This window comes from Panthera onca, chromosome B1 (assembly GCF_046562875.1).
Source record: "Panthera onca isolate mPanOnc1 chromosome B1, mPanOnc1 haplotype 2, whole genome shotgun sequence".
Classification (NCBI taxonomy): domain Eukaryota; kingdom Metazoa; phylum Chordata; class Mammalia; order Carnivora; family Felidae; genus Panthera; species Panthera onca.
Window position 1 is genome coordinate 185,875,658 of NC_138342.1, and position 288,358 is coordinate 186,164,015.

At 36.9% G+C, this 288,358-nt stretch overlaps 2 long non-coding RNA genes and 1 other non-coding gene across 4 annotated transcripts; 1 reads left to right on the forward strand and 2 right to left on the reverse strand.

The window, feature by feature from the left end:
• Positions 1–8,392: 8,392 nt before the first annotated feature.
• On the reverse strand, positions 8,393–148,632 carry LOC132691573 (uncharacterized). Of its 2 annotated transcripts, none has more exons than XR_009615867.2 (4): positions 148,585–148,632; positions 53,339–53,496; positions 11,668–11,750; positions 8,393–8,647 (listed from the first exon to the last, which is right to left on the reverse strand). It is a non-coding gene; the product is annotated as an uncharacterized LOC132691573 (long non-coding RNA). The 2 variants fall into 2 exon arrangements; XR_009615868.2 differs by lacking the exon at positions 148,585–148,632 and adding an exon at positions 57,892–57,994.
• A 110-nt stretch (positions 148,633–148,742) lies between these two features.
• LOC132693178 (uncharacterized) lies at positions 148,743–220,419 on the forward strand. The gene is made up of 3 exons (XR_009616633.3): positions 148,743–148,853; positions 149,705–150,126; positions 220,325–220,419. It is a non-coding gene; the product is annotated as an uncharacterized LOC132693178 (long non-coding RNA).
• On the reverse strand, positions 214,350–214,453 carry LOC144616223 (U6 spliceosomal RNA). Its single transcript, XR_013555371.1, has one exon. It is a non-coding gene; the product is annotated as a U6 spliceosomal RNA (small nuclear RNA).
• Positions 220,420–288,358: the final 67,939 nt, after the last annotated feature.

The following is a 288,358-nucleotide window of genomic DNA, read 5'->3' on the forward strand; positions in this document are numbered from 1 at the left end:
AATGGTTTACTTTTGCTTTTGTTTCCCTCACCTCAGGAGACTATCTAGAAAAATGTTGCTATGGCCAATGTCAGAAAAATTAGTGTCCGTGCTGTCTTCTGAACTTTTATGGTTTCAGGTCTTACATGTAGGTCCTTAATCTATTTTGAGTTTATTTTTGTGTATGGTATAATAAAATGGTCCAGTTTTATTCTGTGCATTTAGATGTCCAGTTTTACCAACACCATTAATTCAAGAGACTTTTTCCCATTTCCTAACCTTGCCTCCTTTGTCACAAATTAATCATATAATCATGGGTTTATATATGGGCTCTTTATCCTGTTCTATTGATCTATGTGTCTATTTTTGTTTCAATACCATACTGTTTTGATTACTACAACTTTGCAGTATATATCTTTAAATCACATTTTGCTATCTGTTGGCTTTGTTCTTCTTTTCCAAGATTACATTGGATATTCTAAGTCTTTTGTGGTTACATACAAATTTTAGGATCCTGTGTTTTAGTTCTATGAAAAATGTTATTGGTATTTTGACAGGGATTTCACTAAATCTGTACATTGCTTTGGGTAGTATGGACATTTTAACTATATTTATTCCTCCAATCAATGAGTATGGAATATCTTTCCATTTGTTCCTTCATCTGTAACTTTTTTCGTCAGAATTTTGTAGCTTTCAGAGTGTAGGTATTTAATTTCTTTGGTTACATTTATTCCTAGGTATTTTGGTATTTTTGGGTGTAATTTTAAATGGAATTTATTTTCTTAATTTGTCTTTATATATCTTCATTATTAGTATATAGAAATGTCACAGATTTCTGTACATTGATTTTTTTATCCTGCAACCTTAATGAGTTTATTTATCAGTTCTAGCAGTTTTTTGCTGGAGTCTTCTGGGTTTTCTATATATAGTATCATGTCACCTGTAAAGAGTGAAAGTTTTACATCTTCCTTACTAATTTGGATTTTCTTTTGTTTCTTTTTCTTGTCTGATTGCTGTGACTAGGACTTCCAGTACTTTGTTGAGTACAAGTGGTAAGAGTGGACATCTTTGTCTTGTTCCTGATCTTTGGGGAAAAACTGTTTTTCACCATTGAGTCTGATGTTAGTTGTAGTTTCTTCATACATGACCTTTAATACTTTGAGATGTGTCCCACTAAACTTACTTTGTTGAATGTTTATGTCATGAATGGATATTGTACTTTATCAAATGCTTTTTTTCTGTGTCTGTGAAATGGTCATGTGGTTTTTATCCTTTCTATTGTTAATGTGATGTATAACACTAATTGATTAGCAAATATGGAACCAGCCTTTCATCTCAGGAATAAATCCCACTTGATTTTGGTGAATGATTTTTTAAATGTATAGTTGGATTTGGTTTGCTAATATTTTGTTGAGGATTTTTGCATTTGTGTTCGTCAAAGATATTCACCTGGTATTCTTTTTTTGTAGTGTCTTTATCTGGGTTTGGATTCAGGGTAATGCTGGCCTCATAGAATGAGTTGGAAAGCTTTCCTTCCTCTTCTATTTTATGGAATGGTTTGAGAACAGGTATTAAGTCTTTTTGAAATGTTGCGTAGAATTCACATGTGAAGCTGTCTGGGCTGAATTTTTCTTTGTGGGGGAGTTTTTCAATTACTGATTTACTGTATCATTCAGAGCCACTGCTTCCTTGTTGATTTTCTGTTTGGGTGATCTATCCATCGATGAAAATGGGGTGTTAAAAGCCCCTACTAATAATGTATTGCATCAAGTACTTCCTTTATGTTTGTTAGTAGCTGCTTTATGAATTTGGGTGGGTGCTTCTGTGTTTGGCGTATAAATATTTATAATTATTATATCTTCTTGTTGGATTGGTCCCATTATTACCATATGGTGTTCTTCTTTGATGTTAAAGTCTTTCTTGTTGTTTTAAATTCTACATTTTCTGACACAAGTATTCATATGCTGGCTTTATTTTCACTTCAATTTGCATGATAAAAGCTTTTCTCTTGCTTTACTGTCAATCTGCCTTTGTCTTTAGGTCTGAAATGAGTTCCTTATAGGCAGGATAAACATGGATCTTGCTCTTGCTCTTTTTGTGCATTCAGTCTCCCTATGTCTTTAATTCTTTAATTTCTTGAAATTTATTTATTTTGAGAGAGAGCACAAGTCAAGTGGGGAAGGGGCAGAGAGGGATAGGGAGAGTATTCCAAGCAGGCTCCATACTGTCAACATGGAGCCCAAAACAGGGTTTGAACCCATGAAACATGACATCATGACCTGAGCTGAAATCAAGAGTCAGACACTCAAGAAACTGAGCCACCCAGGCACACCAGTCATCCTATGTCTTTTGTTTGGAGCACTTAGTGTATTTATTTTCAAATTATTTACAGATACACAATTATTGCCATTTTGTTACTTGTTTTTGTAGTTCTTCTCTGTTTCTTCTCTTTCTCTTCTCATGGCTTTTGGCTTTCTTTAGTGATATATTTGGATTCCTTTCTATTTTTTGTATATCTATTACTGTTCTTTGATTTGTGGTTACCATTTGGTATGTAAATTACATCTTCTGCTTATAGCAGTCTACCTTATGTTGATGGTCGCTTAATTCTGAACCCATTCTTTACTCTTCTCCCCTCCATGTTTTAGGCATATGGTGTCATACTATATGTCTTTTTATTTTGTAAATCCCTCGACTAATTTTTATAGATATACTTATTTTTACTGCTTTTGTGCTTCCTAATTTTTTTACTCCTGCTTATTGTCTTTGCTTTCCACTCAAAGAATCCCCTTAACATTTCTTGTAGGGCTGGCCTAGTGGTCACAAATTCCTTTAACTTTTGTTTATCTATGAAACTCTTTCTCTCTATTCTGAATGATTTTCTTCTTGGATAGAGTATTCTTGGCTGCAGGTTTTTTTCTTTCAGCATTTTGAATATATCATGCCACTGCTTTCTGGCTGGCAAAGTTTCTGCTAAAAATCAGCCTATAGCCTTATCGAGTTTCCCTGGTATGTAGCTATTTTCTTTTCACTTGCTGCTTTTAAAGTTCTCTCTTTATCACTACTTTTTTCCATTTTAGTTACTATGTGTCTCGGGATGGACCTCCTTGGGTTGATTTTTTTGGGAGGCATTCTGTGCCTTCTGCATCTGTTTGTTTCTTTCCTTCCCCAGATTCAGGAAGTCTTCAGCTATAATTTCTTCAAATAAACTTTCTGCTCCCTTTCCTCTCTTCTTCTAGTATCGCTCTAATATGAATGTTAACTATGCTTGATGGTGTCCCTGAGTTCCCTAAGTCTTTTCATTTTTAATTACTTTTTTCTCTCTCCTGTTCAGCTTGTTTCCATTACTCTGTCCTCTAAGTCACTGATCTGTTCTTCTTCCATCTAGTGTATTTTTATTTCAGTGTGGGTTTTTTGTTTTTTTGTTTTGTTTGTTTTGGTTTTTTTTGAGAGTGCATGTGTATGCACATGTGAGCAGAGGAGGGGAAAAAGAAGAGGGAGAAAGATAATGTTAAGCAGCCTCCACATCCAGCATGGAGCCCCATTGCTGGGCTCAAATCTCAAAACTGTGAGATCATGACCTGACCTGAAATTAGGAGTCAGATGCTTAACGGACTGAGCCACCCAGGCATAAAAATACATCTAGTGTATTTTTAATTTCAGTTACTGAGTTATTCATTTATGATTGGTTCTTTTTATGTTTTCTATATTTTTGGTAAACCTCTCACTGAGGTCTTCAGCTCTTTTCTCAAGTTCAGTGAATATTTTTATGAGCATTACTTTTTCTATCAGAGTATACTTATCTCTGTTTAGGTCTCTTGCTGTGATTTTGTGCTGTTCTCTCATTTGGGATGTATTCCTCTGTCTCCTCATTATTTTCTAATTCTCTGTGTCTGTTTGTATGTATAAGGAAAGTCAGCTACATCTCCTGCCTTTAAAAGTAGTGGAGGCGCCTGGGTGGCTCAGTCAGTTAAGCATCCGACTTTGGCTCAGGTTATGATCTCACACTTCGTGGTTGGAGCCCCGCATCTGCCTTTGTGCTGACAGCTTAGAGCCTGGAGCCTGCTTTGGAGTCTGTGTCTCTCTCTTTCTCTCTGCCCCCTCCCCCACTCATGCTCTGCCTGTCTCTCAAGAATGAATAAATGTTAAAAAAAAATTTTTTTTAAAGTAGTGGCCTTTCGGGGCACTGGGTGGCTCAGTCAGTTAAGTGTCTGACTTTGGCTTAGGTCATGATCTTACAGTTTGTGGGCTTGGGTCCCGCATCGGGCTCTGTGCTGACAGCTCAGAGCATGGAGCCTACTTTGGATTCCGTGTGTGTGTGTGTCTCTTGAAAATAAATAAACATTAAAAGTTACAAAAAAAAAAGTAAAGAAAAGGTCCTGTAGTACCCTGCAATGCAATGTCTCCTGTTCACCAGAACCTTGCATATCAGATGTGTTGGCTGTTGTCATAGGGTTTGGTCCTTGTGTTTTCAGTGGACCAGTCTGGGGCCACCTTGTGCTTACACTGAGTCAGAGCAGACATTTGCCAGAGATTCAGTAGTTCCAAACTGCAGGAGAGCACAGGGTCAGTCAGTGTCAGGAAGGTCCACATCAGCAGGGGGAGACCTGAAGCCACAGGGGATCAAGGCAGGCTGGATTGTAGAAGGAAGATCCACAAAAGCAGGTGGGCTGGGACACATGGTATTAGAAGGTTTGTGCAGGTCAGCTGTGATTAGGGACCTGGATCTGAGGCCTGGCTGGAAGGGGGGCAGCTGCAAGAAAACATGGCAGTGGGGTACACTGTCAGCAAGCCAGGTGGCAAGTGCTGGCACCATGGTGGTTCCTCTAAGTGTCTATGCATGTAGGCTGCGCGGCACGGGAGGGAAATGGTGCCTACCAGTTCCTTTGTTCCTGGAGAAGTCTCCCAGTGATTCCTGCCCCTCCAGTACATGCTCTGAGATTAGTGAACATATCTCCTTCCCATATACCCCGGGTGATTTTCAAACTGGTGCTTCTATGCTGCATCTCCACAGGCTGTTTGTTGTGCTATCTTTTTAAAGGCTGGGACTCAGTTTCCTCTTGCCTACCAGCTGTCCTGTGAGACCAGTGATTTTTAAAGTTCCGGGTTTTGAGCCTCGATGACTGTAAGAACTCATGAAACTCCCCCCTCTGGTTTTCAGGTCCAAATGTTATCGGGATTTGTCTTTCCCACGTGGGCTCCCAGTGCGTGAGGTGAGGGTCTGTTACTTCCTCGTTTCTAAACCTGTGGTGTCCCTCCCTCCTGTGGACCATCTGGTGGATCCCTTTAGAGCCTATGTCTCTGCCTTTCCTATCCTCTCTGATGTGGCCTCTTCTCTACATGTAGCTGTGGAGAGTCTGTTCTGCCAGTCTTTGGGGCATTTTCTGGGTTATTTACCCCGATATGGCTGTTATTTAGTTGTATCTATGGACAAGATGAGCTTAGGGTCCTCCTACTATTAGGTCATCTTCCCCAGAAGTCCCTAAAATCTTTTGACTTCAGTTATTTGAGTCTCCTCTCCCTCTCTCTCTTTTCATCACTGTAGCTAAAGGTTTGTCAATTTTGTGATATGTTTGAGGAACCAACTCTTAGTTTTGAGGGTTCATTAGTATTTATATTAACTTTACTATTTTATACTTCTGTTCATATCTATTAGTTGGAAAATATAATGCAATAATAAAATAAAGAGATGGGTTGATGGAATAGATTTAATTACACCTCTAGGAAGTAGCACACCCAGGAACCAATACAAGTTTTCTTGACTAAATCCCCACTGTGCCACCCAAAATGTAGCATATACTTTTTTCTAAACCTGTTTTTAGAATCATTAATATAATATTGAATATAACTGCTGACATGGTGAGAAAAGAGGCTATTTATTTTTGAGAGAGCACACCTGCATGAGTGGGGCAGGGGGAGACAGAGGGGAAGAGAGAGAATCTTAAGCAGGCTCAACACGGGGCTCAATCTCATGACTGTGAAATCATGACCTGAGCCGAAATCAGGAGTCAGAAGCTTAATGGACTGAGCCACCCAGGCACCCCGGTAGGAGGCTATTTAAAAAGTAAAATCAAGGGATACCTGGGTGGCTCAGTCTGTTGAGCGGCTGACTTTAGCTCAAGTCATGATCTCACGACTCGTGAGTTTGAGCCCTGCATCAGGGTCACTGCTATCAGCACAGAGCCTGCTTCAGATCTTCTGATCCCCTTTTTCTCTACTCCTTTCCTGCTTGCAGTCTCTCTCTCTCAAAAATGAAATAAATCTTAAAAAAAAATAAGTAAATTCAAGAATTGGCATATATGATCGTGTTTAAGAGTTAGCTGGAGCAAAAGGCAATTATGAAACTGCCCTGATATGTAGGTCCCTGTAAGAGGAGGGATGCACAAGTTGGGATGGAGTTCATTGAAAAGCCACTGCTAAAAAACGACTGAAGTGTATAGGGGCACATGCATGGGAGGATGGGAGGAAGAGTTGATGGAACTCAGGTTGCTTCTGTAATGTCTGGGCTTCATCCTCAATAGCACTTTTTCTCAGGAACAATTGGCTTATTCCATATAAAGCCAGCCTGTATTCCAGGGTGATTTCTCTCCAGGATTTTATAGACAGCATTTTCCAAGATAAAATGAGCAGTTATAGATTAAGTATTATATGGCCAAATCTGTGAAATACCTTTTAAAAATCAGGCAAGCCTCCATCTATTTGTGCATGAGCCAGGTCTGTCATTTACATTGCTATTTGTCAGAGGATCTGCAGACTGTTGGCATAGTTGGCATTAGTTTAATTAACACTGAAGCTTATAAATCAAAGTAAAGACTTCATATATCCTTTGAGACTTATGTTACTAACTGCTAAGAATAATTCTACTTTCTGGAGAGAAGTGAAAATTGGAAACCAAGAGTATAAATTTGGCTAATTTGACAATAGTTGTTACATCTATTAATTATCTTCTTTTAAATACATACATAAAATATTTTATTATCTATAATCAGTTGGCACAGATTTTGTGGAGTTGGGAATACAGACGCTTTTTTATTTCAAATTCTCCGTATTTGGTTCATACTCCTATTACCCAGCAATTATATTTAAAGCAAAAGTTAACCTGCTCTCATAAAATTATATAATCATGTAATCAGAAGGGAGATTAGTGGTTCTCTTGTTCTGCTTTGGAGAGATCTACTCAATATGGTCTCATTTAAAATTTTTAGTAACAAAATTTTCAGCATGCTGGTTTTAACCAGTTTTAAATCACTCAAGTTCATTTTTATAACTTTCCTACCTATAACTTTGCTATTCCTTTTAAAAATTTCCTATCAGTCTTCCTTCCTTCTCTTTAATAACAGTTCTCTCTAGTTCTCTGAGATTTACGTAATACACTGGAGTATACAGACTCCATGCCGCTGTGCCCCTTCACTCTGAGGGAGGGCTCCAGCAACGGTGATCCTGTAGCATGAAGTTAAACGCTGTAAGGGGAATGGGCCTGTTCAAAGATCACCTTCCTCTTTGATCCTGCTCTTTCACGGGGTTTGGTTTTGCAACTGATGGTACTGCCATTTTGTCCTTCCCCAAACTCAAGTTCAGCGTCACCCTTTCTCTCTTGAGTTCATATCTCAGTGGCTCTGCTTTACCTAATATTGACTTTCTCTGTGGTCGTCACATTACCATTGTCCTCACTAATCCCTACTTAGCCTATCACAGTAACAACACGCCTGGTTGCTTAGGCTCAAATCCTCGTGTTCCTTAGTGTGGTCTCCATCTGGCCCTCACTACCTCTCTGTCTACCTGGTGACTCTGAGAGCTGCTATTTAGGTCATGTGCTTGAGGGGCTAGTATCAGGTTAAGGTCACCGCAGCCTGCTTGGCCAAATAAAGTGAATGCGGAGGCAGCAATACCATCAGGTAGCTAAGCTAAACTTCCAGCACACACATGCATACAAAACCATATTAGCTTTGTCTTGCTTGTGGTATAATGTTGAAAGTCCTAGCCTTATTTTCCAGATCTTGTGGTCTTGTATAATTTGCCCTAACTCTACCTTTCTAAGTTTCTTTCCAGATCCTTCTGTCTCTCTTCTGTGTTCTAGCACAAAAGAGGACTGAACTTTTCCTTAAAATGTTAAGAAAACTCCTAACTCATCCTTTGCTCATGCTCTCCCTTATTCTATCTTTACCTCTTTTCTTCCATATCACCTTGCAAGATCTCTCTCAGACGGCAGGTTCTCACTGAAGTTTCCACCATTACCCTTATTCGAAATTAACCTCCCTTCTTTGATCTTCCACTGCTTGTTGTTTTGCCTGTATCAGAGCATAACTTTTATCTTTCTTTCTTACACTTACTGCCTTACATTGCTCTCTCCTCTACCTAATTGGAAAAGAAAGAAACTCACTGCAGACAGAGATTTTCATATCGATCTTCCTCTTTATTTGTCTGAATGTCTATTATAGTGGCTTCCATGTGGTGGGAGCAAGATGAACAGTGGCTGCTTCAAGGATTCACCATCTCTCACCAGATGCCCTATTCAACATGCCTTACTGAGGTAGCCAGGGCGTCCTGAATATGCTAAGACTGTAATTCTTCCTCATCAAGACTCATTCTGTTTTTCAAGTATTCAAGATAAGCAGAGTCTTTTGGAGATAACGCCATGTGACTTCTCTTCTTTTGTATCTGCTTTTGCCTTGATGGGGGTGGAAGAAAGGGGCACAGGCAGTTCAAATCCCTATATCACAGTTTGCTTTTCCACAGCACCTTTCATAGATCATAGGTCTCAGTGCCCAGATGGTTTTCTTCTATTACCCACTAATTATTAATGAGGATGCACAGCAAAGCCTCCACAGAGTAGCATCTGGAAAGCTATAATTTTCTGGAGCTCCATTTCAATAACCTGCTTCTGTCTGAGTGTTTAGATTCTCCTCCCAAAGAGGAGAGTCTCCTCCCTCCACAGGAATAAAGCCATCTTCCTTGTGGCTCAGTGGCTCCTGATCTTTTGGCACAAGGGAGGGAAGCAGGGCACGCCTGAGTGTGCCGATTCACAATCCCCAGGTGCTGCAGTGTTGTGGAGAGTGAGGTCAGAGTGGGGATGTGGGGTCAGAGTTATTGTTTTATTTATTTATTTGTTTGACAGAGTGGGAGAGAGAGAGGGACAAAGCTCTCTTGGGGGAGGGGCAGAGAGAGAGGGAGACACACAATCTGAAGCAGGCTCCAGGCTACGAGCTGTCAGCACAGAGCCCGATGTGGGGCTCGAACTCATGAACCATGAGATCATGACCTGAGCCGAAGTCAGATGCTTAACCGACTGAGCCACCCTGGTGCCCCAATAGCTATCTACTTTCTATGGCCAAAGTCAATTTTGTCCAAATTTTGAAATTTGGCAGAACAGACTCTAAGCCCAAAATAATTTGGTAAAACATTCACTAATTCTCCCTTTAATGATAGGGAATATTGAACCAATTTATAGGAAGGAACATTATAAATGTTATGTGGCAAGTACCAGGGATTAGGATATGTGATTTTTTTAAAAAATCACTCATGCCTGATTTTTCCTTATAAACTGAAATTCAAACTCATGTCAAAATTTTTAATAGAATGTTAAAGATAAGTTTTGAAGTAAACAGTAATTTCAGAATAGGATACAGAAGCTTGAAGTTAGAAATAAGTACAAAATAACCCAATACCATCTGATATTTGAATCTTCTTGAAAGTATTTCCATGAATTGATAGTTTATCTTTGTAACAGATTTGAGGTGTCAGGGGTCCCAGTAATTTCTCCCAGAGACGACTACTGTCTCCTGAGTTCCCCTTGGGGTCAACCTGAATGAGTCCATTTCCTCTCTACTGAACAGTCTCCTAGCCAATGTCCCGTGTTTCCCACCTGGCCCACATTTGACATGGTTCCTGTCATTTGTTTCATCCTTTGAATGAAAACTTTCAGCTTTCTTGGTTTTGCCAGGCTTGACTTTTAATGCCTACTGTACAAGCAATTAACAGGATTTGAAAGGTCAATGGGAAACAGATTAAAGAACATTTTCTGAATGCCAGCACCCCGTGAAGCCAGGTCTGGAATGTGCAGGGTCATCCCGGTAGACATTCTGACTCCCCCTCCCCCTTTGTCAATTATTAGGTGGTTTATGAGAATCCAAACAGCATTAATCAAAGTGACAGGGGGAAAATCCTGTATTTGTATATGCCATTTAGGAAAAGTTATTTTAGTGTAAGAAATCTTGCTTTTGGAAATTTGCAAGCATGCACGCACAGGGGCATTTGTCTGCTTAGTCAGGAAAGGTAGTGATTACTGAGGGGACACTTCTCAGAGGGTTCCTGCGGTCCTACATCCTCATGCTCCTCTTTGGCACCCTCACTCCTAAACCAATTAGAAAAGTAGGTTAACAGCTCTGGGCAAATGGTCTGTCAGATGAAGACAAAGGTTTCAAGGAGGCAGGGAAATGGTTGGATAACACTGCTACATGAAGACAGAATATATAGTAGGTGTTTTCTCATACTCTGACTCTCAAAGGACATTTGATGGGTCCCTTGGGGCTTAAAAATACTAGTATCTATCAAAATCATGCTTCCTGTACCATAGTACCTTTGCCTTGGGTTCTTTCAAATTGTACCAAATGTTTTCCAAAATTGAAAAGCGGGATGCATTATAGATACTTCTTTCTCATTTTAGCATCATATAATGATTTAATGAGCCTCACTGGGTTACAAATGGGATAGAACCATGTTCCCTTGTGTTCCTTTTTTTCTTTCTAATAAAATGATCTCATAAGGTTGAAATCACTTTATTTCCTTTGGGAAAAATACAAGGCCTTTCCATTGATAAGAATAGTTAATTTCAACTTTAATTCTTTTTACTACATTTCAACTTTACTTTTTAAAAATACTTTTTGGTGGGGGGCATCTTCCTAATATCCCTTTAAAATAGTCTAATCCAGTATGAATCTGGTACCCTCAGTTCACTTATTAACTGGGATAAGTGCCTAACCTCAAAAATTGCTTAGCATTTTACTGTTCAATATATTCTACTACTCATGAGGGTACCAAGAAATAAGATTTAAAAAATCATTATCAGATGAAAGATACTCATCAAATAAATGATCGTTCTTAAGGAGAAATAGGGGATTGATTTTTTTTTCTCATTTGAAAGCATTGACTTCAGGCTCATTTGTAATAAAATGATTTATTTATCATTGCCGAGCAGGGGAAATTGCTTTTCTAAAATAATAACACTCCTTTATTTTCTAAAAAAAACTAGATAATTATAGCAGCACATAAGACACTAAGAATTTCCTCTACCACCCTAAGTCTCCCTCCCCATTCTCCAAATCTGCTACTTCCCTGAAAGTTTTCAAATCAGCAAGCTTGAAATGAGTTTCCTGAGAGTTCTTTTTCTCTCTTTTCCAAAATTTCCTAAGGTTACTCTATATATACCTAAACGCCAATAATTGTCTTGAATAGACTGAAGTAAAATAAATGAGATGGCTAAAATTCATTTTTATCTCATAAATGTTACACCTTGTCAATTAAAACAAATACTCCTTTTCTGTGCCAAGAAAACATTTTCTGTTACATTCACAATCTGTTTCAACTGCCATTGGGTACAAGGAAAACCTCTAACAGATGGGAATCAGTAAATAGCAATTGCAAGAAGAACTGACTATCTGAATAACAAATGGAAGACATATTCTGTATTACCTTGGCAGGCAGACGTGGTTCTGAGGGCTTTTTGAGGCACTGTACTATTGATTCGGAGGACAAGATTGGGGTCGAGATACCCCCTGAAAAAGAAAATATATGTATGCTTTACACAGACCATCACCCCTTATCTCATATCACACAGAGTCAAGGTTGTAAAGACCTTTCTATTCTTAGAATATTTGGGAATAGTGAGACATAGGAAGTAAGGGATGCAGCCTAGGAGGTGTGGAGGTGTTCATCCACAGACAAGGGGATAACATAGTCACCCTGGAGTTAAAGATCACAATGTCCTTCATTAACCTCTAACCCCACTTTCAACAAGAAAGAGACAGAGATAGTATTCAAGTGGGTAAACATGGTGACGGTAACGACTCTCTTTCTAAGAGCACAATGCTCAGAGCCATTGTGCTCTGCACAAAGGCTGCAGAAAATGCTACCTAGAGAAAGCCTTACATCAGGGCCAGTAGAGGAAGTTGCCGTCAGCACCACGTGGGCCAGATGCCTGAAAACACTGAACAAGTGAAGAAGTCTTGGACTTCTTCCAAGGCAAAAATAGTAAAAAGCCCGTGTCTGCTTTCTACCACCCAAGCGGGAACTGCTTCATGAGTCGCTCCTTTGAAATTTCCTTTCCAAGTCTACTCAGCGTGTGCAAGAGGAGTGCACCAAGAAATGTCTTAGGTGTGTGCGGAGATGGTAAGTAAGAAAGACACAGGTGGATTATCCTCTGTGGCCTTTGCTTACCATTCACCTATGCTTACGGATTAAGGCCCGAAACTTTGAGGAACAAAGCAAGCTAGTTATCCCTGGATAGACTACTAATGTGAAAATGTATAAGGAAACCTAACTTCAACTTGGAAGCAGGGACCCGTGAAGGGAGGGCTCTCACGCAGGTATCACTCATCGCAGCTTGCACAGTTCAGCAGGAAGAAGGAAGACTTCCTATCCACTTGGCAGCAGCAAGCTGCACTCCCCGGCGGCCAATGAAAAACCGTCACCACTTCAAACTCCTATTTTCCTCCAGTGAACTTTTGTTCAAACAACTGCCCCCCTCCCCCAACTTCCTCCTTTCCTCTATAAAAGGACAAGCTCCTCCTCTGTTCTCTGGACTTGCCAATGGTTCGCCATAGTCTGCTTGTCTTGAATTGCAATTCCTCTGCTATTTCTGAATAAACTCCATTTTGCTGTCTGAATTGCTTACCTTTTCTTTTAAAAGGTTGACGGTAACAACCTAAATTCTTTCCTATCCTTCCATTAGAGAGATACAGACCTGAGAGAAGGACTCGACATGAGAAAGGAGGCTTGGAAGAAGGGAACATGCAGGAGCAGTTAAGAGAAGGTTCTCTGAACTTCTCAAATGTACCTGTTTCCCATACCACAGGATCTCTTTCCACCATCCCTTCACCTTGCCTTCTGCAGGGTCCTGGAACAGTGGAGTAGCTCAAAATGTGCTATCAACCACAGTTGTCTCCTAGGACCTTTTGTTTGTTTTCAGAAATAAGACTTCCAAGAGATGATAATATGAAACATGTATATTCAAGTTAAATACGCTTCATTATTTTCATTAATCTTTGCAATGCTTTTAATACATTCCTATGAAGCAACAGAATACAGTTTGGGATGAAAATTTATCCAAGTGAGATTTAAAATATCATTATGGCTATGAAGGATTTAGATACTAGGTTTTATACTCATTGCTCTTCAATTGTTCAATCAACCAAAAGGTAAATGGGGGAATATCCTGAGTTTTCTTAACCTCCCATTGAGAGAGAACATGAAAATTGGTGTTTTTTTCTCACAGCATAATCTTTGAACAGATCGTCATAATCATAGTATGTCTGTATTCAAAATCATCATCAATGCCAAAAAATAACTCTTATCATGCCTTTACATACCTACTTGTCTATGCTGAGTCACACAGATAAACTGAACAGGGCCCCTGGCTTTCCTTCACCTCGCTTGTTTGTTGTTTTTTGGGGTTTTTTTGGTTGGTTGGTTTGTGTGTCCTTTCACAAGTCTCCCTTGATCCTTTCCAGGGAACCACTCTGCTCAATGCTGGTTCTTGCTCACCACCCCCCAGCCAAATGACAGTTGTATACCTCTTACCATCTCTCTGTGTCCCTCACTGGGCCCTCCTCTAGTACTCAGCAAATAAAGATAAACCCCTCTGTGCTCCATATATCTTAGCAAATGTCCAACCTTGTTCAATTGCAGCGTACGTTTGGCTCAAGTAAACATATTTAGGGAAGTCCTTATGTTCATGTGGTATATTGCTGTCAACCTATCTGGAGCTGATCTGCTATACTGCACAGTATATACATATATACATAAGTTCTTTACAGAAATAACTTGCACTAAGAAAGTAACACAATGAGCTCTAATATGAAAATGCATAGTTACTTAATCATAAGAGTAATATTTGCATTCACTGTTTACATAGTCTACAGAAATCAGCATATTAAAAAAAATAAGCTGGCGGATTCCAGGGCTTGGCATAAACTAGTCTTTGTATATTGTCATTGTCCCAGAAACAGCACAACACTTGGTGAATAATTTAAAACTTTCCTGTATTATTTTTGAGCAGGATGTAGGAGTAGTATACATTGCTTGTGACTACCCATGTCCAGTTAGGAAAAGAAAACCAACTCCACGTATTTCAAACCGATTCGATTAGAAAACTGGTTATAAAAGTAACCAAAAAAATGTATCAACAAAAAGAAGAAAGAAAGAATGGATGAAATTCCCCTAGACAGTGGTAACTGCATAATTTACTGCTATTAGTAACTGCAGGATGCCATTACTACTCCCGGGGCTAAGGACACAAAAGGGAGATGGTGTGACCCCATGTCCTCATGGCTGTGCTGCTGTGGATGCTGGAGTTCCTCCAGAGCCACTGCTGATGGACCCAGGAGCCCACACTCCTTGTGACACTGCAGGAGTCAGAGCCCAGGAGCACTGGGCTAACAAAGCTGCTGGAGCCTCCAGTGCTGCTAATGCAGGAACCCAGGCTGGCACTCATCACTTGCCAAGTGCATTGCCACGTGCTGGCTGAAAATAAGGGTCTGCCCTTCTTCCCACCTCTCAATCTATTGCCAGTGTCTCCCGTTATCAGCAACTTACTAGAAATATGCCCTAGGGGAGTCTGGAAAAGGGAGTGTGTAGATATTCTGCCCCTGTGATACAGAAAACAGCATAAAAAGGGAGTACTGGAGCAAAACGCCAGACCAGTAACCATCCCAGTGTTTTGCATAGAACATTCTATGTGTAGACAGCTCTATAGGAAGCCTGGTTGGCATTTATCTCTTTCCCAAATAGCCCTACTCATATCACCTGCTAGAGGCTTTCCTGATTTTTGTGGTCATTACTTCTCTCTCTCTCTCTCCCCCTTTCCCTCTGACACTCTATCCAGATAGAATACTCTATCCCTAAATTCTCACATGCCACCTGTATTTCCACCCGTGTTCGCCAACTGTGTCAACTCTCTAAGGCAGCTGGAGGACTCATTGGCTTCTTGTCTTATTTTTCCTTACTCCATTATTTAAAGTAGTGCGTGGATCCCCTTTGAAACTAGGTTTTTTTGTTTGCTTGTTTGGTAGTTTTACTTTAACTGGTTGGTTTCATCAAAGAACAAAAAATTACCTTCTATTATGAACTCAATGTTTGTATCCCCCCAAAATTCCTATGCTGAAATCTTAATCCCCAGTATGATGGTATTCAGATGTGGGCCTTTGGCAAATGATTAGGTCATGAGAGTAGAGCCTTCTTGAACAGGATTTATTAAACGGAGCCCCAGAACTCCCTCCTCTTCCATGATGTGAAGACACAGCGAGATAGTGATGCATGAACCAGGAAGTGGATTCTCACCAGACACCAAATATACTAGCCCCTTGATCTCTAGTTTTCTAGCCTCCAGAACCATGAGAAGCAAACTGCTGTTGTTCATAAGCCACCCAGGCCATGGTGTTCTGTTACAGCAGCCCGAAACAAGACAACTTATGGCAGTAAGAAAACAAATTGGAGATCAGATGGGTTCCTGTCCTGTATTCACTAATATTGACATTACAAATTTGGGGAAATCTCTTCACTTCTTTGAGTATAAGTTTTTTCCAAAGGTTGGATGTGGTATCTAAATTCCTGTCCTACTCAATTATATGAGGTTTTAGAAAAGTCATTTGTGTTTAAAATAACTCACGTCTCAATTCTGAAACACTTTCATGGGCATAACCTTTAAAAAGGAAGGTAGAATCCCATACCAGGAAGGAAAACATATATCTATTATAAAATCAAATACACCACAGAATCCAGAAAATAGTTCAAAATGCCTTTTCCTGAATTTCCTTAAGTTATCTATTCTGTAGCAGGTCTAGTGGATTGGCTCCTGCCTTCTTTCTCCCACAATTCACACTTCCTCCCTCATTCTCTCTGCCTCTTGGCTGTCACCATGGAGTTGCACTTTTTTCTCTTTTCCTCCATCTCAGAAGGCCCATTCAGTTTCATGTGGGTCATCCCTTATTAAACCTAGTAGAAATGGCTTCCAACCTCATGTCACAAGACTATGACAGCCATCTGCTCTTTCTGTCAAAACTTACAGGGACACATCTACCAGGCACAGAAACTTCCTCTTGCTGATTTTGACCAAAAATGATAACACAAACTTTCAGGACAATATTATCTCTCTAAGCTCTTTCCTCATCTTTTCAATCACCTTGTTTATTACCCTAGATATCTATGGCTGAAGAGGTAAAAGTACAGGTGACATTATAAGAGATGCAGGATGAGAAGATTCTGGTCTACCTTGCTACAGAACGTGCATAGAGTTAACCATCTCATAAATTGTGAATAACAATAGAGTTTTAAAATTAAGGCTATAGCACAAGGAAATATGGGAAAACCAGATTAGTTTACTTAACTTCTTGGCCTATGGCCATGCATTTCTGAACACATGGTTTATTGAACTCTTTCTTCTCTTGATAACAGTGAATGCTTCAATAAAATATATAACCAGGAGAGTTGCAGAAAGAAAACAGTTACAAATAATATTTACTGGTAATGCTCATATCAGAAATGTATATTAAAATGAAGCTTTAAAACTAATTTTTATACTTGATTTGAACAAAAGCAGCTTATTTGCAAGGTGGTCCAGTACATTGCCACATCTTGTCCAGAGTTCGTAACATCTGCTTTTATTGTTTAGAATTATTATTTTGGTCACTGCATAAATCAATGCTTTAAAATTTTTTTATATTAAGAAACATAACAAAACAAATCCCACTTTTTTTTTAAGTTTTCATAGGACTTGGCACTTGAGTTTTTTGGAAAAAAACAGAAAAAAGGGAAACGAGAGTAAACAACAGCAATATGCTCATTTCATAGATTTTGAGGTCCACCTGTTTAAATGTTTTCAAAACCATTAAATGCATCTGTTACTTTTTTTTCTGTGATAAAACAAATTATATGAAAAAATAAGTATGCATAAGTATCTAAAGTCAATTTAGGTAGGTTTTCAGATAGAAAATTAGGTAAGTTCAAAAAATACCTCAGATTCATTAGCCAGTCCCCATTTTGAAGTTAAGAGGAAGAGGGCTTACCTGTGTAACCTTGGGTACTATGTAACCTTAGGTACTATGTAATCTTGGATGATTCATTTTTATAGAATATTATTTACCTCTTGTGAGTTGTTCGAGGAATTCCTGAGTCCTTGTATAGTAAGGGCAAGGCATATAGTTATCCTTTGATCAATAATGTATATTATTATTTAAATGGGAAATATATGTGAATGTAATTCTTTATTCCTGATCCAGTCGTATTTGTTTGTGTATTTGATCTTGTGGAATCTCAATGGGCAACAGTTTCTCTCTCTAGTGTGTTCCAAAGAGCACTAGACCCTAGTTATCTGTCAGATACAGGAGGAGAAATGGCTTCTGTTTCTGGCTCAGTGACTGCAGCCTGCAACACCTGGAGCAAGGCATCTACCCTTTGTTCATTTCTTATATATATAATTAGGAGATGATAGTAAGTGGTCACAAAAGTGCCCTGTGGTTCTAGTATGTAATATCTTTGAGCCTGAATCCTATATGGTATTATTTTGTTCTATTACTATATTATTATATGCCTTCTACTTTTTAGGATATTTCACAATCAGGAACACATCATTTCTTTTGAGATATAAAATAAGATTCCTGGATGACATAATTGCATCTTCAGCTTAAGAAGCATCACTTTGATACTCCTAGTTTTACTTATATGGAGGACTTCATATCACTGCATAATCTACATGTGACTCTGTGCTGTGAGCAGCTTCTATCCTTAACCTATGGCATTCCTGAACAGTTGTCATCATTTCACTTTATCACTCCCTGACAAAGAAGAACCTGTTTCAATGAGCTTTAGTGATAAACTGACATTATATTAAATATCTTTTGAAGAAACATGAATGGGAAAGGCAGTGTCACAGACTATTCACCGGTTAGTCTGAGTCCTCTGGAAAGCAACTATTAATGCAGGATTAAGTATGCAAGGATTTTATTACAGTAAAATTGAGGGAAAATGGTAAAGGTAAGGTAAAATTGAGGGAAAATGATAAAGTGCTCAGGGAAGGCTGTGGAAAGCATCTTAGACTGTTGTCCAGCCTCAGCAAGTTGCATCAAAACCACTGGGGAGACCCTGAGCCACAGTCGGCCATGAGGAGCTCACGTCTCCCAGGAACAGGCTGGTTAGTGTCCCTGCTGCTGCCCTCGAGCAGTGGCTGAGAGCAATCCACGGCATGTGCATCCACAGCACAAACACAAGATGGATTTCAAAGCTCATGAGCCAGGCTCTAGGTCAGTAACTCTGTCTCTAGTTAGAAACCTGTGAGGTGTAATTTCACAGCCACCCTGGATAGGTATCTCTTCTCAATCTCTCTGTTTCAGGATCCATTGCAAAGTGCCACCCATCACCCAGTGAACCTTCCTTTGATCTAGTCTTTCAAACTACTCTTACTTGGGAACTCTCCCCCTCTGGAGTCTTTCCACATTTCTTCCTTTCTCTGGTCTCTTCTGCAAGCTCATCCAAATTTGCAACATCCATCATTATTGTCCTGAATGTTCAAAAGTCATGACCTAGCCACTCAGGGAATTAAACATCAATTAGTTCCCAGAATTCACCATCCACAGAAGGCAATGAGTAGGATAACGAAGAACACAAAAAGTTTCCTTCCATGTTACAGCAAAGCTGTGCTGTCACCCAACTCCTCTGTCCCATTTACTACTCCATGGTCTGTCTTCTGGATCCATGCACATACTGAAACTCCTCTCATAAAATCATTAATATCTGTTTAACTGTCAAATCTATTGGACATTTTAAAGTCATTATTCTTGACTTTTATATCCATTTAACATTACTGATCATCCATTTCTCAAAATTCTATTTTTCCTGGACCACTGCAATTCAGTACACTGCACATTCTCCTTACATCTTTATTCCTTTTGTATTTTTCCTCATGTTTTTTGTTCCTCCCCATTCCTTAAATAGTGGTGCTCCCCAAACTTTGTGCTCTTTTTATTCTACATAGTTTTTGTAGGAACTTTATTCTCTGCTGTGTAACAATTTTCATTTACTCATGTAATGTTCTATAATTTATCAAGCTCCTAGTATGAACCATGTACTATACTATGTCCTGATGATAAAATTATAGGGAAAAAAGTCTCTGGCTTTAGGGTACATATTGTCCAATGGAGGAAATATAAAAGTCAATAGGCAATTATAGGACAATGAGATACTTCTACAATAGGTGAGTGCACATGGTTTGGGTCATCATAGGAGGGCATCTAACTTAGACTTGGAAAATTAGAGAAGCTTCTCATAAGAATATAATCAACAGTGTGTAATAACAATAAGAGGGGAAGTAGGGCACTCTGAACTAAGAAAGCACCACATTTGAAGGTATAATTAGTTTGGTGTATCTGCAATACTGAATTAAAGGAAAAGGGAGAGGTTGGGTCAGGAAATTGTAAAGTAAAGTTAATGAAAGGAACAACCTTATGTGCTGTGCTGAGGTCTTTGGGTCTTAAGATGACAGCAGTGAAGATCGCTGATGGGTTTGAAATGAGCGCATGACTTAATTTCTTTATAAGTTTTGGAAGCTTACTCTATAGGAAGGATGGCTTAGAAATGCCTGGCTTCCTTGCTGACCTCATCTCCCTCTTCCCATGTTCTCCCTCAGCATTAGCCATGCTGGCCTCTCCTCCCTCATCCTCAGACACACCATCTTGCCTGACAAGCTGCTGCTCCTCCCCCGGACCCTCTCTCTTCAGGAGTGTGCAGGCTCTCTCCCCCACGTCTAGTTGTCTACTCAAATAGCACCTCCTTAGACAGGTCTTCCCTGGCCATGCCCATGTCTCTCTACTTGCCTCTACCTGTTCCTATCCCTAAAGTCTGTTTGTTGTTCTTTTCAAAGTTATCACTACCTGACATTACTATATGTCTGTACATTGCCTATATCCTTCCTTACAATATAGCTTCTCTGAGGGTATGAATTTGAATTTTTTATTGTTCCCTTAATATTCAGAAAAGGGCTTGACAGACAATAGTCATTTAATATACGATTGTTGAATGAAATTACTGAATCAGAGCCTGGGGAGCCCTACCAATAAACACATTTAGAATACAGGCCTTTATTAATTAGAATAAATTAACTACTGAGAATTTTCTCACCCGATATCTTAATAATACATCTAAGCTATGCTCAGATGAGAGGAATCCAATGCAATAATTAATTTCTGGGAACAATATTAATAGATATAGTTTCTAACTAATAAGACATTTGAAATGTTTTAAATACTATTCCTATATTCTCTTTTTTTTTAACCTTATATATTAGCTTTTAGTACTATTCCTATATTCTCTTCTTTTTTTTAACCTTATAGATTAGCTTCATAAACACAACCAGCTGAATGTAACTCAATAAAGATGGGGCTACCAACATTTAAATGTTGACAGGAAGGAAAAATGACTTTTCCTGAGTTATTTTCATAAAAGAAGATGACTCTCTGCAGAGTTAGTCTCATAAAAGAAAAAATATTGGGTAGATAAAATATTTCCAAGCTGTATTAAAATAGGCTTTTTTGATAACTTAAGAGACTACATTTTAGGTCCATGGATTTCAACAGACTTTTTTTCTTTAGAGAATGAAAACATCAAATGTCTCTGACTTCATCTAGTTTTAATAAAATATTTTATTTCATGGAGTTACATTTGATAAGCTCATTCGCACTACATTAGTTGACGATTTGCTCCAACCACAAACTCTAGCCAAACTAATACAGGTTTCAAATAAATCAGAAGCAAAAGCCTCAATCCTACATTAATTGCATTATAGTTCAAAGTTTCATTTTGTGAAAACAAAGGTGTTGTTCCTCCTAAAATTAAAAAAAAAAGTAGTGACAATTATTTCAAGTTGTCAACTGAATCTGCAGATCAGATTCTGTTAAAATGTCAAAGTGTTCCTGTATGCCAAATTTACCCAACAGGTTCAAAATATGCTTTAAACAACAAATCAGTGAAAATGCCTAAAGTTTATTCAGTTTATTCAAAACTATTTCCTGAGGCCCTTCTCCTCATAAAGGACTGTGCCAGTGTAAGAATCCACAAATGAACAAACATGTTCTGAGAGCACTCAAGGTGCTCTTGAAAGGCAGCTCGTCACAGCTGTGTAAGCAGTGAGGTTGATCACAGAACGAGAGATGCCCATGTCTGAAAGGGACCCTTCAACCAACCATTTGAGGTCAGCATGCTTCCTGTGATACTCCCATCAAGTGTCTAGTCAGCAAATGCCAGTAAAAGGAGAAACATTTTCCTCCAAAGGGCAAGTTAGATCTCTGTAAAGTGTATATGGTTAATTTTCTTTTTTTGTATAGCAGCTAACATATAGCTCTTAATAATCAAATCTATTTTTCTTCCTTGGGGTCAATAGTAAAGATCTAGGAAAACATGAACTCTCCCAGGGATGGACCAGTCCTTAGATGTGAAAGACAGAATGGAATCTATAGTGACTCTTAAACTTATGGCTTATATTCGTAATTACAAAATAAAGCAGGCTACATAAAAAAAGAAAAAAAGAAAATTTTCAATTCACATAAACATGCAGACTGATGCATTATAATCCCTCTGTTAACAAAGCACTTAAAACCACATTTAAATTATGAGTGTTGGTGTTAACCTTTCTCTTGATGGTAATAAAATAAAAACCATATCAAATCTAATTCTAAAAACCAAATATGGTAATAATTAAGCTTCTCAGAAGCCAATTTTTCTTCATTCTCAAGCATCATGCACCACTAGTGATTTTTTTTCTGTTAAGTTATCCAACATTAGAGAAGCATCCACATGTCACTCTGCGGTTAAGTATGCAATGAAAATACAAACACCTTACAAAATGCAATGTATTTTCTTGACTGAGACAAAAATACACATGAGTTAATTAATTAGCTGTGTATATAATTATGTTATTATATTAACAGAAAACCAAGGGACTGTGAGAAGCATCACATACACAGAAAGAGAAAGAAGTGGGGAAAAGAGAAAAAAAAGTAATACAGGAAAATGCTGAGGGTGACATACAGTAAAGAGGATTAATGTAAAATGATACAAACTAATAGCAAGTCTCAGTAACAATGCTGAGAATCAAAGGCACGAAAAGCAGAGAAAGAGCCTATTCTAAACAACCACAAATTGAGAGCTCTGAGATTGCACGTATCTCTGCATGTGCATGTGAGTAGGTGTGTTGTTTATACCATGGTGACGGTAAAAGATTCACCACACGTGTTGAAACGACTTGTCGCTGAGAGTATAGTTTTCTATTGCTGCCATAATAAATTACCACGAATTTAAGAGCATAACACAATGCCCATTTCTTATAGTTTCTATGGATCACAAGTTGGGGCATAGTGTGCGTTAACTAGGTTTTCCGCTTATGGTCTCACAAGGCGGCCCACTCATCTGCACTCTTGTCTGGAGGTTCTGGGGGAAAAATCTGCTTCCAGGCTCATTGAGATTGTTAGCAGATTTCATTTCCACATTGTAGGAAGGAGGTCTCTGCTCCTGTGCTGACTAGTGGATGCGGATTATTCTCAGCTTCTGGAGGCCTCTCACAATGGTCAGCTTGTGGCTTCCTTCATATTCAAGGCCAATAATGGCATGTTCAATCTTTCTTGTACTTATAATCTTACATTCTCTTCTGCTTCATCTTTTAAAGGCTCATGTGATTAGCTCGAGGTCACCTAGAATATCTAGAATAATCTTACTATCTAAAGGTCAACTGATTAATAACATTAATTACATCTGCAAAGCCTCTCTGCCATGCAACTTACCATAGTTATTGATGAAATACTAGGAGATGAAGATCTAAACCTAAGAAAATTTGAAAACTAGCTTTCAAACAAGCTGATCTACATGTAATTTAAATAGTTGCTAAAATAATGTCAATACTTTAAAGACAACAAAACTCATACACTAAGTAGTATAACATTAATAAATCAGAGCATTCAATCAAAATTGCTAGGCAGGTAAAAAAATATGACTTATAATTAGGATAAAATCAGTCAATAGAAACAGATACAGAAAAAACAGAGATGATGGATAAGAGCCTTAAGATAGGTATTTTTTTAATGTTTATTTATTTTTGAGAGAGAGAGGGAGACAGAGTATGAGCAGGGGAGGGGCAGAGAGAGAGGGAGACCCAGAATCCAAAGCAGGCTCCAGGCTACAAGCTGTCAGCACAGAGCCCGATGTGGGGCTTGAACTCACAAGCTGTGTGAGATCATTACCTGAGCCGAAGTCGGACGCTTAAACGACTGAGCCACCCAGGCGCCCCAAGATAGATATTTCAAATGCGCTCTAAGAATTAAAAAAAAAAACATGGTAAGTGAAAAAGAAAAATGGAAACTATTGAAAAACAAAACAAAACAAATGGAACCTCTAGAGCTAAAGAATATAATATCTAATTGGAAAAATTCACTAACTAGGTTTAAGAGAACATTAAAAACTATGGAAAAAACAATAAATGTGAAGATATCACAACAGAGACTATTAAAAACGAAATCATGTGATGCGAGGAGACTTAAAATAGCCACTCAGAGAATAGTGAGAAAACAGAAATCATATAACATACATGTCATTGGGATCCCAGAGGGAAAAAAAAATTGGGAAGGAAGAAAAATATTTACCAAATGATGACTGAATATTTCATTGGTTTAATGAAAATCATAAACTCCCTAATCCAACAAACTCAGCAGACTAAAATCAGGACAAACCAACAGAAAAATACCATAATTCTCCACATAGTGAAATTTTTGTAAATCAGTAATAGAAAAACTTTAAAGCTCCTGGAGAAAAAGAAAAGAAAAAAAGACAAAATACACACGGAGGAACAAAGACTGAGATTTCTCAACAGAAGTAAAGCCAGACAAAAGATAATGAAACAACATTAAAAAAAAAAAAAAAAAAAAAGGTCAACCTGGAACTACGGAAGCAGCAAACAGAAAAACCATGCTTCAAAAACGATGGTGAAGTAAAGACCTTTTTCAAGAACAAAAGCTGAAATAATTTGTGACTAGCAGACCTGCACTAAAAGAACAATACAAGAGCTCTTTGGGATCAAGAAAAATTATACCAAACAAAAACCTGTATTTATGTACAGGAAAAAAAGTACCAGGATGTTACTAGGGAGGTAAATGTAAAATACCTTCCTCATTTAAAAAATTAGTATTTTTTTAACTTTTGAGAGACAACATGCAGAGGAAAGACAGAAAGAGAGAGAGAAAATCTTAACCAGGCTCCATACTCAGCATGGAGCCAGATGAGGGGCTCATTGCAGGACCTGGGATTATGACCTGGGCTGAAATCAAGAGTCGGTCACAACCAAATGAGCCAGCCAGACGTACCTAAAATTCATTGTTAAAGACAAGAATAAACTACTGCAAAATATATAACATACGCAGAGGTAAAATGTATGGCAATACTAAAACCCAGAGGGGGAATGGAAGCCTGCTGTTCCAGGGTTCTTAAGTTACTATGGGTTGTCAGTGAAACTATTTTGAAGGTACTCTGTGGTAAGTTAAAGTTGGGAAGGAGAGAGTTAAACATACTGTTGTAAGAGTCTTATATGGGAGGTGGTAAGGTATTATTTAAAGGTAGACTGTATTAAAGATGTATATTGTAAACCCAGAGGCAAAACCTATTAAAAAACAACAACAACAACAACACAAAAGCCAAAGAGGTATAGCTAATAAAGCAGTAAGTGTAGATAAAGTCAAACACTGAACAACATTCCGAGAAATAAGGAAAAGATGATATTTAAATAATTTTGCATTGTTTTGCCTCATACAGGGGATGAATATGGGGATTTTGGTTTTTTAAGAACACTTTTAAGACAAAGAAATTATGATGTGCTATGTTTTATGCTACGTAATGGATACACTAACTCCCAAGATAGACATGGTTTCTAAGACCAACCCCATATGCGTATTTGTTAATATTTTTCCTTTAAACCTAATAAACTGAAATGAAATGGATGAAATGAGGAATTGGGTGACTAGAATCATGCTACACAACAAATAAAACTGCTCGACTGGGACACAGAAATAAACACATAAATTCTAAAGCAATAGATGAACATCAAGAAAGACTATCAGCAGGAGCTAAGCAGGAAGAAAAGGAGAAAAGTGACCAGGGAACCAGTATGTCTTCTCGGACCATAAGATATCCCGAAAGAGATCCCTGTAATCCCCAGTTTCCTATCTGAGACCACCTACATAAATCCAGAACACTGGGAAATGGAAAATCAATCCACTTCACTGCTGTCTCAACTTGAATGACAGTGGAGGAAAAATAGATTTCCCCTGTTAATCTGACATCCACTGCCCTGTCATTGGTTTGGAGCCTGAATCTTTATTGTTTATGTAGCTTCAATATACAAGCTGGAAATTGTAATATTAAGTGGAGTTGGGACTGTCATGCTCACATGTACCTGAAAGAAGGAAGTACAAATACTGAGGTACAATTTAGACTGGCAGCTTGCTTCTCAACAGATTACAGTGAAAAGTCCTTAATGTTTTCAGAGAAAATAACAGTCAATCTAGACTGTCTACACAGCTAAAGTATTTTTCAAAAATGAAAACAAAATAGACATGAAGAAAACTGAGTAAGCTGGCTTCTAAAAAACTCCCAACAGGACTTTAAGAGACAAAACAGATGAACGCAAGGGAAGAGAAACAAAAACAATATAAAAACAGGGAGGCGGACAAAACATAAGAGACTCATAAATATGGAGAACAAACAGAGGGTTAATGGAGGGGGTGTTAGGAGGGGGGATGGCTAAATGGGTAAGGGGCACTAAGGAATCTACTCCTGAAATCATTGTTACACTACACGCTAATTTGGATGTAAATTTAAAAAAATTAAAAATTAAAAAAAAGAAAAAAGGATGAACACAATAATGTTTAAAACTGAAAAAAAAAAACCCTCAACAAAATAAATTCTGTCAAAAAGGAAGGAAAATGGTCCCATAAAGAAGGTCTAAAATCCATCAAAGAAGGGAGAATAAGAAATATAAGGATAAATCTATATGGTTTTTTTATTTCATAAAATCTTAAATAATGTTTATTTGTAGGTTCTAACACAAGCTAGAAATTTAAAAAATCTGACAATTGTAAATGTGCTCTGAGAAGGGTGATGGGAAATAAATTATTTTAGGTCTTTGAATTAAAAGAGAGGTAAAAATATTTATTAACTTTAGAATTTATATATATATATATATATATATATATATATATATATATATAAGCTCAAATTGTAAATCTAACTATTAAAATATTATAATGTAAGACATAGCTTCCTAACAGTTAAGGAGATGAAAATTAAAAACTTTAATCACTAATAAGGATCCAGAGAAGGAATATATGAAACATGAAACAAGAAACATGAAAACTGGGACACAGGGAAAGTTCAGTAATATTTAAAACCTAACCTTAAATAGTGCTTTGATTTGCCAATGCTTGAAACATGCTTTACCATACCAATTCATTTAATACAATAATCTTTTGAGGCACCTATTATTATTATATCATTTTACAGGTACAAACCTTAGGCAATGAGAGAGAAAATGATTATCTATAAGAGAAGGCAAGATTCAAACCTAAGCAGTCTGCCTCAAGAGTCTGTTTTTTGGGGGCACCTGGGTGGCTCAGTTGGTTAAGCGTCTGACTTCAGCTCAGGTCATGATCTCATGGTTCGTGAGTTCAAGCCCCGCGTTGGGCTCTGTGCTGATAGCTCAGAGCCTGGAGCTGCTTCAGATTCTCTGTCCCCCCTCTCTCTGCCCCTCCCCAGCTGGCACTCTGTCTCTCTCTCAAAAATAAATAAACGTTACACACACACAAAAAGTTAAAGAGTCAACGTTTTTAAATACTACCAAAACATAGAATTTAAAATGACTGTTATTACACCAAACATTGAAATAAACATACTGAATGAAATGTCCATTTTTCTAGCAAAGATTGTTTTACTGAATTAGGAAAAATCCATCTACTTAGAAAAGACATCTGAAACAACCTAAGATCCATGTCATCGCAACTATCAATACTTTGTTCCTTTACATTGACTATTTCGTTGCGTGCATATATCATGATTTGTTTTTTCGTGCCCATGACTTGAGGGACATTGTGGGGCTACTATGAACAAAGCTGGTGTGAACATTTCTATAGAAGTATTTTAGTGGGCGTGCATTTCCATTTCCTTTGGTTTAAAAGTATGAAGTTGTTGGGGCGCCTGGGTGGCTCAGTCGGTCAAAGCGTCCAACTTCGGCTCAGGTCACGATCTCACGGTCCATGAGTTCAAGCCCCGCGTCAGGCTCTGTGCTGAAAGCTCAGAACCTGGAGCCTGTTTCAGATTCTGTGTCTCCCTCTCTCTGACCCTCCCCCATTCATGTTCGGTCTCTCTCTGTCTCAAAAATAAATAAATGTTAACATAAATAAATAAATAAATAAATAAATAAATAAATGAATGAATGAATGAATGAATAAATAAAAGTATGAAGTTGTTGAAGTGCTCCCCAAAGTGTTTGTACAATTTACAAATTCATCAGCAACGTTTAGGAGTTCTGACAACTCTACAACCTTGCAAAATCTTGTGATTTTAGGATTTTTAATTTCAGTCAATGTGTGTGTACTGCTATCTCTGAGATTTTAATTTGCATTTCTCTGATAACTAATAATGTTGAACAGCTTTTCATCTGCTTGTGGTTCATATATCTTACATCATTATGCATCTGTTTAAAACATTAGCCTATTTGCAAGTGTTCTTTTTATTACTATAATCATGGTGGTGGTGGTTGTTAAGTAGTTGTAAAAATGCATTATACCTTTTGGATATAAGTCCTGTGTCAGATACATGTTACAAACATTGTCTCTCAGTAGGTGGTTTGATTTTTCATTTTCTTAACTGATTTTCTGAAGAATATATACCTTAAATTTTTTCATGCACATAAAAAGTTCTAAGAAATCTAGAAAAAGTCTATTAAAACTAGTGAGTGAATGTAGCAAGACTGCAGGACACATTCCCAATGTACAAAAATCAATTGCATTTATATATACGAGCAACAAATAATTACAAAATAAAAATTTTAAACATACCCTGTATAAAAGCATCAAAAAATTATAATATTTATAGATAAATTCAACAAAATATGCGGAAAAATTTTCATAGTGGAAACTACAAACATGACAGAGAACAGAAAGTGGTAAATATTGATGAGGTATGTCCTTGTTCACTGATTTTGAAAATTCAGTATTTTTATATTATTTTTACTCAAATTCATCTATAGATTCAATGAAATGCCAATTAAAATGGGATTTTTGCGGAAATTGGCAAGGTGATTCTAATATTTAAATAAAATGAAAATAACCACAGAATAACTAAAACCATATTTTCTAAAAAAAATATAAAAAGTAATTAAGCTATCCATATTGATTTTTTAGGGGACTTCCATTCATTATATCTACTGTATCACACTATCCTTATGTTAATATTAATTTAAATTTTTTAATTCAAGTGTAATTAACATACAGTGCTAGGAGTCTCTGATGTATAATATAGTGATGCAACAATTCTATACATGACTCAGTGCTCACCAGAGCAAGTGTAATCATCATCTGTCACCAAAGTATTTTTATAATCTTACTGACTATATTCCCTGTGCTATTCTTTTTATCTCCCTGACTTATTTTGTAACGGGAAGTTTGTACCTCTTAATTCCCTTTATCTCACCCACTCCAGTTCACCTACTCTCTGGTAACCACCAAATTTCCTCACTATATTTAAGAGATAATTTTTTTCTTTGTCTCTAATTTCTTGTTCATTTGTTTCTTAACTCACCCATATCAATGAAATCATATGGTATTTGTCTTTCTCTGACTGACTTATTTCACTTAGCATTATACTTTCTGTATCCAGCCGTGTTGTTGCAAATGACAAGATTTCACTGTTTCCATTTTATATACAACCACTTCTTTATCCATTCATCTACCAAAGGACATTTGGATTGTTTGCATATTTGTCTACTGTAAATAATGCTACAATAAAAATAGGGGTGATATTTTTTGAATTAATGTTTTTATTTTCTTTGGGTAAATAGTGGAATTACTGTATGATGTGTAATTCTATTTTTAATTTTTTGAGAAGTCTTCTTACTGTTTCCTACAGTAGTTACTTCAGTTTACATTTCCACCATCAGTGCATAAGAGTTACATTTTCTCCATGTCCTCACCAATAATGCTTATATACCTTGTGTTTTTTATTTTAGCCATTCTGACAGGTGTGAGGTGACAGTAACTCATTGTTTTGATTTTCACTTTCCCTTAGAATTGGGTTGAGCATCTTTTCATCTGTCTGTTGGAGATCTATATGTTTCTTTAGAAAAATGTCTATTCAGGTCCTCTGCCCATTGGATTATTTTGTGTGTATATGTGTTGACTTATAAAAGTTGTTTATTTTGTATAACAACCCTTTCTAGGATATATCATTTGTAAATTTCTTCTCCTATTCAGTAGGTTACTTTGTCATTTTGTTGATGATTTCCTTCCTTGTTTAAAACCGTTTTATTTTGGTGTTGTCCATAATATAATTTTGCTTTCTTAGAGATGTCTTTTAAAAATGTTTCTATTGCTGATATCAAAGAAATGATTGCTTATGTTTTTTGTTCCCCCTAGGAGTTTTATGGTTTCAGGTCTCACATTTAGGTCCAATTTCATTCTTTTACATGTAGCTATCCAGTTTTCCCATCACCATTTGTTTAACAGCTCTCTTTCTCCCATTGTATATTCTCACATCCTTTGTCACAGATTAATAACCATGTAAGTGTAGGTTTATTTATGGGCTCTCTAGAAATGTGTCTGTCTCTTTTCTGCTAATGCTATATTGTTTTGATTACTACAGTTTTGTAGTATATCTTGAAACATGGGGTTGTGATAGTGCCAGTTATAGTCTTCTTTCTCAAGATTGCTTTGGCTATTCATCTTTTATGGTTCTGTATAAATTTTAGGATATTTATTCTACTTCTGTTAAAAATATTTTTGGTACTTTGATAAGGATGGCATTAAATCCTAGTATGGACATTTTACAGTATTCTTCCAATTTATGAGCATGAAATATCTTTCCATTTCTTTGTGTCATCTATAATTTCTTTCATCAGTGTTTCATAGTTTTCAGAGTACAGGTCTTTCACCTCCTTGGTGACCTTTATACTTAACTTGGTTAAGTTTATATTTTTTCTTTTTGTTGTGACTGAAAATGGGATTGTTTTCTCAATTCCTCTTTCTGCTACTTTGTTATCAGTGTATAGAAATACAACAGATTTATGTACATTAGCTTTTTAGCCTTTGACTTTACTGAATTTATCAGTTCTGGTAGCTTTTTGGTGGCATCTTTAGGGTTTTATACATAAAGCACCATGTCATCTGCAAATAGTGAAAGTTTTATATTTTCCCTGTGAATTTGGATTTTTTAAATTTCTTTTTCTTGTCTGACTGCTGTGGCTAGGACTTCCAGTATTATGTTGAATAAAACTGCTGAGAGTGGACCTCGTTGTCTTTCAATTCTTTTTTACCAAAAAGCCTAATGTTAGCTGTGGGTTTTTCATACATGGTCTTTATTATTTTGAGGTATATTCTCTTTAAACATACTTTGTTGAGAGTTCTTCCATGTATAGATGTTGTACTTTGTCAAATGTTTACTCTATCTATTGGGATGATCACGTGGTTTTTATCTTTCCTCTTTATTTTTTATTTTTTTATTTTTGAGAGACAGACCGTGTGCAAGCAGAGGAGAGGCAGAGAGAGAGGGAGATACAGAATCTGAAACAGGCTCCAGGTCCAAGCTGTCCACCTAGAGCCTGATGCAGGGCTAGAATCCAAGAACTGTGAGATCATGACCTGAGCAGAAGTCAGACACTTAACTGAGCCACCCAGGTGCCCCTATCCTTCCTCTTCTGAATGTGATGTATGACATTGATTTATCTGCAATATTGAACCACCCTTGAATCTCTGAAATAAATGCCACTTAATCATGGTAAATTATTTTAATACTTTTGATTGGGATTTCCTAATATTTTGTTAAAGATTTTTGCATCTACATTCATTAGAGATAATGGTCTGTAGTTTTTTTGTTTTGTTTTGTTTTTGTAGTGTCTTTATCTGGTTTTGGCACTGGGATAAAACTGACCTCAAAGAATGGATTAGGAAGCTGTCTTCTTTTTTTGGGGGGTGGAATAGATTGAGATGAATAGATATTAACTCTTCTTCAAATATTTGGGGGAATTAACCTGTGAAGCCATCTCGTCTTGGACTATTGTTTGTAGGGAGTTTTTCATTGCTGGTAATTGGTTTGTTCAAATTTTTTATTTCTTCCAGATTCAGTTTTGGAAGATTATGTGTGTCCAGAAATTTATCCATGTTTTAGATGGTCCAATTTATACTTTTTTCCTAGTATTCTCTTATAATCTTTGGATTTCCATGGTGTCAGTTTATTTCTTCTCCTTTATTTCTGATTTTTTTGAGTCCTCTCTCTTCTTCTTTTGTTGAGTCTGACCAGAGTTTTCTCAATATTGTTGATCTTTTTAAAGAAACAGCTCCTGGTTTCATTGATCTATTTTATTGTTTTTTATTTCCATTTCATCTCTCTCTCCTCTAATTATTATCACTCCCTTCTTTCTACTGGCTTTGGGTTATGTTTTTTTCTTCTTTGTATAGGACTTTTAGGTTTAAGGTTAGATTGTTTAGATTTTTTTCACTTCTTGAGGTAGGCCCATATTGCTAAAATTTTAGAAGAGCTTTTCCTGCATCTCAAAGATTTTGGAGTTTTGTGTTTTCTTTTTTAAGTTATTTAGCCTCCATGTATTTATATTCTTTGGGAGTTATTTCTCGTGATTGATTTCTTTGTGGGTTGATTTTTTTTTAATATTTATTCATTCTTGAGAGACAGAGCATGAGTGGAGGAGGGGCAGAGAGAGAGAGAGAGGGAGACAGAAAATCCAAAGCAGGCTCCAGGCTCTAAGCTGTCAGCACAGAGCCATACACAGGGCTCGAACTCATGAAATGTGAGATCATGACCTGAGCTGACGCTAGACACTTAACCACCTGAGCCACCCAGGTGCCCCTGTTGTGATTGATTTCTAATTTGTCTTCTAGTCTGAAAATATGCATGGTATAATTTCAGCCTTTTTGAATATGTTGAGACTTGTTTTGTGGCCTAATGTGGTCTATTCTGGAGAATGTTCCATGCACACTTGAAAAATATGTGTATTCCACTATTTTTGAACTGTCCTGAATATATTTGTTAGGTCAGTATAGTCCAATGTATCATTAAAAGCCATTGCTGCTTTATCTATTTTCTGTCTGGATGATCTATCCATTGATAGTGGGTATTACAGTACACTACTATTATGGTATTACTGCCAGTTTCTTCCTTTATGTCTGTTAATAGTTGTTTTATGTATTTAGGCACTCCCATGCAGGGTCCATAAATATCTACAATTGTTAGATCCTCTTGTTAGATTGTTCCCTTTAGCATTATGCAGTGTCCTTCTTTCTCTATTGTTACAGTCTTCGTTTTAAAGTCTATTTTGTTTGATAGAAGTATTTCTACCCTAGTTTTCTTTTTGCTTCCATGTTAAATGTATTCTGCCCTTCACTTCTAATCTGCATGTGTCTTTAGGTCTGGAGTGAATTTCTTGTAGACAGCATATAGATAAGTCTTGCTCCCCCCCGCCCCCATTCAGGCACCCTATGTTTTTCCACGGAGCATTTAATCCACTTACATTCAAATTAATTATTGATAGTATATGCTCATTATCATTTTGTTACTTGTTTAATGGTTGTTTTTCTATTCCCTCTTAGTTCCTTTCTTACTCTATTCCTTTAGGGTTTGATTGCTTTCCTTACTGACATATTTTTTTCTCTTTATTTTTTGTGTATCTATTATAGCTTTTTGATTTGTGGTTGCCATCAGGCTCATATACAACATCTTAGGCATATAGCAGTCTATATCAAGCTGATAGTGGCTTAGTCTGAATCCATTCTAAAAGCACTAAATTTTTTACTCCCCTATCCCCATGTGTTATGTATATGATGTTATATTTTACATCATTTTATTCTGTGAATCCTCTGATTTTTATCATTGATTTTACTTCTCTATGCTTTAATTTCTGTACTGGTTTTATAAGTGATTAATCTACCTCTTTTATTGTGTTTGTAATTACCTGTGAATTTTTTCCTTTCTTAATTTTCTTATTCCTGATTAGGGCCATCATTTTTACTGAAAGAATTTACTTAACATTTCTTGTAAGGCTGGTTTAATGGTGATGAACTCTTTTAATTTTTTGGAAACTCTGTCTCTCCTTCTATTCAGAGTGATAATCTAAATGGGTGAGTGTACTTGTTTACATTATTTTTTTCCTTTTTGCACTTTGAATATATCATGCCATTCCCTTCTGGCCTGCAGAGTTTCTGCTGAAAAATCAAGTGACAGACTCATGGAATTTCCCTTGTATGTAACTATTTTCTTTTCTTTTAAAATTCCCTATCACTACATTTTACCATTTTAATTATATATTGGTGTGGACCTCCCTGGGTTGATATTGCTGGGAGTTCTCTGTGCCTCCTAGATTTGGGTGTATGTCTTACTCAGAGTAGAGGAGTTTTCAGCTATTATTTCTTCAAATAGTTTTTCTGTCCCCTATTCTCACTATTCTGGGATCCCTACTATGCAAATTTTACTATGCTTGCTGATATCGTTGAGTTCCCTTAAGCTCTTGTCATTTTTTTAAATTCTTTTTTTCTCCTTTTTTCCGTTCAGCTTGGTTGCTTTCCATCACTCTGTCTTCCAGCTTGCTGACCCATTCTTCTATGTGCTCTGATCTGCTATTGATTGCTTCTAGTATATTTTTAATTTCAGTTTTTGAGTTCTTCAATGTGGGTAGGATCTTGTTCACATTTTCCATCTCTTTGTTGAAGGTCTCACTGAGATTCTCCACTGTTTTCTCAAGTTCAGTGAATATTTTTATGACTGTTATTTTGAATTATCAGGCACATTGCTTATTTCTGTTTCATTTAGCTCTTTTGCTTGATTTTGTCCTGTTCTTTAATTTGGGGAATATTCCTATCTCCTCATTTTGAAAAACTTTCAGTGTTTCTATGTGTTAGGAAATCAGCTATGTCTCCTGATCTTGAAAGTAGCAGCCTTCTGAAGAAGTGTTCATGTGGTGCCTTGTAGTGCAATGTCCTCTGTTCATTTGAACCAGGCATTGTATGGATGTGTCATATGCAGGTTGCATGTGCCCTGCTTTTCTGGTTGGGTCTTGTTTGCCTTAAGCCCATTCAGCTACAATGGCCTACTTTGCCTGTTATGGGCCAGGTTTTTGGTCCCAGGGCTTTTAAGGAGCCAGTCTACAGCCCCATGGACTTATAGTTGAGCAGTATCAGCATTTAGACAGGGTGTCTGCCCTCAGTACATTTCCTGAGGCTGTGATCACACCAAACCACAGGACTCTCTCCCTATGTTGTGCCCTGAGGGGTTTTCATCAGTGGGATGGTCCTACAGACAAACCATATCCTGCGTCCAATTTACGGGAGATGCAGTGACTCCAAACTGCAGAGCTATTCTCCCTATCTATTCCCTGAGAGGTTTTTGTTGGTGGGTGGTGCAGGAAGTCAGATTACGTACCTGTCCCCGGCCAATCTGTTTGGGCTGCAGATGCACTGATTGACGGGGCACTCTGCACTGTTGGTGCTGCTGTTGCACTTCTGTGTGTCATTATCTTTCCCTGTGCCCAAAGCAGGAATCACTTTGGCGTGGTGGCAGTCCTGGCTAAGGCTGCTTGTAGGATGAGATGGTATAGAAGCTGCTTTGGAGGGACTCCTGCCTAGGAGTGGTGGGGAGATTGGATGGGGCAAATCTGCAGGAGAATGTGGGGTCAGAGTTTGTGGTGTTAGCAAGTCAGGTGGAAGATGCTTGTGCAAGTTCCTGCAGGTGTCTAGCTGCCATGGGGGTTTAGAGGGAAGAAATGACACCTGCCAGATCTTTTGTTCTTGGAAAACTCTCTCCTAAAGATCCCTGCCCATCCAATGCACATTCTGAGGTTAGTAAATAAGTCTTCATGTATCTTAAATTTGTAATATTTGTTATGCCTCTTTTCATGTGATCTAACCAGGCGATTCTTCTGTGTATACATGAAAAAAAATGTGCATTATATTTGTTTTAGATGGAATGCCATATACACACACACACACACACACACACACACACACACACACACATATATATATATATATATATATATATATATCTTTTAGAACCCTGTATTCTGAAGTATGTTTCAAGTGAAAAAAATGTTCTTGTTGAAAAAAAAATAATGACTTTAACTGGGTGTACTTACTTAAAGCATATCGGGCAGGATGGGTGAAATAGGTGAAGCAGAATAAGAGTATACTTATCATAATGAGCACTGAATAATGACAGAATTGAATTACTATATTGTATACCCTAAACTAATAACTAATATAACACTGCTTACTAGAATTAAAATTTAAAACCTATTATATATGTACATATATATATGTACACACATATAAATACATATAAACACACATAAATAAGGAGAAATCCTACCATTTGTGACAACATGGTTGGATTTTGAAGACATTTTTCTAAATCAGAGAAAGACAAATACTGTATTATCTCACATGTGGAATCTAATAAAAAACTAAAAGAAAACAAATTTATAGAAAAAGAGATCAGATTTGTGGCTGCCGGAGGTGGGGAGAGGGGTAATCGAAGGACGGTGGTCAAAATGTACAAACTTCCCATTATAAGATAAATACATGCTAGGAATATAATGTACAACATGATGACTATAGTTAATATTGCTGTATGATACAGAGGAAAGTTTTTTTTTTTTTTTGTGTGTGTAGTTAACATAGCTTTATTTTTTTTTTCCTTATTAAAGATTTTATTTTCTTTTTTTTTTTTTTTATTTTTTAATATATGAAATTTACTGTCAAATTGGTTTCCATACAACACCCAGTGCTCATCCCAAAAGGTGCCCTCCTCAATACCCATCACCCACCCTGCCCTCCCTCCCACCCCCCATCAACCCTCAGTTTGTTCTCAGTTTTTAACAGTCTCTAATGCTTTGGCTCTCTCCCACTCTAACCTCTTTTTTTTTTTTTTTTTTCCTTCCCCTCCCCCATGGGTTTCTGTTATGTTTCTCAGGATCCACATAAGAGTGAAACCATATGGTATCTGTCTTTCTCTGTATGGCTTATTTCACTTAGCATCACACTCTCCAGTTCCATCCATGTTGCTACAAAAGGCCATATTTCATTTTTTCTCATTGCCACGTAGTATTCCATTGTGTATATAAACCACAATTTCTTTATCCATTCATCAGTTGATGGACATTTAGGCTCTTTCCATAATTTGGCTATTGTTGAGAGTGCCGCTATAAACATTGGGGTACAGGTGCCCCTATGCATCAGTACTCCTGTATCCCTTGGATAAATTCCTAGCAGTGCTATTGCTGGGTCATAGGGTAGGTCTATTTTTAATTTTCTGAGGAACCTCCACACTGCTTTCCAGAGCGGCTGCACCAATTTGCATTCCCACCAACAGTGCAAGAGGGTTCCCGTTTCTCCACATCCTCTCCAGCATCTATAGTCTCCTGATTTCTTCATTTTGGCCACTCTGACTGGCGTGAGGTGGTATCTGAGTGTGGTTTTGATTTGTATTTCCCTGATAAGGAGCGACGTTGAACATCTTTTCATGTGCCTGTTGGCCATCCGGATGTCTTCTTTAGAGAAGTGTCTATTCATGTTTTCTGCCCATTTCTTCACTGGGTTATTTGTTTTTCGGGTGTGGAGTTTGATGAGCTCTTTATAGATTTTGGATACTAGCCCTTTGTCCGATGTGTCATTTGCAAATATCTTTTCCCATTCCGTTGGTTGCCTTTTAGTTTTGTTGGTTGTTTCCTTTGCTGTGCAGAAGCTTTTTATCTTCATAAGGTCCCAGTAATTCACTTTTGCTTTTAATTCCCTTGCCTTTGGGGATGTGCCGAGTAAGAGATTGCTACGGCTGAGGTCAGAGAGGTCTTTTCCTGCTTTCTCCTCTAAGGTTTTGATGGTTTCCTGTCTCACATTCAGGTCCTTTATCCATTTTGAGTTTATTTTTGTGAATGGTGTGAGAAAGTGGTCTAGTTTCAACCTTCTGCATGTTGCTGTCCAGTTCTCCCAGCACCATTTGTTAAAGAGACTGTCTTTTTTCCATTGGATGTTCTTTCCTGCTTTGTCAAAGATGAGTTGGCCATACGTTTGTGGGTCTAGTTCTGGGGTTTCTATTCTATTCCATTGGTCTATGTGTCTGTTTTTATGCCAATACCATGCTGACTTGATGATGACAGCTTTGTAGTAGAGGCTAAAGTCTGGGATTGTGATGCCTCCTGCTTTGGTCTTCTTCTTCAAAATTACTTTGGCTATTCGGGGCCTTTTGTGGTTCCATATGAATTTTAGGATTGCTTGTTGCAGTTTCGAGAAGAATGCTGGTGCAATTTTGATTGGGATTGCATTGAATGTGTAGATAGCTTTGGGTAGTATTGACATTTTGACAATATTTATTCTTCCAATCCATGAGCAGGGAATGTCTTTCCATTTCTTTATATCTTCTTCAATTACCTGCATAAGCTTTCTATAGTTTTCAGCATACAGATCTTTTACATCTTTGGTTAGATTTATTCCTAGGTATTTTATGCTTCTTGGTGCAATTGTGAATGGGATCAGTTTCTTCATTTGTCTTTCTGTTGCTTCATTGTTAGTGTATAAGAATGCAACTGATTTCTGCACATTGATTTTGTATCCTGCAACTTTGCTGAATTCATGTATCAGTTCTAGCAGACTTTTGGTGGAGTCTATCGGATTTTCCATGTATAATATCATGTCATCTGCAAAAAGCGAAAGCTTGACTTCATCTTTGCCAATTTTGATGCCTTTGATTTCCTTTTGTTGTCTGATTGCTGATGCTAGAACTTCCAGCACTATATTAAACAGCAGCGGTGACAGTGGGCATCCCTGTCGTGTTCCTGATCTCAGGGAAAAAGCTCTCAGTTTTTCCCCGTTGAGGATGATGTTAGCTGTGGGCTTTTCATAAATGGCCTTTATGATCTTTAAGTATGTTCCTTCTATCCCGACTTTCTCAAGGGTTTTTATTAAGAAAGGGTGCTGGATTTTGTCAAAGGCCTTTTCTGCATCGATTGACAGGATCATATGGTTCTTCTCTTTTTTTTTGTTAATGTGATGTATCACGTTGATCGATTTGCGAATGTTGAACCAGCCCTGCATCCCAGGAATGAATCCCACTTGATCATGGTGAATAATTCTTTTTCTATGCTGTTGAATTCGATTTGCTAGTATCTTATTAAGAATTTTTGCATCCATATTCATCAGGGATATTGGCCTGTAGTTCTCTTTTTTTCCTGGGTCTCTGTCTGGTTTAGGAATCAAAGTAATACTGGCTTCATAGAATGAGTCTGGAAGTTTTCCTTCCCTTTCTATTTCTTGGAATAGCTTGAGAAGGATAGGTATTATCTCTGCTTTAAATGTCTGGTAGAACTCCCCTGGGAAGCCATCTGGTCCTGGACTCTTATTTGTTGGGAGATTTTTGATAACCGATTCAATTTCTTCGCTGGTTATGGGTCTGTTCAAGCTTTCTATTTCCTCCTGATTGAGTTTTGGAAGAGTGTGGGTGTTTAGGAACTTGTCCATTTCTTCCAGGTTGTCCAATTTGCTGGCATATAATTTTTCATAGTATTCCCTGATAATTGTTTGTATCTCTGAGGGATTGGTTGTAATCATTCCATTTTCATTCATGATTTTATCTATTTGGGTCATCTCCCTTTTCTTTTTGAGAAGCCTGGCTAGAGGTTTGTCAATTTTGTTTATTTTTTCAAAAAACCAACTCTTGGTTTCGTTGATCTGCTCTACAGTTTTTTTAGATTCTATATTGTTTATTTCTGCTCTGATCTTTATTATTTCTCTTCTTCTGCTGGGTTTAGGCTGCCTTTGCTGTTCTGCCTCTATTTCCTTTAGGTGTGCTGTTAGATTTTGTATTTGGGATTTTTCTTGTTTCTTGAGATAGGCCTGGATTGCAATGTATTTTCCTCTCAGGACTGCCTTCGCTGCATCCCAAAGCGTTTGGATTGTTGTATTTTCATTTTCGTTTGTTTCCATATATGTTTTAATTTCTTCTCTAATTGCCTGGTTGACCCACTCATTCGTTAGTAGGGTGTTCTTTAACCTCCATGCTTTTGGAGGTTTTCCAGACTTTTTCCTGTGGTTGATTTCAAGCTTCATAGCATTGTGGTCTGAAAGTATGCATGGTATAATTTCAATTCTTGTAAACTTATGAAGGGCTGTTTTGTGACCCAGTATATGATCTATCTTGGAGAATGTTCCATGTGCACTCGAGAAGAAAGTATATTCTGTTGCTTTGGGATGCAGAGTTCTAAATATATCTGTCAAGTCCATCTGATCCAATGTATCATTCAGGGCCCTTGTTTCTTTATTGACCGTGTGTCTAGATGATCTATCCATTTCTGTAAGTGGGGTGTTAAAGTCCCCTGCAATGACCACATTCTTATCAATAAGGTTGCTTATGTTTATGAGTAATTGTTTTATATATCTGGGGGCTCGGGTATTTGGCGCATAGACATTTATAATAGTTAGCTCTTCCTGGTGGATAGACCCTGTGATTATTATATAATGCCCTTCTTCATCTCTTGTTACAGCCTTTAATTTAAAGTCTAGTTTGTCTGATATAAGTATGGCTACTCCAGCTTTCTTTTGGCTTCCAGGAGCATGATAAATAGTTCTCCATCCCCTCACTCTCAATCTAAAGGTGTCCTCAGATCTAAAATGAGTCTCTTGTAGACAGCAAATAGATGGGTCTTGTTTTTTTATCCATTCTGATACCCTATGTCTTTTAGTTGGCGCATTTAATCCATTTACATTCAGTGTTATTATAGAAAGATATGGGTTTAGAGTCATTGTGATGTCTGTATGTTTTATGCTTGTAGTGATGTCTCTGGTACTTTGTCTCACAGGATCCCCCTTAGGATCTCTTGTAGGACTGGTTTCGTGGTGACAAATTCCTTCAGTTTTTGTTTGTTTGGGAAGACCTTTATCTCTCCTTCTATTCTAAATGACAGACTTGCTGGATAAAGGATTCTCGGCTGCATATTTTTTCTGTTTAGCACACTGTAGATATCGTGCCAAGCCTTTCTGGCCTGCCAAGTTTCAAAGGAGAGATCAGTCACGAGTCTTATAGGTCTCCCTTTATATGTGAGGGCACGTTTATCCCTTGCTGCTTTCAGAATTTTCTCTTTATCCTTGTATTTTGCCAGTTTCACTATGATATGTCGTGCAGAAGATCGATTCAAGTTACGTCTGAAGGGAGTTCTCTGTGCCTCTTGGATTTCAATGCCTTTTTCCTTCCCCAGTTCAGGGAAGTTCTCAGCTATAATTTGTTCAAGTACCCCTTCAGCACCCTTCCCTCTCTCTTCCTCCTCTGGGATACCAATTATGCCTATATTATTTTTTTTTAGTGTATCACTTAGTTCTCTAATTTTCCCCTCATACTCCTGGATTTTTTTATCCCTCTTTCTTTCAGCTTCCTCTTTCTCCATAACTTTATCTTCTAGTTCACCTATTCTCTCCTCTGCCTCTTCAAGCCGAGCCATCGTGGATTCCATTTTGTTTTGCAATTCGTTTAAAGCGTTTTTCAACTCCTCGTGACTGTTCCTTAGTCCCTCGATCTTTGTGGCAAGAGATTCTCTGCTGTCCTGTATACTGTTTTCAAGCCCAGCGATTAATTTTATGACTATTATTCTAAATTCACTTTCTGTTATATTATTTAAATCCTTTTTGATCAGTTCATTAGCTGTTGTTATTTCCTGGAGATTCTTCTGAGGGGAATTCTTCCGTTTGGTCATTTTGGAGAGTCCCTGGCGTGGTGAGGACCTGCAGTGCACTTCCCCTGTGCTGTGGTGTATAACTGGAGTTAGTGGGCGGGGCCGCAGTCCGACCCGATGTCTGCCCCCAGCCCACCGCTGGGGCCACAGTCAGACTGGTGTGTGCCTTCTCTTCCCCTCTCCTCGGGGCGGGATTCACTGTGGGGTGGCGTGTCCCGTCTGGGCTACTTGCACACTGCCAGGCTTGTGTTGCTGGGGATCTGGCGTATTAGCTGGGGTGGGTAGGCAAGGTGCACGGGGGCGGGAGGGGCAGGCTTAGCTCGCTTCTCCTTAGGTGATCCACTTCAGGAGGAGCCCTGTGGCAGCGGGAGGGAGTCAGATCCGCTGCCGGAGGTTTGGCTCCGCAGAAGCACAGAGTTGGGTGTTTGCGCGGAGCGAGCAAGTTCCCTGGCAGGAACTGGTTCCCTTTGGGATTTTGGCTGGGGGATGGGCGGGGGAGATGGCGCTGGGGAGCGCCTTTGTTTCCCGCCAAGCTGAGCTCTGCCGTCCGGGGGCTCAGCAGCTCTCCCTGTCTTTGTCCTCCAGCCTTCCCGCTTTCCGAGCAGAGCTGTTCACTTATGACCTCCCAGACGCTAAGTCGCGCTTGCTGTCGGAACACACTCCGTCCGGCCCCTCCGCTTTTGCCAGCCAGACTCGGGGGCTCTGCTTGGCCGGCGAGCCGCCCCTCCGCCCCGGCTCCCTCCCGCCAGTCCGTGGAGCGCGCACCGCCTCGCCGCCCTTCCTACCCTCTTCCGTGGGCCTCTAGTCTGAGCTTGACTCCGGAGACTCCCTTCTGCTAATCCTCTGGCGGTTTTCTGGGTTCTTTAGGCAGGTGTAGGTGGAATCTAAGTGATCGGCAGGACGCGCTGTGAGCCCCGCGTCCTCCTACGCCGCCATCTTCCGGAACCCCCCCAGAGGAAAGTTTTTAAGAGACTAGATCCTAAGTGTTCTCATCAGAAGGAGAAAAAAATTTTTTTAGTTCTATCTAGAAAAGATGATGGATGAAACTGAACCTATTAAGGTACTAATTTCACAGTATAGGTAAAGCCATCATGCTGTACACTTTAAATTTATATAGTAATGTATATGAATGACTTCTCAATAAAATGGGAAAAAATAATTCCCTCCCCAACCCCCTCCTCCAAGAAAAAAGAATATAGCATGCTAAGTTGATGTCCAGAGGCTGACAAAGTTAGCTGCCTGAATTGTAATTCTATTCTGATGTTTTGCTAAAAGGGAAGAAATATGATGTGATGGCTTGAAGGAAGAATATAGTGGAGTGCAAGTTAAGGGTTTTGGAAATGTATTATTTGCTTGTTGTTGTTGTTTTTCCTTAAGATGATCAAGGTTTGAAGACCCTTATAGGCTGAGGAGAAAATCCAATAGAATTAAATAATTTGGGGAATGGAAAAAAAATCTTCATGTACACCCCAGGTGCTTTTGAAACTGCTGCTTCTATGCTGTTTCTCCAAGGGGTTGTTTGTTATACTGGCTCTTTAAGGGCAATTTCAATTTCTTACTGCTTTCAGTGCTCCCAGAGCTAAGCCCACTGAATTTTCAAGTACTGGAATTAAGCCTTGCTAGTTTTGAAAGCCAAATATTGTAGGGACTTGTCTTCCCAGTGCAGGTCCCCCATGCCTAGGATACCTGGTTGGGTTCTGCTCTTCTACCCTCTGCTTGCTTATGGTGCCCCTTCTGTTTGTGGTTAGTCTCACTAGGAGTTTGGTTCCCTGCCCCATCTCCCCCCTCCTACTGTTCTTGATGTGGCTATACTCTAGGTCCGTCCGTGGGATAAGGTGAACCTAGGATCCTCCTACCTCACCATTTTCCTAGGAGTTCTAGCATTCATAGAAGTTCCTAGTATTCTTTAACTGATGAAACAGTAACTTTTCAGGGGCACCTTCGTAGCTCAGTTGGTTGAGTGTCTCTTGATTTCGGTTCAGGTCATGATCCCAGGGTCATGGGATCAAGCCCCATGTCAGGCTCTGTGCAATGTGGAGCCTGCTTAAGGTTCTGTCTCTCTCTTTATCCCTCTGCCCCTCTCCCTCTAAAATAAAAAAATATAGGAAAATAGAAAAAAAGGAAGTATTTTTCCACTGACATTCAAGCAGCTGATAAATGCAAGTGCATAACTTATATATGATTTTGCTAAAACCAAATCATAACAAAATTATTCTTTTGTATAAATGTACAATTTTTACTAATATAATTTCATATTATTTTATTGTCCTTTTTAACTTTAGGTTTTTATTATATTTTAATCAAAACACTCCAGTTTTACTATCAAAAATCATATATAGCTGTGTGAGGCCAAATAAGAACCTTCTGTTGTACACAGAGTGGTACATTCTGGGCTCACATAGGGTCCATGTTTACTCATCAAGCTGCCGTTGAGACCAATGTATAATTTAGAAGGGAGGGAAAAGAGATTAGAGGCAATGAGTACTTTGCCTTTGCTCAATATCATTGATCAAATAATCTGTCGGTGCCTATATAACATGCCTGAGAAAATAGTGTAGTTTTATTAGTGGTAACTTTCCAGAATCAATAACTTTTCTAATGAATATAAAAGCCTGGGTGCCTTAGAGTCCAAATTCATGCAACTGGATTGCTTGTTGTAATCAAGCAGTGGCATTAACGTTCTGATGTGATAAAATAAGTGTTTAGTAATTTAGTCCTCAACTGCTTCTGGCATTTCAACTCTTTGTTGGCATATAAAGCAGAAATTTCTCCTGTAGTAAAAAGTAATTTATTGACTTTTTTTTTATCACCTGTGATGAATAGGTTATTGGACTTGCAAGCATTTCTATTCAGACATTGCAGGACAGGAGTTGGCTGGCACCAACCTTAGCAAATTGAAATTCAATCCAGATCAATAAGGCGTTTTATTTAATTTGGTCCTGGAATAGAAATAATCATCACATTTTCTAATAAGCATGTCTAATTTCAATTTTCACACTATGTATTTATTCTGTATAATCAAGCATAACTGCTGGCCTTGTTCTTCTGAGTTGACAAATGCATTGCATAGATGTGCACTTAGCAGGTAACTACTATATAGGATGTGGTGGGCAAAGAATGTGCCTAGACATAATAATGAAAATTTGATAAATGTCTACCTATAACTTGTAAATATTCCTAAGACTTTGATTGTATTTACTGGTTGTCTACCTAGGTAACAACAACCAAAAAATGTATGCATAAGGATATGTAATTTTCTTTACATAGCAACCAGCTTGTTTTTATGAAATATTTCCAAACTGAGGAAATTCTAAAAGCTTACTGAGGTTAAGTAATTCCTGGCTAAAATATGCTAAAGGGTATCAGCATTGAAGTGGTTAAATAAGTGTCAGTTGGCTTGTGCTTTGTAACACTGTCTCAAACTGGTTTAATACAACCATTTATTTAGCTCATTATTCTATGGGTAGGAAACATGAGCTAGACTCTGCTGGAAGGTACTGGTCTCAGGTACAGTCATCTGAGCATCTGTGATAACTGTGGTCAGCTTGAGGGTCAGCGGAGACAGCCTGGCCTCTCAGATATTTGAGTTGGTCGATGACTGTAAGTTGGGTGTCTATCATACTCCAGAGGCCTAGTCTGGACTTATTTGCTTGGTGGTCTCAGGGGTCTAAGAGCACTAATAAAGTAGCATTAATGCACAAGCACTTCTACAGTTTCTGCATTCATCTTATTTGCTCATATCATATTTATTAAAGTAATCAGTTACCAACCACAGACTCTGTAGGAGAAGGCACTACCAACACATATGGATACAGGGAGGTGTGAACATACTGGAGCCTTGCCGAAGCACTGGCTCAGGTTCTGGTTTCTTTAGCACTCTTTATCAATATCTGTATGCATCACTTTCTCATTTCTACTGAGCTAAGATGTATTTTTGAAGACTTAAACATCCTTTTGCCTAAGATTTATTAATCTCAGAACATGAACTGATGTTTAGAAGACTTCTCCAAGATCAAAAGAGATGGCAGGTGTCATTTCTCTCCCCATACGCTAGTCTAGATAGCTAGACACTTGCAGAAACCTATGTGAACATTCTCCACCTATCTTGCTGCAACCACATAGCCTGCTATGGCATGCTCCTGTGTACTTGCCTCATCCAACCTACCCTGCTTGGCAGGCATTCCTCCAAAGCAGCTCCTGCCCCAATACACCCTGCAAGCAGCCCCAGCTTTCACCACTCCAAAATAACTCCTGCCCTGGTAAGAGGAGAAGGTGACCACACACTAATGCACCTGCAGTTCCAGCAGCCAAACCTTACAGCTGGCAGTGCAGAGAAAGTACCCTGCCGATCAGTTCAACTGTAGCCTCAGCAAATGGAATGGCAAAAGGCATCTCGTCTGACTGCCAGCCCCACTCACCAAGGAAGTCTCTCCAGAAACAAGGCATGGGAGAACACCCTGCATATTGGTCCTACTGCAGATAAAATAGGGGAAGGGGCAGGTATCTGGTCTGATTGCTGATATTACCAAACTACTAGCCCATGACAGCCCCAGGCAGATCCCATTTCAGCACAGAGACAAAACCCTCCTGGTGCACCAACAACAGGCAAAGTGGGCCAATGGGAGCCAACTGGACTGAAGGCAAATGAGGCTCAGCCACAACTCGGACACAGACAACCAACATAGGACGTATGCTTGAAGTGTCTGATTCTGGTGAAGAGGAGATACTGTGTTATTAAGGAACCACAGGAACACTTCATGAAACCATACTTTCAAAATCAGGAGATTTAACTGATTTTCCTACCACACAGAAGCACATACCGAGAGTTAATACAAAATGGGGAGACAGAGGAATATCCCAAAATGAAACAGGGCAAAATAAAGCAAAAGAGCTCTAAAACAGAGATAAGCAATATGCCTGATAAAGATACTCACCAGACTTGAGAAAACAGTGGAGGATTTCAGTGAGATCTTCAACAAAGAGATGAGAAATATAAAAAACAACCTACTCAGATTGAAGAACTCCATAACTGAAATTAAAAATATAATAAAGGGAATCAACAGCAGATTAGAGGGCACAGAAGAATGGGTCAGCAAGCTGGTAGAGTATGGAAAGCAATCAAGCTGAACAAAAAGAAAAAAATAAAATTAAAAATGACAATAGATTAAGGGAACTCAATTACATCATCATGCATAGTAACATTCACATCATAAGGAGTCCCAAAAGGAGAAAAGAATAGGAGGCAAAAAGTTATTTGAAGGAAAAACAGTTGAAAACTTCCCTAAAGAAAGAAATAGATGTCTATCCAGGAGGTACAAAGATCCCCCAACAAAATTAATTAAAGCAGGTCCACATCAAGACTTATAATAATTAACATGGCAAAACATAGTGATGAAAAGAGAATCTTAAAAGCTATAAAAGAGAACAATTATGTACATGGGAAACCGTATGAGTCAATCACTTGATTTTTCAGCAGAAACTTCGCAGGCCAGAAGAGAGTTGCATGATATTTTCAAAGTTCTGAAAGGAAAAAAAGAAACTTGCAACAAAGAATGCTCTACCCAGCAAGGCTACCATTAGAATAGAAAGAGATAAAAAAGAATTTCCCTGACAAACAGAAGTTAAAGGAGTTCATCATCACTACACCAGCCTTACAAGAAATGTTAAGGAAATTTCTTCAGTGCAAATAAAGGTCATAATCAAGCAGAAAGTTAGGAAAAGGAAAAATTAGGAATGGAAAAAAATTTACAGGTGAATATAAACATAATGAAAGAAGTAGATTAATCACTTATAAAACCAGTATGAATATTAACACACAAAAGCAGTAAAATCAATTATATCTAAAAAAAAAAAAAAAAGTCAAGGGATTCACAAAATAAAAAGACATCAGACATGACATCATATACATAAAATGTGGGGTGGAAAGAGTAAACATTCAGTGCTTTTAGAATGGATTAAAACTTAAGCCACTCTCAACCTAATATAGATTGCTATATGCCTAAGATGTTATATATGAGCCTAATGGTAACCACAAATCAAAAAGCTATTAATAGATACACAAAAAATAAAGAGAATAATATCCAATCATTATCACTAAAGAAAGTCAAACCACAAGGGAAGAGAGCCAAGAGAAGAAAGGAACGAACAGGAAACAGAAAAACAACCATAAAACAAATTCCTATCAATAATTACTTTGAATGTAAATGGATTAAATGCTCCATGAGAAAATATAAGGTGACTAAATAGAAAAAAAAAAAAATACAAGACCTATCTATATGCTGGCTACAAGAGACTCACTTCAGACCTAAAGACATATGCAGATTAAAAGTGAAGGGGGCAAAAACATTTACCATATAAATGAAGGCAAAAAGTAAGCTGGGGTAGCAATACTTGCATTGAACGAAACAGACTGCAAAACAAACACTACAAGAGCAATGAAGGACACCACATAATGATAAAAGGAACATTCAACAAGACAATGGAATACATACTTTTCAAGTGCACATGAAACATTCTCTAGAATCGACCACATGTTAGGTCACAAAACAGTCTCAATATACTCAAAAACACTGAAATAATATCATGCATATTTTCAGACCACAACAGTATGAAACTAGAAATTAATCACAGGAAAAAATTTGTAAAGAACACAAATATGTGGAGACTAAGTAACATGTTACTAACCAATGAATGGGCCAGCCAAGAAATCAAAGAGGAAATCTAAAAACACACTGAGCCAAATCAAAGTGAAAACAATGGCCCAAAACCTTTGAGATGCAGCAAAAGCTTTTTCTAAGATGCAAGAAAAATCTCAGATAACCTAAATTTAAACCTGAAGGGTCTAGAAAAAAATAAAAAAGAAACAAACCCTGAAGCCAGAAGAAGGAAAAAAATTATAATAAAGACCAGAGAAGAAATAAAGAGACGGAGAATAAAAAAGAAAGAAAAAGAAAAGAGTAGAATCGATCAACGAAACCAGGAGTTAGTTCTTTGAAAAGATCAACAAAACTGAGAAGACTTTAGCCACACTCAACAAAAAAAATAAGAAAGAATACCCAAATAAATAAAATCAGAAATGAAGAGAAGAAATTACATCACAGAAATAAAATATACCACAGGATTATAAAAGAATATCATGAAAAATTATAAGCCAAGAAATTGGACAACTTAGAAGAAATAATTCCTAGAAATATCTCCCAAAACTGAATCAGAAAAAAATATATGAACAGACCAATTACTAGCAATAAAATTGAATCAGTAATGTAAAAACTCCCAACACACAAAAGATCAGGACCAGATGGCTTCACAGGTGATTTCTTCCAAACATTTCAAGAAGAGTTAATACCTATTCTCAAACCATCCTCAAAATTAGAAGAGGATGGAAAATTTCAAGCTCATTCTATGAGACTAGCATTACTCTCATGCCAAAACAAGATAAAGACATTACAAAAAAAGAAAACTATAGAAAAATATCTCTAGTGAACACAGATGCAAAAATCCTCAACAAAATATTAGTGAAACAAATCCAGCAATACATTTAAAAAATCATTCATCACAATCAAGTAGGATTTATTCCAGAGATGCAAGGATGGTTTGATATTTGCAAATCAATCAGTGTATATATCACATTAATAAGAGAAGGGATAAAAACTAGATGATCATATCACTAGGCAGAGAGAAATCATTTGCCAAAATATGACATCCATTCATGATAAAAACTCTCAACAAAGTAGTTTTAAAGGAAACATACCTCAACATAATGAAGACTATATATGAAGAACTCAAGGCTAACATTGTACTCAATGGTGACAAACTTTTTGAGAACTTTTCCCCTAAGATCAGGAAGGACAAGATGTCCACTGTCTCCACTCTTATTCAACAGAGTACTGAAAGTCTTAGTCACAGCAATCGGACAAGAAAGAGAAATAAAAGGCAACCAAATTACTTTTTCACTGTTTGCAGATGACATGACACTGTGTGTAGAAAACCCTACATACTCTGTCAAAAAGCTATCAAAGAGCTGATAAATGAATTAAGTTAGGTCACAGGTTACAAAATAAATACACAGAAATCAGTTGTATTTCTACACACTAATGAAAAAGTTCTGGAAAGAGAAATTTAAAAATTCCACTTATAATTGCACCAAAAAGAAAAAAAGAACTAGGAATAAACTTAGGCAAGGAGGTGAAAGACCAGTATGCTAAAATCTATAAAACACTGGTGAAAGAAACTGAAGATGCAATCAAGTGGAAAGATATCCCATGCTCATGGACTGGAAGAACCAATATTATTTAAACGTCCATACTACCAAAAGCAATTCACAGATTTAGTGCCATCCTTATCAAAGTACCAAAAACATCTTTCACAAAACTAGAATAATCCTACAACTTGTAAGTAACCACAAAAGCCCCAAAGAGCCAAAGAAATCTTGAGAAAGAACAAAGCTGGAGGTATCACAATCCCAGATTGCAAGATCAATTACAAAACTATAGTAATCAAAACAATATGGTCCTCGCACAAAAACAGACACACTGATCAAAGGGTTAGACATCTCAGAAATAAACCCAAATTATACAGTCAATTGATGTAAGACAAAGGAGGTAAAAATATACAATAGGAAAAATACAGGCTCTTCAACAAATGATGCTGGGAAAACTGGAAAGCACCTGTAAAACAATCAAATAGGATCACTCTCTTATACCATACACTAAAATAAACTCAGCACAGATTAAAGATCTAAGTATGAGACTTAAAACCATTAAATTCCTGGAAAAAACATAGGCAGTGATTTACTTGACACAAGCCATACAAGTATTTTTCTAGATATGTCTCTTCAGGCAAGGGAGACAAAAGCAAAATTAAACTAGTGGGACTACACTGAAATAAAAAGCTTAGGCAAGCAGAGGAAGCCATCAACAAAAAAGTCAACCTACTGAATGGGAGAAGATATTTGCAAATTGTGTATCTGATAAGGGGCTATTTTTCAAAATATATAAAGAACTCCTACAATTCAACACCAAAAATATAATCTAAATAAAAATTCAGAGGACCTGAGTGACATTTTACAAAGACGTACAGATGGCCAAGAGAAACATGAAAAGATGCTGTCATTCATCATCATGGAAATTAAAACAACAACGAGATATCACCTCATATATCTCAGAATGGCTAAAATAAAAACACAGGATATAACAAGTGTTGATGAGGATGTGGAGAAAAACAAACCCTTGTGCACTGTCAGTGGGAATGCAAATTGGTGCAGCCTCTGTAGAAAACAGTTTGAAGGTCCCTCAGAATTAAAAATAGAATTACTATATGATCCAGTAATTCCACTACTGAGTATCTGCCTCTAAAAACAAGAATAGTAATCCAAAAAGATATATGCACCCCAATGTTTAATGCAGCATTATTTACAACAGCCAATATGGAAGCAACCCAAGTGTCCACCATACATGGATAAAGAAGCTGTGGTATAAACATATATAAAATGCAATCTTAATCACACACGAAAAAGAATGAGATCTTGTTATTTGCAACAACATAGAAGGATTTATAGGGTATAATGCTAAGTGAAATAAGTTAGAGAAACACAAATACTATATGATTTCATTCATATGTGGAATTTAGGAAATAAAGCAAATGGACAAATAAAAAGCAAACAAAAAAACAGACTCTTAAATACAGAGGACAAACTAGTGGCTGACAGAGGATAGGCAGGTAGGGGGATGGTTAAAATAGATAAAGGGGATTAAGAGTATACTTATTGTGATGAGCACCGAGTAATGTATAGAATTGTAGAATTATAATTATTATACACTTGAAACTAATATAATACTGTATGTTCAAGTGATCATGGACTCTGTGGAGACCCAAGGTTGTTATGGTCCTCAAATATCCATGGTGGTCCCATTATCCTTATGTTAAGATATATAATGCATAAGTGAATGTAAGAAAGGAACTCTCCTTCATATATGTATTCCTTAAGTCTACTGGCCCTGATTAAAGAGTGAGAGCCCTTGAAGTGATGCAGCCTTGATAAAAGGTTATTCATTGTCATGTGAGGACTGGAATGTTTATCAGCTTCTTTCTCTGCCTCAAAGAAAATGGCTAAGTTAGCATGTAATATATTAAATTACACAACTACTAATGGAAATAAAATATATACAATGAGGCAAAAAATATAATACTGCATGTTAACTATATTTCAATTTAAAATAATCCTCTTGCCCAATCCTTCATGAAAATAAGATATTTTAGTGACTTTGCTATAACTTAAAAGTTAGAAAATATTCCCCATACATTTTGGATTTTACAGCTATCTATTTTAATTCCAGATATATGTTACTGTCCCAGATTATCTAATTTGCAATACTCTAAAATATTATTTTAAATGAGCACTCTATTTGAAATTGAAATCCCAAATGTGTAATTCCTATCCTCCTTACCTTTTACTATATTCTTCCAATCACACTCATACCCTCTAAAATTCTCTATAATTTATATTGTGTTTATTGTGTGTTTTCCTTACATTGCAATGTATGTTGATTATATATCCCAAAGTCTGAAATGTGCCTTCCCATGAAGGATGCTTAATAAATATTTAGGGGATGAATTGCATCACTGAACTCTTCCAGGACACCATTACACAAGGCAGGTAGACTCAATACTTATTCTGAGGTTTAATTTGTATTGAATAGAGTCGTGCTTGGTGACTCAGGAGCCCATGCTAACAGCTGCTCAAGAAATAGAAAAATAGATAATTCTAAGAGTTCTAGGGAAAAAGAAGTTGAAGGCATATGTGAATGTGTGTGTATGAATATATATGTGTATATGTGTGTGTGTATGTATATACACCTGTGTATATGTGAAGGAAACATGTTTATACAGGAATTTCATTTTTCTATTATTGTTTTATAATTCATTTTACACTCCCAATAAGGTCCTATTCATGAGGGAGCACTAAAAAAACTAAATGTCTAAATTGGTTGAAACTGAGATTAGATCTAATAATTTCGACAGTCCTTGTGTTTTATTTATTAAATTCCATGAGTGAAATCATATGGTATTTTGTCTTTCTCTAACTCATCTTTCTTAGCATTATACTCCCTAGATTCATCTATTTTGTTGCAAATGGCAAGAATTTATTTTTTTGTGGCTGAATAATATTCCACTGTAACTGTGTGTATGTGTGTGTGCATGCGTGTGTGTATCCACATCTTCTTTATCCATTCATATATTGATGGGCACTTGGGCTGCTTGCATAATTTGGCTCTTGTAAATAATGCTGAAATAAACAGGGGTGCATATATCCTTTCAAACCAAACAAAAGACTCTGAACTATAGAGAACAAATGGATGGTTACCAGAGGGGAGATAGGTGAAATAGGTAAAGGTGATTAAGGGTACACTCATCATGATGAGCAGTGAGGAATACACAGAATTGTTGCATCAGTATATTGTATACTGGAATAAAAATAAAAATAAATAGAAAAAGAGTCTCTTTGTTAACATTCTGGGGTGACAACTTAGTTTCCATTCATGCAGCACAGTGATTAAATGTACAAATTCTAGCTCCAAATGGCATAGGTTGTAATTCCTGTTTCTCCTCTTAGTGGTGTGACCTAAGGCAAGTTTCCTCTTTATAAAAAATGTCTTCCTGGGGCACCTGGGTGGCTCAGTCTGTTGAGCATCCGACTTCAGCTCAGGTCATGATCTCCAATTTGTAGGTTCAAGCCCCGCGTCAGACTCTGTGCTGACAGCTGGGAGCCTAGAGCCTCCTTCTGATTCTGTATCTCCCTCTCTCTCTGCCCCTCCCCCTCTTACACTCGGTCTCTTTCTCAAAAACAAACAAAAACATTAAAAAAATGTGTTCCCCAAGTTCATAATTTTTTTTGAAGATTAAATGGATACTTCCACATAAATCATTTAAACCAGTTTCTACACATATCCATGATGTAGGCTTCAAAGGTAATGTAGGCATTCCCTGTAGGGTCAACAGATCCTCTTTTTAACTATGTGGCCCATCTCACATGATGCTGAAACCCTAAAGAGCAAATCCTCAAAAGTCTTAAACCTACTGATGCTCCTCTGCCCTTTGCATTCCCTCAGCTTACCCGACCCTCCTCTTGCTCACCTTTACGTGGGCTGGAGTCTCAGGAAGAGACATGGAGACACCTCCTTGCCTGACGTCTTTCCTCCTTCCATCTCATTTCCTGTTTCTCTTCTCTTCTCCATCCTCCAAGATTAGAAAGGAGTTTGCTTTTCCCCACTCTTCTTGATCATACATTCCTTCTATGTAAAGACAACAAACCTAAGACTTGACCCTCAGAGTGGAAAATGCTTTTCTATACTGAGAAATAACTCTATTATCTCCATGACTGCAATCATTCAGAATTACACTTAGCCAAAGGAGAACTAAAGAAGTGTAGAAAATTCCTTCCCAGAGTCCAGCTTGTAAGTCTCATTTTGCTCCAAAATCTTATTTTGCATGTGAGATGTTAAATTATATCTAACTTTTTAATTTGGCATGCCTTCTGTAATAAATCATGATCTCTCTTGAGTCTGACTGATCCCTTGGGGCAATTGGGAAGGAAGTAATATACTTGAGAAGGAAAAGAAAAACTGATATTTTTCAAATGATACCACATTTTTCACACTTATTACTTTAATTGTACATAGGCTCTTTTGTTTATATTATGCTTTTTAAAAACCAAAACAACTGTTTCAAAGAATTAAAAACTTTAGACAGGAAAGTTAACATTATAATAAAAGTTTATGCTGTATTTGTAGGCAGTTAATAGCCTTATTAAAACCTTGTTCTAGATTATTGAATTATTAGTAGGCTAATACTAGATAATGACTGTAAACCCCTTAACGTGAGGACTGGTACTTGATAAGAATGCAATAAGTCATCATGGTTTTTGTTATACCATTTCTAGTTGCAATAAATTCTTGGCACCTTTCCTCCTTATCTGCGACAACAGGATAATAAATGATTATTTGCACAACTTGGATGGGGATGAAATTATATGAAGGGCTAATTAAGCATTCGTTTCATTCTTTTATTTTACTTGAAGTTTCATTCATTGTGGACATTCAATGTCCTTTCTCATCTTTTAGACAAGGTTTCTCTTGGTTCACTTGGTTGTTACTGAAATGTTTATTGTGTTTACTGTAGTAAAACTATTTTTACACTGTTTTCACTGTCTCTTTTATAATTACCAAATTATTAAATGCTTTCATCCTCTTTACATAATTTTTATGTTATGCCAAACTACTTACATGTGATAAACTGAACTGGTGCCAGTCAAATCACTACTTGTCTGTAAAGTCATCTTCTATATGGCCTAGATTTAATAAGTATTTTAAGCCACCAATACAACCTTTAGTTGACTATATTCTATTCAGTAAACAACAAAATAGAAGTTGTCCTTCATTTCTAAGACCTGGACACTTCCATTCTCTGAGGCCAGTTTCTTGATGTCATCAGATCACCTATTCTAATATAACTTTCCTTAGGACTTGCTTAGACTCTTTGATTCTGATTTTTGCATTGACTCACCTATACTCAATATTTATTTTTCAAAAATTATACCATCTGTCAAGCCCTGTGCTGAGCACAAGATTAGAACAGTGAACAAAATAAACATAAAACCTTCCCTTAGAGCTTAGACTTTTTGAGAACCTGGACAGTTACAGGCAATGCTATACATGTTATGACAATAAAGTACAAACTGCTATTGGATACTATGGGCACACACATGTAAGGGTTTCTTAGCTTAAACTTAAGGATAAGGAAACTTCCTGAGCATATCACCCATAATGAAGATCCAAAGATGAATAGAAATGGCCCAAGTGAAGCACTGACTATGAGTAGAAGGGAAGAATTTTCTAGACAGAAGTCCTTGATATAGGAGATAACATGAAGTAATCAGGGTGACTAGAACCTATGTGTATATGTGTATGAGTTTGAAACTAGAATAAGGGTAGACAGGAAGCTTGAAGATGTCAAGGGTAATAAGTCTATAGAAACAATACATAATATATAGAATTTTATGAATTTTGACCTATTTTTTAGAATCAGCTACTTTAAAAATACCTAATTTGGAAAGAAGAGTTCAGCATATTTACATATTTATATATGTATATGTATATGTGTCTGTATACACACATGTATACTCAGTTTCTTTAGTTATACTGGCTGGTTTGGGAAGGGTATAAATTTTCAAAGGAAAAGAAATTAAGACAAATCACACACACACACACAAACCTTTGAGTCCTGAAGATGCTATAAAACATGACCCTACTTTTCCCCTCAAGAAGACTGTTTGCCCATAGAGACTAGTCCCCCATGAATGAGCATGGGGAGTCATGTCTATGGGACACTGCCACTGCTCCCTGCTATTCTCTGACCCAGCTCTTTCCCACCGCCTCCATCTTCCCCTTAATTGTTTCTACTCCTCTGCTTACCATGAAAGGACATACTTCCTAGTAATATAATAGAAATCCCAGTTAAATTTGGTAAATATGAGATCAGAGGGGTCCTCTAATCATCAGTTGAGTCCAGAGAAAGAGCAGCCCGTCTGATACCCCAGAAATTACAAAGTAAGATGTCCGTATTCTGTGTTAAAGCTCTCTCACCCAAAGTTCATGGGGATCTGTATGTGGTGGCCTAAGGCTTCTAGAGGACTGGCTAAATAGCCAAATACTTCTGTTTACCAACAAGGGACGAAGAAACAGCTGAAGGAGCTATACAGGCAGAGAAGAGAGGGTTCAGTGGTAGTCAGGGAATCCAAATGAGAAGATGCATAGCTCTGCAGACAACAATGTGCAGGGATGATCATGACAAAGGACAAGAGGTTCCTTCACATCATAGACTTGACATAGAGAATGCTTCCAAGAATCTAGGTTTCACCCTGGAGAAAGAGGGTACCCAAAGTGTCAGAGAAAACTCTTAATGAATGAATGTGTCTGCTACCTAATGAAATGAGATTCTCAAAATAAAAATTACATACAGCTATAGAAGAAATAGACACTTTTTCACCCATAAGATTTGTCTTGGGAATTATGCATGCTATACCACGAAGCTTTGGCTGGCCCCTTCACTCTTTCTAACAAAGACCCCTTCCTATTGAAGGAAAAAAGGAAGAAAGACTATAGAAGAGATGCATAAACATTCTCCTGCCACATGAAGACAATTTTGATGAATGAGAGTGACTATTTTTTGTGACAATTATTGTATATGTTTCTGAATAAAAAAGCATATCTTGACTACCCTGACGTTAGAAAAAATATATATATCACATGCCCCCACACATATTTTCTTAACTCACACAAGGACAGAATACAAATGCCCATGAATAAACTTACTGTTTTACTAATGACTTTTAAAAAAAGTCTTGAGAAAAATTAAGACCCTCCATTTTATTTTAATTTCTGCTAATTATTTGGATTTCACCATTGGATCTAGTTTCTATATTAAACTTGAAGCCAAAAAGTCATCCTTAGTTCTACTGACAGCTTTTTCTGGAGTTTCATTATTGTTTTGAAGAATATTTTTTACATATGTTATCAGAATCTGAGTGAAAGTATTGATGTATTGTTATGAAATATTCAAACTAAATATACATTATTTAAACTATTTGAATTAAATGTTTGCAAAAGAATGTTTAAATGATATTTGCTTTAATAAAGACTGATTTTAACAAAAACATATGTTAGAAGTTGAAAGACCATTCTAGTCTTTTCTTAAAGACAATTAAATTGAATATCACATTTTTTTGAAAGAAAACATTGGCAAAATTGAATTAACTGTGAAAATGGCAAGCCTCCTGAAATTAATATTATGGAGACTCACAAAGTAAGAAACAAGAAAATGCACAATGGTTATTATACATGTACAAATTATGATACAGAATTGTGTTCAGTTTCCTAATTCAAATTATGTTCAATTTCCTGTTCCTTATTTGTTTCCACTTCTGGATAGAAACAATGGAGTACATCACAAGTATAAGCTAAATTTGTTTTGCCAGTGATGCTTGGCAAACAATTGCCTTAGTGATCATTGTGGCTGATCAATTTAATTAGATGTCAGAATCAATGCACCATAGGTGAATGAGGTGAATTGCAACCATGCAAATCTGACTGTTTTGTTGTTTTTTTTTTTTATCTAAGGCAAAGATACACTGAACTTGGGTTTCATTGTTTTAGCTTTCCATGATTTAAGAAGACCATCAGAGGATATGTCTCTATTTAAAATATACAGTTCTGCAGTGCCTACAGATTGTAAATGACATCTGAAGCTTTTAAAGATTTAGCTCTGAATTATCAGGTGTATAATCCAAGCCCATGTGGAACTTTCCCTTATAGAACCCCTCAGAGCTAAGTGAAGGGGTTGTATCCCTATAAGGGATACAAGGGGGTTCTATAATATGTGAGTGATATTTGCCAGCATGATTAAGCTGGGATCGTACAGAGAAGTTAGAGCCTGGAAATATAATGGATGGACTCCAGCCACAACCTATCTAATATAAGCACACAGTTCCAGATAGCACCAGGGTCAGTAAGTCAAACTGATTAATGGGCGTCAGCAGCTCAGAAGCAGAGGCAGCCCAAAGACAATAAATCTTACACTATAGCCAAGATCTAGGCAGCAGTTTTGAAGAAGACAGGGAGGCAAATACGTACCACAATGACCACAACTGTGAAAAATATAACAATCTGGACTTGTCTGGACAGACAAGTTGGACAAGTCTGTGTATTCTAGGGACAAGTATACGAAATATCGAAGACCCCTAAAAGAAATTAGGAAAACATTTAATGAGAACACAGCAAGTGTTCAACTTGGCAAAGACAGTTTAGGTTCTTAAGTAAATGTATTTTCCCTTTTAAATATATTTTTTTTATTTTTTTATTTTTTAACGTTTATTTATTTTTGAGACAGAGAGAGACAGAGCATGAATGGGGGAGGGGCAGAGAGAGAGGGAGACACAGAATTGGAAGCAGGCTCCAGGCTCTGAGCCGTCAGCCCAGAGCCCGACACGGGGCTCGAACTCACGGACTGCGAGATCATGACCTGAGCTAAAGTTGGACGCTTAACCGACTGAGCCACCCAGGCGCCCCAAATATGTATTTTATAAAAACACAGATGTACCACAGACAAATATAAGGATGTGACCAAAAATAGTATTGGTTAATCTAATTCCAGAGCACAGACTTTTCTCTGAGAAACTAAAAACAAAACAAAACAAAACAAAACAAAAAATTCCACACACAACTTTTTTTGAAAAGGTATTATTATTTTAAAATACCAAATACAGATTATATCCTGAAGGGAAATGAGCTATTCCTCTTTCAATCTTGAGGGAGAAAAAAATTTTCAGAAATGAGAGTCTTTTTTGAAAAATGACATACCTAATGTTCAATTATACAACACACATACACATCAGCTAATTGCTTTTATTTCTATCTTTCATTCTCCAAATACTATGATCATCATGATGATCCATTTGGGAAAAGATCATCTTCACTTTTATTACATTCTGAACAGGGATTTGCAGATTTCACTTGATGTCCTAGATACCGAAATCAGAAGATGTAACCTTTTAGTGAAATATGATCTGGCTGATAAGCCAGAACCCAATATTCAGCGCTAAACTGAAAAACTTCAAGACTGTATATAAGGACTTCTGGGAAGATGGCGGAGTAGGATGAGCCTAAGCTCACCTCATCTCACAAACACCTGGAGAACACTACCTCAGTGAAACTAACCCAGAAGATGATCTGAAGACCGGCAGAACAGACTTCCCACAGTTAATCACAGACAGGAGACCACAGAGAAAATAGTAGGAGGGGCAGAGACAGTCAGGAACCAAACTCCCAGTGAGACCTCAAATGGGAGGGGCACCACAAGCATGGAAAGGGAAAGGAGCAGAGCCCACACCAGGCATCCCCGGCACAGAGAACCTGCTCTGGGAAGATGAGTCCCCAGAGTATTTAGTTTGAAAATCATCAGGGCTTCACTTTATGAGTTTTGACAATTAGTGGGGCTTAACCCCAGATACTTTAAAAATCAGTGGGCTTAGCCTGGAAGAGTCAGAGGGCAATAAGAAACTGAGTTCACACTGTTAAAGACATCATGACAACCAAACCCCTGGAAGATACAGCATCGAAGCAGCAGTTTGAGAAAAGCACTTGGGGTATACGTGAAGGAGGCTTATTTACTAATCTCAGAACACATGGTGGGATTACAGATGTTGAGAAAACCTGTCTAAGAACAAAAGAGCAGGCAGGCACCTCTCCCCCACCCCCTATCCCAGACAGCTGGACACCTGCAGGAACGGCGCAAACACCCTCCACCTAACTTGCTGACACTGTGCACACCACCCCTGCATTCTCCTTCAGATCTACTCCATCCAACCTAGTCCACTTGGCAGAAGTCACTCCAAAGTGGCTTAGGCCCATCTCCCCCTGCAAGCAGCCCAGCAGGGACTGCCATCACTCTAGTGACAACTGCCCTGGAGAGAGGGAAAGATAACAACATATACCAGTGCAACTGAAGCCCCAACAGGTAGAGTGGGGGTAGGCATTTGGTCTGACTGCTGGTCCCACCCACTCTTAGGGGAAAGCACGGAAAGAGAGCCCTGAAGGGTGGGGTGACTGAAGCTCTAGCAGAAAAAAAAGGGTGCAAGGTCTGGTCTGACTGCTGGCTCCGCCTACCAATAAAAACCTCTCAGGAGACAAGGCTGGGAGAGCACCAATAGCTTGGTATGACTGCAGCTTGGGCAGACTGGCCTGGGGCTGGCATCTGCTGTGACCGCTAACACTACCTACTGTCATACTGCAGCAGCCCCAGACTGGCCCCTTAACAGCACAGGGACCAAACCCTGCTCGGTGCACCAGCAACAAAGTGGGCCATTCCAGGCTACAGGACAAAACACAATTGTGGCTCATCAACAACAATGGGGTGCACACAACACACATAGCAGACATAGCTGAAGGGTGTGGTTCTGGTGAACAGGGGACATTATGCAATAGAGCATCACAGGACTTCTTCATAAACCAATACTTTGAAGATCAGGAGATGTAGGTGACTTTGCTAATACATAAACACAGACTCAGACAAAAAGAGGAGATAGAGGAAAATGTCCCCAGTAAAAGAAAAGGATAAAAGCACAGCACAACTGCTAAATGAAACAGAAAAAAAAACAACAAAAAAAAAACAATATGGCTGGTAAAGAATTCAAAGTAATGGTCATAAAGAGACTCACTGGACTTGATAAAAGAGTTGAGGATCTCAGTGAGATCTTCAGCAAAGAGATGCAAATGCAGAAAAAATCAGAGATGAATACCTCAATAACGGAACTGTATAAAAAAAAGATACTAGAGGGAATAAATAGCAAATTATAGGAGGCAGAAGAACATATCAGTGAGCTGGAAGACAGAATAACGGAAAATAAGCAGGCTGAATAGCAAAAAGAAAAAAGAATAATAAAAAGTGAGAATAGGTTAAAGGGAAGTCAGCAACATCATCGCACATAATAATGTTTGCATTATTTGGATTCCAGAAGGAGAAGACAGTGAGAAGAGGGCGTAAAATTTGTTTGAAGAAATAATCACTGAAAACTTCTAATCTGGGCAATGATACAGACATCCAGATCCAGAAAGCAAAGGGAATCCCCAACAAAATCAGCCCAAGGATTTTCACAGCAAAATACAGAATAATTATGTAATATTATTTTAATTAAAATGACAAAATGTAATGATAGAGAATTTTATTTTATTTTTTTAATTTTTTTTTTAACATTTATTTATTTTTGAGACAGGGAGAGACAGCATGAATGGGGGAGGGTCAGAGAGAGAGGGAGACACAGAATCTGAAACAGGCTCCAGGCGCTGAGCTGTCAGCACAGAGCCTGACGCGGGGCTCGAACTCACGGACCGGGAGATCATGACCTAAGCCGAAGTCGGATGCTTAACCGACTGAGCCACTCAGGCGCCCCTGTGATAGAGAATTTTAAAAGCAAAAGAAAATAAAACAGTTTCACAGCCCCATAATGCTATGAGTTGATTTCACAGAAGACACTCTGTAGGAAGGCAGTGGCATAATATATTCATAGTACTAGAAGTCAAAAACAAAACCAAAAATACTGCAACCAAGAATATTCTACCCACCAAGGCTGTCATTCAGAGTATAGGAAGAAATAAAGAATTCACCAAACAAAAGTTGAAGAAGCAGTTTGTCACCATTAAACCAGCCTTACAAGAAATCATTAAAGGGAATTCTTTCAGTGGAAAGATAAAACCATAATTAAGAGTAAGAAAATTATGAAAAGGAAACATTTGAAAGATAAATTCACACATAATAAACAGGTATATTATTTATACACCTAGTATATAGTATAAAGGCTAAAGCACAAAAGGAGTAAAATCAATTACATCCATAAAAATCAGTTAAGGAATTTATAAAAATAAAAAGATACAAAGATGACAAATACATAAAAGTCATGGGAGAGTAAAAATTTAGGGTTTTCATAATGGGTTCAAATTTAAGGGACTATTCACTTAATATAGACTGCCATATGCATAACACATTATATATGAACCTACCAGTAACCACAAATAAAAAACCTGTAATAGATACACAAAAAATGAAGAGAAAAAATCCTGGCATATCACTAAAAAAAAAAGCCATCCACAAGGGAAGAGAGCAAGAGAAGAAAGGAACAATAGGAACTACAAAAACAACCATATAACATAAATAACAAAAAAGCAACAAGCCCATACCTATCGATCATTACTTTGAATGTAAATGGAGTAAATGCTCCAGTCAAAAGACATAGGGTGGCTGATTGGATAAAAAAGCAAGACTGATCTATATGATGACTCGAAGTCTCAAATCAGACCTAAAGACACATGCAGACTGAAAATGAAGGGGTGGAAAAACATTTACCATGCAAATGAAAGTAAAAAGAAAGCTAGAGTAGCAATACTTATGTCAGACAAAATAGAATTTTAAACAGACATTGTAACAAGAAACAAAGAAAGATACCATGTAATGATAAAGGGAATAATCCAACAAGAGGATATAACAATTATAAATATTTACACAACCTGTATGGGAATGCCTAAATACATAGAGCAACTATTAACAGATATAAAGGTAGAAAATCACAGTAATACAGTGATAGCAGACTATAATACCACATTTACATCAATACATCCATGATGCATCTATCATCCAGACAGAAAATCAACAAGGAAGCTTGTTTGAATGACATATTGAACTTGATGGACCTAACAAATATATTCAGAACATTCTATCCAAAAACAGCAGAGTACACATTCTTTTCAAGTGCACACGGAACATTCTCCAGAATAGATCACATGTTAGGCCACAAAATAAGTCTAAGTTTAAAAAGACTGAAATCATATCATGCATCTTTTTAAACCACAACAGTTTGAAACTAGGAATAAATTACAAGAAAAATCTGGAAACAACACAAGTATGGGAAGGCTAAATAACATACTACTAAACAATAAATGGGTTGGGTAAGAAATCAACAAGGAAATCACAAAACAAATGAAAATAAAAACACTGGTCCAAAATCTTTGGGATGCAGCAAAATCTGTTCTAAGAAGGATGATTATAGCAATACAGGACTACCTCAGGAAGCAAGCAAAATCTCAAATAAATAACGTAACCAAACACCTAAAAGGGCTATAAAAAGAAAAAAAAAAAAAAAACATAGCTCAGAGGTAGTAGAAGAAATGACATAATAAAGATTAGGGCAAAAATAAATAAAATGGAGGAAAAAAAAAAGCCCAGAATAGAACAGATCAATGAAACAAGGAGCTAGTTCTTGAAAAGATCAACAAAAATGAGAAGTCTTTATCCAGACTAAACAAAAAAGGAGAGAGGACTCAAATAAAATCAGAAATGAAGCAGAAGAAATAACACTGAACACGACAGAAATACAAAGGATTTTAAGGGAATATTATGAAATATTACATGCCAACAAATTGGACAACCTAGAAAAAATAGATAAATTCCTTGAAACATGCAAACTTCCAAAACTGAATCAGGAAGAAACAGAAAATCTGAACAGACCAATTAATGGCAGAGCTTCACAGGTGAATTCTACCAAACATTTAAAGAACAGGTAATACCCAATCTTTTCAAACCATTCCAAAAAATACAAAAGGTAAGAAAGATTTCAAATTCCTTCTACAAGGAATCTACCTTGATCCTAAAACCAGATAAAAATATACAAAAGAAAAAATTACAGGCCATTATCTCTGATAAACAAAGATGCAAAATTCTTCAACAAAATATTAGCAAACTGAATCCAACAATATATTTCAAAAAATTATTCCCACATCAAGTGGGACTCATTCCAGGGATGCAAGGATGGTTCAATATTCACAAATCAATCAGCTTGATACATCACATTAACAAAAGAAGAGATGAAAACCCTATGATCAGTAGATGCAGAGAAAGCATTTGACAAAGTAGGCCATCCATTTATGATAAAAACTATCAACAAAGTAGGTTCAGAGGGAGTATACCTCAATATGACAAATACCATGTATGAAAAACCCACAGCTAACATTGTACTCAATGGTAAAAACACTGAGAACTTTTCTTCTAAGATCAGGAACAATACAAAGATGTCCACTCTCACCAGTTTTATTCAGCAGAGTACTAGAAGTCCTAGCTGAAGCGATAAGAAAAATAAAATGAAATAAAAGGCATCCAAATTGCTAAGGAAGAAGTAAAACTTTCACTATTTGCAGATGACATGATACTCTATACAGTAAACCCCGAAGAATCCACCAAAAAGCTACTGAACTTGATAAATGAATTCAGTAAAGTCACAGGATACAAAATGAATATATAGAAATCTGTTGTATTTCTACACATAATAACAAATTAGCACAAAGAGAAATTAAGAAAATAATCTTATTTACAACTGCACCCAAAATAAAATAATTGGGATAAACTTAAACAAGGATGTGAAAGACCTGTACTCTGAAAACTATGAAACACTGATGAAGGAAATGGAAGATGATACTAACAAATGGAAAGATATTCCATGCTAACGGATTGAAAGAACAAGTATTTGTAAAATGTCCACACTGTCCAAGGCAGTCTACAGATCGTGTGCTTTACTCACTGAAATACCAACAATATTTTTCACAGAACTAGAACAAATAATTCTAAAATTTGTATGAAATCATAAAATACCAGTCAAAGGAACCTTGAAAAAGAAGAACAAAGCTAGAGGTATCACAATACCATATTTAAAGATAAATTACTAAAATTTTGTGGTTTAAACAGTATGGTACTGGCACAAAAACAGACACATTAATCAATGGAAGAGAATAGGGAGCTCCAAAATAACCCACACTTATATGGTCAATTAATTAATAACAAAGGAGACAAACTGTATAATGGAGAAAAAAGGCATTCTCTTCAACAAATGGTGCTGGGAAAAGTGAACTACCAAAACAAGAAATGAAATTGGAGCAATTTCTTACATCATACACAAAAATAAACTCAATACAGATTAAAGACCTAAAAGCGAGACGTGAAACCATAAAACTCCTAGAAGAAAACACAGGCAGTTATTTCTTTGATGTGAACCATACTAACATTTTCCTAGGTATATCTCCTCAGATAAGGAAAACAAATGCAAAATTAAACTATTAGGACTAAACCAAAATAAAAAGTTTATGTACAGCAAGGGAAACCATCAACTACATAACAAAGTAACCTACTGAATGGGAGAAGACATTTGCAAATTATATATCCAATAATAAGAGTTTAATATCCAAAATATGTAAAGAAATTATACAACTCAATACCAAAAAAACCCCACAAATAATAGATTAAAAAATGGGCAGAGGACCTGAAAAAAACATTTCCCCAAAGAAGACCACAGATGGCCAACAGACACATTAATAAATGCTCAACATCACTAATCATCAGGGAAATGCAAATCAAAACAACGAGATAGCCCCTCACTGTCAGAGTGGCTAAAAAAAAAAGATAAGAAATAACAAGTGTGGGTGACAATGTGGAGAAAAGGGAACCCTGGTGCACTGTCAGTGGGAACGCAGATTGGTGCAGCCACTGTGGGAAGCAGTATGGAGGTTCCTGAAAAAATTAAAATTACCACATGTTCCAGTAATTCCACTAATGAATATTTAATCAAAGAAAACAAAAACACTAATCCAAAAAGATATATGAACTTGTATGTATTTGCAGGATTATTTATACCAGCCAAGATGTGGAAGTAACCCAAGTGTCCCCTCATAGATATATGAGGATATATGGGAGAAAAAGATAAAGGAGATCAAGAGTATACTTACCTAGATGAGCACAGGAGATGTATAGAATTGTTGAATCATTATATTGTAGACCAGCAATTAACACTGTATGTTAACTATACTTCAATTAAAAAAAAAAAAAGATTTTATATGATGATTGATGTCTGGGAACATAGGAAAACAGGAAGCCCTGATTTCTGCCTAATCCCTAGCCCCCCTCCTAGCCTTAGACATACTGATCTATCACGTGGTTATTGGAGCTGTAGATGAGGGAAGATTTGTGGGCTCTTCCCTCAGGGAGAGTAAACTGGAAAAATAAATAAGCTAATTCTTTTTAAAAATATAAGCTGCTTCTTCTTTATTAAGAGCCATAACAGCTGAAAAGTATCTAAGCACGGTTCGGGCAGTCCTGAAATCTTTTTTCAGCATCCTAGGGAAGTGTTATCAGACTAAATATAGGAAAGCAGTACTGAATTATAGAGGATATAATCCCAGAATATCCTAGAAAACTTCAGTATGTACACAGATGATAAAATGGCCACTATTTATGAAGTGCTTCTTATCATATCAGGGACTTTAAGTACATAGCCTCATTTAATCCTTTCAACAACGCTTGGAGATAGGATCCATGTTGTACAGATAAATAAGTAAAGACAGTTTCTTACTTTATCACAGCTGGTGAGAGATGGGGCCCATTTTAATCCCACAACAATCTGATTTCAAAAAATACACTCTTTCCACAACAGATCATCTCCCTAAGGAGTCCTCTAGGCTGTTTATGGTGGGGGAAATACACTCTAATTAGAAGCAATATTTCCAGCTAAATGGTCCTAAAGCACCCAGAACTAATATTTTAAAATCAAACTAGAGAAAAATTATTTCTGTGCTTTAAGACCTACCATTCTCTTTCACCTTTAAAATAATTAAGAGACATGGGCAATCAAAGAAGAGAAAACCACTCTTTTGCTTTTTAAGTTTTTAAACAATTTTTTAATGTTTATTTATTTTTGAGAGAGAGAGAGAGAGAGAGAGAGTGAGGGAGGGGCAGAGAGAGAGAGAGTGAGGGAGGGGCAGAGAGAGAGAGAGAGAGAAAGGCAGAGAGAGAGAGAGACAGAGAGAGAGAATCTGAACCAAGCTCTGAGCTATCAGCACAGAGCCCGATGCGGGCTCAAACCCACAGACCACGAGATCATGACCTGAGCTGAAGTCAGATGCTTAACCAACTGAGCCACCCAGGTGACCCAAGAAAACTATTCTTGCTAGCCTCACTGCACTTCAGATCAAGAGCTGCAGGCAGTGTTCTGATATGGCAGAGGCAGGTGTCATCAGACACAGAAAGATTCCAAAATGCCTTCCAGGATGGACTGCTTACTACAAAAAGCAGATTGAAGGTATGCTTTGAGCAAGGAGTTGGTTTTGTGACCAAAACAATTTACACTGGAATTACCCAAGCCAGACAAAATGAGCGGGCAAGGGGAAGCATGATGTGAGGTTAATAACCTTAACTTGGGATGGCCCTGAAAAGAGAAGTTGAACAGACAGAATGAAGATGACAGTGGGGAGGATAGTACTGGAGGCGAACACCTGAGGAAATGGTGGTTTTAGAGTTGGACTTCATTAATTGAAAACAATAAAATGAGGCAGTGTAACAAATGCTTTGGGAGGAAAGGACAGACTAGTAATCGGTAAATCCCAAAATCTTAATAAACTGAGTTTATTAGATTAAGAAAAAAGTGTATAAAAGTAACTGAACTCTACAAGTTTGTCATTTTTTTGTTGAAGGTATCTATTCTACAATATATCATCTGCAAAATATCATATCTACCAGTGGAAATATATTCTCTATTGATTCATTTAAAAGAGCATCGTTATATCTTCCAAACATAGTTTAATGTTAAAGTTTGGTTTGACTACTAAAATAATAGGTCAATATTACTACTCTGGAACTGGAAAAATTTTAATATTCCATCTTAGTGCATACACACACATACACAAGTTATAAATAATAAAAGTATTAAAGAGCCTCTAGAAAAAGGATGGAAGAAAAAGGGAAAATCTTACATGAAATTTTCTTTGAACTATCCCTGCTCAGATTCTGGTTAAATATCGTAGTTTGAGTACATATGTTATCTGCTCTCCCTCAAGAAAATCAACTAAAAGGAGAGCAAGGAAATTAAATATGTATAAACCCACAAGCACAAAAAAGAATGGAGAAGTGGTAATAGGAGATAAGAAGGTGAATATTTTTTATGAATTTAACGGACGGGTGGTAATTGATTTAGTAAAATAAAGAAAACTGAAATTTAAGTTTCAGAAGAGAAGAAGTATGAGTCACCCAAAGAATCTTAGAAAATGTTGTAACTTGGAGTCACCTGGTAGGTCAGAAGACGTGAAGCTAAAAATTGGGGATTGGTTGAAAGTCTAGATGCAAAGAAGTCATATACTCAGGTCTCCAGGCAAGAGCACTAGGTTTCCATTTCTGGAAAATTTTAACAGAAGAGGCCTCATCAGAACACCAGGTGTCATGGTGGACTGGGTGAAATATGAGGCTAAAATTAGGAAATTAAGTGAGAATATACATTTTACATAATGGAAGTAAGCACCTTCCTGCTCTGTCCCTAGAAGGCTTCAGTAAGACATAACCCCTAAGGGGGAGGTTCTACTCTGGACACTGGAGTTCAATGATGCCCAACAAGAAAAAGATCATTTTACTAAGGATCCACTTGCGCACAAGCCCACTCACATACTGAACTTCCAAACATTTTCTAGTGCATAATGCTTATTTATGAATGGAAAGCTAAGGATCAGTTGACATGTGAGACAAATGTGTAATAGAAAAGGAACAAAATCAAATAGATGAAAGGAACCCAGCAGAAAAAGAGATACTGCAGAAACAAAAATTTGTTTTTTTTATTATAAACTGTTTCTAAGATCCTTAAAGATACAAGACAAACCCACAACAAGAAAAGATATGAAGGAGAGAAAATCATTAAGTAATGCACATAGGCACTAAAATTAGAAACAAAATTGAGAAATGATTACACTAAGGGCAGAAAAGTAGTTGCCCAAAATGGATGGAACTAGAGTGTATTATGCTAAGTGAAATAAGTCAGTCAGAGAAAGACATTTCACTCACGTGGAATCTAAGAAACTTAACAGATGATCATAGGGAAAGGGAGGGAAACATAAGATAAAAACAGAGAGGGAGACAAACCCTAAGAGACTCAAATACAGAGAACAAACTGAGGGTTACTGGGGGGATGGTAGGTGGTGGCATGGGCTGAACGGGTGATGGACATTAACGAGGGCACTTGTTGGGATGAGCACTGGGTGTTATATGTGATGAATCACTGGGTTCTACTCCTAAAGCCAAGACTACACTGTATGTTAACTAATTGGAGAATATAAATAAAATAAAATTAAATTAAAATAAAATAAAATAAATAATAAAATGGATGGAAGACATGAATCAAGATTTAAACACATACACAAAATTAAATAAAATAGTTCAAATTTGGACTTGTCAACTTTAGCTATATTTATACTTGGTAGGTGATTAAAAATGCAGAGGTGAGCAAGTGTGACAGACACTGACTTGGGAAGCAGGATGAGTGCAGCACCATGAGTCAGGGGATTGGAAGTCTTTGCATCTGTAAGGCCTTGGTGAGTACCTAACCCCCTCTGGCTCTTTGCTTCCTCATCTGGAACACAAGAGGACTGGCTTACCTGACTGTTGCAGTGCCTTTCAAATGTAAGAATCTTTCATGTATACACTAGAATCCACTAGGAAGTGGACTAGGATAAGTGAACTAGGCTAGGTCATTTGCAAGTGAGGAGATCCCAGTGTACACAACCTAATGTAAATTTCCAAAACCAATGAAACTTACCTTTGCAAAACCATTGCTGAATTCAAAACCAACAGGCCTTACTTTACTAACCAATGTAGGAGCACTTGGGTGACTCAGTTAAGTGTGCGACCTCAGCTCACGCCATGAGGTTCATGGGTTCAAGCCCCGTGTTGGGCTCTGTGCTGACAGCTCTGAGCCTGGAGTCTACTTCAGATTCTGTCTCCCTCTCTCTCTGCCCCTCCCCCACTCACACTGTTTCTCTCTCTCAAAAATAAATATTTAAAAAAAATAAAAAAAACTCCAATGTAAAGATTTTAACTTTATTCTTTTTTTTTTTTAAAGCTTTGCTTGTTTTTATTTCCACAAGAAGGAACACGACAGCCAGATTATTTCCAATGATCTGGCTTCTGTTTATGGTTCTTTACAAAAATAAGATTTTTTAAAAAGATAAAACAGATATTTCAAAGAAAACAAAAAGGTAATTTATTTTCCCTTCTTGTAGAAAATTGTCAAATGTCATTAGGAGAAATCAATTACTTCATACAACAAACACTCTGAACAAGTACTGTTAAAATTCAAAGGACAAAAGTGATACATAAATGTGAAAATACGGCCTCTTTTTTGAGATAAAACAATTAGAACTGCAAAAAAAGAAAAAAAGGAAAGAAAAGTAGTTGCCTAGTGAGTGTAAGGGGTGTTCTGATGGGGAGGAAAACATTGGGGTCTGTGTAAGTGTGTCAGTGCTTCATTTCTTCACTTGTGTGCTTACTGCTGTCGGCTTTACTACTACCTGTGAAACTGTACACTTAAATTTTGTGTACCTTTCTCTATGTGTATCATATGTCATACACGCATACATGGGCACACAACGAAAAGGAACAAAAAGAGCAATCAGAATGAGATGTGCTCCTAGAAAATACAATTCTGACAACATCCCCAGATACCTTAAAAAAAAAAAAAAAAAAAAAGAATTGGAAGCAGTTGAGAAACCTCTCACAAAGTAGGGAGAAAAAAAGACAAGGGGTATATATGTAATTTGAAGACAAGATATAGATAACATTTCCCCCAAAACAACCCACAGAATTAAAAACAGAGGAAAAGTCCATTTCAATCAAAAACAACAGTGTGGTGAAAAACCAAAACATAAAATAGAACTAGGGCGGTAAGTGCAGTGCACATTGGCCAGGGCTGCTTGTGGGCGGAAGCAGAGAGCCAAAGTCCGGGGCCGGCAAAGAATAGCTTTCCCATGTGTCCATCCTAAAGGCAAAATGTGAATTCCTTGCTTTAAACAGTGGAATGGCAAGCATGGTCCAGCGACCGATATTTGCTGGTCCTGGGTGAAATTCCAGAAGCAGAGATAGGGTTAAACATGCAATCACATCTACATATATAAATTTAGAGGAAGGGGACGATCCCTGAGGGAGGAGGAGGACCAAGCAACCCGCCTTGTGACCAAACACACAGCCAGGCTTCGGAGCTGCAGGACAGGCACAGCTGCCTCACGTCAGACACGACTCTGCGGCTCTTCCACATCCTCATCATGCCTCCAACCAACCTGGAACTTACACAGTATTATATGTCAAGTATACCCCAATAAAAAATAAGCAGAAGATTAAAAATAATAAAACTAAAACTAAAATAAATCATGGCTTTAACCTCCCTGTAAAATATCTTCTTCCACCTACGATGAAGAGCTGATCCAGGAAAAATGAAACATATTCCAAAATGAGTAACCAGAACTAATTATAAAGGATTTATTTTTAAAAGTGTGTAACAGATGTGTTAGGTAGAAGCTAGACGTGAGCAGCGGAAGGAACACAGAGTCCCGAGTCCCTGAAAGGGAATGAAGGAGATGGGAGCTGGAGGCAAGGACGGTGATAAGTAAGCTACACATTATAAGCCTGGAGGCACAACATCCTGACCTTGTAGCTTCCAAGACCTTGGGGCTGACACACCAAAATCCACAGGTGCAGAACACGTGCTCTCCTCTTCCACCCCTGCCCCAGGGAAACCCTTAGACTCATTTATAATGCATTTGCATTGCAGGAGCAGCCATTCCAGACCAGACGGAAAAAGGCTGTCATGAAGGGTCTGGTATAAACCTGGTAGGATCACAAACTCCCCCTCCCAACCTGCGGGAGGCATCTCCCAAATGACTGCAAAAGCCCTGTTTGTATGTTGGAGTTCCTCCCAGCCCAGAGAGACCAAATAATATTCAATCCCAAAACAACTTAGGGCCTACTGTTCCACCTCTGGAAACTGCCAGGCTCTCCTGGCAAGCTTTGTGCTTGCTACTTTTCTGCTGGCTGCCTTTACTCGGAGCACACATCCCCATGTAAATCTCCAAGGCGATCCAAAGGATGAGGTCTCCATTCACACAATGCAGATTCTCACCCATAACAGATGGAGAACAGAAGCAAAATACAACAGGTAAAGAAAGTTCACCAGGAAAAAATATATATATGATCACTGAAATGTAGCTGAAACTTGTAACCAAATATTTTGCCATTGGTTAACAACAGTAATAAAAAATACCACCGAAAGAATCAGTCATCTCATGGAGCCAAAACAGGCAAAAGGATGGAATATGTAAGCTCACTGAAAAGTCGGTAAGAAAGTAGATGATGAGGGGCACCTAGGTGGCTCAGTCAGTGAGGTGTCAGACTCCTGATTTCGGCTCAGGTCATGATTTCACATTTTGTGAAATCAAGCCCCATGTCAGGCTCTGTCTGGATAGTGCAAAGCCTGTTTGGGATTCTCTCTGTCTCCCTCTCTCTCTGCTCCTCCCTCGCTTACTTTCTCTCTCAAAATAAATAAGTAAACTTAAAAAAAAAAAAAAAGAAAGAAAACAGAGGATGAAATCTGAAGGAGTTAACTCAGGAGAAAAGTGGAAGAAAAACTAAAACATCTCACAAATGATGGCAATATTGGAAGTAGCTTAAGGGAAAATAGACATTGCAGACAATATAGTAAGGGGCATGAAAACAGAACTAAGGGAAGTAAAAATAAAAAATACAAAATAAATAAAAAGATTAGAGAGAAAATAAGTGGGAATTAGGAGAAAAAGGGATTCAGCCTAAACCTCATCTTAAAGAAATCAGGGAACAAACGCATGTTTAAGGATACAGTAAATGAAGATGGCCTTGGAATACAAGATCTGCATAAAATAGTAAAAGTGAACACCATGTCCCAAGTAAACTGGGAATGATCCACACCAAGACATATCCTAGTAAAATTGGTAAACCTTTAAGTTAAGAAAAGAATCCCCTGGGTAGCTAGGCAAGAAAATAGTGTTTCATTGTGTGGCGGGAAGAGGGTAGGGTGAGAATCAAGTGGTCTTCAGCATCTCCATAGCAGTCATAAAATGTCACTTCTGGGAACAGTCTCCGGGTATGTCTTGTCGCATTACTGTTTCTTTGGTGTGGTGATTTTGAGGTGTCCTTCCACTCTTGAGTCTCGGCTGAGCCACGTGACTTGCTTTGACCAATAGGATGTTAGTAAATGTGACACAAGCAGAGTCTAGAATGCTTGCTTGTTCAGTGAACCAGTCCTCTTTCCTTGCAATTAGGACTCTGAGCTACCAAGTGAGTGAGGTCTCTTCTGCCTTCTCGGTGATGAGACTCACGGCCCTGTCATCATCATGCCTGAGCCCAGAGGAAGCTGACCACCAGGCCCGTGGGTAGGCCATCCGGAACTAGCCAGTGTTCCACCAAAGAGCCAGCTGATCACAGACCCATGAGCCAGTGTGGTTAGAATTAGACAACCCAGCCCAGACCACTGGAACTATTCAGCAGACCCCTGAGTAAATGTATGGTTTTTGTTTCAAGCTACTAAGTTTTGGGATCAATTCTTAAACAGCAAGAAAACTACCAGGCACACTTGGAAATTACATATTTAAAATAAATGTGCAATGTCTTACTCATCTTCCATGTTCCTTTGTCCCAGAAACAAGGGAGCTATTAACTGGCAGCAGCTTGTGCTTTTGTGTCTATAACAGTTTAAAAGACTGATGAAGGGGCACCTGGGTGGCTCAGTCAGTTAAGCGGCTGACTGTTGTTTTCAGGTCATGATCTCATGCTTTGTGGGTCTAAGCCCCGTGTCGGGATCTGTGCTGAGAGTGTAGGGCTTGCTTGAGATTCTCTCTCTCCCATTCTCTCTATCCCTCCCCTGCTCGCATGCTTTCTCTATTTCAAAAATAAATAAATAAATAAATAAATAAATAAATAAACAAACAAACAAACAAACAAACAAACAAACTTTTAAAAATTTAAAAGACTGATGGGAAATTAAGGTAGTGGCTTCCCAGTATCGAAATGCCCCCAAGAACCTTCACTTTTGTTTGTGCCCACCACACATGGCCGATATGGAGGCGATGGCAAAAAGCAATGCTGTGTTTGCCAATGAGATAGTTTCTGTGCCAGCTGGGTCCCCTGTCCTGTATCCTTCTATAAAGCTAGGTGAATGCAGTATCAGATTAAAACCTATTTGTGTCTGGTGAGCCTGACTGCCATCTTGAATCTGTCTTCACAGAAGTGGGAGGTGGGGCAGCATTCAACACCAGTAGAAGTGAGACCCACAAAACTCTTATATGAGAAAGTGCAATGGAGGAATAGTTTTTTACTAAGCCATAGTTTTATTTAAGTATAAAGGCAACAATGATTTTGAATGCTTAAACATAACATTGTTTCCATGGGAACTGCTTAAAACATCTACTACAGGACAAACATCAGTGAACCACATGTTGACATGACATGTGAATTTGCAGCCAAGGGCCTGGCAATGAGCACTGGATCTCTCTGACTGGGGGAGAAGTTGAATGTGGGAAATGTGACAGGAGAAGCATAGAAGCACTACAAATGATATCAATATAGCTGTGATATTACTAATAAGAAAGGTGTGTGATTTGACTGGGGCCACTTATTCTCTTATTTTTAATAACTGTAGAAGAGCAGAGAAGTAACAAAATGAGAGAAAAAAATAAGTGTGCGATTCACAATGAAAGTATACCAGTTATTCTAGAGATTAAATAACACAGCATCAGGATCCTTAACACAAAATATATGTAGTATACAAGACACAAAAGCATGCTACCAGGAGAAATTAAATCACTTGTATCAGACTGACTGCCAAAGAAAGCAAAAAATAGGCTATGAAAACCTAAATAAGATAATTAGTTCTCTTAATTGACAGATACCAAACTTGGCATCTTAAAAATACAGAATACTGCATCTCCATTAAAAAGAGAGAGAAGGGGACCATATTTCAGACCACAAGAACTATAATGACTTCAAAAGAATAAAAAACAAAAAACAAACAAAAATATAAACAATATTCTCTAAATAAAATGCACTGAGGTTAAAAAAAAAAAACCTCCAATAACGCAAATATCTTTTTTGAAAAGCTTTCTTATATCAATAAAGTCAAAAAGTATACAGTTACAGAATATCTTTAAAAGAACTATAATATAAACAACTGTATAAAATATCTGTAAGATATTTGCAAACCTACATTCAACAAATGTCTTAGCTTTAATCAGACTATCATAAATAAGAAAAAAATGTTTGAAATATCAAACCATAGAAGAAACTAAGGAAAAAAAGAAGAAAAATTAAAGAACTTAATGACTAAAGCAAAATAATAGCATTAATTTAAAAAAATTCAAAGATTGCTTCTTTGGAAGGAAACTTCATGAAATAAGTAAGCCTTCTCACTACCTTATTTGCAAAGTCTAACCTAGAGGAAATAGGTAAGTGTTTAAAGGAAGAAATAAGTGAGAGATAATCTCAGATGGAGAAATGTGCAATAGATCCCCTAGCTTCTGAACCTCATCCAAGGAGCCAAGAGAAGCTTTGCACAATCTTTAACAGGACACTGCTCCCGAGTGCGGGAGAGGTCATGTCTGCTTGGACTACATAGTCTGGAGGAATCTGTGGATCCAAGGTCACATGCAAACAACCTTATCTCACGTCACCAAAGGCCCAGACACTTAAACCTCAGATACAGAAATCAGAACCTATGAGTAATGCAGTCACAAGCCAAAGAAGCCAAGAAACACCGGGAGCGAGCAGACACTGGAAGAGGCAAGAGAGGATTATGTGCTGGAAGGAGGACAGCTCTTCCCACACCTTGATGCACAACTGTGAGAGAGCAAATTCTGTTGCTTTGAGCCACCCAGTTTGTGGTAACATGCTACAGCAGCCCTAGAGAATGAGTAGGCTTCCACTTCCTTTCATTTCTAGTTCTGCCCGACCAAAGCACTCCTGACATTTCGTGCTGAAGGACTCTGTGGTGGGGGCGTCCTGTGTCCTGGAGCTGTGTCGCAGGGCCCCTGGCCTCCGCCCACTAGATGCTGAGGACACTCTCTTCCCAAGCTGTGACAGTGAAAATGTATCCAGACATAGCTAAACTGCCCTGTTTGAGAATCACTGTGCTACGCTAGTGGGAAGTAAATTTTTAGGGTAATGGACCAATTACAGAAAAACCTCAAATGTTTAGGGACTGAATTTTTAATTAAAGAAATGAAGAGTACTTTATTAATCCCTGTTTTAAAGATAAGCAATATTACAAATATATGTTCTTAAAGCTTAGGAGCTAGGGATGCTAAATTATTAATGAGCTCAATAATATCAATGAGAAAATTAGCTAGAATTAGCTAGAAAATCAACCAGTCATTTGGGCATATTTGAAAAGCAGCAACATACAAATCGCTTTCCTTTATTCCTTTATCCATTTAACAAATATTTCCTCAGTCACAAAAATGCCAGGACAGTGTCCTACACATATGACAAACAGACAAGATCCTTGCCCTCCAGAAGCTGACATAATTAATACCTTTTTTCCCCCCAAATCAACTGCAGGCTGCACTGTGCCCAGGCAACCCTGGAACCTTAACTGTTTGAGACATTAGAGTTGCAGGATTTTTCTGGAGGAGGCAGCCTCAGGCCATTTGTATTGTACCAGACCTTGAACTTCAAAGACAGATCCCCAGAGAAGGCAATTTTAACTCTTTGCTCCCTGACTCCACCTACAACTTACTAGTGTGTACAGAGTTGACTGTGTTCTCTTGACTCCTGGGGACTCCTACTCCTTGTGGTCATTTTAGGAGAAAACTTCAAACCTTCCCTTGGGCAGAGATTGCACAGCTAATCAAACCTCTCTTAATGGTTGTTGAAACCATTAAGCAATAAACTGTATGTTTATTGATGAAATTTTTACCTATGCTTTCACTCAAATGAACCTTTTAAGGTAGAATCTAAACAAGAAGGAATGCAGTGCTTGCCTGAAACTGGACTCCACCATCAACAATCTGAGCAGTTGAATCAGCCTGTAATCAGCAAATGATTATTTCATTTGTTTCCTGCACTTGCTGTGGGGAAGCCTAAATATTCTATCAACTATGGCATGACCACACTGATACTTTCCTTATTTTATAAAGGAATTAAGTTTTTAAATAAATTAGGGAATATAAATAATAATCTGATTATTTACATCTATCTGCGGATTCGGATCAGAAGACCTCTAGATACTAGAGTACTTTAAGTCTCAATTTCTTAGCCAATTTCTTAGTCTCTCACTGTATTTTTTAACTTTTAAGATGTTACTGGTAAATTCTAACTACTGGCCTGGCACCAAAATTTTTTAACTTACATATTTTTGACCCAGGAAAACGACCCAGGATCGTTTTCTGATATGGAACACAGAAATAGTGTATGCCCATTTTCTACTTGTTGTTATAAAGATCTATAAAGGGCTGGCAATAGATTAAAACTATTTTCAGGATATTATGGAGAAAATACAAGATAAATTTCAGATGTCATTGCTCTTACTGTGTAGGTGCATCAAATTGGCCGTCAACTCTCAAGGTCTGTAAATGATAAGCGACTCCTGTTCTAAATGGAGATTTACCCTCATAGTCATACTGTATCCCATTCTTGGCTTATAGTTCTCTGTTAAATGCCAGTCTTTTTCTGTTGAGGCGAAGGGTGTGATTAAAGAGCTCTTGTGACCATATTAGAAACCAGCCCTGACCACTGCTGCTGCAGCACACTGAAGTATTTTATAAATAATTTATGAGCCTCCGAGGTCTGGCTTTGGGAGATACTCACCTTCTCTCCATCTGTGCACCACACCTCATTCATCAAAATTGAGACCAGCACATGCATTTCTCCTTCAAGATGGGTAGAGCGATATACACGATAAATAAATAAGTCTACCAGTATAACTCTGCTGCTGCCCAAAGACCACTTGCAGTAATTCTGGGAGCAATCTATTTTGACCATGAACCTTGACCAACTATATCACAGGAAAGAAAGGGTGAAATTCCTTTTTATAAATGACAAATACCACTATGAAAAAGGAACACTGAAGATGTTGGCAAAACTGCCTAAGAAGTTTAATTATGACAATGTAGCCCCAATGGCTGCTTTAAAAACTGTAACTTTTTAGAATGTTCCCTGTGACTTAATGTTGCATGAGACTTGCCAGTGGAATTTCTCCCATTACAGATTGTCTCAAAGGAAAATACTGTTGCGCATACACTGAATTTACTTTCTAAATTATGCAGAATTTAAAAAAATTTTATCGCCAAATATATTGAGCAGAACCAGTACTTTTAACAGACTATACATTCCAAACTGAAATTGCTCATTTATGCCTTATTCACAAATATTCCAAATTTTTCATTTTATCATAGTGCTATTGATATAAAAGTTTGTGATAACATAGTTAACTCTTGTCTACAATTTGAAGTGGACTCTTAAATTATGTACTCCTTACATTTTATTAGATCTTCTTAGTCTTTAGGGTCACAAGTAATACCTTTGAACTTAATTTCATTAGTGGTTTCAGCCCAAGGACACTGTAATATTTATTAGAGATTTAAAAATTAATTTTCTCTTAAAGAATTATTTGAAAATAAAGGTCATTTGATAAAATATAAGTGACTATATATGTAATTATACATCAAAATGTATAAATCCCTCACCTAATAATGCTCTATTTTTACAAAAACATAGTTAATAAGAGATTTCCACAAGTACATTGAAAAATGTGAGGCAGTTATTATCTTCGCCAAAGAAGGATTAACTTTCTTAATTGCAAGGAAATCAGAGTTGTGTCTATTTATGTATTTGCTTATAATGTGTGCAGACTTTTTTGAGTAACAATTTCAGGATAGGTATAAATGAGTAAGATACAGTTCAATTCATATCGTGAGGATGTTCACAATTTTTAAAGATATATGTTATAAGTTATGAGATAATAACACAATGAAATAAAAGCATAAGTAAAATTCTAGCGCCCAGTAGGGAGTGACTGATTTAGAATGAATTTTGGGAAGTCTTTATAAAAGGGATATCATTGGGGTGCCTGGATGGCTCAGTCAGTTAAGCCTCTGACCAGCTCATGTCATGATTTCATGGTTCGTGAGTTCGAGCCCTGCGTCAGGCTCTGTGCTGACATCTCAGAGCCTGGAGTCTGCTTTGGATTCCATGTCTCCCTTTCTCTCTGCCCATGCCCGAATAATACTCTGTTTCTCTTTCTTTTCAAATAAATAAACATTATAAAAGGGATATTATTTAAGGTAGGTCTTGACAAATGGGTCAGATTTCATCAAGAACCTGGAGACAGTTGAAGGAATAGCATGGAGATTAAAAATAAATTGTGTTTTAGTACAAACACAGGATTCGAATTAATACATGTTGAAATGATATATCCACTAAGGGTTAACATCCAAAATTCTACAACTCAACACCAAAAATAACAAATAATCCAATTTAAAAAAGACCAGAGGACCTGAATAGACATTTCTTCAAAGGAGACATACAGACACATAAACAGGCCAAAAGACACATGAAAAGATGCTCAATGTCACCAATTATCAAGAAAATGCAAATAAAAATCACAATGAGATATCACATTACACCTGTCAGGATGGCTAAAATCAAAAGGACAAAAAATAACAAGTGTTAGTGAGGATGTGGAAAAAAAGGAACCTTGATACACTGTTGATGGGAATGTAAACTGGTGCAGCCATTGTGGAAAACGGTATGGAGGTTCCTCAAAAAAATAAAAATAGAAATACCATATGACCCAATAATTGTACTACTAGGTATTTACCCAAAGAAAATGAAGACACTAATTCAAAACTATATATGCAACCCTTTGCTTATTGTAGTATTTACAAAAGCAAGGATATGGAACCCAACTAAGTGTCCATTAATAATGAATAGTAAGGAAGCCGTGATCTGTGTACACACACACACACACACACACACACACAGGAATATTATGCAGCCATGAGAAAGGATGAGATCATATCATTTTCAACAACAAGGATGGAGCTGGAAGGTATTATGCTAAGTGAAGTAAGTTAGATTAAGAAAGACAAATGCCATATGATTTCGTTTATATGTAGACTCTAAAGAACAAAACAAAACAAATGAACAAACAAAAAGCAGAATTAGACCTATAAATACAGAGAACAAACTGATGCTTGCCAGAGGGGAGGTAGCTGGGGGGGGGGGGGTAGGAAAAATGACTAAAGGGGAGTAGGAGATATAGGATTCCAGTTATGGAATAAATCAGTCATGGGAATAAAAGGTACAACACGGGACGAGAGGGAATAATACATGCTATAAAATTTCTACATTAACTACCATAAATAAATGATAGGAGGACTCAGCTAAATTTTGAAAGAAAAGGTGGTACAAATATTAAATTATCTCAACAATATCCTTTAGTTGTTTTTCCTTTGTTTATTCTTTATAGATTTAGCATGTTTCTCTCCAAATCCTTTTGCTCTTACCAGCGCACACCTCTCTGATGTGCAAATGCCAGCACGTGCGTTTTTTGCATGAAAGCTTTCTATGACTCTGAAGCCATCTTGGCCAGCTTCACTCTAGATATAAAATACTGAAGAATGAACACTCATGGGTACTAACTCAAGCAACGGCTGTAGCAACTGGGCCATAAAAGTCACAATTTTCTTGACCTCTGGTTAGTATTACTCAGGTGCATATTTTCCCTTGCTCCTGAAGTTCCACAGAAAGACTAAACTCCAGTTGTCCATACTGGTTACTTGCTTCAAAATGAAGGCTTTTTAGCTTTTATTTACTTCCCTGTCTAAACTCTTTCTCTTGGAATCACCTGCAAAATAAACCACTTGCACCTGAATTGCTGTTTTGGTCTGGGTCCCAAATTAATATGTATGTTGGGATAAAAGTATATCAAATAAAGTAAAATATACAAGAAAGAAATAAACTTTATGTAAAGTAAGCCACTCTTGAAGAGTAACAGAGCCTGCTCTGACTAAAAACTAATATATTAGGGGGGGAAAAGGCATCTATGAAATTAGAATAAAAGACAATATTATAAATAATAAAGAAGATACTTGGAAAAGAGATTCTTGTACTTCAGGAGAAAGACAGTGTATTTACCAAGGAACACAAGTTGAACCAAAATAAGGGGACCTCAAAAAAAAAAAAGACTTGTATAGGATGTTTAGCAGGAAAGCAATGAATTTTGGAAGATTATGGGTGCAGAAAACGGAAAGCAAATGAATCTATACAAAGATGCATTCAATTTCTTATCACCCAAATCTGCTTTATCCATGACATTCTCTGTCTCATAAAACACTGCCACTATTCTCCTAGTCACAGAAACAAAACTCGCACACATTTAATTCTGTGCCTTTACCCTCCCCTCTCAGAGCCACTCCCTAGTCCCATTCAATGGGCAGGTCTTGCTGATTCTACCTCCCAAATATTTCTCAAATCTCCTCCTTTTTATCCTCATAACTGCTGTCAGAGACAGAATCTCACCTTATCTTGTTTGGTCCAATGCAGCACATTGACTGTCCGTCTCCATTCATGAGTCCTATTTACCACAACTTCTAGTCTCCACACTCTGGACAGAATGAGTGTCAGAAAAGGCAAATCTGATCACCCCTCTCCCCCTTTGGAATCTGTCAACAATCTACATGTCCTCAAGGGGAGTGAAGAAGATAATCAATTGGGATGTAGAAGAAAATATTAGAGACCTCACATATTTTTATTTTATCCTATAAAATGAATTACTAAGATCTAATGCACAGAGACAACAAAATATGTATGAAATTTATAAATACAAGCATATAGCTATATTAGAGGTGACTGTTCAAAAAGTTTTACTAAAATAGATGTGTGATCTAAAATGTCTGGAGGTAAGCATCCGGCAATTGATTTCTTTACCATGGCCCATTAAGCAAGCATCAGCTTCAGTTTCCTACTACCCAATGAGCTTCACAACCTAATAACACAGGTAAGTTCCTTCACTATGTATTTTTCTATTTTGTCTTTCCCTATATTTCCTTAATTTGCTTTATATCAAAAACAGTCTTTTCACCGTGTATCTTCATACATCAAACTCAATCTCCTTCAAAACTGACCAGCTGCAGTCTGATTCTTTTTTTTAATTTTTTTTCCTTTCTTTCCTTCTCTTTTCTCTTTTTCTTTCAACCTTCTTTTTTTCCTTTGGAATCGGGCTCATAGTCTGGTTTTGACTTTTAGCCAATTCTTATTATATATATATTTTCTTCTTTCTTTATCTGTTTTGTTTGTCTGTTTAACCACGCATTTTACTCTTTTTTCATGTGTTCTATATCTACTTCTTTCTCTCTCTCTCTCCTAAACATAGTTTCTTTGATTCTCTGCTAGGTCTTTTTTGTCCCCCCTTTCATTTTTCTCTTTGTATACGATCCGGTCCCCCACCATTTCCTTTTTTCCAAGGTTACTTCAATGAACAAATAAAAGTACTTGGTGGGAAGCCTACACAATCCACCATTGAGTAACAATGAGTTCTGTAGAAGACTGACCAGTGAGACAGAGTGGCCAAATACACAACAATGGAGTGCACACAACACACTCCAAAAACACTTCCTGAAGTGCCAGGCCCTGGACAGTGTACGACTCCTTTTTAATACAGTATTACTTGCAGGTGCAGGACACATAACAAGCTATTAAAACACATAAAAGACAGAAACCTAGCCAAACAGAAGAATTATCCTCAAAAGAATTCAGGAAGAAATGACAGCCAGAGAATTGCTCAAAACAGATATAAGTAATATGTCGGAACAAGAATTTAGAATAACAGTCTAGACTGTTAGATGACTTGAAGACTAATAGCTGGGCTTGACAAAAAGCATAGATGACAGCAGAGAATCTATTGCTGTAAAGATCAAAGACCTAATAATAGTCACAATGAATTATGAAATGTGATAAATTAGATGCAAAATAAACTAGATACAGTGACAGCAAGGATGGAAGAAGCCCTGGAGAGAATAGGTGAAATAGAAGATAAAATTATGGAAAATGATGAAGCTGAAAAGGGGTACAAGTAAATTACTAGACTACGAGGCGAGAATTAGAGACCTAAGTAATTCAATTAAATGAAATAATATTCATAACATAGGAGTTCCAAAAGAAAAAAAGAAGAAGAGACAGAAAGGGGCAGAAGGTTTATGTGAACAAATTATAGCTGAGAACTTTCCTAATCTGGGGAAGGAAACAGGCATCCAAGTCCACGAAGCACAGAGAACTCCCTTCAAAATCAACAAAAACAGGTCAACACAGCGACATATCACAGTGAAACTGGCAAATTACAAAGATAAAGAGAGAATTCTGAAAGCATCTAGGGACAAAGGGGCTTTAATCCACAAGGATAGACACAGAAGGGTAGCAGACCTGTCCACTAAAACTTGGCAGGCCAGAAGGGAGTGGCAGGAAATATTCAATGTGCTGAATAAGAATAATAGGCAACCAAGAATCCCTTATCAAGAAAGGTTGTCATTCAGAATGGAAGGAGAGATAAAGGCTTTCTTTCCCAAACAAAAACTAAAGGAGTTCATGACCACTAAACCAGCCCTGCAGGAGATCCTAAGGGGGACTCTGTGAGTGGAAAGCAGCAAAGACTAGAAAGGACCAGAGACATCAACACAGGCCAAAATCTACATATGACACAATGAAACTAAATCTGTATCTTTCAATCAATAACTCTGAGTGTAAATGGACCAAATGCCCCAATCAAAATACATAAAGTATCAGAATGGAAAGAAAAAAAAAAAAAAACAAACCAAGATCAACCTATGCTGCCTACAAGAGACTCATTTTAGACATGAGGACACTTGCAGATTGAAAGTGAGGGGATAAGGAACTATCTATCATGATAAGGATGTCAAAAGAAAGCTGGAGTAGCCGTACTCCTATCTGACAAACTAGATTTTAAAACACAGACTGTAACAAGAAATGAAGGTGGGCATTATATCATAATTAAGGGGTGTATCTATCAAGAAGAGAGCTAACAATTGTAAATATTTATGCCCCCCCAACATGAAAGAACCAAAATATATAAATCAATTAATCACAAACATAAATAAATGTATAGATAACATTACCATGGTTATAGGAGATTTTAATACTCCATTTACAACAATGGACAGACAATCTGGGCAGAAAATCAATTAGGAAGCAATGGCTCTGAATGATACACTGGATTAGATGGACTTAACAGATATATTCAGAACTCTTTATCCAAAAGCAGCAGGATACACATTCTTCTCGAGTGCACATAGAACCTTCTCCAAAACAGATCACATCCTGGGTCACAAAACAGCCCTCAACAAATATAAAAGGATTGAGATCACACCATACATATTTTCAGACCACAACGTTATGAAACTTGAAATCAACTAGAAGAAAAATTTGGAAAGCCCCCAAATACATGGAGGTGAAAGAACATCCTACTAAAGAATGAATGGGTCAACCAGGAAATTAAATAAGAAATTAAAAAAACATATGAAGCAAATGAAAATGAAAACACGATAGCCCAAACCCTTTAGGATGCAGCAAAGGCGGTCCTAAGAGGAAAATACATGGCAATTCAGGCCTATCTCAAGAAGCAAGAAAGGTCCCAAATGCACAACCTAACCTCAAACCTAAAGGAACTAAAGAGGCAGCAGCAAAGCCCAAAAACAGTAGAAGAAGAGAAATAATAAAGATTAAAGCAGAAATAAACAATATAGAATTAAAAAAAAACACAGTAGAACAGATCAAGGATTCTAAGAGCTGATTTTCTGAAAGAATAAACAAAACTGATAAACTGCTAGCCAGACTTCTCAAAAAGAAAAAAAGAGAACCCAAATAGATAAAATCATGAATAAAAGAGGAGCGATCACAACCAACACCACAGAAATACAATTATTGGAGAATACTATGAAAAATTATATGCCAACAAACAGGACAATTTGGAAGAAATGGAAAAATTCCTAGACTCTCACACACTACCAAAACTCAAACAGGAAGAAATAGAAAATTTTAACTGACGCATAACTAGTGAATCCATTGAATCAGTTATCAAAAGTCTTCCAACAGTAAGAGTTCTGGGCCAGATGGCTTCCCAAGGGAATGCTACCAGAAATTTAAAGCAGTTAATACCTATTCTTTTCAAGCTGTTCCAAAAAATAGAAAAAGAAGGAAAGCTTCCAGCCTCATTCTATGAAGTCTGCATTACTGACATTGATTCTGAAACCAGAAAATGACCCCACTGAAAAGGAGTATTACACTACACTATTTCTGATGAACATGGATGCAAAAATTTCCAACAAGATACTAGCAAATCAAATTCTAACAGTATATTAAAAGAATTGTTCACCATGATCAAGTGGGATTCATTCCTGGGCTGTAGGGCTGATTCAATATTTGCAAATCAATCAACGTGATACATCACATTAATAGAAGAAAGGAGAAGAACCATATGATCCTGTCAATGGATGCAGAAAAAAGCATTTAACAAAATATAACATCCTTTCTTAATAAAAACCCTCAAGAAAGTCAGGATAGAAGAAACATTCCTTAACATCCTAAAAGCCATATATGAAAGGCCAACAGCTAATATCATCCTCAGTGGAAAAACTGAGAGCTTTTCCCATGAGATCAAAAACACAACAGGGATGTCCACTCTAACCACTGCTGTTTAACATAATGTTTGAAGTCCTAGTCTCAGCAGTCAGACACAAAATGAAATAAAAAGCATCCAAATTGGCAAGGAAGAAGTCAAATTTTCAGTCTTCACAGATGACATGATACTCTACATGGAAAACCCGAAAGACTCCACCAAAAAACTGCTAGAGCTGATATATGAATTCAACAAAGTCACAAGATATAAAATAAATGCACAGAAATCAGTTGCATTTCTATACACCAATAATGAAGTAACAGAAAGACATATCAAGCAATTAATGTCATTTACAATTGTACCAAGGACCATAAAATACCTAGGAATAAACCTAACCAAAGAGGTAAAATATCTGCCCCAAAACAGCAGAAGATAGTAAATAATAAACATTAGAGCAGAAATCAATGCTACTGAAATCAAAAAAAAAAAAAAAGTAGAACAGCTCAATGAAACCAGAAGCTAGTTCTTCGAAAAAATGAACAAAATTGATAAACCACTAGCCAGTTTGATCAAAAAGAAAAAGCAAAGGACCCAAATAAATAAGATCAAGAATGAAAGAGGACAGATCACAACAAACACAACATAAATAAAAACAATACTAAGAGAATATTATGAGCAATTATATGCCAATAAAATGGGCAATCTGGAAGAAATGGACAAATTCCTAGAAACATATACACTACCAAAACTGAAACAGGAAGACATAGAAAATTTGAACAGACCCATAACCAGTAAAGAAATCAAGTTAGTAATCAAAAATCTGCCAAAAAACAAGAGTCCAGGGCCAGATGGCTTTCCAGGGGAATTCTACCAAACATTTAAGGAAGAGTTAACATCTATTCTCTTGCAGCTGTTCCAAAAAATAGAAATGGAAGGAAAACTCTTTCTATGAAGCCAGGATTACCTTGATTCCAAAACCAGACAAAGACCCCAGTAAACAGGAGAACTACAGACAAATTTCTCTGATGAACATGGATGTAAAAATCCTCAACAAGATATTAGCCAACCAGATCCAGCAATACATTAAAAAAGTTATTCACCACAACCAAGTGGGATTTATACCTGGGATACAGGGCTGGTTAAATACCCACAAAACAATCAGTATGATTCATCACATCAATAAAAGGACAAGAACCATATGATCCTCTCAACAAATGCAGAGAAAGCATTTGACAAAATACAGCATCCTTTCTTGATAAAAACCCTCAAGAAAGTAGGGATAGAAGGAGCATACCTCGAGATCATAACCAGCCATATATGAAAGACCCAACGCTAATATCATCCTCAATGGGGAAAAACTGAGAGCTATCCCCCTAAGGTCAGGAACAAGACAGGGATGTCTACTCTGGCCATGATTATTCAACATGGTATTGGAAGTCTTAGCCTCAGCAGACAACACAAAGAAATAAAAGGCATCCAAATCTGCCAGGAGGAAGTCAAACTCACTCTTTGCAGATGACATGATACTCTATATGGAAAACCCAAAAGATTTCACCAAAAAACTGCTAGAACTGATTCATGAATTCAGTGAAGTTGCAGGGTATAAAATCAACGCACAGAAATCGGTTGCATTCCTATACGCCAACAATGAAGCAACAGGAAGAGAAATCAAGGAATCAATCTCATTTACAACTGCACCAAAAACCATGAGACACTGAGGAATAAATCTAACCAAAGAAGTGAAAAATCTATACACCAAAAAGTATAAAAAGCTTAAGAAAGAAATCGAAGAAGACACCAAAAAATGGAAAAATATTCCATGCTCCTGGATAGGAAGAAAAAATACTGTTAAAATGTTGATACTACCCAAAGCAATCTACATATTCAATGCAATACCAATCAAAATACACCAGCATTCTTCACAGAGCTAGAACAAACAATCCTAAAATTTGTATGGAACCAGAAAAGACCCTGAATAGCCAAAGCAATCTTGAAAAAGAAAACAAAAGCAGGAGGCATCACAACCCCAGACTTCAAGATGTATTACAGAGCTATAATCATCAAGACACTATGGTACTGGCACAAGAACAGATACTCAGATCAATGGAACAGAATAGAGAACCCAGAAATGGACCCACAAACCTATGGCCAACTAATCTTTCACAAAGCAGTTAAGAATATTCAGTGGAATAAAGACAGTCTCTTGAGCAAGTGGTGCTGGGAAAACTGGACAGCGACATGCAGGAAAATGAACCTGGACCACTTTCTTACACCATACACAAAAATAAACTCAAAAGGGATGAAAGACCTGAACGTAAGACAGGAAGCTATCAAAATCCTCGAGGAGAAAGCAGGCAAAAACCTCTTTGATCTTGGCCGTAGAAGCTTCTTACTCAACACGTCCCCAGAGGCAAGGGAAACAAAAGCAAAAATGAACTATTGGGACCTCCTCAAAATAAAAAGCTTCTGCACAGCGAAGGAAACAATCAGCAAAACTAAAAGGCAACTGACAGAATGGGAGAAGATATTTGCAAACAACATATCAGATAAAGGGTTATATCCAAAATCTATAAAGAACTTATCAAACTCAACATCCAAAACAAATAACCCAGTGAATAAATGGGCAAAAGACATGAATAGACACTTCTCCAAAGAAGACATCCAAATGGCCAACTGACACATGCAAAGATGCTCAACATCACTCATCATCAGGGAAATATAAATCAAAACCACAATGAGATACCACCTCACACCTGTGATAATGGCTAACATTAACAACTCAGGCAACAACAGATGTTGGCGAGGATGTGGAGAAAGAGGATATCTTTTGCACTGCTGGTGGTAATGCAAACTGGTGCGGCCACTCTGGAAAACATATGGAGGTTCCTCAAAATATTAAAAATGGAACTACCCTACCACCCAGGAATTGCCCTACTAGGCATTTATCCAAGTGAAACAGCTATGCTGTTTTGAAGGGACACATGCACCCCCATGTTTATAGTAGCACTATCAACAATAGCCAAAGTATGAAAAGAGCCCAAATATCCATTGACAGATAAATGGATAAAGAAGATGTGGTATATATATCTACAATGGAGTATTACTCGGGAATCAAAAAGAATGATATTTTGCCATATGCAACCACGTGGATGGAACTAGAGGGTATTATGCTAAGCGAAATTAGTCAGTTGGAGAAAGACAAATATCATGTGACTTCACTCATATGAGGACTTTAAGACACAGAACATATGAACACAAGGGAAGGGAAGCAAAAATAATATAAAAACAGGGAGGGGGACAAAACAGAAGAGACTCATAAATATGGAGAACAAACAGAGGGTTACTGGAGGGGTTGTAGGAGGGGGGATGGTCTAAATGGGTAAGGGGCAATAAGGAATCTAGCCCTGAAATCATTGTTGCACTATATGCTAACTTGGATGTAAATTTAAAAAGTTTAAAAAAAATGTAAAAAAAAAAAAGATGTAAAATATCTACACACTGAAAACTATAGAAAGCTTATGAAAGAAATTGAAGAAGATACAAAAAAATGGAAAAACATGACATGCTCATGTATTGGAAGAACAAATACCATTAAAATATCAATACTGCCCAAAAGCAATCTACACATTCAATGTAATCCCAATAAAAATAGCATCAGCATTCTTCACAGAGCTAGAAGAATTCCAAAATTTGCATGGAACCACAAATGACCCTGAATAGTGAAAGTAATGTTGAAAAAGAAAACTAAAGCTGGAGGCATCACAATCCCAGACTTGAGCCTGTATTACAAAGCTGTAATGATATTGTCACAAAAACAGACACATAGATAAATGGAATACAATAGGGAACCCAGAAATGGACCCACAAATATACAACCAACTAATCTTTAACAAAGCAGGAAAGAACATCCAATGGAGTAAAGACAGTCTTTTCAGCAAATGGTGCCGCAAGAACTGAACAGCAACAGGCAGAAGAATGAACCCAGACCACTTTCTTACAACATACACAAAATAAACTCAAAATGGGTGAAAGACCTAAATGTAAAATAGGAAACCATCAAAATCCTACAGGAGAAAACAGGCAGAAACCTCTTTGACCTCGGCTGCAGCAACTTCTTACGTGACATGTCTCTGAAGGCAAGGGAAATAAAAGCAAAAATGAACTACTGGGACCTCATCAAGCTAAAAAGCTTCTGCACAGCAAAGTAAACAATCAACAAAACTAAAAGGCAACTGATGGAATATGAGAAAATATTTGCAAATTACATATCAGATAAAGGGAAGTATCAAAAATCTATAAAGAAGTTACCAAACTCAACACCCAAAATACATAATCCAGTGACACAATGGGCAGAAGACATGAATAGACACTTTTCCAAAAAAACATGTCCAGATGGCAAACAGATACATGAAAAGATGCTCAACATCACTCATCATCAGGGAAATATGAGTCAAAACCACAATGAGATACCACCTCACACCAGTCAGATGGCTAAAATAAACAACTCGGGAAACAACAGATGTTAGCAAGGATATGGCGAAAGGGGAACCATCTTGCATTGTTCGCGAACTGGTGCGGCCACTCTGGAAAACAGTGTGGAGGTTCCTCAAAAATTAAAAATAGAACTACCCTACAACCCAGCAATAGCACTACTAGGAACTTATCCAAAGGATACAGGAGTGCTGATTGAAAGGAGCACATGCACACTAATGTTTACAGTAGCATTATCAATAGCCAAATTATGGAAGGAGCCCGAATGTCCATCAACTAATGAATAGGTAAAGAAGATGTATATATACATCGATGAAATGTATATATACACGATGTATATATACACAATGAAATACCACTTGGCAATGAAAAGGAACGAACTCGCCATTTGCAACAATGTGGATGGAAGTAGAGGGTATTATGCTAAGTGAAATAACTCAGTCAGAGAAAGACAGATATCATATTATTACACTCATATGTGGAATATGAGAAACTTAACAGATGACCATAGGTGAAGGGAAGGAAAAACAAGATACAAAGAGGAAGGCAAACTATAAGAGACTCTTGAATACAGAGAACTGAGGGTTGATGGAGGAGAGGATTTGGGAAAAATGGGTGATGGGCATTGAGGAGGGCACTTGTTGGGATGAGCACTAGGTGTGATGAATCATGGGTATCTACTCCTGAAGCCAAGACTACACTGTATGTTAGCTAACTTGACAATAAAAACAAACAAAAAAACCTGACCATCTTCTTCTGACTCTCCTGATTCTCCTGAACCCTTAAGAGAGGCTGAGATTAAGTGCATCTCTTTGCTCAAAGAGCACCTTTTGAATATTACTGTCATGACATATATTCAACACTATGAAAAATACTGTTTATGGTCATGTATGTGTCTTTGTGCCTGTCTCTTTTACTCACTGGAAGCATTTTGAGATCAATAATCACATTTTTAATTTATCTTTGCATTTTAAGACCTAGAAGAGTGTCTATCAGAAGACAGGAATCCAGTGAATGTGAAACTATCATATACTACAGGAGGAGTAGTTAGGAGTCTATTATGAAAGCCCAGATGTGAAATATAAAGAAACAAAAATTTACATACCTTGATTTTCAGTTTTGTATAAACAGGTGAGAGGCAGTGCCATCTGTAAAACATATAAGGTTCTACTCTATTTGCCATATAACAAACTACATTATTACTGTTTGATGGATTCTGGCAGAAAACATAAGACTCCTGGGTCTATAAAATACAGAATTGAAGGGGTATAGGCACCCCAATGTTTATAGCAGCATTATCAACAATAGTCAAACTATGGAAAGAGCCCAAATGTCCATTGACTGATGAGTGGATAAAGAAGATGTGGTGTATATATATATACAACAGAATATTACTTGTGATCAAAAAGAATGAAATCTTGCCATTTGCAAGGACATGGATGGAACTAGACTGTATTATGCTAAGTGAAATAAGTCAGTCAGAGAAAGACAAATACCGTATTATTTCACTCAGATGTGGAACAGAACAGAAAGAGAACAGATGAACATATGGGAAGGAGCACAGAAAGAGGAGAGAGGGAAACAAACCATAAGACCTTAAAGGACTTTCTAATTCAGCATGCAGCATAAAGTTCAGGTTCACACCAATGGGAGTAATGTGGAGTGGACCATGGGGACATTGCACATGCAGTGGATTTCCTTCATAGCTGAAGAACACCATGCTTAGGAAACCCCAATATCTATAATAGACTGCAAGCAAATGTGCTCAAAATATTTCCTGAAAAGAGACATTTTCTTAATTTCTTTGACAGCAAGCAAACTTGCCCTCTAACCCAGAGAGAGATATTGTATCTAAGTTCAAAGGCTGTTGACTATACAAATATCCTTGAAAAGACAGTCTAGAACAAAAGTTGCCAGAGCCTCTGCTCATTTGACTTATGAAACTGTGAAAGATTCAGTAGAATCATCCCCCCAGATACAAGTAATTAAAATTACCTAAAATATGTGCACAGGTCCTGGGTCAGTTGATTTGGTCATGCCAATGAAACTCCACTTAAGATAAGTGTTCTCGTTCTTTAGTTTTAACCAAAATTTCAATAGCACTCATTTACTGAGTTTTAAAATGTTCCACTCTACAATGCAAATTAATTTGAAATTTTAAATATGAATTAACTTTATATTTAGAAAATAATTATCAGGTTTTCTTCTACCTCCAGCCCAAGTTACTTAATATGCATAATATATGTGTATGTATTTTCACCCTTGAGAGTAGAAATCTTTGAATCTCCCATCATACCCAAACAAGAAGCTTTTATTTTCCTCTTTATTTTTTGTTTGTATATTTAATTTTAAACCATAAAACCAAATTATTTATTCACAATTATATACAGATATACAGAATTATAGAATACAGATATCAGAATTATCCTGTTACTGAGAATTATGATTCTTCCATTTTAGTGTGTATAAGAAATCCCTGAAATAATTGACAAAATGTAGATTTCCAAACTTCCAAAGATTCAGGTTTTATTAATCTTAGGCAAGATCTATACTTGTAACATGATACCCATATGATTTTGAATTGGCATTATGCTTTTAAGATTATAAGCGTGCTTGTTACAAATTTTTTAAAAAATAATAATAATTTGCTATGTTTTAGGTAAAATAATTCTAAGATATTTTAAAGACTTGAAAAAAATTTTTTTAATGTTTATTTATTTTTGAGAGAGAGAGACAAAGCACAAGTAGGGGAAGGGCATAGAAAGACTGAAACACAAAATCTGAAGCAGACCCCAGGCTCTGAGCTGTCAGCAAAGAGCCCAACGTGGGGCTCGAACCCATGAGCCACGAGATCATGACCTGAGCTCATGTTGGACCCTCAACCAAATGAGCCACCCAGGCACCCCAAGACTCCTTTTTTAATAGAAACACAAGTGCTAACACAGATACTAGAAGTCTTGGAAGAAAGGATGAAATCAAAGTCACGTACAATACTGTTGATTCAAATATTCAGGAAGAAAGGCCCAGAAGGCAACTGGAAGTACTAGACTAGGTCACAGGATTGAGGTCCTGCTGACCACTATGATTCAGGAATCATGCATGGATGTCACGCGTGTAGCTGTAGTCATAGGTAAATGAAGAAAGGCAGACAGACCCTTAATGCACCATAAAAAAAGCAACAAGTTTAGGACAGGAAGCCTATGATAGAGAAAGGGGAGTAACAAGAGAAGCAAGGGAAACACAGGACAGTGTGGTATTACAGAAGCTAAAAGAGCAGCTGCAATGAAGAATGGATGACAGGGGCACCTGGGTAGCTTGACTGAGCATCCAACTCTGATTTTGGCTCAGATCACAATCTCATGGTTCAGTTTGTGGAGCCTGCTTGGGACTCTCTCTTTCTCTCTCTCTGCCTTTCCCCCATTGCACTCACTCATGTGTGCCTTTTTCTCAAAAAAAAAAAAAAAAAAAAAAGAACATTTAAAAAAAAGAATGGATGATAATAACAATAAATGAATGAATGAATGAATGAATAAAATAAAATTGAATTAAAAGGAAAGGAAAGGAAAGGAAAGGAAAAGGAAAGGAAAGAGAAAATGTCCCTTATATACTGGTATCTATTCCAAGAGTATGCTCTTTATACTTACAAAATTAGCATTCCCATTTTACAGTTGAAGAAACAGAAGCAGGAAGAAAGAGTAAATAAATTGCCCAAGTAAACCTAGATTATATGTGTTGGAGCCAGGATTGCAGTTCAGGCTCCAGAGGCCACGTTCTAAACCAGCAATCTAGGCTGAGGATAGAACACATGCCACTGGTTTCAGAAGAGCAGGTCTGTGCAAGCCAGACCACACACGGCTCCTCTGGCACTAGCTGGGGAGCAGTGGAGGCAGCACTGACTGCTTTCTCTAGAAGTGTGTGGTGAGATGGAAAAAAAAAAAGATGCCTGGAACAACTTTAGGATCTGAAGTCCTGAACATGCTTAATGACAAAGACAGGCGCCAGCTGAGGGGGAAAAATCTGAGGTGTGAAAGAGGAAAGAGATAATTAATTACATAAAGTTGCTAAGGTGGTTGAAGGGGAGAGATTGGAAGTCACTGATGGAAGAATTGCTTTTGAAATGTACTATCAGCATCTCATACTCTAAAGTAGGTAAAAAGAGTAAATGGATGTTTGCAGTATGTAAACATTTTAAAGTGGAAAGAAAAGAAACTTAATGAATTGATAGAAGTTAGCTTTTTACTGGCTTCAGTAACTTTAAAGTAACAACTACCCTTCTGGATGTACTGGATGAGTGAGTGGGTGGGTGGGTGGATAGATGGACATACAAACATAGATACAGAGAGAAATAGATACATGGCAAACAACCAAGGCATAAACTACAGTAAGAATCAAGAAAATTCAAATTACTATGGAAGGACTTTAATTTTAGGAAATCATATGACAATTACACAGTTATTAAGACAAGTTAAAAAGCTTCATTCTGCCTATTCAAACCTCAAAGTTATAGTCTCTAACACATTGTTAAGAAGTAATTTTCAATTAAGTTGAGTTGCTTTCTAGGTTAAAAGGCACCCAATAACTAATAACAATATAGCATCCATTCCGTTTGGTATAATTCTTTCTTTTTTCTACCACATAATTTAGTGCTCTAAAAATGTACATCCATCTTAGGTAACGGAATCTTATACCAAACTTCCACTGGTACAATTTAGCCATGTAACTTTCCCCTTAAAATATCCAGTTGAACCAAGTGACATTCTCTTTACTTTTTATGAACATATTTCCCGTTCAAGCTACCTTTCCTTTATTCTATAAAAGCACTATTTTAAAGCACTTTGAAATATACCAAATAAAAGCTTCATGTAAATCCAAAGTACAGTAAAAAAAAATTTCCTGTCCTGTGTACTTGTCTGTGTACTCTTTTTCAGTGTGCGTATCATTCACCACCATCACGAGGCTTATGCTTTCTTTCTCTTTCTAGAAAGCTATTATTTTCTACTTGGTTCACTCTGTACTATAAATGTTCAAATAATAAAAGTGGTGCTATGAAAAGTGTTTCCCTACTAAAAACAAAGACATTGAAAATAAAATTCCCTTTGCATTCTTGGTTCACCCTTTTGTGTGAATGATGGTTACAGAAGTACTGGGAAAAAGTCCATGCTCAGTGCCACAATGCAATGCAAATGATTCCCTTTAAGAAAGACAGACAGACTTACTGTGTAATTTTCTTTGTTTTGATGGTCATTGGCGCCATTAAATTGATAGTTAGACCCAAAAGACCACTGTTGTTTGAAAATAGAATAGCCAAAATCCTTGTACATAACCAGTGGTCAAAGAACTTTAGAAGACCAAGCAAAACAAAACATTTTATAGTGGGAAATGGCCATTTGTAGTAACTTGATAACACAATAATAAAAGGTATTTGTAAGGATTGTCCACAAAGGATTACATTGCATAAACCATTACCTTTTTCAGATGTATGCACCTGGATCAATCCTGTTTGCTGTTGAAAGAAGCGAGTGCAGCATCACTGACCCCATCCATGACTATCAACCTGGAATCTGTAGTTCCAGAGAAACACTGCCCCAGAACCACCCCATGCATTCGCAATGCCAGACATACAAAGAAATTAAGATTTAAGACTTGGCACTAGGGCTCAGACAACTCCAAGGTGTCACAAATAGAAAACCCAGAGCAGGGCAAAATGAAAAGGGAAAGCCAATAATGCAAACCAAGACAATCCAGAATCATAGTGAACTTACAGAGAGCAGAGTGGGACTAGAAAGGAAACCTGAGACCTTAAAGGATTCTCTGAGCCTATGAGCAGGTGCTGGAGTAGATTCCTCCCTGGTAACTCCTAAAAGCAGGCGTCTGCCCACCAGGCTAAGGCACTCACCTAAGACAGCTGCATACAGACAAGAATATCAGAATCTTTCATGTCAAACAATAAAATCCAACGCTCTATGCAAGTCTCTCTGACTTCAGTCTTTCTTATTTCATCAGATTTAGGGGATTCAGGTAGTGACATCCGGAAATGCAGGGAAGAAGAACAAGACAGATTGCATTGCACTGACAATGCAACCCTCCATTATGATGAAAAAATAAGTACTGTTTTTTCCCTGAATGCTTAGGGAAGGATATATAAAAGATATAAGATGATGTGTTTGTTCACTACCTTGTTTGTTTTTTTAGCATTCACTGAACAAGAATTCAAGATGGGCCATCTTACAAAGCATAGAAGTGGTTAAGAAGATTGGATAAGGACAATTGAGCCCTCATTCCCTGAAAAGTATGTTTCTGAAAAGAAAAGAAGTAGAGTGGAACACCTTGGAAATGAGTCATTTGGCAAATGGGTGCCAGTGGGAGGAAATGTGAAGAGACAGGGGCTGTATTTTGTGGTAATTAATCTCTAGAGTATAAAAGGAGAATGTGCAAGAAACATCTTTTTAAGTTTTTACATTATCATTATGATTAATCATCTCTCTTTCTCTCCTCCTTACCTTCCAGGTAGGAAACTAGATCCTGTATGTTACTACATACCTTTCTGTGTGTGTGTGCATGTGGGATGTGGGTAAATGTATGTGTATTGTGTCTTTTAGTAAATGTCTCTGACTTTCTAAATAAGTTTTTCTTTCTATGCTACACTTGGGGGATTTTTTTTTTTGGTAGGGCATATCTATTAAATATTCAGAGTGTCTGGGAGCCAGACACTTTGAGTATACTCTGCTCAAAATAGATGAACTACCTTTGTTGTTATGGCCAAATTTGTCTCACTCATGTTCTGGATCCTATTCTCTTCATTTATTCAAGAATTTAGCTCATGCAGTCCTTCCCTTTCTGTGCTGGAGCACACATTTTACTCTGTTAGATCATTCCTATAAGTATCTACACATGCTATAATATCACCCATCCTAAACCTCTCCCTTGACAAAACAATCACAACTTCCCATTTCCTGTTCCCTGTTATAGCAGATTTCCTCAAAATGTTTCCATTCTCACTGTCTCCATTTCCTTCTCATTCTCTCTCATATTCCTGCCAGTAAGGCTCCCGTCCTGCATTCCACTGAAGCCACTTTGACACTGTTACCACTGACCTCCACACTGCTAAATCCAATGATTCATTTGAGGTCATCACCCTTTTAACCTCTCATCAGTACTTGAAACGACAGACCATTCCCTCTGTCTTAAAGTACTTTACTTGATAACCCTACATAGATATTTCTCTAATCTGTCCCCTTCTTTTCTCTATGTGGCTTCATCTCTGACTCAGACCCTCACTTTTCATATATGCCACTTATTACTCTCATCTAGCTATTTCTACTGTCTGGCTAGATCCTTTTTCTTATTCCAATTTCTAGATGTTGTAAAGAACCCAGGGTTCATGGATGACCATTTTCTCTTCTCCAACTGTACTAACCATCTAGATGACTGTTAAATACCCGCAGCTCAGTATTTGCCCAGTGAAATGTATCTGACTGCCTTTTATAACATATCCACTTACATGCTGAATGATCATCTCAGATTTAACATGTCCAAAACAGTTCGCTTTCCCCACACCCCTGGTCCTTCCCTGACTTTGGAACCCATTTATTTCAAATATCTTCCACTTTAGGAAGTGTCATAACAATTCATCCAGGATCTCAAGCCAAAAATTTCTCATACCTCACATCCTATCTTTTAGTAAATAATGTTATTTCTTTTCTCAAAATATATTGGAACTCCAACCAAATTTCACCATCTCCACCACCACCTCCTACTCCAAAGCACCCACACTGTGGTGGCCACAGAGGTGTCCTGATTGGACACCCTTCAAGGAGCATCACGATTGACAGCCTCCAGCTGCCACATTTTTCTGTCTGCAAAGCCATGCCTCCTCAGGCTCTTCTAGCGATTGCTTCAGTAGCAGGGGAGGGGGGACTAGCACAGGGTCATCCCTGCCTGACACAGATTTGTTTACAGGACAACTTCTAGTAAGGACTCCCACTGGTCTGACCAACACCTTCTCAGAGCCATGCTGTGATCTGATCACCCCTCTCCTTTCAGGTCCATGGTTGTTAGCAACCGCTGTCTGAAGGCTCTGCTTGCCTCCTTCTGCTTCCTGTCCCTATATCCTTCCCAGTGATCTAGATGTATCTTGTAACACCCAATCCTGTTTGGCAGTTGCTTCTCAGAAGACCTAAACCAACACAAATATGTTTCATGGGTCCCTGAGCCTAATATTTCTCTTTCCTTCCCTCGATCCCCATTAGCAGCACGAGGGGCATATTCAAGCCTAATACACACTATGTCACTCCTTTGCTTAAAGCTCTCCTGTGGCCTCTCACTGCTCTTGGTGACTCCAAAACTTTAAAAATGCGGCCTCTGGCTCCCCCTCCAAATTTCTCCTTTGCTCCTCTGCCCTTACTATGTTGTTCTGTGTGTTACTTGAATTCACCTAGGGCAGACCCAGTTCAGAGTCTTTTCATACCTTTTTTTCATGCCAAGGTCAACAGTGTTCTCTCACATATCCATATGGATAGCCCTTCACTCCATTTGAGTTCCTGTTTCCTTGTCATCCCATCAGGAACACCTTCCCTGACCCCAACTCTATCTGAAGCAAGAAGTACATCCACAAATATCACTTCAAATGTAATTTAAATGTATTTAAAGATCCAAATATATAAGCAGTTTTTCAAAGAATCTTTGAATAAACCCCAGATAAATGTCAGATAAAGATGCAAAATAAAATTATAGGTCTTATGATAGCACAATAATATCAGATATAAAAACTCTGGAAAATATTTTCTTCTGAGAATGAAGTTACACTTCCCTTTTCTTCAATCATGAGAGGTTGAGTATTATTTCCACTAACCTATCTATCAGTTATTTGTAAAATAAAATAAATGCATTGTGCAAATGGATGTAAATGAACTGTGACAATTGGTGTTTGTTTTATATTCTGAGTACATTTGCCGTAGTTTGCATTTTAATAGCCTTGCCTGGTAGCTCTTTGAGAATGTTGTTAGAGACCAATAATTCTTAGAAGAGTGCCTATTATGAAAATAGAAATTTGATAAAGTGCTTATTATTTTGGTAGCTAAGCTATAAGGACTCATGTCTAAAGGTGATTCAAGACTATTTCTTAAAGGTGGTCAAAATGTGGTTCTGATGACTTCTGTTGTCATCTAATATTAATTATTTGGAGTTTAAAAATCGTATTATGTAAGTATTTTATTGACACATGTTATTAAGAGTCAAATTTCAATAAGCGGGTTATCAAGAAAATATCCTAAGGCACTGAATTGTCCTAGGGATGAATCGTTTTATAATCTAATATGTACACAGTAAATTCAGACATGTGGAAAACACACTCAAATATCAAAAAGGAGAAAGATATGTTAGAGCTTTATATGAATAAGACTTCAAGTGACGATTTAACTTAGTCCCTTTTTTGTTTTTGGGCAGATGTGGATTTTGAGCTACTCTTTTTCTCTATGAAACAGACTGTTTTTCAAAAGTAATATAATATTTAAAATAAAGAAAGTTTAGAGATAACCTGACCAAATGACCTCATTTTAAAATGAGTAAAGAGGAGCTCCCGGGTGGCTCAGTCGGTTAAGCATCTGACTTCTGCTCAGGTCATGATCTCATTGATTCGTGGGTTCAAGCCCCACATTGGGCTCTGTGCTGTCAGCTCAGAGCCTGGATCCTGCCTGGGATTCTGTATCTCCCTCTCTCTCTCCCCGTCCCCCACTCATGCTCTGTTTCTCTCTGTCTCAGAAATAAATAAACAGTAAAATATTTTTTAATGTGTAAATAAAAGCAGAGAGAAATAGGTGATTTTTCCTCAACCTATAAAGCTAACTGAAGCGAATCAAACAGCACTATTTAGAGGCTGAATTCCAGTGAAGTAACTCCAAGCTAATGTTGTTTTCAGTAAGCAACTTATTTTTGTTCCATAATAGTTTCATGAAAGAATGATTCATTCATTTTTTTTCCCTCCAAATTTGTATAGGACAAGTATCATACAAGATAAGGTGTATGCCTCAAACCCTTGGGGTTTAAGTAAAAAGATAAGATACAGGGGCACGTGCTGGCCCAGTCAGTTGAGCCTCTGACTTTGGTTCAGGTCATGATCTCTCAGTTCAGGGGTTCGAGCCCTACATCAGGCTCTGTGCTGACAGCTCAGACCTGGAGCCTGCTTCAGAGTCTGTGTCTCCCTCAATCTGCCTCTTCCCTGCTCACGTCCTTTCTCTGTCTCTCAAAAAAATGAATAAACGTTAAAAAAATTTTTAAAAGATACATTTACTGAGACAAGAAAGTAATGGCATGTGATTATGTTCAAAAATTATAACATGTAGGTACATGACTACCACTTATAATCACAGGATACTTGAGATAGAGAGAAAATGAGTACATATAATATCAATAGTCATGAGGATAACCATGCAAAGACAAAGAAAAAATATTTTATTTTTGTAAAACAACAACAGATATCCTAGTATAAAAGTCAGAACTTTTTCTACTTAACATGCACAGTCTCTATTAGGGTGCCACAGTATTATTACTACCACAATTACATAAAGCAAGAAAAGTATATTCTTTTCATATCTTGCTATCTTTCTATTTTTTCACACTCCATTTCAGTTTGAAGACACTTAAAGTTATGAGGGGAAAGACAAAGAGAGGTCTATTTTTACCACCAGGTTGTTGAGACCTCTTTCAAATATACCACCATGTGATTTGGTGACACCTTCCAAAAATGGAGAGAATGACTGAAAAAGTTTACGGAAGAGGATTAATGCTTTCTTTTAGACATCACATGATTTCATTAGGCTTTGTATAACTGTTTTAATGTTCCTTTTGATGACAATTAACTTTATTTCTTTAATGGGATAAAATAAGTATGGCCAAAAGAGAAGAGAACATAGTACTTTTACTTGGAATTGAGAAAGTAATAATTGAAGAAGTTTCTGTCCATTGTATTTCTTTGTTGTTGCTTCTATTGCTTTGTTGATAATGATGGTGGTGATGATATATTAAATATATATAAAAGAACAGTCTACATGTAAGATATAAACAACAAATCTGGAGGCATGACACTTTCAGATTTCAAGCTGAATTATAAAGTTCTAGCAATCAAAAGAATATGGTACAGACATAAAAACAGACTCATAGACCAGTGGAATACTATGGAAGAGCCAGAAATAAGTTTATGCATATGCATTAAGTTCAATTAATCTCCAACAAAGATACCAAACATACATAATGGGAAAAGGAGAGTCTCCTCAGTAAATGGTGTTGAGAAAACTGCATTTCCACATGTAAAAAGAAAATTGAAACTTTACCTTACACCAAACACAAATATCAAGTTAAAATGGATTGCAAACTTAAGGAAAAACCTGAAACTGAGAAAGTCTTAGAAGAAAACATAGGGGGAAAGCTTCTATACATTGTTCTTGGCAATGACGTTTTGGAAATGGCACAAAAATCACAGGCCACGGAAGCAAAAATCAACAAGTAGAACTATATGAAACTAAAAAGCTTCCTCACAGCAAAGGAAAGAATAAACAAAATGAAAAGGCATCCTATAGAATGAGAGAAAATATCTGCAAACCATCTATCTGATGAGGAGTTAACATCCAAAATATATAAGGAAGTCATACAACTCAACAGAAAAAAAACACACACCCACCAATAACCCAGTTAAAAAATGGAAAACAGATATGAAAAGTTGCTCAATATCACCAATCATAAGGGAAATACAAAACCACAGTGAGGTAACAGAATGACTATTATCAAAAAGATATGAATTAAGTGTTGGTGAAAATGTGGAAAAATGGTAACTTATGTACACTATTGGTGGGACTGTAAATTGGCGTAGCTGCTATGGAAAACAGTATGGAGGTGCCTCAAAAAAATAAAACTAGGAGTGGATCTAGCAATTCTACTTCTGGATGCATATATCCAAAGGAAATGACATCAGTATCTCAAAGAGATATCTAACTTCCTATGTTCAGTGCAGCATTATTCACAATAGCCAAGATATGGAAACAATCTAAATGTCCATGAATGAATTAATGGATAAAGAAGCTGTTATCTTTATATATAATGGATAAACAACTTTTACACTTATATATATTATACTACATATAATTGTATATAATTGTAATACATATATAAATGTTATACATATATATGTATATAAATACATGTGTGTGTACATACAAGCAGTTGACCCTTGAACAAGATGGGTTTGAACTGGGTATGTCCCTTATATGCAGATTTTTTTTTTGATATATACAATATAGCACTGTAAATGTATTTTCTCTTCCTTATGATTTTCTTAGTATTTTCTTTTCTCTAATTTATTTAATCATAAGAATACAGTATATAACACATTTACAAAATATGTGTTAATAGACTGTTTATGTTATTGGTAAGGCTTCCAGTCAACAGTATGCTTTAGTGGTTAAATTTTGTTTTTAATTTTTTTTAATGTTTTATTTATTTTTAACAGAGAGATAGAGCATGAGCAGGGGAGGGGCAGAGAAAGAGGGAGACACAGAATCCGAAGCAGGCTCCAGGCTCTGAGCTGTCAGCACAGAGCCCGACGCGGGGCTCAAACTCATAGACCGCGAGATCATGACCTGAGCCTAAGTCAGACGTTCAACTGACTGAGCCACCCAGGCACCCCTAGTGGTTAAATTTTTGAGAAGTCAAAAGTTATATGTGAAATTTTAACTGCACAAAGGCCAGTGCCCCTAACTCCCGTGTTGTTCAAAGTCAACTGTATATACATATATGTGTGTATTGGAATGTGCGTGTGGGAATGGGTATGTGGGAATATTATTCAGCCTAAAGAAAGAAATCCTGGCATTTGCAACAATATGCATGAACCTGGAAGACATCATGCTAAATTAAATAACCCAGACACAGAAAGACAAGTATTGCATGATATACTAACATATGGAATCTAAAAAAGTCAAACTTAGAAAAACAAGAGTAGAATGGTGTTTGCACCTTGGGGGTTGGGGAAATACGGAAAGGTTGGCCTAAGGGTATAAACTTTTTATAAAATGAGTAAGTTCTTAGAGATCTAATGTACAGGTGGTGAGTTTAGTTAATAATAATGTGCTATAAACTTGATCTTAAGTGTTCTCATCACACACACACACGTAACTATGTGAGATGATGGCTTTGTTAATAATCTTGATTATGGTAATTATTACATAAGGTATACTTATATCAAAACACTGCAGTATATACCTTAAATATATACATTATTTTCATTTGTCATCATACGTCAATAAAGCTGGAAAAAAATCATTAAGGGGAAAAAACTTAAAAGTGTCAAGAGCCTTAAATATTTTATCCTGATGTTTTTAAAAGTTAAAATATACCAACTACATATGATGATCATAAACTCATTTGTATTAAATAATGTGACTTCAAAATATATAAATTTATACATGCTATAAATAGTCATAATAAGAAAATGAAAAAATCATGAGCAAAGTCAAAGATTCTCTTAGAAATTAACAGACGGAGTAGAAAAAATGAGACAGTAAAGGAAGTGAATGACACCATTGTAACAGGATGTTTCAATGGGACACTTTCTGTCTCATTTTTCCACTGAAGCCCCAGGACAACAGCAGCATATCATTCCCTACAACCCAAAGTAAGGTGCTATATTGCCCATAGAGGGCTTGAAGACTTTGTTGGCAACCTGTTTTACAGACTTATCTCAAATTTGAAGATACATAAAAGAGGAGAGGAATATGAGTTGGAAATTAGAGTATTTCTTTGGAAAAGCTGTCAGGATTGCTTTCTTCTCATTCTTGGTTTAATAAAAGGGTTTCAATAAGACCTGATGGAGAGTAGATGATATGTGGCCCCTAGAGCTAATATCACACTGGCAAGTGGTGCCATATACTTAAAGAACAGTTGGCAAGCAGGAGACTAACTACAGTGGCCTCTGGAAGGGAAACAAGGGGAAACCATACTCTTCCTGGGTACAGTTAAAGTCTATCCCCCCAGTGCCTAAACGTCGAACCTGCATAGACACACTAGTTTGTACAGTTAAAAGAAATTCTGCCCAAAAGAGATTCTGCACAAGTGAGACCTTCTCAGCAGAATGAAGCTGGAGATGAATCTTCTGCTGCAGAAGCTGCAGTACAGCCATAAGCAGGCAGCAGAACAAGGTATTAGTAGGAGGAGCTGAGTTCAGAGATCCCAGCAGGGAAATATGCATGAAACCCTTGAAAATGACCACAGGAGAGAGCTTTAAACCTGTGCAACAGCCAGAATAAACTTGCACCTGGTCACACAAATGCCAAGCAGTAAGACGTTCTCTGCTTTTCATCTCTTTCTCCTCCCAATTCCTTCCAACTCTGATTCATCAGCAAGTTAAGAGGGTGAAAGGGCTCACTGGGACAGTTAAGGAAAAAATATGCCCTTCTCAACCTGCCATGGGCTTCAGGCCTGAAGTAGAACAGGTTGGTAGAGACTAGAAGCTTTCATTTGGGAAAAATCTGCAGCACTGATGTTTACACTGGGCTAGATCCCACAGTGACCAAAATGAGAATTTCTATCTCAAGGTAACCAGGAAATTTTGAGGGGGATCTATGAATAATTGGAAAAGTCAGCTAAATGAAAATCCAAAGTACAGAAGAAAAATGGCTGATTGAAGAGATTTAAAGAAATAATGGAGTGGACAGAAAGTAAGTTTGCTTTCCGGCTTCACCCTAAAGTCCTGTTTATTCAGTACAATGATCACACAATTACACATTGTATTGTAGGTGTGTGTGCACATGCCCATGTGCATGCACACTTACATGTAAATGTTCTGTGTGAAAATAATTGGTCCTTTTCTTTTCTGGGACAGTGCTATAGATAGATAGATAGATGTTATAGATAGATAGATAGATAGATAGATAGATAGACAGATATATATGGATTTAAGTACACATATACTTAAATCACATAGTTCCCCTGCCAAAACCATAAAAGGGAAAGAAAAGCAAAGAACTCTACTTGGGAATTCTCAAACATTCTTTTGAAAAAGCCTCACTCTGGAAAATGTTTGTAACCAATGGTCGTGCTGGTTCTAAATGTGAAATCCATCTTTATATCCACTGACAGATTCAGGCCAAATTTCATGAGGGGTTGAAGTTCACAAAGCATGAGCACTAAGACTTAGGCTCCTGAGAGTCTAAGTTACTGGACAAATGTCAAGGGCAGGAGGTAGAGGAAGAGCAGCGGGACTTACTAGTCAGAGAAGTATGACCCCCACGGGAAAAGGTAGGTGGCATTTGTGACAGAACTGAAAACCAGAGGTTGAACTGTGTTTTCTTTCCCCCCCCCCCCACCTTAATTTTTATTTATTTTGGGGAGAGAGTGAAAGACAGAATGTGAGAAGGAGGGGCAGAGAGAGACAGAGACACAGAATCTGAAGCAGGTTCCAGGTTCTGAGCTGTCAGCACAGAGCCCAATGCAGGGCTCAAACTCACAAACCACGAGATCATGGCCTGAGCCGAAATCAGACACATAACTGACTGAGACACACAGACACTCTTGAACTGGGTTTTCAAAATGAGAGGGAATGGCTAGGTTTAAGTTTTAGCCCTTTTGATTTCACTAAAGCTGCAGAGATCACTGATGGTCTAAGAGTCAAGAGCTTGTCCTGTGAAGGAATGCCTAGTGGGACAGAAGACATGCCCTGGTTAGTGGAGAATTTCTGTGAGTGCTAATCTGTAAATATATTTGCATAGCCTGTATTTTTCTTTTCTCATTTGTATTGCACTTTCCCTTTAATCAAATATGTTCTACGAGAACTGCTGATCTGCTTCTTCGTGAAAAATGAAAGCTGTTTTATAATCAGCCACATTTCATATTCTAATTTATCCCAGAACCCATAGATTATAGATATGGATACTTTGTCATCTGATCGTAGGTTTTCAGTTATGTTCACAGAGATGCTGTGATAAACAGAGTATCATCAACAGACACAGAAATTAAAAAAATTTAATGATTCAGATTTTCTTTAGACTGGATGAGTATCTCTAACTATACCGAAGTACAAATACTCTTGAATCTATTCCTCAAATTTAACACTATAATTTTATAATTTTAACTAAAACATATATGAAACATTTACAATTTAGATTAAAAAACACAAAAACAAAGAAATAGATGATAGATTATACAAAAGCAAGAAACCCTCAATTAAGCTTTCATTACAAGTGCTATTTGTGAGGGAGGCTATGTACACGTGGGGAGAGGTGTTTATGGGAATCCCATGGGGAGAGGTGTTTATGGGAATCCCATGTACTTTCTACTTAATTTTTGTTGTTTCCCTAAAACCACTCTAAAACATAACATCTGCTAAAGGCACATAAAAAAACGTGACTGACATTTAAAATCAAACCTCACATCAGATACTTAATCATATTTTCTAATTGTTGGATGACCATTATTGTTCACCAATGACGTGGGGAAAGAAGCACTAGTATGTATATTTAAACGCTGCTCTCAGATTAATAGGTAACGTTATGTTACGTGTTTTGATTAAAAAAAAAGATGCATTGAGTGAGCAGACATATATAAAGTTTAGAAGAAATGTTGAAAGATATAATTTCCTTCTACATGCTAATGCCTCCTTAATAAATAACATGAGCTAAAATTTATAGAATACTTACTGTGAAATTAGAACTATTATTTTACTACAAAGGAAGTTAAGGTGTAGATAAAGGCCAGACAAGTAGGGAATCTTGAGGACTGCATTCAAATCCACTGTCTTCAGAGCATGAATACTTAAGCACTATGGATATGCTGATGGACAGCATATGCTTGACAGGATATGTCCTTGACAGACAGCCCATGTTGAAAAAGGAATCCATGGCCAATTTTAAATTATTATAATTGGCCATTATAATCAATTCATCTTATTAACTTTTGTTAACAAGAAAACACTATTGGAATACTTCACTCCAGTGAATTCTCTATAATATTTTAAAAAGAATATTTACAGACAGAAGTTTCTAACAGCAATACCCAATAGCTTCTTTTATTTGTTTTTGTTTTAAGTCACTTTGGACAGCAGATGAAGCATGACTTCTCTCCTCCTTACCTACTTATACATACACTTCATCAGAAGGAGGTGGTCTATGTCCATCAAGAAACGGCTATTAAAATTCCCTGAACTGTAAATTCAGCACCACTGAGTTCAATCATTGAAAAGAAGTTCATTTTTACTTCAGAGCATATACAACCTTGAGCTAAGGAAACCTGGGCTCTGCAAATCAGGATTCTTCTGAAACTACTTCTTCAGCAAATTGGTAACTATGTGGTAATATGAGAGAAAATAAAGAAAAAGTATACTTGTAATGCTGAAACTATATAAAAAAGGATGAGTGGTTAAGATAGGGTTGCAACATAAGCTGTGTCTGCATATATTCCATCAGGTGGACATTAGAATCTATTACACAGAGAATTCAAGCTAAAATACTACTTTCCTTTCAGTTATATGGATATTTCAAACAATATACTTTTTTGGCTTAAACTTTTTGGCAGTTGCTAATCTTCACCTTTTTACACTTCTTTTGCAGTCTTCTATTTGAAGAAGTGTGAGGGGAAAATTTTAAACTCATAGAAAAATATGAAGATATGGAATATCCACTTATACTAGAGTGTGTCTGCTGTTGTCTCCAGTTTAGCAGCATTTCTACACTTAACCTGACAATACAAGTTCTGTTGCAGTAAACTTAGTAGTAGCAGGTTCCATATGAGGGTTGGAAAATTGTGAAAGGCACATATGGCTGAAGAAAGTAGCCTCCAGATTTAGAAAGACTATTCAAAGCTTCAACAGTGCTTATTTAGAGTTCAGGTAATCTCTAGATATTCCCTAACCAGAAGGCAGACCGAGTGAAAATGTGGAGTACAACGAAAATATATTAAGTATATACAAAATTGAGAATAAAGAGAGAGCTTTCGTCAGAATGACCAGAATGCTTTACAAGTAAGAGGGCCCATTATCTGTTTTATATCAGATCAACAAAATGTGGATTAATGAGAACGGAAGTATCTCAGAGGTGGAGGAATGAGCAAGGCGATATGTGTTGTAGAGCAGTGACCAGGTCTGTTTTATTCACATTGTGTTAGGACACTCAAAATGAAACCTGCTCTACAGGAAGCTTTCACTACACACTTGCAATGAATGAACACTAAATACTATTCAAATTAGTTGCACTATAGGAGGAAATGGTAGGTGACAAGGCTAGGAACATCATCTGGAAGCAGAATATTAAGGACTTCAGTATCAGGTTAAGGACTGTGACCTTTATTCAATAGGCAACAGAGCACTGTTCAAAGTTTCTGAGAATAGAAATGATATAAATGGAACTATGCTTTAAAAAATTATCCAGTTACCTTATATAAAATCAAGTATAGGAGACAGAAAAAAGTAAGAGTCAACAGAAGAATCCAAGCAAAATGAAATGAGTATTCAAACCAAGACAAATATGGTATCCAAGGAGAGGAAAAAAGATGCAAGAGATCTGACAGAGGTTGTAAACAATAGTGATTCAATATGAGAATAAGGGAAAGGAGACTGATAAATGTTAGAGTTAAAGCTACTATATACATTAAGACATTACACAGGAGGATGAAAAGATTTGATTATGTGCATTTGCTTTGCTCTGAGGCAACCTACTGGGGATATAACAATAATAATAGTGTTAATAGTGATGATGATGATGATGATAGTAAGAGCCAAAACTTTACAGTACTTAACATGTGCCAAGCCATGTACTAAATGCCTTCTTACAGTAACTCAGAACATGTGACTGAATGCAGTGGGGTATGAATTTGGGTGCCATCAACACAGGAGAGATAGCTGAGGCCACAAGATGGATATGAGAGAATCTTTTTTTTCCCCTGCATAGGAAATGTCAACCATATTCACAAAGGACTAAGAATTAAAGCAAACTCAAATGTCTAATCACCTGAAAAAACCTGCTATTATGATTTATGGGAAAGCAAATTTTTAAGTAAGATTTGAAGGAGAGAAGGAGGTTATTTGTTCAGTGTTGGGATGTCAGTGATAGAATGTCAGAGCGTGGAAGGAAAATTCTATTGTCAGCAGAATTTCTGGGCCTGGACCATGGTTTAGAGATTAAGACTGGAACTATGACTTCTGAAATGTAAACCAGAAGGTGATACACATTTTTGGAACTGATTTCTAATTTTCCCAGGTATTCCTCTTTTCTTCCCAACTGGATTATAATCTCCATAAAGACACAGAAAGTATTTCTTGAGTATCAGCAACAACTCCTCACACAGTGCTAGACGTTCAGTTATGCTAATACATGCTTTCACAACACGTGTTTTAAGAACCAACCTAGATGATTTTTTTTTTTTTTTACCAATTAAAGCAAACACAGTGATTCATAGATGTCCTAACAAGTTGTCAATTTCAAAATAAAAAGCACTGGATTTAAATCACTGACAATCTTGATAAGTCTATTCAATTAGAAAATAATTTATACCTGATTCTCCAAACAAGGCCCTGTGGTGCTTTGATTCACAAACTGGATGCTGAGGGGACCATGTGCTATGTTTTGTTCAAAGAGCCAAAGTCTACAAAGGGCTATTTTTAAGCAACGAAATTATTTCTTATACTAATATATTAAGCATATTCATATGCATAATAACTATGATTTCCAGTTGCAAAGAGAATGTTAGTAACCGCATTCCACTAGTGTGTTTGAATGCAATAGTTCTAACATGATATACTATTTATCTATTGTTTGTTGTTTTTAATCTCAAAAATATAAATTGCTAATTTGAAAAATACATCATGAAAATATGGAAAGGCTTTTTTGTTTGTTTGTTTGTTGTTAGAGAGAAGGAGAGAGAATCTCAAGCAGGCTCTACAGTTAGCACAGAGCCCAACAGGGTTCAAGCCCACAATCCTGGGATCATGACCTGAGCTCAAATCAAGAGTCAGTCACTCAATCAACTGAGACACCCAGGTGCCTCTGTAAGAGTGAAAGACAGTGCATGAGATGAAAAACAAGAGGCAGGGCAAACACACATAAGAGAGTTTCAGGAATAGCTAGAAAGATTAAGAGGTCTTTGATAATTATATATGAATGAGCATATGACTGAACATAGTAGGTTCCACGATAAAAAGGAACAAAAAAAGAAACAAAAAGCCAAGATTATCTGTACTCTATTTTAACAAGTGCAGTGACTCACCAGTTTCCATTCTACTCACTGGCTCAAGTCCATTCAATATGAGGCCAAGTGTTTCTAAACCATTTCCCCCCTTCTCTTTGGCTATCTTTAAAGAGCTCAAGAAGAAGTTCAGAGATAAAGTTGAATGTGAATCACACTCATTGATAAATAATTAAGAGGCTTTGGTTGAAAAATATCGCTCAAGCATGGATTTAATTAGTCAATTAGATTAATTAGAGGTATTTCACCAAAGGCTGGTCAGTTCTCTACTGGAAATACCATTTAGCCACCAGAACAAAATGTTCTGATTTTTATTAACACAGATACTTACTGGTGTATAAAAATAGTTTAAATCATAATACACCAGTTATTTACATAGCCTTTGTCAAAATAAGAGAGTTCACCTTAGGTGCGCTTAGTCTTTTAAGACCCAGAACAGATCCTGGGATATATCCATCCATGTATATATTCACTCATGTGATCCTAAATGTTCTCACTACACCCACACCCACACAGGTAACTGTATAAGGTTATGAAAGTGTTAACTAACCTTATTGTGGTAATCATTTCTCAACAAATACGTATACCAAATCATCATGTTTTATACTGGTAAACTTTTAAATAATGTTTCAATTACATCTCAATAAACCTGGGGAAAAATACACATGGATTTTAAAAAAACTGATGTATTGAACAAATGCCAAGTGAAATAAATTCTCCTGAATTTATTTGTATCCATTTCAAAAAATTATTTATCTTTATTTTCAGTGTTTAAAATACATCTACATATGCCCCATGTAACCTTGTGAAAAAGAGGAATAGCAGCATCTGCAGAGTAGCTGGGGAGCTGAGACAAGGAAGTAGAAGGCAGGAACCTGGGAATAAAATAAGGCATTCTAAAATTAGCTAAGCAAAAAAAAAACAAAAAACAAAAACAAAAACAAGAACAAAAAACTGAAGATTGACCAATCAGCCAACAAAGAAATATTTCCTTATCTTCTGCTGTGTTGCAGAAACTATGAACATAATTGGAAACCAATACTTGATTAAATACCATAAAGTATCTTGGGACAGAATGGTAAGTCAGCAGATGTCACAGTGCAGTAGTACAGGTCCAAAGACAGTGCCAAGGGAGTGACTGACTGGCTAGGGAATAATAAAGACAGGCTTCACAACAGAGGAAATTAGGTTGAGTCTTAAATGAGGAATAGAAATCGCCAGAGGAAGAAGGGAAAAGCCTAGATGGAAAGGGATCACCTGTGAAAATATCCTAGCCTTTGGGAACAGCATATTCTGAGTCACTGGTGAATAAGATAAGTATTATGGAGATGAGGCCAGAGGACCAAATAGGCAATGGATAATTATAAACAATGTTTAATATAATATGTAATGTAGATTTCACTGAGTAGATGATGGGAAGCAATCAGATTTTAAGCAAGAAATTAAGATTTGCTTTCTGCCTTAGGAAAATAACTGGGAAGCAAAGTGGAAGAAAATTGGAACGGAGGAGAGTAGGGGCAGGGAGTAATTTCTCATAAGAGGCCTGACTACATTTGATAAGTATCCACAGAGCAAGGTAGTGACAATGAAAGAGCATAGTGGCTTTATTCAGAGGCAGGTCTGAGACAGAATAGACTGATATTGTGCAACTGGATGGATGTGAAATTGAAGGAGAAGAAATAGAACAGAAGGGAATGGAATGAGATGGAATAGAATAGAATGTTGGGAAAGTGGTAATGCAATCAACTAGTATCACTAAAACAAGAAGAGAAATACATATAAGTAACAATAAAAGTGTATCTGTTTTAGCCGTATTAAGATGCTATCCAGCAGATACATTAATAGTTACAGAGAAATATAGAAGTGAGTCTCAAAGAAACAATTAACAATAGAGATGAATTTCAAAATATTCAGTGAAGAAATAATAATGTCATTGATGTGGATGAGAATATTCCAGAAAGTATGAAGAGAAGACCTGGAGGGAATATTAATGAACTTCAACATTCAGGGGGTGAAGGGCTTATAAGAGCCAAATGTCCTATAGTTTAACACAAAGTAAACTGAACAATAGTGATAATTAACACCTAGAATACATAAAGCAACCCACTATCACACATGTTGGTATTAATAGAGAGATTGAGACTTTATTCAAAATAATGGTATTTTATTTAGCCAGTTGACCCAGGAATAACTGATTCATCTCTCTTCATAAGGTCCACAAAATATTGCCTTTATGTACAATTGGAAAGTGCTTAATGAACCAAGGAACACGGGTTATTATTAGTTGGGCTTGGATAGGCAGCCTCCATTGCAGAGAACTTCAATAAGCTGGGATGGTCACAGTCCTTTACCCTAAACTCCTTAGGCCTAAATTATTTTTTAACTAAAAGAGAGCATTCCAAATATGCGCAGGCTACACAAAGAAGTCTGATTTTCTAACTAAAAGGAGGACATATGAGCCCCTTAGAGCAAAAACCAGCCTGAGGCTTAGCAAGCCCAAAAGCCCTATACTCTCTGCTGCCACACTGGGGAAAAAAACCCAAAAAACAAAACAAAACAAAAAAAAAAATGACTGGACTTTAGGCACTGCATTGCAGAGATGGGAAGAAGTCATATCCATCTAGAGACATTTTAGCACAGTGTTCCTCACTAGCAAAGGTGATCCAGTCTGTGTACTCAAATCTGATAATGCTAATAAGTGCTTCTCTTCTCTGGGGGTGAAGCAAAGGAGAGACGGAAGTCTTGCCTACCCTACAGTCATATATACATATACATATACATTATACATAACTCAGTGCATTCTCATTATACCCTTTTATGATGTGCATCATTATCTTTATCTTGGACATAGAAAAGTAAATTTCTAACACACTAAATATCACTCCAGATTTTTAAGTTAACAAAGCTACAACTCAGATCTGGTTTTGACTCCACGTGCAGCCTGTCCTCTAGAATAAGACCCTACGCTGTATGGAAATTATTGACTATATCAAAAATGCATTAATATTTTAGGCTGCTTGGGTCCTGCTTCAGTGTGGCAGTTGATTTCCATGTATCCTCTAAAAATATGCTTTCTAAAAGTTAACTTGGTACCTGAACATTGCTATGACTAGGGAAAGTGACCCTGTATTTCTGGCATGTAATTTATAGTACTGGCTTAAAAAATAATTTCAGGGGCACCTGGGTGGCTCAGTCGGTTAAGCGGCCGACTTCGGCTCAGGTCACGATCTCGCACTCTGTGAGTTCGAGCCCCGCGTCAGGCTCTGTGCTGACAGCTCAGAGCCTGGAGCCTGTTTCAGATTCTGTGTCTCCCTCTCTCTCTGACCCTCCCCCGTTCATGCTCTGTCTCTCCCTGTCTCAAAAATAAATAAACGTTAAAAAAAATTTAAAAAAAAAAAAAAAAAAAATAATTTCATACCTTTCAACTTGACATGTATTTTGCAACTGAAATGGAATCTAGCTGTGCAATAGGATAAAACCTCGAATAATTTTAGAAATTTTGTTTAAACAGTTTGTAACAAATTGTGCCTGCAAATTACCTGTATTTAAGGTCCACTCATGTAAAGATGCCTACTATATGAATTTAAATACAAAATGAGGATGATTAACAAGCTACTTAGGAGTTTGGAGTGACCATTTGAGGCTCTTCTGTCAGAAGCCATGAAATTAAAGCTACTCTATAATTCTGGGCTTCACGGGCTCATCACATTTTAGAATTTGGGTCTTTTTGCTTTTCTCAAGGGTGATTGCCCAAGTATTTCAAGGTTATCATTTCCATTATACAGGAAGAATTTTCTTTTCCTGTACTCTGATTGAATGTGAAATTCCTGCCCTTTTGCATGTGCCTCCATTATAACTGGAAGCTTATTTGGGAGCATCATCTGAATGAGCTTTAGCCCATGCAGACAGTCCATGAGTTACAGGAATGAGACTCAGCTTTCACTGTTCAGAGCTTTTGAAGCCATAAACTGATACTCTGTGCAATTGGTTTCAAATACGTGATTGACTGCTTTTTTATCCTGGTTCTATAAGACACAAGTCCCTACAAAAATGTGTTTAATAATGTCATATTTATAAAATAGCCAAAACCAATATAATTTGGAGATTTTAAAGTCCTTATATTTAGACCAAGAAAAATATTTATTTTAAGTGTCTCACTCCTCCAAGTGAGATGATTAGAATACCAGATCAACTCATTGGCTAGGAAAACAAACCAACAAACAAACCATTGTTCCCTCTTGATAAAGTGTTGACAACATCATTTTCAAGTTATTCAAAGTCTTTGAAATACCTATTTTATTTTACTTTTCCAATCACCCATCATTTAAAAATTGGTAAGTGAAGTGAATCGGTATTTTGTATTTGGTTTTACCCTGTATTCAAGCATTTGTTGGAGAAATAGGTATGGATCTAGTCAGCTTTATTTAATACCTGGATGTTAACTGGAGGAAAAGGATATTAAATGGGTTTTTAGAAAGAGGAAAAGTTTTGGAAAAGCTGCTAACAGATTTTTCATACACAGTTTTGAGCCCTGAGTTTTATTTAAATAAAAATTTATTATGCTATTATGTTTGTTTTAATCAAAGTGTTGGACAGACTTTCTTGAAAGATAATTTCTTGTAACTTCTGTTCAGAAAATGGCCAAACTGTGAGGATCTATCATTCTTTATTGAATTAATTCAGGTGTTGAAAAGCAGTAGCATTATTATTCTATACTCAGCTACAGCCATGAAGTCAGTCTCAATTGATACAGTCCTTGGCATCCATGATAATAGCAGAAGACTAGATAGAAAATCTAAGGTAATGTACTTGAAATAAGAGAGACCTGTGTTCAAATTCCAGCTCTCTGTTTGATCTTGTGAAATTAGTAAAATAGTTGTCAGCCGCAGGAATAAGCAGTTCATATAGCTTCCAGACATGATCTTTGGTTTGTTTGTTTTATAACCCTCTCATCTTTTTCATTTTGTAGGTGCCAATATTAAGATGCAGTAGAGGGGCGCCTGGGTGGCGCAGTCGGTTAAGCGTCCGACTTCAGCCAGGTCACGATCTCGCGGTCCATGAGTTCGAGCCCCGCGTCGGGCTCTGGGCTGATGGCTCGGAGCCTGGAGCCTGTTTCCGATTCTGTGTCTCCCTCTCTCTCTGCCCCTCCCCCGTTCATGCTCTGTCTCTCTCTGTCCCAAAAATAAATAAAAAAACGTTGGAAAAAAAAAAAAAATTTAAAAAAAAAATTAAAAAAAAAAAAAAAAAAAAGATGCAGCAGAAATTTAACTCAACCTCATTAGAGTCACTTGCTATTCAACTGTTGCCTTGTAAATGTGAGACATGGGAGAGGACTACTAATCTGTGAGAGCTTAAATATAGCAGAAAACCAATTAGGAGTGTTGGCCAAGTACTGCCTAATGATACTGATTCAGACAGAAAAGGAGGAAAGGATGCCTCGAACAAGTAAGAACAGAAGTTACAGTATGGGAAATAAAAGGGGCAAGATTTTATAAATTACATTTGAATTCTTACTTTGTGGCTTTGGCTGCACCTGGGAAAAGGAAAAATGGTGTTGGTGGGGGATGAAAAAATACCTTTTTAAAAATAAAATTGAGTCCCTGGTAGTATTCTCCCTCCCTCCCCCCTCTCTCTCCCTCTCTCTCTCTCTCTCACACACACACATACATACACACACACACACACACACACACACACACACACCCCAGTACAAATACATATTCCAGAGGCTAAAGACTTTGGTAAAATAGTAATAGACTAAAACCCATATTCTTAAAACCTATAGAAACCTTTTTATTTTATTTTTTTTTTTACATATATTTATTTTTGAGACAGAGAGGGACAGAGCATGAACGGGGAAGGGTCAGAGAGAGAGGGAGACACAGGATCTGAAACAGGCTCCAGGCTCTGAGCTGTCAGCACAGAGCCCGATGCGGGGCTCGAACTCACGGACCGTGAGATCATGACCCGAGCTGAAGTCGGTCGCCCAACCGACTGAGCCACCCAGGCGCCCCTGGAAACCTTTTTAAAGGAACAGAAACTGGGAACTAAACTCCCACCTGTAATGAAACAGAAAGGGCTCAAATCCCAAACTGCAAACTATGAATAATATTTATCAATTATAGTGAATTTGGTCAAAAGAGAAACTAGAAAGCTGATATAGCAATGAATTGCTTATATATACCATATTAATTTTTCTATGGCACAAATAATTAACTCAGAAAACTATGAGATGAAAAAGAAGAAAAAAGATATTTACCAGCTTTGAAACTGTTTACCAGAGTCAATTAATCTGCAGTAAACACAGCACCACCACATCTCACAGGTGTGCGCACACACACACACACACACACACACACAACGGTCACTGTGAACTTAGCTTACTTCTTGCCTGAAAAAGCATGAACACAGAAAGCTGAGAGAAGACATGTCATTAGAAAGTTGAGGAGAAATTTTCTGAGACAACATATTCAATGTGAAAGTGCCAACTTTTAGGCCACTGCCTCCAATTCCAGCATAAATTATAGGCCTTGATTATACCACCATTCCAAAAGAACAATATAGAGAAATTACACAACTTGGAATTAACTTATATATTTTATACACACACACACACACACACACACATATACACACATACATACATATACACACACATATACATATACACACATATATATATTTCAGTATTAAAAATCAGAAGTACAAGAGATATTGCATTTCCTTGTTTTCTTTAAATTAATTTGATCTGGCTTCAATCTGCATACTGTGAAGTTAATGGGAAAATCTGGCTCTTTCTTGGGGCTCCTTGATCAGACCAATGTTCTGAGTGTGAGGGAGGCCACTGTCATCCTCAGGCTTCAATTCACACTGATGAAAACTGACACGGTAGGACACCTGAGTGGCTCAGTTGGTCAGGCATCTAACTTCAGCTAAGGTCATGATCTCACAGTTCGTGAGTTCAAGCCCCACATCAGGCTCTGTGCTGACAGCTCAGAGCGTGGAGCCTGCTTCAGATTCTGTGTCTCCTTCTCTCTGTCCCTTCCCCACTCATGCTTTCTCTCTCAAAAGTAAATAAACATTTAAAAAAATGAGATGGTTTTTATCTCAGCCTTCACCAATTCCTTAAAGGCTGCTACTTCTGCTAGTTTCTATAAGTCTTAAGGAAGTGCAAATGCCCAGGTCTTCAGAGTCACCTTCCTAATAGCACTAGGTGGTCAAAGGCATCCTTCCTGAGTTCTTAATACATCCCAAGAGTACTGATGGTGATCATTTTGAAAAATGTCCCTCTTCTCTCCCACCATCTCTTTCCTATGAAGCCTCAAATATGACCTCAAACACTGGTTCTCAATAATTTCTCTGTCCTCTTATAGGACAGTAAACTGAATCCCTTAATCAGTTTTAGGCTTATAAAACAGAAAAGAGGCATAAGCAACTTTGCTTGTACTCCTGAGACATAAATCTTTTCTGAAGTAAAAAGGATTCAAAAGAATATGACCATTGACTTGAAATAAAGTAAGAAAAAGTATACGGTCACAGAAAAAAACACAAATGTATAATCCAACCAAAAATAGATACTACAAAAGAAGAAAAATCATCTTTAAGAAACCACACAAAATTTTAGAAAAATATTCCACTATACCATTGAAAACACTAATAAAAAGTATTAAAGACGTGAACAAACAGAAGAGAACAAAGAAATATGAGATTACAAAAGAAGTTGAAACATAAAATAAATAGAAATCATGAATCAGTTGAAGGACAATAGATACAGCTGAAAATAGAAAATGATGAATTCATTTAATTAACTCATTATTTTACTCATTCAACAAATTAAGAATGTCAGGTACTGTTTTAGTACTGGGAATATAATGACAAGAATAAACTACAGAAGGGAAAGGAAAAACAAAACAAAAAACAAGCTCTGAAAGAATATGAAGATAAGAAAATACATGTCCAACATATGGATATTAGGCATCAGAAAGATAAAAAGCAATGAAAAATATTCAAAGTCAGAAATAGATAAAATTTCCCAAGATGTAAGAAACCAAGATCCACAAATAAAAAGTACATACAGTTCTGAAGGCAAATAATAGAGAACAATCCACACTAAGATATAGCTTGGTGAATTATCAGTTAAAATTAAGTCTAACTTTGATAGAAAAATAGATTATAATGACTTAAATAAGAGAGAAGTCTGTTTCTCGTATGTAAGTGTGGAGGCAGGCATCACAAGGTGAAAGTGGTCTCTGTTTCCTAATGTCCTTAGGGACCATGAACTTTCCAGCTTACTACTCTACCAGCCTCAGCAAAGTCTTTTGTCTCATAGTCCAAGAAAGCATACATTGTCCTGAATGGAGAACAGAATAGAATGAGAACAGCAAAAGACTCATGCCAGCTGTCCAGATACAGCTTCAAGAAGCTGCTACTCAGTATTTCCCCTTATATCCCAGCAACCATCTATTCTGTTAGATGGTCGTGTCATTTTAAATACAAATATAAAATTTATATTACAAATGGAACAGGAGGAAAGTAAATTTTTGAGGACAACTAGCTATCTCTACCACAAAATTGGATGTGAACTTTAAGGATAAAGAAAGAACTCTGTGGACATCCATAAACAAAATTCACCTACAATTAGGAAATTTTGAAATTTGTCTAATTATCTTCTACAAAGTAACTCATCATACCAATGCATACTAATTCAATGATACCCTATGATAAACTAAGGACCAGTCAATACGGTTTCATTAACCATTTGCAAATGATAGCATTTCTAGAGGTCTATGTTCCAGGTTCTATTCTATGAGCTTTATATTTGTTGTCTTATTTATGACAAAAGCTTGTGAGTTAGTATTGATATTAAGCATTCAGAGATAATTGTTAAGCAACAAAGGCATTGATGAGATGAGTAAGTTGTCTGATGTAAAATAGCAAGGTGATGACTCTAGAATTCAAGCCCATCTGGCTCTTAACTCTATTTCTTATCCATCACAGTATAATGACTCTTCAGTTACAAAGATACAAAAGAATATAGACTTAATGAAAATGAAAAAAGTATCATTAAATAGAAGGCAACTTTCATAATTTTCCCTTCATTTTAAAAATTACAGAATCAATTTCTTAATCCATTGTCATTGCTGATATTAAAATAAGGTACATAACATAAAATACTCAGTCCCTAATGTCATTTCTCTTTGCATATGTAACCATGTACTAACGTGCAACTACTTAGAGTCCAAAAGCAGAATGATTAGGTCAATGGATATGTGCAAGTTTATTTTGACATGTATGACAATATTGCTTTTCAGACAGGATTTGCCAACAATAAAATGCCACTTCTCCATATTCTTTCCAATACACTTATTTGTAAAAATTTTTGCCAATCTCACTGGACAAAAAGAACCTCATTAAGATTTTATTTTTCATTCTCATTCTAATTATATTTATTAAAAAAAGAGAAGTCACGGGAGGAGCCAAGATGGCAGAACATCATGGAAGTTTTTTGGGTGTCTCACGTCCATGAAATATAGCCAGACCAACACTAAACCATCCTGAACACCCAGAAAACTGACTGGAGGATTAACACAACAATCTGCACAACCTGAACCACGGAATTCAGCAGGTATGTGGCATGGAGAGGTGAATTTGGGGAAGGAGAAGCGGCAGAGGGTAGGGAACTGCTTTTGTGGGCAGAGAGAGGACAGAGACTGGGAAGGGGAGGAGAATATGGGAAAAGCACCCCTCCCCAAAAGCAGCTGGAGAGAAAGTGGGAAATTGGAAACAGCCACAGGGACTAAAATAAAAAGGGAGAAAAGAGAAAGGAGAGGGTTTAAACTCCATTAAGACTGTAGACAAGGGGAGTACAAAGGCTGCAACTCCGCAGCTTGATACCTGGCGGTGTTCTTGTGGGAAAGGTGAATCCCCAGGAACAGAGTGGGGTCCGGGAGGTTCTCAGGACACACGGGGAAAAGCGGTTCCACTGCTGGAAAGACATTTGGTAGAGACTGTTGAAGCCACCTGGTCCCAGCAGACCCCGGAAGCAGCCACATTCGCTGCTGCTGGGGCAAGGTCGTTAAGGGTGAAGACTGGTGCCAGACATGTGGTGTGATTTTCCATAATCCCTGAAACGCTGATGCTACACTGTCTCGTGAACTATTTTGGGGGCGGGCTGGCACCTGGCCAGTCTCAGGGCATGGGCAGCAGCAGGGTCCAGTGGGCGTTCCTGGATGCAACTGACATTCAGCCATTGCTTGGTGAGACCCTCCTGCAGGGGGGCGGAACGGGTCAAAGCCACAATCCTTATCAAGTAAGGAGCCGGGGAGAACAAACACATCTAAGACAAAACTTGGGAGAGAGGTACTGCCTGGGGCTGGGTCACGGACAGTGTGGAAGTGGGGAGTGGATGGAAGCTGAAGACAAAGGACTGGTGTGTGATTGATGATCAGGGAGAACAGAATTCTGATACTAGAGACTAGGTAGCTGGGTAATGCCATTTTCACTGCTCTCACACATGCACATATGCGCCTACGACCACCACAACAATCCACCCCAGTAGGCTAGCAGCGCCATCTAGTGGACAGCGGAGCTGTGACTGGGCCAACTTCACTCTTCAAGAACACAAGCCTCACCGCTGGCTTAATTTGTGGACTATAAAGAGCTACACATGGACTGACTTCTAGGGGAAAATGAAGTAATTTCAGTCCTACCTCAATCTGTTAGTAGGTTTATCTATTCAATTTTCTTTCTTTTTTTTTCTTTTTCTCTTTCACACTTCTTTTCTTTTTCTTGAATACAGGAAGAGAAATTCATTTTTATTTTCATTTTTTATTAAACATATTTTTATTTAATTTTCTTCCTATATTTTTTATTTTTATGTAAATTTTTTTCAAATTCTATTTTACTTCAATCATTTTATTTTAGTCTACTTCAGTGTATTCACCTTTTCAAATTTTCAAACAATTTCCTTTTTTCTGTTTTCCTTTTTTTCTTTTTCGTTTCTTTTTTTCTTGAATGCAAAGAGAAAAACTTCATTTTTACTTTCAACTTCTATTAAAATATTTTCATTTAATTTTTTTACTATATTTTTTGCTTTTATGTAAATTTTTTCAAATTCTATTTTACTTCCATCATTTTATTTTAGTCTACTACAGTGTATTCACTTCTTCAAATTTTCAAATGTTTTTTTCTTTTTTTAATCTTTTTTCTCTTTTTCACTTCTTTTCTTTTGTCTTGAATACAGAAAAAATTCATATTTATTTTTAACTTTTATTAAAAATATTTTTCTTGGGGCGCCTGGGTGGCTCAGTGGGTTAAGCGGCCAACTTCAGCTCAGGTCATGATCTCACAGTCCGTGGGTTCGACACCCGCGTCGGGCTCTGTGCTGACAGCTAGAGCCTGGAGCCTGTTTCAGATTCTGTGTCTCCCTCTCTCTGACCCTCCCCCGTTCATGCTCTGTCTCTCTCTGTCTCAAAAATAAATAAACGTTCAAAAAAAATTAAAAAAAAATATTTTTAATTGTTTTTACTATATTCTTTAATTTGCATATATTTTTTCAAATTCTATTTTACCCCCATCATCTCATTTTAGTCTACTTCATTTTTTCAAATTCTCAAACGATAACCTTTTTTTTCTTCCACCCCCCACCCTTTTTTTTTCTCTAATCTGTCAAACCACTTTCAACACCCAGACCAAAACACACCTAGGATCAAGCACCATCTATTCAATTTGTGTGTGTGTTTAATTTTTAACTTTAATATATTTTTTAATTTTAACTTTTTTTGATTTCAATTTTTCTACCTTATTAATTCCTTTTCTCCCTTCAAAACGGTAAAATGAAGGAATTCACCCCAAAAGAAAGAGCACGAAGAAACGACAGCCAGGGATTTAACCAACACAGATACAAGCAACATGTCTGAACCAGAATTTAGAATCACGATAATAAGAATACTAGCTGGAGTAAAAAACAGATTAGAATCCCTTTCTGCAGAGATAAAAGAAGTAAAAAATAGAATGAAATTAAAAATGCCATAACTGAGCTGCAATCACGGATGGATGCCATGGCGGCAAGGATGGGTACGGCAGAACAGAGAACCAGCGATATAGAGGACAAACATGTAGAGAATAACGAAGCAGAAAAAAAGAGGGAGATTAAGGCAAAAGAGCACGGTTTAAGAATTAGAGAAATCAGTGACTCATTAAAAAGGAACTACATCAGAATCACAGGGGTCCCAGAGGAGGAAGAGAGAGAAATAGGGGTAAGAAGGGTTATGTGAGCAAATCATAGCAGAAAACTTTCATAACCTGGGGAAAGACACAGACATCAAAATCCAGGAAGCACAGAGGATCCCCATTAGATTCAACAAAAACTGACTGTCAACATGGCATATCATAGTCAAATTCACAAAATACTCAGGCAAGGAGAGAAACGTGAAAGCAGCAAGGGAAAAAAGAGTCCCTAACCTACAAGGGAAGACAGATCAGGTTTGCAGCAGACCTATCCACAGAAACTTGGCAGGCCAGAAAGGAGTGGCAGGATATATTCAGTGTGCTGAATCAGAAACATATGTAGCCAAGGATTCTTTATCCAGCAAGGCTGTCATTCAAAACAGAAGGAGAGATAAAAAGTTTCCCAGACAAACAAAAATTAAAGGAGTTTGTGACCACTAAACCAGCCCTGCAAGAAATTTTAAGGGAGAATCTCTGAGGGGAGAAAAGATGAAAAAAAAAATTTTATATATATATCAAAAGCAACAAAGATTAGAAAGGACCAGAGAACACCACCAGAAACTCCAACTCTACAAGCATCATAATGGCAATAAATTCATATCTTTCAGTACTCACTCTAAACGTCAATGGACTCAATGCTCCTATCAAAAGACATAGGGTAACAGAATGGATAAGAAAAAAAGATCCATCTATATGCTGTTTACAAGAGACCCACTTTAGACCTAAAGACACCTTCAGATTGAAAATAAGGGGATGGAGAACCATCTATCATGGTAATGGTCAACAAAAGAAAGCCAGAGTAGCCACACTTATATTAGACAATCTAGACTTTATTTTATTTTAATTTTTTTTAAGGTTTTATTTATTTTTGAGACAGGGAGAGACAGAGCATGAACAGGGAGGGTCAGAGAGAGGGAGACACAGAATCTGAAACAGGCTCCAGGCTCTAGCTGTCAGCACAGAGCCCAACGCGGGGCTCGAACTCATGGACCGTGAGATCATGACCTGAGGCGAAGTTGGCCTCTTAACCGACTGAGCTACCCAGGTGACCCGAGACTTTAAAATACTGTATCAAGAGATGCAGAAGGGCATTATATTATAATCAAGGGATCTGCAGACCAAGAAGACCTAACAATTGTAAACATTTATGCACCAAATGTGGAAGAACCCAAATACAGAAGTCAATTAATCACAAACATAAAGAAACTCATCGATAGTAATACCATAATAGTAGGAAACTTCAACATCCCACTCACAGCAATGGACAGATCACCTAATCAAAAAATCAACAAGGAAACAATGGCTTTGAATGATACACTGGACCAGATGGACTTACCAGATACATTCAGAACATTTCATCCTAAAGCAGCAGAATTTACATTCTTCTCCAGTGCACATGGAACGTTCTCCAGAATAGACCATATACTGGGACACAAATCAGCCCTAAGTAAGTACAAAAAGATCGAGATTATACCGTGCATATTTTCAGACCACAATGCTATGAAACTCGTAATCAGCCACAAGAAAAAATTTGGAAAGGTAACAAATACTTGGAGACTGAAGAACATCCTACAAAAGAATGAATGGGCGGGGCACCTGGGCGGCTCAGTCGGTTGAGCTTCCGACTTTGGCTTAGGTCATGACCTCACGGTCTGTGGGTTCGAGCCCAGCATCAGGCTCTGTGCTGACAGCGCAGAGCCTGGAGCCTGCTTTGGATTCTGTGTATGTGTCTCTCTCTCTGCCCCTCCCCTACTCATGTTCTGTCTCTCTGTCAAAAATAAATAAACATTAAAAAAAAATTATTTTCATTAAAAAAAAAAAAAAGAATGAATGGGCTAACCAGCAGTTAAACAGGAAATTAAAAACTATATGGAAGTCAATGAAAATGATAACACCACAACCCAAAACCACAGAACTGGAATAAAGAAATCATTGTTGCATTATACGCTAACTAACTTGGATGTAAATTTAAAAAAAATAAATAATAAAATTTAAAGAAAAAAAGAGAGAAGTCACAAATTACCAATAGCAGGAAGCAGAGTGATAATATCACTACAAAATTTGTCATATAATAAAAGAATAATAATATTAAGAATGATATTATGGAAATACATTTGACAATTTCCATGACAATGAAATAGGAAATTATTTTAAAGGCCTAAATAACTGAAATTCATTAAAGAATGTGTAGAGAATCAGAAAAAAAAAAAAAACTATTATCTATTAAATAGATGGAATATATTGCTAAAATCCATCCCACAAAACCTCCAGGCCTGGACAGCTTCATTAGTGAATTTGCTAAACAATTACAGAAGAAATAATACCAGATACACTCAAATTCATCCAGAAAGTTGAAAAGGAGGAAATATTTTTCAACTCACCATATAAGGCCAGTATTATACTGACACCAAAATCAAACAAAGGCATTACAAGATGTGATGGTTAATTTTGTATATCAACTTGGCTGGGCCACAATATTGAGATATTTGGTCAAACATTACTCTAGATCTTTCTGAGCTTTTTGGTTTTTGTTTTTTATTGAGATTAACATCTCATTGGTAGACTAAAGTAAAGTAGGTTGCCCTCCATAATATGGGTGGGCCTCATCCAGTAATTTGAAGGCCTCAATAGAATAAAGATGGACTTCCTTCCCTGGGCAAGAAGGAATTCTGCCAGCAGATGGCCTCTGGACTTGAACTGCAATATCAGCTCTTCTTAAGTCTCTGGGCTGCTAACCTATGCTATGAATTTTGAGCTTTCCAGTTTCTATAATCCCATGAGCCAACTCCTTAAAATAAATCTCTCTGTGTACATAAATGAACACATCCTATTGCTTCTGTCTCTCTGGAGAACACTAATCTACAAGAAAATGAATATCCTTCATGAACAGAGATGTCAAATTCTGAACAAACTTTTAGGAAATCAAATATAACAATGAATAAAAAGGAAAATCCCTCATGACAAAGTGGTGTTTATCAAAAGAATGCAAGGTCTGACTAACATCTGAAAAATCAGTGCAATTTGCCATATTAACAGTATTATGTGATCATATGAATATAGTCACAAAAAAGTAATTGACAAAATCCAACAGTGCTCACTTCTGATAAAAAAAAAAAAAAAAAAACCTCTGCAAGCTAAGAATCAAAGAAAATTTCCTCAACCTAATAAAAAGCATCTATAAAAAACTTACAGCTAACATCATCCTTGACAAAGACAATGTCTTCCCCCATGACCAGGAGAAGACAAGGCCTTTGCACTTGAAATTTCATTATCTTTATCTAACACTATCCAGGGCAGTGAGGCAAGAAGAAGAAATAAAAGGCATCCCCCAAATAAAGGGATAATTAAAATGTCTTCAATTGCAGATGAAATTATCTTCTATGTATAAAGTAAGATGGAATGTACCAGAAAGCTACTAAAAATCAGAAAATAATTTAGCCTAAATTACCAAGTGTATTTCTATTTACTGGCAGGGAACAACTAGAAGTTGAAATTTTAAAAACACCATTTTTAATAGCTCAAAAATATGAAATAGGGATAAACCTGAAAAAATATGTGAAAGACATGTACACTGTAAAACATAGCTGTGAGAAATTAAAGACTTAAATACAGAGATATATTTTGTTTATGGGTCAGAAGATTCAACATTGGTAAAATGTCAATCTCTCCAGAAAAATGCATAGATCTAACATAATTCTAATCAAAATGACATTTTTGTAGAAATTGATAATTTGCTTCTAAAATTCATTTGAAAAAGGAAGTAGAATATCTAAAACACCTTTGAAAAATTAGAACAAAGGACCCACACTTAATGATTTTTAGATTAGAAAACTACAGTATTGAAGACAGATTATATTAGTATCAAGACAAACAGATGAATGGAATACAAATAATTTAGAAATAGACCCACACATGTATGGACAACTGCCTTTTGATAAAGGTGTAAGGACAATTCAGTGGAGAAGGGAGTCCTTTCAACAAATGGTACTGGAAGAATTAAATAATCACATGCAAAAAAAAAAAAAAAGACCTTTGATCCACAACTTGGCACAATATATAAAAATTAACTTAAAATAGATCACATACCTAAATGTAAAATCAACAATTTTAAAGCTTCTATGAAAAAAATGCCTTCTTGAACTTGTTTAATGAAACATTATCTTACATATAAAAGGATGATCTGTTTAAGAAAAAAAGTGCTACTTGTAATTTTACTTTATCCAAATTATAAATTCTTGCTCATCAAAAGACACTGTTAAGAAAATTGAACTACAAACCACAGACTGGAAAAATTTTGAAAAACACGTGTCTGATGAAGGATATATACCCCAGAATATATGAGAAACCCCCAAAGCTCCATAAGAAAATAACTGAAATCATGGGCAAAACTTCTGAATATACACTTCACCAACAATATTATGAATTACAAAAAAACTGCATGAAAAATGCTGAACATCTTTGATCACTGGAGAAATTAAAACCACAATGGCCCAGTTGGATGAGACACCTACTCTTGATTTTGGCTCAGGTCATGATCCCAGGGTCATGGAATTGAGCCCTGCATCGGCTCTGCAGTAAGCATGGAAGCTGCTTAAGATTCTCTTCCCCTCTGCCCCACTCGGGCTCTCTCTCTAACAAGAAAAAAATAAAAATAATAAAAATAAAAAAACACAACAAGCTACCATTACACACATATTTGAATGTCTAAATTCAAGGAAAAAAAGACGATGAAAGTATTGGAGAGGATATGGAGTAACTGAAATTCTCATACACTGTCAATGGGAATGTAAAATAGCACTGCCACTATGGAAAACATTTTGCCAGTATCTTTGAAAGTTTGATGTATTTTTACCATATGTTCCAACTTTCGCGTTCCTAAGTAGTATCCAAGGGAAACTAAAATTCATGTCCACATAAGAACTTATATATGCATGTTCACAGCAGCTTTATTTGTAATAGCAAAAACTGGAAACAACCCAAATATCCATCAATCAATGAATAGTTAAACAAACTGTGGTATATACATGCAATGAAATACCACTTAACACTAAAAACATGAACTACTGATAACATGCTACAGCATGGATAAACCTTTGTTTATCGTCAATAGAAGAAGCCAGACAAGGGGTGCCTGGGTGGTTCAGTCAGTTAAGCGGCCGGCTTTGGGTCAGGTCATAATCTCATGGTTAGTGAATTCATGCCCCACGTTGGGCTCTGGGCAGACAGCTCAGAGCCTGGAGCTTGCTTCAGATTCTGTGTCTCCCTCTCTCTCTGCCCCTCCGTGACTTGTGCTCTTTCTCTGTCTCTCAAAAATAAATAAAAACATTAAAAAAAATTAATAAGCCAGATAAAATGAGTATATCCTATACACATAAAGAGGAAGGTGGTAGGAAAGATCAAGTGTGAAAGATTACCAGAGGCAAGAGGAAATTTGAGGGGTAATAGGCTCATTACGCTGACTATACTGATAACTTCATGCATGTATGTGTATGTCAAAATTTATCAAATTAGTGCAATTTACGGTATGTATATTATACTTCAATAAAGCTGTTTAAAATAAAACACAAACAATAGCTAAGAAAAATTATTTTAAAATGACATTTAAGAAATGCAATCTACATTTACTTATTTATTTATTTAACCCTTATGGAGAAGGGGGGGTGATGATTTGGAGTAATAGTAAGACCTTATAATTTATTTGAAGCAATTTTTCTCATTCTCCTTCTTTTCTTCCATACGACTCCAAATCCATGTTTTTGCAGCATAACATACCTTTCCTATTTAGGTATGTTAAACAACATTCAGCAATAAATCTAGAAAATAGCTTTGTATTAAAAATCCTGAACCATTAGCACTCTAACTTTTAAGCCCAAGAGCATGAAAGAAACGTTTTGTGTTATATTTCATGAACCCACTATATCCTGTTAAAGTGAATCAAGACGTTGCACAGAAGTTAGTCACACAAGCACTAAAAACTGTGAAGATATTGAGAAACCATTCTATCTCCAAAGCCTTCCTTCTCCAAGAACTGGGTTGGGAGGGCTACCTTAGTGCCTAGCAAGGTTGAAACCATGGAGCTCTGAACAACAGTCAACATCAATGAGGGGAGTGAGAGAGATCTTTTCTTTGAAACAGGGTAAGTGGAGAATGGAGGGAAGATGGCGGCGTAGGAGGACGCTGGGCTCACCGCGCATCCTGCTGATCACTTAGATTCCACCTACACCTGCCTAAATAACCCAGAAAACCACCAGAGGATTAGCAGAACGGAGTCTCCGGAGCCAAGCGCAGACGAGAGGCCCACGGAAGAGGGTAGGAAGGGCGGGTGAGGCGGTGCGCGCTCCACGGACTGGCGGGAGGGAGCTGGGGCGGAGGGGCAGCTCGCCAGCCAAGCAGAGCCCCTGAGTCTGGCTGGCAAAAGCGGAGGGGCCGGACGGATGGAGTGTGTTCCGACAGCAAGCGCGACTTAGCGTCTGGGAGGTCATAAGTTAACAGCTCTGCTCAGAAAGCGGGAAGGCTGGAGGACAAAGGGAGGGAGAGCTGCTGAGCCCCCTGACGGCAGAGCTCAGCTTGGCGGGGAACAAAGGCGCTCGCCAGCGCCATCTCCCCCGCCCATCCGCCCATCCGCCAAAATCCCAAAGAGAACCAGTTCCTGCCAGGGAACTTGCTCGCTCCGCGCAAACACCCAACGCTGTGCTTCTGCGGAGCCAAACCTCCCGCAGTGGATCTGACTCCCTCCCGCTGCCACAGGGCCCCTCCTGAAGTGGGTCACCTAAGGAGAAGCGAGCTAAACCTGCCCCTCCTGCTCCCATGCACCTTGCCTACCCACCCCAGCTAATACGCCAGATCCCCAGCACCACAAGCCTGGCAGTGTGCAAGTAGCCCAGACGGGCCACGCCACCCCACAGTGAATCCCGCTCCTAGGAGTGGGGAAGATAAGGCACACACCAGTCTGACTGTGGCCCCAGCGGTGGGCTGGGGGCAGACATCAGGTCGGACTGCGGCCCCGCCCACCAACTCCAGTTATACACCACAGCACAGGGGAAGTGCCCTGCAGGTCCTCACCACGCCAGGGACTATCCAAAATGACCAAACGGAAGAATTCCCCTCAGAAGAATCTCCAGGAAATAACAACAGCTAATGAACTGATCAAAAAGGATTTAAATAATATAACAGAAAGTGAATTTAGAATAATAGTCATAAAATTAATCGCTGGGCTTGAAAACAGTATACAGGACAGCAGAGAATCTCTTGCCACAGAGATCAAGGGACTAAGGAACAGTCATGAGGAGCTGAAAAGCGCTTTAAATGAAATGCAAAACAAAACGGAAACGACGACGGCTTGGATTGAAGAGGCAGAGGAGAGAATAGGTGAACTAGAAGATAAAGTTATGGAGAAAGAGGAAGCTGAGAGAAAGAGAGATAAAAAAAAATCCAGGAGTATGAGGGGAAAATTAGAGAACTAAGTGATACACTAAAAAGAAATAATATACGCATAATTGGTATCCCAGAGGAGGAAGAGAGAGGGAAAGATGCTGAAGGGGTACTTGAAGAAATTATAGCTGAGAACTTCCCTGACCTGGGGAAGGAAAAAGGCATTGAAATCCAAGAGGCACAGAGAACTCCCTTCAGACGTAACTTGAATCGATCTTCTGCATGACATATCATAGTGAAACTGGCAAAATACAAGGATAAAGAGAAAATTCTCAAAGCAGCAAGGGATAAACGTGCCCTCACATATAAAGGGAGACCTATAAGACTCGTGACTGATCTCTCTTTTGAAACTTGGCAGGCCAGAATGGCTTGGCACGATATCTTCAGTGTGCTAAACAGAAAAAATATGCAGCCGAGAATCCTTTATCCAGCAAGTCTGTCATTTAGAATAGAAGGAGAGATAAAGGTCTTCCCAAACAAACAAAAACTGAAGGAATTTGTCACCACTAAACCAGCCCTACAAGAGATCTTAAGGGGGACCCTGTGAGACAAAGTACCAACGACACCACTACAAGCATAAAACATACAGACATCACAATGACTCTAAACCCGTATCTTTCTATAATAACACTGAATGTAAATGGATTAAATGCCAACCAAAAGACATAGGGTATCAGAATGGATAAAAAAACAAGACCCACCTATTTGCTGTCTACAAGAGACTCATTTTAGATCTAAGGACACCTTTAGATTCAGAGTGAGGGGATGGAGAACTATTTATCATGCTACTGGAAGCCAAAATAAAGCTGGAGTAGCCATACTTATATCAGACAAACTAGACTTTAAATTAAAGGCTGTAACAAGAGATGAAGAAGGGCATTATATAATAATTACAGGGTCTATCCATCAGGAAGAGCTCACAATTATAAATGTCTATGCGCCGAATACCGGAGCCCCCAGATATATAAAACAATTACTCATAAACATAAGCAACCTTACTGATAAGAATGTGGTCATTGCAGGGGACTTTAACACTCCACTTACAGAAATGGACAGATCATCTAGACACACGGTCAATAAAGAAACAAGGGCCCTGAATGATACATTGGATCAGATGGACTTGACAGATATATTTAGAACTCTGCATCCCAAAGCAACAGAATATACTTTCTTCTCGAGTGCACATGGAACATTCTCCAAGATAGATCATATACTGGGTCACAAAACAGCCCTTCATAAGTTTACAAGAATTGAAATCATACCATGCATACTTTCAGACCACAATGCTATGAAGCTTGAAATCAACCACAGGAAAAAGTCTGGAAAACCTCCAAAAGCATGGAGGTTAAAGAACACCCTACTAACGAATAAGTGGGTCAACCAGGCAATTAGAGAAGAAATTAAAAAATATATGGAAACAAACAAAAATGAAAATACAACAATCCAAACGCTTTGGGATGCAGCGAAGGCAGTCCTGAGAGGAAAATACAGTGCAATCCAGGCCTATCTCAAGAAACAAGAAAAATCCCAAGTACAAAATCTAACAGCACACCTAAAGGAAATAGAAGCAGAATAGCAAAGGCAGCCTAAACCCAGCAGAAGAAGAGAAATAATAAAGATCAGAGCAGAAATAAACAATATAGAATCTAAAAAAACTGTAGAGCAGATCAACGAAACCAAGAGTTGGTTTTTTGAAAAAATAAACAAAATTGACAAACCTCTAGCCAGGCTTCTCAAAAAGAAAAGGGAGATGACCCAAATAGATAAAATCATGAATGAAAATGGAATGATTACAACCAATCCCTCAGAGATACAATTATCAGGGAATACTATGAAAAATTATATGCCAACAAATTGGACAACCTGGAAGAAATGGACAAGTTCCTAAACACCCACACTCTTCCAAAACTCAATCAGGTGGAAATAGAAAGCTTGAACAGACCCATAACCAGCGAAGAAATTGAATCGGTTATCAAAAATCTCCCAACAAATAAGAGTCCAGGACCAGGTGGCTTCCCAGGGGAGTTCTACCAGACGTTTAAAGCAGAGATAATACCTATCCTTCTCAAGCTATTCCAAGAAATAGAAAGGGAAGGAAAACTTCCAGACTCATTCTATGAAGCCAGTATTACTTTGATTCCTAAACCAGACAGAGACCCAGGAAAAAAAGAGAACTACAGGCCAATATCCCTGATGAATATGGATGCAAAAATTCTCAATAAGATACTAGCAAATCGAATTCAACAGCATATAAAAAGAATTATTCACCATGATCAAGTGGGATTCATTCCTGGGATGCAGGGCTGGTTCAACATTCGCAAATCGATCAACGTGATACATCACATTAACAAAAAAAAGAGAAGAACCATATGATCCTGTCAATCGATGCAGAAAAGGCCTTTGACAAAATCCAGCACCCTTTCTTAATAAAAACCCTTGAGAAAGGGATAGAAGGAACATACTTAAAGATCATAAAAGCCATTTATGAAAAGCCCACAGCTAACATCATCCTCAACGGGGAAAAACTGAGAGCTTTTTCCCTGAGATCAGGAACACGACAGGGATGCCCACTCTCACCGCTGTTTAACATAGTGCTGGAAGTTCTAGCATCAGCAATCAGACAACAAAAGGAAATCAAAGGCATCAAAATAGGCAAAGATGAAGTCAAGCTTTCGCTTTTTGCAGATGACATGATATTATACATGGAAAATCCGATAGACTCCACCAAAAGTCTGCTAGAACTGATACATGAATTCAGCAAAGTTGCAGGATACAAAATCAATGTACAGAAATCAGTTGCATTCTTATACACTAACAATGAAGCAACAGAAAGACAAATAAAGAAACTGATCCCATTCACAATTGCACCAAGAAGCATAAAATACCTAGGAATAAATCTAACCAAAGATGTAAAAGATCTGTATGCTGAAAACTATAGAAAGCTTATGAAGGTAATTGAAGAAGATATAAAGAAATGGAAAGACATTCCCTGCTCATGGATTGGAAGAATAAATATCGTCAAAATGTCAATACTACCCAAAGCTATCTACACATTCAATGCAGTCCCAATCAAAATTGCACCAGCATTCTTCTCGAAACTAGAACAAGCAATCCTAAAATTCATATGGAACCACAAAAGGCCCCGAATAGCCAAAGTAATTTTGAAGAAGAAGACCAAAGCAGGAGGCATCACAATCCCAGACTTTAGCCTCTACTACAAAGCTGTCATCATCAAGACAGTATGGTATTGGCATAAAAACAGACACATAGACCAATGGAATAGATTAGAAACCCCAGAAATAGACCCACAAACGTATGGCCAATTCATCTTTGACAAAGCAGAAAAGAACATCCAATGGAAAAAAGACAGTCTCTTTAACAAATGGTGCTGGGAGAACTGGACAACAACATGCAGAAGGTTGAAACTAGACCACTTTCTCACACCATTCACAAAAATAAACTCAAAATGGATAAAGGACCTGAATGTGAGACAGGAAACCATCAAAACCTTAGAGGAGAAAGCAGGAAAAGACCTCTCTGACCTCAGCCGTAGCAATCTCTTACTCGACACATCCCCAAAGGCAAGGGAATTAAAAGCAAAAGTGAATTACTGGGACCTTATGAAGATAAAAAGCTTCTGCACAGCGAAGGAAACAACCAACAAAACTAAAAGGCAACCAACGGAATGGGAAAAGATATTTGCAAATGACATATTGGACAAAGGGCTAGTATCCAAAATCTATAAAGAGCTCACCAAACTCCACACCCGAAAAACAAATAACCCAGTGAAGAAATGGGCAGAAAACATGAATAGACACTTCTCTAAAGAAGACATCCGGATGGCCAACAGGCACATGAAAAGATGTTCAACGTCGCTCCTTATCAGGGAAATACAAATCAAAACCACACTCAGATATCACCTCACGCCAGTCAGAGTGGCCAAAATGAACAAATCAGGAGACTATAGATGCTGGAGAGGATGTGGAGAAACGGGAACCCTCTTGCACTGTTGGTGGGAATGCAAACTGGTGCAGCCGCTCTGGAAAGCAGTGTGGAGGTTCCTCAGAAAATTAAAAATAGACCTACCCTATGACCCAGCAATAGCACTGCTAGGAATTTATCCAAGGGATACAGGAGTACTGATGCATAGGGGCACTTGTACCCCAATGTTTATAGCAGCACTCTCAACAACAGCCAAATTATGGAAAGAGCCTAAATGTCCATCAACTGATGAATGGATAAAGAAATTGTGGTTTATATACACAATGGAATACTACGTGGCAATGAGAAAAAATGAAATATGGCCTTTTGTAGCAACGTGGATGGAACTGGAGAGTGTGATGCTAAGTGAAATAAGCCATACAGAGAAAGACAGATACCATATGGTTTCACTCTTATGTGGATCCTGAGAAACGTAACAGAAACCCATGGGGGAGGGGAAGGAAAAAAAAAAAAAAAAGAGGTTACAGTGGGAGAGAGCCAAAGCATAAAAGACTGTTAAAAACTGAGAACAAACTGAGGGTTGATGGGGGGTGGGAGGGAGGGCAATTTGACAGTAAAACCAATTTGACAGTAAATTTCATATATTAAAAAAAAAAAAAACTGAGAACAAACTGAAGGTTGATGGGGGGTGGGAGGGAGGGTAGGGTGGGTGATGGGTACTGAGGAGGGCACCTTTTGGGATGAGCACTGGGTGTTGTATGGAAACCAATTTAACAGTAAATTTCATATATTTTAAATAAATAAATAAATAAATAAACTTAAAAAAAAAAAAAAAGAAAGAAACAGGGTAAGTGGTGTCCTCAGAAGCCTTAGGTATTAAAGGATGAAGAAGGAGAGATATTATTTTGACCCAATAAAATTTATAACATTATTCAAATAAAAATAGTCTCCTAAAATCATACTCAATTCTGGATTAAATACATTTTAAAACTTGCAATGTAAAATAGATTTTTTAAAAATATGTATTTAATATAAATTGACATCCCAATCACCTAATGAATTTGAGTGTTGCAAATACTTAAGTAGCTTGGTAAAGAATATTTGCTTAGAAAGTAATTAAGGAAATCAGTTTTTTAATGAAAGCAATTAACATATTCAAAGTGCTTCCATTTAATGTAATTGCTTAATATTAATGTGCAGCATAGATGGTTCAGCTAAATTAGTTTTAATTTGGTATAGAGCATCAAAGCTTTTCAGTGAGATTAGATTTTACCAAATAACCTGTATTTCCAGACACATAAAATGTTTAAGATAGTGATTGGTGAAACATTTCAATATAACTGAAAATTATATAAGATCCCCTCATTGTCCTTTTAGTCAAAGCTAAACTTTTAAGTCATTAAGATGTAAGTCTGCCCAAATTTTAGCAATACAGAACTCACTACAGAATCACTTTGAGATGTCAACTAGTGATGCTCCTGCTTTTCCATAGATTCAAAACTGCTTTTGACAGTTTTTGTCCAAGCAGAAGAACTTCCTGCTGCCCATTCCTGTGTAGGAAGAGGGAGGGGTTTCTACCAAGAGAAATGTGAGTTTTCAGTTTTCTTTACAAGTCTTTTTATTTGCAGACTACATGGCAGTCATCTAGAGATCATGAGTCTTCTTTCAAAGAAAAATACTTCCCTTCAAGGGGAGACTGTACATTAACTTTCATGCCATAGAAAGCACACTGGAGAGAGAGAGCCTAAAAAGGTCAGGCTAAGGCAGAGATTTTCAGTCTGTGCCACGCAGCATGCTCTACGTGTTCCGCTATGTTCCCATATAGGATTCTCTTACAATACTCGTCACTCCCCACTTGGTGAGATGAGCACTGCGCGTTATATGTAAGTGATGAATCACTAAATTCTATTCCTGAAATCATTATTACATTATATGTTAACTAACGGATTTAAATTAAAAAAAAAAAAATACTTGTCACTCCTTACATTGAAGTGATTTGCATATTTGCAAATTGTTGAACTTTTCCTAGAATAAAATACTCATTAAAAGTGCAGGATTTGGAGCCAGACAATGATGTTCATATACTAGGCCTGCTACTTGCTAGTTCAAAAATCTGTATAAGTTAACATTTCTGTTCCTTTGCTTCTTCACCGAAAAATGGTTAATAACGGTATCTACCTCATATAGTTGTTGTGAGGATTAAAAAATTAATACAAGCAAGGTTAATACCTAGCATGTAATGAACAGTTAGTAAATTATTAGTATTATTACTAAATTGTAAGCTCCATAAGTACAGAATTATTTATAACTGTATTGTTTACCCTGTTTAATTCACTGTCTTGTACCAAATAAATTACCTCCCCCTTCCTGCTATACTTAAATCTAATTCATACTTCAATCTCAGAAAGGCCCATCCTGATCCAATAGGCATTAGAAACCTCATTGTATATTGGGGTGACTGGGCGGCTCAGGTGGTTAAGCATCTGACTTCAGCCCAGGTCATGATCTCACAGTTAGTGGGTTCGAGCTCCGCGTTGGGCTCTTTCTTGACAGCTCAGAGTCTGGAGCCTGCTTCAGATTCTGTGTCTCCCTCTCTTTCTGCCCCTCCCCTGCTTGTGCTCTGTTTCTCTCTCTCTCAAAATGAACAATAAACAAAAAAAAAAAAAGAAGAAGAAGAAACCTCACTGTGTATGATCCAAAAGCATGTGAATGCTTTCTGCTCTTTTTTAAATTTTATTATTAACATATAATTAACACACAAGGATATATTAGTTTCAAGTGTACATACAATGATTCGACAATTTTATACGTTACGCAACACTCACCACGGTAAGTACAGTCACCATCAATGTTATAACAATATTATTGACTATACTCCCTATGTGGTACTTTTTGTCTTATTTATTTTATAATTTAAAGTTTGAATGCTTATCACTCTTTACTGAACTACTTCATTTTTTTTTTTTTTTTTTGTCGTATCTGCTACTGAATAAGCATCAGGAGGACATGGCCTGTATCTATTGACTCAATGCTGTGTCATTAACATATAGATCAGTGTCCAATTGTGAAGGGTATTCAATGAACATTTGATTGAATTAATTGCAATAATGGTTCAACAGAGCTGACCTACCTAGATGTCTAGATGCTAGTTGCTCACACTGATAGTAAAATAAAAACAAAAACAAAACCTGACGTTAGCAGAATGAATTAAGAGTCAAGCAGTGGATATTTTCATATTTGCACACTTTGCAGTATATTCTACTAACAGAAAAATTAGTCACTTTCATGTCACTAAATAACCATGTCATTTGTATTAAACAGGAATGTGTATAAACAAAAGCAGGTATCGCTATGAAACAAAAACTCTAATCTCCATTGATTTTGTCTTTAGGTCTCTTCTTCAAGTCTTAAAAAAGGCTTTCACTTTTTCTCTCACCCTGATTACACTTAAAACGTGACAATCAATCTTGCTCTGTGCTCTATCCTGTACCTGAAGCAGAAAAAACTGCTCTTTGAAATCAGCCATCCTTTGAGATTACCCCTCAACAATACTGCTCTTGCCTTGGGAATGGCCTTCAGAATCCTTATTCCTTTGTTAGTGCTAATTCCCTGTATGATGTGGTTTTTCTTCACACTAGCTAGGACTGTGGTCTGGGCATCTCAGCATTTGGAAATTAAAATTGTGTCCATAGCAGATTTTTTTTCCCTCAACACCTTTCTATACAGTGGAAATACTTGTCCCTTTGAAAATTAGTATATAACCTTATAAAGGCTCAAAGTCAACACCAAAGTGCTAGTTGCATAGATATTTCTCTAAGGAAATTGATAAAGTGATATTTTGATAAGCTAAAAGATGCAAATAAAAGATTATGTTAATCACTTTAAAATTACAGAGTACTACAAATTCTAATTAATGCTATAATAATTTGAAATATGTAATATACACCAGAATGTTATTATATTTTTGTAAACACCAATGCATTATATAGATAAAATCACAATCTAATGAGGATCTCTCAATAGCTATAAATTGTGGCATCTGTTTATATTACATTGCTACTGATTTTTCCAGTTGTGCCTTCTTGCCATTTAGCATAAAGAAATGTATTGTTATGCATTCTCCATTATTGATAGCTCTTCACATATGTGGTTTCTATTCATCATTTCCTTTATTTTGTTCAGATCTATTTTTTAAAGAAATTATGTATGTATATATGTATATATGCACATATTTTTGTGATTTAGTAACATCTCTGAGAAATTTCTGTCTGAACAATGAAATCCAAAGTCATAGGACTATCTAAAATAATTGTAGCATAGAGCTAAAGTCAGTCTTTTTGAATAATCCACTCAGATTTTGAGATGGCTAGAATATCTCAGATACTATAATATACTGTTTTTATAAAGGAAGCAATTTCTGCCACCATGTTTCTGCTGTTCTTTCTGTCCTTCCATACATACAACCCATGGATTCACAGATCCAATATTTTCTGCCCATAGAAATAATTTATTTTCAATTTGGTCTTTCACTGGACCACTTTTGGCAACAGATGATATAACTGCTGGTTAAAGAACACCACGGGTTCACCTGCTCCCTTCCTATTTTGGGAGTCTCTATGGTTATCATAACTGATAACTCTCTGACTCTGACCTCTCAAGGGTAAGCTGTCAAGTAGGGGGCTGCTTTTTAAAGACCAACCTGGAAGTGCTGGTGCTCCTCTATTGTATTCCAGCTTCTCTGCCTAAGGCTGGGATGGCAGGTCAGGCTGGAATGGACCTCCTCTGCCTAGCAGTTTAGCTTTAAGCAGAGGGAAAATGAAATAAGAGTCCTCATTTGGCCAAAGCCAGGTTCTCAAATGCAGCCTTAATCAGAAAGCTTCCCGAAGGGTCTACTGAGTATTTGTTCAGCACGAAATAATTTGGTACTTGGTATCTCATTGAGTATTACTCTTTGCATGTACAACTCTCTCCTTTACAGGAAACCCCATAGGAAAAGAAAAATAAGTGGCAGGATTCAGAGATACAACTCTTGCCAATCTATGCTCTAAAAGGAAAATTAGGGTGCACATTAGGAACTACTGTATTCAGTGAGATTCCTTCAGACATAATGGACATCAGTCTTATAATAATTCCATATTCTACATCTGTAAGTCTGCAACTTAGTCCAAACTGGCTCAGAAACTGAGGATCTATGAATATCCCAGTTATAGGTTAGTGCCCCACAGCCAAAATGAGCTGAATTATAATAATATTTAATTATTTCTTCTGTTAAAAATTCTTTTATGAAATTCTTAAAATATATCCATGAGGTAATAATTATTATTACTTCCATTTTCAATCCCCTAAAAACAAGCTCAAGGAAATCAAACTGATAAAATGCAAATTCGAAATTGATGTCCCTGACTACTACCCAATTTTGCCTCTTAATCAGATAGTCCCTTATCAGATATAACACTTACTTTACTTACAGTATTGATACATGGAATTCTAACAAGATATGTATTCATCTGTCTCCTGCCTTCCCAGAAAATAAAGGAACCTACCAATCATGTTTATTTCAAAGCAAGTGACTATCATAGACCATTTGTTTAGAATAGATTCTATGAAAGACAGGGGTGACAGAGCATGTGAAAACCGAGATTCCTTGGAAGTACATACAGGATTGCCTAAAGCAGAACCAGTTCCCTAAAACACACACTAAATACTTCACAAATCTGGCTTATGCAAATGTTACCAATAGAGACTTATCTATAAATAAGAGTCATATCACTTTAATTCCTTTCAGAGAAAATAGAATCAAGCACCTGAACCAATAGCAGGAAAAGAATAAAATTATTTGACTCCAGACACCAATGAGTGCTGAACTGAAAAAAAAATGGTCCAATTTTGGTCCTCACCATTTTGGTCCATAGCCTTTCCATCTTATTTGAGTCCTTTCTTTCTCTATGTCCTCTGTGCTACTGGTATCCTCAGAGTTCCTTCTTACCGTCTCTACTTCCTTCTCCCACTGCATATACCCTACCACATCTCATCAGTATTCAAGTAAACTCAAGTTGACAGAGATCTTTTCCATTTTCCTTCTGACCACTCTGTTAAACATTTCCTTAAGTTACTTTCTCCTTTCTGGTATAGACAAAGGAAGAAAAGGAAGGATGTAACACAGCATTCTATTACTGACAAGAAAACAGAAAAGTGAGAACACTGATCCCTGCGTATCCAGTGGTATATTCTCCTCTTACTCCACTTGTAAGAAGGATGCGTCGGCAACCCTGAGATGCTGCCTCTACTAAAATAGCAGAGTCTTTGATTCCTCACCTTGTTTATTGGCAAAAGCTATCTGAAGGACTTCTTAACATAATTAGAATGTCAGCTATCTTTACGTAGGGAAACTTCTTCAAGAACCTAAGATTGCATCCATGGAACATAGTAAATGTCTTCTTTAGAATTATAATGTATTTAATTGGAACACTTAATAATTGAAACACTAGAAAACTCATAAACATCCTCTTTATTTATAACATTCCTTTTTTGGTCTACCTTCACAGTACCTAAGTCAATCCAGTTTTCACAATGAGTACTCAATAAATATCATATTTGAGGGTCTTTTTTATTTCTGTTGAATGAGCAAAATATTGAGTAAGGCCAATTCAAAAAGGATACATGCTTCACTGACAAAAAAGCAAAGACATTCTCTGCGAATCTCTCTCATAGAGTATTCAGGCAATAATTTTTATTAAAAAAGTATCACCAACAATCATCTAGCAATCAGTGATATAGAAAATATCTAAGTTATCACCAGCATCTTACCCTTCCTTTGCTTTAATACACTTAAACACGTGTGAATAAATACCTACATGAAAAGCAAAGCTAAAATAATCCTTCATAATTTATTCTGTGTCTGAAGGCAAGAAGGAAAAACATCATAACTTTAGAGTTCAGAGAGATCTCTTTGATGTTAACCTTAAAAATGTCTACAATAATGGATGGAATTTAAATAGTACATCACTTTCAAAACATTTTAATTTACTTTTTACCTTTTTCTATTCTCACGACTATCCACTTTGTGAAACGGAACAAGAATTATTAATTCTATCTCACAACTAAAAAAACTAACGCTCAGACAGGTTGAGAGATGTGCGTTAAGTCCACCTTTCTTACAGGCAGCGAGTTAAGATTCATCAGAGATTTCTATACTTCTGATCCTGTGATCTTTCTACTTTAAAAAAAGGATGATGCTTGCCATAAATCTTTATCAAGGCTGGACTGAATATTATGAATTAATAATGTTTATATTCCGCTCATTTTTACTCTTTATGTATAAGCCGTTTCTCATTCTCAGACTCTACCTACCTCCTAAAATTCTGTCCTTATGTTTGCTGGCCCTGGCTGGGTAGGTTCTGAATTACAAGGCAGTTCCTATGCTTTCTACCCTGTGCCCCAGAATTTATCTTAATCCTTCCCCCACTTCCCTCTGTGATGTTCTGACAGAATTAGTGTTGGCACCAATTCTTGTGCCTCAGACACAGTAGGCACACTTAGGTATGGGTTGAATGGACTTGGATTCTCACTGCCTTGTGTCATACTGCTCCCTCATAAGGAAATTTTGAAAACACATATAAACTGGTTTGATTATGGCTTCCTATAATGTTGCTCTTCTTTCCCCCAACTTTCTAACACAACTAACCAAGGAAGGGCATTTTCAACAATGATGGCCCATGCTGACAGTAGTGCTCACCACAATGACATCAGAGACCCCAAGTCAAGTATGAAGTTTGAAAACATTTCCCCCCCAAATGGATATTTCTCCAAAGACATAGAATATCCCCACCTCTTTAGACTCACTGGTTACCCATCATGATTGCATTTCAGCAGTATTTAATGCCTTCATCCAAAGGGGACTACAGGCAGAATTGATAGGCTAATTGCAGAGGATAGTTCTGTAAAGATGGATTAATAGGTATAACCACTTTAATGCCACCACTTCCAGATTTCTGACAACAGCACCACCAGACCAGGTTTGTTCTGGGAGGTTTCAAATAATGTGGAAATATGCACATACTAAAAAAGGACTGCTGAATGAAGCCAGGATGAGAGGATAAAGAGAAGGGGGAGAAAAGGAAATCACCCTTTACTGAGCACTTCCTCTGTCAGGCAGTTTATATACATTAATTCTCATAAAGTCCTAGAAATCACTACCAGTCTCCTTATTATGTTGGTAAGATAACTAAACTTAGATATTTCCCCCAGCTCATTAAACAGTGTATTTCTGCGTACACTTTAACAGGCTTGTTAAATAGGTGCACTGTGTGTACCTTGTGATGGTGGTCAGACTCGAATCCCAAGTCCCTTGTCCTTCTGCCATAGCCTCCTGAATACATAAATGGTGTTATGTTGCTATGTATACTATTAGGAAATAGGTGCCAAACAGTGTGGGACTCTTGCAGCCTTGTATACAAGGCCATTGCTACTATTTTATAAGAAAGTATATTTGTTCTTCAATATTTAATCCACGAAGCTGAGATGAAAGATAAAAATACATCAAATATTACACACTGGGATCTAGTCAGATTCCAGCCTACAGCACACATTTGAATGGAAGTGAAAGGAACCCAAAAAACTAGAGTAATTCTCTAAAACTTAAAAGAATTTTTGGATTAAAAAGGACTATATGCGGATTAGCTTCATGAATTTCTAATCCAACAACTGAGCAGCTAGTCCAACGCCCTTGTTTTCTAGACTCAGAAACTGAGGATCTGAGAAGTGAAATAATTTGCCTTAATATTCAGTTGTTATCTGCCACACACATCTGTTTTTCAAAGCAGACTTCCTGAGGATATCAAGGTGCCCTTCCATAATTGTGGGACCACCTCTGCAAGCTATCATTATGAAGATTAATTATTTGTTTAACACTGATGGATCTGGCACTGTACCAGGCATAAAGAATATGTGCTTAGGGCTCAAGAGACACACAACCTAAATCAGAAAGACAAATAGATGTCTTAAGAGCTCAAAGGGTGATTAGAACCTTGAAGTGTAAGTCACCATGTTCACATTTATTAAAAAAAAAAAAAAGTCCTTCTCCCCTTTCATTGCCTTAACAGCTCATAAATAGCAGTGAGACGGGTAGGACGACAATAAGAGCATTTGTGAAACTGCATGCAATTGCTTGAGAATATTATTCATTTTAGTGAGTTTATTACTGGACAGCTGTTTACAAATTTAGGAGCAGATTGGTCCATGGATGAATGAATTTTGGTTGGAGAAACAGGAACATGAGGAGCTTGTGAGGTCCTTGCTGATAATATTCATACTAACCAATGTTCCATAATATCCCACAGGGAGCAGTTGGATTTTTCCACATCAGTCGATTAGCGGTAAATATTGTCAGAATTATCATGACAATGTAAAGGATATAAAACCTATCTTTAGGGACACCAAAAGCTCAGGAGTTCATATGACGCCAGAAGAAAAAAAAAAAAAAGTTTTCAGACTTTAGTGTTGAAATGCAGGTTTAAAAATCCTTTAAACTACTGTTTGCTTGTCATAACCAGGTTATATTCATGTGGCCTATAGTAATGTCAAAACAAGGTCTCAGAAGAACCATTTTTTAAAAAATGTTATAAGCATAGATTTGTAATCATTAGAACTGATTTCAATTCCTAGCTCCACCTCTTATATATATGACTTGGGCAAGCGACTTAAACTTGATGAGACTCAATGTCTCATTATAGGAAATAGGAATGATAATACCAATATCTTAGAGTTATTTTTAGGCTAAAAAGAAATGCCAGCATAATGCTTAGCACAACATAGGTACTCAATAAATAGTAATACAGTTTATTATGTTTCTCACTTATGAGCCTTCATGAGTTTAGGAGTGCTCCCCTCATAGAGACTTAAAGATGTGGTTCTTTGTCATGTGCCACAAAGAAAAGAGTGCCTGCTTTGAAACCAAATAAACATAAACCCAAACAATGTATTAAATTTTCAAAAGGTTTAAATTCACTGAACCTCAGCTTTCTCATTGGAAAAAAAATGGAATAATGAAACATAACTCAGAAAGCAGTTGTAAAAAATAATATATATATATATATATATATATATATATATATATATATATATATTACATGTGAGTAAAGGACCTAGAACATTATACTTATTTAAAAAAATGTTACTTACACATACATTACTTAATAGACCACATTTTACTGTAACTACTTGTCTATTACATCTATGCTACTGTAAATATTTAAGGAAATCTGCTGTTTTTTCATCTCCAAAGTCCCAGTGCCTGAGTAGTAATTGGTTATTAATTTTACAGAGTGAATAAATGTATATTTCACTTATTACTCAAAAGTGACCACTAGAAGAGCTTTTAATATTATAATAAAATTTGACGGACTATAGGATGTTTGCATTTTAGTTCATAAGACGACAGCCCTTACTTAAAAGAATTTCTTCAATGAAAGAAAAGAAAGAACAGTAACTGGAAAAAATAAATATATCCAGACCCCTGACTGGTCATCAGTTCATCTAATCATTAATTCAAACATGCTGCATGCAAGACATTGTGTAAGACCTTAGAGATAGAATAATAAGACAGGTTTTGCCCACATGGAGTTCCAGAACAGTGGAGAACATAGATACTAGTCAAACAACTGTCAGAATAAATGTAAAATTACTACTGTGATAATTGCTATGAACAATGAGATTAGAATGCCATGGAAGCATACGTAGAAAAATTATCAAATGGGACTTTTTTTCCTTTTGCCTCCAAGTTTCACCAAGGTCCTCTCAGTTGATAACTACATGGATGATGAGTGATTACATCTTCAAAGAAGGAACAGGTAGCCCAAAAGTCTCTATCGATCTTAATCATCTACCTCTAGGCCACATAAGAGAGGGCTAGAAAATAAAACTAAAGGAAGACGCATTTAAAGAGAGAATTCCTTGAATGGAATTCACAGGAGTAAAAGCACTATGGTATTTTTCCATCACCATTCCTGCTCCCCACAAATTCAAGTAAAATACCTGTCCCCATGGTGACTGGGGTTACCTGCACTAGGAGACATGAATGTCACTCCAGGCATTGGTGTTAAGCTATGAAAAGTCATGGGCACTCTTCATACGCTTACAAGAAGACAGCACTAGCGAGCTTCACTGGCATCCTTGAGAGTCTCAGGGCTTCTTTGAAGCTGTAACTAGTGACTGAGTCTTGACAGTAAAACACTGAATGTGGGAGAATAGAGAAGAAGCAAGCTGGACTGCCAGCAACAGAGTTCTTGTCAATGGAGTGGACACTGTGTAGCTAAGTTTGCTTCACCCTGGAGCATCTCTGAGATGGTTGATTTTAAGTGTCAACCTGACTGGATCACAGGATGCCCAGATATTGGGCTAAACATTACTTCATTATTTCATTATTTCTGTGAGGGAGTTCCTTGATGAGATTAGCATTTAAATCAGTAGACTGAGTAAAACAGATGGGTGGGCATCATCCAGTCTGTGCAAGCCTGCATAGAAAGAAAAGGCAGAGCAAGTGAGGTTTTCTCTCTCCATGCCTGACTGCTGAGCTGCAACGCTGGTCCTCTCTGAACCTCAGACTGGGAATTTTATTAGCAACTACTCTGGTTCCCAAGCCTTCAGGGTCAGATTGAACTACACCATGGCTTTCCTAGTCTTCAGCTTGCAGATGGCATTTCATAAGATTTAGTCAGCCTCTATAATCATGTGAGCCAATTCCTTATAAAAAATCTCAGTCTTCCTCATTAAATAGATACAGCTATATAGATACACAGAGATATGAATGTGGATACATCGATACAGATTCTGTTGGTCTGTTTGTCTAGAGCACTCTGACTGATTCAATCCCACCTTCAGGGATGGGCTTTAGGGCAGGAGTTGAGAGGAATTATCAAATGATTATATAGAAAGAAAACGGAATCCAGTGAGGTCAATAACTTAACATCTTTTCCCTCAGCAGTTACTCCTCCTTTCCGGTGCCCAATATTGTTTGGTTCAGTTTTGTTTCTTAGAGAAGAGAGCTAATTATTTGAGATAAAATACACATTAAATATAGATCTCTTTGTAAGATAAAGTAGTTGGAGAAAAAGCTAGACATGGGGCCACAGAGGAAAATGATTCATTAGTGATTTCCACCCACAGCAGGATGAAAACAGGGTACAGAGTTGAAAAGAGAAAATGGGTAAGTGGAAACGAGGAGGTCAATTCTAAATGAATGTTTTATCGATAAAGAAAATTATCCCAATTGTCCAAACGATTTCTCAAAAAAAAAGTCAAACATTGATTCATGATACTCAGTGAAAATACTCTTGGTCTCATTAGTTTGGAAATTGATTTTTTAAAAAACTTGCTTTTTTAAATTTAATTTACAAAGTACATGATCATACATTATCTAATCCACTCTTAAAATAAATATGGAGTGACCAGGTAGAGCCCATTGGAAACTCTCACTTGCCCAAAATAAAAGGGAGCATCAGGGAGTGAGGGTAGTAAGAATTCATCTCTAAAGCAAAGAATTTCTCGGGATTGCTCTCTCCACTGATGACCTTGAAGTTCTCCAAAAAAGAACACCTTTGAAAAGGCTGAGTTCTATTCTTGGCAGTTCCGCTTGTAAGAATTCCCTAAGATCACGGTCCTCTTCTGGCACAAGAAACGGCTCTCCGACAGTGGTATTGCTAGTCATCCTGATTTCTGAGTGGCCTGTTTAATATCTACAGAAGTTCCTTCCAATTCGCTGCCTTGGGTGATTTCCCAAGATATGGTGTATAAATAGTGTTAGTTTCTTGTACCAATTTATTTATTGATTAGCTCTCCCACAGGTGAGGAAATGGGAAACCATTATAGGCATATATAAAATCTGACAACTAGCCTACTTGGACAGAATTTTGCACAGCAATCTGCTTCACTGCTCACACCTGCATAGCTGTGTCATACATTTAAGAAATCTAAATCATTTCCACCACAGGCACATCATAGCACAGTGTTCAACTTCAAGCTCCTTTATCAGGAAAGCTAATTACATTCTCTTATTAAGTTCACACACTGTATTTCTACACTGAATCTTTAATATATGAGTATCATTTTCTTTCCTCCCTCTATTTTCTGCATGGGTTGTGGCCTGGAGATATATTCTTAGTTCTGTCCTTCTCTTTCTCCCTACAACATGCTTTCTCTCCTATTCACCAATCTGTTCTCACAAGCTTAGCCATCAGCAGTAACTCCTCCTTCCCTGGGTCCACTCTATCCCTAGAAGCTTCCTCTTTAATCACTTTCCCCGTGTCCTTGGGCAGCTCTGTGGAGTCCTTAAACTTTTACACTGCACGTTTTTTATTCCCACCTAGAAGGAAAGTTGAAAGCAAAGAGTGACATGTGATTAATCACATGCAAATTCATGCATGTCTTTTCTTTTCCCCAAAGCATCCTTTTATGGAGCGATCACAGATTTTTAAATTGAAGGCATGATAGCAACTTAAGTGTCATTGTTACATTATCTCAAAAAAAAAAATGTATTGATTAAGCACAGGCTATGTATGCTCAATATGGTAATGAGGACACAGATTAAAGCAAGCAAGAAATAAAAATTATGCACAAGGAACTTTATTGTATGAGTTGCAGATAAACTATCACAAGAAGTATCATATAAATAGCATAGGATAAACCTCAGGAGAGGTCTAAAAGAGGTCTATGGAGTATTGAGGAAAGCATACTGACATAAAGTGGATCAAGGTATTCTTTAGAAAAAGGATGTATTTGAGATTGATGAAATGATTAGTAAAGGAGACAGAGATACTGAGAGGTTGGGGAAGTCACTCCAGAGAGAAATTAGGAGCAAAGACACATGCAGATACACAGAGTTACTGGGGAAGAGCCAATAACCAATTTTGGATAAATATTAAAATAATTGAGTGTAGAGAGTATGATGGGGTCACTTACGTCAAGCAGTGACATAAAGATTCAGGACGGCAGCCAAGGGCGATGAGCTGAGAAACAGACACTGCTAAAATCAGAACACGCTGACAGTACCAAGAACTGCTAATTAACAAGGCCAAGAGAACGTGGAAGAACCAAGAACTGTTAATCACTAGAACCAGAAGAGGCCTGAAATGGCTAACGACTGATTAAACTCCTTCAAGAAGGCAGGATTTCTGCAGCAAACTCTCTGATTTTCCAGATGCCGACTCTTCCACATCTGACCACGTACGAAAGGCAACTGCCACTGAACGCCCTGCGGGGCTGACCACGGAACATAATCAGCAGTTAAGTGCTGACAGCTGATGCAGACAAGACGGAGTCCTCATTTCAGCTGTGTGCTCACCGACTGATTTTCCCTTTGGTTTGTTCACTTCTTACACTTGTACTTTATTATGTGGCTTTGTATTGTATGTCTTGTGTATGCGTAGGAAGCCAAGTGAAAGGAGTTCGGAATCCCAAGCCTGTTACAATTGTGTGAACCCTGCTTTATGAGTGAATAAGCTAACATCGTGGAAAGACACAAAGTGTGTAGTGCCTTTATAGCACGCTCGTGACGTGGAGCAAAGCATACAGCAAAAATGGTCACTGGAACTGTGTCATGGAGACCCAAGTGTGCACGAACAAGGGTTTCATAAAATTGACAGATGGTGATAACCAATGAAGGTGCTAGAAAAGCGGCATGATCGAAATGTATCAATCACCCCATTAATATGAACACGGTAGCCCCCGTTTTTCTATCCAGGATACTTTCCCCGGCCCCCACTGGATGCCTGAAACCCCAGATAGCACCGAGCCCTCTATATATTCTTTTTTTCCCTATACATACACCCCTATGATAAAGTTTAATTTATAAATGAGGCACAGGAAGAGATTAACAATAGATAACGATAAAATAGAATTACAACAATATACACATAAAAGTTTTATGAATGTGGCTTCTCTCGCTCAACATATCTTATTATACCGTACTCACCTTCTCATATTAACGGGCCACGGTAAAATGCTTTCATGAAGAGATGACGCAGTAAATGACGCAAGCGATGCAATGCGCAGCGTCTGGCTACTGTGGACGTCATGACGCTGCGTCAGGAGGAGGAGCCTCGGCTTCAGAGCAGGCTTGGCGGCGTCAGGAGGGGGAGCCTCGGCGTGAGACCCCGGCTTGGCGGCTGGAGGTTAAAAGCAAAGAAAGCTGAACCACAAACGAGGGGACTACCCTACCCCTAAGAAAAAATAATCATTACGGTAAAAAGGTTTTACCAACGTTCCAGTAAAATAGGTTTGTTGTTGGGAAGCATAACGTTACAGTTAACAACCCAAAGTCCTTCCTGACAGGATATGTGCATTACTAATTTATAATGATTATAGTGTGGGAATATTGACTTAACATCGCAAACTCCCTGAACATAATGTGAATGTTTTACGATTCCGAGAGAATTTCAGATACTTGCAGGTTTTCTGAGTCACTATTGGCAGTAGCGGTTCTTTACAAGTTAACCAGGGCAGTTTCATGGAGTAGTTTAGAAAAAATACCTATGGCAATCATTTTCTTTTTTCTTTTTAAAATTTTTTTAAATGTTTATTTTTGAGATAGAGCGCTGGCAGGGGAGGGGCAGAGAGAGAGAGAGCGAGGGAGACACACAATCCGAAGCAGGCTCCAGGCTTTGACCTGTCAGCACAAAGCCCCACTCGGGGCTGCAACTCATGAACTCCGAGATCATGACCTGAGCTGAAGTCTGACACTTAAACCCAATGAGCTACCCTGGAGCCCCAATCATTTTCTTTTTTGTAAGTATTAGCCAACAACTGCAGCAGGATCAAAATTATAGATACAATTCAGTTATGCAGACATAAAATTTTAATTTTCCCATAATTCAACTCAATTTAGGCTGGTTCCGCATAGCTTAGCTTCTCCTAACGTGCAAAAGACCTGAATCGTGTTACTTCAAGGTAACACAATCATTTCTGGTTAAAAATTTAGACTCTTTGGGTAAACATTTAAACAAACTTAGTATTTTAGTTTCTCATGATTAAAAATTTAAACTTTGTATCTGGACCGTTTCCCACTTTTAAAGACACCTCCCTTTTTCTCTTAGAATTTGTCCAAGAGCCAAAGGATTATAAGAGATCATGCATGTTGGGGACGAAGATACTGACCTTGAGTAATTGCTGCCACCCCAGCCCAACCACAAGATGTCTAAACTCAGTTGTTTTTGAGTTTTCCTTCTTTAACACTATTGCCTCTGCTGCTAATGTCTTGGGACATCGCTTCTCTTGGCACATGAACTATACTATGATGCTCCTGGGACCTTCATCACAACTATCCCAAAAGGCAGCACCTCCTGGCATGAATACTGCTTCTTAATTTTCAAAAATTTTCTGAGGATCTGCAGAATATCTCTGTGCCCCCCCTGGAGACAAAGGAGTATTGGGAGGCTTTCTCTTCTCTGCCTAAAAACACCATGCAGGCGTTCCTGATCGCTGCAGCTGCTCATGTTGGTGCTGGGTCCTCTGTAAGGTAGGAGACTCAGAGCACACACCTTTGCTGTTATTGTCATAGATTCCATGGTTTCCTCTTCCCTGCACCAGGCAAGGGAGCAAAAGTGCCCTGGCAACCTCTGTAGTCCAGATCCATATCCACTAAATTCTTTCCTCTCCCATCCCAGAAAAACTTGTTATTTTCTTTGTTTTGTCCTGGAACTCTGTCCTTACATCATACCCTGTATCCTTCCATAGTCTCTGACATATACCAAGAGCTTGATATTCTTAGACTTCCTAAATGTGGCTCTTGATATTTAAAAGGAAACATGGTAAATGGGTGATGGGTATTAAGGAGGGCACTCGTGATGAGCACTGGGTGTTGTATCGAAGTGATAATTCACTAAATTCTACATCTGCAACTAATATTACACTGTATGTTAGCTAACTGAAATTTAAATAAAAGCTCGGGAAAAATGAAAGGAAACTTAGGATTTAGAAAACTCCATTTTCTCTCAAGTGCTTGGCTCTTGGAATTGAAAGCCTAGTTTTCAAGACTAATGTTTCATATCTGTTCCCTTTTAAAGTTTATTTTGAAAGTCAAAGCTGAGTTACGGTGTATGTGTTATTGATGTTTATTTCCCCAAGGAAAGCATATACAGAAAACTGTTGACATTGTTTGACCAATAAGCTTAAGGATAAGGGTAAAGTTACAAAAAATTATACAGCTTACTAGCAAATTATTATCATACCTATATATAGATACCATGACCCATATATGGGTATATTAGCATGCTCAGCCTGCCACAACAAAATACCACAGACTGAGTGGCTTAAACAACAAAAATTTATGTTCTTATAATTCTGGAAGCTAGAAGTCCAAGATCAAGGTGCCATCAGGGTTCCTCTGATAAGGCTTCTCTCTCTGGCTTGTAGAAGGCCACTGTCTGGTTATGTTCTCACGTAGCCTTTTCTTTGTGCATACACAGAGAGATAGAGGGAGCCCTCTGGTGTCTCTTCCTTATCCTTGTTTCCTCAATTAATCTTAATTATTTCCTTAGTCTCCCTATCTTCAAATACAGTCACATTGAGGGTTAGAACTTCAATATATGCATTTTGGAAGGGACATATAATTCAATCCATACAGTGAGTAATAAATTACTTAAATTAATTGTTCCCAAATAATTTGTGATGAATCAATCATTCTTATCTTTCTTCTAAAGAGGAAAACTTCTAACCCAGTGCAGTGATTTAAGGATACCTGGAGGTGTCCCTAGCATACTTTTTAAAAATGGCTTAGCAGGTTCCTCCCATTCAAGGACTCGAAGTCATTAGGGAAAGAAGCAGGAGAGGAGATTAAAGGAGAAGCAAGTAATTTGGCTCATCTTCTCTCTGAGTCCTAGCATGAATGGAGAAAGAAGTTACTTCTGAATGAATGAATAGTAATGCAAGTGACAGTGATAGTGTAAAAGTTAGATTCAAGGCTAAACTATTTTAATAATCAAGGGGTAAGAAATGATAATTATGTGACACGATAAGAGGTGTTAACACTACCATGACAATCATATTGCAGTAATGTAAGTGTATCGGTTCAACATGTTGCAACCTTAAACTTACACAATGTTAAATGTCAAATATATTTCAATTCACAAAGTAAATACAACATATGGATTAAAAAAAGTAACCAAGAGGCCTCAAAATAGAATGACTTTTAAAAATTTTTATTTTTTTTTCCCCAAAAGTGTCTACTCATAATTTAACATACTGCAGCCCATGGGCCAAATCTGGCCCACTTCCTGTTTCTGCATGACCTGCAAGTAAAAAATGATTTTTATATTTTTAAAGTGTTGAAAAAAAATCAAAAGAGTAATATTTGTGACACGTGAAAATTATATGAAATTCAAATTGTGGTGTTCACACAAATAAAGTTCCGTTGGAACACAGCCACCCTCAGGCATTGATGTATTATCTATGGCAGGGCTGAGTAGTTGTGACAGAGACTGAATGGACCCATGAAGCCTGAAGTGTTTACTTTGTAACCCTTAATGGGAACCATTTAATGATCTTTGGTGTAACCAGTTCAGGCTAGTAAAGCAGCCATACACCCTGAATCCTCCAGGGACCCTGCTCAGAGGAGCATCACCAAGGTCAATACAGGGGCAAACCTTGCTCTGGGCTTGTCCAGCTGGCAAGGAGTGTGAATGTGGTGCACACTCCTTCACACTTATTCACACTTATTCATTACTGTGAATTTTGCTGATTGGCCTCTCCAAACTGCAGGAGACAGAGATGAAGGTAGTCAATAGCCGGCAAGCCATGTGCTCTGTCGAAACTCTATTTCTAATGGAAAATAAAACCAAACCTCAGCTCTTTATATTGACTCTCTAGTGCATCTTTATTCTCAGTTCTGACCCTGACCTTCTACCTCCATACAATGAATTTTTATTCTCACAAAGGATGGAATAAAAAGAGACATATAATTTAAAATACAAAAATGTGATTTAGTTGTTTATTTCTAAACATTATGGTGTCTCTAAAGTACTCTTATGAGGTAAACTGAGAAAAATAATCTTATAATTTGCATTCAGAGCCTTAAGAAGCTAGTTCTAAAAATGACATTTTCTTTGTTTTGATACTATTAACTGATACTTCAAGGATTTTCATCAATCCAGAACTTTCTTCCCTCCGACAATTGCTTCCATGCAACTCTTCAATATGTGTTCACTCTATAGAAAGACACCCGAAGATTATTAAAGTAAAACTATTTTAATGAGTTTATGCTTCCATAGGATTATGTAGGATAAGAACTGAGTTCATTGTCTTATTCCACCTCCAAGTCTGGCTTTAGGTGATACTGGACTGGAAATACTAATAATCTTATTTTTTCTTGATAATTCTCATTAGTTATGCTTTAGTCCAACATGTGTTTAATTTGATTTAATGAAGACACTAAATAGAATGTACATCAGAGAGTTGCACTCCCTTGTTACTGATCCATACAAAACCAAAATAAATGAGAGCACATCTACCATTAAAATAAGCGCTATAGCTATAAGTCAAGGTTAAATTATTACTAATTTATATTTTATATTTCCTAGATTTGCATAGAAAAAGATTAATCATCTTCCTGTAGGGGTAGGAAACATTTCCCTTCTTCCCTTCTAGGTTCTTTGCCTGGGCTAATAACTGACAAAAGATAGATTAACAGGAGAAAAGGAGTTTAATTTCGCACATGTGGGTGCCCCATAAAAAAATATAACACTCAAAGATGTGACCAAAGCAGTCAGCTTTTACATCTTTTGAATAAAGAAACAATAAATTTGTAAAGAATTGACAAGACAAAGCAATTTGGGCTTTGAGGCAGTAAATTAGTGAAGAAGTAACAAGATTTGTTTACACAGGCTTCTCCACCTTAAATTCCCTGTCTTTGGTGATAAGAATGCCTCTACCTCTGGTACAGGGAGGGTACCTTTCACATTGGAGATTTATTTCCTGCTTTCAGGGCTCTGAAGGAGGGCCACAATGTCCTTGTACCTACTGTGTCTCGAGTAACTAACTCAGAATAATCAGTAAGCCAAAGGCATATTTTCGGGGAGCATTTTCTGCTGGCTTCCATTGTTCTACATAAGTATTAGCTTTCGCTACTTTATGATTCTTGCTTCTGTCGTAAGAATCTGGGATTCATATCCTTCAGTGTATAAAGCTGAGCATCCACGTGGGTTTTTTTACAGCAACTAAGGAATGATATCCAGTAACTCTCTTGCAGTGGAAAAAGCAACTATATTGTTAATTATTTTAAATGCAGTACTCCAAAATATGCTTCTCCATGATCAAAATTATCTGAAACAACAAAACTTGGAAAACAAAAATAACAGAACTGTTAAATGTTAACACAAGGGGTGTTTTAGAGATTATCTACTCTGAGATTTGGCAAAGTGCAGCTTGCAGGTGAAATCCAGCCTTGACCATTTGTTTACAGATTGTCTGTGGCTGCTTTTTCAGTAACAACAGAGTTGAGTAGTAGCAATGAAGACGAAGACCGTATGATCTGTAAAGCTGAAAATACTTACTACCTGGACGTTTGCAGGCAATGTTTGCCAACCAGTAATCGGGTCCAGCTCCTCTCATTGTGTGGCTACTGAGGTCAGGCGAGGTTAAGAGTACAAAAAAGGCAGCAGATCCCACATCTCTTGTCTCACAGGCATGAGCCTCAAAAGATGAAAGATTAAGGTGAAACTCCTTTCCTATTAATTCAATAACAATCTAAATTCTTGTCTTCTCAGACCAATTACTCTCTGCCCCTGAAAATGTATGCCTTGCACTTTTATGATTATGCCACTGTTCATACCTTCCATCTATTTAGAATGTCATTTCTCCCTTCCTTTCTGTCTGGAAAACTCCTACTTATTCTGTAAGGCCCAATTAAATGTCATATCATCTCACTAGCTTCCCTTGATCTCCCTAAGCAGAAATAGGGGCTGTCATTTATATTCTTACAGCGATTTATGTGTGCCATTTAAAAACTATAATATGTCAAATTGACACACTCAAGGAAGAGTGAGTAATGCCACAGAACTGTGCACCTATAAATGGTTAAGATGGAAAGTTTTATGTCATGTATATTTTACCACTATAACAAAAAGGGGGGAAAAAAAGAAAGAGTGAGCCTTGCTCAGGTACCATTCTGGGATTCTGGTACGCACGTTGTGGGACCCAGCATTAGTAGTAAATATCATTAGTGTCTACCTTGTTCAAGATTTTTTTTTCTGTAGCCTGAATGCCAAATGCTGAGTATATTCTTCCATATATAAATACATATGTATATGTGTATATATACACATATATGTGTATATGTGTATATATACATATATAGAGAGAGAATGTAAAATTATTCTGTTCTAGCATTAACCACCATCCACTCTTTAGCAAGAATAAGCTACTTAAGATATCTATTTGTGAAAGCTCACTCTCAATCTTTACCTTCCATCCATCCATGTTATCACTGATCTTTATTTGCATCCTATGCTAGACGGATCCCCTCTCTAAAGAATATATGTTGAGGTAGGAATGACTGGCTTCCTAGTTGAAGGATTATACAACAGTCATAGACTCCTCATTCTCTCTCTCAGAAGCTGGCAGTTCACATTTAGAAGAAAGAGGTGACTGTTTTAATTATAAGGTAAACCGTCCTGGTTATTTCTGTCCTCCTTGGTAGTGGTACAAGTTTGAACAAGTACAAAAGTATAATTCTTCTGCATTTCTGTAAATGCCTCCTGCTGACCCAGAACGAATATTTGTTTGCCCAACTATCATACAAAAAAATCTTATCACTGAGAATTCTGAACTCTGTTATTTCCTGTGTTTTCCTTCAATATTATCTCCTGGTAGAATTAATGGACAAAAAGAAAGAAAATAGAAGGTGCTTCTATGAGAATTCCTTGGTAAGCAGTTTCATGCCTACCTTCAAAAGAGTTATTTATATACACATGATAGTGGTTGTCTGTTTAAGGATCTGCCTGCTTCTGCACCTTTAAAGTGTATGTCTGCTGATACTAAGATTTACTCACCTTTAAATCCTCACACGTAACATGGGGCCAGACACATAATAGTTGAACATTGAAAATCTAACTATATAAAGGATAAAAGAAGTCAACTGCTTTAGAAATTGGTCTTACCTAAGAACATTTGCAGATTAAATCCCAGGCATCTGATCAACTGGACAATTTTCCAAATTATGTATTTAGGGAACATAAATAAAAAGCATCAAAAGATGAATTGAAGTAGACTAACAGACTTGTGAAACAAATACTCCCTGTCAGTAGTGATCAAAGAAATGCAAATGAACTGTTTCTTTTAATGTGAATACTGCTCCTGGTTTAAGGTAGTATATTTTTTCTTTTTAATTTTCTTTTTTTTTTAATTTACATCCAAAGTAGCATATAGTGCAACAATGATTTCAGGAGTAGATTCCTTAATGCCCCTTACCTATTTAGCCCATCCCTCCCCACACCCCTTCCAGTAACCCTCTGTTTGTTCTCCATATTTATGAGTCTCTTATGTTTTGTCCCCCTCCCTGTTTTTATATTATTTTTGTTTCCCTTCCCTTATGTTCATCTGTTTTGTGTCTTAAAGTCCTCATATGAGTGAAGTCATATGATTTTTGTCTTTCTCTGACTGACTAATTTCACTTAGCATAATACCCTCCAGTTCCATCCACATAGTTGTAAATGGCAAAATTTCATTCTTTTTGATCACCAAGTAATACTCCATTGTGTATATATGCCACATCTTCTTTATCCATTCATCCATCCATGGACATTTGGGCTCTTTCCATACTTTGGCTATTGTCAATAGTGCTGCTATAAACATGGGGGTGCATGTGTCCCTTTGAAACAGCACACCTGTATCCCGTGGCTAAATGCCTAGTAGTGCAATTGCTAGGTCATAGGGTAGTTCTATTTTTAGTTTTTTGAGGAAACTCCATACTGTTTTCCAGAGTGCCTGAACCAGGTTGCATTCCCAAAGGTAGTATATTTTAATGTATATCTATTTACTATAAACTAGTCAAACTTAAAAAAAAAATAATTTGACTAAATCTATCAAAAACCCTCAATCCAGTGATGTCATCTCTGAAAAATCTATTCTAAAGAAATAACGTATAAAAAACTTCATGGATGGGGTGCCTGGGAGGCTCAGTCAGTTGGGCGGCCAACTCTTGAGTTCAGTTCAGGTCATGATTTCTCAGCCTCATGCTGACAGCACAGAGACTGGGATTCTCTCTCTCCCTCTCTCTCTCTCCCTCTCTCTCTCTCCCTCTCTCTCTCTCACTCTCTCTCTCTCACTCTCTCTCTTTCTACCCCTCTGCACTCATGCTCTCAAAATAGATAAATTTTTAAAAAAATAACTTCTTGCACAAGGCATTCAGCTTGGTGTTATTTATAATAGAAAATCTTGGGAGCCCGTTAAATATGAAAATTGCCCCAATGGTTAAATAAACTATGGTATATTTATTCAATAATAGTGTTTAAAACAAGTGTTTAAAATAAGTGTTTAAAATAAGTTGGAATCAGGATTAAATATGTGGTGGAGTAAAAAAAAAAATCAACCATCATAGTGATCACAAATATGTAACATAAAAAACAAGACATACAGAGCAGAAAGAACAAAAGAATGAAAACAAAGACAGATAACACTGAAATAAATGTGACAAAAACAATGAGTGGCTTTCTTTGGATTATTTAAATATTCTGTTTTTCTTTCCTTCTTTATTTGTTTCTAAATTTGTTCTAATCATCTTCCATAACATATTTATTGATAAAAAAAATATTTTTTTAATGTTTATTTATTTTTGAGAGAGAGACAGAGCATGAGCAGGGAAGGAGCAGAGAGAGAGAGATACAGAACTCCAAGCAGGCTTCAGACTCGGTGCTGTCAGCACAGAGCCCAACGTGGGGCTCGAACCCACAAACGGTGAGATCATGACCTGAGCCGAAGTCAGATGTTGCCACCCAGGCGCCCCAAGGGAGAAGCATAATTTAAAAAAATACTTTCAAGGGGTAGTTGGAAGGCTCAATCAGTTAAGCGTCCAACTCTTGATTTTGGCTCAGGTTGTAAACTGACGGTTCCTGAGTTCAGGCCCCACATACAGCTCCATGGCGTGAGCACTGAGCCTGCTTGGGATTCTCTCTTTCTCTTCCCCTCTCCTTCTGCTCCTCCCCGCTCACATTCTCTCCCTCTCTTTGTCTCTCACTCTCAAAATAAACTTTTAAAAAATAGTTTTAAAGTATTATCAAATACTCTAACTACTGTAGTGTGTGAGTGGTTAAGGAGGTTAGATATTTAGCTACTTAATACTTCATTCAAGATCAATTACTCTAATACCTGGAGGAAGGCTAAAACATTTTATGGCTGTTTCTTTAGTTTGCCAAGTTTGCTCTTTAAATTCAGTTTGCTGTTATTGCCATGTACTAATTATGCCAACTTGGGAATGTTGTATATGTTATAGCATTTCTGAGTGTCCGTTTCCTCATGTGTAAAATGGCATTAATGCTACTACTAACAATAATAATGACTCCACAAAGATTTTGTGGGGTTTTAGAGGAGATAACAAAGATAATACTGAGAACTGGTACTTAAAAATGTTAGTTCTTTTCTTCCCACATGAATCTCTCTCTGATATCTGATAGCACAAACTGCCATCACATTCCACAGTTGAGCTGCCTACCATATAGCCACTTGGTTAAAATTGGGAAAACCACCAACCAGCATTGCATGAGACAGTAAATTGCATTTGCTTGAAGCTGAGGTAACAAGCATCAGTTAGAATAAGACAAGAAATTTTTTTTTATCTAATCTTATGGAAATTATATGCTCTTAGGAAAAGCTTTAAATAGCCTTTGGAATGAAACACACCATTTCTAATAGGATCCAAATACTATTAAATGTGTTAGACTGTTTCAAGAATAATGGTGCAAGTACATTTTGGAAAAAAATATGAGTCTTGTTAATATGCTAATTTCACAGGCATATTTCTACTTGACAACTGTGGGTATTATTTTAATTAGAGTCATACTTACATTCTAATATAAGAATTACTACTAAAAGCAGTTTTAATTTCCATCAAGAATAATTTATTGTATTCTTTTCACTTTGTTCTTGAATCCACACCCGTTGTAAATTATCTTGTCTCTGTTAATTAGTAGCCTAAAGCAGTCTTCTTGTTTTCTACTCTTCTCTGCTATCTATATCAATTATCTTTATTTCTTTTTCAGTTTTCCCTTCATTTAAAGCTTGATGTGATAAAACTTCAGAATAAAACAATAATAAAGAATTTTGCTGTTTTTTAAATAAAAATCTATTCAGTATTATTTCTGTTTATTTCCAAATAGTGGGGAAGGTATACACCTTAGTGAGACACCATGGAAAAAATAAGTGATAAACATACTTAAATCATCAGTTTGATCTAGTTGGAAATGTTTGTTTTATTTAACCACATGGGCCTTCAGAATAATCAAGAAATTAGTCTAAATTGTTTTGTATTTTACCGTCTCCTCTGAGTAATGCCAGTTCAGGCCAGTTATGTCACAGATGTGAAGTAACTCTTTTGGAAAAAAAAATATTCCCTTTATTAAACCATTAGAGAACCGTCATAATAATATGTGCCAACTATAAATATACAGCGTGGCATACACAAACCTGAGTTTTTATTGTAAACTAATGATTGAATGGCTAAAGTTAAATGTCTTATGCACATTGTTTCTTGTTCTATTTTCTGTAAACACATAATATTTAGTTAATTTAATCTTTAAATTTGTTTCTGATATTGGTGACTCTTCAATAACTCAGAGCAACATTCAATGACAAAATATCTAACACATGTCTTGGAAACAACATACATCGATAGTGGGCCGATTTTCCAGTGGAAAAGACAGTCTCGTAACATAAATAGATCTGAGTATTATTTTGTATATCAAGTATGTCAATTTTGCTAAAAAATCTGCATTCAGATATATCATGTAGGAGGAAAATTTAGCTGAAATTTTAAGAGAGATGGACATTTTGCAATGCTGTTGTGTGAACTAAATCCATAAAATAGAAATATTTAATGTCTCTTTATAATGGGAATTTAAAATTTAACAGTATTCCCCCGTATAAGACATTTCATTTAATCACCTAACAGCTGTAGGCTGTGTTGGAGTTTTGTCTCCTTCTTTATTTCTAACTAAACTGACTGAAATATCTTCTTGTATTTTTTATAGAAGTATTTACTTAGCACACAATAATATTTTATAGCAACCAATTCCTCTTGCAACATTTAGGTGATTTTCTCTAATTTAATCACCTTCTATAGAATGCAGACATGTTCAGACGTGTAGATTAACTGTGAACAGAATGTACGTTTTTGCCATACGTAGAAAATCAATGTCATACATTTGCTTGACAGGCAGTTAAATTTCTCTCAATATTAGTCTTTATTAATATGGGACTGTAAATCTTTCTTTCTTACACATATTTCTCTTTCTAATATCATAATATAATGACTGTTCATATCCTTAGCTTCCCAGAAACTTTTTAAAAAACATTGTGGTTTTGGAGACACTTGGCTGACTCAGGTAGTAGAGCATCTGACTCTCGGATCTTGGGATTGTGAGTTTGAGCCCCGCATTGGGTGTAAAGATTGCCTAAAAATAAAATCTTAAGAAAATAAATAAAATAAAACACTGGAGGTTTTAGTTGTTGGGAATTTTTATCCCTTTAAGTACCTAATTAAAGCTATGAAATTTTTTCCCCCAGGGAAAATAACATTCCCCCTCTCTCTGTCTCTCAATCTCTCTCTCTCTCTCTCTTTCTCTCTCTGTCTCTCTCTCTGTCTCTCTCTCTGTCTCTCTCTCTCTCTCTCTCTCACACGCACACACATACACACACACACACACACACTTTCCCTGCCTATTCAGGAGGTTTATAAATCTCTTGAAGTTCATTGGTAGATCCCTTAAGCAGAAGAACTCAACAAAATTTCCTGAGGAACTTTTAAAAAATCTCTTCCTTAAATACCGCTCAATGATTCTGATTCCTGGTCTTTGGTTACATGTCTCTGCTCTTTGAACTTCCAAAAGATCTAACTATTGGCCTGGATATTTTCTGACTACCTCAAGATGTCCTTCTATCCCCGGATAATGTACCTTTGTCCCTCCCGCCCTTCATCTGTTCAACCAAATTCTGAACTACACTTTTTCTAATACTCTTCCTCTAACCCTGATCCTGGATTTCAGTTCATCCCTGAAGCTTTTCTATAACAAGCTTGTTTCTGCTTTCTAGGAATCATTGATCCAGAATTCTTGATGAATTGGAATCAATGCCCCAACATGGTAACTTTTTCTTGTAAACCAATATATGCAGAGGTTCCCATTATACAAATATCTTACATCTTAGTTGAAAGCAAAGATAAAGCTAAATAAATTTTTAGGAAATATACTCATTTATGTGGTTAAAATATAATTGAATTCGCAATTCATGTAAATGGAAGTTAGACAGCAATTCATAATAGAAATCTACATATACTCTCCAAATAATTTGAGGCAATTATCTCCCTATTGCCATGTTTCTTTTTAGAGAATTCCATACCAGAAATGAGTCTGCTTTATGTGTCATTTTCTTCTATTTTTCCTATCTGATCATTTGACACACTTTAATGACTAAATGAACAAAAAGTAGGCATCAAGGAAAATGGGAGGAAGAAAATTGAAAAGCTGTGATCACCTGCAATGGGAAAATATTTTCTAATAGAGTTCACAATGGAGAATTGTGTGCAATAAAAAGCTCATTTATGTGAAATACTTAAATTATACTGTTCTTTTTTGGGCAATCTTTTAACTTTGTGTTAACCATAATTTTATTAGTAAAAGATATTTCTTATGGTCCTTATTGCTGAAGTGCTATCTATGATGCAAAGAACCTACAAAACCTGAGACAGGCAATGGAGGGCTCTGCCTTGGATCATCATTTGGCCAATAGGAGTCACCAAGTCATGTGGCGACATGGCCCCAACAAAACCATCATGGAATTTGTAGATTGTTTCTACTTGTTAATAAGTCCCTGGTTAGAATTGATTATGACAGCATTTCTTTCTCTTTAGCATTAAAGTAGAATCCTCAAACGAACGCCAAATGAGAAGTCCATTTTGTAATTTCTCGTTAATTAGAAATTATTATGAAGAGAAGTTGGTATGTTTAAGCTGTTGAGACATAAATCTAGCAAAATGGCTGGGCTGTAAACATTTTAGATAAAGTGATTTTTTTGCTCAATTTTATGATCAATTAAGAAAGGAATTCATACTGACATTTGAATGTTTATTAATTTTTAATAAAACTTAATTAGTCCGAATTGGATTGGCATCAGCACTCATGACTTTTCAAAGGCCTAAAGAGAAGGAGTTTCCAATTGCAAAACCTGTGAGCTAGTATATGTTTGTGTGCACATGCACACTGCCTAGCTCATCATGGTCACCAAATATTAAACATTGTTATTAATGATAAAGACAGAAAACAGTAGCAGGTTAGTGATATTTTCAGCCATTACCAAGTTAGAAGGTAATGAAATTCTAGTCAGAGACAGAAGAAAAATTCAAAAGGAATTGAAGAGTTTATAATTGAGAGGAGATAACTAAATGGGTTTCCATGGAAAATCAGAAGCTCAAGCTTCTGGGAGCATAAGGAGGGAGAGGATGTAATCATCAGAAACCTAACTATGCAGTGGCTGAAGAAATGTGAAAAACAGTATGGTCAAATGCAAACTGAGGATTATAACAGACACCAACTGTATAGCAGGTTACAATTGATTTGGCAAGTAAAAAGAGCCAAAGCTGACTGAAGCAAAATATCAAGAGATGTATTTCAACCCCAAATAAAGAAGTCAAGTCTTGGGAAGGGACTTCTTTAACTTAGAATTAGAAAGGTTTTCACAGATTGAGAAATGGAAACTGGAAGTCTGAGAGCTAAATGATTAATTTCCATTAAAATCATAAATGAAATTGATCAATTAAGTGCCAATAATCTGGGAGACTCCAATCTATTTCTTTTTAAATATCAAGGTCTATTGATGCTATTTGTCAAATACTGCCCACATCTAGTCTTCTTTAACCATTATGTCACCACACTACTCCAAACCACCATCATTTCTCACATGGACAGATCAGGACCTCTAAATGGCATTTCCTCATCCGCTTCTGCCTGCCTTTGATTTGTTCCCCACATGTTCACGACAGAGGGGTCTTTTGCAATGCAAACTGGCACAACCAGAGCCTGCTGCTGTCCAGACTGCATTGCCTTTGTGTGAACTTTTAAAGGACACTCTTCACAACACAATTTACTTCCATCTGTCAAAAAAATTGTCCTAAACTACTTGAGAACAAAACATTTCATCACCATCTACCAGTAAATCACCATAACCAATACATAAATGTAGTGTCCCTGTGTGAATAGAGCTCACTTAAATGCAGTGCCTTCGTTCACTGCACCACATGCTCAGTCACATGTACAATGTGCAGCAGCCCTGTGTATCACACCCATCACGAAAACTTTCAATGGCTTCCATTTTTTTCTAGGCTAAAGGATTGAAAGCCTAACGTGTCTAGAAAGCTCTAGATCTCCATGCTATTTTGTCTGCCTGAGATACTTTTTTCCAACCCTACCCCATATCCTCTTTGCTTTGCTATGTCCCTCTCAGCCTTCATTTTCTCAGGGTGAGTTCCCTTCCTTCCGGAAAGCCTGTCTCTGAGACAGTGAGAGCCATCTGGGTCATCTTGTCCCTAGAGCATCCCAGTCTCTTATCCAGTGCCTCACTTGGTAGAATGAAGGCTCAAGAGAGCAGACCCCATGTCAGGCCTGTTCAGTGCCTCACAATTATTGACTCAGTGGTAAGAATATAGTAGATGTTTAATATGTATCAGACATGTAAATGAGAGTTGAGTTTAAAAAAAGTGCTACATAATAAATTAGCATGTATTAAATTATGAATGCTAATGCCTTAATTTAAATAAAAGTTATTAAAATATCTAAAATGTAATAAAAAATTTTAAGATAATAAAAATTAGAAGAAGAAATAATATGAAATTAACATTTGGTAAATGAGAGTTGAACTATAGGGTACGATTCTGTGTCTTGTTCCTGACTGTGAATTCCAAATTTATTACCTTCCTTAAATTGAGTTCTGTATCATAAAATAGAAAATTTCTTCCTCACTTCTACATGTAAATTTACATGCTTCAAAATTAAATTGCTCAATTTTATTTCTTTTTTTAAATCAAATGTTATTTGTTAAAAAATCTTGCTAGTGTTATAAATAAAATATTACCTGTGGGAAATTTTAAAGAAGTACAAATTAACAGGGTTGTACAGTCACTACTAGGAGCATTTTGTGTGTTTTTTCTCCTGTAAAGATTGCAAATAACCATATAATCAGATACATGTGTCCATTTTAGACTCAGAGATCAATAAATAGGTCAATAGGCTCTTTTGGCCTACATAAATTAGTATAGCATTTTAAGAAAAGTAGCTTAAAAATACATATGATTTCTTCTCCTTGCAACTTTAAAAAATACACAGTAAACAATGCATAAATAAAATAGACAATTGCTTGCATGTTATACTGGGAACCAAAGAATAACCAGAAAGCCCTCACCTTGTGGCCTAAATAGGAAAGTCCTTTTTAAATTTTTCATGGTGGAAAAACATAAAATCATGTTGTTTGATTGGGAGAGGTTAGAAGCATAACTCTGGAGCTCCAGAGAGTTTAGCCAGACCCACAGCTTTGCTTATCAAATGCACAGGAGAAGGTATCTAAAAAGAGGAGAGAATAATGGGTATAAGGTCCCCTTCAATTTTACCCAAAGTTGGCTTTGCTTTCATTCCTTCAGTCAAATGAAGTATTGGAGCAAATTTGGTATATTTGGAAGAGGTTTTGTTTCTAGTCTTTCCTAAGCTCTTCTTCAGAGATGAAGACCATTGACAAGATTATTCTTTGCAAAGCAACAAATCAAAGTATCTCTAGCGCCTAACTCATTTTTCCTAAACAAAACAAAACAAAACAAAAACAATTATAACTAGGTGTACAGCATTAACTCTACAGGTACTTCTGTCTGAAACATTGACTACTGAAGAGATTAGGAGACACACGAATATTGTACTAGATCAAAAGCCTCCTTGGCATCTACACCTTTGGACCAATAATGGGTTATCTGGCTTTATCCTGGCGAGGCAAGGCCATCATCTACTTTGTAGCTTACCAAAAATGTGGCTCTCTTCATAGGTTCAACTGTAGAGTTGACTCTTCTTTGCTCAAAGGTATTTGAGTGACTGTCCCCAACTTTTATTTCTAGTCAACTTGTAGGATGACATAGGGCAGTCACGTTTTCAAGTGCTTTTGTAAGGACCTTGGCTTTCTGTCCCCTTGCCTGAGAGCACTCTCCTCCATAATAATTACTTAGTCCCCTTTAATAGGCTTAGCTTCACCGAGGCCTCCAGGACAATCTTCTCCGTAGTAGCAGAGAAATTAAAACAGTTCAGTGACACAGTTTAGGAAAGATTTATTGAGTTCCTCCAACAGACACAATAATTTAATCTCATGACAAAACTCTATACCCAATGGAATCTAGTTTATTTCCTTAACTGACCCTCTGCTATGAACCGAAGTTTATATCCTCCCAAATGCATTTGTTGAAGGCCTTAACACCAATATGATGGTATTAGGAGGTGGGGACTTTGTGACATGCTTAGGTCATGAGAGTGAAGAGTGGGATTACTGGCTTTATAAAAGCAGCCTGAGAAAGTATTCTTGCCCCCATCTGCCTTGAGAGATTATAGCAAAAAATATGGAAGTTCTTCTAAAAAGTGGGCTCTCACCAGACCCCTGGCACCATGATGTTGAACTTCCCATCCTCCAAAACTGTGAGAAATAAATGATTATTGTTTAAGCCATCCATCCTGGTGGTTTTGTTCAGCCCAAATGGTTTAAGATACTCCCCTATTTACATTAACTAGGCCCTCATATAAGTCTCTATTTGTATAACATAGATACCTATAACCTCTGGGGTACAAATTCTTAATAGTCTATGTCTAGCTTTGTTTCCATCCCAGAGATTAAAGACCTGATTTTCAATCCCTGAACTCAAAATGAAGTGGCTCAGTAGGTAGGGAAAATGTAGATCAAAGTGATATAGATCATAGAGTAGAAACTTAGAAGGTGAATAAGTTCTGGGGATCTGACCTACAACATTGTGATTATAGTTAACAATACTGTATACCTGGAAGTTGCTAAGAGAATAGATCTTAAGTGTTCCTATCACCAAAAAGAAATGATAAGTAAGTGGTGTGATGGAAATGTTAGCTAACACTACAGTGGTAATCATATGGAAACATGTAAGTGTATTAAGTCAACACATTGTATACTTTAAACTTATACAATGTTATGTATTATATCTCAATTAAAAACAGAAATCCTACACGTGGGTGCCCACACACACACACACACACACACACACACACACACGCACACATACACACAACAAGTGTCTTTACTGAGATCAGATCCCTTGCCATTCACCCAATTGCTTGGATTCCCATCTGCTGCCAGTCTATCACCTCTCTTTGTTCATCGTTATTTCCATATAGGACCTCCCAACCTAGATCCCCTACCAAGATTTACCACTTACAGGTTACCAGTGTAGCTTCTGGATTCTATACTCCATCTGGCAGGAAACGTCGTTACCAGCTAAGCCTGGGCATATCTAGATACCAGGTCTCAGCCCCTCCCAATATGAGCTATTCTACAACCATCAAATCCTGTGTGCTTCCATATGGAAAAGGCTTCTGCTCTGGATTCAAATCATAGCTTTGGCTTCCTGATTGGTGTCACTCCTTTTATATGCCTTTTTCATCTCTCTCATCCCCTCTCAACTGGCCCCCATAAATCTTCTTGTTCTTTTTTCACACAAGTTACCAATGCATTCTATCTACTGGACATTCTGTCTGCTGTATGAAGTGCCTCAAGTGCATTTTGTCACTTAATTCTCATGGTGTAGTTGTCATTTTTATTCAACTTTTGAAGAAATAATGAAGTAAGTTTACAATATTTAATGATTTCCCTAAAAATAAGGTGATGAACTGGGACTCAAAACCACGTGTCTGACACTAGCACCCACATTTTTAATTAGTAGAATAAAATGCTTCTCTAGCTCACAAGTTGAGTTCCAACCCTCTTTGGAAAGATGCCCTCCTTGCCAAAGGGATCCAGATTGAAGTCTAGCCAGAAAAGCTGAGTCTTGGAGGTATAGCGGGTTAGACACTTAATCAACTAAATCAAAAGAGAAACACACCTGGAAGAAACAGGCAAATTGGAAGGTCAGCTACACAATCAGTCACACCTAGCCAGTTGCCCAAGGAGCAAATGTGTGGCAGGTCTTAAAAGTATAAGAGTCCAAAAGACAGCAATATCTCATTTTAAATACACTCAGTATATGATCCAAAGATGTAGTGGTCTGTTGTACTTCTTGCACTTGGGAGAGGAAGAAAGGAGGGCAGACAGGGTTTATAGATGTGCAATAAAAGCCAGGGAGCCCCAGGGAAGTCAAGACCTACAGGTGTCATTTAATCACAATTAACAAAAGGGCAGGTGCGTTAAGAAACTTTTCCAAATTCCTCTTCTATCTGCAACAGATGGCTCCTCATCTCTTCTTAAATACTTCCATCAGAGAGAAATTCAGTACCCATTTGGAACAGAGAAGTGTATTAGAATATTCTTTAAGTGCAGCTATAACTTTCATCAGTTAGCATTACTTGTTTCTTCTAGAACACGTTTTATTGGTGATTTTCATTTTTCTTCTAATGCAGGCTCTATTTGCTTTAAAATGTCTTAGTAATCTTATCAGTCTCTCAGCTTTTTTTAACTTGTGGTTAATCGAATCCCTCAGATCCTTTCCAGACGCATTCTTGCCATTTAATCATAAATTATATTTTTCTGAAAGTAATGTTTAACTTAAATACATAACTTTGATTATCCCTGTTATTATGGTAACTTTTTCTTTCTTGGATGTACTCAGCATATCTGTGTGTGATGATTGCTTTTATGGATTCAGTTGTGTTCCCCCCAAATTCATACACTGAAGTCCTAGAACTCTGTACCTTAGAATGTGAGCTTATTTGAGAATAGGATCATTGTGGATATAATTAGGTTAAAATGAGATCAACTAGAATAGAATGGGCCCCTAATATGACTTGTGTGCTCAACAAGGGGAAATGTAGGCACAAATAGCACAGAGAGAAAAGAACACGTGAATATTAAGGCAAAGGTTGGAGTGATGGTTCTACAAATCAAAGAATGCCAAAATGTCCAGCAAAACACCAAAGGCTAGGGGAGGGGCATATGACAGATTCTTCCTCACAGTCGTCAGGAAAAACCAGTCCTGCCAACAAGCTGGTCTCCAGAACTGTGAGACAATGCATCTCTGTTGCTTCAGTCACTCATTTGTTACGTCAGCCTTAGCAAACTGATATAATTGCTTTGACTTTTGAATCTATCATGTAATCTGAAACATTTCATAGGATTTCCAGTCATAATTTATCCTAGACATAAGTTAAAAACATAAAACTAAGCTACTTAAAGCTCCATTTTAAATGTTTACTATCTGGGCATTTTCAGAATGCTCTGCACGACTCCATCATTAGCCCACTTATCCTTTACTGTTGTGATGTTAACATTTTAGTAATATTTTAGAGATCAAGGGATTAAAAAGTAACTGGTAAGCCATGCTCTTGGGGAAAGTTTTCAGCTTGGGCTTTCAGGATTCCAAGAGTTGTAAGATTTGATTTCATTTTTGTGTGTGCATTCAAAAAGCTGAGGTGCATAGACATGCACCCATGTTAAGCATGCACAAGCTAATTCAAAATATCAAGTATCTTCCTTGGGCTAAATTTCTACTACCTTTATGCTTGTAAAAATATAAACACTTTTTGGGAGTTTAAAAATTTCCAGGCATGACACTTAAAAAAGTGCACGCATTATCCCATTTAAACCTTAGGAATATATCCCAGGAGGTGATAGTGCTATTTATTCCCTTTTAGAGATGAATTCACAAAGGATTAGACAAGTGAATGAAGTATCTTGTGCAAGGTTGCATAGCTAGAAGTAATAGAATAAGATTTCAAATCTCAGTCTAACTACAGTGTGCGGTGTGTATGTGCAAGCTATTAACTACGTATGTGCTTCCACAAACTGAGAAAGAAAGGCCCATTGTTTCAGCCTCTTAATAGTCACACATTTAATAAACCTTCATTTTTTCCTTTACAAAATGAAAATTGTTTTCTTACCTTCAAAGATCATTCCATGAATTAAACAAAATAATATGAAATTAAGCATACAGTGCATGGTAATTAGAAAACTATCATTTTTGTTACTTAGTAAATGTAGTTGATTCAGTAGACAAAATATTTTTTTAATGTTTATTTTTTTTTTTTTTGAAAAAGAAAGAAAGAGAGACAGACAGAGGATGAGCCGCGGAGGCGCAGAGGGAGAGGGAGAGGGAGACATAGAATCCAAAGCAGGCTCCAGGCTCTGAGCTCTGAGCTCCTAGCAAGCTGTTAGCACAGAGCTTGATGCGGGGCTCAAACTCACAAACCGTGCGATAATGACCTGAGCTGAAGTCGGACGCCTGACTGAGCCACCCAGGCACCCCAACAAAATCTTTTATAATGTCAGAAAAATAGTAAAATGGATGAAAAATTTTGTGAAATGAAAAATGTTCCTGTATGTAATCTAGAAGAAGTAATAATTTAGCTTCCCAGCCTTACTTCCTTACTTGTTATATTTTGACAAATGTATATTTTATTGGGAAAAAAAGTATGATACAATACGTGTGTACACACACACACGTATATGTACATAAATGTGGATGTATATGTGCTTGTATATATTTTCCTTTGAATATTAAATTTTGAAACAGAAATGCATCATACTGTATGTATACATATGTATAAGTATGTATATAAATACGCACACACATATGTATGTGTGTATATATATATATATACACACACACATATATATAAATATATATATAATTTTAGGAAAGGTCCTTGAAATTGGTGTATGAAAAGGACTCCCAATAAGACAGTTCATGATAAAACATGTTTATATATATATTTTTTTTAACGTTTATTTTTGAGACAGAGAGAGACAGAGCATGAACGGGGGAGGTCAGAGAGAGAGGGAGACACAGAATCTGAAACAGGCTCCAGGCTCCAAGCTGTCAGCACAGAGCCCGACGCGGGGCTCGAACTCTCGGACCGCAAGATCATGACCTGAGCCGAAGTCGGATGCCCAACTGACTGAGCCACCCAGGCGCCCCTAAAACATGTTTATAAAAGGTGAAGATGGTACAACAAAAAGAACCTGAGAAGACATAGGTTGGCACCGGGTATAGTTGGAGAAGAACTATTATGAGGAACCATGTCCTCTTCATGCATTGATCCTTTACCATAAAAGACCCTACAAGCACCAAGTTTTAGACAGTTCAAAATTCCTTGCCAAGGTCTACTTACATTTTCTTAAACTAGCAACTCTGTCAAATTGATATTTTAGAAATAGATATAATTTTGTATTTAGAAATGGATATCATTAGAAATGGATATAATTTAGTTTGTATGACAAACTAAAATAGCCAGGTATATATTTTAATCTTTACAGCCTTTGCCACCGTCCAGGTCTTGTCATAAACTCGGCCTCGTTCAGTTGTTCCAAGAATCAAAGTGATCAAACTAACCATGTTGTGGTCTAGATACTGGGAATGGTTTAGAAAGAATTTTTTATGACAAAGTTATGGATTTATTAATAATTAGCTTGGGGGGCGCCTGGGTGGCTCAGTCGGTTGTGCTTCCGACTTCAGCTCAGGTCATGATCTCACGATCCGTGAGTTCGAGCCCCGCGTCGGGCTCTGGGCTGATGGCTCAGAGCCTGGAGCCTGCTTCCGATACTGTGTCTCCCTCTCTCTCTGCCCCTCCCCCGTTCATTCTCTGTCTCTGTCTCAAAAATAAATAAATGTTAAAAAAAAAATTTTTTTTTTAATTAAAAAAAAAATTTTTTTTTAATTAAAAAAAAAAAATTAACTTGGAAATAAGTAACCTGGCAGAAGTTGACAACTTTTATGACAATTTGTTTTCTCTTCTACATCCTGACTCTTCCTTCAACCTAATAACTTCTACACAAAAAATACACTTCTCTAATTTTTTACTTCATTGTTTACAAAAAAACAATACTTAAGAAAGCTATCTTTTTTTTTTTTATGTATTTTTAGAACTTTTTAGCACCATGTTCCTTGTAAAAGGAAGAACAGTTGAAATTATTGTTTGGGGAGTGTCTTGGGTAGTTCTTCCCCCCTCTCCTTCCGGGCCCCCCACTGAGTAAGAATAGAAGGAGCAAAGCTGTGGGGCATGCTAAAATTTAAAGAACAAATTCAAAGAATGAACCTATTTTCTCCAGGTTAGTGTTCTCAATAATTGCACTTAGCAGAGGCTGGAGTAGCCTAATTGCACTTTCATTTTTGCCCATGTAATTACCTTAACTGAACTCAAATCTGGTATGTTTATAGTCCCAGCATCATCATTAAGCTAAAAATTGAACATTCTATCTTATCCTGAAAATTTCCAATTAAGCCCATTTGGAGCTTTCCACTGAATGCCAGCACTAATTCCTTTCTGTAAAAGATCAAGGGTGCCAGGATGTGACACCAGAGAGAGGCCAATAGTCAGCTCATTAACAAGATTGATGAACTATACTAGTAGTCCTTACTGATGTGAACATCTCAAATTGGACTCCAGTCACATCCTGTGAGATGGTATGGGAGATCTGGGAGGTCATCTCTCATTAAAAACAAGTTTATGTGGATAGTTCAAAATTGAATGAACTTACGAACTGAACTTTGAAATGATACCAAATCCTAAGAAATAGACAGATGTAGTTAAATGCTACTTGTTGAAATAGTTCATCTACTGATATAAACAACGCTGCTGAAGTTCTCCTGACCTCTTTGGTTTCACCTCAGTGGGAAACGCAGTATGAAAGCTGATTGCTTTCACTTTCCGCCTACCTCTCTCTTTATCACTAAGATACGATTCTGTTGTCTGTAAAGCTGGAGTTAAATATGGAACATACATCAGTCTACCTGCTAATTTTTTCATCAGTAATGCAATAAGCACAAATTAGTAGGTCCTGTATTTTTATGTTCTTTGATGAATTTAGAATATGGGCCTTTTAAATAAATACACTGGCCAGCAGTGTTGTGGGTATTTAAATATGGTTATTCAAAAGAGCTACGTAGATAAGAAAGCAAAATATTGTAAAAGTGTATTGTTGGAGCCACAGAGTTGTCACGGAAGGAATCTCATTATCAGCCCTGCACTGCCGGCTGGCCACTCCCTCCTTGACTCATCACACGTGAGGGACTTGTCCAAAACTGAACACTCATCAGGAAGCACCACATTGAATAAGCTCAATAAGACAGGTGAACTCTAATGAATTATGAGGGTTAAGTAGGATGAAAATTTATCTACTTTTAGCTACTTGAACACTGATGTCCACTCTCTGGGTTCTCAATATACTATGGAAAAGGAATTAATTTTTGAAGTCTTTATTACTCAACATGGGCCGCAAGTAAATTAAGGAAGATAATCTTGAGAGATATTCATTATCATGGTGAAATTTGAAAATAAAAAAATCTTTTTTTTGTTAATATTTATTTTTGAGAGAGAGAGAAACAGAGTGTGAGTAGGGGAGGGGCAGAGAGAGAGAGGCAGACACAGAATCTGAAACAGGCTCCAGGCTCTGAGCTGTCAACACAGACCCCAACACGGGGCTTGAACTTGGGAATGGCAAGATCATGACCCAGGCTTAAGTTGGACGCTTAACCGACTGAGCCACCCAGCCACCCCTATTAAAAAAAAAAAATTCTTATGACACAGCTGAGGATATAATTCTGCCAGAAACTCTATGCCTACACTGGACAGAAATGAATTAATCCTTCCTAAATCTGTGCTTTAATTTTTCCTTTTCCGCATAGACAGTGTCTCTTTGATTACAACTTTTTTCCTCTTCTTAAGAACGTTTACAATGAACTTGATGTAGTCACAACATATTTTTGTAACTTTCGTCATATTTTCAAGAGACACTTCCATAGAAAACTGAATTAGGATTAGGTATTTCCTATTAGTTAATGATGTACAGATCTCTTAAAATAAGTCACACTTCAGATCCCATCCATATCATACCTTTCTGTTTTAACTTGACTTATGGAGACATCTTAACTCATTTCTATGTAATGACTAGAAGAAGCATTATACACTGAATTCTTCCAGGGCATAGAGGGGAAAGGGATGCATAATCTTCCCCTTCCCTCTAATCAATGGCATAATTACCTGTCTTAAACGTTGTTAAAGGTAGAGAGCAGTGTGCAGAACAAGGTTAGCCACAATGCTAATGAAGAAGGTAAGGGTGAGAAATGCATTACTCTTAAAGAAAACATTCCTTATTCTGAAAATAAAGAAGGAGAAAAGATTCTGTTAGAGAGTATTACGCTAAGTGAAATAAGTTAGAAAAAGACAAATACCACATGATTTCACTCACTATATGGAATTTAAGAAACAAAAATGAACACGGGCAGGGAAGAAAGAGAGACAAACCAAACAACAGACTCTTAGAGAACAAACTGATGGTCACTGGAGGGGAGTTGGATGGGGGGTGGGGATGGGTGAAAAAGGTGATGGGGATTAAGGAGGACACTTGTGATGAGTACTGGGCGTTGTATGGAAGTGATGAATCACTAAATTCTACACCTGAAATTAATATTAAACTGTATGTTAACTAACTGGAATTTAAATAAAAACTTGGGGAAAAAAAGAAATGAAGATATGCACATAATGCTATTCACTAATGAGTTGGGTTTTTGTTTTGATAGTTGAAATTAAAAGCTTCCCCAGGTAAACTTCAAAGTAGGATTTAAGAAGATGATGGAGTACTCCAATTATTTCTCTGGCTTTATTTTCTACCATTCTTATCCATCTGCCTTTCACTCTGCCACATGAAAACACTCACCATTACATAATTTTGTTCATGGAATACAGCCTATCACATGTTAAGGCACAAAGGGTTTTATGTTTGTGTTTTTATTTAATTTTTATAATATCAAACCTGGTCTTAACTCCCCTTTTATATTACTGGCTAGTTTGTATGATGTTAGTCAAGTTATTACAATTCTCTGAGTCTTATTTTCCGGTGTATTTATAAAACTAAATTAAATAATACCTCACTTGGGGCACCTGGGTGTCTCAGTTGGTTAAGTGTCCAACTTTTACTTTCGACTCAGGTCATGATCTCACAGTTCATGAGTTCTATCCTCATGTCTTGTTCTGCGCTGACAGCACGGAGCCTGATTGGGATTCTCTCTCTCCCTCTCTCTCTGGCCCTTCCCTGCTCACCCTCGCATGCTCTCTCTCTCCCTCTCTCAAAATAAATAAACTTAAAAAATACCTTATTTGATGTAACAGAACAGAAATTCCACATGTAGCTACTTAGAACATTCTGAAAAATAAATTTTAAAAAATGAAAAAGAGGAATCATTATAAACATCTACACAGAAAAATTAGGATATGGATTTTACCCATACTCCAAAATCCCATTTCCAGTGGCTTTGGCTCATCTTCTCTACCCTATGGGGACTGGATGTGGGCAGATAATAATAGAACAAAGGAGGAGAGCTCTTCTGCCATTATTACAGGGTTTTACTTAGAAGGAAAGAACATTTCAGGTTCCTGATATCCCTATCAATACAAATAAATCCAAACATAAATTAAACCCACACCTTTCTGACATCACAGATGTTAAAATTTGATTCTATTGATAAAGCACTCGACTACTAGCGTATTATTAAAAAATTATTCTAATAACAATACATATTTTGTTAGATATTTGTGACATTACAGTACCTATAAAAACACATCTACCCAGCAATAAGATGGACCTAAGCTTGAATCCTTATTAAATTTCTGTTAGCTAGATGCCTTGGATAAGTTACATAGCCATTTTTAAATCTCAATCTCTTCATCTATAAAAATTGGATAAATGATGCCTAATCTATCTGAAAATGTTGCTCTGAGCATTTAATGAGGTAATCACATAAAGAGCTCCACACAGTGGTTGTTTCATGTTCCGTGTAAATTATGAGTGATTATTCTAGCTGTTTACTCCAGGATGGTCATTATCATTATCACTGTTTTGTCACCCCGTGCCTTCACTTGTTCCTTCTTCCTCTAACCCCAGTGCCTAGCATAATTCTTGATACTAAAGTGAGACTCAGAACATTTCTGATGGAAGAATAAATGAATAAAGATACTAGTGAACTAATGGCAATAAGATTGAATGGGTTCTTGGGAGAGCTGAGTAGCCCTTAAGCCAATTCTCATAAAGTATGGGTAGGCACAATTTTTTCTGTAAAAAGCCAGAGTAAATATTTTAAGTTTTGTGAGCCATAAGGTCTCTTACAAGTATTCAACTCTGCCATTGTAGCATGAAAGCCACCATCAACCATGCATAAGCAAACAAGCATGGCTGTGTTCCAATAAAACATTATTTATGGAACTGAAACTTGAATTTCATATAGCTGGCCTGTGTCATAAAATGTATTCTTTTGCAACTTTTGTTCAACCATTTAAAAGTGCAAAAATTAGTGTCAGCCCACAGACCACAGAAAAATAGGCAGTGGGCTGGATTCGACCTGTGCCCATGATTTGTCGGCCTTTGAGCTGAAAAAAAAAAAAAACAAAAAAAAACACATGTAATCAAAACTAGAGGGAAGTTATGGCTTTTTAGTCAATGTCCATTAGGCCTTTTTATAAGGAAAGGGAAAGGGTGTCTTTGGAACTCCTGCATTTCCTTGAAAATATGAGACCCTCTCTAGGGAAGATGTTGCACATGAACTTAGATAATTTTTGTAAAATTCCTCAGTTTTTTCCTTAAGTCAGCAATGTCTAGAAATAAGTTGAGTTTTAACCTCACCTCTGTCAGCTATGTAGCCTTGGGAAAGCCATCCAAAAGCTTCATTTCATCATGTGGAAAATGAGCATAATTCCTATTCTTCAGGGTTGCTGTTATTAGTGTCTATATACTGCCCTGCCATCTGATAGGTACTCAATACATTTTAGAAACAAATACACTTTGATATTTAGTGTTTGAAAGCTATTATTTCTTGAGCAAGTTCCATTTTCTCCATCTACTTCCAAGCTATGTTGGAATTTTACTTCTCAAACAGTGTCCTTGTAGCCACAGGTGGGATTGTCTATTAAGATGGTCATACTTTTCTTGTTCTTAGTGCTAGAATAGGAAACTGAAAAGAATGAAAAGATAAATCTTGACTCAACAGCACAGTCTTTCCATGCAAACCAAGTACAATCAAATTTGTGGGTTATAATGTCTAAAATATAAATGGGAAGAGTGGAAATTTCATTTGCTTTGTGCCATGCCATACTTTCAGCCCCAAGACACTATCTTCCACAAAACAGGCTGGAAAGCTATTGGCTCAATGAGTGGAGGGCCTCAGCCAGGGATTGCAAATTCCATACAAACTCAAGATACCTTTTGTTTAACTTGCACAGTGATTCTGAAGTAATAATAATTAACGGAAAACAAAACAAAAACATGAGACATGTATTTTTCTTCCACGCCAAAAAAAAAAAAATTGAGGTATCTGTAACCAATTAGAACCTGAAATTTCATATGACAATATGATGTGAAGCTAAGTTTGACTGTTTTTGTTGGCAGGTTCATGCTTAACTATGGGACTGCAGTAAAAAAAAATATATCAAACTTGGAGGGAGGGGCACTAGAGGAAGATTCTCTGCTTATAAAGCAGAAAAGAGGGGTGCCCAGGTGGCTCAGTCAGTTGAGCATCTGACTCTTGATTTCAGCTCAGGTCATGATCTCACAGTTCATGAGATGGAGATCCAAGTCAGGCTCTGCACTGACAGCACTGAGCCTGCTTGGGATTCTCTGTCTCCTGCGCTGTCTGCCCCACCCCTCACAGGTGTGCACTCTCTCTCTCTCTCAAAATAAATATTTAAAATAAATAAATAGGGGCGCCTGGGTGGCTCAGTTGGTTAAGCGGCCGACTTCAGCTCAGGTCATGATCTCGAGGTCCGTGAGTTCGAGCCCTGCGTCGGGCTCTGTGCTGACAGCTCAGAGCCTGGAGCCTGTTTCAGATTCTGTGTCTCCTTCTCTCTGACCCTCCCCCGTTCATGCTCTGTCTCTCTCTGTCTCAAAAATAAACAAACGTTAAAAAAATAATAAATAAAATAAATAAATAATAAATAAGCAAACAAAATAAAAAATGGGTATCTATTTTTTTAAAAAGCAGAAATGGAGTGGCCCAATTAAAAGAGGAGGAGAATAAGAGGTCAAATTGCAGTTCTTCTGTGTTGAGCCCTGTGCTTCATGCCCATGCAGCATTATGGAAGGTGGCGGGATCTCAGAAAGGGGAGACATACGCATGCCAGAAAACCTGGAACCAGTCCCAGAGTGCTCAGGCTCAATGGAAGCCACTGAGTGACTGAGTGATGGAGTTGAGGTCCCTGAGAAGTTTGTAACTCACTTACAAGTGCCTGACAGGGACTTGAGTACTATTTTAGTAAAAGTAATGCTAGTTACTCTAACAAATTCCAGTATGTATGCGTGTACGTGTGTGTGTGTATTCTCTATACTCAAATGTATTTCCTGTATACCCAAACACCAATGGTTGTTTGTTTCTCATTCACATCAAGTCCAAATAACTGTTTGTGATTAAGGAGATGGCTCTCCTTCAGGCTTCCAGGTTCCCTTCTTCTTGGCCTCTATCATCTTCTACCCTGCCTTCTATATTCATGTGAAGCAAGTGGATGGGAAAGAATATGCAGAGTTATGTATGAGAAGGTTTTTAGGTTCAGTTCCCCCGTGGCCAGACCTAGAGATGAAGATTTGCATGTATGTGATTTTTTTTTAACAAGTGATCCCAGTAACACCTGTCTGGGAAGTAAGTAGGTCAGGGAGAAATTGAACTGCAATTAGTTGCCAAGACAACTCACCTCATGCCACAGAGAGATCAGGAGCTAGAATGGTCCATCTGAGAAATTCCAAACTGGACCTCTGCTTTCAGCCAAAATGGAGTAATAGGGACTAAATTTACTTTTGCTCCTTAAATAAGTAGACAATCAGTAAAAATAAATGAAACAACACTTTAAAGGCATTGGACAACAGCCGTATTTTCAGTCCTAGCAATTTGAGACTTGGTCAATAGCATAAAACAGCAATGCTTTAATTTCAAAGGAGCTGAGAAATGACATCCAGAAAACATATGACCAAGAAAAAATGAAATGAATTTGATAAATAGCTAGCTAGACTCTCCTAGAGGAACCAATTTTAACTGCTCTACTACATAGCAGGATAGGGAGAAGAGCACAGCACATTATGAAACATGGGCACCACTTCCAATCTAATCTAAGAATAGGGGTTCCTACTGCTGAGTTTTGAGTTGCTCACATTACAGTGATGAAACTCCTCCTCTGTCTTACCAGATCTTCAAGAAAAGCTTATAGTCGAATATAAAGAAAGACCTTTTTTGGTGGTTGTTACTGTTTTTCTTTTTTCTTTGTTTCATTTTGTTGTGTTTTTGGTGGAAACCCAAGGTTAGGAGTGAGTTCAAAATTTGCACAAATGATCAAATGAAAATAAAAGAATGGCAGCAAAGAATCTAACAGAGGCAAGAATTAGGATTCAGAAATTAATTATAATACCTCCTACACACATACACACACCCTTGCATAAACACACACATACTCATATCCACAAATTCACAGAATTATTGGAGAGAAAATTGAGCTTTCCATAAGATATGAAATGGAGTTTTAAATTCATCTTCTCTAGGGGAGTCTGGGTGGCTCAGTTGGTTAAGCATCCAACTTCAGCTCAGGTCACCATCTCATGGTTTATGGGTTCAAACCCCCAGCCTGGAGCCTGCTTCAGATTCTGTGTCTCCCTCTACTATCTCTGCCCCTCCCCCGCTCATGCGCGCGCGCTCTCTCTCTCAAAAATGAATAAACATTAAGAGCAATTTAAATTCACCTTCTCTATATCTTGATGGTGAAGAGGGACTCTGAGAGACATGTAGCTCACAACTCTTGTTTCATAAGCTTATAATACACATATACAGAGATAAACTAGGTTTTCCTTTCCCTTTTCTGAATGTCCTTTGCCATGGCTCTGACGATTTGAACCTGGAGAATGAAGTGATCCTTAAACAAAAGAACTATTGGCAATATACTATTCTCCTAGAACTCTTAAGGTAATGAGTGTAATTTTAATTATGTGACATCTTTCTAGTTCCCATTAACTGACTGCCATCTAATGCTACAATTGCAGCAGTCAATCCCAGGCTCTTCTAGCACTTGAAATCCAGCCAATAGCAGCCTGTGTTATCGTCTTCTGGAAGACCGACAAAGGGGGTTAATTGTATCATATGTGTCAACACACCGATCCTTAGGGGACCAAGTGCCATTTTGACTGACAGTCAAGCAGTCACCATTTGAGGATGCTATGGTCCCAATGTGTAGAGATCCACCAGTAGCAGAGGACCCTGCACTACAGAAGCCGGGTGCCCACCCAGAAAGCCTATGCAGTAGGGATTGAAGAGGGACTACTTAGGGCAGAACCCACAGTCTCCCAGGAAGTGCCTTGTCCACATGATGATCTTTGTCCCAGTGCTTCATTCTTTTGATTAACTATAAACCACCTTGTATTAAACTATGAAAATTATCTTTCAGCAAAAGGTAATGTTGACAGTTGTGTTTGCTCTCAGCAAACTCGTAAAATGGGAACATCAACCCACAAGATCTGAAGACAAAGAACTTGTCTTGGATCAAGTTTTAAGCATCGGTTCTACTCTCTTCACAGAAAGGCACAAGGTAGTAGAGGAGGACCAGTGGAAAGATTTCTTTCTAAACTTCCAAAAAGATCCAGTAGCCTGCTTGACGAACCTGGGAAAGTGTTACAGTAAAATGTTCATGTGTTCGTCCCCACCTAATTTCCTCGCTTCTTCCTCTCCAATGCCTCCTGGCTGGACTCTCTGAGACAGTCCAGTCACAGACTCACATCTATGCTTCTTAAGTAAAGCCTGAAAGAGATGGACAGTACTGACGGCAGTAGCTCACATTTATCGACTCATTTTGTGGCTCAGGCTTTGTTCTAAGTGCTTCCTGGGTATTTACTGATTCAAGAACAACCCTGTGAGAAAACTGAGGCCCAGAGATGTTAAGTACGGCGAACAAGGTTTGGCATGTCACACAGCTGGAAAACCATCCCAAGCAATTTGGGACCAGAGCCATCATTCTTTTTAAATATACTGTATCTAAGGGTTTTTTTCTCCTACTTTGAATTAAACCATTCTTCCAGACCAAGGATCTAGTGCCCCTGACATCACTGCACAGTGCCTGGTGCCATGTCATTTACAGTTACTGCTAATCTTGTCTTTGCCTTCTCTCCTCTCTTCAAGGCTATGACTCTGTAGCTCTCAATCCCAGCACTCCTTCCCCTAAACATGAACTGCATTTATAACACTTGACAGGATGCTCTGTATGGCCACTGCACTTTACAACCTCAGGAGCACTAGTTACATAAACTATAATGTGAATGATATCCCCGAGGCTGTCCAACATGGCAGCCCTGGGGTGAGGCTTATCTTGCAAGACGCTTTCTTAGTCAAGTTTGGGTTCCATGCTTACTGATGTAGTCTTCCATCCACTCCACCTTAAGGACTGAAATTGGGTTCTTCAAATGTTGGTCTGTTATTTTGGACCTTCACATTCTCCTGGTTCTTATCATACCATTTCCATAGAAGTGTGTTTTGCTTCCCTGTGGTTGGTCAAAGCTTCTTGTTAGTAGTGGTTCTTAGGAAGAAATGATCATGAACTCACATCCCTGACTAGCTCCCTATCCCCACCACAACACTGGTTCTCTAAGAATCTGTGCCCAAAGGACATCACCAGGCAAAAGAACACTTGTCATTACTAGTTCGTTTTTCTGTCCTAATTTTTTATGTAGCTGCTTATGTACAAGTTGGAATGAATGACCTAGAAACCCTAAACATCTCATTTACTGTATTTGGTGTTTCTAAGCTACAGTCCATCTTTTCTTTCCCCTCTTCCCTCCCATACCCCTTTTGGTCTTTCAAAGATTGGGATGTGAAAGGTACATCTTACTGCACCCATTGTATAAAATAAAAGAGAACCCCCAAAAGGAAAACATATATTATAAGCATAATTATATTTAAATGTTTATATATATGATTACTATATTAGAAATAGTTTATTGTAGAATATTTGATTAGTACAAAAACACTAAAAATATGTTAATCACATAGTGATAGCAATCTCAGTTGCTAGATGATAAATTATTCCTCTAATTATTCTATAATTCTATATTTGTTTTTACATCTGTATCATACTTGTGTGGGTACTTCCACTTGTAAAAGTTTTTAAGCAGGGGCACCTGGGTGGCTCAGTCAGTTAAGCATCCAACTTCGGTTCAGGTCATGATCTTGCAATTTGTGAGTTGGAGCCCAACACCAGGCCCTGTGCTGACAGCTCTGAGCCTGGATGCTGCTTCAGATTCTGTGTTTCCCTCTCTCTCTGCCCCTCCTCCCCTTGCACTCTGTCTTTCTCTCTCTCAAAAATAAATAAACATTTAAAATTTTTTAAAAAAGGTTTTAAAGCAAAATAGGAACCTGATTATAGCTGTGTCCCAACCCCCTCCCCCCCCGCCCCACCACCGCCGAAAGCAGTATTTGACAGTTGCATAAAAACTTGAGTCAAAAGAGGAGAATCTGGAGTCTGAAAAAAACCCCAAATGAGAAAGAACACAGGCATGAACTAATATTAATGCAGTAAAAATGCAAAGAAGGTGACAGATGAGAGGATTTCTCTTAGCATTTCTCTAAGTCAGTCTCTCTCTCTCTCCCCCAGAGTCCTGAAGGAAATCAGAAGGCAGCTGCCCCCAGATGAGTTATGGTTTCAAATGTGACCACCTCTTTTTTTTTTTTTTGAAATTTGGGAACTGTCTTAAACACACCGTCATTTATTTGCCTACAGTTTTGCCATTCCACTTCTAATTCTAGTAGCCAGGAAAAATGTTAAGGTAGGAAAGAGAATGGAATTTATGGTGTGCACATTTTAAGACTTTCATGGCTGCCATCTTATATTATCACCACATTTAATTTGTGTGAATTAGAGAGTTGTGTACTCCCTGACTTAGGCTTGCCTATCATGTTCCATTGGTGTGACATATATATATATTCTTTGTTGCTTGCCACAAATTAAATACCCAGCATTCTAATCCACTCTCAAATGTGCATCCAATCTCATTTCTAGATCAGGGGTCCAGAAACATGACTCCTCTTGGGAGACAAAAACAAGCAATACTCGTGGTAGGAAACTACTAAATGCTTGATGAAAGAATGTGTTGGAGCAGGTATCATCATAACTGAACCCTAGCATTAATTTTTAAATGGTGCGCTTGAAACAAAGAACCCATTGATACAAAACAGGATAAATGTTCAAACTGTGTTTCATTAAGGTAATTCAATAGTTTTATTTGAAGTGTGGTGTAAAAGTCCTCAGAGTAGAATTTTTTTATAAGTAATCAGATGATTATTTAGCATTCCTTGGTGCTTCCTGGGCACCATGGGGGTTAGACCATCGATTCATCTCTGTAATTACCATTGTCTTCTTTAAATTGATTTACCCATGTAACTAAGTCAAGTGGATTGGTCCCTGGGCAAGTAACGCATTCCCCTGTTAGGCCACTGTCTTCTGATGTAGACTGGCACGGAAATACCTGTTCGCTATAGACTTTCCTGGAAGATGAGCCCTGAGAAAATTGTGCAATCATTGAACTAAATCTGGGGAGAAGGAAAAAATAGAAAATTGCCAGAACATGTGTCTGCTCCTTCTTTTGGAAAATGAAGGAGAAAAAAACTCCCAACAGACCAATCAACAAATTTCCGACCTTATTTAGAGCTGGGTATTTTCAGCAGCTCTCTTATACAGCACAGCATGGGCTCCAGCCATTGTTTTTCCTGGCTACAGAAGTAAATGGCTTTTTATAGGAATTAATTGCATCATTCTAAAACAACTATGTGTCTGAGTTCATTTAAAGCTATATATAAATACAAGGGTGGATTTTTAGAGTTTCATCATAGGAAACAGTAGCCTAATATGGAAACGGTTGTATTTGGCAAAGTCAGAAGAGTGAAGTCAAAATTACTGTGAAGAACACAGAAATAAAGTTGTCCTCTTTATCTCAACCCCTAGGGACTTTTTCACTCTCTTTTGTACTTTAAGACCTTGGTCCAGAAAAAAGAAAAACACTAGCACATGTCTGATTAAACTAATATTTATATTTCCCCACACAATTTGATAGTTGAGTTCATGAAAAATTTCCACAAGATGGTGTTTTTAAAAAACTTTTTACATTAAAAAAGAAAAATATATATTTTTGAAATATATTTAAATTTACTAAGTGCTTATTTACAAAGTGTTAGCATAAATACTGGGACTTTTGGAGAGGGTTATGCGAATATATAAAGATTACATAGGCATTGATCTTGTGCTTGGAGGTGCAGAAAATCTACCTTGAAGAACAAGGAGCTGAGTCGACACACATTACGGAAAGACCAAACACATCTTGGGGGGAGGACTGTTTGGTGCATGCAGTCTCAGGTTTCCAAGTGGAAATGTCCTGTTTGGGGAAGGAGAAGCCACTTAAACGCTCTGTTACCTTGTCATTCTATCCTAGAAGTATGGCAAACGTAGCTTGCCCTCTAGATCAACCTGGGAACAGGTAAGCTGACAAGAAAAAAATGGAATGTTTATTAGATTTTTGTGGTTTTTGTCTAATTTTCATTTTTGTTTTATTGTACTAAGAACACCGACCATGAGATCCACCCCCTTAACATATTTTTCAGTGTGCAAAGCAGTATTTTTATCTAAATATCACAACGTAGCAAATCTCTAGAGCTTGTTCATCTCGATATAACTGAATAGTAACTCCACATTTGCCCCTCCCCCTGGCCTCTAGCAACCACCGTTCTGCTTTCTGCTTTTATCAGTCTGGCTCTTGTAGATAGTCCACGTAAATGGAATCATGTGGTACTTGTCCTGTGTAACTGGCTTGTTTCACTTAGCATAATGTCCTCAAGATTCGTACATGTTATCTAATATTGCATAATTCTTGTTCTTTTCTTTTAAGGCTGAATAATATTCCATGTGTATAACAGATTTTCTTATTCTGTTTATCTGTCAATGGACAGTTAGGTTGTTTCCATATTTGGGCTGTTGTGAATAGTGTTGCAATGAACAAGGAAGCACTAATATCTCTTTGAGATCCTGTTTTTAATCCTTTTGTATAAATACCCAGAAGTGGAATTACTGGATCACATGGTTTTTATATTTTTAATATTTTGTCATTTATTGTAGCTTTGTAATATTTTGAAATCAGGAAGTATGATGCCTCCAGCTTTGTTTTTTCTTTGTTTGGTCTCTTTGGAATTTTTTGTGATTCTGTATGAATTTTAGAATTCTTTTCTGTCTTTCTGTAAAGTATCTTCATAGAGATTGCATTGAACCTACATATCACTTTGGGTAGTATGGACATTTTAATGATAATAAATCTTCTAATCCATGAACATGCAATGTTTTTCCATTTGGTTGTGTCTTCTTTAATTTTCTTCAATAATGTTTTATAGTTTTCAGTGTATGCATTTTTCATCTCTTCAGCCAAGTTTATTCCTAAATATTCTATTATTTTTCAGGCTACTGTTAATGGGATTGTTTTCCTAATTTTCTTTCCAGATAGTTTGTTGTTAGTACTTAGAAACACAACTGATTTTGGGGGCGCCTGGGTGGCTCAGTCGGTTGAGCATCCGACTTCAGCTCAGGTCGCGATCTCGCGGTCCGTGAGTTCGAGCCCCGCGTCGGGCTCTGGGCTGATGGCTCAGAGCCTGGAGCCTACTTCTGATTCTGTGTCTCCCTCTCTCTCTGCGCCTCCCCCGTTCATGCTCTGTCTCTCTCTGTCTCAAAAATAAATAAATGTTAAAAAAAAAGAAATTAAAAAAAAAGAAAATTATAAAAAAAAAAAAGAAAAAGAAACACAACTGATTTTGTATGTTGATTTGTATCCTGCTACTTTGCTAAATTCAATTATTAATTATAACAGGGCTTTTTTGTTTTTGTTTCTATAGCACCTTTAGAGTTTTATTTACATGTATATATACATATATACATGTCATCTGCAAACAGTGGTAATTTTGCTTCTTTCTTTATAAACTGGAGAGCTTTTTTTTCTTTTCTTGCCTAATTTCTCTGACTAGGTCTTTCAGTACCATGTCAGATAGAAGTGGTGAGAGTAAGCATCCTTGTTTTGTTCCTGATTTTAGAGGGAAAGCTTTCAATATGGTGTTAGATGTGGCTTTTCATGTAAGTTGGGTTCATTCCCCTCTATTCCTAGTTTATTGAGTATTTTAACATGAAAAGGTGTTGGATTTTATCAAATGCTTTTTCTGCATCTATTAAGATAATCATGTGATTTTTATCCTTCATTCTGTTAATGTGATATACCATGCTAATTGATTTTCATATGTTAAACATTAAACTATCCTTGCATCCCAGGGATAAATTCCACTTGCTCATGGTGTGTGATCCTTTTAACATGCTGTTAAATTTTGTTTGCTAGTATTTTGTTGAGGATTTTGTATCTATATTCATTAGAGATATTGGCCTGCAGTTTTCTTTTATTGTGGTGTCTTTTTTTCATTTAAACTTCAGTTACTTAAAATACAGTGCAATATTGGTTTCAGGAGTAGAATTCAGTGATTCATCACTTACATACAACACCCAGTGATATATGTGTACTTACTCCTTAATACCCATCCTCCATCTAACCCATCTCCCACACACCTCTTTCAATCAACCCTCAATTTGTTGTAATTAAGATCATTAAGATCTCTTGTGGTTTGTTTCTCTCTCTTCTCTTTTCCCCCTCCCTCTCATATGTTCATCTGTTATGTTTCTTAAATTCCACATAGGAATCAAATCATATATTCGTCTTTCTCTGATTGACTTATTTCACTTAGCATACTACATTCTAGCTCCACACATGTCGTTGCAAATGGCAAGATTTCATTCTTTTTGATGGCTGAGTAATATTCCATTATATCCATTATGTGTGTGTGTGTGTGTGTATATATATATATATATATATATATATATATATATATATATATACACACCATATCTTCTTTATCCATTAGTCAGTCAATGGATACTTGGGCTCTATCCATAGTTTATTATTTATAATTCTGCTATAAATATTGGGGTGCATGTACCCCTTCAAATCTGTATTTTGTCTTCTTTGGGGAAATACCTAATAGTGCAATTGCTGGGTTGTAGGGTAGCTCTATTTTTAGTTTCTTGAGGAACCTCCATACTGTTCTCTAGAGTGCCTGCACCAGTTCGCATTCCCACTAATAGTACAAAAAGATTCCTCTTTCTCCACATCCTCATCAATACCTGTTGTTTCATGCGTTGTTAATTTCAGCTATTCTGACAGATGTGAGGTAGTATCTCATTGTGGTTTTCATTTGTATTTCCTTGATGATGAGTGATGTTGAGCATCTTTTCATGTGTCTGTTAGTCATCTGGATGTCTTCTTTGGAGAAGTTTCTATTCATGCCTTCTGCCCATTTGTTAACTGGTTTATTTGTTTATTGGCTGTTGAGTATGCTAAGGTCTTTAGATTTTTGATACTAACGCTTTATCTGATATGTCATTTGAAAACATCTCCCATTCCATTGGTTGCCTTTTAGCTTTGTTGATTGTTTCCTTTACTGTGCAAAAGCTTTTTATCTTGATGAGGTACCAATAGTTCATTTTTGCTTTTATTTCCCTTACTTTGGGGATGTGTCAAGTAAGAAATTGCTGCGGCTGAGGTCAGAGAGGTTTTCTCCTGCTTTCTCCTCTAGGGTTTTGATGGTTTCCTGTCTCACATTCAGGTCCTTTATCCATTTTGAGTTTGTTTTTGTGTATGGTGTAAGAAAGTGGTCCAGGTTTGGGGCACCTGGGTGGCTCAGTCAGTTAAGTGTCCAACTTCGGCTCAGGTCATGATTTCGCGGTTTGTGGGTTTGAGCCCCACGTTGGGCTCTGTGCTTACAGCTCAGAGCCTGGAGCCTGCTTAGGATTCTGTGTCTCCTTCTCTCTGCCCTTCCACTGCTCATGCTTTCTCTCTCTCTCTCTCTCTCTCTCTCTCTCTCTCTCTCAAAAATAAACCCTAAAAAATTTTTTTAAATGGTCCAGGTTCATTCGTCTGCATGTGACCATCCAGTTTTCCCAACAACATTTGCTGAAGAGCCTGTCGTTTTTCCACTAGATATTCATTCTTGCTTTGTTGAAAATCAGCTGACCGTATAGTGTGGACCATTTCTGTGTTTCCTATCCTGTTTCGTTGATCTGTGTGTCTGTGTTTGTGCCAGCACCATACTGTCCTAATAACTACAGCTTTGTCATATAGCTTAAAATCTGGAATCATGATGCCTCCAGTTTTGTTTTTCTTTTTGAGGATTGCTTTGACTATTTGGGGTCATTTGTGGTTCCATACAAATTTTAGGATTGTTTGTTTTAGCTCTGTGAAAAATGCTGGTGGTATTTTGACAGGATTTCATTAACTATGTAGATTGCTTTGGGTAATAAGGACATTTTATCAATGTGTGTTCTTCCCACCCATGAGCATAGAATACTTTTCCATTTCTTTGTGTCCTCTTCAATTTCTTCCATAAGTGTTCTATAGTTTTCAAAGTATAGATCTTTTACCTCTTTTGTTAGGTTTATTCCTGGGTATCTTCTCCCACTCCCCCAGATTTCTTGTTTTTTGTTGCAATTACTAGTGGGATAGATTCCTTGATTTCTTTTTTGCTGCCTTGTTATTGGTGTACAGAAATGCAACCTATTTTTGCATGTTACTTTTATATCCTATGACTTTGCTGAGTTAATATATTAGTTCTAGCAATTTTTTGATGGAGTCTTTCAGGTTTTCTACATAGAGTATCTTATCATCTGCAAATAGTGAAAGTTTGACTCCTTCCTTGCCGATTTGGATGCCTTTTATTTCTTTTTGTTGTCTGATTGCTGAGGCTAAGACTTCTAGTATTTTATATTAAACAGTAATGGTGAGAGTGGACATCATTGTCTTTTTTCTGGCCATAGAGAAATGCTTTCAGTTTTTCCCCATCCAGGATGATATTAGCTGTGGGTCTTTTGTAAATGGACTTCATGATCCTGAGGTATGTTCCACCAATCCCTACTTTGTTGAGGGTTTTTATCAAGAATGGATGGTGTCTTTTGTCAAATGCTTTTTCTGCTTCTATTTACAGTATCATATGATTCTTATCCTTTCTTTTATTAATGTGGTGTATCATATTGAGTGATTTGTGAATATTGAACCAGCCCTGCAGCCCAGGAAAAAATCCCACTTGATCATGGTGAATAATTCTTTTAATGTACTATTGAATTTGCTTTGCTAATTATCTTGTTGAGAATTTTTGCATCCATGTTCATTAGGATATTGGCCTGTGATTCCCCTTTTTAGTGGGATCTTTGTCTGGTTTTGGAATCAAGGTAATGCTGACCTCATAGAATGAGTTTAGAAGTTTTCCTTCCATTTCTATTTTTTGGAACAGTTTGAGAAGAATAAGTATTAACTCTTCTTTAAATGTCTAGTAGAATTCCCTGGGGAAGCCATCTGGCCCAGGACTCTGGTTTGTTGGGAGATTTTTGATTACAGATTCAGTTTCTTTGCTGGTTATGGGTCTATGTAAATTTTCTATTTCTTCCTGTTTCAGTTTGTGTAGTTTGTGAATTTCTAGGAATTTATCCATTCCTTGAGATTGCCTAGTTTGTTGGCATATAATTTTTTATGTGTATTCTCTTCTAATTGTTTGTATTTCTGTGGTATTAGTTGTGATCTTTCCTCACTCATTTATGATTTTATCTATTTGGGTGTTTTCTCTTATTTTTAGTAAGTCTGGTTAGGGGTTTATCAATTTTGTTAATTCTTTCAAAGAAACACCTCTTAGTTTCATTGATCTGTTCTACTTTTTTTGTTTGTTTGTTTGTTTCTATATAATTTATTTCTGCTTTAATCTTTATTATTTTCCTTTTTCTCCTGGCTCTGGGCTTTATTTAGTGTTCCTTTCTTGTGATGTCTTACTCTAACTTTGGTATCAAGGTAAAGCTGGCCTCATAACATGACTTTGGAAGTGTTCTCTTTAGTTTTTTGGAAGAGTTTGAGAATTATCATTAATTCTTTGAATGTTTGATCACAATCAAGAGTGAAAATATCTGCTCATGGGCTTTTCTTTGTTGGGAGGGTTTTTTTTAATTACTAATTCAATTTCCTACCAATTATGGATCTATTCACATTTCCTATTTCTTTATGGTTGAGATGATTCTATGTTTCTTAGAATTTATCTATTTCTTCTAGGTTACCCAAATTATGGGCTATATTTGGTCAGGGTAGCCTTTTGTGATCTCTTTTATTTCTGTAGCATCAGTTGTAATGTCTCCTTTTTTATTTCTGAGTTTATTTATTTGAGTCTTCTTTTTTTGTTGTTGTTATAGGTCTAGCTAATACTTTGTCAATGTTTTTATATTTTCCAAAAACCAACTTTTAGTTTTGCTGATGTTTTCTATTTTTTCTGTGTTCTATTTTGTGCTTTGATCTTTATTATTTTTTTCCTCCTACTATCTTTATACTGAGTTTATTCTTATTTTCTACCATTCTTTGAGTATAAAGTTAGACTGTTTATTTGACATCTTTTTTTTTTCTTTTTTAAATATAATAAGCATTCATAGCTATAAATTTTTCTTAGTACTGCTTTTGTTGTACCCTGTTAAGTTTTGGTGCATTATTTTTTTTTTGTCTTTGTTTGTTTCAAGATAATTTCTAGGGGTACCTAGGTGGCCCTAGTTAAGAGTCCAACTTTGGCTCAGGACATGATCTCATGGTTGATGAGTTCGAGCCCCACATTGGGGTCTCTGCTGTCAGCACAGAGCCTGCTTCAGATATTCTGCCTCCCTCTCTCTGCCCTCTCTCTGCATGTACTTTCTCTCTCAAAAATAAACAATTTTTTAAAAAGATAATTTCTAATTTCCCTTTTGATTTCTTCTTTGACTCATTCATTGCTCAAGTATGTTGCTTATATTTTCACACATTTGTAAATATTCAAGTTTTCCTTCTGCTAATGATTTCTAGTTTTATTTCAATGTGATCAGAAAAGACATCTGGGGGACACTTGGGTGCCTCAGTCTGCTAAGCATCCAACTCTTGATTCTGCTCAGGTCATGATCTCATGGTTCATGATCTTGAGGCCCCCATTGGGCTCCACACTGACAGTGCAGAGCCTGCTTAGGATTCTCTCTCTCCCTCTCTCTCTACCCCTCCCCTTGCTCTCTCTCTATGTCTCTCAAAATAAATAAATAAACATTAAAAAAAAGACAGGGTTGCCTGGGTGGCTCAGTTGGTTAAGTGTTTGACTTCAGCTCAGGTCATGATCTCACAGCTCATGAGTTCAAGCCCCATCCTGTCAGGCTCTGTGCAGACGGCTCAGAGCCTGGAGCCTGCTTTGGATTCTGTGTCTCCCTCTCTCTCTGATCCTCCCCCATTCTCTCTCTCTCTCTCTCTCTCTCCCAAAAAAAAAAAAAAAAAAACATTAAAAATTATTTTTAAAGACACTTGGTATAATTTCAATCTCCTAGAATTTGCTAAGTTTTGCTTATAACTTAACATGTGATCTATCCTGGAAAATGTTCCATGTGCACTTGAGAAGAATATATATTCTATTCCTGTTGGGTGGGATGTTCTGTTAGGTGCATTTGGCCTAAGGGGGCCAATTTAAATCTTATTTTAGCATAATGGAAAGTATCTACATCAATTTTGTTCCAGTCTCACCTTCTTAAATCATTCTATTTAACCCAGAAACCTGTTCTCCCACACCTTCTCCAGCACTCCAGATGCCTCACTGATCTGTTTTTTATTGTCAACAGTAGCATCAGTAGTGTAAGTTACCTGTATCTTATTATACCATCTGTTTATTCATTGTGAATATTCTTATTGCCTATTTTCCTCTTTTAGAATATATGCTAAGTAAAGGCAAAGATTTTTGGCAGTGTTATGCACTGGTAAATAGTTCTTGTGATAAGATAGATTCCCATTAAATTGTGTAGAATAAAAGAATAAGCAAAAAGCATTAATATTGCTAACCACTATTTATTTATTGATTAGGTTAAATGAATCTAATGTTAAAATCAGAACTTGAATCCCGGCTCGGGGGGCACCTGGGTGGTTAGTCAGTTAAGCACTCAACTTCGGCTCAGGACATGATCTCACAGTTCACGAGTTCCAGCCCCGCCTCAGGCTCACAGCCTGGAGCCTGCTTCAGATTCTGTGTCTCCCTCTCTCTATTCCCCTCCACCACTCATGCTCAGTCTCTCTCTCAAAAATAAAAACATTTTTTTTAAAAATTAAAAAAAGAATAACTTGAATCCCAGCTGGGATTCCCAACCTGGCTAAGTTATTTAAATGTTCTGCACCTCAGTTTTTCTCATCTGTAGAAAAATCATAGAATCTGACTCATTTGGTCATAAAAAATAAGTGAAATAATCACATAAAACAATCTACTGCAGTATCAAAGAATAGTAATTGTTGTTGTTAGAAGATAAATGTGATATGCTGAAGTTAAACTAAATCCACCTCATTTAACAACATAAGTAGCAAAATGTGTACTTTTCTTACCATTTCCAATAAATGGAAAAGTAATTGGCACTATTCAAGTCCATCCAAATGTCAGAAACTTACCCCAGCCTAGAGAATTTTTTTGATTTGATGGTGCTATTTCCAGCTAAGGACCAATGGACACAAGTAGGGGAAGTGCCTGGAAAGCATGAAGCCAAGTTTAAAACTGGAGAAGAGGAATACTACCAGAAAGAGTTTACTTGGATAATGCATCAGCTTGAACAAGATTGTTAATGGATTTGCATACATACCTTTAAATGGTACAATGATATTTATTTTTTATTAGACTGTTTTTAGAGCAGTTTTAGAGTTACAGCAAAATTGACAGGAAGGTACAGACATTTTCAATATACAGCCATCTTGCACATCCACACAGAACCCCCACAATCAAGATACTGAGCCAGAGTGGTACTTTTGTTACAACAGATACACCTACCTTGAGACATCATTATCACCAAAACCCACATCTTGGCTTTGTACATGTCAATGCTTTTCAGAAATTATATGACTTAGGATATGCTACCAAAACTAAAAAAATTTCCTCCCTGCATTTTTTCAGTTGCAGTATAATTAACAAAGTGTGATATTAGTTTGAGGTATAAATATAATGATTCAACAGTTCTACACATTGCTCATTGCTAATCAAGATAAGTGCTAATCAAGATCCCTTATCTATTTCAAAGCTCCTCCCACTCACCTCCCCCCTGGCAACCATCAGTTTTTCTCTGTATTTAAAAGTCTATGTTTTGGAGATTTTTTTTTTGTCTCTCTGTTTATTTGTTTTGCTTCTAAAGTTCCACATGTAAGAGAAATCATGTGGTATTCGTCTTTCTCTGACTGACTTGTTTCATTTAGAATTATACCCTCTAGGTCCATCCATGTTATTACAAATGGCAAGATCTCATTCTTATTTATGAGATTTATGAGTAAAATTCCATTGAATGTATATATATACTACTTCTTTGTTATTCATTCAACTATAGAGGGACACTTGGGTTGCTTCCATATCTTGACTATTGTAAATAATGCTGCAATAAACATGGAAGTGCATATATCTTTTCAAATTGAAGTTTTCCTTTTCTTTGGGAAAATACCCAATAATGGATCATATGGTAATTCTATTTTTTTTATTTAAATCCAAGTTAGTTAGCATATAGTATAATAATGATTTCAGGAGTAGAATTTAGTGATATCTCACTTACATACACCACCTAGTGCTCATCCCAAGTGCCCTCCCTAATGCCCATCACCTATTTAGCCCATTCCCCCACCCAACATCCTTCCAGCAACCCTCAGTTTGTTCTCTATATTTAAGAGTTGGTTTGCCTCCCTCTCCGTTTTTATCTTATTTTGCTCCCCCTCCCCTATGTTCATCTGTTTTGTTTCTTAAATTCCACATATGAGTGAAATCATATATTTGTCTTACTCTGACTGACTAATTTCACTTAGCATAAGACACTGTAGTTCCATACATTTTGTTGCAGATCGCAATATTTCATTCTTTTTGACTGCTTAGTAATATTCCTGAGTGTGTGTGTGTGTGTGTGTGTGTGTGTGTGTGTGTGTGTGTATCACATCTTCCTTATCCATTTGTCAGTTGATGGACATTTGGGCTTTTCCCATAAATTGGCTATTGTTGATAGTGATGCCGTAAAAATTAGGGTACACTTTTGATTCAGCATTTTTATATCCTTTGATAAATACCTACTAGTGCAATTGCTCAGTCATAGGGTAGTTCTATTTTTAACTTTTTGAGTAACCTCCATACTGTTTTCCAGAGTGGCTGCACCAGTTTGTATTGCCATCAGCAGTGCAAAAGTGTTCCCCTTTCTCTGCATCCTCGCCAACATTTCTTTTTTCCTGAGTTGTTCATTTTAGCCATTCTGACAGATATGATGTGGTATCTCATTGTGGTTTTGATTTGTATTTCCCTGATTATGAGTGATATTGAGCATCTTTTCATGTGTCTATTAGTCATCGGGATGTCTTCTTTGGAGTGTCTATTCATGTATTTTGCCCATTTCTATTTTTAATATTTTGAGGAATCTCCATACTGTTTTTCCATAATGGCTGCACCAGTTGCATTCCCACCAACAGTGCATAAGGGTTTCTTCTTTTCCACATCCTCACCAACACTTGTTATTTCTTGTGTTTATGACCTTGACCCTTCTGACAGATATAAGGTGATATCTCATTGTAGTTTTGATTTGCATTTCTGTAATTATTAGTGATGTTGAACATCTTTGCATGTGTCTTTTGGCCATCTGTATGTCTCCTTTGGGAAAAAAATGTGTATTCAGGTTCTCTGCCCATTTTTTAACCAGATTATGTGGTTTTGCTTTTTGTTTGTTTGGTGTTGAGTTGTATAAGTACTTAATATATTTTGGACATTAACCTCTTATCAGATATATCATTTGCAAATATCTTCTTCCATTAAGTAAATTGGCTCCTTGTTTTATTGTTATATTCCTTTACTCTGCAAAAGCTTTTCATTTTGATGTAGTTTTAAATAGTTTAATTTTGTTTCCCTTTCCTCAGCAGACATCTAGAAAAAAATGTTTCTACAGTGTATGTCAAATAAATGACCACTTATGTTTTCTTTTTATGGTTTCAGGCCTCACATTTAGATTGATAATCCATTTTGAGTTTGCTTTTGTGTATGGTGTAAGAAAATGCACTTCATTCTTTTGCTTATAGCTGTCAAGCTTTCCCAGCACCATTTGTTGAAGAAGATGTCTTTTCCCATTATATATTCTTGTCTCCTTTGTTGTAGATTAATTGACCCTGTAAATGTGGGTTTGTTTCTGGGCTGTCTAATCTGTTCCATTGATGTGTGTATCTATTTTTGTGCCAGTTCCACATTGTTTTTGTTCATACATGTTTGGATTGTGATACCTCCAGCTATGTTTGGGTTGGGTATTTGGGGTCTTTTGGTATTGCTTTGGTTATTTGGGGTCTTTTGTGGTTCCATACAAATTTTAGTATTCTTTGTTTTAGTCCTGTGAAGAATTTTTTTGGCATTTTGATAGGGATTGCATTAAATCTGTAGATTGCTTTGGGTAATATGGACATTTTAACAATGTTGGTTCTTCCAATCCATGAGCATGGAATATCTTTTCAATTGTTTATATCATTTTCAGTTTCTTTTCTCAATGTTTTAAAATTTCAGAGTACAGGTCTTTCACTTTTTTGGTTAAGTTTATTTTTAGGTATTTTATTCTTTCTGGTGCAATTGTAAATGGGACTGTTTTCTTAATTTTCTGCTACTTCATTATAAGTGTAGAGAAATGCAATATACTTCTGTATATTAATTCTTATCCTTCAACTTTACTTAATTCATTTATCAGTTGCAGTAGTTTTCTGGTGCAGTCTTTTGGGTTTTCTATATACAGTATCATGTCATCTACAAATAGTGAAAGTGCTACTTCTTCTTTACCAATTTGGATGTCTTTCATATATTTTTTGTCTGATTCCTGTGGCTGGGACTTACAATACTGTGTTGAATAAAAATGATGGAGTGGACATCCTTGTCTTATTCCTGATCTTAGAGGAAAAGCTCTCAGTTCTTTTTACCATTGAGTATGGTGTTAGCTGTGGATTTTCATATATGGTCTTTATTATGTTGAAGTATGTTTCCTCTAAACCCTTGTTGAGAGGTTTTATCATGAATGGCTGTTGTACTTTGTCAAATGGTTTTTGTTTGGTTTTGTTTTTTGTTTTTCTGTATCTACTGCGATGATCATATGTTTTTCATCCTTTCTCTTGTCACCACTAAACCAGACTCATGGGAAACTTAGAGGGAATTCTTCAAGTGGAAAGGAAACGTTATTATCAGGAGTGAAAAATCTATAGAAGGAAGAAAATTCACAGGTAAATGCAAAGAATAATAAAAGTAGTATATTAATCACTTAAAAAACCAGTTTGGAGGTTAAATCACAAAAGCAGTAAAATTAATTTTATCTATAAAAATAAGTCAAGGGGTTCATAAAATAAAAGGATGTAACATATGACACCATATACATAAAATGTGGGAGGGAGGTAAAAATTTTTGCTTTTATATTGGATTCAAACTTAAGTGACCATCTACTTAATATAGACTGCTATAAAAATAAGATGTTACATATGAAACTAATGGTTACCACAAATCAAAAACCTATAAGAGATGAAAAGAAAGGAATCCAAGCATAACATAAATGAAAACCATCATTACAAGTGAAGTGAGGAAGAGAAGAAAGATAGCAAAGAACTACAAAAACAACCAAAAAATAAGTAACAAAATGGTAGCAAGTACACACCTATCATTAACTACTTTATATGTAAATGGACAAAATGCTCCAACCAAATGGTATAGACTCACTGAATGAATAGAAAGCAAGACCAATTTATATTCTGCCTATAGGAGACTCACTTTACACCTAAAGATACATGCAGATTGAAAGTGAAGGGATGGAAAAACATTTACCATGCAAATAGAAGCAAAAGGAAAGATGAGGGAGTAATACTTATGCCAAACTAAACAAACTTTAAAAAAAAAATACCGTAACAAGACGTAAAGAAGGACATTACATAATGGTAAAGAAATAATCCAACAAGAGGATACAACAATTGAAAATACTTATGCCTCCAACATGAAAACACCTAAATACATAAAGCAACTATTAACAGATATAAAGGAAGAAAATGAAAGAAATACAATAATAGTAGGGGACTTTAACACCCACCTACATCAATGGATAGATCATCCAGACAGAAAATCAACAAGGAAACAGTGGTTTTGAATGACATATTGGAGCAAATGGATATAACAGATACATTCAGAACATTCCATGCAAAAAGAACAGAATACAAATTCTTTTCAAGTACACATGGCATTCTCCAGAATAGATGACATGTTAAGCCAATTCTCAAAACAATTCTCAATAAGTTCAAAAATATTAAAATTATATCATGCATCTTTTTTTTTATTTTTTTTAACGTTTATTTATTTTTGAGACAGAGAGAGACAGAGCATGAACGGGGGAGGAGCAGAGAGAGAGGGAAACACAGAATCGGAAGCAGGCTCCAGGCTCTGGGCCATCAGCCCAGAGCCCGACGCGGGGCTCGAACTCACGGACCGTGAGATCGTGACCTGAGCTGAAGTCGGACGCTTAACCGACTGAGCCACCCAGGCGCCCCTATCATGCATCTTTTTTTTGTAATGTTTTTATTTATTTTTGAGAGAGAGAGAGAGCAAGCAGGGGAGGGGCAGAGAGAGAGGGAGACACAGACCTGAAGCAGGCTCCAGGCTCTGAGTTGTCAGCACAGAGCCTGATGCAGGGCTTGGATCCACGAACCATGAGATAGATCATGACCTGAGCTGAAGTCAGAGGTTTACCCAACTGAGCCACCCAGGTGCCCCTATCATGTATCTTTTTAACCACAGTGGTATAAAACTAGAAATCAGTCATAGGAAAAAATCCAGAAAGAACATAAATACATGGAGGCTAAATACATACTACTAAATAATAAATGGATCAACCAAAAAACCAAAAGGAAAACAAAAAATACATGGTGACAATTGAAAATAAAAACAATGGTCCAAATTCCTTGGGCCACCTCAAGAAAAAGAAAAATCTTAAATAAACAATATAACCATATACGTAAAGGAGCCTGAAAAAAAAAAGCAAAGCCAAAAGCCAATAGAAGAAAGGAAATAATAAAAATTAGAGCATAAATAAATGAAATAGAGATTAAAAACACAATAGAATAGATTAATAAAACCAGGACTTGGGTCTTGGAAAAGATCAACAACATTGAGGAATCTTTTAGCCAGATCCGTTGAGAGAAAAAGAGAGAGGACTCAAATAAATAAAATCAGAAATGAAGGAGAAGAGGTAATAACAGACACCACAGAAATACAAAGGATTATGAGAATATTATGAAAAATTATATGACAAAAATTTGGACATCCTGAAGAAATGGATAAATTCCTAGAAACATAACCTCCCAAAACTGGATCGGGAATAAAGAGAACATTTGAACAAACCAATTACCAGCAATGAAATTAAATCAGTAATCAAAACCTCCCAACAAACAAAAGTCCAGGACCAGATAGCTTTACAGGTGAATTCTACTAAACACTTAGTGAGTTAATACCTATTCTTCTCAAGCTATTCCATAAATAGAAGAGGGAGGAAAGCTTCAAAATACATTCTGGGAGACCAGCATTATGCTAATGCCAAAACCAGATAAAGACAATACAAGTAAAGAAAACTACAGTCCAGTATCTTAATGAACATAGATGCAAGAATCCTCAACAAAATATCAGTAAACTAAATCCAACAATACATTAAGAGAATCATTCACCACAATCAAGTGGAATTTATTCCGGGGGTGCCAGTGTGGTTCAATATTTACAAATCAGTCAACATGTTATATCACGTTAACAAGAGAAAGGATGAATACCATACCTTCTCTGCATTCTTAACAATGTCTTATTAGAAGAAAGGCAAAAAGACAATTTTCTTACACCATTCACAAAAACAAATTCAAAATGGATAAAGGACCTGAATGTAAGACAGGTAAACCATCAAAACCCTCAAGGAGAAAGCAGGAAAAAACCTCTCTGACCTCAGCCGCAGCAATTTCTTACTTGACACATCCCCAAAGCAAGGGAATTAAAAGTCAAAATGAACTATTGGGAACTCATGAAGATAAAAAGCTGCACAGCAAAGGAAACAGTCAACAAAACTAAAAGGCAACCAACAGAATGGGAAAAGATATTTGCAAATGACATATCAGAAAATCTATAAAGAGCTCACCAAACTCCACACCCGAAAAACAAATAATACAGTGAAGAAATGGGCAGAAAACATGAATAGACACTTCTCTAAAGAAGACATCCAGGTGGCCAACAGGCACATGAAAAGATGCTCAACGTCGCGCCTCATCAGGGAAATACAGATCAAAACCACACTCAGATATCACCTCATGCCAGTCAGAGTGGCTAAAATGAACAATCAGGAGACTATAGATGCTGGCGAAGATGTGGAAAAATGGGAACCCTCTTGCACTGTTGGTGGGAATGCAAACTGGTGCAGCTGCTCTGGAAAACAGTGTGAGGTTCCTCAAAAAATTAAAAATAGATCTACCCTATGAGCTAGCAATAGCACTGCTGGGAATTTACCCAAGGGATACAGGAGTGCTGATGCATAGGGGCACTTGTACCCCAATGTTTATAGCAGCACTTTCAACAATAGCCAAATTATGGAAAGAGCCTAAATGTCCATCAATTGATGAATGGATAAAGAAATTGTGGTTTATATACACAATGGAATACTACATGGCAATGAGAAAGAATGAAATATGGCCTTTGGTAGCAACGTGGATGGAAATGGAGAGTGTTATGCTAAGTGAAATAAGTCATACAGAGAAAGACAGATACCATATGTTTTCACTCTTATGTGGATCCTGAGAAACTTAACAGAATACCTTGGAGGAGGGGAAGGAAAAAAAAAAAGGTTAGAGAGGGAGGGAGCCAAAACATAAGAGACTCTTAAAAACTGAGAACGAACTGAGGGTTGGTGGGGGTGGGAGGGACGGAAGGGTGGGTGATGGGTATTGAGGAGGGCACCTGTTGGGATGAGCACTGGGTGTTGTATGGAAACCAATTTGACAATAAATTTCATATTTTTAAATAAATAAAAAATAAAATAAATAGATAGATAGATAGATAGATAGATAGATAGATAGATAGATAAAGGCTAAAAGACAATTAACCAGAACTTTCCAACACTGTGTTAAAAATATGATGTTCTAAATATTAAGCTTTTAAAAGTCCACTCATGGCTATATGAAAATTATTCTTTAAACTAATAGTAACACTTCATTTCATTCTAATATTCTTTTCTACCATAACTACTAGAAAACCTTTTTTCTTCACACCACACCATCCTCTCTTCACTTTTACATCCTGTCTCAACCAGGATAGAGACCAGTTTTTTAGGTTTCTATTCACTGTTATGATCCTCCCTCCTGAAATGTCAGCTCTGGCCATCTAGGGGAGATTAACCCCCACTGTAATTATGCCTATACTTGCAAGCTGATTGGAGAGTACCCCAATCACAGAAGCTAATTCTGTAAACATTTAGTATTCCTGTATAAAAGTGGATTTAACCCTGAAACGGTCTATAAACATACAAAATAGGTATATAAGGCACAGCTCAGAGCAAAAAAAGAAGTATGGTGTCCTGCCAAAATTTTCATGTGCTACTTACTTAGATTGCCAAGCACTGTTCAGGGACCAGTATTACATGAGGCAGCCTTTGGACTGGGGTGACTTATTTCCCTGTGTTAATCAAATTTCTTACAAATCTATTCAATAAAGCTATTTTATATTTAAAATTTTGAATTATTTATTAAATCCCCAGTGTGTGTGTGTGTGTGTGTGTGTGTGTGTTTAGCTTGTGTTTTAGGTATTGTTCGTTCTAGTGATTTATACAAATTTACTGAATTATTCAGAAGTAGATTAAAAAAAGAAGTAGAGAAATAAATTGAATATGAAAGGTACAATAACATGTGGGCTAGTCCACAGATTTTTCATTGCATCCCATCCTAATGCAAGCTTTCATTTTGTTTTGTTTTTTAATTGTCAAGTTAAAATTCACTAAAATTAGGTTAAAGGATGTCATCCAAATTAGAATAGTCAGAAAGATGGATAAAAACTTGTCACAGCTAGATAATAAATAATCGATTGTCAAAGGATGTCTTGGAGGAAAGAAAATACACTTATGATAATATTTATGAGCCTTTATTAAAAATGTAGTTTAAATTCACAAAAGCTAAAAAGGAAACAAAAATGAGATGAAAACGAAGGTACAGCCATACTGTGTACAGATTTAGATTTTGATTCTCCACAGCCCTTTGTCTAAAATGTTGCAGCTGAAATTAGCCCTATTTAAAGATGGAACCATCCTTATACATCTGCATTTAACCAAATTCCTATCTTTACTTCATCTTCATTTAAATGTAGAATTTGAGGGGCACCTGGGTGGCTCACCTGGTTAAGCATTCGACTCTTGGTTTTCACCTTAGGTCATGATCTCATGGTTGGTAAGTTTGAGCCGTTCTGAGAGCCTGCTTGGGATTCTTTCTCTCTCTTCCTTTCTATCCCTCCCCTGCTGGCATTTCTCTCTCTCTCTCTCTCTTTCTCTGTCTCTCAAAATAAATAAATAAAAATTAAATGTAGACCTGGAGACAATCTGCCTATTTTTCCAACTTTATTTTTTTTAATTTTTTTTAATGTTTATTTATTTCTGAGACAGAGAGAGACAGAGCATGCGTGGGGAGGAGCAGAGAGAGAGGGAGACACAGAATCTGAAGCAGGCTCCAGGCTCTGAGCTGTCAGCACAGAGCCCAATGCGGGGCCCGAACTCACAAACCGTGAGATCATGACCCAAGCCAAAGTCAGTGGCTCAACCGACTGAGCCACCCAGGCACCCCTCAAACTTTATTCATCAGAAATGTTTGAAAACCCTAGCATTACCTTTTACTGCCTAAATCATGGAGGTTTGGACCAATCATAACTCTTTTTTGTCAAATCAAGTTTCACCCAGCCCACATGACCAAATTGTGTCAATACTACTGAGAGACACTAGCTTTTTGGCTTCAGAATCAATTTTAAATTCTTAATATACTTCTTTCTTTAACCTCTGACTCAAGAAAGAAAAGCCTGCAGGCAATGCCAATCCAACTTAATGTGATAGTTCTTTGTTTAACTGCATTTTACCAAAAGGAATAAAAATCTGTGTTACGATTTTATGCACCATGGTTTTTATACATCATTGGTTTTATAGTTTTGTTGAATATTACTTACTCTTTCTCATTAAATTTTCCTAGAACTTACTATATTTAAGATGTGGTAATATTTTCTTTTTTCAAAATGAAATATGAGTAGCCATTAAAAGTAGTTTACTGCAAAAGATTTGGTCTCACTTTCAGGTAACATTTTTTACTACATTTGCTTTCTACTTAATTTCAGAAATGTATCTAACTCTACTGAATTTATTTATTTCTCCTTAATGAATCAATGTAATTATGAGGGTTTCATCAATATATAAGTACATACAGCTATTAATATAATGTTTGTATCTAATTTACCTTAAATCTCTGACTTGAAAAGGTTTTCTTTTCTTTTTATTTTATCTTAATGAAAACTCACTGTGTATATTAAGAATAATATTTAAAAGAGAAGTCACATTTGAATTATGGAAGAATAGTCACAACCCTGAATAGTCACAATCATCCAGGATGATTAAATATCTGAATTTGACATTTTCTTCTTTCCCCAAATGGTACAAACACATGACACTTTATTTTTTCTAGTTCAAAAATCTCACGCAAAGTCAGCTACACTAAAAGCTGATGCTATTTGCTCTAACCTGTCTACAACACTGCCAGTTCAAGAAAACAGATGGTCTATTCTTAAGTAAGTGTTTAAGGGGGAAAAAAAGAACAACTCTGCACCTAAATTGGAAAAGAATGAAAATGTATGTAAGTGTATGAAAATGCAAGTATTTTTCACAGTATTACTCTTAAATTACATTCACCCAACTCTGTTTTTGTGTATATCCTATTTTTATTTCATTAGATTGGTTTCATCTTTTTTTTCAATGTTTTGTTTTCTTTAATTAAAAAAATTGTGTTCAAGTATAATTAACATAGTGTTATAGTAGTTTCAGGTATGAATATAATGATTCAATAATTCTATGTATTATACATTGCTCATCAAGATAAATGTACTCTTAATCCCCTTTATCTATTTCAACCCTCCCCTCCCCTCAGTTTGTATTCTGTATTTAAGAGTCTGTTTTTGTCTTTGTTTTTTGTATCTTAAATTCCACATATAAGTGAAATCATGTGGCTATTTGTCTTTGATTTATTTCACTTAGCATTATACTCTCTAGGTCCATTTATGTTGTTGCAAATGGCAAGGCCTGATTCTTTTTTTTTTTTAAGTTTATTTATTTATTTTGAGAGAGAGAGAGAGAGAGAGAGCGAGTGAGAGAGTACTTGTGCATGTGAGCAGAAAGAGGCGGGGGAGCAAAGAGAGAGAGAATCCCAAGCCAGCTCCTTACTGTCAGGGCACAGCCCCATGCCCAACGCAGAGCTCAAACTCAGGAACCATGAGACATGACCTAAATATGTGATCATGATCATAAATATATATGTACATATTTCTTTATATATAAAAATATATATGTACATATTTCTTTATATATATAAAAAGATATATATGTACATATATATTTATATATATGAATATATACCACTTCTTTTTTCATCGATGGATGGAGATACTTGGGTTGTTTTCATATCTTGACTTTTGTAAATAATGCTGCAGTAAACATAGGTATGCATATATCTTTTCAAATTGATATTTTCATTTTCTCTGAGTAAATACCCCACAGTGGAATTACTGGATGATATGGCAATTCTATTTTTAGATTTTTAAGGAAGCTCCATACTGTTTTCCACCGTGGCTACACCAGTCTGCATTCCCACCAACAGTACACAAGGATTCCTTCTCCGCATCATCTCTGACCCTCATTATTTCTTGTGTTTTTTATTTTAGCCATTCTGACAGGTGTAAGGTGTTATCTCATTGTAGTTTTAATTTGCATTTCTGTAATGATTAGTGATATTGAGCATCTTTTCATGTGTCTGTTGACCATTTGTATGTCTCCTTTGGAAAAAGGTCTATTCAGGTCTTCAGTCCATTTTTTCATCAGATATATAAGATGTATAAGTTCTTTATATATTTTGAACATTAACCCCTTGTCAGATACATCATTTGCAAATATCTTCTCCCATTCAGTAGGTTCCTTTTTTGTTTTGTTTAATAGTTTCCTTTGCTGTGAACAAGCTTTTTATTTTGGTGTTTCCATATCTTCTTTTGATTATCATGCCTTGAAATAGTAAGTGCAAAAAGGCTGTGGATACAGGCCTGCAGCAGGCTACCCAGATATTTGTCCAGGATAATAATGAACCATCGGTAAACATATTTATTTTTATTTACTTTCATGTAATATTGTCTTTCAGTTAGTTATAAATTCACTTGGGTACCCATCTAGTCCACATTTTATTATCATGCCCAAAAGACCATCAAAAATATCTATGCCATTGGGGTGCGTGGGTGGCTCAGTCAGTTAAGCATCTGACTCTTGATTTCAGCTCAGGTCATGATCTCATGGTTCGTGGGAGAGCTCTGCATCAGGCTCTGTGCCCACAGCAGGAAGCCTGCTTGGGATTCTCTCTCTCTCTCTCTCTCTCTCTCTCTCTCTGCCTCTCTCTCTCTCTCTCTCTCTCTCTCTCAAAATAAATAAACATAAAAATATCTACGTCACATTTCTTTTTTTTAATGTTTATTATTTTTGAGAGAGAGAAAGACACAGAGCAAGCAGGGGAAGGGTAGAAAGAGAAGGAGACACAGAACTGGAAGCAGGCTCGAGGCTCTGAGATATCAGCACAGAGCCCAACGTTGGGCTCAAACTCACAGACCGTGAGGTCATGACCTGAGCTGAAGTCAGATGCTTAACCAACTGAGCCACCCAGGCGCCCCTCTATGTTACATTTCTTATCAAATTTCAGATATACTATGCTTATAGCATTTTCCAAATATTCCTGGTCAAGAGTACTATTTTTAGAAACTTTTGATAATTCAGTATTACTTCATCTTAGCCATCCATCCTATATCCAAATGATTACCATTTGCTTTCTGAAAGCTCAAAAGCCATATTATAAAAATTCATTCTAGAATTTTACCATGACTTTGAACTCCATGAAATATTATGTTTTGTAGATAGACTCATCATTACTTTTTAAAATTACTGCCTTTTCTTATTCTCATTCTTATTTCTCATAATTTTATGCCTTTATACAGTAGGTTAAGTTCTGGGAAATCACTAAGTGTGTGTCTTAGGATCCAGGAATTCCCAAAATGGAAAGTAGCCTGAAGTGGCCCAGAAATGGAAAAAAGAAATAAAAGCTTGCCAGTGGTTGTCATTTTTATGGTATATATGGTTAGCTCTATAAGCTAATTCTTAAGACTTTAATTAACTTCATTTAGAAAATATCACAGTGCCTGCATTTTAACAGATTTACACACTAAGAGTATACCAGCCTAATCATTCTTGTCTACACACCTCCATTTTTTCCCTTTATATACACTGAAATAATAAAAATAATAAAGTATGTAATTAGATTAAAATATCAGGCTATTGTGTAGTGATTTAAGACTAGAGGAAATCTATATTTGATTTTTTGTTATTGCTATTGTAATTATAATTAAGAACAAGACTGTTGAAATAAAACAATATCAGATATAGTATACTTATTCTGCATATATGTCTTTTTGGATAATAAAATATAGGAATAAACAACAAATAGAAATATAGCTCATCAATATTTATCCCATATAAGCTATGGCAGTTTTTTCCTAAAAATAAATCCCTATCCAGGGAATTTGCAATACTTTTTTGGATATTTGGATTACTTGGGATTTTTCAAATGAAAAGTTTCCAAGGAGATGTGATTAATACTATGTACATGTTGTTTCCATATATTAGCAGACTTCCCTATTTAAGCATATATTTTGGAAGCATATTTGACTTTGATAGCTTATAACATATGCATTTTGAATGCAGAATATATATATATATATAGTATAACATATATATAAAACAAGTGTATATATATTTGCATATATACATATACTTTTTTAGGCATCCATGTAACACATTATGTGGTTTCTATTTTGAATGTATTAAATTATACAAAACTGGGAAAACTAATACTCATTTTCATAGACTTATACATTAACATATAAGGTATATACTTCTATTTCCCTTTTTCTTTTTGTTTTCCAATTCCATTCATTTGTTCTCTTATTTGCTTAAAAATTGAGTGCCTACTATATGAAAGTCTTCAGTTATACTCTAAAGAATAAGATTAAAATATATATATAACAATTATATATATATATATATATATATATATATATATATATATATATATAACTTAATTTTATATATATATAGTGTTCTTACCTCGACTGTTCCTAATTCTTTCCAAACTGGTATCAGTAGAAAAGCAAATGTATAAACCAACAACTTTCTCTTAGTATGATAAAGTGAATGCGTGTGTCAGGTATGATGAAAACAGAAAGAAAGACATAGCTGCATTTGCCAGGGGAGGATGCTTACATGGGTGGGAATAAGAACTGCTAACATTTGTTTATGGCATATTGCCGCTTCTTTCTGCTATCACTCATAAACAATTGATCCCCCTACTACTACATAATCCATCATCTCCAAATTGATGTGGCCGATTTGCATTTCATTGCTTAGATCAGTGATACACATTGCCATACTACTATTAATGATTATAAAGAATGTAAAAAGTGCTTAACTTACAATCAGGGTAGAACTGGAACACTTGGGAGACTATGTAAGACCCAATTAATATTAATTAATGATAATGTCAGTACACTTCAGACTGTACTTTCTTCTGCAAATTAAAATGATGTGATGAGAATAAACCGGCAGTTGGGATGTTTCATAGAACAAAGATACTTTTTCCTTCCATCTCTCTTAATCAGTTGCTTATGTTTACTTTTAAAAATTACATTTTCATAACAACATGGACACAGTACCTCCTGCCAGTATTTTCTTTCTTTCTTATTATTTGTGTGTGTGTGTGTGTGTGTGTGTGTGTGTGTGTGTGTGTGTGTTTGTTTGTATCTCTAGGGGACGTGGAGAACTATTCCATCTGTGGAAGACTTGTGATGAAGTTCCTTGCAGTTCTTTTAATGATTATGAAATGAAGAATTTGACTTAGTTCAAGCAGCCATGCTTGTAGTCATTACACCTGCAGCCTCCTTGTGCATCAGTCCTAGGGCATCATGCCAAAAGATGAAATGGCGTTTTGATTGGATAAATCTAATAGCTCATGGGTATAATGCCATGCTTCCTTGACTTATGTTTGTGTTGTTGTTGTTGTTGTTGTTGTTGTTGTTGTTGTTGTTGATGTTGTTGTTGTGGAGGTTTGGGGTTTTGGTTTTTTTGTTTGTCTGTTTGTTTGTTTTTAATACATGATAGGAAACCCTCAAACATTATGATGTAGGCATTGCAGTGCTCAGCACAGGACAACTCAAGCAAACAAAAGACATCATAACTCACAGGTGTTATATCTTATCTATAAATTACCAGCCGCTATGGCTGACAGTGAGGAACTGACCCCCATCCATCTCCACATTGCATTCAGCTCTCACAAAGTCTATGAGCAAAGAAGTAAAACATGATTTATGATAAGTTGCAAGATACCACGCTTGCATATTGCTGTGTGTGGAGCAGAGATCAATTCGTGGCTTACAAATTTGTCACAGGACAGTGCATCTTCCAGTCTGCCACCTTCAAATTAAGTGTCATGATGAGAGAAAAATATGGCAATGTCTTGGGAAAAAATAGCACATTTTGATTAGGTTACAGAAATGGTGTGGGATAACAAAAGACAGGAAACTAGAGTTCTCACTTGGTCACAGCATTCAGTTTAAGATCAAGGAGATAAAAATAGGAGAGCAAATACATAAAATGGAAGAAGAATCCTTATAACTAAATGAAGATGGCATTTGAGATTGTAACATAGAAGAAAACATTACTGGTCATTCCCAAGGGAGCTGACCTACCTCTAGCTCCTATTAATTCTAAACATTGGGAGGGAAACCAGCTTGGAGCTTTATATTCAAATAAATTTATGCATGAATCACCATTCTGTGAATATTTATTTGGAAACTTTTAATTTATGTTCTTTCTTATTTTATGGCTTTGAAGGTGAGGCAGATTAGGGACAGATGATCAAATGGTGGACACTTTTATTTCTTTTTCTAAAAACAACTGTAAATTATTCTTATTTTAAGGCTTAGACTTAAAAATCTATCTTGGGCTAATGAGTAGGGCAATTAAACAATTAAAATACTGCTGACTCATAAATAAAAAAAAAAAAAAAAAAAAGGATGGGGTGCCTGGGTGGCTCAGTCAGTGGAGTGTCCTACTTCAGCTCAGGTCATGATCTCACAGTCTGTGAGTTCGAGCCCCGCGTCGGGCTCTGTGCTGACAGCTCAGAGCCTGGAGCCAGCTTCTGATCCTGTGTCTCCCTCTCTCTCTGCCCCTCCCCCAGTCTCACTTTGTCTCACTCTGTCTCTCAAAAATAAATAAATATTAAAAAGAATTTAAAATAAAATAAAATAAAATGCTGCTGACTCATGTACACATGATTCTGCAGATGCAGATCTTCCTTTCTAGGACTTTTCAGAAGCTTTTTGGATTTGACATGTATTCATTCCAGTTGCTTATATCAATACCACAAGATAGAATCAGCAGGCATGAGGTTGGCCTTCAAATTCCTCCTACTTTAGACAAAGAGCAAAAGATCTATGTGATGTATATAAGTTATTTGTAGGTTTTACCTTAACATATCAGAATTACCCAGATAGTCAGCATGATAAATGCCTTCTTGCATTGCACGCATATTTTTAAAACTAGCATGTCCACCTCTGAATTCTTGGTTTTTCCTTAAACCTGTTTTTATTCTACCTCAGTAAATGTCATTTCCATTGTCCCAGTTGTCTACATTATATATCTGGGGATCTCTTTGATACTTTCTTTTCCATCACCTTGTCTACCTCCTACTTCCCTTAATCCTTTCAGTTTTACTCCAAAATCAATGTCTAGGGTACCCAGTTCTCTTTCTATTACCACCGTCCCCAGTGCACACCGCCTGTATCTCTTTCTGCCACTATGGAAATGATTTCTCGATTGGTCTCACCATTTCCACTCTCTATTCCAATGATATTTTTTTTTTTTTTTGAGAAAGAGAAAGAGCGAGTGGAGTGAGAGACAGAGGGAGAGGGAGAGAGATAATCCCAAGAAGGCTCCACACTCAGAGTGGAGCCAGACACAAGGCCCAATCCCAGAACCCTGGGATTATAACCTGAGCCTAAATCAAGAGTCATACACTTAACCAACAGAGCCACCCAGGTGCCCTAATGATATTTCTTAAAAATTAGATCTAAATGTGTTCCTTCCATTTTATAAAGCCCTCAGTACTTTACCATTTCAGATAAGGGTAAACTATAAATCTTTAACAAGGTTCTTCAGTTTCTGGCTACTTCCTGTGTCTTCAGCTCTAACTCGCATGGTACTTTCCTTCTCCCTTGCTATGCTCAGGCATCTGGCTCCCTTTTCAATCGTTTGGGTGTTTCTTACTCTTTGCTTGTACTATTCTCTGTGCTCAGAATCTTTCTTCCCCACCCCATGCTTGAGTAACTGATGTTCATCCTCTGGAAATGCTGTCCCTAACCTAAGCCCAATGTATCGTGTTATCCCCTTTAATAGTGTCCTAGATTCTCATAAAACTTAACAAAATTTGTATTTTTAAAATTTTGTATTTGTTTATTCGATACCATTTTTGTCCACTTAACTGTAGACTTCACTAAGTCAGACCTTATTACTTACTGCTGTGCATCCTGCGTGTAGCACAGCCCTTGATCCCGATCTGCACTTCATCAATACTTGTTGTGTAAGAGTTATGAATCTCAAACCATAAACTCAAACGTGTAAGATATGTCCATGTCTTTATTTCCTTTAATGAAGGTGAATCTTATTCTGGGCTTTATTTTATTGGGCTGGTAGGAAATTTAAGTACAAACATTTTTAGGACTTTCTCCCCATGGAAGGATCATACTGAAGCCCATTGGTGACTTGAAATGGGGATGGTCCATAACTTAAGCCTCCGTGTTCATAGCTGACAACTGCATGGTTTCAAGGTCATGAGGACCCTTTTAGTCTGATGGCTTTCTGTCTCCATGCCATGGGGGGCAAATGAGAATTTTAGTCAATGCTAAAAAGCTGTGCAAAGTTCAGTCTCCTTCAGCACACTTTCTTTCTGAGCTGCTATCAATTTCCCAGGGCACCCCCAGAGAGAAGGGGGCAGGTCTTGTCTGCCTGCAAAGCTATCTCCCCTTCTCTGTGTAAGGGGGATCATTCTGGCCCCTCTCTTCAACACAGCTCACCTCTTCTCTCCTCTTGTTGCTTTCAAAGATATTTGCCAGGCACACAGGATCTGGGCACAATGTCTGAGAGAGAATCTGAAGTCCTACCTTCCTACTAGCCACATGGCTTCAAACCACTCTGAACCTCAGTTCCCTAATCTTTAAAAATGGAATGACAATGGTCCCTACCTTGAGGGATTATTAAACGAATAAATATACGTGTCTTGGAAAAAAGACAGGCTCATTATAAACACAGAAGAAATGTTAGTTTTTATTACTATTCTAGGTCCAATCTGAAGAACTTCTGTTTTTGACTCAGTATTGACAACTTCACCTGGAGCAATGAGGTACAAAAGGGTTTGGTTTTAATCTTCCTCCCAGGACATATTCTACAAAGTAAGACTTGTTGGTCTTTTCACCACTATATCTCTGACACCTAGAATGATGTCCAGCCTTCAGTACTCCAGCCTCCATAAATACTTGTTGAAGAGCTCATTAAAAATCACTGCCAGGGTGCCTGGGTGGCTCAGTCATTAAGCATCTGATTTCGGCTCAGGTCATGATCTCTCGGTTTCTGAGTTCGAGCCCCATATCTGTGTGGAGGCTGCTTGGGATTCTCTTTCTGTCCCTCTCTCTCTGTTCCTTCCCCGCTCACACACGCTCTCTCACTCTCTCCCTCAAAAATAAATAAATATTGAAAAAAACTCCCTGTCTTGTTTCTATAGTGTTACAGGAAGACGGGGCCCATACCTGAAGTACAGTGTGACAGGAAGAGTGATGTGGTGAGAGCCCTGCATGACTGGCTACGGGGACAGGGTGGCTGGAGCTGCACACTCACTAGGTTCATTATAAGCAAAATGAGAAGCTTGACGTCGTGTCAGGGTCAAGAACAGAAGAATCCAAGGGACCTGACATTCAGCAAATGTGAAACAAGTCCCTGGGAAATGAAGAGACCCAGGGTTCCTTAAGGGGTAGGCCTACCTGGGTCTGACAGTGGCCAGGTAGCAGCTTGCAATGTTGTTGTTTCCTCATGCATTATATGCAAAAGAGAATGGTGCCCACTTCATGGGGTTGCTGTGAGGATTAAACCAGCGAATTTATGGCAAATCCCTCAGAAGAATGCCTGGAAAGAGTGAGTTCACGGTGGTGTGGGCCACCAGGAGTATCCCCCACAAGATCCCACATTCCGGGAAGCAGAACACACCTGTCTTATTAGCAATTGGACCCTTGGCACCTTACACACCTCTTGAAGTCTAGCAGGTGCTCAGCAATTATTTGTTTAATTAATGAGCAGGAGGGAAGTCGAATCAGGGGCAGAAAACAATGTGTGATCTGGCTCTTGAGAGGGAGTTCAAGATGCAAAGGAAGCAGAGGGTAAGTGAGGGTTTTTCCAGACTGGGAACAACTTGAACGCAGACAAGAGGAAGGAAACAGCACGGGCTGAGCCTGGGAGCCTGTGCAGTTCAGCGAGTCTAGCACAGCAGGACATGGAAAAGGGGTCAGGAATAAGGCAGGTGCCAGAAGTAGATGGCTTTGCATTTGGCCAAGCTCATTTATGTGCAGCTTAATGTGTAGTTTTCTTTATATGATTAATTCATTAACCCTACTGAGGACAAAAAACCTTGTTAAGAAGTCAACCAAGGAGTTTCAGCACACTTAATCCTTTATCCTGGATCTTTCTCATTTTGTTTTACTCTGATTGAATACTACCATCTACCAAACTATTCCTAAGTATTCTTGTTTGTTTTTTATGAGGCACAGGTGATAAACCTGAATACTGATGCCACAATCTTAGAAACTCTAATGACACTTGCAAGGGACAAGAAAGAACAGTCAAATTTTAGGTTTTGCCACGCTAGCTGTCCATCATCTTAAATACTGACTTTTTAAAATTTTGAAATATTTCCACATATTAGACAATGAGAAGGTGATAATAGTTCACAAAACTAGTAAACCTATCTTTAAGATCTTTGTGATACAAACATAATTTCTACATTTATCAACGCAAGTTGTTTTTCCCTCTACTTTCTATTCTACATATTATCTAAATCTTTTTCTCCAGAAAGATGGACTTTTACAAATTAAGAATTACTAGTGATTTGTTTTATCAAGAAATAGTTTTTTGTGAAATCTAAAAAACCAAAACCTTCATAGGAAAAGAGATCAGACTTCTTACCAGAGGCTGAGCAGGGGGAGGGGGAAGTAGAGGAAGGGGCTTAAAAGGTACAAACTTCGAGTTACAAGATAAATAAGTGCCAGAGATGTAATGTACAATGTGATGACTGTAGTTAATATTACTGTATGTAATATTGTTGTCAAGAGAGTGAATTCCAAGCATTCTCATCACAAGAAGAATACTTTTTCCTTTATCGTCTTTTCTTTTCTTTTTATTACATCTGTATGGGAAAAACGGGTGCTAGCTGAACCTATTGGGGTAGCCATTGCACTGTATATATAAGTCAGACCACCATGTTATATGTTTAATTTGTACGGTAACAAATGTCAATTATTTCTCAAGAAAATGGAGAAAAGTAGCTTGTTACCATGTCAGCAAACTTATGTTTTCCTACTTGTTAGTACTTGAAAACGCCCTTGATTAAAATGGCCAAGCCTGTCTCATCATCACCAAAGTTTGTCAACTCCCCTTCACCCTTCACGTGCCCCTGCCCAGACTTCCGAAGTATTCTGTGTATATCTCTTTCATGGGGTAGCTCATTGTGCACATTGTATTTGCATCTATGCGTGTGGCTTATTTCCTACTAAATTGCGAGTTCCTTGAAAGAGATTCAATGCCTACGGGGGATTCTGACATATCACGTGCCCCCAAAATGTAAAATGAACAAACAAAAAACCTTGAATAAAATGAAAGAAAAAGTATGTTTCTACAAATGCATGACTTAAAGTTAGAATAGCCATCATAGGGGTGCCTGGGTGGCTCAGTCGGTGAAGCATCTGACTCTTGGTTTCAGCTCAGGTCATGATCTCATGGTGCGTGAGTTTGAGCCCTGCATCTGGCTCTGCACTGACAGCATGGTGGCTACTTGGGATTCGGTCTTCCTCTCTCTTGGCCCCTCCCTTGCTCTCTCTCTCTCTCTCTCTTAATAATAAATAAACATTTTTGTAAAAAGTCTCTAAAGAAATAGAATACCCATTATAGTAGAACTCATAATTTATATCTCAGGTTTCGAACCACAAATGTCTTCACTAGTTATGGAAAAATATAAAGAATTATATTTTTTAATCTGTCCTTTGAATATCTCTTTATTCTTACATTCTGAGAATCTTTCTTCATGTTGTAAGCTTAAAAAGTAGAGTTTTAGAGTGATGGCCAAGAAGAAAATAAAGTATAATTTTGTCTCTTCCCTTTCTCATAGCATTTACCTATTCAAAAACTTGACTACAATAACTATTTTTTTTAATAAACCATTTTTTTCTTTGTTTATTCTCTGGATGGGAAGTTGCTGTCAAGCCAGGGAATGTATTTCCCTGTTTCACTCCACGTAGTTGCAGCCACATTACTAATATTGTGTCATGTGACAGCAGCTACACATGTCATGAGGATTAATACGTCATGTTGTCTTCCCATTCTGCAGCACGATCAGAGACTGTAGATGGAAGGTGACAGCACCACAAGACAGAAGGAGCCTGGGTCCTTCTGGAAATGTTTGCAACAGAGCCACCCCTGAAAGCCATCCTATTAAAAATATTCACATTGTACTTTAAAACACTGGAGTAGGAAATACGCATTTATTGTAATTATGGAGAGTTGAGATTACTTGTGACATCAGGTAACATTAACTTGCCTAATATGCCAGAACACTTAAGAATGCGTTTAAATGTCATGATGTCATTAATATTGTACAGAAAAGGACTCAGTATGGCCTAGAGCAAACACCGGATTTATTGTGTTGCAAAGTTTTGGTTTGAAACCCTGCTTTAAAAAACACAGGACTTTAGGTGGGTCACTTCACTGCATTACTCCACATCCCTGAAAAGGATGTAGCAACAAAGCAAAACCAGATGAGATGATATGCATAAATCCCACAAAAATCAAAAAAGCACTGTGTGACTTTAAGGAGAATTATAATTGTCATCAAATGAAACAATCAGTAAATAATTGTGCTTTGGGGGCCCTGGGTGGCTCAGTCGGTTAAGCGGCCGACTTCGGCTCAGGTCATGATCTCGCGGTCTGTGAGTTCGAGCCCCGTGTCGGGCTCTGTGCTGACAGCTCAGAGCCTGGAGCCTGTGTCAATTCTGTGTCTCCCTCTCTCTGACCCTCTCCCGTTCATGCTCTGTCTCTCTCTGTGTCAAAAATAAATAAACGTTAAAAAAATTTTTTTTTTTTTAAATTGTGCTTCGTCTACAGAATGTAAGAAAGTCGTAGTCATTGCCATCAACCTTGGGCAAACAGCATGAGTTAATATTTCATTGGTAAAACATGAGGTTTCTTTGGATGCTCTTCATCTGAACCTACTTCCTTCCCTCACTATCTGTAAATGATTGACTTTGAGAGCTGGGTTTCAGTGATTGAATCTAATGAAGCTTGAGTATCAGGGCAATCTATTGCCTGGTACACTTCCAAAGGCCGATTTTATTTTTATTTTTTATTTTTTATTTTTGGCTTCTTAAGATTTTAATTCCAGTATAGTTAACATACAGTGTTATATTAATTTCAGGTGTACAATATAGTGATTCAATAATTCCATATATCACCTAGTGATAAAAAGATGGAACACTTCACAGATTTGTGTGTCATCTTTGCACAGGGACCATGCTAATCCTCTCCATATCATTCTAATTTTTAGTACAATGTGTTGTCAAAACAAGCACCCAAAGGCCAATTTTAAGCAATTATAAACATATCCTTATTTTTTTGTTGTTGGATGGGAATTGTAGAAAATAAAATTTATCTGAATTCCTACCATTCTAAAGCAAACATTTGTGACAATGCTGCAAACAGCAAGCACAACTGTGTGACTATATGAGCAGTCACATATTTTTCCAGATCCCAACATTTCAGATCCATCTTTGTCTGACGCTAAGAGACCTGCAAAACTGTTATTGATACAGCAAAATGGTTCTGAATCTCAGAGTTCTTATATGAAAACAATTTGATACAAGTTTTCCAAATGTTTACAGTTCTAAAAATTTTACATGGCATTACCAATAACAAATGATGAAACTTAAAGAAATCTTCCTAAAGATCAAATTTTGATCAATCAGACAAGAAGCAAGACATTCTTTCCATTGTCCCCTAGAAAATACTTTTTAATTCTTATTTGAAACTATAAATAGCAATAAAAAAAGGAAAGAAATATAAATAGCATTGCATACAAATGCAAGGGGAAATGGTAATGTGGAGGAGTGTCAAATAGTTACTAAATGTTCTTTCTCTGTATGATATAATGCTTGTGATATTTGTCAACTTTGAAAATATATATGTACTGATTCCTTTTCCTACTCAAAATAAATATTCATTTTCATATATAATTTAGAATTTATAATTTTGTATTACTTTCCTTAGATTCTCCAATATTGTATAGCAGCAGGCACCACAAATATATTCCTTCCTCGGATGACTCTATTTCCAAACTCTAAAAAACTTCCTTTCATACTGTCCGTTTTCTAGAAGATTTTTTTTTAATTATCTTCTTTTTATGACATTTATTTGTTTTGAGAAAGAGAGAGTGCACAAGCTGGGGAGGGCAGAGAGAAAGGGAGGAAGAGAATCCCAAGCAGGCTCCATGCTGTCAGTGCAAAGCCCAACATGAGGCTAAATCCCACAAACTGTTAGATCATGACATGAGCCCAAATCGAGTTAGGTGCTTAACCAACTGAGCAACCCAGGCTCCCCTAAAATTACCTACCAAGACTTCCTTTCTTGAGATGGAAATGTAGAAAATTCATTTTCTTGATGGCATATTTCTTCATTTATTTTGTTTTGTTTTAAGCTCTTATTTGGACACAGAAAATTCCTTTTGATTCAAATAACTCATAAAGCCATAAAGGTTGAATTCTAAAACAGGAGTATTTATTCACCGTAGCTACTTAGCATTTCTAATCCAAGTATTCACTGCTTTTACTATTCAAATTAGTTCAGACTGTCTCATTGAAACAATTTTATTTGAAACTCTCAATGATTATATATATATTTCAGATATATATTTGAAACTATGTGGTAAAAGCAGTGATAATTTAAAACCTATATATCTACATTTCCTAAACACATTATTTTAACTTAAATAAATTCACATTCATTAGCCAAATTTTTGACATAGGACCAAGGCCTTTTTCATATGTGATTTCTGATTGTTTATTGGTGTTATTTTTCCGGCATAAAATAAAACCATAATTCATCATCTATGAATTCAAGTTTGGCTTCCTTTAATGGGGAGCCACGTAAGAAGCAAGCTTAGTGCAGAATCTGTCTGGAATTTAACACTCATTTCCTATTCTTTTACATATGTCTCATATACCTCTAATCTTTTTTTTTTTAGTTATTTGCATTATCCAATGTTTCCAATAAATTTTTCTTGATTTTTATAAAAATAACTCCTTTTTATTACTTACATAATACTTAATGAAATTTTATAATTATGAAATCTAACCAGCACAAATCAGTTTGGGAACAAACTGACTCTTATCAGCACACTGGTCATCAGGTGGTTCTAGAATGAGAGTCTTAGAGAGGAGGTCTAGGAGCCATACCTACATACTGTTCTGCAGACTTAAGTCAGTATACTGAGATACTCTGTTTTACATCTCAAGGAAGTGAAAGTTTTGTTTAATCTAGCAAATTAGGCAAGTAGAGATTGAGTATAAAAGGTTTCTATTGTTATTGTATTTTTAAATTTTTTTTTCTTTAATGTTTCTTTTTGAGAGACAAGAGAGTGAGAGAGAGAGAGAGAGTCAGAGCATGAGTAGGAGAGGGGCAGAGAGACAGGGAGACAGTGAATCTGAAGCAGGTTTCAGGCTCTGAGAGGTCAGCACAGAGTCCCAGGCAGGGCTCGAACTCAAGAACCATGAGATCATGACCTGAGCTGATGTCGGACGCTTAATCGACTGAGCCACCCAGGCACCCCTATTGTTATTATTTTTATATTAACGTTTTTCATAGAAATAATTAATGATCTATGATGATCTGAGTTTCTTTCTGCAAGATACAATTAACTTTTCTGAGCTAGTAATGCTCAGTCAAATATCCAAACTGTGTTTGGATCCTAGGCTGTAGTAAGTAAATCAGTAGAGAAATGCCCCTTTAAAGGTTCTGCCACCCATGCAATGGATACAGTGCTTCCTCTTGTCACAGGATGGGAACAGGTGACTATTTGTCTTTTGCAGTGAAGTTAGTCACCCTAAATTGGCCCCTCATCACTTTTCTGAAATCCTTTAGAAATGAGGAAAGAGGAATAAAAAAGGTATACTCTTTAGTGTGATAATATGGTGGTGGTGGTGGGGTTGTTCTAGATAAAAGGAAGGGAAACAATACACACACACAGAGACCACTAATTATGGTATGTAAATGAACTGCATTACACTCTAAACTCCACTGAAAGCAGAAACTACAATTTTTAATTATTTGTTGACCCTAATATGATATCAAGCTCCTAACAGACTACTTGCCAATCATGGACATCAATATATACACTTGAATGAATTAAAAAATAATAGAATTCCTTCACTACACTTTTATTTGAATAAACTTGTTAATAAAGAGATAGTCTATACCCACTTTACCCCCAAAATTTGTTGATCAAAAACTCTAATTTATATGAATTATCTAGTTAGAATTTATCATTATTATATAATGATTTTTAAGTTCCCATTGTGCACAATGAAAACACTACATTTGTATTTTTTTAAATTACCTGGCAGGCTTAGCCAATGCTTCGTATTTGAAAGCATTGGGCAATCAAAAATTATACTTTTCAGTCAGACTTAAATGTAATATTTACAATAACTGCTGTAATGATCAACAATAGCCAAAGTATGGAAAGAACCCAAATGTCCATCAAGGGACGAATGGATAAAGAAGATGTGGTATATATATACAATGGAGTATTACTGGGCAATCAAAAAGAATGAAATCTTGCCATTTGCAACCACGTGGATGGAACTGAAGGGCATTATGCTAAGTGAAATTAGTCAGAGAAAGACAAATATCATATGACTTCACTCATATGAGGACTTTTAGAGACAAAACAGATGAACATAAGGGGAGGGAACCAAAAATAATATAAAAACAGGGAGGGGGACAAAACATGAGACTCTTAAATATGGAGAACAAACAGAGGGTTACAGGAGGGGTTGTGGGAGGGGGATGGGCTAAATGGGAAGGGGCACTAAGGAATCTACTCATGAAATCATTGTTGCACTATGTGCTAACTAATTTTTATATAATTTTTAAAAAAATAAAATTAAGAAAAAAATAAATAAAATAACTGCTGTAAACTAGGAGCTATTTGAAATTTTTAGGAATGTTGAATTATTTTGTATATATATAAGTAGTAGTTCCTTTGGCTGTTACTTGGATCATAGATTGGCATGCTATGCTCTGTGATGCTGTTATGTTACATTATGTTATATTACAGGAGAAAGTTTATCCTTACAGTGAATAGAATTCTACAGTGGCTATTAGCTTTCAAAGTATAGTGTAACTATGCTTGATACCCTATAATGTTGGCACCCCACTCTGGACTATTGAAGATTGGTATATCTTCATTTCTCCCTGGGGGAATTCAACCCATTTGCAAATATGAACATTGACATCTATCTTCTTTGACTTTGCTTTTCCCCGGGGATCCTACTTTAAGACCTGGAGGGACATGTCATGAGCTAGAGAAGACATACAAATGTGAACAACAGTAAATTAAACTGTGGAACGAAAGGTCATTCCAAATAAACTTTCTATTTCCCTTGTTATAGTGTATTGCAAATGAATCTCAATCAGATGGCTGCAATTCCCCTAGACTTGAGTGAAAAATAATGCAAAGCATAAGAGAAACTCTGTTTTTATTTATCCACATGTACCTCTAAACATTAAGTCATCCCCAGTTCTCTATAAGTTTTATTTAGCCATGGAAAGTACACAATAGCTTTTTCCTTTATAACTTTACCGCAAGAGCAGTGCTGATGCCTGTATTTAATAATATGGATGTCCTTAGATTAATGAACTAGAATAAATTCAAAAGGATGTTGGATGTTATAAATTAACATAATTAAAATCTTTCTGAAGGAATTTAATAAGTAGATGGATTTGAGATATTTACATTGACATCATGACACTTTATGTAATGCTTTTATGTAACAGTTAATTGGTAAATTAAATATATACATAGGTCCTCTTAAAAATCATACCATGTTTGTGTCCATTAATTTATTAAAGAACATGTGCTATGTTTCAATAATACTGAAACATCAACTTTAACATATCCTTCTGATGAGTAATCAAATAATAGAATATATAGCCAAATTATCTAAGTTCTATAAAAGTTTATAGTAAACAGAAATAAAACAACTTGGAGGAAAAAGTTTGAATACTTTCCTTTTTAAGGATATATGCTTGGAACTGTTCAGGTACATAAGGAGATTTAATGAATTTCGTTTGCTTTTTAGTAGCAGCGATGATGTTACTCTCCTAATTTAAAACTGGAAAAATTATTGTACATAATCAGTTTAACTCAAAACTGGAACAAGTTGAAATAATTATTAATAAGATGGCTAATTTTTCATACATTTTAATAGGGCTAGAAATTTAATCAGGGATGGATATTGGAGGAAAATAATTATCTTACGTTGCCCTATGGGATCTTAATTTTAATTTCTAGGCTTCTCAGAAAAGGCTTCTCAGAAAGTTTCTATTTTCCCCTTCCAGTGAAAAATAAATAATTATTTATTTCAGACAACACCCTAATATAGTCCCATACTGAAACTCGAAGACCGTGGAGCAGTCTCCTTGCCGTCCTTGTCACACAGAAATGGTGTAAATATCATGATGATTTAGGAGTCCAGTCTTTAACTACTAGCATCAACATCAATCCATATAAACATATTTTCATCCTCCTTGAGGAAATTATTTCAAGGTATTCATCCAGTTTTGGTTATAAAACAAAGAAAACTACTTCCGGCAGCTTACAAGCAAATATGCTATGTTAGTGGGTGTGTGTGTCTTGTAAAATCACAAAGAAGTTACTTTACCTGCAGGTTCTTGTTGTTATTGTTATTGATATATGTGAGTGTTTCAGACAGGGCAAGATTTATATGTTAAGTACTTACTGGAATCTTAATGCCATCTCTGACCTGCTGCTTAATCTCATCCTTGGTTCTTTTGTGATTGTTATTTCAACTATAGGTACTGACTGTAAAACCTCTTTCAGACTCCAAAAGGGCTTTTTTCTCTTCCTTCTCCTTCTCTTCCCTCCCTTTTCTTTTCTTCCTTTCCTTTTTGTTTTATTGCTTTGTTTTGCCAGAAAGTATCAGTTTGGCATTACTAGTATCGATAAAAATAAAAAGATACCAGGGAAATTTCTATTTCAGTTTATGATTCTGGAGGAATCTTACCCTAATCTCCATGAACTATAATCAATTGATTACCAAGTTAGTAATTATAATCTGGTTTGCTCAAAAATCATTTCTAATGCCAAATAGAATCACTATCGCTAAGTCAAAAGGTTCATATTCTATTCTATTTTTTTAGGGCTTATAAATTCACAATCAAGGATTAGTAGACAACCAGTATCCAGAGACTTCTATCAAGAAACATAGTCAATATGAATACATTAGAGTTTCTAAAAAGAGGTGGGTTTTCTTTGTTGTTGTTGTTATTGTTATATCTATCAGCATAATTGTTTCTATACTGGTGTAGGTATATACCCCATACCATCACATTAATGCATTAACTTTCTAATATCATTAGGAAATAAACACATTGAAAAGTGACTTAAAAGGAGCAAATCAAGAATGCTTTTCACAAATCACTTGTAATACTGTATCTTATTATAATCTCTCTGGCCTCTTATTTTTCATTGAAGATAGAAATCTTTAAAGCAATCAAATGCTAACAAAATTTCATCAGATGATATATATTTTAGTGAGCTAGCAAGAGACCAAAGTAGCATGGATTTCTTCCCAAAATCAGTTCTCTGGGTGAAACTGTAAAAGGATATATTCTCAAAATGGGGGTGGGGAGGGGGACAGGAGAGGAACTGGAGAGGAATCATTTTTTTTATGTTTATTTATTTATTTTGAGAGAGAGAGAGAGAGAGAGAGAGAGAGGAGGGGGGAGGGGCAGACAGAAGATCCAAACCAGGCTCTGTGCTGTTAGCACAGAGCCCCATCCAGGGCTCAAACTCAGGAACTGTGAGATCATGACCTGAGCTGAAGTTGGACGCTTAACCAACTGAGCCAACCAGGCACCCCAAGAGAAATCATTTTTATTTTTGTTTGGTTCTACAAAATGGCATGGAATTGTTTTTTTATTAATGTTTATTTATTTTGAGAGAGAGAGGAAGAGGGACAGAGAAAGGGAGAGAGAGAATCCCCAGTGGGCTCCACACTGTTAGCACAGAGCCCAATATAGGGCTCAATCTTACAAACCATGGTCATGACCTGAGGTGCAATCAAGAGTCTGATGCTCAAGTGACTGAGCCACCCAGGCACCCAGCAGTTTTGTTATTTAACAGAATTTTCTCATTTGTATTTTTACATATACAGATACTTATAAATGAAAAAATGTTTCATTTGGGGTTTAATCAGGGAAGCAGACCACTAGAAGATAAAAATAGTAAGGGCCCAGCATGCTCTATCTTCCATAATTTGTCTCATTCAGCATATTACTTTTGAAGGCTCATTTTAAGTGTTGCTTCCATTTGACCTTATGACATGACACAGCCTATGTGAGGCCGTTGTTTCTGTGGCTGGTGCTAGAGAATGAAGTCTTCAGAGCGAGAAGGGTGGTTGAGAAGGGAACATGGATGTACAGTGAGTGAAGAAGGACAACATCAGAACTTGTAGGGCCATGTTGCTCTCTCACCACATTCAAGCCTTCAGTCTCAATTGCACTGTACCCTGCAGAAGGTGATTCCTTCATGGGCAGCTAGGCGCTCACCCAGCCCAGAAATGGGAGAAATGGAAGGAGGGTCTGGCCGAGCATAAGGGAACGCAAACCCAGCTGCCAACACGACAGAAGAAAAGTGACAACATCCTGAGCAGCAGTAGCACCTCATGACCTGAACTGGCCCTCCAAACATAAAATAAATACGGCTGCAGCTTCTCTTCTACCTTCCAAATCTAATGTGTGTCTCTTGTGGGCCACAGTAACCTGGAGCTCTGCAGAGCAGAGAATTCTGGAAAGCATTGGAGCGGTTTTGCTAAAGTGACACAATACAGATCTACCACATATACCAAGTCTGAGGTTTCTCTCCGAATCGGCCAGGAGAGAGAGCCATCAGCTAATATTTTTAAGTTGTGTAAAGGGTATATGAGGGGCACTATGCTATTTTCTGTATACCCATTTGAAATTTACTGTAGTTAAAATTTTTACTTGACAAATGAAAAAAGGAAAGAGAAAGGGACGTAGCAGAGAAGAGGCAAGAGTGGCAAGTGAATGGGATTAGCTAGGCGCAGCAGCTTGATGCAGCAGTAAAGGGGTTGAGGAAGATAATTTTAAACTTTCTCTCCATGAGCCTACATTACAGAAATATTAAGGACAAAGAAATATTAAGGACACCCATACAGGTACCCTTGGGGTAAGATGAAAGTTGCAAGAAATTCCCGCTGGGGAAAAAAGTCAGTGAGAATAGCCACCCACTCTGAAACCTTCACCCTCCGTGTGCTTCCTCCAAATCCCTGAATGAGTGCATGTCAACCTGAGAAGGCTACGTGTGCACCATGCCACTTTCCTCTAGGGGTATCAAGATGTGCTTGATTAGTACACAGTGATTCTGGGGTGCCTGTGCTCTTCAGCTTGGACATCATCCTCCCTCTTTCTCCTAAACTCATCTGACTGGGGTCTAGTCCTCAGTACTTGACACTACATGAGAATTTGAGTTTTTAGTCTCAAATACCAAAACAAGGACTAAAACTATCTCAAGAGAAAGAATGCAAACAAAACAATACAATAATTTCTTCATCAAATATTTGATTACTAGAGCATTATTATTGGCATTGGAGATCAAACAAAGACTCATACAAAGAAATAACCCTACCTTCAGGCCCTGTCTTATGGCGCTGACATTGGCAAAGAGCAAGGGAATTCAAAAAATAAGATTAACAACAACACAAGGATGGACATTCAAACTGCTCTGATTTACCTCTTAATTGAGGTACCACCCAGTGCAATAAATGAAGAAAAAGAAACAGAAGGTATGCACATTGAAAAGAAAGAAATAAAATGGTCACTATTTGTAGGCAACATGACTGTCTTTGTAGAAAATCCCAGTGGAACTACAAAAACCTACTAGAACAAATAAGTGAATTTATTAAGGTTGCAGAACATAAGGTCAGTACACAAACATCAATCAGATTTCTATATAGTAGCAATGAACAATTGGAGAAAAGATACTCTACCCATGGAATACTACTGTCACCCATGTCCGTGGATTCAAAACTGCTTATGATCATCTACATAACTGCCTGTCCTACATATTTTGAAATAACTTAGCCAGTCTCCACAACTGTGTGAGCTAATTTTTGTAGTAATTCTCTCTTGTTCTCTCTTGCTGTGAATGAGAGAAAGAGAGAGAAAAAGATAAAGAAATGTAAAGATATACATATATTTCTTACTGTGTATATTTCTGTTAAATATACACACTTTATATGTGTATAAACTTTAACCGAATCTATAAAAGAAAAAAGTTAACAATGAACTTTATCAATAAGAACCTCTGTTCTCTGAAAAATACTAAGAAAATAGTGAGGGGCCAAGATGGCAGGGCAATGTGGAAGTTCTCAGCTTCTCTCATCCCTGAAATGCAGCTAACACCAAACCGTTTTGCACACCTAGAAAATTGATCTGAGGATTAGCATAACAATCTGTATAACTTGAGCCCAGAACTCAGCAGGTACATGGGGCAGAGAGGTGGACTGGGGGAGAGAGAAGCTGTGGAGGATAGCTGTTTTCATGGAGAAAGGACAGAGAAAGGGAGGAGAGTCTAGGAAAAGCACTCCCCCCAAAAGTAGCTGGAGAGAAAGAGAAAGAGTGGAAACCCCCACAAGACTAAACAAGAAAGGGAGAAAGGAGAAGGTTTCTTGACTAAACAAGAAAGGGAGAAAGGAGAAAGGAGAAGGTTTCAGTACTACTAGGACTGTATAAACTAAAGGAGTTCATGAGCACTAAACCAGCCCTGCAAGAAATTTTAAGGGGACTCTTTGAAGGGGGAAAAGATGAAACAAAACAAAAAAGACCAAAAGCAACAAAGACTAGAAAGGACCAGATAATATCACTAGAAATACCAACTCTACAGGCAACACAATGGCAATAAATTGTTATCTTTCAGTACTCTCTCTAAATGTCAATGGACTAAACACTTCAATCAAAAGAGATAGGGTAACAGAATAGATAAGAAAACAAGATCCATCTATATGCTGTTTACAAGAGACCCATTTTAGACCTAAAGTCACCTTCAGATTGAAAGTAAGGGAATGCAGAACCATCTATCACGCTAATGGTCACCAAAAAAAGCTGAGTAGCCATATTTATATAAGACAATCTAGATTTTAAAATAAAAACTGTAACAAGAAATGAAGAAAGGCATTGTATCATAATTAAGGGGTCTATCCACTAAGAGGATCTAACAGTTGTGAACATGCCCCGATGTGGGAGCACCCAAATACATAAATCAGTTAATCACAAACATAAAGAAACTCATTCATAATAATACCATAATAGTAGGGGACTTCAATACCCCACTTACAGTAATTGACAGATCTTCTAAGTAGAAAATCAACAAGGACACAATGGCTTTGAATATCCCACTGGACCAGATGGATTTAACAGATATATTCAGAACATTTCATCCTAAAGCAGTGGAATACACATTCTTCTTGAGTGCACATGGAACATTCTCCAGAATAGATCCCATACTGGGACACAAATCAGCCCTCAGCAAGTACAAAAAGATTGAGATCACACCATGCATATTTTCAGACCATAATGCTATGAAACTCAAAATCAACCACAAGAAAAAAATTGGAAAGACAACAAATACTTGGAGACTAAAGAACATCCTACTAAAGAATGAATGGGCTAACCAAGAAATTAAAGAAGAAATTAAAAAATACATGAAAGCTAATGAAAATGATAGTGCTACAGCCCAAAACCTCTGGGACACAGCAAAGGTGGTCATAAGAGGGAAGTATAGCAATCCAGGCCTTCCTAAAGAAGGAGGAAAGATGGCAGATACCCAACCAAACCTTACACTTTGTAGAGCTAGAAAAACAACAGCAAATAAACCCAAAACCGGTAGAAGATGGGAAATAATAAAGATTAGAGCAAAAATGAGTGCTATCAAGATAAAAAAAAAAAAAAAAAGTAGAACAGATCAATGAAACCAAGAGCTGGTTCTTTGAAAGAATTAACAAAATTGGTAAACCACTAGCCAGTTTGATCAAAAAGAAAAAGGAAAGGACCTAAATAAATAAAATCAAGAATGAAAGAGAAGAGATCACAACAAACACCATAGAAATACAAACAATAGTAAGAGAGTATTATGAGCAATTATATACCAATAAATTGGGCAATCTGGAAGAAAATGGACAAATTCCTAGAAACATATATACTACCAAAACTGAAACAGGAAGAAGTAGAAAATTTGAACAGACCCATAACTAGTAAAGAAATCAAATAAGTAATCAAAAATCTCCCAAAAAACAAGAGTCCAGGACCAGATGGCTTTCCAAGGGAATTCTACCAAACATTTAAAGAAGAGTTAACACCTATTCTTTTGAAGCTGCTCAAAACATAGAAGTGGAAAGAAAACGTCCAAACTGATTCTTTGAGGCCAGCATCACCTTGACTCCAAAACCAGACAAAGACCCTTTTTAAGCAGAACTACAGACCAATTTCTCTGATGAACATGGATGCAAAAATTCTCAACAAGATACTCAACAATACATTAAAAGAATTATTCACCATGATCAGGTGGGTGATCACATATTTATACCTGGGATGCAGGGCTGGTTCAATATCTGCAAATCAACCAATGTGTTACATCATATAAATAAAAAGAAAGGATAAGAACCACATAATCCTCTCAATAGATATGGAGAAAGCATTTGACAAAATGCAGCATCCTTTCTTGATAAAACCCTCAAGAAAGTGGGGGTAGAAGGATTATACCTCAATATCATAAAAGCTATGTATGAAAGACCCACCACTAATATCATCCTTAATGGGTAAAGACTGAGAGCTTTCCCCCAAAGGTCAGAAACATGACAGGGATGTCCACTCTCACCACTGTTATTCAACATAGTGTTGGAAATCCAAGCCTCAGCAATCTACAACACAAAGAAATAAAAGGCATCCAAATCGGCAAGGAGGAAGTCAAACTTTCACTCTTTGCAGACGACATGTTACTCTATGTGGAAAACCCAAAAGATTCCATCAGCTTTAACTGATTCATGAATTCAGCAAAGTTGCAGGATATAAAATCAATGCACAGAAATCGGTTGCATTTCTATACACCGATAATGAAATGCAGAAAGAGAAATCAAGGAATTGATCCCATTTACAATTGTACCAAAACCCATAAAATACCTAGGAATAAACCTAACCAAAGAAGTGAAAAATCTATACACTCAAAACTATAGAAAGCTCATGTAAGAAATTGAAGAAGACACCAAAAAATGGAAAAATATCCCATGCTCATGGATTGGAAGAACAAATATTGTTAAAATGTCAATACTACCCAAAGCAATCTATACATTCAACACAATCCCAATCAAAATAGCACCAGCATTCTTCAAAGAGCTAGAATAAACAATCCTAAAATTTGTATGGAACCTGAGAAGACCCTGAATAGCCAAAGCAATCTTGAAGCTGGAGACATCACAATCCCAGATTTCAAGATGTATTACAAAGCTGTAATCCTCAAAACAGTATGGTACTGGCACAAAAACAGACACTCAGATCAATGGAACAGAATAGAGAACCCAGAAATGGACCCCCAAACATATAGCCAACTAATCTTTGACAAAGCAGGAGAGAATATCCAATGGAATAAAGACAGTGTCTTCAGCAAATGATGCTGGAGAAACTGGACAGCAACATGCAGAAGAATGAACTTGGACCACTTTCTTACACCATACACAAAAATAAAATCAAAATGGATGAAAGGCCTAAACATAAGACAGGAAGCCATCAAAACCCTCGAGGAGAAAGCAGGCAAAAACCTCTTTGATCTTGGCCGCAGAAACTTCTTACTCAATAAGTCTCCAGAGGCAAGGGAAACAAAAGCAAAAAATGAACTATTGGGACCTCATCAAAATAAAAAGCTTCTGCACAGTGAAGGAAACAATCAGCAAAACTAAAAGGTGACCGGCGGGATGAGAGAAAATATTTTCAAATGACATATCAGATAAAGGGTTAGTATCCAAATTCTATAAAGAACTTGTCAAACTCAACACCCAAAAAAGAAATAACCCAGTGAAGTAATGGGCAAAAGACATGAAAGGACACTTTTCTAAAGAAGACATCCAGATGGTGAACAGACATATGAAAAAATGCTCAACATCACTCATCATCAGGGAAATACAAATTAAAACCACAATGAGATACTACCTTACTCCAGTCAGAATGGCTAAAATTAACAACTCAAGCAATGATAGACTTTGCAAAGATGTGAAGAAAGGGGAACCCTTTTGCATTGCTGGTGGGAATGCAAACTGGTGTGGCCACTCTGAAAACAGTATGGAGATTCCTCAAAAAGTTAAAAATAGAACTACCTTACGACCCAGCAATTGCACTACTAGGTATTTATCCAAGGGATACAGGTGTGCTGTTTTGAAGGGGCACATGCATCCCAATGTTTGTAGCAGCACTATCAACAATAGCCAAGATATGGAAAGAGCCCAAATGTCCATCGACAGATGAATGGATAAAGATGTGGTATATGTATACAATGGAGTATTGCTCAACAATCAGAAAGAATGAAATGTTGCCATTTTTGACTACATAGATGGAACTAGAGGGAATTATGCTAAGCAAAATTAGTCAGAGAAAGACAAATATCATATGACTTCACTCATATGAGGAATTTAAGATATAAAACAGATGAACATAAGGAAGGGAAGGAAGAATAATATAGAAACAGCAAAAATAATATAGAAACATAAGAGACTCTTAAATATAGAGAACAAACAGAGGGTTGCTGGAGGGATTGTGGGAGAAGGGATGGGCTACGTGGGTAAGGGGCATTAAGGAAGACACTTGTTGGGATGAGCACTGGGTGTTATACATAGGGGATGTATCACTGGAATCTACTCCTGAAATAATTGTTGCACTATATGCTAACTAACTTGGATGTAAATTAAAAAATAAATAAACAAATATAGGCATAAAAAAAGAAAAAAGAGATATAATAAATAAATAAATAAATAAATAAGAAAAATACTAAGAATAATTTTATTCATGCTATGCACTGGGAAATAGTACTTACAAATCCTATTTCTGATCAATATTTTGTATCCATAGAACTTTCAAAACTCAGTGATAAGAAAAGAAAAACTCTAAAGAAGAAAATGGATAATCTCTCTGCACACATTATCAGGAAGGATATCAGGATGGCAGATAAGCTCATGAAGAGATGCTCAATGTCATTAGTGATTAGAGAAATGCAAAGTAAAACAGTGAGATACCACTAAATACCAATAGAATGACTAAGAAACAGAAAAACAAACCAAAAAACCCCCCCACAGTTCTGACTGGTGCTGCAGATGCAGAGCAACCAAAACTCCAAACCTTTGTACATGGTTGGTGGAAATGAAAAGTGTTATAACCACTTTAAGAAAGAGTGCCTACAAAGTTAGTCATGTCGTTACCACATAATTAAAGATTCTACACAGAGATATTTTTCCAAAAGTAATTAAAACTGTGCTCACATAGCAGCTTATATGTAAATGTTTACAGTGGCTTTTTTATGTAATCACCAAATATTAGAACCCAAATGTCCCTCAAATGGGGAATGGGTAAGCAAACAGTGGTACATCCATACAACAGAATACTACTCAGCAGTAAAATGGAGTGGCACACTGAAGCGTGCAATAGTATGGTCGGATCTTAAGTGCATTATGCCAAGTGAAAGAATCCAAAATCAAAAAGTGACAGCATGATGCCATGCATATGCCATTATGCAAAAGGTGACATTATGGTGAGGAAGAACAAATCACTGATTGCCAAGGGTAGGAGGCACCAGCAAGGATTTTAACCACAAAAGGACATGGAAGAATTGTTTGGTCATTGGAACTGTTTTATATCTTTATTTTGGTGGTGGTCCCACTACTATTCACATCTGTCAAAATTCCAGGACTGTCCTTTAAAAGGTGAGAATTTTACTGCATGTAAATGAAACTTTAATTGAAAATTAGAATGAGTATATATAATATTAGGTAGCAACAGTTGGTAAGGGAGAAAAAGTGAATTGGGAAAAGGAGACATAAAATGGCTAACTGTGAAATTCACTGAGGATGGGTGAAGAAAGAGAAAGCCTCACTGCAAAGATGATTTTTAAGATCATCTCCTGCAAGAAGTCTGGCATATATAAGCAAGAACAAGATCAGTGTGGGTAGAATGGAGTGAAGAAGAAAAGCAGAGTAAGTGGTCTGGGAGTTGACTCAAGAGTGTGGGGGAGGGGGCATCAGATGGAAGCCCATAGGTCACAGGTAGGTCTTTGACTGTTACTGTGAGTGAGATGGTAAGCTAGCAGAACATGTGAGCGGAAGACTGACACCATCTGGCTGACATTCTAACAGGGTACCTCTGTCTACCATGTTGAGTAGAAGAGGGCAAGATTCCCATAGAAAGACTGACAAACAGGCAAAAGAAAAGGCATAGATAAGGCCGTGGAGGAAGTGTAACACTGTCCTGCTGTGGATATATTGGTTATGTAACGCCGGTGGCTTTCTGATCAGCTGGAGGTGGGGTATGTAAGCAAGGAAGGAGTCAATGATGCAATGAGTGGAAAGATTTTTGGTCTAAACAACTGAAAGAATGGGACATCTCTTTTTTTCTTTTTTTAGATTTTATTTTTAAGTACTCTCTATCCCCAAAGTTGGGCTCAAAATGACAACCCCACGATCAAGAGTCACACACTCCATCATCCACTGAGCCAGCCAGGTGCCCCAAGAATGGAACATCTTTTTAAATACTTTTTTTATGTTTATTTATTTTTGAGAGAGAGACAGAGTGCAAGCAGGAAAGGGGCAGAGAGAGAGGGAGACACAGAATCTGAAACAGGCTCCAGGCTCTGAGCTGTCAGCACAGAACCTGATGTGGGGCTCTAACCCACAAACTACGAGGTCATGACCTGAGCCGAAGTCAGAGGCTTAACCAACTGAGCTACCCAGGCACCCCAAGAATGGAACATCTTAATTGAAATGGAGAGGATTACAGAAGGAGTTGGTGTATGTGGAAAGGGTGTGGATATTAGTTTGGGACATTTAGGTTGAAGATGCTTATGAGACAGCCAAATGGAGCTATCAAGTAGGCAGGTGGGTATTTGAGTCTGGAAGTCAGTGGACAAGTTCCTAACAGATACACAAATTTGCAACTCATAACCTTAAAAATTATATTTTAAAGCCATTAAACAGCATCAGATCACCAGAGATAAAGTGTGGATAGAAAGAGAAAGAGGTCCAAGTCCTGAGTCTTGAGACAATATGTGTATCAGAAACATAATTATGGGAACAGATGGACCAAGAATCTAAACACAGCATGATAAGTATGCTTTGGGAGATAGGGACGATAATAGCAACAGAAAACAAGAACAAAACACCACAAAATCTAAACTCAGTAAAAATATTGAGTATGAAAAACATAGCAGTTGAAATGGAGAACAAAATAATTCAGATAAATAGTAGGACAGACATAGATGATGAATAAATTAGTAAACTAAAAGCTCAGTTTAGGAACTTACCAGAGAGCAGTAGTCCTAGACAAAGAGCATATATAGTGGAAAATCTAAACAAAAAATGGCTAGAATAAAGGTGCAGACATCCAGATTACAAGAGTCTAAGAAGAGAGGAAAATAAAAATGAAGATGGAAATATGTATAAAAAAATAATGGAAATGTTTCCCAGGATTAAAGAGAGATGAGTGACCTCAAGTAAAAGGGCTCACAGAGGACCAAACAATAGGAAGAAAAACAATGTCATATGATACAAATTATTAGAAAATTTGAAACATCATATAAATGGCAACCTTCATAAAGCTTGCAAGTTGAAAAATCACCTAATTGGGAGCCTGGGTGGCTCAGTGAGTTAAGTGTTCGACTCTTGGTTTTCGCTAGGTCATGATCTCACAGTTCATGGGTTCGATCCCCACATGGGGTTCTGTGCTGTTGGTGGGGAGCCTGCTTGGGATTCCCTCTCTCTCTCCCTCTCTTTCCGCCCCTCCCCCACTTGCGCTGTGTCTGTGTCTCTCAAAATAAAAAATAAACTTTAAAAAAAAAGAAAAAGGAAAAGTCACCTATAAATGAGGAAATACATACTGCATGCAGAAAGATAACAGAAAATAACATGTTACAGTTTTGAAATAAAATCGCTTAGCCTGGAATTTTCTCTGAAGCTAAATAGTCCACTGATTTTAAAATTATTATAAAAATATTCTCAGACATACAAATTCTTAAAAGTATTTACAATAAATACCAAGATACACATTGAAGGATATGCTCAAATAATTGGAGAAATTATTCAAGATACATTATAAGAGATGTGCTAAGTAGAGGTTGTAAGATATATGGAAAGTAGAGGGTTTTTTATTGTTGTATAAATAAATAAAGGAAGGATGAAACAAAGGAAAATGTATCCAAGCCAATACAGAACGAACATTAATATGATGTGAGGGGTGGGTTTGGGGGCTAGTAAAGTGAGGGACATGGAAGAATGCTAAAGTGCTTTCTTATTAAAGAAAATTAAGAGGGGCCACTGGGTGGCTCAGTAGGTTAAGCATCTTACTCTTGATTTTGGCTCAGGTCATGATCCCACAGTTCATGAATTCGAGCCCCATGTCAGGCTCTGTACTGGCAGTGTGGAGCCTACTTAGAATATTTTCTCTCTCTCTCTCTCTCTCTCTCTCTCTCTCTCTCTCTCTCTCTCTTTGTCTGTCTCTCCTTCTCTGTCTCTCAAAATAAATAAACTTTAGAAAATTAAAATGAAAAGATTGTTAATAACAGAATAACTGAGAATCAAAGGATGGAAAAAAGATACACTAAATAAATACACCCAGGGGCTCTTGGGTGGCTCCATCAGCTAAGTGTCTGACTCTTGATTTCAGCTCCAGTCATGATCTCATAGTCATGAGATGGAGTCCCACGTTGGGCTCTGGGTGTGGAGTCTGCTTAAGATTCCCTCTCCCTCTCTCTCTGTCCCTCCCCCACTTGCTCATGCACTCTCTCTCTCTCTCTCAAAAAAAAAAAAAAGTAATAGTAAATTTTAATATGCCACAAAAAGAACAGAATAGAAATCTTAGTATCTGACAAAACAGATTTTAAAGCAAAAATGTCATGTTAGAAAAAAAATATTAGACATGAATATAATAATAGAATGAACAATAGAACAGATTCCCTACCATGTCTACCATGAACAACTATGTACCTAACCATGTTGGCTCAAAGTGTATCAAAGTATATTAATCAGACTGTGGAGAGACATCATTAAGTCAACAATTGGACTTGTAGATTTTACACACCATTCTCAGAAAGTTATATATCAAACAGACAAAAAAGACACAAAGTTATTGAAGCCTGTCAGTATAATTCAAGATGTGAGCTACTTAATAACATACTGTATACAGATCACAAAACATCTGAAGTCTCAGTAAATACCAAAGAAGCAATATAACATCTCATTATACACCCAGTAACCATAATTAGAATAATTTTATTTTTCTAATCAGTATCTTGAGCCCATATTTTATATATTACCCAATTTTAAGAAAATTACTTGGTAACAAAGGTTGAATGATTTTAAAAGTAGCTGTAATGTATCAATCTTAAGAAAGATAATTACAGTTGTTTTAAAGTGATTATAAATAAGAAGGTACAATAAGGATACAAACTGTTTAAGTAGAGGAGATTCAATGTCCCCTTCAACATCCATCATTTTCTGCGCAAGCTTAAATTATATTTGTCTTACAGAAGAGTTTACAAATTAAAAGAAATGTTAGCACTTCATTTTTTTCTGACAGCTGAAATAATTGTGAAAGCTTTTTCACTGTTGAGAAAAATACTGGTATCTAACAATGAATTTATATTTCACCCTGTCCTTTACCAAAAATGTAATGGATCTATCAACTTCATTTCATCAAGAAGTTATAAATGCTCTAACAACCTAGTGGGATTAATACAGAGGAATCTTGTAAGGTTAGTGGCTATCATAGACCCAGCTTATAGATTTTAGTAGGTCTTCCATTTGAAATTAAAAAAAGCAAAGACACAGTGCCATAGTGTGCATTTTATCTGTGATATTTTCAGAGCTAATGTAATCCCTGATATATGGTTATTAAGTTCATTGCTTTGAGTAGCACCTTGACATTTACTGCCTTTGAATACCAGCTGAGTAACGTGGTAAGTTCTAGCAAACAGTTTATATCAGCCTTATTTGCTTCTTCCTAAAAATCACGTTCCAAGTGGACAACTTCATTGGGCACATTTTCTTCTCCTATACCAAGTAGTTTTAAAAATACTAATAATTTGGTTTATTTTGTATCTAACCAAGTGATAAAAATCAGTGGAATGTTAGGAAGCAAGGCAAATAGATCAGATATCACCCATCAATTCCAATAGAAGGACAGTGAGAACACAAATACTCAATTTTTAAAATAGTCTACATAGTAACTAAAGTAATATGCAAATACTCTGGCAATTATAGTCTGCTTAATGCAATAAAAGTGCTTCAAAATATTACAAAAGGATTGTTATAATCTATCAAATTATTCATAACTACTTATACATCAACTCTAATTTGACATTAATATTTCCCATTTGCATAAGTGATTCTAACTAGTGAAGGCCAAACCATTTAAAAGGTTATTTATTAATTAAGCAATTGATTAATGATTATAGACTAGAAAATTGTGATTTAATGTTTCAAATTTCATGTGTCTCTGTAAAAATGACAATTTCTCATTCATGGACTGTAGACTCTCCTATAGGGATGATTATGGAACTTATTAACTAGTCTGGTAGTTATGGGGCTTCTCTTTTAAAGCATTCTGTCAAATTGCATTTGTTTGAAATAAACATAAATAATGAAAGAAGTTGTTTAATTTCCCCAGAAATATTTTTTTCTTTAATGGCTCAAACCAAGAAAATGTAGACCCATGAGTCCTAAGAGAATTTAGTCCTGAGAATTACTTGTGCCTTTCATAGTCATTAATCCTGTCATTATAATAGTTACATAAGACTTTGCTCTACCCCATGCACCGGGAACTTCCTGAATAATAAGACAAACTTCCTGAAACAGGACTTTCACTCTTAAGTGTTTTTCCCTCCGCCTGCCAGAGACCCTCCCTCAGCTGTGCCCATTCAGGCTGCCTGCTTTCTTGACCTACATGGAAATTACATTCCTTGCATCTCCCTCAAAATGCATCCATTTAGTTTTTTTGCCCCCAAACATTAGTAAACAGACTAATGCTAACATGGTACTATGTAAATATCCACAGGTTACCTGTAATTTTAAACTAAACAATTTTGTAGCTTTTTTCATTTGTTCCTTTGATATCAGTCTTGTCTTTGTCATATACTTCTTGAGTATCAAACAAAGCTTTTACCATATTTTGGAGCTTATAGTAAACATTTAGATGACCAACATTCCATAGTATAGCTGTATTGATTTCTCCAACATCTTTGAAGAAGTATTTGATGAGTTTCTACTATATTCTACATGTTTTTCCAGCTGTCAGAGATAGTGAGGGAACAGCAGGGGACAAAACAGATATGGTTCCTGCACACACAGAATGAATAATCTAGGGGAAGAGAAAGTTTTTAAACAAATACAGGCTGTAATTGCACACATGAATGTTAAGGATAGCCCTGCATTTAGAAAATTATTTTCCATTTCTCCACATCCTCTCCAGCATCTATAGTCTCCTGATTGTTCATTTTAGCCACTCTGACTGGCACGAGGTGGTATCTGAGTGTGGTTTTGATTTGTATTTCCCTGATGAGGAGCGACGTTGAGCATCTTTTCATGTGCCTGTTGGCCATCTGGATGTCTTCTTTAGAGAAGTGTCTGTTCATGTTTTCTGCCCATTTCTTCACTGGATTATTTGTTTTTTGGGTGTGGAGTTTGGTGAGTTCTTTATAGAATTTGGATACAAGCCCTTTGTCCGATATGTCATTTGCAAATATCTTTTCCCATTCCGTTGGAAACCAATTTGACAATAAATTTCATATAAAAAATAAATAAATAAATAAATAAAATATATTTTAACCAGAAAAAAAGAAAGAAAATTATTTTCCAATAAAATTATTTTTTTCCTGAGAATATGGAAAATAAATACAAGTTTAAAGATGGAAATTAGCATTGCCCAAAGTCCTAAAACACAACCATATATACAATTTTTACGATTTTTTCTAACAGATTTTTAGTGTATATAAGTATATACACATATATATAAGATGTGTGTGCATATATATATATATATATATATATATGAAGAAGAATATGTATATTATAAAATTGGGATCACATTGATTCTACTATTTTGTATACTACTTTAGAGTTAATATTAGATATACCCATTAATTTCATTAAATATTCATATATAGCATTATTTTAATAATGATGTATTTGTCATTTGAATTAAACTTTGAAAAATTATTTCCTTTTTATTGGATTAAATTGGGTTTTTTAGCATTAAAATTTTTGCTGTTATAGTCTGTATACAACTTACTATGTGTCTTTCTATTACCTTCTAATAAATATTTATGCATGGCCATGATATAAATCATATATAGTATATAATTCATATATTATATTTGTTAATTTAATTAATTATATCCATTTATGATTATAATTTCATAATTTATAAATAATACCTGTATTGATGTGTTAATATATTTACATATTATTATACATTATATAGTTATATATAATTTATTACACGTAATATATATAGTTAAGAAAATCTTGAATAAAAAAGGTGGAGGACTTCCACAACTGATGAGAAGTTATTTTAAAGTTGAAGCATTGAAATCAGTGGGTTATTGGTGAAAGGATTACCAATAGTCCATGAAGACAGAATAGAGAGCCCCAAATCAAACATAGATATGGATACTTGATGTACAACAGTGATAGTATTGTAGACTAGTGGGGAAAAGTCAATATTTTAATAAATAGACATAAATTGGAAGTCTGTGTGGAAAAAAGTTAATCTTGACTTCTTCCTCACCATAAACAGAAGTGTACAGAACCACAATGTGAAAGGAGAAGAAAACTAGAAAATATCTTAGTTCTATGGATTAGGCTAAAGCAGAATATCACTATTCATAAAAATTTGAATTGCATTAAAATTAAGAACACCTATTTGCCAGAAGATGCCTCTAAATGAAAAAGCAAGCCACAAAGCAGAAAAAGATACATACAATCAATGTAATGAATGAAGAATTTATTTCCAGAAACAGAATATTATTTCCAGAATAAATAATTCCCACAAATTATAAGAAAAATATAAAACAAATTTATACAAAATTGAGCAAAATCATCAACTGGTTAGTCAAAAGGATATCCAGATGACAAATCGGCAATACTTTCTTGGAAGTGAAAGAGGGAGCTATTGATTATTTTACCAAGATGACCAATAAAAACAGGATCTGCCTTGGGCAAACTTCTAACAAACTTATGGAGAGATCCTCAACTTAATTGGAAATCAGTGTGATGGTTAATTTTATGTGTCAACTTGACTAGGCTAAGGGATGCCCTAGGCTAAGAGATTACCAGATAGCTGGTAAAACATCATTTCTGTGCCTGTGTGTCTGTGTCTGTGAATGCATTTCCAGAAGTAAGCATTCAGATAAGTCAACTGAGTAAAGACGATTTGCCTTTACCAATGTGGAAAGGCATCATTCAATCCACTGTGGTAAACTCACTCTCTTCTTGAGGTTGGACATCCAACCCTTTTGGCCCTCAGACACTGGAGCTCCTGATTGTGTAGGTAGCAGACAGCAATTGGGACTTCTTGGTCTCCGTAATCAAATGAGCCAATTCTCATAATAAATCTCTCCCTCTCCCTCTCTCTCTCCCCCTCTCCTCCTCTCCCTTCCCCACCCCGATCCATATCCAGATGGTTCTGTTTCTCTGGAAAACCCTGATTAATACAGTCAACAAAATGTCAACCAATGCCACAACAAAATACCATTACCAGAATAACTAAAACTATGCTTATATTTATATTTATATTTATATTTATATTTATATTTACCAAGTGTTGTCTAGGGTGTTGTGGATCTAGATCTCATACACCTCATACACTGCTAGAGAAGAGATTATTATTTATAGTACTGTGGAAAACTGTTTAGCATTGTTTACCAAAGCAAAATATTCATTTTTACATTTCACTGGGTTCCAGTTCTGGGGCATACATTCAACTGAGTTATGCACTAATGTGAACGAAAAGACGTGCAAAAAATTGTTCCTAACAGCATTATTTTCACTAATCAAAAATTGGGGAAAAGCCCACTGAAAAGCCCATCAACAGTAGGATTGCTAAATAAATTTTTCTATACACATACACAGAATACTATTCACTAATGAAAATGAACAACTGCCAAAGATGAACCTCAAAAAAAAAAACATTAAGAAAAGCAGCCGTGAGGCTCTGAGATGGCTCAGTCGGTTAAGCTTCCAACGTTGGTTCAGGTCATGATCTCATGGCTCTGGAGTTTGAGCCCCTCATCGGGCTCTGTGCTATGAGAGCTTAGAGCCTGAGACTGCTTCCCTCTCTCTCTGCCCCTCTCCAGCTTGCCCTCTGTTTCTCTCTCTCAAAAATAAACGAACACTGGGGCGCCTGGGTGGCTTAGTTGGTTAAGCGTCTGACTTCATCTCAGGTCATGATCTCGCAGCTTGTAGGTCCCAGCCCCAAGTCAGGCTCTGTGCTGACAGCTCAGAGCCTGGAGCTGTTTCAGATTCTGTGTCTCCCTCTCTCTCTGCCCCTCCCTCCACTCACGCTCTGTCTCCTTCTGTCTCAAAAACATTTTTTTAATTTTTAAAGAAATAAATAAACAAGAAGAAAAGAAAAGCAGCCAGACTAAAAGGCATTTTGTTATATTCCATTGGCATGAAGTTCTGAAACAATCAAAACTAATCTATGGTGATAGAAATCAGAATAATGGTTGCCAGTGGGGAAGAATGAGGTATAGTGACAGCAAGAGGGGCTAAGGGATTTCTGTTTCTTCATTTGGTTGTTGGTTGCCTGTGTGATCATTGCTGATCATTCAGCACACTGTAAATTCTATGATTTGTCCATTTCTGTTACATATTTTACACTTAAAAAAAAGACTCATTAAAAATATTTTAGGGGCGCCTGGGTGGCTCAGTCGGTTGAGCGTCCGACTTCGGCTTAGGTCACGATCTCGCGGTATGTGAGTTCGAGCCCCCCGTCGGGCTCTGTGCTGACTGCTCAGAGCCTGGAGCCTGTTTCAGATTCTGTGTCTCCCTCTCTCTCTGACCCTCCCCCGTTCATACTCTGTCTCTCTCTGTCTCAAAAATAAATAAACGTTAAAAAAAAAAATTAAAAAAAAATATTTTAATGATTGCATCAAATTCCTCCCAAGATAACATGAAAGAAATGATGCATAGTATATACACAAACACAAACAAAATTGAATAGATACTCAACTAATTCTCAAAATGTAAACAATACTTCAAGTAGAAAAAATTTTCAGGAGCTTCAGTTCAATTTGGATTACCTAGAAACTTGCTAAAAGTTTCTTTATATAGGCAGAGTCTTGGTTTCATGGGGAAAAAAAACATAAATGGAGGTATAAAATAATTCCTAAACATCTTAAATGTACAATTTAATATGAGAATGGTATCGTTCTAGTTGACTAAACATGTGGATTGATGCAGTATAAAACAAATGTTTGGCAGGACTATATGTTTATTACAAAGTATAAATTCTCAATTATCCCCCAATTTTCTGTATGAAAATTTTATTTGTATGAAAAGTGGAAAGGGTCACAAGCAAAACTTAACCTTGTCATTGTAAATGCCAGAGCTCCCTCACTTGTCAGTTGGGTTTTATTTATGACTGTCAACATGCAGAGTCAATCAGTCCAAATGCTTAGTCTGCTACAAGCATCATGAAGAAAACAAAGCCAATGAAAAATATCACTTTGACAAAAACATAATGCTTGATTACAAATGCCAAATGATAATGGTACTTTGATAGCTTTCTGAGTGGGTAGTTGTGAAGAAAGTGACCATGGAGAAATTTTTAAGTAGGGATATTAACATTAAATTGAAAAGCATGGTAACTGTTGACTGTCATGTCGCCCCAGTCAAATGCTTTGACTTCTGTATGTTGAGCAGATACTAGATTGACTCCAGGCCCACTGATATAGGTAAGATGTCACTAATCTATTACTTATAATCCCCAAATTATACGTTTTTAATACCAGAAGCTACCTCAGATAACTTCTACAATGCTTGTGTAGACTTGTGAAGCTTCTAACCCAATCCTCAGTACAAGGCAGGAATCCCCAGCAGCTATGTCCACCGAGCCTCCCTAATGTGGTCAAAGTATGGTCCAGGAAATTCCTACTGAAGGCTTAGGTACATCAGCTATCAGTGCATGGACTGGTTGTGCCAATAGTAACCTAGAAAATTAAGAAAATATTCTGGGCCTTCAAACCAAAAATTATTTTACCTTACTCGACTAAAGAATTTATTTAATAAAGTGTTTTTTCTGGTACCTATTATTAGCTTCATTTTTCTTTGTAGTGGGTTTTGGCAGGAAGCTTTTGCTCTCCTGTCTTTAAATCCAAGAGTAGTAATGCATGCACCTAATGAGGTAGCTTATTCATTCCTGTAAAAACACTAATACACTTTTTCTTCTGATCACAATTATGTAAATACAATTTTACTTTGGCCGCAAGGAATCTGAGAAAGGTACCCTGGGTATGATTAAATTGTAACACTTCTGAATCATTAAAAGAGACTACAAAATGAAATTATGCTGAGGCTGATATTGCCCTACGCTGTCCAGGCATGTAATGTCCCCCATGTGGTAATAACCCTTAGTCAACCCAACTTGAAAACTACACTAACAAAGACTATTGTACATTAGCCACATTGTTGCCATTAGGAAAGGTGACATCCTGTGCCTGAGGAGAGGCCCCATCCTCAGGACTGAAAAAAGTGTCAACACGGGGGGAAGGGATGAGAACTTGGAAAGCAGTCTTTACCCGAAGGTGAGAAAAGCTTCCTTCTCTTTGGGGGCTTGCTTATGAGTCTCTTTTGACCTGACTTTTAGATTCTAAGGCACAGAAATCCCTAGAACATTTCCAATGGTGCATAGGAGCTGCTCTGATCACTGCAAATGAGGCAGGACAGGATTAAGGCTGAAAGTGGGTCAATAAGGGGTTTCTGTGATAGTTCTGAGCCTTCTTAAGAGCCGTATATTATTCTTTGCATTTCATTCCCTTTTGTTATCCAAGAACTTGAGAAGCCATTGTTTAAAGTCTTCATCTAGTTCAAGTTGCACTGTGGGCAGTTCAGGTAAAACAGGTCCCAGTGTCCAGATGGAATAGCAGAAAACCCACAGCTGCTGTAGGAAGGGGAAAGACATCCCAGGGTCACAGCAGCCAAGACAGCAGTCTGGGGTTTGGTGAGGGGAGGGGAACGGAGAGCTTGGAGGAAGTGTTCCCAGGCAAACGCGAAGCAGTCTGGAGATCTCCAAGAAACAGTTGAGGATCACTCTGAGTGGACGTAATTCCTAAAATTAGGGCTAGTGGCGCCTCCTACTATCATAACCTGGATGTTAAAAGTCAATGTGGCGTTGTTTTTGTTTTTTTTTTAGTCACAAGCTGGTGAGATCAGAGACTTTGAGATTATATAAATGTAAACATTAGACCCAAATGGTAGCTACAACATAAGCCTCTATAGCTGGCATTTTGTTATTATTGTTGGTTTTGTGGTTTGTTTCGGTATTGGGTTTTTTTTTTTTTTTTGGCGGGGGGGGGGGGGGAGGTGGATTTTAACTTTCTGTTCTTATTTAAATTTATTTTTGTTTTTACTCTTTTCTGCTTTAATATTTTGTTTAATATGTCCTTGTTATAAAATGCTTGTATAGACAAACAGGCAGGAAATTGTTAAAAATGACATAACAATAAATAAGCCAAAAAAAAAGGCAGCATTTTAGATTTTCATTTTAAATGCATTAGCTTTTTAGCTGGCAATGTGACCTTAGGAAATACACTTTATATTACTGAGGTTTAGTTTCTTTCTCTAAAACATGAGGGAGTTTAGTTGGATACTTTCTGAGGTCCCTTCCACTGCTAGGATTCAACCGTGAAATTTATATTCGTGTAACTTGGTATAATATCCTGAAAACGTTTTCTATTTGTGAAGGATTTCATTCTTGGAAACTTTATAACTAAAAAGTATTGATTGAAAGTCTCGAGGTGCTGTGCTATTCTTTTAAAATGCTAACTATGAATACTGTGAATATTTCCTGAGAGAAACATGGCGAGTTGGAAGTTTGTAGTCCTAGAAATGAGAAAGATGAAAGTATTTTTCATTTAGTTTAGGAACCACATGGCAGTTCATATGAAGTTAATAGAGACCTTATGAATAACTAGCATGGGGCTGTGAGACGAGTACATGTAAACGGAAGAATTGCACGTTGATGCTGCACTAGACGAGGAAAAACCTCCTCCTATGTCTTCACGCACAGAATACTCACGAGAAGTAATATGACTAATGTCATCTAAAACTGAATAACTTTCTATGTTGGGCACACATGGGATGTTATTGAGACATCTATGTAATTATTTCTACCCACCCCTTTACTTTGCCTTTTTCCATTACTTTGTCACCCATGTAATCAACAAACATGTATTGATTCACAGTGTAGGCCTAGAAATCAAGGTAAGGAACCAAGAAGAGACAAACATCTCTCAATCTAAACACTGCAATATTCTTCAGTGACCTTTCCAGTTTAAGATGATGCTTATCTATTGCCTTAATTAGGAGGTAACAACCAATTGGATTAGACTTCCCAATTAAGCAGTGGGATTTTGGCCTATAGTTTATGAGACAAATATTGATAATAACCATTACTTTCCTGGACAAGGTACTATTCCATCCTGGCTGCAGCCTGCATTTCTTATCTATCCTAGATGATAACTACTTTAGAAAAGTCAATTTCTTGATTGCCAACAATTATTGGCTATTTTACTCCTGTGTTCTGTTTATTTTTTTTTATTCTCTTTGTTCATAAAGTATTTCAAAACAATTGCAAACTGCTACTGACTAATAGAAGTCCTCAGAAATTTACAATGCCCATATATCAAGACATTGCATGGAAAATCAGCGAATCTCTAAATTCCTCCAGACATATGGTTTACAATAAAGTGGTTTATTGCTGAATAAACATTAATCTCAGACAGAGGCAGAACCTCTAGATTACTCCACCTCCAAATTTTTCTAATTCTTATTTTTCATGCTGAAAGCAAACACATAAGTTTGAATTTGCTTTATTCCTGCGTAGTCTTTTTTCAAAATATCAAGAGCTTTCATTGTTTGGCAAGCCATAAAGTCTTGCAATTGATTTTTGTCATTATTATTCATTATTATCAATCTGGGCATTCTATCAAAATCGGTGGAGTGGGCCTTATAATTTAACTGCTTAATAATAAACATGAAGTAACACAAGCATATATTCCAATTTTTACGTTGCAAAATTTATTGTGCATTTGTATATTATAGCTCTTCTTTTGCTATAAAGCAAAATATAGTGCATTTATGGAATAATAAAGCTTTATAATTAATATATAATTAAGCAGAAACAACAGTGATATATACAATCGTATAATGTGCTTCTGAATTCTAAAATATAGTGATCTGTAAAAGAAAGTTAAATCTATAAAAGCTAAAAAGTGAAAAATATCCATGTGTGGGAAGTTCTGTAATGATACTGATATGCGGAACATCTTCTCAGGGAATCTGGGAGTGGCCACTGGTAAGAACTGGTGCAAAGACACATCAGGTCACATGGCCGTTTCCCTTCAGTTTTAGCAGTGTAATGGAATCACTGATACCCTTCCCTGCCAAACAAAGAAAGACTCCAAGTATGTACTTTTGTTCTAAGCGGCACAGCTCACAGGACTGAAGACCAGAGATTTCACATACACAATTACTTTTGTTTATTCACTTAATTCACAAATATTACTGTTAGGTGTCAATTACCAAACCCAAATCAAAATGATACAGTTCCCACTTTTAGGAGATCACTTCCAAGTAAGCAAAGTATGCAAATGACACAATTTGAGGCAGATATTAGGTATCAATTGCTAAACAATAAATTGTCCCCAATTTTAGCAGCTTAAAACAACATACATTTATCACCTCACTGTTTCTGTGTGTCAAGAATATGTGCATGACTTATCTGTGTCCTCTTCTTGGTCTCTCTGAGAGCTGCAGTCGAAATGTTGGCCCAGGGTCTGTGGTTTCATCTGAAGGCCCAACTACTGAAGGATTCTCCTCCACACTCACTCCGTGGGTTTTTGGCAGCGTTCAGTTTCTGTGGGTTGTCAAACTGAGGCCATAGTTCCATACTGGCTGCTGTCCAGAAGCCACCCTCCGTTCCTTGCCATGTGAGCTTCTCCTCCATGGTAGCATCTCCATCAAAACTTGCAATCCACGAAGGCCAAAGAGAAAATATGCCAGCAAGTTGGAAATCACACTTTTATAACCTAATCACATAAGCAACGTTCCATCTGTTTTTCCATATTCCATGAGTTAGAATCGAGTTTACTAATTTCAGTCAACTCTCAAGGGAAAGGAATTACACACCAGTATGAATACCAGCAGGTGGGGATCACAAGGGGCCATCTTAAACATGTCTCAAGGCACTAAAATGGTCTCCTTCCACAGTTATTTTAACCAGCAGTAATCCATGTTTTCTAAGATCTCTACTAGTGGAGTCACTTTGGGACATTAAAATTTTGTGTTTCCTAAGGTATACAACAATACTACTGTGGTTATCTCATGAGTGTCAAGCTATAAGATATATAAAACAGATAAGTTCTGATGAGATGTAATAGCAAAAGAAATTATGGAATATGAGATGTTAGCTGAAAAAATTGGCCTGGAGAGTGCCATGTGGAGAGCAAGGAGTGAGGAAAAGCAGTAGTCTTAAACCGTCACTGATTATCTGTTAACCCTAAGATATTAAGGATAATATGAATAATAATAAAGCTACTCTTATTACAAGCTTAGTTATAGTCCATGAGTATTTCTGCAGTCAGACCACTCTTAACCTCTATGACTATTGCCAATGATTAGGTGAGTTGGATTCTGGATCATAGAGAACTCTTCTCTGCAGACCCTAACACGTATGGTTAGGGAGAGGGATGGGAAGTGTAGCAGAGCTGTGTGAACAATAGAAATACCTTTTGTAATTTTACCTAGAAATTATAATTTAGGACCTTAAAAATTGTTTCTGCCTGTGATGAATATCCAATTTTTACCTTAATCAGTACACACTTGGCTTGGTTGGTAAACTTAGAATTATAACAGGATATTTCTGAGTTTTCACAGGCCCAGGACTTCAACGTTTTGTTTTGTTTTTCTCCAGGCAAACTTAGGTGTCATTCCCACCAATGCATCTGTTCATGTTTTGATTTTTAATTCTGCTGATAAGTTTAAGCAGCACACTTCCACTTAGTTTTCCCTTTGCTATGAAACTCATGGTACTACCACTGCAGTGGGGGAGGGTAGAGGTCTTGCATGTATGTGTTCCTTCACTAAACCATAAACTCCCTATTCATCATTGTGGTTAGCGACAGGTCACTCATTAATGTTACAGAACAGGTTAGTGGATCATGGTGACACCCAGGTTTTGGCAACAAGTCAGTTTCCATGACTCCCAAAGTATGTCTGTCGTCTTCATGCATTTGCTAAAGATAAGGATTTGCTTTTTAGCAACGCCATTGGAGACACGATTCATGTAACAATCTACTTGACAAAACCATATCGTAATCATCTGTGATATTTTTAACAAGGGAATAGTTACCTTATTGGTTTCATATTTTATTAATTAGGGATTGTTGTGCCATTTCACATCATTTCTGATGCTACTCGATTTAAAAACCTGTAGCGTGAAACAAAAACTGATCTCTAAGAGGTGACTAATGATAAGTGTCGGCGTACTAGTGACCAATTACTGTCTTATGGTTCAGATCAATTAGAGAATAATTAGTATTGGAAGGGTTGGTGAAATAAGTCCTAAGCTATTGTCTCAAAGCTATGCATTCAGTCATGGTTAATTTAATTTTTAAATCAGTATTCCTGGAAAAAGTTTAATTTTGAATATATTTTCAAATAAATAAATGAGATATTTAAGTAAGCATCGTCTCTAATACAACCTTAACTTCAGTTTGGACTATGAATCAATTTGCCCAATGTAGATAATAATTTACAGAAAATAGATAGGAAACACAGGTACCTTTATTTTACATTAAAAGTTTAAGGGGTGCCTGGGTGGCTCAGTCAGTTAAGCGTCCGACTTCGACTCAGTCATGATCTTGTCGTCCATGAGTTCAAGTGGCGCGTTGGGCTCTATGCTGACAGCTCAGAGCCTGAAGCCTGTTTGGGATTCTCTCCCTCTCTCTCTGCCCCTTACCCACTCATGCTCTGTCTCTCTCTCTCTCTCAAAAGTAAATAAACATTAAAAAAAAAATTTTAAATGAGGTTACATTACTTTGTCCACAATGCTCTGAATCAATCATGCAGGTTGTGGCAGAGGCTAAAAACTGTTCTCCAAAATCTGTTTTTGTGTTTTTTCCTATGCAGGAAAAAACTGAGACTATATTTCTCAGTCTCCTTTGCTGATAGAGTTCTGGCCAGTGAAATTTGAGTGCAAGTGACATATTCCACTTCCAGGCGTGGCCCATAAAACCCTCCTGCATACTCTCCCATGCTATTTTCTTCTTCCAGATACCAGAAATTAAGTCAACTACAACAGTCTTGGAAGCCAAGTGCTGAAGATGAGGGTCTCTTCCAAAATGGTTCCCTAAACAATATATAAAAGATAACTTTCCCATGGACTGTCCCTCATCCAGGACTATTCCCTGAGCATTAAATAAACTGTTATTGTACAGATTTTGTTGTTGTTGTTACAGGAGCTAGCATTCCCCTTACTACTCTCTGCACGCAATTCTGTAGGGATTTGGATCAGAAATAGCTGAACTTGAAATAGTGTCTCCCAGCTATCCAAAAGGTGACTGTTATTGTGGATTATGTTAACATTTGAGTGGGTTTATATGAATATGATTTTCTCAGAAAAGTAATTATTATCAGGTTGTTGCAACTTTAAGAAAGCATACCATGTGCTTACATATGTCCAGAAGTAGCAAACAACATCATTGATTATTAGCTATTTTATAGAGATCTAGAGAAAAGTTTTATTTTTTTTAACGTTTATTTATTTTTGAGACAGAGGGAGACAGAGCATGAACAGGGGAGGGGCAGAGAGAGAGGGAGACACAGAGTCTGAAATAGGCTGCAGGTTCTGAGCGGTCAGCACAGAGCCTGACGCGGGGCTCAAACTCACAGACCGTGAGATCATGACCTGAGCCGAAGTCGGACGCTTAACCGACCAAGCCACCCAGGCGCCCCGAGAAAAGAAGTTTTAAAAAATCTCTCTGGTCACTTGCCTACCACACTGTTGGCAGGGGAGCGGTGCAGGAATGCTAGCAGTATTCTCTAGAGTCATATGAATTTTAGGAACAACAATTTTGTAGTATATTACAGCAACAGCAACATAAAAAAGTCTTAAACTAGAATTAATTTTTATTAGCAAATAGAATCTCTCTGGAAATAGGGTTTATTATGGAATTACTGGCAGACTTTTAACCATAATGGCGCAAGTAAAAAAAACTTGTAGCTATTTAAAATTAGTTTTTCGGTTTGGGATTTGTCAAAATAATAAATTGGCAGGTTTTTATTTGGTTGGTTGGTTTCTTCTCCAATGCTTTATTAAATATTCAAAATCTGTGGATCAACTAATTTTCTATCACCTCGCCTAAGATTTTAAATATTCAGTGTTGTTAATCTTTTGAAAGGGCATTTGTCACAGTATATAAGCAAGCAGTAACAAAATATGCAGAAATGAGCTTCCTACTGAGTTATTTACTTGGAATAAGTGTATCCTATAAAATGCTTGACCTGAAGTATTTAACTATAATAACCCAAGAGACAATAAAACATGAGTTACACAGAGAGTTCATCAAAATTTTATGTGAACTCTACAAAAAAAGAAGAAAAAAAAACTCAGTGATAACCTGAAAGCTGTAAAGGCACACTATTAAAAACAAAACAAAACAAAAAACTTGAAAACATATTAAACCAAAACTTCTGTAATTGTACTTATTATTAGAGAAATTTAAAAAAGTTTAAATTCAATATAATAAGCTACTTCTTAATAGCATTTTCTAGCTTGCAAAATTTATATCAGTTTATTTGTACTGATAAATAAAACAGAAATTTTTACTACTTTACAGTAAGTAAAACAGAAATTATTATTACTTTACAGATAAATAGAGCAAGCTATTTAAGGGATTCTTTAAAACACCATTTATGTAACAAAATAGCAATTTTGGATGCTTCAGGTCACTTACCTTCTGATTCATTTAAAGGACAAAAACAAGTGATGTTTTCCATTCTGAATTACAAGCCATAATTTTATGGTTCATTTAAACCACATACATATTTATAAAAGTTTTGAAGAGATTAAGGAATTTACCCAACTTCTTACAATTTGTTCAATTAGAACAAAAGTCTTCTTTCTGATTGCTAATCCAGTTCTCTTACCACTAATATCCTGCTATGAAAAAACATTTCCGTCTTTTCAATGTACCACCAAAATTGAATTACTCGTTAAAATGTACATATCACTTAATCAAATAGTTGCATGTAACAGACACCAAATTATATTAGGTGCTGCAGTTCCAAGGTAAAGTTCTTGGACTCATGAGGCTTAGAATCTAGGAGGGAATGTGCACATTTTCTGAAAGGAGATGGTGGCATCTATGTGATTAGGCAGCAAGACAGTCCCAATTTCCTCCCTAGCATGTTCCCTGTAGAATGTAAGGTCCTGTGATATCCACCACCATTTTTCAGATTTAAACTTCAAGGTTCAAGATTTCAGGTTCAACATCTAAACACATCACAGCCACAACTGAGTAATTAATATTCAGATATTCAAAATCTTGGCTTATGACTAAGGACTAGCTAGTTTAACTCTGGGTGAGCTGAGAAGATACACTGTTTGGTAGGCAAAAACTTCATCTTTCCAATTGACGTATGTCCCCTCCCAAGAGAGAGGTGTGTTTATCTTACATTTCCCTGTTCCTCATCCTTCCAGCTACATCAATAGTTGTGTCTCCATATGAAGACTCAGTTCGGCCATGATTCACTAATCATGTGGTCATCAATTCAACTAATATATACTAAGCACCTACTGTGTGCCAGAGTGTATTATACATGCTGAGGATAACAGGAACAAAACTATGAACAAAACAGATAAGAAATCCTATCCTTGTGGAGCTTGTATTGGAGAATAAACATGTCAAATAGATGGGTGCCAGGCTGGCTTAGTCTATAGTGCCTATGACTCTTGATCTTGGGGTCTTGAGTTTGAGCCCTCCTACTTTGGGTGTAGATATTACTTAAAAATGAATATATATATATATATATATATATATATATATATATATGTCAAATATCCAAAATATATAGTATTTTAGTGATACTATTTAGTATTAGTGATAGGCGCCAAGGAGAACAAAAAGTAAAGCAGAGAGAAGAAATAGAAACTGGGGGGAGGGCTTATGGGAATTTTGGTTAGGAAGCAGAGGTCTCTCTGAGAGGACCTTGATTCATGCTAGCAAAGACTTGAGCTAAAGACTTGTGATGGTTAATTTTGTGTCAACTTGACTGGACCAAGGGATGACCAGAGAGCTGGTAAAAACATTTCTGGGTGTGTCTGTGAGAGTGTTTCTGGAAGAGATTAGCATTTCACCTGGTGAGGTGAGTAAAACAGATGGCCCTCCGCAGTGTGACTGGGCATAATCCAATCTGCTGAGAGCCCAAAGGCAGAGAACCAAACAGCCAAGAAATCATGAATTTTCTCTATGTAAGCGGCGACAACCGTCTTTTTCTGCACTCCAACATCAGTGCTCTAGGTTATTGGGCTTTCCTACTCCAATCAAGATTTATACCAGCGACACCTGGGTGGCTCAGTCGGCTGAGCATCCAACTTCAGCTCAGGTCATGGTTTGAGCCCCACCTTGGGCTCTCTGCTCTCAGCACAGAGCCTGCTTCAGATGCTTTGTCCTTCTCTTTATCTGCACCTCTCCTGCTCATGGGCTTACCTGCACATGCATGCTCTCTCTCTCTCTCTCTCTCTCTCTCTCTCTCTCAAAAGTAAATAAACATTTTAAAAAAAGATTTAGAGATGCCTGGGTGGCTCAGTCGGTTAAGCATCTGACTTCATCTCAAGTCATGATCTCACGGTCCATGAGTTCGAGCCCTGTGTCAGGCTCTATGCTGACAGCTCGGAGCCTGGAGCCTGCTTCAGATTCCGTGTCTCCCTCTCTCTCTGCCTCTCCCTCACTCATGCTGTGTCTCTCCATGTCTCTCAAAAATGAATAAATGTTAAAAAAAAAAATAGATTTAGACCATTGGCCTCTTAATTCCCACGCCTTCAGTCTCAGACAGAACTACACCACCAGCTTTCCTGGTTCTTCAGTTTGAAGATAGCAGATCATGCTGCTACTTGGCTTCCATAACAGCATGAACCAATTTCTATAATATATCTCCTCTCAGATATATCTCTATATCTCCTACAGGGTCTGTTTTTCTGGAGAACCCTGACTCATACCTAAGGATTTTCCTCAAGTAAATGAGATTAAGGCAGGAAGTGCACCACTCACTGAGTCACTCCTGTGAACTCAGCCTCCCCAACTCCAGAGCTCTTGCTGAGCTCCACAGCCCCCAACTCCCTTTCTCATGCGGGGCCCTTTATCTGTATGAGCAGGGCTGTTAGCTTTGTCCCCCTGTGCCCCACGTCTCCTCAAGGCCCTGTGATAGTTAACAAGTTAACTTGTATTAATACCTTGCAATATTCCAAGCACTGTTCTCACACATGTTGCATATGTAACATATACTTAATCCTTACAACAACCCTCTGACGTGATACTATTAACATCCTCTCTTTACAAAAGAAGAAACAGATCACACGTCTTGTAGAAGGTCACACATCAAGGAAGAGGTGAAGCTGGCGTTGAAACCAATGTCACTTTTAATTCCGCTCTATTGCTTTATTGGAATGAGCCAGTGCAAGGGACGGGGCCTCTGTCTGTTTTCCTTATAGTCGAATTGTGACACAGTACTCTTCCCAGAATCCTTGTGTTTATCTAAATCTGAAGTCTTGGCCCATCCTCCAGCCAGGTATCTTGGCCCCGTCAACATATGGTCTGGACAGACAGCTTGACCACAAGTGTAAACTGCACGATCATTTCCCGGATGCAGCCACTCTCTAGTGACTGAATATCTCTTTCTAATAGTTTCTGGAATAAGGTAAAGACTGTACTGACCTTTAGACACTAGAACTGGCTCACCCTGTTGCATCTCCAGAGCCAGGCTCTAGAGCTGGATCCCATGGCTCCAGTTAACGATTGTTAGACAGTAGGATAGCTAAGATGTGGTAGGATGTGGCAGGACTCTCTAAAATAGAGCAAGATGAGTGAGGGAAATAATGACAATACAAGAGCTCTATGTTGGTTAAGCACTGACTGTTACTAAGTATCATTCTAGGTGCTTTATGTTTAACCCATTTAAAGAGAGATTTTCATCTTCCCCAGCCATCTTCCCCGGGGGTATCCCCGGTCATAGCCTGAGAGAGTTTTCCCCTGATGGGGATTCTGAGGTAGAGAAAGAAGAAGTCTAAGGCACTTGGGGCTTCTTTGAAACTTGAATTGTGTTAGCAGAAGAAGAAAAATTAAAACAGTCATACTCTGCTTGCCAAAAGTTAAAAAAAGAAAAAAATCATGAGACACACTCTTCCTTTGTTCTGGGAAACCACTTGAATGGGTTATTTAGTAATGCAAATGCAAAGCAGCTGATATATCTGTGCTCTGAGGAGCAAAACTGCTCAATGTAAGATTGGGGGGAGAAATCATCTATGTAATAGATTGAGTTGCATCCATGCAAGCTTCCACTGGCTCTGTTTTTGCTATTATGAGGAGAAATATATGTTAAGTGTGAATTGAGACTACAGAGCCCCTAAAAACGATTGATCATTCGAGTGAAGAGTTTATGTTTTTAAGCTAATGCCACTAGGAAATCTGAATACGGGGGTCATGCAAAAATTTTTGCGTGTGATCAGAGCCAGTGTGGGATTCCGACCTTGAGTCACACTGGGTCTTCACCCAGCTAACACCGTAGCCCACAACAGGGCATAGTCTCTCTGCCTATCACTGTAGGAAGGATTCAATCATAGCCCTGCAGTCACAGAGCAGCTGCTTTGGAAACATGGCAGGGGAGACCCTGGAGAGCTCTTGGCATGCCCCTTGGTGTCCTCATGGGATATGACAGTGGCAGTGATGTTGTTCCTCCTATATGCATTTTGCAAACAGTGAGCAACATCTCCAGGCATCCGGGGCAGGAGAAAAAGACCCATGACTAAACCACGCTGATGAAACCAAATGGATGATTTGTGAATGTATGTAGTACACACGCATTACAAATCTTTGGAAATTTCCAGAAAGCACTATTTTACATGGGCAGGGAGACATCCAGAAATCAAATTGCCCTTGGCTTTGGAACTATTATAATGTGGGCATTAAATATTGGAGTATCACATTTGCACTTGTAGACACAAGCATGAGCCCTCTGGTCATGCAACTTCCTAAACTTCCCCCTTTCTAAGGGTCTGAAACCAGCTAGTCTCTGTTTATCTGGTGTTAAGCCTTCAGAGAGACTGGGCATCAAATACCTTAACTTCCTTCTTCGACTTTCTCAGATAAGGCTTCGATAATCAGTCTCCTAGCATTCCTGCTCACTTCCTCTGTGGCTATATTTCTGAGATGTTTTCATTTTCTCAGCAACTTCCTGTTTCCCATATCTCCTTTTTCAAGCCCCCAAACAAAACAAAATTAGATTGTCAACATCTGTGCTTATATAAAGATAATGAGATTTATTGAAATTTTGTTGTTTCTATTATTCAACATGTAAAAAAAAAGTTTAACAGACTTTGTTTTTAGTAATTTTGTACAATGGATTTCATATATTAAGAGCAAAAAAACTCAAGTGTGAACAGAAAATACAGACATACATAAATTCTTAAATGGATCCAAAGAGTCATAATGCCAACAAAAAAGTCTGATGATAAACAAGGCCAAGTTAAACAAGTATTTGCTAAATGAACAAATGGAATATTGAGCAATGATACTGGATTGATGATAGTCTGTGGAAGTTTGAATTTAAGAGGCTAGAAATGTTTCTTTCTACAACAAACTTACAATCATATGTAAATACCAGAGTAAAGATACTAAATATACTTTCTAAACTAAACCGCCAGAACGCTGAGACCAGGGAGGGCTAACCACAGGGAAAGAGCAGAGAAGATGGTGATAATGATGTTCAAGGTTTTAAAATGTCAGACAACAAATGTAGTATCCTAACAGAGATACCACAGTGCATAAGGAAACATTTTATGGTAAATTTTGACTGTGTAATATATTAGGGATAAAACTTTTTCCAAGTCATTGTAACTCTTAATTAAATGAGACATTTTACAAACAGATTAAGCCCTTGTGATAAATAGGTAGAAAGTATCCCAGACCAGCTTTCACTCTCCAAGCATTTGCTGTAAAGACTGTAGAGTTTTATCCTACGGATTGCTATAAAAACATTCTAGAGATTATTGAAGAATTCTAAGGAAAATGATCAGAAAAAGTAAAACATGTGTGTAATTTCATTTTCAAATAATTCAGTTATAGCAAAAGATGCTATAAAAAGTCAAAGTATTTAGAAAATAATTTTGCTAATTTTTTCTGTAGCTAATACTTAAATGGTAAATAAGCTATACTATATAAAGATCTCTAAAATAAATATTAAAAAAAACAAGGAAACAAATAAGAAAATGGGCAAAGGGTGTGAATAGGAAAGTCCTAAAAAGGCAATTTCAAATGGCTAGTGGGTATTTAAAAGGTGCTTAACCCCACTTATAGCCAGAAATGCAAATTAAGTTTAATTTAATTAAAAATGAAATATTACTTTCTAGACCCCAGGCACACAAAAATTTTAAAACAGCTCTAAACTTACTGTAGAAAGGTGAAGGAACATTCTCATATAATGCTGGTGGAAATGTGCTGTTATCTTTATACCTGACAGCGTCTATTAAAATTTAAAACATGCCTTTTCTCCTAGCAATGTTATTTCTTTGCCAAAACAATGAAAGTTACCAGTTGATAAAGATACATGTGAAAGGATGTTTATTGAAGCTTTGTTTATACCAACAACAGAGAGGGAGGAGGAAAAAAGGGAGTCTGTACCAATAAAGAGAATAATTGAATAAATGATGTCACATCCTTGCCTTAAATACCATGCATTCAATAGAAAGAGTAAATTTGTAGTTTGAAGACAAGCACTTGTGAGGACTGGGCATTCTAAAACTCAAAAGGATAGAAATGGACCCAAAAGCTTTCAAGTTCATGTGACGTGGAAGAATATTTCATATAAAAGCTAGTTTTAGGAAAAGAAAAAGAAAGAGTAAATTTGTTTCCATACCCACTTACTTAGAAGGATTTCCATTACAAATTATTGAATAAAAAAAAAATGAAATCATGTATAATGCAAGTTGTTATAATTGTTAAAAACAATTAACAAAAACCATCTATAAATGCAAATACATGCATATATATTCACATATACAAACATACAAATTTTATATGTGCTAATGTGAGTATTGAGATAGGTACAGAATTAGGTACATTTAGCTGTTACCATGAGCTACCTACGAGAGTGGTTAGGGATAGGGAAGGATGACACAGGTAGAGAGGGAAAAAATTGAGGTGGGGTTGGGGGCTGGACAACAAAATAGGGCTAGAATTGGTATCTCATCTGTTAAAATAGTATATCTATGCATGTGTTTATATTCATGGAAAATTACAAAAATGCTAACCATTAAATGGCTCTCTTTGAAAACTTGATGTAAACAAAATACTCAATTTCAGAAAAATCCACATTTGCACATAAATACCAAACATTTGTGTGTAGCTTTAAGGGGATTACAGAGTCCCTAAAGCTCATTCATGGATACTACATTAAGGCTGTCTTAATGTGTTGATGTGTACACCAGGGACCATGGCCCAATCAAGTTTACTCCACCGATATGACACCTGAAAAGATCAGTAGCACTGTTTGGGCCCATATTTGACTGCTAGAGTCAAGATAATTTTCCCACTTAAGTGTAGTTTGTGTTTCCTTAGGGATTAACTTGTTCAATCTGACCCGTTTGGTCAGCATGTATATCAGTCTGTTACAAATCATGGTATAGAATCCATTTTGTTTTTCTTCATGGCAGGAGAATATTTGGGCTGGAATTTTTATACCAGGCAAGTTTGAAATGCCTGGGGAAATCATTCCAGTGAGTCAGATCATGCTGATCCATTATTGTTGGCAACCTAAACACTGAACAAAATGTCCAGGTAGAAAAGGAAATAGAGTTAACTGGTTTGGAAATACAGAGGCAATCCTAAAGGTTTTCAAGTCCAGCTTTGCCATTTTCTACCACACAAGTCTTTCAACTATAATGTAGGAGTGTTTGTTAAAGGCAGAAAGTTTTTAGAAAAGATGTTTTAAGAGGAGCATGCAGTTAAGACCTACTCTCAATCACAGCCCGCCAAGAGCATCAAGTATAACATGAAGTGCCAAGGCAAGTGGCTGTATTTTCTTCTTGCTTATTCAGTCCTGAGGCCACCCTAGATGAAAAGTTGCCAAGTTGCATGGTGACTTGGTAATGGGACTATTATAGACAAGGCACTGAAAGAGTTCAAGAAACTCATTCATCTTATTGATTGTGCTTGCAATCTGGAGAGAATGCATTCACTTTGAGTACAATACAAATAAACCTCTATAGCACCTTTGACGCAAACACATCCCAAGGCACTTTTCAGCAAAGTACAATACTAAAATGTGTAAGTGTACTGTCAGAGAAAATGAACCAGTTCAAATATATAGAAGTAAAGTTTAAATTTGAATAAGGCTTTAAATTTAACATTTTGTCTTCTACATGAAATCACATTCAAGAACTGGGGGAAATTATAAGTGCATGATCAGGTTCTGAAGTTTTCCACATTCATCAGCATAAAGATTGTACTGGATGATCACAGAAATACCCTCCAGATATTTTATTATTGAGGTTTTAAATCTGCATTTCATAATAAGTATATCTGTTCTAATCAAGCATTGACTAACTTGCTGTACAAACTACTCTGGAAGCTATTCATTTTGAGCTTGAGTTACATGGTTTGGCTCACTTCCTTGGTCAATTTAGCCAGATGGCTACCAAAGGTATGTTTCCTTTTCTTTTTGTGGGCATGGCCCAGTTGACCATTACCCAGATGATGTGCCTCATGTCTTCATAGCTGCTCACCCATTTGTGATGGTAAAAATAGGAGTCAATGTTTTCTTATACTCTACTGCTACTGAAATTAACTAAGAAAACCTTCAAAAAGGCACTATTTCCTGGCACTAACACTCAGTATTTTCAGCATTCTGTGGAGACACTGGTAAGCTTGGTGTAAGACAAACTTTTTACATTTCAGCATTCTGATGATGCCCTAAATATATTTGGTTGTCTGGTGAAATCTGGACAGATTTTCTGCCTTTAACAAACACTCCTACATTATAGTTGAAAGACTTGTGTGGTAGAAAATGGCAAAGCTGGACTTGAAAACCTTTAGGATTGCCTCTGTATTTCCAAAGCAGTTAACTCCATTTCCTTTTCTACCTGGACATTTTGTTCAGTGTTTAGGTTGCCAACAATAATGGATCAGCATGATCTGACTCACTGGAATGATTTTTCCCCAGGACAGAAAAATCTGTAGTTTTTCTCTCTGAGCCTGGTACCCACCCCTGATCAAATAAACTGCATCTGTGCCAAACTGCATTTCATATTCTGCTCATAGACATATAGACAGCTAATAAAATATAAGGAATTAGTAAACATTTTAAATGGTTCTCCTTTACTCAGAATTACTTAATATTTGTACTTGCTTTTACTTAATATTTGTACTTGCTTTTTTTTTAATTCTACAGGTTATAAGAAATCTGTTTATGTTCCCCATATTATCTTTTATGTGGTTAATGTAAACATTCTTCTGGTGAAGGCTATGAATGCAAATTTTTTCATGTTTAAAAAGAGCTGTGAACTTGAGAACATATAAGTGTGTCCTAATGATAGTGTACTCCTGATAGTGAGGGTATTTTTTGTGGGAGTAAGCATTAGGAACAAATATGTTATTTGAGATAAAGTGATCTTATTTGAATTTAGCTTTTTGTGGTAATAAAGAAATTATAAAAACATAAATAAGCCTGAAAGGGGTCCTTCCATGTGCTGTCCACAAGTCATCACATCATTGATTTTATCTGTGATTTCAAATAACTGTTTGGCCATCTGATTGATTCCTGAGCCAGAGACTGTGCAGAAACCCCTCTCCAAAACCACAGCAGCTTCCTCTGGATCATCCATGAATAGCATATGCTTATGAGTTTCCTATTGCTGTGTAACAAATTACCACAAAGAGTGGCTTAAAACAATACACATGTACAGTATTCCTCCACAGTTCCTGTAGGTCAGAAGTCTGGGCACAGTGTGGCTAGATTTTCTGCTCCACATCTCACCTGGCTGAAATCAAAGTATTGTCCTGATATATTCACATGGGTCTTGGGTCCTCTTCTAAGTCCGCTGGTATTGACAGGATTTGTTTCTTTCCAGCTGTAGAATGGAGGTCTCATTTTTCTGCAGGTGTCAGCTCTTAAATAGCAGAGGCTGTCTTCAGTTACTTGCCACCTGACCTGTTCTACAGGCAGTTCATACCATGAATCCTGGCCTAGAAGAAAGCAAGTACATTTCTCTGGCTTCCTCTCTCTGACCAGCCAGGAAAAACTCTCTTAAAGGGAGAGTGATGTGGTCAGACCCACCGAGAGCATCTCCCTATCTTAAGGTCTACTGATTTGGAACCTGAATTACATCTGCAAACTGCTTTCACAGCAGAACCTAGATGAATGTTTATTGAATTATGGGAAGAAGATGTGTTCACACCAGGGTCCAGGAATCCTGGAGGCCATCTTAGAATTCTACCTTTCATAGTACGTAACAATCTCTTTTCAGGTGTTACCTCTGAAACAATAAGCAAATGGAACACAAATTAAATCAGAGAAAATTCTGTCTTTCTGCCCCTTTGAACAATGAGATAATGGAGAAGGGTAGGCATTATATTTACACATTTTAGAAAAGTGGTTGAAGTGACCACCTTATGTGTCAGGGTTGAGATGAACAGGCAAAGGAACTACTGGCTGACACCTCTGCCCCTCAGGTGCTTTGCACCGGAAGCCACATAGAACATGAATGGGAGCCCAGGCAGGGACCCACCCATGTGGCTCAAACACAAGGGTCCACTATAGATCATCTATCGCCCAGAGCCCTGAACTCACCTTCCAAGAGCTGCTAGAATCAGCCATATGCATCCCAGCTTCAATCTCCCTGCACCTTTGACTGAAGGAGTCTTTCCTTGACTTTTTACATGGCTGGCTCCTCCTCTTTCTTCAGGTATAAGCTCAAATTAACTATCATAGACCCCGTTCTTTAACATCACAACCACATATTATTCTGTTATCTTGATTTATAGATCTCTAATTTTGTTACAGCCTGAAATCCTCTTATATGTATTCATTTCTCCTAGCAGAATAATAAGCTCAATGAGAGAGACTTTTCTTTCTTTCTTATTACTATAGCAGATAGCTTAGGTGATCTTATTGAATAGTTGAGTAAATGAAAGAATGGGTAATCTAGAGGTCCACAATTTCTTGGGGACAGAAACCACATCTATTTAACCTACTTCCTTATGTATACAGCTGAAGTAACTGTGTAACCACCTGTGTTTACAGACTTTCTGTGAAATCATCAACATCCATGGTCCTATCCTGGAGACATGGTAGTAACTAAACAGAAACAGGGAAATGTTTATACCTTTACCTGAAGCTTTAGTGCCTCAAAATTTGGGGCATTTTCCAATGAGCCAGGAAATACCACATAAATCTAGGAAAGAGACACATACATAGTATATAAACATAGACTCTGACCTCAGACAGACTTAGTGTTGAATCTCGGCTTCACAGGTTACTCTAGTTGTGTACTTGAGCAAGACCCTTACCATCTCTGAACCCCAATATCCTTTCATAGAAACAGGCAAGAATGCACTAACATAAAAGGATGTCCACAGTATATGTATGTATGTGCAATAGACTTTTAAATGTAATGATTTTGCTTGGTACCAAGATGTAATTATGTTGAAGTTACAACATGAGATCCCATGCCAACATCTGCAGATTCTCAAAGGAAATTTTTAAGACCCATCTCCACAACTATTGCGTTCCTCGTTCAGGCCTCAGAAGACGTCTGAGTAATGAGGGAGGAAAATGCCAGTGGCATTACTTCTTTGGAGGGCGCCATTGCTGAGTTACCAGTCCCCACTCATTGCCTTTGGAGGACAGTTCAGCCTCCAACTTGGCAGGAGGCTTAGAGAGAATGGGCTGGCTCCCAGGGAGCTGAGACAGACTCTGCTGTGCATTCCTTTCAGTTCAAGAGCTGGTGGCTGAGCGTCTGGCTGTAGTGCAGGTGCTCTAGAAGGTGAGAGAATGGCTGACAATTGGTGATGCAGCAGGAGAGGATCTCTGTGCTGCTAACTCAGTCTTTCAGGTGTGACCTTTCTCGCCACTTTGCCCTCTTCCCTCCTTATGTTACAACAGCTGAAGCTCAGTGGGTTAACTGGGAGAGAAAGAAAAGTACAAAGTGAAGTGATGTAGCAGCCTAAAGTAGGGAAAAGAGAAACCTGATCAGTAAGGGAAGTTCAGAGTTTCAAATTTCTCAGGCTAAGTATTCTACTTAATGAATTAAGACTATATGGTACGACCAGAAGAAGAAAAGTTAGAAAAAATCCATACGCTGCTGTATTATGTAATTTCTCGAGGAAAATGGACTTGCTATTTTTGTTAATAGGAGTTAAATCCCCCAAGAAATGACAGTACCAATCCAGTGCATACTCCATACTAAAATGCATATTCACTTCCTCTCTGAAGCCTTTTTGACAGAAATTGCAACTATTATGAAGTATATATACATTTTGCATTGTCTGGAATAACCACAGTCTCCGAGGGGAGTTACTCATTCCTGATGAAAGATGATTACTCCCAGTCAGCAAGTGTTCCCAGTATCAATTGTGCAGGTATTAAAGAGACAGAGGACAGAGAAAAGGTCATCTAATTTGACATTTAATAGGTTGTTAGAAAGCTTTGAAAGTGCAGTTGTCTGAGGTGTTCTGTGGAAGGAAAACAGATTGCAGGGAATTAAAAGAAAATGGGAAAGAAGAAATGGAGACAATGGTTATCGACATGCTAGAGGAGGGAGCAGTGAAACAAGATGATGGCTTTGAGTGGGTCAGCAAGATCAAGTGAGCCGGGAGTTTTGAGGGAGGATGGAGGGAGAGTTGTGTATAACTGGAGACTCTGAGGAAGAAACCAGGGCTAAGAGATTGAAATGCAGAAGAAATAAGTCAAAAGAAATGGAAAAGCTTTGCACTGAAAAAAAAAAAAAAAAGGAGTGAACAATATAATTTCATAAAAGCTACTATTTATTTTGGTCGGGCTATAGACTACCTATTGTTATGTGGCATCTCACAACACTCAGGTGTCAGTGACGTAGGTGTCATCATGCAAATTTTAAGGGGGAGAAAACCGGAGCTTACAAGGTTCAGTTCTTGGCTCAAACTCACACAAGTTTAGCAGCGTCTCAAAATTCTGTTATTTCCACTACCTGACTCTGATTGCTAGGTTTTTTTTTTTTTTAAAGAAAGAAGACTCATCAAATAGATGTCAAAGAAAAAAAATATGCTGAGATTTAAGATGAGGGTAGTTTAGTCACCTCCTAACCAAATAATTTATAGTCTTTCTGAGAAAGAAGCTAAGGTAATTTTCTAAGAGCATGGGAAAAACAGGTGACTGAGAGCTTTTGAGGAGTGGAGTTTTAGAATGGTGCAGGTTAGGAAATATGCTGGAAAAGCCACAGAATCTTCCTAAAAAGATGATCATCTCTTCTTCTCCCCCAAACTACAAAGTGGCCCTAAACTCGCTGTACATGGTAGCTCATGGGCAGCCCCATTCACTTTGGCGTGCACTGTATTTTTAGTCACACATACTACGGGTTTGACACTCAAAGCCTCTTGTCTTCGGATTATAAAACTGAGATTCAGAGATTATAGACATTAAGGGACATGTGTCATCCAGTGGTGCAGATCAAACCAAGTGAACTCAAGTTGCGGACTGTTTCTTCTTCAGCCAAACCATACTACTTTCGCATCTGGGGAAATGGATTAATTTCTGAAAGTTACTTTGAGATTTTGTTTGCAAGGGGCAAAAAGACTTTATCCAAACCTAGCTTTATGTGTTGAAAAAAGAATAAATGGTACAACGAAATGGGATTGCTATTAACCTCAGCCCTTTCATTAGCCTCAGCTTTCTGACTGAGAGGAAAATGGAAGGCTAGTAAAATGCTTTCTCTGCATTTTGTCGACCTAACAGAAGATGACTTTATTTAAATTATAGCTCACTTTATTGCCATGGTGTTATATATTAGAAATTGATTACTCCATTTCCTCTGTAATTGCTTCATTATATTGGGAGGGGGGGAAAGACTTTCTTTTATTTTTAAAATAAGAAATAATGAGTGTATGAAAGTGAAATCTTTATTTTTATTGTGCCTACAATTTCAAATAAAGCATACTGAGTATAATTATAGCATTAAATTGAATTTCAGGACAATTATTATTTTCTGAGGAAAATGAGATTGCTTACAAGTTTTTTTTAAATCAAATATCACTTATTGTCAACTTTTTAAAGCAGTATTAGAAGTCTGATGGCACTTTTTAACCAAATTGAAAGAGAATTAGTCAAAAATGCAAACCCTTCTCAGCTCTGCATCTTATAGGTGATTTCACACACCCTTGTTAAATGGAGAGTGGTTGTCTTACGTGATTTTTTGAAATTTTTTTAAACTTTTAACTAAGTTAGATATTCAGGATTTTTTGATAGCTCAATTGGTAAAATGTTGACTTAAACTCTTAAATAATAAATTTTGACAATTCCTGAGATGGGGAAGGGAGATGAGGGTAGTAAAGCTTGAAATAGGAAACATAGCGCACAAGTGAAACATCCAGACTTTTGTCCAAATATTGAATACCTTGCATTGTTTTCAGTGTTCTCTTTGGAATGTACTCAAAGCTATATTAAATAATCTGATGTTGTTGTCTCTGTCCTAGAAAAATTTGTGGCCCGTGGGAAAGTTCAAATGTAAGTGAAAATGTGGGAAAAGAACACCAGGATAACACATTAACGTGCTCACCGTCTCTGGTACAGCCCACTGGGCCTGTGGGAGTCTAGGATATCCCTCCGAAGGCTTGCAAATAAAAGAGATGGCAACTGGTAGTGAGGTTAGTTACCACAGGCTTCCCTAGGCCAGTTCCATGAGGAGCTCTACAGGAAATAGACCATTCCAATGGGGGCCCGTTGCCCAAGCAAGATTTCTTCTTGTGATACATTCTTTATTAATTTCCCCAAGCAACATTTGATACACTGAAAAATTCAGTCCTTACCCTGGTTTCTTAAATTGGACAATGTGCTTTATTTATTGAAAAAAAAAGGTATTTGGCTGGGTCAGTTGGTAGAGCATGTGACTTGTGATCTCAGAGTCATGAGTTCAGGCCCCACAGAGCTCAAAAAAATGAATAAAATAAAAAAGGGAAGGAAAAGGTAGAAAAAGAATTTTTAAAGTATTCATAAAATCAACTGTATATGTTTATTCAATTATTATTTGAGGGGCGCCTGGGTGGCTCAGTTGGGTAAGCATCAGACTTCAGCTCAGGTCATGATGTCACAGTTTGTGAGTTTGAGCCCCACATTGGGCTCTGTGCTGACAGCTCAGAGCCTGGAGCCTGCTTCAGTTTCTCTCTCTCTCTCTCTCTCTCTCTCTCTCTCCCTCTCCCTCTCCCCCTCTCTCCCTCTCCCCCTCTCTCCCTCTCTCTCTCTCTCTCTCTCTCTCTCTCTCTCTGCCTCTCCCCTACTCATGCCATCTCTCTGTCTCTCAAAAAATAAATAAATGTTAAAAAAATTATTTGAGATAGTAATATGTGACTTCCATTAAAGAGAGCTGCTCAATATAGAACAATGCACAGCTATAAATTATAGCAGTAATTATAGACATCACTTAAAGGACAAGAGTGAAACAATGACTATTAAAAAGAAATAAGACTTTTTTTCATCCACAGTTGCCTTGAAGATTCTTAGAACTTCGTGTTTTTGATAAATTCTGTTCTCAAACATGTGTCTAACAATATACTCATGATATTGAGAGGAAAAAGAAGAAAAAAAATGTGCTGTTGTTAGCCTTCATATGCATATTCTAGAAGCAATACAGCTATGGTGTTCTCAATTAATTTAGGACATGGATAATAGTAACAAAATATTTACCAATCCTATGGTTGGTTCCATTAGGTGAATTCATTTCTTACCTCCTTGCCCTGGCTCTCCACAGAACTGTGAATCTGAAATCAGAGACTATGATTCATTAATTCTTATGCCTGAAAGAAACAGGAATATCATAAATAATAGTGGAAGAAAGAGAGAGAGAAAGAACAAGAGAGGAATATCATAAATAATAGTGGAAGAAAGAGAGAAAGAAAGAACAAAAAAGAAACAGGAATATCATAAATAATAGTGGAAGAAAGAGAGAGAGAAAGAACAACAAGAGAGAGAAGCAAAAAGAGGGAAGGAAAGGGAAAAGGAGAAAGGAAAGAAGATGAAAGCTAGTTCAGGGAAAGGAAGTGGGGAACACAGCACAACACTCCAGTCCTGGAACAGTTCTGAACACTCAAAACAAAACAATTTTAGAAGAAAAACAAGCTGTTTATCCCAGAGCATAAGCAAAAACTAAAGGAACCTGTAGTCCAGGCTGTGAACTTGTGAGAATCCCATTAAATTCTTGAATAAGCAGCATTTTTCTCTGTAGTCCCTGCCTTGTGGAGAGACAGGGGCTGCATCCTGTCAATGACAGTGTCGAGGCAGGTAAACCAAAATGAAGATTAAATAAATCTCTTCCACATGAGTTGGTTCTCACTACCTTTCATTTCTACCACTTTAAGCAGCAATAGACTTGTGCAGTGTTAAATATTTGAAATGGAAGAAAGAAGAATGTATTAATGTGTCCCATTGAAGCATTTGCTCAAATGCCAGAACTTTTAGCATCAAGAAATCAACCCTGCACAGTGTGCAGAGATGATTTTGATTCTCTGGTACTACATCCATGGGATGAGGAATGTGTACAGTCCGCTCACTATTTTTGAGACTTAAGAAAAATTAAGAAATGTAAGCACCCCATACGGATGATATTGTTGGATACAAGGGGAAAATATATTGAATATTTAGCTCAGAAAGAGCTCTTCATTTTTTCTCAATCGCTGCAAACTTCATTTTGTAAATAGAGAGTCATCTTCATATGAAATTCTGAAAGTTTTGCTGTATGCTAATAAAGGAATTTGGACCTTCAGGAGTGTGTTTAAGAACCTGGAGATGTCTTCTGCATGTATGCCTGTTAGCCCCAGGAGGTGCTCAACAATATTAATATTCCAAAGCACTCAATGTATGCATCTTTGTTGGCTGGGAAACCAGGCTATCTGTTTATTACTGAGGTTTGAATAAAAGGACAGCCTTGAGGCTGACAAGGCTCTTACAGGCCTGTTCAAGGAAATAATGAAAACCAGGAGTTTTAAAAGGTTGGAAATTAAAGATATACAATAACCTCAGCAATCAACTCAGGAGGAAGAATGGGCAGGGAGTGCCATTGGTCAGCCAAAAGCCATGTACAGCGATAGGAATGCCCAAGTATAGAAACTGCTACACCTATAAATGGTCATAAAGAGGGTAACTGCATGTTCTTTGCCACCGAAAACCCTGGTGTGACTATTAGATAATGACCCACATTATTTAGCATTTGTCCTATAGATTTTTGTTTTTTTAATGACAAATCATTACTAATAGTTACAGTAAAATAAGCCAGAATGTTTTTGATGGGCTTTTTCTTGGTACTTCCAACTTCTGCCATGGTCACATTTGGACCGTATGAGGCACATGTGCAATGACCAGAGCTCCCCCTTTAATGAGTGGTTAAATCCAAAAGACTGAAAACTACCTCTTTTTTCCCAGTATTTCAAGATGCATCATGACCAATTCCTCCCTCTCAAGAACAGTTTGTGGATTCTCTGATAAAAATGGAATGACCTCAGCACTCCTACTTCTAGTTATATACCCAAAGGAAATGAAAACATCTTTTTTTTTAGTGTTCATTTATTTATTTTGAGAGACAGAGTGCACACTTGTGCGTGCACTCACACAGACAGGGAAGAGGCAGAGAGAGAGAGAGAGAGAGAGAGAGGATCCCAAGCAGGCTCTGTGATGTCAGCACGTAGCCCAATGCAGAGCTTGATCCCACAAATGAGGAGATCATGACCTCAGCAGAAATCAAGAGTCGGATGCTGAAATGACAGAGCCACCCAGGTGCCCCTGAAAACAGCATCTTGAAGACATATATACACCCTGTGTTTAATGCAGCATTATTCATAATAGTAGCCAAGATATGGAAACAACCTAAGTGTTCATCAACAGATGAATGTTTCAAGAAGATGTGGTATACACATAAAATGGAATATCATTCAGTCATAAGAAAGAAGGAAATCCTATTTGCAACAACATGGGTGGACCTTGAGGGCATTATGTGAAGTGAAGTAAGCCAGACAGAGAAAGACACATACTGCATATCACTTATATGTGGAATCTACCAAAAAAAGAAAAAAAAAAGTCAATCATAGAAATAGAGTAGAAAAGTCGTTGACAGGCTGGGAGGTGGGAGAAATAGGGAAAGGTTGGTAAAATGGGACAAAGTTTTAGCTATAAGATGAATAAGGCCTAATGTGAAACATCACCATGTTGATAACACTGTACTATAATACTGTATTGTATGGAATTTTCAAAATGGAATTTCTAAAACAGAAGAACTTAAATGTTCTCATCAAAACTCATAAATAGGGGTTCCTGGGTGGCTCAGTCAGTAAAGCATCCAACTCTTGGTTTCATCTCAGGTCATGATCTCAAGTTCATAGGATGGAGCCCAGCCTGGGGCTCTGTCCATACCGACAGTGTGGAGCCTGCTTGGGATTCTCTGTCTCCCTCTCTCTCTCTGCCCCTCCCCCACTCATGCTGTCTCCGTCTGTCTCAAAATAAACAAATAAATTTTTTTTAAAAACTCAGTAGGGTTGTCTGGGTGGCACAGTTGGTTAAGCATCCCAAATTCAGCTCAGGTCATGATCTCATGGTTCATGAGTTCAAGACCCCGTCAGGCTCTGTGCTGAAAGCTCAGAGCCTGGAACCTGCTTTGGATTCTGTGTCTCCTTCTCTCTCTGCCCCTCCCCCCACTCACACTCTGTCTCTCTCTCTCTCTCAAAAATAAATAGACATTAATTTTTTTTTAAACTGAATAAACAAAAACAAAGTGATGAATGTATTAATTAACTAGATGGGGGAATTCTTTCACAACGTATACATATATCAAATCATCATAGTGTACACTTTAAATATATATAGTTTATTTGTTAATTATACTTCCATAAACCTGATTTTTTTTAATGAAATATTCTCTAACATTAGCAGCCATGGTCTCCCAAGTCTTTCTTGTCTTAATGTCAATCATGTATTCAACATTGCTGCCTCTGCAGGCCCATTGGTGTATACAAATTGTGAGATCTATGTTCTCCAGCTTGTAAAATGCAAGAGACACCAGACCACAAATCAGTGTGGTCAGTAAGAACATGGAAAAGTATAGACAAAATGCGTGCAGTGTATATAAAGGGAAATGGAGTCTGTGTAGTTGGATCATAAAATGTAGATAGAATAGAGGGGCACCTGGGTGGCTCAGTTGGTTAGCGTCCGACTTCGGCTCAGGTCGTGATCTCGCAGTCTGTGAGTTCGAGCCCCGCATCAGGCTCTGTGCTGACAGCTCAGAGCCTGGAGCCTGTTTCAGATTCTGTGTCTCCCTCTCTCTGACCCTCCCCCATTCATGCTCTGTCTCTCTCTGTTTCAAAAATAAATAAAGGTTAAAAAAAATTTTTTTAATGTAGATAGAATAGATCTAACTGTATTACCACAGTTTGGGGTCAGTTGTTGAATGTGTACATCTACAACTACTCATTTATTTTATTGTTTGATAACACTTTTGGACTTGGCAATAAACCGATTTGGCAAAGGAAAAGAAAAATAAATAAAGGCTTTTTAAATGACAAATGAATCTCCATTTCTCAAGAAAGTTCCATGTTGCTTACCCAAACTATATGTTTACATTTTCTATACACCATTAGTTTTGTAGTAGTACCATTGCAAAACTGAAGGCTCGATTCTGTTCAAAAACTAACTAACCCGATTCTGTTCAAACACTTCAACAGTTAGTATTTAAGACTTTACATAACTGAGGGTTGCTGGAGGTGGGTGGAGGGATGAGTTAAATGGGTGATGGTATTAAGGAGGGCACTTGTGACAAGCACAGGGTGTTGTATGTAAGCCATAAATCACTAAATTCTACACTCGAAACTCATATTACACTGTATCTTAACTAACTGGAATTTAAATAAAAAACTTGAAAGAAACATTTAAAAAAAGACTGCCAAAACACAAAGTTTTAGCACAAAAAATTGCAGAAAACACCTTCTAATATCACCCCTGTGAATCATGACTTTTCATTGATATCCAGACTACTTGGATCTGTGCTACCCAATAAGGTAGCCATTAGAGTCCATGGTTGCTTACATTAAAATTAATATTATTTCCAATTAAACACAATTGAAAATTTAATTTCTTGATCACACTAGCTACATTTGAAAGGTTAAGTGGCCACAATGGCTTATGACTTATGGCTACCATTTGAACAGTGCAGATCTAGAACATTTTCAACTTTCCAGAAAGTTCTTTTGTAGTGGTTTAGATTGTTAATTTTATTTTTCTTCCACTCCAAGTTTTCTTGTACATGTATGAGAAGTGAAGCAATGGCTATTCGTGCAAAGGCTACATTAGTATAATTTTGCAAATAATTAAATAATGTCAAATTACTTATTAATGTTTCAGATGCTTAAAAGAGAAAAGTGGCAATTCCCAATTAGGGTTTAATTTTTCATTTGATTCTAGAGGCAAAATAATGTTTTTGGCACATCATTCAGTTGAAGGTGAAATGTCTGACGTTATTGTAAATGCCATTCCAAATTCTGTGTAAAAATTCAACAATAAAAATAAAATTCTGTGGTTTTGTGGTGATGATATAAATTCAGTCATGAATTTTGGTGGAGCACAGGACATAGTAAAAATGTTCTTACTAAACTGAGAAACCTATCGATTGTCAATGTATTTAAAATTAGTTATAATACACATATAATTGTAATTCGATCCAAACAAGTTTCAAAATTCTACCAATCAAAATCAAAGCTATAGTATTAATATTTACATAATCACATAGTCACACCATTAGAGAGACTGAACTACAGAACTTCTGTGATGAGGCTGATTTTACATCTGAGAAAATACAGCTGCCTGGCAAACACACATTCTTTTCTTTGTTGCCCATCATCAACAGACTTTTAAACATATTTGAGAATTTGGATAACTATTTTGTAAATCAACTTAGAAGTCAGCATCTTTGTAAAAGAGTCCCCTGGATTTTAGTTGCACTTCATTCAAAATCACCTGTCAATATTCAACTAAATTAGTCAACGAATAGAGCAGCCCAAACTTCCAATTTTAAAGCTTTTAGCAAATTGGAATTATTCATAGTAAAATTAGCAATTAGGAAAATATGGAAATGTATCCCTACAAAAGTAAAACTTGGACAAATTGATCAGTAAGAGTTCAGTTTATAAGATTTAATTTTTAAATTCTATAATTTCCTTTTAAAATAGTTCAATTGGTAGAAAGGACTTCTGATGGATCTCTCATTTTAATTACATAGATTTTTGGCCTGCCAAAACAGTGGAATGAAATTAAGATGCACAATTTTGAAAAATCTAAACTTGATGAAACATTCTAAACAATCAAAAAGAGACAGTTTAATTGATAAGCTTCGTTTCATAAAATATTTCAACATGTCAAACAAAGCCCCATAGAGTTATGGAGACTTATAAAATATTTAGCCTAAAATTTTTACATATTACAGTATTTTTCCCAACCCTAGATTTAGAAATCCTCTACAGAAGTTTTTCTACTTTATTAGTACATCAACACCTATAGAGAGAACATTTTCTCAATTAAAAATATTTTAGATTAAAAAAAATCACTACAAATATTGAAACATTATGTTCTATACCTGAAACCAGCATCATGTATGTCAATTATAACTCAATATTTTAAAAAAGGTAAAGAAAGACAAAAAATCTCAAGAGTTCATGTAAAATGCAAATTAAAAAATACTGAACATGATTGTTATGAAAAATTAAAAACAATAAAGCCATGTTGAAAAAAATTTCAGAAAATAAACAACAATCGCATTAGATATAGTTCTGGCCAGGCAACTGATTAAATAGTGTGATGATATATCAAGATGAATATTCTGCTTATGTTAAAATTTAGTGTTCTAATTATCATGATAAAGAAGTTATCTTAAAGAAGTTTTGTTTTTACTTTACACACAAAAATGACTGTTTCAGACAGAACTATCATGTAGATTCGCCAGCATAACAGAACTAATTTTCATGCAATAGGTGAACATTTCAAATAATTATTTTCAGTGGCCTCTTTCACTTTCAAAATTTTTTTTGTTTGGATGATTAAAATGACATCATTTTAGTGGTAAAGTATGAAGAAGCCTGAAGGACTTAAACTTAGTTATGTAATGTATATGCTCCTAGTCTCCAAGCTGACAAAAAGGATTACCCAGTCTGATCATTTCCTTTCTGTTTGGATGAAGGTGTATCTTCTTGTTAGAATGTATCTACAATGTTAAAATACATATACATATTTGTATATCTCATTAGAACACATATAAAAGTAAAATATAATCATAATCCAAACCATTCTTAATTTTTATATCCTTAATTATACATGTATTATACACATATATAACCATGCACTCATGCATACACATATGTAAGCTTTATATATATATATGTGTGTATATATATATATATATATACACACATATATATACATATACATATACACACACACACACACACACACATATATATATATATATATATATATATATATGATTTCATGCCCAACCTTTTTTTAACTCATTAAGCACTTAGATCTTCCATGGCTATAAGACTTTGATACTGCCCATCAGTATGAATTAGTCATAAAAGTCATTATTTGAAGTTCACCCATGTGTCACTAGATGTTCTTAGAGACAATGTAATGATTAACACTATAGATTCTTATATAGATACATGTTTATACATATAATTACATATTTATATATATATAATTTATGCTATACATATAGATACATATATTGTATGTATACATATAAATATATATTTAATATATACTTACATATCTATATACTGATATATAGATATCTTGATTTGAATTCCATATGTGCTATACCAGCTTAATGACCTTGAGCAAGTTTCTGTGTCTGAATTCTTCATCCATAAAATGAAGGAAATATAACTAGATTAAAAGTAGAGGTAGATTAACTGATGAGTTAAATAGGTAAAGCACTTAGACCTTACTTGGCACAAGTGCTATGTGAGTTTTAGATATTATTGCTTATTAAGCACCTATTACATGCTAGATATTCTATAGGATCTAAATTAAAACATCCATAGCCTTCCATTTTAATAGAATTCTAATTCTTGATTACAGTATTTACAACTGCTGAAAAAAATGTTGCTTTTTCCTCTTTTTTTACTAAAACAAAGAAAAGAGTTCAAAAGATTCTAAAAAATTCACAGAGAAATGTAAAATAAATTGTACACATCAAACAGAGTTTAACATTATGCACACAGGGCACACTTTTTTACTTCAATGCTATAATTTCTAACCAGAAACCATCGGTAATCACGTGACAACTTTATCCGGGGAGAACCTGAGAAACAGAGCTAACCAATATATACACAATAATAGCTTTCATTTATTAAGAGTTGACTTTATTCTGGGCTCTATTCTAAGTACTTTATGAACCTAATTCATTCATACAACTCCAAGGGGTCTTGTACAGGTTGGGCTAGACTCCAGATGGAAATCCCTGGCTTCACTGTCCAAAAATCCACAAAGCTACCTGAATATGGAGCAAAGAGCTGGGGGCAGATTCTGTCTCCCAAAGTACTGTTGCTTTGTTCTCATTTTTGTTTTTATCTGAGTAGCTGAACAACCATAGGGGATGGGTGCTGCTGGGGTGACAGGGAGGCAAGGGAGAGGATGGAATTTTGGGGGTGGTAGGAGACAAAATTCCAAAAGAAGAAGAGAAAGCCTCCACTCTGGGTGTACCCACTCTTAGATTTTACTCCTTGCCACAAGAGTAGGACCTCATCTAAGACACAAGGCGACACAGAAGAAATACAAGAGTGCAGCAATTCAGTCAGCTTGGGAGAAACCACCTGGACACCTTGATGGGTGCAATAGACCACACCCCAGGCAGAATGACCAGGCCTACGGGGCTGAGTATGTTAACTGAGCCATCTGAACTCACTGAATTGTTTAACACCATTGTTCTCTATCTGCTAATTGTCATGGTCAAAAGAGTGTGTGGGACTCACCAACTGTGTGTGATATACTGTCCCTGGTTCCAGCTTTCCTCACTCCCCCGTGGGCCCTTGTGTACCCTGACTCCCTATGAAGGTGGAAGAAGTCTAGGTAGAGATTTCTTGAAGTCAATAGTGGGCCATTTTCCCTTTTCTATCTGTGAATTTTTAAAAATTAATACATTTTATGAGATTCAGATAAATGTGATTTTCATGCAGTCAATCCAGCAAAGCAGCTGATAATCACATGAAAACCACTGATTAATCCATAAATGTTAACATTGACAGATGACAGTTAGATGATGGCTATTTATGAGACTTTCATATTTTCCTGACTCTTTTGGAAACTAATTTTATTTTATTTTTTTGGAAACTAACTTTATAATATTTACACATGGTTTTTGACTTAATTATAGCATATGAATATATTTAATCAAACAGAATATGATTTTGGAAGTTTTTCTTCCTCCTCTATTTTTTGGAATAGTTTGAGAAGATTAGCTATTAACTCTTAGGTATTTAGTAGAATTCACCGATGAAACCATCTCATCCTAGACTTTTGTATGTTGGGAGGTTTTTTTTGTTACTAGTTCCATTTTATTGTTGATAATTGGTCTGTTCAAATGTTCTATTTCTTCTTAATTCAGTTTTAGAAGTTTATACAATTCTGGGAATTTATCCATTTCTTCTACATTGTCTAATTTCTTGGCATATAATTTTTAATAGAATTATGTTATAATCCTTTTGTATTTTTGTGGTGTTGGTTGTTATTTCTCCTCCTTCATTTCTGATTTTATTTATTTGAGTGCTCTCTTTTTTTCTAAATGAGCCTAACTAAGAGTTTATCAATTCTATTGATCATTTTAAGGAACCAGCTCCTGGTTACACTGATCTGTTCTTTTATTTATTTTTTTTTTTTAATTTTATTCTTCATTTCACTTATTTCTGCTGTAATCCTTATTATTCCCTTTCTTCTACTCTGCTTTGGGCTGTTTTTTCTTCTTTTTCTAGATCCTTTAGGTTGTTTATTTGAGATTGAAGTAGACCTGTATTGCTATAATCTTCCCACTTAGAAGAGTTTTTGCTGCATCCTAAAGATTTGGGGCCAGTGTGTTTTTATTTTCATTTGTCTCCATGTATTTTTTTAAATTTCGTCTTCAATTTCTTAGGTGACTCATTTATTTTTTGGTGGCTTGCTATTTAGCCAGCATTATTCTGATACCAAAACCTGATAAAGACACTACAAAAAAAGAAAAATATGGGCAAATGATAAACATAGATGCAAATATCCTCAAGAAAATATTAGCAAATTAAATCCAATGATACATTTTTAATAATTCACCATGATCAAGTGGGATTTATTCTAGAGATGCAAGTGTGGATCAATATCCACAAATTAATCAACATGATACATCACATTAATAAAATAAAGAATAAAAGCCATCTGATCATCTCGGTCTATACAGAAACAACGCTTGAGAAAGCACCTCACCCATTCATGATAAAAATTCTCAAAGTATGTTTAGAGGAAATATACATGAATGTAATAAAGGTCATATGTGAAAAATCCACAGCTAATAGCACATTCATGGTGAAAAACTGAGAGCTTCTCCTCTTAGATCAGGAACAAGACAAGGATGTCCTCTTTCACCACTTTTATTCAACATAGTACTGGAAGTCCTAGCCACATTAAGGATAACACAAACAAATGGAAAGATATTCCATGCTCCTGGATCAGAAAAACCAATATTGTTAAAAAGTCCATACAACTCAAAGCAATCTACAGATTTAATGCAATCTCTATCAAAATGCCAACATTTTTCACAGAACTAGAACAAAGAATTCTATAGTTTGTATGGAACCATAAAAGACCATGAATACCCAAAGCACTCTTGAGAAAGAAGAGCAAAGCTGGAGGAATCACAGTCCCAGATTTCAAAGCTGTAGTAATCAAAACAATATGGTGCTGGCACAAAATAGATACAGAGATAATGGAACAGAATAGAGAACTCAGAAGTAAACCCATACTTTTGTGGCCAATTAATTGGCACAAAAATAGAAACAGAGATAATGGAACAGAATAGAGAACTCAGAAATAAACCCATACTTTTTGTGGTTAATTAATCTACATCAAAAGTGGCAAGAATATACAATGAGCAAAAGACAGCCTCTTCAACAAATGGTGCTGGAAAAACTGGACCACTACATGCAAATGAATGAAGCTGGACTACTGTTTTAGAATATACACAAAATAAACTCAAAATGCATTTGGGACCTAAATGTGAGACTAGAAACCATAAAACTCCTAAAAGAAAACATAGGCAGTATTTTTTTTTTACACTGGCTATAGAAACTTTTTTCTACATATGTCTTCTCAGACCAAAAAAAAAAAAAAAAATGCAAAATTGAAATTAAGCTATTAGTATTACACCAAAATAAAAAACTTTTGCGCAGTGAAGGCAACCATCAGCAAAATTAAGAGGCAGCCTATTGAAGGAGAGAAGATATTTGCAAATAACATATACAATAAGGCATTAATATCTAAAATATATAAAGAACATATACAACTTAACACCAAAAAACAAAAAATCCAAATAATCTGATTTTAAAAATGGGTAGGGGATCTGAATAGATGTTTTTCCAAAGAAGACATACAAATGGCCAACAGACACATAGAAAAATGCTCAACATCGTTGATCATCAGGGATATGCAAATCAAAACCACAATGAAATATCATTTTATACCTGTCATAATGGTGAAAATAGAAAAGATAAGAGACAAGTGTTGTGGAGGATATGGAGAAAATGGGATCCTCATGCACCGATGGAGGAATGCGAGTTTGTATAGCCACTGTGGAAAACAGTATGGAGGCTACACAAAAAATTAAAAGTGAACTTACCATATGATCCAGTAGCTCCACTACTGAATGTTTACCCCGCCTCCCCCCCCCAAAAAAAAACTGAAAACACTAATTTGATAAGATGCGTGCACTCCTATGAACAAAGAAAAAAGATAAAAAATCAGACCAAAAAAATCTCATAAATACAGAAAACAAACTGGTGGTTGCCAGAGGGGAAGTGGGTAGGGGGGAGTGGGTGAAATAGATAAAGGGGATCAAGAATACCTTATCTTGATGACCGCTGAATAATGTGTAGAATTGTTGAGTCATTATATAGTACACCCAAAACAAATATAACATTGTGTGTCAATTATACTTCAGTAAAAAACAAATAGGACGTGAGTGAGACACATTTACTATATCTTCTTTTTTTTATTTATTTATTTTTTTTAGTATATCTTCTAAAGTCTGTGTTGAGCACCAAATCTCGTTCTCGCCATTATGATCAATGAACTCACTAGGAATTTTCTCTGAGATTAAAATACAGCATATAAATAAACAAAATACCTTGATGTTGTCTTAACAATAACATTCAGGTCAGCTAGAATGATATATATTATGCCAGGTAAACATGAAAAATGGTCAATGACATGAACAGATAGTTCAAAAACTAGGACATGCAACAAAGGAACACATTTTGAAAAGTAAAAGGAGATGCAATGAAAATGCATTTCCCTTTTAAATCTCTTCAATTAGGAAAAAAATGGTTTTAAATTATAAAATCTCATGCTGGCAAGGGAATAAAGAAATGGGTACTCTCTCACACATCTGATTGCATTTTTAAATGCTCCAACACTTTAGGAAAGCAATTTGGCATTTTATTAGGAACCATAAAAAATTTATACTTTCAGTGCCAAAACCCCTTTTATGTAAATCTGTCTCAGGGAAATAAACCAAAAACACAGAAAAAATTAATACATTTAATTGTGCATTATTGATCATAGCCCCCAAATATAAATAAATTAAATGTGCAATGATAAAAATGATTAAATTATCACAAATTCAATCATAGAATATCTTGCATTTTTAACACATTTATTAATTATAAACACTTATGTAGCAATATGGAAAATGCTTATAGCATAATGGTAAATAACAAACTCCTATGTTTTTGGAGGAACTGGTAGAAATAAAACAATATAATGTTAAAAATACTTATTTGAACAATTCCACAAAAACAATTTCACATGCGGGAAGAAATAATAGAAATTTACCAAATGGACCTAAATAATTGTTTTAGGAGGATGGATTTGCTTCTTTATCTTTATGCACAATTTTTGATGTAATCATATTAAAAGTATAATTTATAGAATTTTTAAATTAATTGTATGGATTTAAATAAGCACCAAATACTATATACTAAAAAATTTTAAAGTACTTTTCTAAATAACAACTTGGTCAAGAGAAAAGTGAATACATAAATACATAATGACATATTGTTTAAAAAAAACTGTGAAAATCAAAACATATCATATTAGTTCCCATGGGATCTTATCAAAACAGTGCTTAAAGTTAGAGCCCTAAATTTAAATGCTTTTTCTAAGAAAAATGTAAAAATAAGGTGTGTAAGCTATCAACAAAGAAGATTTTAAACACACTCCCAAATTAGGAGGGAAGGAAGGCCAGAAGGCAGGCAGGCAGGCAGGCAGGCAGGAAGGAAGGAAGGAAGGAAGGAAGGGAGGGAGGGAGGAAGGAAGGGGGGGCGGGGGGAGGAAAAAGAGAGATGCAGTTAATACATTTACAACTGATCCTTGAGCAACATGGGTTTAAACTGTGTGGGTCCACTTATAGGTGATTTTTTTTTGATAAATATAGTACAGTCCTGTAAATATAATATCTCCTCCTTATGATTTTTATAACATTTTCTTTTCTCTGGTTTACTATATTATAAGCATACAGTATATAACACATATATCATACAAAATACATGTTAATCAACTGTTTATGTTATCAGGCTTCTGGTCAACAATAAACTATTAGTATTTAAGTTTTGGAGGAGCCAAAAGTTGTATGTAGGTTTTTGACTGCATGGGCTTGATGCCCCTAATCCCCATAAGGTTCAAGGGTCAACTGTACTATATTTCTGGCAAATTTTATAGAAATTGATATGTAAATCTGGGATCAGATAGAAAAATATATATAATATTAAAATATAATGTTTAGTATGTTTAGCTTTCTTAGAGGATATCCAACACTGACAAATTAATGTACAAAGAACTGTAGCAAATTTCATCTGTATCTCATCTCCAAATGAGTACAATATGGTCACTAAAATATGGAATTAAAAAGTAGTTCATTCCTGTTCGGGTAAGATTTCATCAGATTGGATCCAGCTTTGTAGGTGTGGATCTTTTGGGTGGGGACATGGATAGTTAATGAAGAGTAGAAATGACAAAGGGGGTCAATGAAAAAGAATGAGAGCATTCAAACTAGGGCCAAATGAGGGTGACTCCAGGCAGGACTTGGTCCTTATAAGACATATCAATATGCAAACAGGGAAAGCATATCAGTAGCCTGGTGTCTTAGTCTGTGTTCTCTCAGTTGGAAACTCTGAGGCAAGGATTAGATTCAAATCGTTCATTTCATAGCTTTTCAAATAAACTGGGAGGAAGATTTCAGAAAGTACCACATCCTCATTCTGAGAGGTGTAAGTGGATGAGGAAGGAAGAACTACCCACCAGAGTGAAGGCGACCTTCACTCTGGGACAAAAGGATATGATGGGACAAAAGGATATGGTCAAGTCACAAATAGAGCGGCTTCACTCAGTTATACAGAGTCCGCCAGAAGCAGAGGAACCAGAGAGTGGGCATACATAATGAAAGCTCACTGTAGACCTACTGGATTCTAGGCTTGGGAAAATAACACTAATTTCCAACACCCAAGATGGTCCAAATTCACTCAAATACAGCTGCCAGGACAGAGTCAAGTATGGGCCTTGAAAGTCTTACGTATCTGCCGCTGTGTGAAAATAGGGTAGGTTGAAGATGAGAACATTATTATAAGTTAAAAGAGGTTTAGTTATATAAATATTGTATGTATATGTATGTCAGTTAGTGTCAGAAAAAATATTTAATAAAAGTTCAACATGTATTTCCAATTAAGTATTTGGAAATAGGAAGAAATAGTTTCATTCTTAATATGATAAAACAAAATTCTTTTAAACTAAAAATTAATATTAACCTCAATTCAAAATCCCAATCATTCCCTTTAAAACTGGGACAAAATCAGGATGGTAACTATGGGCACAAATTGAAATTTAGATGATACATGAAGATATAACCAGAAATATTGAAAATAAATATTGAAAAAGAAATAAACAAAACAGTATGGTTTGCTTATAACAAAGTAAATTACAAAAATGCTATTTGAATTTTTTTAATGACTTTAGGAAAAAAAGTGATACAAAGAAACCCTCAGTAGTGTGCCTACAACACACCACTAAAAATAATGAAAATTAAATATCATATTTGTATTAGAAATGTTGAGAATGAAAGTTAAACATTTGACTCCTGTAAAGAAAAATCCAAAACCTTTTTGATCATCACTTTTTAAAAATAAGTAAAGTTTTCTAGCTTACTTCTAGATGGAAATGTCTCCACTTTTATCACAATACTAAAAATACATTTAGATAACTAGTTGATTTTTTTTCCAAACCCAAGAGTTCATGTCAGAGCTCATCTAGGGGAACTCTTCTCAAGATTTGTATCTGTTAACCATGCCCTGCTTCAAGAATTTTTCTCTTGAAATCTGCAAAATTCCCTCTTTCACTTGCTTTTGGTGTGTAATTTCTACTTCTCATTTGCCTTCCTGACCTACCTTCTATATATATCTTAAATATTGGGATCCCTCAGTGTTACTTCCTTCTTAATCTCACTTTACCTCAAAACCAAAATATCCAATCACGTACTGCAGTTTGACTTTGACCAGGCCTGACATGCCCTCCACCCCAAACTACAAACTTTATAACAACAGGAAAACATCTTAACCCATCCTTGTATAGCCAGTACATTCTTAATACAGAGCTTAACATATAATGGATACTTAATAGATGTTTGTTAAATAAATGAACCAATAAAAATAAATTTATTTTATGCTAACTTGTAAACTAAATTTTACATAAAATTTTGAAAAGGATTTTAAGGTATTTTTTTTTCAAAATGTTCTGAAACATTATTGGTAAACAAAATATTCTATAATAATATTTTTTTTTAAATAAGGAAACTGGGGGAGTTCTACCAGAGTATACAAAACATCGCCGATGAAGCCATTTGATAAAACCATGAGATAGGACTACACACCCACTAGAATGTCGAAAATTAAAACAACTGACTATACCAAGTGGTGTCGAGCATGTGAAGGAACTAGAAGACTCACAGGCTGGTGCTAGGAATGTAAGCTTTTATAGAACTTCAGAGAAGAGTTTGTTGGAGCACCTGGGTGGCTTAGTGGGTTTAGCATCCTACTCTTGATATTAGCTTAGGTCGTGATCTCTCAGTCATAGGATTGAGCCCTGAGTCAGTCTGTGTGCTAACAATGCACAGCCTGCTTGGGATTCTCTCTCTCCCTCTCTGTACCCCTCCCCCCCCCACTCACACATGTTCCCTCTCTCTCCCAAAATAAATAAATAAACTTAAAAAAATAAAAAAATAAATATTTAAAAATTTAAAACTTTTGTTTTAAAGAAAGAAAGCAGTTTGGCAATTTCTTTTAACATGAAACATATATCTAGGATATGACCCAGCCAGTGTCAGGAGTTTATCCCAGGAAGATAAAAGCATATCTCCACACAAAAAGTTATACACAATTTATTTTTATTGAAATATGGTTGACGCATATTGTTACATTAATTTCAGGTGTAGACACAAATGTTTATAGCAACTTCATCTGTAGAGAAGGAAGAGCAGGGAGAGGAGGAGACCAGAAAAGTCAACGGGGACAACTTCCCACATAAAGCTTCCTTCTTTTAGCTCTAAGCCAGTTGAAATTAGGGAGAGCTATATTCTGGTTCCAGGAACTGAGGAATATAGATGAATCTTATCCAGGTGCCTTAGCAGGGGTAGTGAATGAAACTACACACACGATTTATACAGTGACACTGTGCCCTCAGCGTGCCTTTGTGCTCCCGAATGGGTTTTGCTTAGGAGATAAGTTGTAAGTAGGGATGTTTGTTGTTTGGGGGTGATGTCAGTGAGGCTGACTGGAAGAATGGAAGAATGGGCTCTCTGAGGAGGAAACATCAATCTCAAATTAAATCTTCCTTGAAGCTGCCCAGAGTAACTTATTCTGTCTTCTCGAGGGTTGCGATGACTGATAGCCAAGTTTCAAGAACATAGATTCTTAAATAAATCTGCTCATGTGGTTCAAATTTATGCTGTTGCATGTATTCGTTCTCACTCACACAGACACAAGCCTGTTGCTTGACGCTCCTGTGGCGGCATCGGTCTACCAAAAACCTCTTTCTGTGTTTTCCTCTGTGCATTTGTATAGCAGATGCAATTATTTATCCTCCACAATTGCCCAGAATGACACATGTGCAGCACAGAACGTGCAACAGAGCGAGACAATTGACATGTAGAATAAGTGACGGATGTGAGACCAAGGCAAAACAAATTGGGGTCGTGATTCAAAGGCAGACAATAAATATGTATCTTCTCATCTACACAGGGGACACTTTTTAAAATGCAAGGGGTGAGTCTATACCAATATGAACAGATGACTAGATAAGTAAATAAATGAGGGAGAAGAGACAAATCTCTGCAGAAGAATTCTTCAACTAATTTATGGTGATACTTCACCCTCGGGTGGGGTGGGAGCATAAATCATCATTCCAGAAATGTGGGCTGCCACAGTGACTCCCTTCCAAAGAGGACCGTGTGGAAAAGGAGGGTGGGAAAGTGATTTTACCATGGAGAAACCTAATCCACACTTCCTCAGTCTGATGACTAAGCTCAATATCTACAATGATAAACAATATTAATGGTAGGTACTCCTATTATGATTTGATAATAATGGCATTTTTATCTCTATTGTCTTCCACCCCCACACCTATAACCCCAGTCTAATCATGAGACAAACATCAGATGAATTCCAATAGTGGAGCATACTGCAAAATAATTGAGTATGGTCCTTAAGGGGCGCCTGGGTGTCTCAGTCGGTTAAATGTCTGACTTCGGCTCAGGTCATGATCTCACAGTTCATGGGTTCAAGCCCTGCATCAGGGTCTGTGCTGACGGCTCAGAGCCTGGAGCCTGTTTCTGATTCTGTGTCTCCCTCTCTGCCCCTCCCCCACTCGCATGCTCTCTCTGTCTCAAAAATAAATAAACTTTTAAAAATAAATAAATAAAAATAATTGAGTATAGTCCTCAAAACAGTCAAGGTCATCAAAATCCAGGAAATTCTGATAAATGGTCACAGCCAAGAGGACCCTAGGAAAACAGGACAGTTAAATGTAATGTGGGCTCTTGAGTGAGATCCTGAAACAGAAAAAAAAAAATTAGGTAAAAGTAAGGATATATGAATAGAATGTGGGATTTAGTTAGTAATAATGTATCAACATAATGCATCAAATGTAACAAAAAAAGGTATCAAAATGTACCATACTAGTAATATAAGATGTTAATAACGGGAAACTCAATGTGGAGTATATGGGAACTCTGTACTATCTTCTCAATTTTTCTGTAAATCTAAAACTGTTCTGAAAATACAATTTATTATTAAAAAGTAAAAGGATACAATCATCTAGGCAAAGGATGAAAAGAGTTCACAAACAGATTTCTCTAAAGGATCAAAAAGCCTTCAAGAGCATGATTTTTCTTAGCCAATATTTATAATCTTTCACAAATATGCATCATTTGATTTTAACCATCCATAATTTCTGTAGAATTTTGTGTTCAATAGCTAACCACTACCTTTCTTTCTTTTATTTTTTTTAACAATTATTTATTTATTTATTTATTTTTAAATTTTATTTTATTTTATTTCAATATATGAAATTTCTTGTCAAATTGGTTTCCATACAACACCCAGTGCTCATCCCAAAAGGTGCCCTCCTCAACACCCATCACCCACCCTCCCCTCCCTCCCACCCCACCTTTCTTTCTTTTAAATTTTTAAATTCTATTTTTTTTTCCCCCAGGGAAAATAATCACACAATTCACAAGTATAAAAAGTGTGCATAGAAAAAGCTTACCTCCCAGCCTCAGTGAGGTGGGATAACTAGATGTTATCACTTTCTTGTGTATCCTGCCAGAGAAATTTTACATGTCTGTCAAGAAAATATATCTGTGTCTATTTTTCCTTTCTTTCATTTTAGGACAAATACTTACATACCACATATGCTATTCTGTTCTGCAGTTTGCTTTTTCCATTTTGCAGTATATCTTAGAGATTTTTTTCATGTGGTAATTTAAAAGCTTTCTTATTTTTAAAAAGATGCGGAAGGATTACTAATGATTATTTTCAAACAGAGATGAAATTAGAACTCTTGTTGGCAAACCAGGATGTATGGCATACTAGAGTAGAGGAATATCCTTGCTAGGGGTAGATTAAAATTGATTGTATACATTCTAGAAGCTAACATAAGCAAAAATAGCTGTGATGTATTATTAATTATCATTACCATTATTATTATTGCATTATAAGTGTCCATAAGAAAAGTATGTTGCTTTGGCAATTAGCTAATACGGGGATTGAGTTTTTATCCTCTTGTGAAAAATAAGGAGAAACGAACCCCCGAGTAGGAGGAAGCCCCACTTCCAACTAGAAGGAAGGCATCCTAAAAATAACTTGGTAGGCAGAGCTTGTCCTTATAATGTTAACACTGCCTTTCACCATCACACTACCTTGCTTAGCACAGTGAGCACTCTCAAGATGTCCATTTTATTTATGGCCCACGATGGTAGACATGCTTGTCCATTTTGTTCACTGCCTGTCCCCAGAGCCTAGAATATTATACTTAACTGCTTAGGGTATATTTGCTGAATGAATGAGTAAAGGAACAAATTGATTAATACAGAATAGAGGCAGAACAGACTCCAGATCCAGAAGGGAGAATCAGAGTCGTGCAAGAATACTAATGCTAGAAGAATACTAATACTACCACAAAAGTAGTATCGTACAGGGGCGCCTGGGTGGCTCAGTCGATTAAGCGTCTGACTTCCGTTCAGGTCATGATCTCATGGCTCATGAGTTCAAGCCCTGCTGCAGGTTCTCTGCTGTCAGCATGGAGCCCACTTCATATCCCCTGTCCCCCTCTCTCTCTGCCCCTGCCCTGCTCACGCTGCTTTCTCTCTCTCTCTCTCTCTCTCTCTCTCTCTCTCTCTCTCAAAAATAAATGAGCATTAAAAAAAAGCAGTATTGTGCAATGAGTTAAAATGCCAGGACTATGAAGTTGCCAGTTAACTTGTGATAAGTTGCTTAATCTTGCTGTGCCTCAGATTCTCATCTCTAAAACTATATTAAAATATGTGCCTCAGTAAAAAGTATGTGCCATGTTGGGTCATTGTAAAGATGAAATATACATATAGACAGACCAACATACACACAAACAACAGGTATATTAACACACATATAAATATAACAGACATAACAGATACATTAACACACATATAAATATAACGTATTCAGGTATAACATCAATATGTCTATTGTATATACAGAGAAATTATCATGTTATATGTTCTTTAAAATAGTGGTTATGACCATAATTAAAATATATTACTATGATAATGAGGAGGATTAAAGAATGACCTCGACGATGCCATGGAAATCAGGGAACCAGGCAGTTTCAAGAAAGAAGTCAGTAAAAATAACAAATCTAATATAGCAGATTTAAACCCAAACATAACTATAAGAGTCAATGGTTAAACTCATCTATTTCACAAAAGGAAACAAAAACAAACAAACAAAAAAAGTTTCAGATTGTTTAAAAACAAAACAAAACAAAGTGTATCCAAGATATGGCTGCCTAAAAGGAAATGACTGAGCAAGATTGCATTGCATGTAAAGGAACAGACAATGATACAGAGCAGACTGTTAAGCACAAAAAAACATATGAACTCAGCTATTAATATCAGACTACACTGGATTCAAAGCAAGTGAAAAGGGAAAGGCACTTTATAATTATGAAGAATATAATGCACAGTGGAGGATATAAGTCTCATGAATCAATATATTTTAATCTCACACATTAAACTAAAAGTGCAGGAATAGTGGATATTTTACCATCATGAGAGATTTGCACTCACTTGTCCAGCTCCACAGCAGATCAAGGGGGCCAGAAACAATGGATACAACTGACTGAATGTTATAATGAAAAAGACGTTGTTTACATTAGTATGTGTCAAACTCTGTAAGCTGAAACTAAATGTCTATAAAAGATTTACTATAAAATGCAATTTAGGGGTGCTGGGTGGCTCAGTCTGTTGATATCTGACTCTTGATTTCTGCTCAGGTCATGATCCCAGGGTGTGGGATTGAGCCCCACGTAGGGCTCAGTGCTGAGTGTGGAGCCTGCTTAAGATTCTCTCTCTCTCTCTCTCTCTCTCTCTCTCTCTCTCTCTCTCTCTCTCTCTCTCTCTCTCTCTCTCTCTCTCTCTCTCTCTCTCTCCTCTACCCATCTTCCCCACTTGTGCTCTCTTTCCCTAAAATAAACATTTTTAATTAAAAATAAAATGTATTTTATATCGCACAAAATACATGGCTGCAATAAACCCCCAAATAGAAGTGTCACATTCTTTAACCTTAATACAAAAGAAAAATGTTAGAAGTACTATTTCTATAAAGTACTTTAATATTATTAAAATTCACTTTCTCAAAGAGGAAATCGAAATTAAAATAGCAGAATATTCTTAAAGTAGCAATAATAAAAATATGAAAAAAGATGGAATTATAACGCTTTACTCACAGGAAATATATACCTTAAACATTTTGATTTCTAGTCAAGGAAAACTGAGTATAAAACAATTATGCATTCAAAACAAAAATTATGAAAGGATAAAGTGAAACAGCCTATAAGAAAAAAAAGAAATAAAAAGCAAAAATTGGTAAATAATTAAAATCATAAAATTGATACAGCAACAGCTTTTTCAAAATTTATTCATTCATATGTTTTTTTTTCTTTATTCCTTCATTTAATAAAACCAATAAAAGGGTTAAATTGCCTAATGTCAGCAATGATTTTCATCTTGAAATACTTGTTTCCGTTTTTTAAACACTGGCTTTTGAGACATCTTCAATGGTACTCTTACATGCCATTCTATCTTATTTGGAATTTCTTCTCAGTATCCTACGTAAAAATGCAAATCCCATGAATGTTCTTTTCTTTAGTATAACTGAGTTATTGGATGGCAAGAAGAAAAAGAAAAAAAGAAAAGAAAACCTGACTCTGGCCGTGTTAAACTGTAATGGAATTTGTCAAAAGCGTATCTATAACTCCTTGGCTCAAAGTAAAAGCTTAAGAACAGATTTATTTATAAAAAATTGGAACACCAAGGAAGTCTCAGGGATCTGAGCTACAAGAACAAATTAAGAGTCTCGTCAGATTGCATAATCTGGAATAAATATTCTCCAAACTATTTTTAAAAATGTTCCCGTCCTTGTGTTATGGTAGTCAAGATGTAGTGACATAGAAGGTTTCAGTCTCATTCCTTAGCTAGAGTAGGGCAGAGCAATTGATTTTCAACATACCAAGAATGAATACAATGAGGAAGGAGGTAATTCTCCAAGAGGAAATTAGGACTCTAGTTTCAAAAGAACCAAGACTGCACGTTGGTGGAGCCAGCCAACTTTCCCCCAACTTCGTGTTCTGGTCGCTCACTCCTGTCCTCTCCTTGCCGCTTTTCTTCTCTCTTCTCTTACCTTCTCATCCTACACACTCACTCTGTAAATCTCATCCCCTCTGTGGCCTCAGTGATCATCTGTATTCTGAAAATTCCCAAATCTGTATCTCAACCTCAGACCTCTTCCTCAAGCTTCAGGCCTTTATACTCAACTTATCTACTCTCCATTTCTTCATAAATAAATGTAGATTATCTGAAACACTCCACATCCCAAATAAAACTCTTTTCTCATTCCATCATTCCAACCCAGAGTATTCTTTAGAATGGTCACAGGGATTGAGTAAGTAGTAATTATGAGAAAGAATGGACTCTATTTGAAGTTAAATCACTTAGTACAGATTCTGGGAAGATTTCTGGGAAAGTTGTGCCTGAGATGAAACAGTGAGAATAAAGGTCAAGCAGGAGGTGACACAGTTTTGTCAAAAAAAATGTATAGGAGGTGAGAGAAGAGGCATTGGGCTGAATAGGGAAGGTTTCTGAACAAAAGGTACATGAACAAGATGACTAACATCAAAATAGTACCTGAAACAGTAGGTAGTTCAATATGGATGGAACAGGGAATGAATGTGTGTGTGTGTGTGTGTGTGTGTGTGTGTGTGTGTGTGTGTAGAAGCAAAAAAGCAATGAGGTATAGTATCTAAAGATAGAAGCTGATAGAGCTTGGAGGATTTACAACCTTTCTGGAGAGCCAATTGAGAAGTATTAGTAGAGAAATGCATGTATAAGCCTTAATTTTTTAAAAATTCTAGAAGTGAACTGGTGAGAGATTGGAAGAAAGAAGCCCAATTAGGAAACTACTGTAACTATCCAGATGGTTAGATCAGACAAGTGGCAGTGCTGAGAAACAGAAAGGGAACATTTTATTTTTTATTATTTAAAAAAATTTTTTTTAATGTTTATTTTTGAGAGAGTGTGTGTGAGTGGGGGCAGGGGATGGCAGAGAGAGAGGGAGAGACACAGAACTCGAAGTGGGCTCCAGGCTCTGTGCCGTCAGCACAGAGCCCAATGTGGGGCTCAAACTCACGAACTGTGAGATCATGACCTGAGCCGAAGTCTGACGTTTAACCGCCTGAGCCACCCAGGATCCCCCGGAAAGGGAATATTTTAAAGGCAAGTACAGGGGCACTGGGTGGCTCAGTCAGTTGAGCGTCCGACTTCGGCTTAGGTCGTGATCTCACAGTTTGTGAGTTTGAGCCCGGCTTCAGATTCTGTGTCTTCAGATTCTGTGTCTCCTTCTCCCTCTCTCTCTCTTTACCCCTCCCCCACTTTGCTCTGTCTCTCAAAAATAAATAAGTGTAAAAAAAAAAATGTTTTTAAGGCAACTACAGAGACAGAGTTTCCCAAACTTGGGAATAAATTGAATATAAAGTGAGAAAGGAAAGATTGCTGGCTTTAGAAACCGGATTGTTGATGTTGTTCATTAATGTTGAAATAGAAGAGGAAAAAGAATTTTAGAGAAGGGAGCAAAAAAGACTAAGTGTTTATGTTTCAAGACATTTAGTTGGAAGTTCCTGTGGGGGAAGTCTAGGAGATTGTTGGATATATTGTTTTGGATTTCAAGAGAGAAGGCTGAGTTGCAGGTAATAGGTTTGGAAATCATCGACTGGGAGCCATAGAATTAAATCAGTAAAGGGAAGAGCTGAGTGACTAAAACAGAAACCTAAAGAACAGCTTTTAGAGAATAGTCAGAGGAAAATGCTTAGAGAGAAGGTTAAGAAGTATGGCCCAAGAGACTGGAAAACAGATAGCAAGTGTTGTCTATGAATTCGAAAAATTTGAGCTTTTAAAGTAAAAGTAAAAGCAAAGCTTTTAGGGCTGCACTCTGCAGCAAGAGTTTCTTGTTCTTTGAGAAAGTCGTTTTAGCAGTGTGATGGAGACAGTGCTCATATTGGGATAGATCAAACAGCACATAAAGAAGGTACAAAGAGTCAAGGAAGAGGAGTTTTATGTTTGTTTGGTTCAGTTTTTATTGAAGTTGGGGGAAAAAATATGTGTGTTTAAATGCTGATGACAAGTAGAGAATAAAGGTTGAAAATGAAACAGGGAGGGTTGATAAGGCTATGGTTCCTGAGTTAGTGGAAGACCCAGAAACATGGGTTAAAAGAATAGAATTAGATAGAAAGTATAGCCTTCTGGGTGCCTGGGTGGCTTAGTCAGTTAAGCATCTGACTTCGGCTTGGGTCATGATCTCACGGTTTGTGAGTTCAAGTCCTGCGTCTGACAGCTCAGAGCCTGGAGCCTGCTTCAGAGTCTGTGTCTCCCTCTCTCTCTGCCCCTCCTCCACTCATGCTCTGCCTCTCTCTGTCTCTCAAAAATAAATAAATGTTTAAAAAAATTGTAAATAAAAAAGATAGAAAATATAGCCTTCACATGATTCATTGTAAAGAGAGAAAAATGAAAGGATGGACGTGGGTTCAGACACTTTTGTGGTGTTGGTTTTGTAGGAATTAGAACATTATGGCCAATATTGTTCTGTTTTTGCAAGGTTTTCTACAGGAACTGAAATGAGGGTTGGGGGTCATGGTTTGAGGATGGTGGAAAATGTCTGAATGTCTGAAATATCTCATAATAAGAGTGAGGTAAACATGACTAACAAAAACAGTCAGGAAGTCCTGATTTTTGAGGTTGGCTATCATGAATTTAGAGTGGCTCTAATCTCTAAAGTTATGGAATCATTTAAAGTAGTTCTGATTCTCCATTTGAACATGAAGAGAAGTTAAGCATTTAAATATTGGCAGAGTGAGATTAGGGCATGATGGAGTTTGGAGATATAATAAAGAATAAGAAAAGGGTGCCTGGGTGGCTCAGTCAGTTAAGCATCCAACTTAGGCTCAGGTCATGATCTCATGGTTCATGAGTTCAAGGGCCGCATCAGGCTCTGTGCTGACAGTTCAGAGCCTGAAGCCTACTTAGGATCCGGTGTCTTCTTCTCTCTCTGCCCCTCCCCTGCTGATACTGTCTCTAAATAAATAAATAAATAAATAAATAAATAAATAAAACTTTTTTAAAAATTTAAAAAGAGTAAAATATAAGAATTCTTTGAAGTGATATATCATGAAAAGGATTAGTTAAATTTAAGGTTTCCTTATTAAAAAGTCCAGTTAGAAGCAATAACTAAAATGAAATGAGAACCACGGTCTCTCTAGATTAGGTGGCCAAGGGACTTAGAAATTAGGGTCCTGAATGTGTCAATCACATGAATACTGAAGTCATTTGGGATGATGTGGCAGGAATTGGGGTGGAGGGGGGGGAGGGAGTGACCCTTTTTAAATCTACAGTGAAAGGTAGCGAATGGCAAGGAGCACGATAATGACAACGGTGACTTACTTTAGAGGGTGTGTAACTGGAAGCCCTGAGCCTCAAAAGTAGCAAGGTTTCACCCACAGGTGGTGGAACCATTCTACTGGAGTGGCCATTCCAAGGTGTTTAGTCTGTAGAAAG